Source organism: Ictalurus furcatus, chromosome 2 (genome assembly GCF_023375685.1).
Source record: "Ictalurus furcatus strain D&B chromosome 2, Billie_1.0, whole genome shotgun sequence".
Classification (NCBI taxonomy): Eukaryota; Metazoa; Chordata; class Actinopteri; order Siluriformes; family Ictaluridae; genus Ictalurus; species Ictalurus furcatus.
Window position 1 is genome coordinate 31,655,928 of NC_071256.1, and position 288,358 is coordinate 31,944,285.

The 288,358-nt window shown below is 38.1% G+C and overlaps 1 protein-coding gene across 1 annotated transcript; it reads left to right on the forward strand.

Annotated features, from left to right (window-relative positions):
* The first annotated feature begins 68,291 nt into the window (after positions 1-68,291).
* crhr1 (corticotropin releasing hormone receptor 1) lies at positions 68,292-238,519 on the forward strand. Its single transcript, XM_053614612.1, has 14 exons — positions 68,292-68,941; positions 114,950-115,037; positions 134,467-134,565; positions 144,007-144,126; positions 154,119-154,204; positions 171,652-171,758; positions 208,343-208,463; positions 216,353-216,506; positions 218,174-218,234; positions 220,130-220,202; positions 221,813-221,898; positions 224,583-224,718; positions 226,494-226,535; positions 237,475-238,519. Exons 1-14 carry the CDS (start codon positions 68,918-68,920, stop codon positions 237,613-237,615), a joined length of 1,338 nt encoding a protein of 445 aa, XP_053470587.1. The 5' UTR covers positions 68,292-68,917; the 3' UTR covers positions 237,616-238,519.
* Positions 238,520-288,358: the final 49,839 nt, after the last annotated feature.

A 288,358-nucleotide genomic window follows, 5' to 3' on the forward strand; every position in this document is an offset into this window, starting at 1 on the left:
GTGGCTTAGTGGTTAGCACATTTGTCTTGCGCCTTCAGGGTTGGGGGCTCAATTCCTGCCTCCACCCAGCGTGTGCAGAGTTTGCATGCTCTCCCTGTGCTTTGGGGGTTTCCTCTGGGTTTCCTCCCTGATTCCAATGACATGCATTGTAAGCTGATTGGCATTTCCAATTTGTCAGTAGTGTGTATGGGTGTGTGCGATTGTGCCATGCGATAGGTTGGCACCCTGTCCAGGGTGTCCCCTGCCTTGTGCAGTCCTCTGGGTTAGGCTTCAGGCTCTCCACAAACCTGTGTAGGATAAGCGGTACAGAAAAGGGATGGCTGGATGGATGTTCATATTATTCATTCAAAAGGAAGGGATTCAGTTAAAAAGACAAGAGGAGACAAGGATTTTTCAGAAAGAAATCGGCTTGCCGCTAGTCTGTCAATATTGTTTTAGTGCCAGACTGTCAGAAATGTAAGGATTTGATATTATAGACATCATGAGGACAATTAGTAAGGAATAAAACAAGACAGGGTGTGCTGTTATAGAAAAATAATCCACACCAGAGTGTGGTGTTGTTAGCTGAGTTATTGTTACCAACTCAAACCCAAATACACGTGTTTTCCTCTCATACCACAGCAATTTGGCAAGAACTACATTCTAGACATTGTGTCATATTCTGTGAAACTGCTGACCCTATAATGTCTTCAGTCTTTGCTCTTTCAAATAATACCTATCTTTGATTTTAAAGAATTAAATACAGAGACCTCATTTTAGAGGAACAGGAATTTCCTGAGGGTCACATTGTGAGGTGGATAGGGTAGATCAGGGGCGTAGGAGCCATTTTGAAACTGGGGGGAATGCTGAAATGCCAGTGGGGTTCGGGGGCATGTTCCCATGGAAATATATATATTTTTTCCAATAAAGCACGTAAATGCTTATTTCTAATGACTTTTCGTTGGTTAAATGTTTGTAAAACACACAGACAAATGTAAAGGGTAACCAATGGCATTGATTTATGAAAGAAAATAAAAATTGATGAAATATGGAGATAAAAGTTCTGATGTACGTCACTGAATGAAGCTCATTTTATTCATTAATATTACTCCAAACAGAGAATTGTTCATTTAAAACACTAGCTACTATAATCATTAAGAACTGCTAGTTAAAGCACCTAGCCACAGTACATGTTGAGATGTGGGTCCCATCCTGTGAGGATTGCTGTTTCTGTTGGTGAGTTGAAGCTATGAGTATGAGATGGAGGCTATTTTGTTGTAGAAAAAAACCCATTCAACTGTCCAGTTTTCTCGCTGGATGACGGTATGACCTACAATGGCAGTTCTTGATGCAGCAGCACTGCACTACCATGGAGACGTTTTCCAGAATCACGACAGAAAATGAAAACACACAGTCTCCAACTCATAGCTCCAACTCCCCAACAGTGGGAGCGATCCTCACACGATGGCACCCCCGTCCCAAACGTCCAACATGGTGTGACGTGAACGAGCTAGTTAACTGGTAGCTATCCATACAACTTACAAGCTCGTCCTCCTCTCTTTTCTAGTCCTATGACTTGCTGTTCATCCTCCTCTGTCCTCTTCCTCTTAAAATATTGTAGGATGCTCATCTCTGTGTGAACATTTTGACTAACCATTAAATCGTTTATGGACACATAGCAATGGCACATGCACAAATGTTGGTGTGCTAGCTTGCTTGCAAACTTATGCATATTTAACAGTTTAATAGGCTATATAATTATTTCGACAATAAAGTTGTCGATCAAAACCAGCAAACAATCAGCAATTTCATGGGCTGAAATAACTACAATATCCTATAACACCCCTAATACTAATACTTTGTTAAAGCACCCTTTACTTGCAATACAGCACTCAGTCTTTTGGGTAAGAGTCTTCCTTAGCACATATTGATTCAGAAATTTGATTCCACTCTACCTTGCAAAAATGCTCTCTCTTTCAAATTGTGAGGGGATCTCCTGTGCACAACCCTCTTCGTTTCATTCCACAGGTTTCTGATAGGATTTAGATCTGTGCTCTCACTGAGTCATTCCAAAACATTGATTTTGTTCTTCTGAAGCCATTACTTTGTTTACTTGGATTTGTGCTTTGGGACATAATTGTGCTGGAAGTTTAAATTTCTCTTCATCTTCAGCTGTCTAAGAGAGGCCTGCCATTTTTGTGCCTCAGTCTCAGCTAAATAGGAGTAGCCCCATAGCATGATGCTGCCACCACCATGCTTCACAGAGGGTATGGTGTTTGTGAGGGAAAAAACCCGACGCTCTGGCAGATGGGCAGGCGGCCGTCACAGCATGGGAGGCACATCTCAGAAACAGCTTTATGAACGGCATTAAACCAGAAATTGCCGCTATAATCAAACAACCGAGTATCACCTGGGACACCGGAAACCTCACACAAGTGGAGAGGTATGCAATCCACGTGGAGAAGCTCCTACGAGAGGCAAAGGAAAGAAAGATGGAGAGGAGAGGAAGACCAAAAGCACACAGACGAGGAAGACCCGGCCGTCAGGGCTATGGACGAGGATTAAACTGGTACAACTGTGGAAAAGTTGGACATTTTGCAGGAGACTGTCCAGAGCATAAGCGAACTGACAGGCGGAGCTAAGGGAAGGGTGAGGCACCTGGGAACAGAAGAGGTGACATCAGACACCCAAACTATCAGTTAGCTCACAAAGAACAGGAATATATGCACACACCCACATCCAACATTAGTCAGACTGACAATTCACAAATGTCTGAACCAGTCATTAACCTTTTAAAGTATAATGCCTCTCCTTTTACACAGTTACCATGTATATCTCTTGTAGTTAGTGGGCAAAGTGTCACATTTTTGGTAGATTTAGGAGCAACATATTCATTAATAAAACACTGCGAATTAAAAGAATCCCCGAAAACGAGCACACGGTCATTGCACTCCATGGGTGTAACAGGACATTCAGTATTAGACCTAATTTCATCTTCCTGTCCAGTCAATCTATTGGGTAAGGACTTAATGTGTGTTTTACACTTAAATTTATGTCCTCACCTCAGGGAGTAACAATAACTGATGACTCATCTTTGGGAACTCCATTTGTTAAAGAAACAGAGTTCTGTGTTTATCAATCGTTCATGCATAACAAGCCTAGAGCCTGTGCTCGTTTGTTGACGTTGGCACATGATAAGATGAAGGACAACTTTGTTGATTTTATGCTGTCCTTTGTCCTCCATTGCACAGCACAAGTGCATGAAGGAAGAGACTTTAATTTTGAGAAAGAATGGTTTATGGATATCCCAGAAAGTGAAGAGCTGTACCTATATTGGTGTGTACCTAAATTTTGTGCATGTTCAGTCAAATTGCGTGACACTCAGTTTCGTGCATTTTTCGTCCCAGAATCAGCGCCCCAGGTCTCATTACCCAAAATAGAGAACAAACAGTAGAAAGACATGGGACCGTGGGTCAGCTCATGTGAGAGTGGGAAAATTCCAGATTGGGAACAAAAACCCACCTCCAACATGTGGTACAGCCCGACACTGGGAGTTTATAAAAAATTATTTCAGGAACTGTGCAAGGTTAACTGGGATGTCATTTGTCATGACAAAGGAATGTTTCTGAACCTTGGGACAAGCCCTACACCCCTAGAGATACACCCACAATTGAAGAAGGTGCCTCTCAGGCTGTGGGCCCAAGGGAAACATGACGTAGACCTGATTAAAAGTGCACCACCAGTTGTGATCACGCCCAAATCTGACTTTAGGCCCAGACAATCTCAATACCCTCTTAAATCAGAAGCTAGTGAGGACATTGGACAAGATTTCAATTCATTATTGAAGGCAGGTGTCATTGTTCCCTGCCCTGATTTGTCAGTGCGCAGTTCAATATTTCCGGTAAAGAAAGCAAGAAAACTCCCACAACCTGATGAATGGAGATCTGTACAAGATTTGCAAGCAGTTAATGCAGCAGTCAAACAGAGAGCTCCAGACGTGCTGAATTCTTACACTATATTAAGCCAGGTTCCAGCAAATAGCAAATGGTTTTCAGTCGTAGATTTAGCTAATGCATTTTTTCAGTATATCTCTTGATAAAGACAATCAGTTTCGGTTTGCATTCATATTTGACGGACGTCCTTACACTTTCACTCGCTTGTGTTAAGGGTATTGAGAGTCACTAACAATATACAACCAAATGCTAAAGGACAGCTTAGCACCTCTACCACCTTCTGCAGGGCACAGTGTGAAACTGACACCATTAAATTGTTGCAGCATCTTGCCTATGAAGGCCACAAAGCCAGTCTTTCCAAATTACAGTATGTACAAAATGAAGTGAGATTTCTTGGGTCATGACATTTCTGCAAAGGGAAAGAAACTCTCAGCTGACAAAGTATCTACAATCCAGAAGATTCCCAAGCCTCTGATGAAGAAACAAGTTTTCTCTTTCCTAGGTATGTGTTCGTATCGCAGAACTTTCATTCTAAACTATTCCAGTCAAGAAGCACCACTCAGACAGATGGCATATGCAACAGGTTGGACAGCTCATTCTCAGGTAAGATGGATCCAGTCACTGCAGAGTTTCCCCCATGTGTATGTGCAGTAACAGGAGCTGAGAAATCTGTGGTGTCATCCAGAGACCTGGTAGGTTACTCAGAATTGAACCTCTTGGTTCCACATGAGGTGTTGTTACTCCTACTTGATCAGAAAACCTCACACCTTTCCACAAAATGCTGGCTGCACCATAACACTATACTACTAGACATGCCGAATATCACTATAAAACTATGTACTGTCCTTAACCCTGCTACTCTTCTTCCAACAGAGGGAGACGGGGAACCACATGATTGTGTTGTACTGACTAACGAACTCTGCTCTCCTAGAGTCGACCTGAAAGATGTTCTATTGGAAAACTCAGATCTGATCCTCTTTGTGGACGGGTCAGCATCACATGACCCAGAGACAGGTAAAAATCGAGTTGGCTATGCAGTAGTGACCGCACACGAGACGGTCTGTCAGGAAGTCTCCCCACAAACCTTTCAGCACAAGCAGCTGAACTGTATGCCCTCATAGAGGCATGAAGACATGCTGAGGGACAGTCAGTAAATATCTACACAGACAGTAGATATGCCTTTGAGGTAGCACATGATTTGGGGACAATTTGGAAACACAGGAACTTCCTGATGAGTTCAGGAACACACATAGCCCACCACAAACTATTCTCTGAGCTGCTGGACGCAGTCCTACTCCCCCAAAACTATTGCAGTATGCAAATGTGATGCACACACTAACAAATTAGCCATGTTTTCCTAGGAAACGCTCGAGCGGACAGTGCAGCAAAGCAAGCAGCTGCATCTATGGTCCCAAAACTCAAAAGAAAATAATCACTCCTTCTTTACAGCTTTACAGCCACCAAGCACGGGCTACGCGGACAAGGAAAAGGCTGGGTGGCGCAAAGCAGGCTGCATGGTTGTTGACGGAGTTTGGCGGTGCCCCCAGGACTGTCCTTGTCTTCAAAGTTGAAGCATGACAGGGACCATGTGTCAAAAGGGGGAATGATCGCTGCGATAAAGCATTGGTTTCTCTAATTACTCTTTAAAAAAAAAAAAAAAAAAAAATTGTTTACGCTGTTCGCGCAACTCATAACATGGGTTGAGGTTTGAAGGTAGAGAAGGCCACGTCCCTATGTTCAAAAAGGACTCAGATGCGGTAGTGATAATGATAATCCCCAGTGATAATGGCACACCTTTTGTGAGCCATGCCCTTAAGTAGGTGGTTGAATATTTGGGTATTGAATTAAAGCAACAGTGTGTATATCATCCAGCTAGTGGTGGGGTGGTAGAGATAGAAATGGGACACTAAAAAACAGACTGAGCAAATGCTGTTCTGAAACAGGCTTAGGATGGGCTTAGCCCCTTTTGGATACTGTTTGGGAGACCTCCACACACAGGAATTGGACCTGTGAAAGCTCCTCTTTCTGACGCTGCAGCATGTGATGATGCAATGTTAAATTACTGTGCAACCCTGTCCTCTGCTCTGCACTCTATCCACAAGCAAGTAAAGGCAGCACTTCCAGCTCCAGCTGCGGGTCCGCTGCATGATCTGAAGCCCGGAGAATGGATCGTGATCAAGGACTTCTGCAGGACCAGGTGGAACAAACCACGGAAGTCTGGGCCATTCCAGGTTCTCTTTGTCACTCATTCAGCAGTGAAGTCAACCAGAGAGCCACATGGATGCGTGCAAGCCACTGCAGGAGGGTGCCAGAGCCAAGCATTGAGCTGGAGAAGACGGGACTTCGACAGAAGGACTAGAAAGTGATTCTCTATCAAGAGGCCTCTAGGAGGACCGACGCTCACAAGCGACGATCTGCGTATACACGCCCACAGACGACACGCTGCACTCAAACACACATTCTCACAACAGTTCCTTGTGGTTACACAACACAAGACTCCAAGTGGTATCTAGTAGCCTTCGAAATCAGGGACATGTAGTTTTTGGAGAAAATGTTGACGACATGGAAACTGTACTCTTAGGAGGACTGAACTTCATTAGCGTACTATATAGCCACATGACCAGGACAAAGTTTAGACGACGTGACTTTGCTACCGCACCTCTTACGACCCAGAGCTCCCTGACCATAGACTACTGTTGCAGACTAGACAAATCATTAGATGTCGACCTGCACATCCACTCATACATACAAACCTATTCCTAATCACTAAGCCCTGTCACAGAAATAAACTCACAAATCACTGGCACCGTTCCCAATAACACTGGGGGTCTGGGGGGGGGTAGACCCTTAAGCTGGAAAGATAAACCAAAGCGCAATATTGAAGTTTATTGGGTGGAAGACTTAATGATCAATCACGCCAATCACATCTTTGCTGCAGAAAGAGTGTATGACGCACACACTTTTAACAAAATTTGGTATTTAGCTGATCGTGGTGACGGGACTAAGTGCCTAAGGTGACGTGATTTCTATAGGTCCCACATAAGCCTGCGGAGTTCTTTAGTAGACTATTGCTGCAGATTGGATGACAATTAGTAGTTAAAAGCCCGTATGCCAAGATATTGGCCGCCTCTGTAAACCATTCTATATCACCTTTGGTCATAAGAATCATTGCCAACAGTGCTACCCATACAACGTCACACGTCCCCTCGTTACGCAGACACATAATGGTTATTCAATCATTGAACACATGCGGTCTGCGATACGCAACCCTCCACAGACTAGCGAGATGGGGTTTGGATATTGCTCCATGGGCTCATGGATATTAACCATCTGTCTACCAATAGGTGCAATAATTCTTCTTGTCTTGCTCATTTTGCCTTGTATTGTTTCTCTCGTTCGGAGCAGTCTCTCACGCTCATTGAAATCACTAATGACCAAACGCTGATGTTGACAAAGACTGATTACTATCCCTATGATGACCAACCTGACTTGTATCCTAAACCTGACTAGGTATCAGATTCTCCCAGAGACACTGACGATGACGACCCATTGACATCAATTTCACACCTATTGTAAATATTCCTTTGACCATGACGATTCTCATTTCACCCTAAATGAGCTTGCTTGACTACAGGATACTTTATATCTGCAAAAACAGTCTTAGTGCCTTCATTATGTCTGTTTTATGTTGAATTCAGTTCAGGATTCTGAAGTTCTAATATATTCACAGCTTTGTAATTTCTCTGTTAATTTTAGTTATCATATTTTATAATGATAAAATGGGGGAAATGTGAGGGAAATTACTCATTTTTACTTTGTAATAAGTTTTTTCTTGTTCATGTTCATCTGAGGATAATGCCTAAGAAGGCCACATCGTGTCACTGAGATCAGTACAGCATGTTTAGCTGCTTACAGAGAAACAAACATGTTCTTCTGTTCAAGGTTCGTCGGTCCAAGATCCTAAAACAAAGTCTGTTTGAACTGCGTCAAACTGCTTCTTATCGGTACACAGAATTATTTCATAATCTGCATTTCATATATATAGTAGTGGTTTAGTACAAGGCCTTCAGAGCACTCTTATTATTCTATCCTGCTTTATTTTATCCTGTATTAACCATCTTTCTGTAATAAACCTTTTTACCTTCAGAGGACGAGTCTGCGAGTATTGTCTAATTTCCACGACATGTTCTTTGGGTGATAAGATTGTTATTGCATCAAACACATCTTTTAGAATCATCCCAAAAAGGTTCTACCTTGGTGTCATCAGACCATAACATATTTTGCTACATGGTTTGACAAAAATTAGGTGGGCTTAGATGGGTTTTTTTTTGTGAGAATGGGCTTTTGTCTAGACACCCTACTCCACAGCCCAGACATGTGAAGAATATGAGACATGCAGGGTGTGACCAGTATTTTTCAGATATTCCTGCAAAATGTTGCTGTAGGTCTCTTGGCCGCCTCTCTGAGAAGTTTTCTTCTTGTCCTTTAGTCAATTTTGGAGATATGTCCTGTTCTTAGTAATGCAAGAAATTGTTTGTACAATTTCCTCTCCTGATTGATACCCTTCAACAATAAGATTCCTTACATGCTTTCTAAGCTCTTTCAGCATTCAGATGAAACCAAGAAGATTCTAGAAAAACAGCTGATCTTTATTTGGGGTTCATCAGAATTACTTCACTGATGACAGGAAAAAAATTTCAATTTGTTTTTCACTTGAATTGTGTTGGTTGCTATATTGTATTAAATGTGGAAAAAGATCCGACATGTTTTATCTTGGTTTCAGTTTTTTTTTAATATATATTACAAAAACCTGCAATTTTAACGTCTCAATGGTATTACATAAGGAATAAAACACGACTGCTTGTGCTGAACCCCCCCCCCCCCCCCCCCCCCCCGACACACACAACTTTTCAAGTTACAGAGAAACTGGAAAGTGCAAAATGTCCTCACTCCTGAAGACTTTTCCAGAAAGGTTTTTACAGTTGACTGTAACAAAGTGCTGACCCTGGAGCCTCCTTCCACAAATCCATATCCGTCTCATTATTGAAAGCATCACAATGAGCAATCCCTTTTACATGAGCTCATCAGTCAAACATCCAACATCCACAGTTTCATGTTTTGTCTGTTCTAATTTCAGACTATGATTCATTCTCTATGTGTGAGCATGAATGATATGACTCTCAGCAATTCCACAAATCTTAAAATCTTAGATATTGTATGCACATGGAGAAAAAGATCGTCATCGGTTGTGCGTAATTTGCTGGTATATTGGTGGTTTATTTTAAGCCATATCTTTACAGTTTGCTCTCTGTTGCTGTATTCATGGGTAGAAAAGAATGTCTGTACTGACGTATATGAAGCGGTGCAATGTGGGGGAAGTGACAGTTCGTTGTCACACTCATATTTTCAACCTGCTTTGGTCTAAAATAGGACTTGCCTAACTGCTGAAACCTCCTTTTAGCATAAACTCACTACCAAAACAACATTATCTGCACTCAGTCCACCCATGAATCTAATGATAAATCATTACTAATTATTGAGACGTCACATAATTTATTAAATCTCAGAAAATGTATTAATTGGCAGATTTCCTAAATTGTTAAATTCATGTTAGACAACCAGTTTTCTTTCAATTTTGCCTGTGCCAAAAAAAAAAAAAAAAAACTGTATAAGGATATCAGTATGTTATACCCCATTGCATGTTTAACCATTAGTGTAGAGAAGACAGTGTGGAATCTATAAGTTACAAAAACTGAATAAATGACCTTTTCCTACCACAAATAACTAAACTATATATTTCATCAATAAGAACAGTTGGATAAAAATAATTTTTTCATGGCCCTGCATTAAGAATTATTCAGCCCTCCAGCCAGACATATTTTGCCTTCCTTCACTAAAGTGCACCAAATACCTCAAATGATAAATTAGTGATAAATTAGCTGTGTTTATTGCTAAATTGTTGAGATCAGAATCTGCTTCGACTGCAAAAGCAGGAACCATCACCTGGTCTCATTGGATACAGACTGCTCTGTCCGATTATGTGCTATGTGCTCCCAGGTAGACTTTGAAACAACCGGAGAAGCTTGTTAAATAGTTTAATAATGTACTTGAGCTAGAGGAACAGTCAATGCTAACTTTCCAGTGCTGGACCAGAGAACAACAATGGCCACAGAAGCAAGAGTGCCAATGGCTGAAGGAGATGGAGAATCAATAATGTCCCTAATCCCCAGTTCCATCCTCAATCGTCTTTTAGGGATAAAGATGAATGCTAGCCAGGTGTCTGGGTGACAAGTTCTGAGAGTTATTAAAGACTTATTAAACCTATTAAACTGCCAAATGTGTATGGGCTACAAGTGCAAAATGGCTTTGCAAGGAGTTCTCCAGGAAATTCTCAAAACGGAGAATAGGCAATAATATCCAGAACAACTAAGATAAGACTAAAAATGAAACACTACAGGAAAGGCTCACTAATATTAGTGGAAAGACTTAACAGAGCACTAGAGAAAACTGGAATATACACTTTGTTAGGGACACACTGCTCATTCAAGCAATTATACAATCAGCTAATAATGTGGCAGAAGTGCAATACATAAAATCAGGCAAATACAGGTCATGAGCTTCACTTAATGCTCACCTCAAACATCATAATGGGGGAAAAATGTGATTTCAGTGACTTTGACCATGACATGGTTGTTGGTCCGAGACAGGCTAATTTGAGTATTTCAGAAACCTTTCATGCAAAACAGTCTCTAGAGTTTACACAGAATGGTGCAAAGAACAAAAATCATCCATTGAGTGGCATTTCTGTGGGAAGAAAAACCTGTCATAATTATAAAGGTCAAAGGAGAATGACTAATTCCAGCTGACATGAAGGCTATGGTAACTCATATAACTACTTTTTACAACCATGGTGAGGAGAAAAGCATCTCCGAACACACAACACATCAAATTCTAGGGTGCATGGGCTACAAGAGTAGAGGCTATATTTATTAACAAGGGTGCATAATGGGTGTAGCATACAGTACTGCACAACACATTTACTGCTTTCATTTATTCATCTTTAGAAATTGCTTTTTAATGCTCGGGGGTGCTGTGGTTATATTGATGAGTTTTAACTAACAAAGTTAGAAAAACTGGCAGGATTGGTCAAGAGTGTCTGCTGTAGGGGCAGGAGGATTGGTCTGAATTACTGAAGGGAGTAAAAGATGGCTGAGGGATTAAAGAATTTAAAAAAACAACAATATCAAACACACCTCTGACATGAATAATAATAATAATAATAATAATAATAATAATAATAAAAACATTTACTGGTGAAAATATGTGGGCCACTCATGATCAAAGGCAAAGATGTGGAATCTACAGGGATATATGATGACAGTTTTTCTTTTCTTTTTGACTGTATAAACAAGAAATCCAGACATGTATCTCTACTTGTTTTTATTCACCTACCAGCAAATGGAATCCACTGGTGTTGAGGAAGTTTGTTAACATTGTGTTTACAATCCCCATGACGGATGATCCCAAAACACTTATGCTGTCACTTCCTAATGAAGCGTCAACCCAATATTGACAACTAAAGACAAACCTATTCATGTCTTATGTCAATAAGCTGTTCACATTGTAAATGTGACTTTTCTTTACCTGTCAGTTCATGTCTGAATGAAAACACGTTTGTATGCTGTAGTTCTCTTGGTTAGATCAAGGACAGAAAGACACTCACTTGAGTAGAACAGAACAGAAGAAACCAGTAAGGATTATGGTGGTGGTGTTTTTTTTCTCATCTGGATACACTTTTTAATGTGATTGTATTTTTTGTTCTTTAAATTTATTTGTTTATTTATTTTTGTGTGGCTGTGTGTGTAAAGATAAGTACCAATTTTTGGCTTTTGCATCATGGGACCTGATCCCAATACAGATCTTGGCTGAAGAAGTGAATGAGCAGTGAAATCTATGAAATCCTTCAAAAAAAATAGCATGAATCCATGGCATTTCCTGGGAACACTGGGAGTAACACACACACACACACACACACACCTCCTTTTTTCCCCAGTCTTCAAAAAAAAATCTGTTGCTCCGTTTGACCATAAGAAAACCAAAGCTCTTCTAAATAAAAAGAAGGCTGTACAAGGGATAACACTGCTCAATAAAACATTAAAATAAAAACAGTACATAAGAACAACTTTTTTTTTTTTAATTTACAGGTATTTTAAAAAACAGATTAATGCAAAAATACTTCTTTTTTTGTTATTTTATAAGAAACGATGCCAATAAACTCTCCTATTAGGACTCAAGGTGTTTTTTCTCTCACCCACACAGAAATGCTTTCACAACCAAGTCTAGCACCATACACTCCATTTAAGAGACTGCACATATGTACAAAACAGTTATCCTTCTTGAAGCATATTAATTACATTATGTATCTTAAGTCTTTGGATTTGGCAGTATGTAGATGGCAGAGTGCCAGACTGCTCAGACTACACTACATCTACAGTTACACAGATTGACTCTTAATTATCAGAGATAAAGAAACAGTCAGAGAAACAGTGTATAATTAAATTTTCCACCAACAACCTAACGTAAATGAGATCCAATCACTACTGTGTGTCCAATTAAAAATAGCTAATCATCCAGAATTCGATGTTTTAAAATTCTACTCAGCTGTGCTTTTTAATTACGTATAAAATAGCTGAATACTGGATATACTTAATATATTTAGTAATGCAGTCTATTAAACATCAGTAGTGGACAAATCAGTAGCTTGGGGACTCAGGACAAGCACATTTCATGTCGAAGCTGTTAGATTTTATTCGTAGTTGCCCCTCAGACAAGTGTGTTCAACAACAAAAGAAAGAAAGAAAAAAATCCTACTCCTATTGACTTTCACAAAAATGTTTTCCTCATGTATGTTTAAACGGTATGCATTTTACAGTGGTGTGACGCACCTCAAAGCTGTAAATACACTCCTCACCACCTGTCGCACTACACACATCAGCCAAGGCATGCTCTGGCTGATGGTAGAATTTTTAACTAGCCGGATAAATTGGCATGCATGGATAACAGATGATCTTTTCACAGTCATGAATAGGCAGGAACATATGTGGAAACACTGATGAAATTTCAAGACCAAGCTATCATGTAGGTTGACTCTCCTGTAATAAGAAACATTCATTTCATAGTCTAACATATTAAAGGAAAATGAAAACACTAGCCAGACTCACATTAGATCTGTTATGTGGGAACACCAAATATCACAACCTAAATGGTGCCCAAGACATGCTGACTTTCACAACCACAATGTGTTATATTGGAATCTATTACAATTACAAAATATAATCATCTTCTTGTTTATTATATGTTGTGTTAATGCACTTTTAACTAACTAACTCAACATACCTATTTACATTAGGTTGGCTACCAATTTTTAAAACAAGTATGTTTCTGAGGAACCTGGAGTATTTATCATTTTATCCATCCATGAATGAAATAAAAACAAGTAACATGAGATGGAGTCAAATAAAAACCTTAGAAATAGGACATAAAATGTAGCTGTCAGAAAAAAAAACTCTTACAATCACAGAACTCTGTTGTCCAGGACCAGTGTTGGGTAAGTTACTCAAAAAAAAAGTAATCCACTACAGATTAATAATTATTACTTTAAAATTGCAATTTCATGATTAATGATTACTGCATGTAAAAAGCAATCAGATTACTAATTATTTTACTTTCAAAACCTATCAAACCTACAAAAATACACTACAAAGTGAAACTCGGAGTTCTTTCAGTAATTTTAGCTAGCGTCAATGTATGACAAAGAAATTTAAAAAAGGTTTTATTTGGTCACAGTTTGCAAAGACACATGTCAAATACAAGTCACAGAGTGCTACTGGCCCTTATCTCCACCTTTTAAATATGAAGTTTAATTGCCAAATCCATTTCTGCAACTGGTGACAAATATGTGTGAACTGAATGCAGTTGAATGTCACTGCAGGTTTTCAGACTATTCTATTTCATCAAAACTCACGCAAAAACAGATCAATATTAATTTCATCATAAAGTAAAATGTAGTTATTGTTCCTCAGGCCATGAAGTGATTGGAAAAGACATAGACAAAAAAATCCACTCACACCAACTTGTGATTAGTGAGTGTTCAGTTTAAGGGGATAAGACCCGAGTTACAACTCAGTTAAGTCGAATTACAGTATAACACACATACAAATGTGCTAAACCATCACTTATTTGAAATGTATTTCCCTAAAAACTTAACTACATTCTCAATGCTGCCTTTTCCAAAGTGTTCACTCCTTACATAGTCTATACTTAATTTTTATATTATAAATACATACTTTACTTTTTTTGCTCTCTACCGCACCCTATTTGCTCTCAATGGGTCTTGATTCAATATTTAGTTCAGTAATGTGTAAATGTGTCACTTCAACTGTGTATGTTTGTGTTACTTTTTAGCTAATTGAGCTTGGATCCTGATGTAATTGGTACATTTGGTCTATTTTATTTGCTAATAATTAAAAGTAGACAAAAGACAAAAGCTTGATTTGATTTGTGCCCAATTACATATTAAGAAACAGTCTGGTATATATGCAGAACTGTATATAGTGGAAGGGTTGTGTCTCAGTCTTAATTTTTTTAGGGGGTACCTAGGTAAGTATAGTGTACTGTGCATGCAGAACATTTCAGGTTTGAGACTTCTCTTATTTATCTATTTATTGGGGGGTGTCAAGAAAGTGCCATTTTAAAAAATTGTCTCAATTTCAGGCTGAATATTTCTGGTGGAGTACCAGATATGAGCCTGAAATTTTAACAGAAATAATTCCTCTATATGAGCATTCTGATGTAAAAAAAAAAAAAATCATTAATAATATAATATAAAGTAAAAAATATTAATAATTAAAAATAGTCAAGCAACCAACCAACTCATGAAAAATTTGGCAGGTAAAAATCATGCAGGTCATTTTAATAATCTGAATATGAAGACGAGAATATTGACTTAAGCACCAGCGTAAGCCGATTCTTAATGCACGCAACTTTCCCTAAATAAATATTGATGCAACTTTTAAACTTAAATCACTGACTCTGGAAATTTGTTTTTTAAGTGCACTGCTGTGATTGGATCTGCATCCACTATGAGTTCTGCACCAGATGTTAGGTTTCTTACAAGATTTAAAATGTCTATTTTCATGTTTTATTCTCCATAGTTCTCTCTCTCTCTCCTGCTCCACAGCCCCCAACTTATTTGAACCTACTGTTAGTGGGCCCTAAGAGAACATTTCTCATTTATGTCTCAAGACAATCCAGAACCAATCACATCATGGTTTTGCCTTACTTTCTGTGCATCTGCTGATATTCCTGCACAGTGTGTATGCAGTGCACAAAGGAAATCGCCTGGAAAAGTTAGAGAGCTGAAAAAAGGTGCTACATGGTATGTGTGTGTAATTTATGCCTCATCTGCTGTGCAGTTTCTGCCTCACACCTGCTCTATTACATGCTCTATAGGCATGTGAAAAAAATAAGTACACCCTATGGAAATTGTTGGCTTTTTTGACATACAAAAGCAAACATTTGATCATCTTTGAAATAGTGCCTATTAATAAAGTTGATATACTTCAACAAACCCACAAGGAAAATTAACTTTTTATTCAACAGAAATATTAATAGATGTGATATTCTTCTGCTGAAAAAGTAAGTACACCCTTGGCCTCAGAAGCTAGTATTGCCCCCGTTAGCAGTAATAACTTCTTGAAGGCTTTTGCATAATCCACCAGGATTGCTGGAATTTTGATCACTCTTTTATGCAATATTCTTTCAGTTGCAAGATGATTAAGGGTTTTCTTGCATGTACTGCCTGTTTCAAACCCCCCTCAAGATTTCAATGAGATTCCAATCTGGGATTTGACTACACCATTCCATAACCCTCCATTTCTAATTTTTGAGCCATTTCTGCTAGTTTGAGCTAGTGTGCTTAGGATCCTATTGAAGGTCCACTTTCAGTTCAACTTCAACTTTGTGACAGATGGCCTCACATTATCTTCAAGCACTCTGTGATATGATGCAGAATTCATAGTTGAATCAATGAATGGAAGTTGTCCAGTCCCGGAGGCAGAGAACCAACCCTAAACCATAACATTTACACCAATGTGCTTCACAGTTGGGATGAGGTGCTTCTCCTGAAAAGCTGTCTTTGGTCTGCGCCAAACATATCGGGTGTTACAGTGGCCAAACAGCTCTATCTTTTATTCGTCTGTCCAGAGCATATTATTCCAAAAGGCCTGGTCTTTATTCTTGCAAGGCTTTTTCCTGGCACTCCTCACATGCAGGTCAAATTTGTGCAATCTCTTTTTGATTGTAAAAGCATACACTTTGACACCAATAGTTGCGAGACTTACTAGCAGCACCTGTGATGAAATTATGACGTTCTTGGAGACTTCTTTTTGTATTCCAAATAATTTGGAGATTTTTTTAAATCCCTTGACAGACTCATAGGTATCCACAACCTTTTTTTCTGAAGGCCTTACAGACCTCTTTAGATCTAGGCATGATGACACCACACACCTCAATAACAAAGGGAACGCCAGACTCTAGATATGAGAGTTTTAAATAAATCAGTTTCCATCTGAGCAGGTTCTAGTCACTGGCACCCAATCTTGAACACCTGATTCTAATTTTATGGATTTGAAGGTGTGATAAATGTAGGAGTCTACTTACTTTTTCCATGTGACTGATCTGTTGTTGTTGTTGTTTTTTATTTAAATTGTGAAAATCACTAGAAAATGTCAATTTTATGTGTCATTTGCTAGAATGTTTCAACTTAATTAATAGGCACAGTTTCAAAGAGTATAAAATGTTTGCTTGTCCAAATATGTCAATAAATAAATAAACAACTATTTCCATGGGGCATACTTATTTTTCACATGACTGTATTACTAAATATATTGTATATACTAAATGTTTACTGTATAAAATCAAAGTCATGAGAGTCATTGAATGAATTAAAACACTGTACTCTGTTCTAAAGCCAAAGTGTTCATGATTTTAACAAGCAGACAAGCTGGTTCAAATCTTTCCAATACTACACATTTTTAATGAAAGTGTTAGCATGGTGATATATATGAGACACAGTATATTGCCACTGCCACCCACAGCCTTACACATACTGTATATACATGGGTTCATTTTTTGCCTATTCAAAACAGAGATTAAACTACGCCTACATAAAATTAAATCATGTGCATGGTTTCTTTAGATGTGTAAAAAGAAATCAAAATGTGGGCACAATTTAATTAGTTCAAGAAGGAGAACTAGCAAATTGAGCATAAATAAAATGGTTAAACCCTGACAATGAATTAGTATACCACAGCCACATTAAATGAAAATGTGCACTACATTGTGTGCAAGGGTTAGAGCTAGGGGTTAGGTAATGTAATGGTCTCTCGAAGCTTCCATATCTTTCTCATTAGCCACTCATTGATTTGCTGAGAATCATTGGCTTTGAATGTCAATAAATCTGCCCTTTTCAGGCAAAGTGGGAGTGCGCAGTTACACTATATGGCCAAAGGTTTGTGGACACCTGACCATCACATGCATGTGTGAGCATGTCGTTGGAGTTCTCATCAATTGGAAATCACTCACTGCTGCTGAGGATGGCCCCATATGGACAGCCTGAAGATCACTGAGATTATTGAGGGTACCACTTAAAAGTCATGAAGATGGATGATTTAAGAATTCAGATGAACAGTTATGCTATGATGGCTTAGGACTACAAATGCCATGAAAGCTTTAGGACTGCAATTGCCATGAACAGTTTTGCACTCAAGTTTCCATCAGTGAACAGTGGACAAGTTCAAGAACACACATGAAACTGAATATCATCAATATTTTATTGTGAATCCTAAAAAAAAAACATACAACATGAAGGTTTGAGTGTATTCAGAAAGAAAAACTCTTCTGGCTCCAGTTTATCAAAAGCATCATAATATTAAGATCATTCATACACTCACCAACTACTTTATTAGAAATACATGTACACCTGCTGGTACATGCAATTATCCAGTCGACCAATCATGTGACAGCAGCACAATGCTTAAAATCATGCAGAGGTTCAGTTAGTGGAAAAAATGTGATCTGAGTGACTTTGACCATAGTGTGGTTGTTGGAGAGATCAGACTAGAATGGTCAGACTAGTTTGAGCTGACAGGTAGGCTACAGTGGCTCAAATAACCACTATTTACAAGTGTGGTGAGCTGAAAAGCATCTCCAAAAGCACACATCAAACTTTGAGGGCTACAAGAAGAAGACCGCATCGGGTTCCACTCCTGTTAGCCAACAACAGGAATCTGAGGCGATAGTGAACACATGGTCACTGAAACCAGACAGCTGAAGATTGTCATCAACCAAATAAAGAGGATAGTGAGTGTATTAATGTGCTCCTTATAATACGTTATTGTTTGCAGAGCAATATTTACATGGTCTTGAATTGCAGATGCTGCATAATAATCTAAACCTTATAATAAACAGATTATTAAATGTGGTGCGATTTAACAAAGCAAACAGAATAATTGTTCATGTGAAGTTTTCTTGAAGGAGATGTTTATTTAACATTTCTGGAAGGAGTCTCCAGTGTCAGCACTTTGTAAAAGTCAGTAGGTCAATTCTGCCACTGGAAAGTCTTCAGGATCGAGGACTTTCCCATTTCTCTATAACATGACCGTTATTTAGTTGTATGAGTGTTGGATGCAAGTGAAAAATATCTTTACAATCTCTTAAACAAAAGGTTTAAGCAAACCGAGTGAGAAACAGGGACAGGTCAGGTGGAGGTCTTGTTGAAGCGTGTGGTGACGTGACATGCTGGGAATTCTGGGAAACTGAGATGATGTTCTCTGTGACAGTGACAAGCTGTGTATTTTTTTTTTTTTGTCTAAATTTTGAGAGAGAGGCTGGTGAGAGAATGTCAGTTTATAGCTGCTATAATGCAAGTGACAATAGGAACTTGTTTAGCTGACAATAAAATGTTGTAGACGGATAAAAAGTATGACATCATTCATTATTAATTAATTAATTAATTGTAATCCTTTGGAAATTGCTGTGGTATAAACACTTTGCAACGTGCTTTTATTGGAAAACGATCAATTTTGGGATTGCAGAAATTCCTGCACTTCACATCAGGCTGCGTCACATTCCCTGGGTGTTGATTATATGCCTATAACAGCCTGCTCAGGCATCTCATATTCCTTACAAATGAGTTGTATTGCTTGATTATTCTCCAGTGTTTTATGCTCTACACGTTGCTTAAATGCCTTGGACATTTGTTATATTGCATCATTTCTGTTTCTGATGATTAAAAGATGCATTCTTTCTATACATCTCAGGAAATGTTTCCATGCACCTACACACTCCATGCCCACACACAACCCTCCCAACATTCACAACCTGTGGAGTAAAGTAGATGAGCAGATGGGTGCTGTTTTGAGATCCATCGCTGTGTCAAAGCCCACAGTCCACTGACGTTTCAAACAACCTACGCAGCACATCTCACCGGAATCTCCAATAAAGGAAGTAAAAGCAGGGTGAGCCTGTAAATCTTCCTTCGAAACAGCTCTGTGACACACAGTCTGACGAACAGCAACATACTCTAATAAAGCAAAGCTTCTAGCGCTGAGGCTTCTGATAGATTGATCTGTTTGCTGTCAGTCTTGAAATAAATGCCTTGCGAAAATAAACAAATAAATGAACATTCCCCTTTCAAATAGAGTGGAACTGTGACACAGGCTCTCTTTATTCCATCAGACTCCAAGCAAGCACTGTAGCCTCCATTAAAAGTAGGAAATTAGTTGAAGAGCATCCATAGCAGTTAATACTACTGATATAAAATGTCCAACTAGCTTATATAAAGCAGCTCATGGAGTCTGGTGGGATTGTTAAAGGAAGTGGTGCTTTGCCAGTAGTACGTCCTCCACTGGAACGGTTAAAAAGGCATTTGTTATGTTGCGTTAAAAGGTCCACAGAGATGTTCTCTTTCTGCTAACGGACTCTGACAATCCACCCCATTGCTGCTATACTGTAATGGAAACTGGGCTTGTGAAATATGAGCTTGTACTTCTAATTACTCTCACCTTGTAAAAGATCACAGTTTTTTCCCCTCAACAGAAATGAATGTGCCCTTTGTATGAAAGGTAAATTAACAACCATGGTACCAGTTCAATTTCATACAATTAAAGACATTAAGCCTCCATTGGCATTCCACATTTAACTCACAAGGGGAAACTTCAGACCTCATTGACGAAGATCATTTTCTCCATTAAATGCTCAATTTCCAGATCCTTATGGTGGCATGTTGTAAAGCTGCTGGTTCTCTTTGAAAAAACGAGAAAGAATCTAGTTTAGAAATATAGCTAATACAAATAAAATCACTGGTCTGAATGTCCCTGCTGTTTCTTGGCCCTCATTCCTGCTCTTCATTTGCTGCTTTTACATTACACTTGATCTCTAGATCAACCTAAAGCAGAATATCCACATGAAACATGTATTAAGGAGCAAGGATTGGCCATTTCTGCTCCAAAGCATTATGTAAGTTCAAGTTATCTTGAATGTCATTTTAAATAAAATAAAAAAAGCTATATGTATTGTGATAAATGATTTAATATTTCATCCTTAAAAAAAAAAAAAAAAAAAAATCTAGAAATGTATCTAAACCTTTTCAGTCACAACAAATTCATGGTGTTAGCTAAGCTGTGCTATTACCTATTCTGTCTTTATGGACTATGATCCTGTATGTGTGAAGCTTAGACTGCGTCAAACTTTTAAAAGGAAACATCTGTTCACCAAAATCAGAGAACTGGTTACGATCCAATGCAATTCAGTGAGTGAGGTGCACTGCAATGCCACATAAGCACTGCACAGAGTACTTACAGTAGTGTGTAAGCTGTTAAAACACAGCATACGGAACCACAATGCTTAACAAAAGGTTGAGAATGTTACCTTAGTTAATACCAGAGTGTTACCTTGCCTAACAATAAAGTGTGACCATAATTAACCATAGAGTGTTATCATATAATAGTGTTATGTTAATTAATACTAGAGTGTTAACTAACAATCGATTATTACCTTAGCTAACAATAGTGTTAACTCAGCTAACAATAAAGCATTACGTTAGCTAACACTGGAGTGTAACTGCAGCTAGCAAAAAAGGGTCTAAGTCAACAATAGAGTGTTACCTTAGTTAATAGTAGAGTGTTCGCTAACAATAGAATGTTATCTTGCTGACAGTGGCAGCTAAGTGGTTAAGATGTTGGACTTCTGAATGCAAGTCATTCTGGTTAAGGGTGTGTGCCAAATGCCATAAATGTAAATGTAATGTGAATGTAATCTTAGCTAACAATAGCGTATTAACTTAGCGAACAATAAACTATTACCATGGCTAATAATATAAATGTAAGCCAACAGTACAGTGTTACCTTAGTTAACCATAGTTTTTTAATTTCGCTAACACTAGAGTGTAACTGTAGTTAAAAATAGAGTGTTACCTTAGCTAACAATAAAAGTTTACCCAAGCTAACAATAGTGTTACCTTACTTAATACTAGAGTGTTATCTTGCTGACAGTGGTAGCTAAGTGGTTAAAATGATGGACTTCTGATCAGAATACCTGTATAATATCGGTCGTTCTGGATAAGGGTACCTGCGAAATACCATAAACGTTAATGCACTTTAAATGTAATCTTAGCCAACAATAGATTATTAACTTAGATAACAATAGAGTGTTACCTTAGCTAACAATAAAGGGTTATCTTAGCTAATAATAGTGTTATATTAGCTACAAAAAATGTGTCACCTTAGCTAACAATAGAGCTATCGCAGCTAATAACAGAGTGTTACAACAGGTAACAGTGGCTATCTTTTTGCTAGTTAACCAAAATAACAACCATATAAGTTAACACCGCAAGCTAGCTAGGGGTTTTTTGTTTGTTTGTTTTTTTGTTGTTGTTGTTTTAAATAGTTCATGATTAGTTAGGGAGACATTTCAGAATTATGTAACAATTTATCGGTGTGACTTTTCTGAGATGGCCGTTTCTCGTCTTCGGTATCTGTACAAACAGAAGTTTGACACCCCCCCCCCCCCCCCGTTAACCAATACTAGCTAACTTCATCTTCAGACAAACCCTCATGTGAATGTGCCCTCAGTTTCCACAGACAAACTGGAAATATTACAAAGCTCTCCCTTAGCTTTCCAGCTCGTTTCTTCCTTATGTCTGGTGAAAGTGCTTATCCCTTGAAACCTAATCTACTGGCAAACATTGAACAGCCATTTTGGTATAATCTACAGACATGCTAATAATGTTAGTCACTCCATCATGAGGGCCACAGAAGGAAGACAATCAAAAAGATTTTAACAAGAACAAAAAAAAAATTAACAGATCACATCAGGATCTCCTTTTGAGAAACATACCCTTCAATTCTACATTGGTTGTTCCGGTTCTTACTGGGCTTAATTGCCTCAACAGCCCATGCTGGAGAATAGAAAAAGATTCCACTGAGTGTGAGGCAAATGATTTGTTCTACTTGTTGACTGTAGCTCATTTTCTACAGTCATTCCAGCTTTCTCCATTGCTTATTGGCAGGTACCGTGATATGTAGAGTAATTGTAGTACATTACGAGCCTATAATCATCCTGATTCTAAGCCTAGAATATTCTCCATGATTTTCTTCATTCCATTTGCATCAATTTAACTTAGAAAATGTGTTTATCTTGCAAATGTTTGTTAAAATTAACCGTCTTCTAGCGCTTGAAACACAGAGATTATGTGCATATTTTTGTAGCACACATTCAAGAGTGTGTCTCCAAAACAATAAATAACATAACAGCTCAGACATAGCATCTCTCGCCCAGGTCCTGGAAGCCCAGCATATTAGTTAATTACAATGAGGCATGAGGTGAATATTTATAGTGTGTTGTTGTTGATTGAATCCTGGCTCACTGCACCACTATTCATCTTCCTTCTCTTCTGCTGGTGGGCTATAAAAGCAACCGCTGCAAAATCCAATATTAGCTGTACAAACCCGAGAGAATGCTGAACAAGGAAAAATGGCTTTCTATATATAGCCACAGACAGAGACACAGAGAGAGAGACAGAGAGAGAGAGAGAGAGAGAGAGAGCGTTTGATTATTAGCTATGAGCTGTGAAATCTGTTAAACTAACTAGCTAATTTCCTACTATTCCACAACATGTGACAGGTTTTATACACAATCTATTTGTTTATGTTTGATTCCTCTTCATGAGTGATAAACTATGGAGAGTGGAGGCTAACTGTATCCTTTGACCTTGAGAGTTGACCTGTAGGTGTAGTAGATTTTTTAAACCATGGGCACGTTTTCTTCAAAGGATAGCACCCTGAATTCGCAAAAACACTGCCATTATATTATTCATTTGACTATTCAAATTAGCACATTAAAAGCAATATAAAATAACCTACATCCATCCATCCATTTTCTGCACCACTTTTGCAACACAGGGTCACGGGGAGCCTATCGTAGGGGAATCAGGGCACGAGGCAGGGGACACCCTGGACGGGGTGCCAACCCATCACAGGGCACAATCGCACACGCATTCACTTGTTAGACAATTTGGAAATGCCAGGCAGCCTACAGCACATGTCTTTGGACTGGGGGAGGAAACCGGAGTACCCAGAGGAAGCCCCCGAAGCATGGGGAGAACATGCAAACTCCTAAACCTGGATTTGCAAGGCAAATGTGCTAACCACTAAGACACAGTGCCCCCAAAATACCCTACATATCACACACAAATTACAATTGAATTCTTTAAGTTGTGCCCACAATTACCTCAGCATTATACTGTTTAAAATTCTTTTTTTTTTTTAAATTCCTGTCTGGGAATAAGTGTTATTTTATATGTTTCAGAATGAAGACAGTGGAAACAATATTGTTAAATTCAACTAAATTTTACAAGAATTATTGTGCTAATTACAATTAGGACTATTCATGCCACAGTATTGTGCCTTCTATTGAGCATATCTTCTCATTCACATATCTTTGTATTAGTCTTTCATTTATAAATACGTTTGACAGCAAAGAGGGGGAAATGGCATTTCCGTTTCACATTTTCTATCCCTAATTGTTTTCAGACTTTAAAGCAAGTATTTAAAACCAGTAGTCTAGAGGTTATTGAAAAACCCTGTCTTGTACACTTTTACTCGAGAAAGGTCTGCACACCTGCACAGGTAAATTGTATAATGTGTGGTGAGTATTGAGTGTATAGTTAGAGATCCAGTATTATGATTCCTGGCTCAGAAACATAACACTTCTGAGTAAAAATTGAGTAGAAAAGGAAAGTTACTGTGTGATTACTGTGAGGATCGAACACACATTTCAAAATCTACAGGAGCGAAATTTGCAACAGAAAATCAACTTCCATGTAAATACTAGCTATACCCTAAATTCGTCCATTATCCGGACATTAAATGAACCACAGTAACTCCTGAAATATGTAGCAGATATGATCTGAAATGTCATTCTGCATTATGCTGGAATCTTATTATTATTATTTTTAAAAGGTATATGCCTCCTCATCTTCTTCCTACTATCCCTCATCTTACTCGCTGTCATCTACTGACTTGTGTTTTGTTCAACACAGAAGAAAGTTTATCTGCTGCTGTAGTACAGGAGCAGTTTATAGTATACACACATTTCTGGTCTGTGGATAAATAACATTGCTTCATCATCTACAATTTGAAGAAATACTGGTAAAGACAAAATGTCTTTTTTGCCTAACCCTTTTACTTTTTTTTTTTTTTTTTAGAGAGCAGAACAATAGTTTACACTCAGCAATACCTACATACCAATTTGTCAAACGTCTACCTAGTCTTGATTCCAGATGTCATGTGTTCCATGGTAACATCTGGAAACAAGGTAATCACAGACTAGGAAAGAGTTGAGTGCAATGAATTGTCCTGGCCAGGGGCGAAACACTTAAAAATGTATCCAGCGGTCTGTGGTCCATCTGAAAAAGTGCTTCCTTATTTGGAAATTGATGACTTGTCAATTTACAATTTGTCATGGTTGAAGGCCTGCATCCATTACTCCGGGGAAAAGGTTGCAAGACTGAACGCTAGCTGCGTAAAAAAAAAAAAAAAAACATCTCTCAAAAATGCAAATGTTGGAAACTTTCAGAGTGGAATTCATCTATAAAAGTACACTGTTACTGTTATCTGCTTGTCTGAATGGTTTTACTAAATCTCATTAAGATTCATTGGAAAAGCTCTGAAAATAAGTTGCTGGTAATTTCCTTATCATTAAATCAAGTCTTTATTAAGACTTAATAGCTTTTATAGTCTCTTAACTGCTGACAATAGTTTGAATTAGCCTATGAAAGACTTACTTTATAATTCATGCTAGAGATGCTATATCTAAAGAGATGGAAGAAGAAAGCATTGTATATGTAGTGGCATTCAACAGTTCATTTAACAGAAATGGCTGATTACTTCTAACAAAGTCAAACTAAACTAGTAAAATGATCTCATTAGATTTCATACAAATTAAGTTGTAATATATGCTACAGCTACTAAATGTGGTTCTAGCCTTAGTAATTTTTGCCTTGGCTTGAGTAAATTCTTACAAATTTGTAAATGTGAAAAAAGGCGGACTCGTTACTTGTTCTTTAGACACTTGGAGCCACATGACTCTATAAATGTACTAGAAAGACCACAGGGAAATAAAGAAGACAGATTATATTTGGTTTTGAATGGTTGTCAGTTTCACTTTGCTTGATTTTGTTCAGCTATAATCATAAGTGCTGTGTTTGAAAAGCTTGTCAATCAGGTATTATGGAGGGGGTTTGGTAGCATTTGTTAAGCAGTTCACATCAAATATTGGTTTAAATAACAGAACTGACATCAAGGAGGCATGCTGGTGCCACCTCACAACTCCAAGGTCTATGGTTTGATCCTGAGATCCAGGTTATTGTATGTACAGAGTTTATTGTGGTATCCTAAGGTTTGATTGGGTTTCCTCAGGGTTCTCCTGAGGAATTATTATTATTAAGTATGAACACAGTCACACTAAAGATTATTGCTGCAAACTACATGTACATTACCTCTAACCATCAAATGGCTTTTATTTCGAAAATCCTGTTTGGTTGAAAGTTTCTTCATTTTAATTTGTGACAAAATTAGGGAACTTAGTGGGTAATGACCTTTCAACTGTTGGCTACGAGTCATAAATACACAAATGACGGACAATAAACATACACATCGCTCTGTTTAGCTGCTCATTATAATGTCTGTCACGGAACGATAATGGAGGCGGAAGCAAGTGCAGGTAAAGACATTTATTAAAGGAGGCAGGCAGACAAATCCAAATCGGGAAACAGAGACGTAGTCAGAAACAGGCAATGGGTCGGGCGATCGGCAAACAGGCATAAACGAGGCAAGGCAGGAATCGAAGTCACGGTCACTAGAAACGGGGTCAAAACACCAAACATGAAATGAGGACTGGGAACTGGGAGCGAAAAACACCAGCGTGGTCTGAGTGAACTAATCTAACGTTAAACTAAACTGACTATCTCTGTATCTAAACTAATACTCTGCAAAGTGTACTGGGAGGCAAGGGGTATATATCCCTAACATAATCAACACAATCCATCTTTACCCTTCAACACCACCCCACACCCCACCACATCCCAACCTGCAATCCTAACTTCTTAGGTCCGGTCCAACACCCACATTTCACGAAAGCAAATGAAAATGAAGACCACAGAATTCAGTATAGCAAGTGTTGAAAAGCATGCCAAGGTTATATTTACCCTTTAATCAATGTTTGGATCAATATTAATGATTGCTGCAGTAACCTCACCCCTGATATTTTTAACTACTGCAAGTAGGACATTACATATGACTTCAAATTCAGCACTAGGAAGTTCTTATTACGTCCTTGGTACAAGACAAGGAACATGAATTATGACAAATTGACCACAATTGACTAAAATGTACCAGGCTATTTTTAAATCATAGTTCGGTCTTACTGATTCATGTAAAAGTACTTTTTTCCTCTCTCTCTGTCCATACAATCCCATTAGCTGGGAGCCTCACCATGTTGCTAAAAGGATTAATTCAATTTTTAATGTACTGGCAAGCTGGACGTATATGTAATATAATTTCCTGGATATAGTCATAGCAACAGTAGATAAAACAGTACATTCTCAACATTGAAAGAAAATCCATACTTTTGAAAACTGTCTCAAAATTCTCAGAATTTAAAGTTCTTTAAAAAAAAGTTCTTAAATTAGATGTAATCCAGTTCTCAGACCTACGTGAAGTTGGCCCCCACCCAATGCGAAACGTCGGCAAAATGGTCTCAATCGTTTGTGCTCCGTTTGTGCTGGTTTGTGCCGTAAAAATTCTCATTTGTGCTGCTTCGGTTCTGGAGATATTAAAAGGTCATTCTGGGGTCACTCAGCCCCCCACTCCAAATTCACTCCAAATAGTCTCAATCGTTTGTGCTCTGTTTGTGCTGGTTTGTGACGATAAAAGTTTCATTTGTTCTGCTTCCGTTTTTAAAATATTAGACATTGAATTATGGTGAGGTGATGTCACCAGCCTTCCACATGCTGCAAGTTCACTCCAGATAGGCTCGTTTGTTTGTGCTTCGTTTGAGCCGTAAACGCTTCGTTTGTGCTGCTTCGGATTTGGAGATATTAAAATAATATTTATAGGTCATTCTGGGGTCACCCAGCGCCCCCCCCCCCCCCCCCCGCTCCAAATTCACCCCAAATAGTCTCAATCGATTGTGCAGATAAAAGCTTCATTTTTGCGACGGTCATAAATAAATACATGCACCATAATTTGTTTGCTGTAGCTGTGTCTATACATACATAGGCCGTGTGTGTGTGTGTGTGTGTGTGTGTGTGTGTGTGTGTGTGTGTGTGTGTATATTAGAAACTTAATGACTTAAATGACACAATGAATTAAGAATTAAGCCAAAATGATTTTACTTGTGAAATTGAATTACTGTGTACTATCAAACATTGTTTTACACAAATAATGGACCTTTTAAAAACTTAAACTTAAAAACACTTAATACTGACAAGCCACTATCTGTCTTCAAACCAAGACTTGAGTGCAAACACCATCAAGCCCGACATTGACAATCTTAGCTCTCTTGAATGTTGTACCATTATGATTGAAGTTAACTAATAATATTGTAACTGACAGTGTTAAAACATTGTACTTACACTGGCCAGAATTTTGATTTAGTAACCATATCGACTTTTCCTATACTAACAACACTAATTTCCACAAGAGTATCTTGAACAGAAGTGTCACTTACACCTAGTGGTGGCAGTGAAGTGTAGCAGATGATACTCCTTGTAAATAAATGAAAAGTTCAATCATGAGAGACCAGTGAATGAAGTAAAGAGAATTGTTTATTGAACAATTGATGAAATGATTTGTCTTGAAAAAGTCTTCGGCAATTCGACTCTAAAAGTGTGCTCACACCGAGGAGATTTGTGCCTATAATTCAATGTCTAATATTTAAAAAACTTTTATCTGCACAAACCAGCACAAATGAAGCACGAACGATTGAGACTATTTGGGGTGAATTTGGAGCGTGTGGGGTGGCTGAGTGACCCCAGAATGACCTATAAATATTCTTTTAATATCTCCAGAACCGAAGCAGCACAAACGAAAATTTTATGGCACAAACCAGCACAAACAGCACAAACGATTGAGACCATTTTGCCGAAGTTTTGCGTTGGGTGGGGGGCCAACTTCACGCAGGTAGTTCACCGTTGTGGATTTACATATTCTTACTTAACATTCTTTTACATACATCACAGCAAGTATTTAATTGGCTTAAGTACTAGATTGTTGTTGTTGTTTTTTTTTTTAAATAATGTAGAAAGACTGTTCTTTAAGAAAGGAAAACTGCAGATCCTTTATTTAGCCCACTTTATACGCCACCTTCCTGATTTCTTCTTTTGCATTATGTCGCATTTAATTGTTTCACAAATCTAAGACAAAGACAACTTGAGTAAACACAAAATACAGTTTTTAAATGGATTTATTGAAGGAGCCATATTAGCCATGTGGAAATTTAATTACCACCTTTAACTTAATAACTGGTCATGCCACATTTAGCAGCAACAACTGACACCAAATGCTTCTGATAAGTGATCAGTCTTTTACAATGCTGTGGAGGAATATTGGCTGACTATTCTTTGCAGAAATGCTTAAATTCAGCCAATTTGAAGGGTTTTCAAGCATGAACTGCCCATTTAGGGTCCTACCAATGGATCTCAAAAGTCAAAACTTTGACTAGGCCACTTTATAACCTTAATTTTATTTTATAACCTTAATGTTTTTTCTTTTAAGCCATTCTGAGGTGGACTTTACTCTTGTGCATAGGATCGTTGTCTTGGTGCATAAGCCAGGTGTGCTTGAGGTTTACATTATGGACTGATGACCACACATTCTCCTTCAGGATTATCTGGTAGAGCAGAATTCATGGTTCCATCAATTATGACAAATCTCCCAGGCCCTGAAGCAGCAAAGCATCCCCACACTATCACACTACCACCACCATGTTTGACTGTTTGACCATGTTGGGAGCAGGGGCGCTGTCACGGGGGGTAGATTAGGACGATTCTAAGGGTCCTGGTCAGACAGGGGGCCCGGCAGAACTCCATAGTTTCCTGTATGATTTTGGTATTTAAATGGCCTCTTTGCACAATAATCTATTAAGAAGCATGCTGTAATGAATGCCCTCAGACTGTATCAAGTGCATGTGTGTGTCCCCTTAAGACCTTCACAGATTATTCAGACATGCAACACTTCACAGTTGAGAGTCTTTGCATGCATCAGGTAGATGGCAAGAGATGGCGCAGACAAAATCGGGATACTAAAAGAGGAAAGAAAAACATGGAGAGAGCAACACAGGGAAGATGGCTAGTCACCCAGTTTTTCAAAAAATAAGGTGAATTATGTTCCCTGTTTTGTGCTATGATTCTGAAGCTAGCCCATATGAAGCTGTTATAATGAACATGAAATAGAAGAAATTCTATTAGTTACTCACCCAGATGTTTATCCTTGGAAGTTGGAACACAATATTTCCAAGAATGTATGTTTTTCCACACAACCGAGCAATAGTAATGGAGCATTGAGCTTCAAAAAGGACGGAAAAGCACCAAGCGACAATAAAACTAGTCCAGATTTGTATATATTCAAGCTTTCCGAAGCCTTGCAAAAGCTTTCTGTGAGGAATCAGTCAAAATTTAATGTGATCATATAAATCTGCTTTAATTGTCCCGAGTGAGTTTATGAGAGAAGTGTTGTAATGATGTCTGATTCATGAGTGAATCGTTTGAGTTGGAGTGAAATGAATTGGAGAATGCCGTTGATAAAACCAGTCTGAATGATTCATTCCCGAATAAAACCGATTTGATTCTCAAATTCATCTCACTGATTCAATGATCCTGTCACTGTTTTAGCTCATTTCCACATTTCTTTCTGGAGCTGCTCGTGTGTGAAACTTATTATTCACTCAATGAATAATAATAATAATAATAATAATAATAATAATAATAATAATAATAATAATAATAGTAAAGTTCATTTTCTTGGTACTTGGGGAATAAGAAATCACAAATCAACAACTTAAAGACATCCACAGTTTCTATAGTGTCCGTGTATGAGAGAGAAAGATAGAGAGAACAATGGTGTTAATTCCTTGTACTGTATATATAGTAATTTGTATATAGTTATAAATGCATAATTTCAGTTAATTAAATAAACTGTTCAAATTTAGTTCTTTATAGTATCTTATTTAATATGCAATAATTGTTATACTTATTGATAATGATTGTTTTTACATGTGGCAATAAGAAAAGATAATTGGAGGGTGGGGGCTTGGGCCCGGCGTACAAATTAGCCAGGGGACCCAGAAACCATAGCAGCACCCCTGGTTGGGAGGATGTTCTTATTGTGGAATGCTGTTAATTTTAAACTAGATGTACTGGGATGTCCCCATATCTTTCAAAAAGTACATGATTGAAATGAGTTGAATTAACAAAATTTGTTTTTGTACATACATGATTCAATCATGTATTGTCAAAGCACTGAATAAAGTCAAACTGCGTACTCTCACCTGAACTAAGGACTGATCCCTGGTTGCTGGTGTGCTGCAACAGCCACATTACCGCTGCACTATTCAACTGCATATGTTTAAATTGCTTTAATTTAATACTATAATTATAGTTCCCATCAGTGCAAACATCCTCACGAGGTTTCATAATGTAATTGGCTTATGTTATCATTAATACTATGTGAATTGTCACGTTCACGCTACATAATTCAATTGAGTAATTAGAAACCTCTTTAAATTAGGTTTAGTATAAGCAATGAAATCATGCTTTGATGAGAAACTAATATGTAAACTATACACAAGATTGTTTTTTTTAATCTAACTGAATACATAATAAAGGTTTCAATACAGAGAACATTATCCCAAAAGGCTTGTCTCGCATTTGCTGAATACACCTTGCTGTTCCTTTTAGTTACCAGTGGCTTTTTAGCTTACATCTCTCCCATGGATACCATTTCTTTCTTAGTCTCCTTCTAATGGTGGAATCATGAACACTGACCTTATGTGAGTTGAGCAAGTACTGCAGTTCCTTAGATGTTCATCGTGCTCTTGGAGGAATTTTTGGGAATCTTCTGGGAAGATTAACCTCTGTTACAAGTTTTCTAAATTTGGAAATGGCTCTCACTGTAGTTCTTTGGAGTCCCAGAGCCTTAGAAATGGCTTTGTAAGCCTGTTTTGCAGACTGATATACAGACCAATATAACTTTCTCAGTTCTTCAGGAACTTCTTTTGATCACAGTATAGTGTACTGCTTGTTGAGAACTTTTAGCCTAATACACATTGCTGGAAAAGTTCTGTTTTAGCAATGTATAGATTGAACAGGGATGGCAGTAATCAAGCCTGGGTGTGTCTAGTATAATTGAACCCTGTTGTCAATTACATTTCTTTAATTAGACGAGTGAATACAGTAACTAAGATGCCAATTATTTGTTCACGCAGGGCCAGTTGAGGTTAGATTTTGCTCCCCTTCAATAAATAAAATGATTTTCATGGCACTTTATATAGATACTATTTTATATAAGTTCTAGTTCTACTGCTAGAATTGAATTGAAATGCAATCTAGATGAGCTAAGAAGATTTGGATTCCACACTCTGCTCCAGATGAATCTTAAATATCATAGCATTTAGATAAAGCTCTGTAAAACATGCACTAATTAAACTTGTAAATCTCCTTGATTTTTAAATTTGGATACAAGCTCAATTACATTTACCATCTTGTGTTCTTTACAAATGCAAAGATTCACAGTTGTAGATATAAATGTATTCTGGCTGATGGCAATGGTTAGTGATGCTAGAAGTGATATTTACAGTGTTTAGCAGTGTAAGATAGAGCTGGTGTGCTGTTGGAGTGATCTTGAGTGGTATTATGTTATGACATCCTCCCACAAAAAGAGCATTAAAAAAGGAAGCTGTCTACAAAGGCAGATTGGGAATAGAGATTTTCCCTTCTGAAAGCTTGGAGATGAATCAGTGATGCATCAATTCATTTTGCCCAAATACATTTTTGGCAAAAATTATTTTATTTTACATCTGATTTTTTTTTTTAATGTGCTTTTAACATTTTTTATTATTATTATTAAAATAATCCAGGCTTATTTATTTGTTTATTTGAATGAAAAAAAGAAAATTAAATGAATAAATAAAGATATAACCTTCCAAAATTGGACAATTAAAAAGATTAAAACAACAATTTATTAAATAGTTTGGCCTAATTTTATTGAAGCATTTTTTAATAGCTTTTAGAGTAAAGGTGCTAAAGAAATCACGTTTTTGTTTACACTGCCATGTGTTTTTGTTTTAGTTTATGTTTTGTTTCCACCCATGATTACTCTCACCTGTAGACAATTTAGTCTTGATTAGTTTGTGTATTTATAGCCCTCGTGATTCCTTATTCATGGTGCCAGTTGTTACCGAGCAATTCCTTGTGTCATAGTCATTCTCATTTTTTAAGCTTGTTCTGGCTTTCTTGTTTTGATCTCAGTCTGCCTGGTTAATGTTGTTTGCAGCATCACACAGGCCAAATCTGAATTCAGTAAGCACTTCCAGTCTCTTTATGCTAGAGCTGTTCATTGTAGTTTTGCATAAAATAAGTGACTAGTTGAAAATTTTGCTACAGTGTTATGAATGTATGCTCTGGTTCCGCTATTCGAGTCACTTACAGCTCAAGTGTCAGCACAATTGTTACTGTGATGAGGCTTGGAGAGGTCACTTACACTGTTCCTGATAAACTAGCATTATAATCAAGCACCTATGTATTTGTTGAAATGTTTGCAGCCAACCAAGGATGACTCATTCACAACCCCCCTCTTCAAAAAAAACCCCAAAAACAAAAAACACCTGTCCTTCATTCACGGCCTTGTGACGTCACTTGACAAAACTAGTCTTCAAATGTTAATCAATTTCATTTGAATGACCACAATTCATCCCTGTGGAGGAGGAAGAGATCAAAGACATCAGAGTTGTACAGGCCATGAACCTCCTCATCACATAACTAATCAGATGCAAATGATCTTCTTGTCCCTTCTACAAAAAATGAAAGCTTAATTTGAATGTAAAATGAATCATATTATTGTATATTAAACAACAAATGTTAACACTGAAGGAAGAGCTTTGAAAATGAAAGGTCTATCATGAACTGGGCTTTCATAGCATAATCAGATCTAAATATAACAGCTTTTAATGGACATGACCTACATGAAAAGATGGGAAAGTGAGAATAGTGTTGCATTTATATCCAAACAAAACAATAAAGTCCTGTGTGAAGGCATTTTTCATAAAATGTAGAAAACATAACTTAGATGATATTTTTTTTAAATGCATAAGCTATGATAGATGGAATATCTATATTATATATTTATTTTCTTCACAATGTACATGCTTGTTCTACTACTGAAAGCTTTTAATAACCATCTCATATGTAATTGCATAAGAATCAAGTGTATCAATTAATGTTGCTCCACAAGATTCTCGATTCTGATTGGTCAGAAGGTGTTGATTAGTTTGTTTGTTTTTTTGTAACTACCCCTCAGACAAATCAAATCACAAGATAACTGTATATTAATGCGCTCATTCTAACACGTTATCGTTTCTATAGTAAATGCTAATTCATAAACTGTGATATGTGTCGTTATGTAAGTGTAGATATGCTAAAGTTTTCTGTGAGGAGATGTTTATTTCACATTTATAGAAGGAGTCTCTATTGTCAGCACTTTGTAACACTCAGAGATAAAGTTATATCTTTAGGGTTCTTTTCCACAGGAAAGACCTCATGAGGCAACACAGTGTGCTTTTCAGTTTCTCAGTAACAAGCTGCATTTTTTAGTCTTTATTAAGTTCTAAAGAAAGAGAAAAGAGAGAGGCTGGTGATGGAATGACTGTTTATAGCTGTTATAATGTAAGTGATAACAGGATCTAACTTTTTATTATGCTCGACAACAATAAATGTAACTCTAAAGAATGAAAATTATGATGTGTTGGGCAAAATGTTGTTGCATAAGAGGAGTAAAACATTTTGTGATGTGCTGCTGGAATGAATAAAGCAACCTACCCATCTATCTACCTATATATCTTGGTTTATGTGATGCAAAAATAGAGAGTCAAGCAAAATATTCTCTACAATTAGTAATATTTTTATTTTATTTTTTTAGATATTTTAATACTGCTCAATTATAGTAGTCTTATAATTCTACTCTCTGCTCTAACATTCATGTTGTGAGGAAATGGACAAACAGACACAATGTAGGTTTCTGGTTTTATTGAACCCAATATGGAAGACTAACCAAAGGGCTTGGCAATAAGTAGGATCATTAGGCAGGCTATACTATTGGCAATCAAGCATAAATGAGACAAAGTTAAATCGGTAAATAGTAAGCAGTTTCAGGTCAAATCACTAATCATCATTGCATTTGTAAATACCGGAATAGGAATACAGACTATGATTCCCAACAGCCACTGCACCTCACCTGATCATGTCACATGACTGTCCGCACCTGATTCACGTTTGGGGTTAATGAGCACTTATATATGTCACGGGTTGCACTGCACACAGTGCCTTTGTTTACATGGACAGCAGTAATCTAATTATTGACCTTATTCTGAGTAAGACAATATTGTGATTAAGGTGTTTACATGAGTCGCTTTTAGAATACTCCTTTCATGTACCCGTTTTACATGTTATAGAACATAATTAGATTAAGTAAAATGTTGAGCACTGCCGTGTGTGATCGTGTCCTGTCGCAAAATGCGGTGAAAACTCTCACACGACGTTAATGATGTGATTAAGGTGTTTACATGTCTGTAATACACATCGATAATGCAACTAAAAAAGGAGTACTCCACATGTCTTAATTCGATTTGTGTTTACTTCGAGTATGACCTTAATCAGATTATGGGATGAGTTGACATTTTCACATTCACACTACAAATATGATGTGGCCATATGTATCCCAGACCTCATTCGAATGTAGTTTGCATGATCGGTTCACAATGAGACGCACCTGTACTTGTACGGTGCTGTCCACTTATGCTCCGATCACCCAGGTCCAATCACACACATTAATGCCAGATGTGAATGGGACCTGAGAGTCTGTTCGTAAGCAGGTGACTTTGAGGATCATGGGTGTTATAGTCTGCAACTTTGGGAGTTTCATTATTGACATAACATCCTATACATTGTTGTCTTATACAATTTATATAATATATTCTTCTATTAGTATATTATTTAATTGGTTACCGTTTTATTGTGCTCTAGTAAGTCTCCAACTGTATAATATAATAATATTTTTAAAAACTCTATTCCCTCCTCCCATTATGGGTTATATTTTTAACTGTAATTTATTGTGTGTATTGCATTGGGTTTAAATAATTTGATACATACTGTAAATAAGACCCTGCTATGGGAGTACTGGTGCACACTGCACGGTGGACACATCTGGCATCACAGTTGGAAAACTGTTTTCATTCCCTGTAGGATCTAATTCAAGATCTAGTCATTGCATATTCCATGGCCTTTTCATTTGTACCTAATCATCCCACATGTCCTTCATGCAGGTCGACACTCTTCATAGGTTATCCAGCACAGATTCAGTTCTGATACCTAGTACCAGGGATTGAATTTCTGATCTTATTTGACATAAAATTCATTTCAAGTTGTTCTAAAAGTGGAAAAAACGGTCTGAGAAGCCTTGAAAATGTCTACAATCAGTAGTATTTATGTGATGCAATGAGAAAACCATTTCAGGAAAAAATGCAATGATATAAACAACCCAGCTCAAAAGTTCTAAATGCTACCTTTTATTTTGGTCCCAAGAATGTTTAATCTGTCAAGTTTTCTATTTTTTCCCCATGTTTATAAATGTTCCTACAATGCTGCGGCAATATTTTTAGTTGTTGGAATTTTAGTACTGACATTTCCATAATTTCCACTGGGAACATTGTGTATGTTCGAAGACATACACAATTCACATTCACAAGTTTTGTGAAGCAAACTATTATTACATTGGAAGTTTTTAGAAGATTCGATTAGTTTTCTGTATTGTTACAATGTATACTTCCTAGAACCTGCTGAATACTTACTAAATACTTCATTCAAATAACATTCACTGCAAAAAAATTCTTAGCAAGTGAAAATATCTTGAATATAATTTATCAAACCTGTCTATTTCCTATTATAAGTTTACAATAAAATAATATAAGACTATTAAACCTATTTCTTTTTATTTTCTTTTCCGTATGTTATTTTATTGGCAGATGAATTTGCTTCATTCTATATAAATGCTTAAAATTATCAAAATTATCTGCCAATAGAACAATACTATTTGAAGCTTGAAAACAGTAAAATGTCGAGATACCGTGCCTTGCACTAATATTGGCACCCTTGATAAATATGAGCAAAGAAGGCTGTGAAAAATTGTCTTTATTGTTTAACCTTTTGATATTTTGTGAACAATAAACCAGAAGCTGGGGAAGGATAATGACGGTCCACACTTCATTCAAGAGCATTGTCCGTTACACTGTTCTGTTAGAGAATGGGTTTTATCATCAAGGTGAGGTTTTTTTCCCCCTTTGAACAAGGACACAGGGTAATTGATGCAAATTACCATTGTGGTTTTTCAGATGACACAAAAGTACAGAAAACCTGGTTTAGATCTATGCATTAGTAGCTAGGCGAGTGAACATTTCCAAAATGAGTACAAAAAAGGTCAAACTGCAAAGGTGAGTTTTGGAGAGCAGTGGCTCTCTCCTTGCAACCCTGCCATGCACATCATTGTTAGTTCAGTGTTCTCCTGCGCTTATGAACCAATATTACCCAATGTGAGAGAGGCCTTTAGTTGCTTAGTAGTTAGCCTGGGATCCTTTGTGACCTCGCAGACTATTACACATCTTACTCTTGGATTGATCTTTCTGTTAAGAACACAGAGACACAGAAAGAGCTCCAGAAACACTTGGAGGCAGCAGGTGCCATCGTCACAGAGAAAACAATGCTCTCCACTGCTCACGCTCACACCGCAAAACTCCATTACTAAAGAAAAGGCATGTCGAAGCTCGTTTAAAGTTTGCTACAACTCATTTGGACAAGCCTATGAAATACTGGGAGAGTGTAGTCTGGTCAGATGAGGGCAAAATTGAACTTTTTGGCTGTCATACTACACACCAAGTTTGGAGAAGAAATGGCACTGCACATAACCCTAAAACACTATACTAACAGTGAAGTTTGGAGGTGGAAGCATCGTGGTATGTGGCTGTTTTTCATCGCATGGTACTGGCAGACTTCATATAATTGAAGATGCGATGAATGGAGCCCTTTACCAGGAGATTCTTGAGGATAATCTGCTGCCATCCACCAGGACAACAATCCAAAGCATACAGCAAAGGAAACTCTCAATTGGTTTCAGAGAAAAATAATCAAGGTTTTAGAATGGCCCAGTCAATCACCTGACTTGAATCCAATTGAACAAGATTTAAAGACAATATGTTTAGAAGAATGAGCCCAAATCATACCTGAATACTGTGGCCCATAAATTTCTTCATACAGGAAATGTCTTGAAGCTGTCATTACAAACAAAGGCTTTTCCACTAAGTATTAAATACATTTCAGTTAGCGCGTTCAATTCTTTTTTCCTGTGTCATTCCTCTTTATTACACATAATTTTATTTATGGACTTCTTGAGTTAATTCTGATGTCTGGTGAAAATTTCATGTGAATAGCTCATTGGAAATATATTTACTGAAAAAAAATGTTGACGCGTCTAATACTTATTTCCCCCACTGTAACTCTACTTTGTTCTCATTCTCTCTCAGCCTATATAACTGTGGGGGAGAGGCATAAAATAATTGAAATGTCAACTCGAACTGGAGGACACAATATAGTGTGATACAATAATAAAACCGGTTCATTTGTATTTTCATACACTTGTAATATAATGTATTATATGCACAATTCATATCTCTTTACACACAGCAGTTGGTGGGTGAAAGGTTTAAAATGCATTAAATAGACGTTACAGCAGTGAAACAAGTGTCCTGCATAATGTGTACAGTCCTTGAACATTCATATATGATCATCTGCATTTATACTTGACCATGAGTTCAATGTTTTGGCTTCGTAGTCATGGCTCTGTGGGTGTTAGATGTGTTTGACGTTGGTTGTGGGTTGTTAATTGGGTGACGTATTTGCCCACTTGTTACAAAGGTTGAGAACCTCTTTAGTCAGTGTTTGCAGTCATTACTTTGTATCCCACTAAAGGCATAGTGAAATTGTAGCAATCTAGTCTAAAAGGGCTTTAATACAGTCAGGTATTCATATAATTTTAACTAGAATGGAAATCTATTTTCCCACTGAGAGAAAGGTGACAAATTAAAGGAAAACCCTGACCCTGTTATGCTGAGGGGGATATTTTGCTGGTATGATTTGGGTCCCCATTGAGCAGGGGTGTCCAAATGCAGTCCCATGTCCAAATGCGGCTTGTGGACATTTGTTAATTGGCCCATGGCTTCTCTCTTAGAATGTTGTCCTCCTTCACTGTTAACACAGTTAGCTAAATTGCAAGAGCCTTTTTTTCTGACTACACCTGCATATTCATTTACTGAAGGATATTTACTCATAGATACAGATAAAAAGCGCAAAGTTAATAGTGAGGAGGAGTTATTTCAAGAGAGCTGGAAACAAGAACACCTTCTCATTGAGAGCCATAGCGAATGAATGTGTCTGGCATGTCAAGAGAAAGAGACGTTTGCAGTAATTAAGGATTTAATATAAAAATAGGAGTTAAGGAGTGTAATAACAAATTTGTGAATATCATTTTGTGTCACAACTACAGGTTGCTGCTGCAATTATTCCACTAAAATAAATTCACTATATTGCAGCTCTTGGTAACTGGCCCTCTGCTATTTGGATGTGCTCTAAACTAGCTCCCTTTGAAAAAAGTTATTCTGACCAATCACCTTTATCCTGCAAGAAATCATTTATGTCTTTGATAGGAGTGGTCTCTTCCAGGATGACATTAGCCACATCCACAGGACACTACGGCTCACTAAATGGTTTGATGATCATATCCCATGGCCTTCATGACCATCACCAGATCTCAACCCAATTAAACACATATGGGAGATCTTGGAGCAGTGTATTAGACAGTGCGCTTCATCACCATCATTAAAACAACAATTGAGTGAATATCTTTAGGAAGAATGCTGTTCATCCATCCAGTACAGGTCCAGAGATGTGTAGAATTTGTACTAAAGAGGACAGAAGATGTCCTGGTGGCTTGTGGTGGCCCAACACAGCAATCACACATCATCAACAAACTTCCTTTAATTTGCTATCTGTCTATACATAAAGCTGCTTTTATGGAAATGAGATTTAGTGTGTGAATGTCACATCCCGAGACGTAAGGGAGTTGAGTACGGAAGCAGGTGCAGGAAAAGACGTATTTATTAAAAGAGACAAAGGCAGACAAATCCTAATCGTAATCCAAAACGTAGTCAAGACAGGCAAAGGGTCGGGCGATCGGCAAACAGGCATAAACAGGGCAAAGCAGGAATCAAAGTCGCGGTCACAGAAAACATGGTCACGACACAAAACAAGAAACATGAACTATAATTATGAACTGGGAGTGGAAAAACCAGCGTGGACAAAATGAACTGATCTAACGTGAAACTAACTATATCTATCAAGGAACATAACTTAACTAATCTAATGTAATATTCCACGCCGTGTACTGGGAGGCGTGCGGTATATATATCAAGCATAATCAGTGCTAAGAGTTGGCAGCTGAAAACAATAAAGCCACACCCCGAACAACAACCAATAACAGAACAGGGAGGAGATAGAACAGAAACAAAACAAATGCATGTGTACATAGTAAACAATGTCCCAGTTGTCAACAATCGAAGAGCATGCCCTCGCTGAGCACTCGTGCACGTAGCTCGTGCATGCACGCACCCTCTCATCTCTCCTAGCGCACTGCCAGAAGGGGAGATCGTGACAGTGAAATGATATTTTGTATAACCCACTGAGTGGATAATAAACAGAATGCACAGATCACTGCCTGTAAATGCAATAAAAAAAAATAATAATAATAATAATAATTTAGAGTTGGAACAAACACCTGACAAAACCATTAAACTAATCAATGAATATGCTTTGATATAATATATATATATATATATATATATATATATATATATATATATATATATATATATATATATTTAAAAAAACGACTGGGAATCTCTCATGCTTCCATTTGACTTCCATTTTTAGACAAACTAAGAATGCTTGTTGAAGTATGGCCAGTAAATCAAGCCCCCTTTATTGTCTTTTGGTCATGAGGTTTACAATGTATAGCTGTCATTCCAGGAAGGCAGCTTTATAGGAGAGTGGCATATACCAGTAGGACTGGTGGCCACTATAAAAAATAAATAAATAAAGTTCTCAGCAGAAAATAGTGGAAGGCAACATTTATAGCCATGACCTTGTTAAGCCCTAACATGCTTGTGTTCATTGGCACTTTTGCTCCATGTTCCATTTGTCACATAACGAGCGCCACTCATGTAGGCATTTGTTATATGTATGTATGAAATATAACCGAGGTCAAATGGGAATCTGTGAATATTTTCACACTGGCTGCACTAAAGTACACCTTGTAATGGTAATTCAACATCATATCCTAGGTAACAAGGGGAAGTTTGTATATTCCTAACAAGTTTAGAAACTGGAGACTGGAATTTGATCTGTGCACTGTTCGGAGAATATGTCTAGTGAACTGTATGCCAATTTTCCACCCATCAGTTGGTGGCCAGCATAAAACCAGAGGCTTTGCTTGATATAAGGTTTATTCCCATCAACAATGCATAAATATACCCAGCAAGTCTAATTAAATTTACTTTGACATGAAGAAGGCCTGTTAAAGCTGCATTAAATCTTTCCAGTTAACTGTGAGATTATGTAGGCAGTGTGTGAATGGTTGGAGTACTTCAACACCAAGGACATGCCTGAGCAAACAAAAAGTCTTTTTGCCATAACAATAAAATAATAAAAAAAATATATATCATATCAACCTGCTTATAATAGTGTATCCCTTAGCACAGATTTTCAATTTCAAACTGGGGTCTATAAAGCACAGCCAGGCACTTTTTGTTTTGTTTTGTTTTGTTTGTTTGTTTTAGAACTCACAATATACCTTTAGGTTTATTATATTCATTATTTAGTTCTAATATTTATTAACCAATTTGACTGGTCATTTAAACTGAATGGGTTTAATTCAAACCTCAATAGCTCAAAAAACAATTTGGACTATAAGTAATGTCTACATGAATGTGTTTGGTTGAAAGGTCAGGAATTAAAATGTCTATGGCTCCACTAAATACACTATATGGCCAAAAGTATTTGGATACCTGACCATCACACCCAAATGTGGTTCTTCCCCAAACTGTTTCCACAAAGTGGAAAGCACACAATTGTATAGAATGTCTTTGTACACTGTAGTTTTAAGATCTCCCTTCACTGGAACAAAGAGGCCTGAACTTGTTCCAGCATAACAATACCCCATGCACAAACAAGCTCCATGAAGACATGCTCCACCAAGGTTGAAGAGGGAAATGGCAGAAAAATCTATATTTCTTTACTGAATGGTGTTCTGTCAATTGGGTAAAGTACAACTGTAAAAGTGCACTTTTTCAGATATCTTTCTAATTAACTTTTTGTTGGCTGTGAAAATTTGTTTCTGAATATGAGCAAAGAGTTGGCATTTCTCTCACACTGAAGAACATGAATCCTTTTCCTGGGCTTAGATGAATCCTCCACCCCATTCAACAACCAAAAATCTGCTGCATCAAGACTATCCTGAGAGTTAGCTCTGATTTTCTGACTTCAATTGAGAGAGAAAAGAACTATTTCTTTTTTGTTTGTTTTTTTTTTTTTTGCTTGTTTTTCAGTCAAAAATTGTACTCACATTAAACTGGCAGAATGCACCAGACAGATAAATATATTATATGGCCAAAAGTTTGTACACACCTGACCATCACAACCATATGTGGTTCTCAGGCTTGGGGAGTAACGGCATACATGTAATGGTGTTATGTATTCAGGATACTAAAATCTGGTAAGTGTAATCCATTACAGTTATGTCAAAAAACAAAGTAATCAGATTACAGGTACATTTTGTAAATAAAATGGGAAATACTATCAGGATTACATTTTTTTTTTTCATTTAAAACCAAAGAAATTAATCTTTTGACATAACACAATATAGACAGCTGCTTGATTATAATGGTCTGCACTTATATAGTGCTTTTATCCAAAGTGCTTTACACTGTGTTTCATTCACCCAATGGTAGCAGAGCTAACTTGCCATCGGAGCAACTTGAGGTTCAGCGTCTTGCCCAAGTATGTGAAGTCACGTGGGGCAGGAATCGAACCGCCAACCCTACGGTTAGTGGACAACCCGCTCTACCACCTGAGCCACAGCCAATTATAGTGCTGGTTCTCTCTTGCCAGTCGTGGCTCACAGGAGCAACGTCCTGGTGCAAGTTAATTTGGTAGAAATGACCACAAATTGTTCTCTGAAATGCTTTTGTTAGAATGACCATACGTTCTTTTTTTCCTGGACATGTCCTCTTTTCCTGACCTTAAAAAAGCATCTAAATTTTAGAAAAACGTCCGGGATTCGGCTTTATTTTCATTATGATCTGCTTATGGTTTAATACTGCATCATGTGTGCGCACATTTGCATTGCTTTAACCCCTCTCTGTAATTCCCACCTTCTCGCACTCCGATTGATCTATTATAAAAGCCTTGCAGCAACTACTGGCCAAATACCTGCTTCTCAACCATCAGCCTACTCTCAGCGAACGCGCGAAGGTGAAGCACTGTTGCATACAGCATCAAACAGTTGCTTGACAATAGCAGCAAATGCCAGCTGTCCTGAGCCGAAACAATGCCCATGGCCATATGAGGTCATTTTTAATTTCATGTTATCACATTGCTTCATATTACACGGCCATTCAAATGTGTGAATGATGGCAGAAGATACACTTGTGGCATCTGAGATTTTATTTTATTTCATGGACATTCAAAAGAATGTAGGAAAAAATGTAAAATGTGAGCAGAGTGAAACCAATTTTATTTATATATACTTACATGTTGCTAATAGTGTCTTTTTTTCAGTGTATTAAAGTCTGCATTCACAGTAACACTTTTTGAACGCTATTAAGACACTGTTCTGTTTTTCAGAGGTAGTGCGTAGTGTACATGTCCTCAACTGCTGGTAGCTATGTGCCGATGATTTTCTGAGCTGTTTTAACGATCCTTTTTAGGGCTTTCCTTCCAGTATGGAGCTGCTGCTATACCCAGATGCAATACACTCTGTAAGTACAGACTCCATCACACTTCTGTAAAAAGTGGTAAGGACTGTAGTGAACATCCTGGCTTTCTTCAGACGCTTGAGGAAAATGAGGCTTCGGTGATCCTTTTTGATTATAGGTGCTGTGTGCTCAGTCCAAATGACCTTAGAAGTGAGGGTGACCCCCTAGGAATCTGAAGCTGTTGCCCCTCTCTACTTTGTCCCCCCTGATGTAGATGGGTGCATGTACCTTTTTCCTGTTTCCTAAAGTCGATCACCAGCTCCTTAGTTTTACTGGCATTAAGAAACAGGTTGTTGCTCTGGCACTATTGTCGCAAGAACCTCTCGTCCTCTCTGTAAGCCGTCTCGTCATCGTTGGTGATCAGACCCACAGTGGTGGGTCAGGAAACCTAATTATACTGTTGGAACTGTGAATGGCCACAGAATCATAAGTAAACAAGGAATACAGCACCGGGCTCAGAACGCTTCCCTGTGGAATGCCAGTGTTGAGTGTCAGAGGGGAGGAGGTTTTACTGCCAATCCGCAATCTGTGCTGGGGTCTGTTGGTGAGGAAATGTCTTTGTACAGTGTAGCTTTAGGATCTCCCTTCACTGGAGCTAAAGGGCCCGAACCTGTTCCACCATGACAATGTCCTTGTGCGAGCTCCATGAACACATGTTCTGCCAAGTTTTGAAGAGGAAGAACTCAAATGTCCTGCACAGAACACTGACCTCGACACCAATGAAAACCTTTGGGATGAACTGGAACACTGACTGCACCAGACCCTACATCAGTGCCTGACCACACTAATTCTCTTGTGGCTGAATGGTCACAAATCCCACAGCCATGTTACAAAATCTAGTGGAAAGGCCGGAGTGGAGGCTCTTATAGCAGCCCATGGGGGATCAACTTTGGAATTGGATCTTCAATAAGCACATACGGGTATGATGGTTGGTGTCCATATAATTGTGGCTATATACTGTAGCTAGAATATTACTTACAAGTGATATTGTGCTCTTTTTTTAAGAATTACCGAGGGAGTTCATCAGATTTATTTTTATCATTAAAGGGGTCCCTGGCTGCAAATATTTTAAGAACCTTTGAATTAGGATCTGGTAGTGGCAACCTAGAATTATCCTAGAACTTGAAAGTACAGACATTTCAGCTTTTCTGGATTTGGAAAGTTACACTTTTAACTCTAACATAGCTGAGATCTAAAGCTCACATTGGTTAATAAGCCACATTTATAGTGAAGCCACATTTACCACTTTTATCACTATAATGTTTAAGTCTGCTGAAGAGAATACTCTAACTCCAGCTCTCCTGGGTCTCGAGTGTCATTTGTGATAATGATTGGTGCTTGCTTCAATGTCAGCATCACAGAGGGTCTCTTTAAGTTGATTTTAATTAGCTGCTTATGTGAGGCAATACTGAAGGTAGGTAATTGGCCCTCAGTGATTGATGTATGCACTAAATTAAATACTGTATGCACACTGCAGTTCACAAATAATTGCACAGATACACACATTAATGCTTTATAACTTCACCTTAGGAGATGCTGTCAATAGAAAATAATCAACATTTTGGTGGTAATAGCAGCAGACAACCCTGTTGTTGATTTTTTTTTATAGCACATCCTGTCATGTAAGAAATCGACTTAAACACATGTTGTAATAATGTTCTAATAATATATGTTGTTACAGTATAATTATTGTTGCTGTGAAAACCTTTACTATGTGTAAAAGTTATACTAAACCAACACTTACTAAAAATATCGTTCATGCTTTTAGTTTGACATTGATGGTAAATCATTAAAACATCCAGTACTGTAAAAATGTAGGCATCATCATTGATCCCTCCCTCACATTTGAAGCTCATATTAATCCCATCTCTAAAATTGGATTATTTCACCGTTGTCGCATTGCTCGGCTCCCTCCCTTCATTAGCCTCAAAGACGTCGAAACACTGCTTCATGCATTTATATCCTCGCGTCTTGACTATTGCAATGCTCTCTTTATTGGTTTACCAGCTAATTCTATTGCTAAGTTGCAATATATTCAAAACTCTGTTGCTATAGTTCTTACACATACCAAACACTCAGCTCTCATTACTCCAATCCTGTCTGAACTTTATTGGTTACCAGTTTCATTTCGCATTAAATATAAAATAATCCTGCTTACAGTTAAATCACTTTACAGTTTGGCACCTCACTATCTTAGTGAACTGTTTCTCCCCTACAAACCGACCAGATCGCTCAGGTCCTCTGGGTTCGGACTCCTGTCTGTCCCTCGATCTTGTCTCTCTACTATTGGTGGCAGGTCATTCAGTGTAGTAGCACCCAAGATCTGGAATTCACTCCCTCTGACTCTGTGCAGCATGACTTCTATCTCTGAGTTTAAATCTCAACATAAGATGTATTTGTTTTCTCAGTGTTATTTGTCATAATGTGTAGCTATGTATTTCAATCCCAATGATAATACTATCTGTACTGTGTTTATAATTTTTTTTTTTTTTTTTTTGGGGGTGGGGGGTGGTTGTCCATCACTGTTCATTGTTTATGTATTATTGTATTACTATTGTAAAGCATCCCTGAGCTCAGGAAAGGCACTATATAAAAATATTATTATTAATAAAAATATTATTGATATTATTATTATTATTATTATTATTTTATTATTATTATTATTATTATTATTATCCATCCATCTTCTATAGCGCTTAATCCTTTTCAGGGTCACGGGGAACCTGGAGCCTATCCCAGGGAGCATTGGGCACAAGGCGGGGTACACCCTGGACAGGGTGCCAGTCCATCGCAGGGCACACACTCACATACACATTCACACACCCATTCATACACTACGGACACTTTGGACATGCCAGTCAGCTTACCATGCATGTCTTTGGACTGGGGGAGGAAACCGGAGTACCCGGAGGAACCCGAGGAAACCCCCGCAGCACGAGGAGAACATCCAAACTCTGCACACACATGGTCACGGTGGGAATCGAACCCCCGACCCTGGAGGTTATCAGTCAGTTATCATGATGTTCTAATGTAAGACATCTCAGAAAAATCTATATTTCTTTACATTATTGTTCTGTCAACTTGACAAAAGTACAACTGTAAAAGTGCACTTTTTCATTTCTCCTTCTTATTTACTTTTTGTTGGCTATGAAAATTTGTTTCTGGATCTGAATATAGGCTAACAGTTGGCATTTCTGTCAAACTGAAGAACATGAATCCTTTTTCCAGGCTTGCATGAATCCTCCACTCTGCTGCATTAAGTCTATTCAGAGAGTTTAGCTCTGCTTTTTTTGTTCTCCAATTGACAGAGAAAAGACCGTTAGACAGAACTGAAGGGTTTTTTTTTTTTTTTTGTCAAAACATTTGTACTCACATTAAACTGGCAGAATGCACTAGACAGAAATATCTGTAACACTTTTTATTCCAGGTTCAAAGTGCAATAACATTCATGTTTTGTTTTGACTTCTCAGTTGTCACTTTTGTTCACAGTACAATTCACAATGTTGAATTAACACCTACAGTGTTTATTCATGTCCAATTGGAAACAAATAACTCTGAAAGAGTTAATTCAACACTATTTTTTTGCTATGTTTACTTGAGCATGTGTTTTTGTTTTGGTCCTGTCTCTCTTTACTCTTGTCCCATCACTGATGTGTTACCTAATGTGTGCACCTGTTCTGAGCTCATCCCTTGATATTTCATGTATTTATCTCCTGTCTTTATTTAGTTGCAAAAATCTTGTTGTGCATTCATCTAGTTTAGTCTAAGCCTTCTTTTCTTAGTTTCCATGTGTCATATTTCTTGGTTTCAACTCCCGTTCCTTGTTTTCAAATACTCACTAATTACTCTGTCTGAAAAGTAATTGCATTACTCATTACAAATTTCTTTTTAAAATCCATATCAACCTTGACCACATGGACAATAAAACTCCTTTTAATTCTTTAAATTTGAGTCAAACATGGGATAGTTAAAGAGCACCTATAATGGTTTTTAAATGTGCCTAATTTTGTTTAAAAAGTCTCATACAATAGATTTACATGCATCCAAGGTCAAAACACACTTTAATTTTCTCATAATTTATATTGCAGCATTAAGCATTTTCCCAGTGTCATAAATGACTTGTTCAAGGATCCGTTCATTCTAAACTCCTCCTTTCAGAGAGCCTACTCTGTGCTGATTGATCAGATTTCCCAGTCTATTGTGATTGGTCTACCGCTTACAGCGCATGTCAGAAAGGAAGTGCCCACTATTATATCCAAATTTATCATATCCGTAATAATGACTGTTTTACCTTAGCAATTTGAGCCCGAGTCCAATAATGATGCATCGGAAGATCAACCCAAACCACCATTGCAAGCACGACGAGAACAGGACGTTTCACAGTGGTAAGTGTGGTTTGGCAATAACATGAGTTAGCCGGTTTGCAGAGGCTAACAGCTAACAGGCTAAAAGCTGTGCACTGACTGTACACATATACAACAATATCAATTTGAGCCCAAGTCTAATAGTGATACATTGGAAGATCATCCCAAACCACCATCGCAAGCACGATGAGAACAGGACGTTTCTCAGTGGTAAGTTTATAAGTAGTTTGACAATAACGTGAATTAGCCAGTTAGCAGAGGCTAACAGCTAACAGGCTAACAGCTGTGCACTGGCTATACACGTATCCAACAAAACCATGCATTTGGAACACTTGGTAGAAAATATATATATAGATAAATAATTAATCATACTTACAGATTGTGATCCAGAGGTGCAAGATGGTCTAAATAAAGTGAGTATGGTCCCATTTTTAATGAATAATCGTTTCGCAAATCCCATGTTGACTTCAGCTAGATTTGAGAAGCAGTCGTCAGTGAAGTGCCAGGAACACAAAAGAAGGTCAGAGTTGAACTACTGTGGTATCATTTTAAAAATGAATTCTAACCACTGACGCTTTACATCCTCATCCTTTGGGAATTCATGCAAAGTGTTTTTGCTTTTGCAGCGGAGAAAACAACATCTTCTAGACATGAACCTAACTCTTTCAGGACACAACTACTCTACTGTAGTGTTTGAGGGCAGGTCAAAGTACACGTTGTTCGCGTGCAGCCAATGAAGACCAGAGACGTGTTTTTGTTACCAACCTACGTAGGTTAATACAGGAAGTAAGTCTGGAATTACTAACAACTCTTTTTCAGGTGTTCAGAATTGGTTCCTTCTTTTGGGAGTCGATAACTCCTTTTGTCGTGCGCTTTGATTTTTGAAACTTTTTACTTTCACAAGCAGCTCTATAAGACACTACATGAGAGGTAATATCTGAAAAAGCATAATAGGTGCTCTTTAAGCCTATTCTTCATAACTTTATTAACTTCATTTTGTAATAAAAATATGTAAACAAACGATATAAACAGAGGCTGAAAGTGTTATGCAAGTACATCATAAGTAACTGTAATTAAATTACTTAAAAATGAAGAGTAATTCCTTACTTTACTTTTTTCAGGGGAAAGTATTTTAATTGCAGTAATGTGTTACTTAGTAACTTTACGTAGTAACGTTACACCCGACATTGGTTATGAATGTATTTATAGGTCATTCATAGAATGCATTACTAAAGTTTCTTGGATTCCCAGTAGCCCCCTTATGAGAGCAATGGTCATATTGGTCCTTCTTGGGATATAACAATTACAAATACATGAAATATATGGATGAATCACGAAAGCACTGTAAAACAGATGACTACAAGAAATGAGCATTTTAATATATGTAAATTTAGCAACATATTCTCCTGTGATTCTTCCATATTTATGAACATTTTAAGTAATATACAAGAAGTGTATTGTGACCTAGATACAGCACACATCATATCTGCTGTCCTACGATGCAAGGCTTTTTTCTCCCATTCTATTCCTCCTATATTTACTTTCTTATCAATTTTGGCTCTGATTTAGTTTCTGCTGTACAAACCTGAACGTACCACCGAGGTTTCGACTGATCGCATACAGCCAAGTATACACAGCACAAGATGAAACTTAAAGTGCCACTGAGATCTTAGAAACTGGTGTTTTTTGTACCTGTTCCTTAGTGTTATCGATGCCATTCATATCTGAGTAAAACTTTGTGCTCGTCCAATTAATTGCACCATCTATGCCCAACCCCCAAAAGTGGATCTTACACTTCATTAGCAACACATCAGCTTGTTACCAGTAAAAATGGTTTGTCTGTGTGTTTTGGGCTGCACACTACAGGTACTCACTTTTCCAGCATTCTTTGGTTAACAAAAAAAGTGGTTGGACTTTATTAATTTTGAAAAGGGAGGAATTTATTTCAAATGAATATTTATGAGCACAGGAAGTGATGCCACTGTTCCTAGGACATATTCAGTAAACAGTAGTGAAGAACCATAATTCATGTTTCTGGTAGGTAGATTTAAGGACAGTATTTCAACATTAAAATTATGACCATGTTGTTTTGTTATGAGATGTTCCCTCAGGTCACAGATGAACGAGGCATTCAAGCCTTCCATTGTGTATTGTTCCACAGAATTGCTGCAAAATGACTACAAACCTCACCTAATATAATAATCACAGACAGTTAAAACCAGAAGCCAATACAAACTTCATGTTCTACCCTAAATGTCATTCATTTGCCAAAACAAGAAAGCTAAACGATTAGCTAGCTAACTCTCCCAGCCATACATGTACAGTGTCTGCTTGCAATTTGCCCTTCCTTCTAGCAATAAACCATGCTGTGTGAGTTTTAAAATGTTTGATTTGCTCCAACTACAGAATACACAATACAGATATAAGAGCAAATACACACCTTTCAGTGAAAGCAGTGCATCCAAACTATGATATGCTTTCAGTGTTTCTCTGTATACATTGTATCAACAACGTAATGATACACATTAGGGTAAGTTTCCTCACATTCATTCTTTTATATATACAGTACTCAGTATAAACGAGTACATACCTTTTGACAATTAAGATTTTTATCTATTTTTCAGTGGACACCAAAATAATTAGCTGACTTTTGACAAAACTGTGTTTTATTAAGCATTTGTTTTTATTAAGAACATAAAACATTGGTCACCAACATCATTAGGATAAGAAAATAATACATTTTATTCAAATGAGGTGTTGAAAAAATGAGTACACCGTAAAATAAATTCTACCAAATCTAATATTTTGTATGGCCTCCATGATTTTTAAGAACAGCACCAACTCCTCTGGACATGGAGTGAACAAGTCGGGGACATACTGCCACGTCTATCTTTTTCCATTCTTGGAGAATGAGCTCTTTGAGAGCCTGGATGCTGGACGGAGAATGATGCTCGACCTGTCTTTTCAGAATTCCCCATAGGTGTTCTATTGGGTTGAGGTCGGGTGACATACTTGGCCACTGAATCTCTTTCACCCTGTACTTCCTCAGAAATGCAGCAGTGGCCTTGGATATATGTTTTGGGTCATTATCATGTTGAAAGAATGCACGCGATCCAGGGTGCGGAGAGATGGTAGCATCTTCTCTTTCAGTATTTTGCAGTACATCTGTGAATTCATGATGTCATCAATGAAGTGTAATTCCCTGACACCTGCAGCACTCATACAACCCCAGAGAAGAACACTGGCACCGCCATGCTTTACTGTCTGTACCATGCATTTTTCATTGTACTCGTCCCCCTTGCGATGCCATACAGTTTGGATGCCATCAGTTCTGAAAATATTTACCTTTGTCTCATCAGACTAGAGTATGGAGTCCCAATATTCTTCCCCTTTGTCAACATGTTCCCTGGCAAATGCTAAACGGGCTTTTTGTGCATGGGCTTTAGCAGTGGCTTCTTTTGTGGACAATACCCTTGCATGCCACTCCTGTGCAGCATACGTTGTATTGTAACAGTCACCCCAGTTTGGCTTTCTACAGCTTTAGCTAACTGTGATGAACTTGCCTGGTGATTTTCATCAACTCTTCTTAGGAGAAAATGCTCATCTCGAGGTGTTAGCTTCCGTGGACGGCCTGGATGTCTCAAAATGCTTGCCACAAGTTCATCCTTTTTGAATTTTTGAATAACATTCACTACTATATTCCAATTATATGCTTTACTAATTTTCTTGTAGCCCTGACCTTTTTTGTGTAAAGAAATTGCTTTTTCTCTCCAGACTCGTGACATTTCTCTTCCACGTGGTGCCATAATTGTCAGCATTGAATGGGAGGAGATTTTATAGACACCCTTAATTGTCAGTTTTCTAGCAGCCACCTATGTGATGGTCTGATAATTGATTAGACTCGTCTGTCGTGGGATTCCAGTTAATTAGCATTTTATTTCAGGTTTCATTTCTAAAAGCTTCATTGGGGTGTACTCATTTTTGCACCATGGTCTTAAATCACTTTGTTTAAAAAATTCAGTTTTGTTTTTTGTACCAATAAATATTTGCTGTAATATGTTATTGTATAGGATCCCATAGAAAGTATTAATTCCAAAGAGAGACAGCTGATTTTCTGAGACATCTGTTTCTGTTTGGGGTGTACTCATTTATGCTGAGCACTACGTATATGTGTGTGTGTGTGTGTGTGTGTGTGTGTGTATATATATATATATATATATATATATATATATATATATATATATATATATATATATATATATATATATATATATATATATACACACACACACACACACACACACACACACACACACACATATATACGCAGTGCTCAGCATAAATGAGTCCATAAGTCCATAACTAAAGTTGTGTGTAATAAAGTGGAATGACACAGGAAAACAGTATTGAACACGCTAAGAAAAAGCAGTTCTCCAAGGCAAGGTAAGGCAAGGAACCAGCTGAAATCAGCTGTTTTCTTTTTAAAACATGCTGACAATGGTAGACCAATCACAACAGACTGGGACATCTGACCAATCAAAGCAGAGTATGCTCTCTGAAAGGAGGAGTTTAGAATGAATCTTTTAGTACGGATCATTTAACAAGTCGTTTTTGAAACTGGAAAAAAAGGTAAGGCTGCAATTTAAATTATGAGCACATTAAAGTGTTTTTTTTTAACTTTGGATGCATGTAACTCTATTGTATGAGACCTCTAAAACAAAATTAGGCATTCTTCAAAACCATAATAGGTGTGCTTTAACATTTTGGCTGTCATACTACACACCATGTTTGGAGAAGGAATGGCACTGCACATCTAAAAACACTATACCAACAGTGAAGTTTGGAGGTGGAAGCATCATGGTGTGGGGCTGTTTTTCATTACATGGTACTGGCAGACTTCATATAACTGAAGAAACTATGAATGGAGCCCTTTACCGGGAGATTCTTGAGAAGAATCTGCTGCCATCCACCAGGATGATGAAGATGAGACGTGGGTGGACCTTCCAGCAGGACAACGATCCAAAGCATGCAGCAAAGGAAACTCTCAATTGGTTTCAGAGAAAAAAAATTTAAGGCATTAGAATGGCCCAGTCAAACATTTGACTTGAATCCAATTGAACAAGATTTAAAGACAATATGTTTAGAAGAATGGGCCAAAATCACACCTGAATACTGCAGCCGATTTAAATTTCTTCATACAGGAAGTGTCTTGAAGCGCTCATTACAAACAAAGGTTTCTCCACTAAGTATTAAATAAATTTCAGTTAGCGTGTTCAATACTTTTTTCCTGTGTCATTCCTCTTTATTACACATAACTTCATTTATGGACTTTAATGTTGTGAATTCTTAATATTTCCAGATTTCTTGAGTTAATTGTGATGTCTGGTGAAAATTTCCTGTGAATAGCCTCATGGAAAATATATTTACTGAAAATAATGTTGACACGACCAATACTTATTTCCCCCACTGTGTGTGTGTATATATATATCTGGTGTGACCCCCTTGTGCAGCAATAACTACAACTAAACATTTCCAGTAACTGTTGATCAGTCCTGCACATCGGCTTATAGGAATTTTAGCCCATTCCTCAGTACAGAACAGTTTCAACTCTGGGTTGTTGGTGGGTTTCCTCACATGAACTGTTTGTTTCAGGTCCTTCCACAACATTTAATAATAATAATAATAATAATAATAATAATAATAATAATAACAATAATAATAATAATAATAATAATAATAATAATACCTTAGATTTATATAGCACTTTTCTAGGCACTCAAAGCACTTTAAATTGTATGGGGGGGATTTGATTGGATTAAGGTCAGAACCTGGCCATTCCAAAACATTAACTTTATTCTTCTTTATTCTTTATCATTCTTTGGTAGAACGACTTGTGTGCTTAGGGTCATTGTCTTGCTGTATGACCCACTTTCTCTTCAGATTCAGTTCACGGACAGATGTCCTGACATTTTCCTTTTGAATTTGCTGGTATATTCAAAATTCATTGTTCCATCAATGATTGCAAGCTGTCCTGGCCCAGATGCAGCAAAACCGGACCAAACCATGATGCCACCACCACCACCAGACGGAATATTTCACAGATGGGATAAGGTTCTTATGATGGAATGCAGTGTTTTCCTTTCTCCTAACATAACGCTTCTGATTTAAACCAAAAAGTTCTATTTTGGTCTCATCTGTCCACAAAATATTTTTCCAATAGCTTGCTGGCTTGTCTACCTGAACATTAGCAAATTGCAGAGGGGCACCAATGTTCTTTTTGGAGAGCAGTGACTTTCCCCTTGCAACCCTGCCATGCACACCATTGTTGTTCAGTGTTCTCTTGATGGTGGACTCATGAATATTAACATTAGTCAAATTTAGAGAGGTCTTTAGTTGCTTAGAAGTTGCCCTAGGTTCCTTTGTGACCTCATGGACTATTACACGTCTTACTCTTGGAGTGACCTTGTTGGTCGACCACTCCTGAGGAAGGTAACAATGGTCTTAAATTTCTTCCATTTGTATGGAGAAATGAGAAATTAAATAATTTTTTGCCAAAATGTTAACTTGCCCAATCAGCATCAATCACTGCAAAATTATTGTAAGTTAAGTGCCAGTGTTCATGTTATCACATCCAATGAGAGCTCTCTAATTACACTTTCACAATGGTGCTAATCTTGTGAAAAGTCAAAGCTGACCATAGAAGTTGGAGATGGGATTACAAGGCAATCATTTGCCCCAAGGACAATAACAATGCTTCTAGAAAGAGAATGATGAGCCTAAAAATAGTGCTTCTATTCCTGGCCTTTTCAAAAAAAAGGTTACCATATGTTGTGGCATTTGAAATTTGAGTCCAGCCAGCCAGCCTAAGGTAATAGTGAATAATTAATAAGCAGGAAGTTAAACCAGATGTATTCTATTTCTAGTCACAAAATACAGAACGAATGTCATCATTCTGATGTAATTAGACTTTATTAGGCCCAACACTAAAGCAAAGGCCTTATAAGGAGACCATTTGCTGGTTCAATTATGAACAGGATTGAATTCATAATTGCTCTCATCAGGGGTGTCAATTTCATTTTAGGTAATGGGCTACATTTCGTCCAATGTCAAGTGGGCCAGATCAGAAAAAAAGAGGTTTTGTGACCAACACGACATCCACAACTCCTCTTAAAACTCCACTTATCAGCTTTCATCTGAAAGGTACATTCTTAATGCACAAATAACTTTAGCATATAGCAAAACAGATGAACAGAGTGCAATTCACTACCATATATTCTATATACAGAGAGAGAGAGAGAGAGAGAGAGAGAGAGAGAGAGAGAGAGAGAGAGATTCTTGAATAAGTTTTCACCCCACTCAAAATGGATTTATTTGATATTAACTGTCATGAATCTACACAAAGTAGCCCCAAAAAGTGGTGTAGACTGGAGAAGCCAGTGGAAACCCAGGGGAACACAGGATTGACCAGGGACCATGGAGCTTTGTTTTTGTGTCTTTGAACTCAGCATTCAAACCTTCAAGAGTCTTAATCTATCTTGATGTAATGAAATGAACTCAGAGGACATACAGTGTATTGTGGACATGCACAGATTTGTGAAAACACATCAGGCCACACATAGGCTTGTTATTTGTTAACATCTGATCTTTTTAAAGCACACTGGCTCATGTATTAAATAATACATATTTCGCTTCAGGGAAAAATGATGATATTTTTGTGGGATTTTAAGAGAGATCTGTTTTCTCAGTTTGGGGCCAACAAATGAACAGCCTTTGACTAATATGGCCTTTTACTGTGCTCACCTGCTGAGCCACAGGGCATAGGATTTTATATTACACATTATTACATTCTTGGTTTTGTTCATTCATTCATTTTCAGTAAGCCTTCTATCCTGACCAGTGTCCTGGGAACACTAGGCTCAAGGCAGGAATATACCCTGGCTAGTGTATTGCACACACACACACACATACACAGAGAGAGAGAGAGAGAGAGAGAGTGAGAGAGAGAGAAAGCAAGCTTCACACACTCATTTAAACTAGGTGCTTCTCATTTCTTTAATTGTGCCTCGGCGTTCCTCGCTTCTTTGCCCCTCCCTCTGGGGACATGAAGAAAGGCTGCAAGACAAGGAAACAAGGACAGGATGAATCACAGACATACATATTTGCCAACTGAGATGTCCTTGCTTGGTCACGCATCGTACTAAAATGACTCACCCCTTGATAACATGTTGCACAGTGCGAAACTAATTTGCATATACACAACACAGTGTAATTACACACTGAATAAACATCAGTGACAACATTATTGCATGTGTAGAACGCATGGGTAGATGCTGATGCTTTAGTCTACACAAAACTGTAGACTATTAAGGAATCAAAGAGGCAAGGCATCATATAGAGTATTGTCATGAGCCAGTCATGTAGCTTACATGTCTTCGGGAGGAAACTAGAGAACTCAGAGAAAACCCTTGTGAAGAACGTGTGAAACTCAGGAGGGACAGAATACAAGCTCAGGATCAAACCAGAACTCCTGGAACCATTAGACAGCAACGCTACACACCACCACTAAATTGTCTTTTTATTGTTTTTTGTTTTTTTTTTTTTTTTTTTTTTTATACTACTTTTTACAACAAGGTTACTGTATAATCATTCAAAATTTCACTGACTGTTTGTGACCAGTCCTTATGTTTACTTCCAGCTCCCTGTTTATTTCATATAGCAATTGTCCAATTGATTCTGTTTGGTTGATCAAAATCTAGTCTTTTTAACACATATTACCTTTGGCTCCATTAACATCTGTGAGCTTGGATTGGATTTTGTCACATAATAGCATCTGCCAAGTGGATAAATGCTAATCAATGGCTTTGTAAAGCACCCTTTTCTTTCTTTCTTTCTTTCTTTCTTTCTTTCTTTCTTTCTTTTTTGAAAAAAAAGTTTGATCTTCAGGTTGTCTAGCTCTCCATTTCATACAGCTATTGAGAGCAGAGAACAATATAACATGTATTTCTCTTTATATTGGATAATGTATATTCTGCATGAAATACTTTTTGAAACAGCGTTCTAACATCTGGAGATTTTTGAAAGCATTTTTGATGCATTTCAGCATGCAGTTGAGACATACAAATAATAATTCTTGTTATGATAGTGATAATGATGATTTTTATTATATTGTTCTAATTACCCATGAAATATCTGCAGGTTTCTGGAGTTCCCTTAGATTGGAAGTAATCACTAATAACTGTGACACCCAACAATCAACTCCCTACAAAACATCATTAATGTCTTGATTGTCAAGCTGATGATATGTGGGTCATGGGCTCAGTTTCCTTGTTTGTGTCTCACGTTGCAGTAAATAACCTGTAAATGAACCCAGTGACTGACCGCCAGTGAATAAATAATCTAGAATGGAAGGAAGGATTGAATGATCTTGGAGTTTATTCATGAATGAATTCACCGTAATTATTACACTTTGTCGAAGCTGAGAAATAATCAGTTGCTTCCAATGTGTAATCATCAAACATCCAGAGAATAATTTTAAAAATCCCTTGTGAAATATAAAGAATTGATTGGAGCAGATTCTTCCTTTCTCATGGCTGACAAGTGACCTTTAAATGATTCATAATGTCCTCAAAGATAAACTGCGTTAACAATTCAGCTGTGGCTCAGGTGGTAGAGCGGGTTGTCCACTAATCGTAGAGTTGGCGGTTCGATTCCTGGCCCATGTGACTCCACATGCTGAAGTGTCCTTGGACAAGATGTGAACCCCAAGTTGCTCCCGATGGAAAGCTAGCGCATTGCATAGCAGCTCTGCTACCATTGGTGAGTGAGTGTGTGAATGGGTGAATGAGACACAGTGTAAAGTGCTTTGTAGAACTGTTAAGCACTAAAAAGCACTATATTTACATGCAGACCATATCAATTCATTTCAGCACATTCTGTACATTTTAATCTCTTTACACTTCTGCATTGGAAAATATTACTGGGTGATTCAGGTCTGCTTAATAAATTTTGACAAATTAATTTTGATGATATGTTAACCATTTAAAACCTTCTTAAACCCCATACACTGCATAATTTAGCAACACAGTAACCGAGTCGTTATTAAATAGTACAGTATACTTGAAAGAATGCATTTTAAAATCTTTGTTATATTTTGATCTAACTTCATTTAGTCAGAAGTTGATTCATACTATGTAAATTGTATGCAGAGCTGTAATGGAACGATTACTCATAGACACACATTGGGTACTGTTTCAACTTTCTATGCAACTATTTCTTTTTGAAGGACTATTGTTGAATCAACACATTTGGTGCTAATTAAAAAATAAAATTGTTAGGAATGTTCAGGTTAAGATTTTTAAGAAAAGTGAAAGTGATAGTGCACAAGAAAAGAAGGTTCCCTACACACCTCCTGTATCAAGCTCTTGGGAGAGTTGCCAAATGACACACAGACACACAAAATTCAAATGGCAACATCTCTCTTTATTCAAAGAAAATTAGAGTATATATTGTGCTTGACACACAACAGAGACAATGGGTTAACTATTGATTGGCTAGGCAGAAGGGCATATTTGCATAAAACAGGAAGCATATCAATGTAAAAGAGGAGCAACACCATATATGGCATTCAGGAAGTCATAGGAATGCAAGCAAATGATATTCAGGGAGACAAAGGAATGGGCGCGAATGGTTAGGGACTTTATCTGTCCAACCTGGTTTTGTGTAGTGATGGAAGAGTTAACAATGGAACAAAGAGGAAATATGTTAACAAGGGAACAGAGAGGGAAGAGTGTTCACAGTAAACTTATCAAAAACTCAAATTCAAAATGACCTAATTTGCATGTGCAATGTTAGGCGTAGCAAGGTCGGGCCTCAAAGAGACTCCCAGAATAGTATAACACCAATTAAATGTGGAGAGACACATCAAGACACTGTTCAAAATAAATTTGTGTTCTGTTGATAGGGGAAACATTTTCACTGGGTTTTTACATGTTGTTGATATCAGAGTGTAGTGAATATTGAATACACAATAAAACCATATTTTTTCATTCATTCATCCATTTCCTCGATAAATGTTGCAGTGGCAACAGACTGAGAAGGTCATACCAGACTTCTCTAGCTCCAGCTTCTCCTGGGGGTCCTCTAGACATTCCCAAACCATCTGTGACATACAATATAATCTCTCCAGAGTCCTGGGTCTTCCCTGGGATCCAGTCCTGATACATTTCTAGTGGGAGATGTCCAGTGGGCATTCTTGTATGTTGCCTGAACCACCTCAACTGGCTCTTGATTTGAGGTAACAGCTCTACTCTAAGGTTCTCCAGAACACCCAGATACTCTCCATATCACAAAGAGTAAACCCACCAACCCTGTGGAGGAACTACATTTCCTCTGTCTGTACTACAAAGGGGCGGCTGTGGCTCAGTTGGTATAGCGGGTTGTCCACTAATCGTAGGGTTGGCGGTACGATTCCCGGCCCACATGACTCCACATGCCGAAGTGTCCTTGGGCAAGACACTGAACCCCAAGTTGCTCCCGATGGCAAGTTAGCACCTTGCATGGCAGCTCTCCTACCGTGTGTGTGAATGAGACACAGTGTAAAGCGCTTTGGATAAAAGCACTACATAAGTGCGCCATTTACCATTTACTCATAACCTTATTCTTTCGGTCACTACCCACAGCTCATGACCAACTTTACCACATTACTATTAGTTGGCAAAATATTCTGCAATACAGAAATATAATTTCAAAAAACTTCAATAAGCAATGGACTTGATAGGCTACTGTAATAACATCACCTGCCTAATATTGTAAAGGTCCCAATTGTTTCTCCAAAACAGCTCTGATCTATCACGGCATGGACTCCACAAGACCTGTGAAGGTGTGCTGTGGTATCTAGCACCAAGATGATAGTAAGAAAACCTTTAAGTTGAGAGATGGAGCCAAGTCAACACCTTGAACTCTTTGTCATGTTCCTCAAACCATTCCTAAACAAATTTTTCAGTGTGGCAGGGCACATTATCTTGCTGAAAAAGGCCACTGCCATTAGGGAATACCATTGCCATGAAGGGGTTTACTTGGTCTGCAACAATGTTTATGTAGTTGGTATGTGTCAAAGTATTTCATCTTCAAATAATGTAAATGGCCTAAATTTAATACCTGTCCTTCGGTCGCATTAATTTCCATATGCAATAGCTTTTACAGAGGTGACTATCATATTGTGGATGTAAGATGCTATTGCTAGTGGATGCTAGTGGATGTAAGCAATTTGCACTGACACCACCCTGTACTGTATGTTCATCTTTTAGTTATAAATTTCCCAAACTGCATATTCATTAAGGTAAAGATGTGCTATTTTGCTAATTTGGAAGACCAGTGGTGGCTCTTCCATAGGGGCAGGTGGGACAGACCCCCACCATTTATATCAACCATTCATCAAATATTAATCTTCATAAAGTCCTCATTCACAACTCCATACATTTTAAATTCCAGTGAAATACTAAATACCTCTTTGGAGTGATCAAAGATTCTTAAAGATTGATAGATATAAGCTGATTTTTCAGTGATTTGCTTGCATTTCTAGATGTTGAGCAATCTTGGGACAGTGTTGCTGCTCCACTTAGCTACCATACAATTATTATTGCACCTAGTAGTAAAAAAAAAAGTGTTAATTGAGATCCATATGGCCAGGAATTTCTCTGCCCCATGCTCAGTCTATGAAAATTTTCTGTGGAGGAGGGGCAGTACATTACAATTAATTACAGGGTTGCCAGTTTGGGCTAGGACAAAAATACTTAGGAGCCGCCAAGATTTTGGTTTAAAGCAAATAATCCAATTTAAATCTAGTAAATTGTTTCTGCCCCACCAAAATATATGGCCTCCAGCTGCTGCTATGGAAGACACAAACCTCTACATACCCTGTTAGTAAATCAGCTTGAGTATGTTTTGAGGACATCATCAAGACACAACACTGTAGTAAATCAGGGTCTTAGTGTGGATAATTTATATGTGAAACATATTCCGTATCTTCTAACTGTTGACCTGAAGGAAGGCATGGGGCAGTGAGTACAAATGTAAAGCCTTTTCTCCAACATCTGTGACATATGCGGAACACACACTCTTCTGTCAGATGGTTTCTTTTTTCATTCCACGCTGATCCACAGTCACATCAGAAAGCGAGGTCTCCATCTGACTCCTCAGTGATGGTTAGTGTACCTTTGGTGTCTAAGTTGTTCTAGTAGATTGCAGTGCCATCATTCTCTGTTATCCAAATAGCTGTGAATGAAATATTAATGTACAAAATATACAACTGAGTTCGATTTAGGGTTACTGCAACATATGATTATAGTGATTGCATGTTCATGTCCATGCAGTCTGCAAATCTGCAAATATAAATGCTTAAGTGCTTCATTTTAGATAATGTCTACCCCTAGGTAATCAAAATCTAACAGCACATTGGATTGAAAGCCTTTAGGTATGAGAATAGCTCTGAAAGGGGTAATATCAGGACAGATTTGTTGATTTGATTCAATTACTTGATGCATATTGCAGGTCCTTCTTGAATGCTATATGTTAAAGCTGTAACATATAAAGCAGGACAAAGAGAAGACTAATGTTCACCAAGGATTCCTGTAACTCTGTGTGTGTGTGTGTGTGTGTGTGTGTGTGTGTGTGAGTGAGTGACTGTGTGTGTGAGTTGGATGTCACCTCAGAGGACATTATCCTTAGGCATGGCCTCGGACACAACACCACTCATAAACCAATCTAAAAAAAGTCACACTTGATGTATTAATAGTCCAGAAACATTTACACATGGCATTCCATGCTGGGACTATTTTGAGTGACATACCGGGGTAGACTGCGCAGCGCACACACTCTCAAACACTCCAAAGGGAACATGTACACCCAGCAGGATGTCATGGAGACTAATGCCACCAAGCTGCTCAATACAGTCAATATTGCATCTTAATTTTGAATTAGTCATAGCCAGAGGTGGAAATTGCATAACCCCATTAAGTCCCAGCTTATTATTCAGTTATTCGTGTTAATACGTATTATCCAGAAAATACTATAAATTATTCAGTAGTTCAGAAACTGCTGATCTCTTGTATTTGCAATCACAAGAGTCTCTAGAGTTTACACAGAGTGTCTTGTTGATGAGAGAGGTCCGAGGAGAATGAACAGACTGTCTTGACCTGACAGTAAGGCTATGGAAACTCAGATTATCACTCATTGCAACCATGGTAAACAGAAAAGCATCTCAGAACACACAACAACCTTGAGGTGGCTGGGCTTTATCAGCAGAGGTCCATATCAGGTTCCACTTTTGTCAGCCAAGAACAGGAATCTGAGGCTACAGGGGGCACAGGCTCACTGAAACTGGGCATGAAGATTGGAAAATGTGACAGGGTAAAGCATATTCAGAACTACTTATAGAAGTGCTTTATAGTCTGCTTCTAAAAATGTCCTCATGCTAGTACAAATAGGCCAGGGTCTAACTATAACATACTTGTACTAACTCCCATGCTACACCCTGTTAGAGATGGGTTTGTTATGAGAGTTAGTCCAGATACAAAATCAGAGAGCAAGACAACAGAATCTTGAAAAATTTATATTAATTCAAACAAACAAGTTTGTTGTGGTTGAATTCCTGATAATGGATTTCACTTGAGTTTTGAATGGAGTGGTTAGAAAAGGTACAAAACACTAAAAGGTGATCCTTAACTTTAACCTTTGTAAATTCTCATAAGACGTCATGCAAATTGCTATGTATTTGCAAGTTTAAGACCATGTTGGGGGGAAAAAGTTGGATCTTGGATTTCAGTTCAAATCTTCTAAAAGCAAGGCTACCGAGTAGTGCAAAAAGAAAGGTCATCATGGGGTCACGAGTCTGAATCTCCGAGGATTCCACAGACAAGAAGTGGACAGGAGTCCTAGAGAGCATAATTGGTGCTGCTCTCTGGGTGGGAAGGATGGCATTGCTTTCTCCCTTGTCAGTCAGAATGATACAGTGGTTTCAATGTTACTTTTCAATGTTGCTTTTTAAAAGTTATGATGGTGGATCTTCACTTCTCTGAGGAAACAAGACTTAAAATGTCATCTTCTCCTTAAATAATCAACAAGGACTTTAATTAATAGCCTTATACCTGCTTATAAGTATACACTGTCATTTTCATTCATTTGTTTTGTTCTGATACTCAAACAGTTACACACCAAAAATATTAAAAGCCTCAGATGTTATAGGTCCAGAAGATAAAATATAGAAATGCTGGCATTATTGACTCAAAATTTGTTCTGCTGGTAAGTTGTTCTGAGAATTTTGAAGCTAGAAAAAAAACCAACATTTTTTGAATGCCTCCCCTCAGTTAAATTTCTTCTAAATGTCCTGCCTGTGGTGCTAATAGAACTGAACCTAATGAGATGAAACATCAACACTCACTGCTGCATCTTTTTACTGCATTCGAAATAATAATAACAATTCCCACAGCAGAAAGCAGCAAAAATTGTGCACTTTAATGCACTTTTGCAGACAATTGTTTGCTTTTGTGCTTCCTCTTAGCTGGAGGATGAGTCATGCATGAAGAACAAGCAATGCAAAGCCACCTGGACATAATATGGATGTCACACCATTGGAAGATGCCATCACAGCATTCTAAGACGTGAAGTGTGTGTGAGGTGTGCTATGGCAAGTTCTCCGATAATAAGTGCTTCTGTGACAGGTTTGCTGGGGGTTTGTTATCACTGAAATATATCGAAAATAGTCACTTACAGTGTGACATGACTCTTGAAATAAGCCTAGGAGTGATTTTTTTTTTTTTTTACCCATTCTTCTTCTTTATCTATTTAATAATAGGGCTGTGTGACAAGACACAACAGCCTATAATCCTGTGTGGATAGCATCTAATGTTCAGAGAAAAAAAACGATACCATTAGGATATTCAAATTACTAAGCGAGAGTTGAAGAGATGGTATGAGTGGGGTGAAGTGACTGACACAGGTTTGGGAGTATGGCTTCACATTTCATTACAAACACAAAATACAAAAGAGATTTGCAAACAGATAGCAAGAACTCAGACAGGTACAAGCAACATGCAAGAGTATTAGTAGAGTGGATCTTGCCAAAAAAACAAGAAAATGTTTCAAGAACTTCACTGTCATATCTCACAATTAAATTCTTAGTTTTCTCACCATTTATTGTTTTAAAAAGTTTATAGGCATTCCCCTCAAAGCCTGGCATGAACTGCATGTGCATAAACACAAAGGTGAGAATAGCCAGTGACATCTCACTTCAAGATTCTGAAACTTGTGGCCAGAAAAGAGCTAAATAATTACCCACAAAGTGTTTGAAACTACAAAAGACTACTTTGGACTTTGCTGTGACTGAGCTTCTTGAATAACATGGTTTATGTCAGAGTGAAGTATTTCATACACTTAAGTATTCTTTACACTTTTCCCACTAATAAAACAGCCAATCATTAATGTACTATTCCTGGTCATGTATTAAGGATCAAGACTGATTAAGCATTCATATCAGCATACAAGTTCATTTCTCTGATGACTTCAAATGTAAATATTAAATACAACAGTTTAACATGAAGGACACAACAGAGTATTATTAGGAAATATGAAGAATATATATATAAAAGAAATATGAAAATGTAATTTTATTTAATGCTATTCCAGTTGTGCAGAGTGGTGCATTATACAGACTACTGACACCATATACTGATGGGGACTTTTTTCTAAACAACGTAGCTTTTTACATAAACAATCATTACATCTTGTATAAAGTAGTTCCAGGGGCACACGGTGGTTTAGTGGTTAGCACGTTTGCCTCACACCTCCAGGGTTGGGGGTTCGATTCCCACCGTGTGCGGAGTTTGCATGTTCTCCCCGTGCTGTGGGGGTTTCCTCCGGGTACTCCGGTTTCCTCCCCCAGTCCAAAGACATGCATGGTATGCTGATTGGCATGTCCAAAGTGCCCGTAGTGTGTGAATGTGTATGTGAGTGTGCCCTGTGATGGATTGGCACCCTGTCCAGGGTCTACCCCACCTTGTGCCCAATGCTTCCCGTGACCCTGAAAAAGGAGTAAGCAGTATAGAACATGGATGGATGGAAAAAGTAGTTCCATAATATCTACAGAAAGGGGAGGAAAACCCAAAATCGTGTAGCAATACCCTTCTCCAATGTTATACAGAATCTTCTACAATCTTGTATATATTTCTTAAGTGTACACTACATGGGTGAGAATAAACACATTTAGAAAATTTAACCACATTTAAACATGGACACCATGTTTAAATCATATCATGTCACACGTTAACCGCCAAACAAGATGACAGTGGGTTATACACATTTTAAGACCTCTGACCTTGTACTGAGTTAAAGGAAGAATTACTGAAAATGCTCAGTGGATGTGTGTGGGGTTTTTTTTTAACCACTGAATTCATTCAGCACTTCCTTCACATACCCATACATCAGGAATACATTTAAATCTCTATCTCGAAGTATGACAGTAAATACATCACTAGGATTTAGAATGTTGTCACCCTAAAATGGGGGCAGGTGGCTTTTCAATCAATATTGACCTCTAATGCACTAAAGAAAAAAGGCTCTGTTGACACACAGACAGAGAGAATATGACAGAATATAGGAACCGAGCCAACATTAATATGTAAAGGAAACATTAGAGCGGTTCTGCGGATGACGTGGAGCTTCTTAAGTAATAGTTAAAAATCGATTATTGATTTTTATGTTTAATCCTTGAGTTTTATCATGATATTTAATGAGACCATTTATGTACAAATAATATTAATCAGCCAAATAATATCCTTTGAGGCAAGTGATGATTCAGGGATGCATTTAGAGATTCACAATGCTACTGTACACTGGAGTTTATGCTTCCCTTACTTATTGCAAGACAGGGTACACATGTTGTACTTTTTTTTTTTACTGAGCCAATCATGTGGCAGCAATACAATGCATATAATCAGGAAATACAGGTCAAGAGCTTCAGTTAATGTTCACATCAACCATCAGAATGCAAAAAATGTGATCTCAATGACTTTGACTGTGGCATGGCTGTTAGTACAGACAGACTTGTTATTTCAAAGTATTTCAGAAACTGTTGATCTCTGGAGATTTTCATGAACAACTGTGTATAGAGTTTACACAAAATGGAGGAAAAAATCCAATATATGGCTTTTCTATGGGTGGAAACACCGTGTTAATGAGTGAGGTCCGAGGAGAATGGTCAGCTTGGTTCAAGCTGACAGGAAGACTATGGTAAGTCAAATAATCACTCTTTATAACCATGGTGAGCAGAAAAGTATTTCAAAATGCACAACATGTCGAAACATGGGGTAGATGGGATACAACAGCAAAAGACCAAATCAGGTTCCACTCCTGTCAGCCAATATCAGTAATATGAGGATGGAGTGGGGACAGGTTCATTGAAACTGGACAGTTGTGGGTTAGGTTTAGGATTGGCACCCCATCCAGGGTGTCCCCTGCCTTGTGCCCCATGCTCCCTGGGATAAGCTTCAGGCTCCCCACGACCCTGTGTAGGATAAGCGGTACAGAAAATGGATGGATGTGACTATTTATGAGGGAATTTTATTTTTCAGAAATATTTTGGTCAACTACTTGTAAGGTTTCCTAACCAAATTAGCCTGCTACTTGGAGTAAGTTCGTGAATGGTTGGGTTACAAACGCAAGGATCTAACTGAAGTTTGAGCAGTTTATGAAAGAATTAAGAATAAGATTAGAAATGAACAAACAACTGATGTACTGTAGTACACACTGTCATATGTTAACTACGACACAATTCTTCAACGTGGACCTCAAAAGTACATTTTTGTTCCTGGTTACCTCACTGTGCGTGTACGAGTGTGCGCATGTGCGTGTCTTTTATGCTTGATCGTTCTCTGAAGCGCTGAGCTTGTGCAGACTGGCTCGCGCATGACAGCGAGTCTGCGCTCCAACACCGGAACGAGCACGCGCGCAAAACCGCACACAGTTTTAATTGTTTGAGGCTATGCCATACCAACAAAGCCTGTTATTATTAGGTATGATATTCCCAGGTTGCATCCCAGACCGCCTAATCCTTACAGTCATGGTGGTCTGTCTTCCCAGCATGCATGCTATCTAGCGGCACGTGAGTTTGACATACTACGCGCAAGAATTGCACTTCTGAACTTATTCGGTCTTCAAAAAAAAAAAGTATCCCCCCCCCCCGCCCCAGTACTACAGGGTTTTATATTATTTTTGAGATGTGCAGTGTTAAACTTGGTCTGTATTCCAGGAAGTACACTATACATCCTCAGTAAAAAAAAAAAGAAGAAAAAAAGCACTAATTCGTAGGATTATTGCAAAAAAGAGTCGGTGTCCAGTTATGCTTTGTGTGTGTGTGTGTGTGTGTGTGTGTGTGTGTGTGTGTGGCCTGTAAGTAGGCTTTGACACGTCCAGGTTTTATATATGGGGTGCGTAAGAGCACTAAATAAGTAGAGAGCACGATTGCAGTTGCAGAATATTTGATTGGTGCAAAGTGAACAGGTCACATAATGACTTGAAGTATGTTATAGTTCCTAATACTCAAGGGATTTGGTTAGATTAAGACGAGCTAGATGTGGATAATTAAATCTGCATGAGTTGTAATAGCAACATTGCTGTGAATGGCAATACATTATTATTATTATTATTATTATTATTATTATTATTATTATTATGAAGTGACTCCCTCTAAAGTAAATTCACTCGCCTTGTATTGTGGACCACGGTGCATTGCGTAAGTGCGATGTGAGAAGTGAACGCGGACAGCCTCGCGAGCAATGTCACTGAGAGCAGAAATGCGCGTGAGCTTTCCAACTGCACAGCGCGGTCCTTCTTGCCCCGCCTCTGGTCCGTTTATGTGTTTATTCCCCCCCCCCCCCCCCCCCCCCCCCCCCCCCCCGGATCCATTTGGCATCCACGCAGTGCTTCGTCACTCTGGTAGTCTGCGTATTAATGAAACGCAAGTAGTTTAGGAGAGACTGGTGGAGCGCAAGGCGATCTGTACACGGAGAACATTCATTTAGGAAGAAGAAGAAGAAGAAGAAGAGAAAAAGGAACGCAGGTGGGACAAAACTGGATCCGTGAAAAGGAAAAGTTCATTGTGTTGCTGCAGGATTTAAAAGCAAGCAAACAAACAAACCGGCGCGTTATATGTTCGTAGGGGACCTCTGAATTGGGAAGGACAGGACAGAGGTGTTAAGCGCACATCTGCATGGACAGTCACTGAGGATTTGGAGACATTCAATGCGCACGAGCTCGGGGATTCCCTTATAACCGCAGGAACGAAAATCCGGCAATTGCAATTATTCTTTCATTAAGATGTAGCCTGATGTGTACACCTCTTCCCAGAATTATCCAAGCAGCATTCCCTTACAGGCTCTTCTATTAATCCATCATCAGAGTTCTGAAAAATTCGTCCACACAGAGTTGGAACATGTGGAAGTGACTCAAGACGAGGAGACGCGCGGGCTTGCTTTCTTTAGCGAGCTTCATTAGGTTCCTCTCGGCGTTCCTCCAGGCGTGAGATATCGGGGAGACATTTCAGCGATCATGCATTTCCTTCTACGTCCTCAGGTGAGTCTGAGATCTCGTCTCTGGTCACATAATGCGACTGCAAAAAAAAAAAACCAAAAAAAAAACAAAGCAAACAAACAACCAAACAAACAAACAAAAAAAACCAACTACTTTTCAGTTTTTATTTGTGTAAACCCTATTAGAGAACCCTGTCACTGAGTGAAGCATGAGGAGGAAAATTCAGCGCGTGTGTCAGTTCTGGAAGCATTATTAATACTAGCTTTGCACAAATTTCTACACATAGACGTGTACAAATATTGGTGTATACATTTACAAGACGTTTAAACTTACTCAATTAACAAGCTGCAATATGAAAAATAAAGGATCTGCCAGGAGGACACCCGGAATGTTCTTCCAGGAACCTCTGGAGGTGTGTTTAAGTGCTCCACAAAGAGATATTTAATGGACCTTTTGTTTTCTGTAGGCCAGTTTCATTAGCTTCTATAAGAATGTATCAGATAAGTAGTAATTGTGCATTTTGGGATTGAGGCATAAGGCATAGACTTGAAGGACTTGTTAGGTTAAATCTATAAGCCTTAAGGGTTCTTCAGTTGTCCCTCTGGGGCCTTTTTTCTTTCGTGATTAGAGGGTCCTTGGTTGTCTCTCTGGATTCTTTCTTTTTTTTCTTTTTTTTCTTTAAGGGTTCTTTGGTTGTCTCTCTATTTTCTTTCTTTCTTAATTTCTTCCTTTACTCTTTTCATGTAGCAAATTAAGGGTTATTACAGTTTTCCTTTCAGCTTTCTTGAAATCCAATTAGACTTCCTTTAGAAAGCGAGAACCTTTAGCCATCCAAAGAACTCCTGAGGAACTCTTTCTTTCTTAGGTGTTTTTTTTCTTCTGGGATTTTGAATATCTTTAGTCAGACCTCTCTATTTCTCTGTCTCTGTCTGTTTCTGTCTGTCTGTCTGTCTGTCTGTCTCTATCTCTCTCCTTTTTCCCAAATAATTTGTAAGTATGCCTGTAATTTATTGCCTCTAAAAAAAAAATCGACGAGCAGCTGAAGCTGAGCACAATGCTGCCAGGCATTGATATGAATTTCCATTTTTGACATGCTATAATGCAATAACACAGTGGATGTGATTGGGGCATAATGGCAGAAGTGAAATGCATAAAAACTTTCAATTTCAATGAATATCAGTCGACTCATGGAGAGGTGATTAACAAGTGTGTATGTTAGATGTAATCAAGAATAAACTGAATAGAATATGTTTTTGGACAGCATTAGTTATTAGTGGAGCAAATCTCAGTACTCCCTCTACCATACTGGATGCCGCTCAGACAGTACTAATAGTCAATATGAAACCAATTCATTTATGAAATTATGTACGTTTTTCAGTTTAGTCTGAGAACATGTTCAATTGAATTTGGTTGCCAAGAATAAAAAATAAGTCCTTATAAACGTGGTGTATTCTCGTGTCATTAATATTTAGAGCCTCCATTGCACCTGTCTGTCAGTTGAGTTGTGTTCATCTAAGAAGAAATCTGGACTTTATACATCTATACTATCTTGTTTGAGTTGTGTCCAATGTTCAAGCAATGGCAAAAAAGGGTAAATATTTGATGATGTAGACAAGAGCTTAGAGGAAAGGATTTACCTCATGACCAAAATGCAAAAATTCATGTTCTGTCCATCACAAGCATGGAAACGATGTTATCCTACTTTTGTGTCAGACCATTTTAACACCCCCTCAGTCAAGATTGGAATTGATCTGCGCTTTTGTCAAATTATACCCATGCACCATTGGTTCTCGACCTTGAGGTCATGACCCACATGGAGATGTGGATGGGGTCTCAGGAGATTTAAATCAACTATTATTGATAATGTAAATCTATTCATATAAATTTGATTTATAGAATATGTTGTAATAATTCAAACAGTCAGATTATTATTATTATTATTATTATTATTATTATTAACATTTTATTAACCTTCATTCAATTTGGAGCTCTTCTTGAGCCGAGTTTAAGCACAGTGCTGTGTCTAACACATTGTTATGTTAATCACAGTGGCTTTTACATTAGACACTGGTTGTGCACAGAGCAGCTTCTTAAAATAAATAAAAAATAATCATATTTTGCATCACACGGTCCTGGTTTTACACTAGAACACTACAAAATACAATATTTATGCTATATTTTGCAGTGCATGCCCATAATCTAATAATCTGGAAGTACTAACTGCCATAGAGCATACTGTTGAAGTGCAAATCTCAATGGATTAACAAAATTTAAGTGAGCAAATAGAATTATTCAGTGCCCCCCACTAATATTGGCACCCCTGGTAAATATGAGCAAAGAAGGCTGTGAAAAATTGTCTTTATTGCTTAAACTTTTGATCTTTTGTTAAAAAAAATTCACAAAAATACTCTGTTCTCATGGATATCAAACAATTGCAAACACAACACAGGTTTATCAAAAAATATATCTTTGTTAAATATAGGTGTGCAACAATTTTTGGCTCCCCTATGAATTCATATGAGAAAAATATATTTGAAGTATTTTCCCATTTATATTTAAAAAATTTTTTAGTACACCTGGGTGACTAGGAACAGGAAATTGTTCAATCATGACTTTCACAGGGGTATAGATATGAGGTAACACATCGCCCAAATTCCCTAGTCATTCATAACAATGAATAAGACCAAGGAAAATAGCTGTTGTGTGCGGCAAAAGGTTGTTGAGCTTCTCAAAATGAGAAGTAGCAATAAGAAAGTAGCACAAGCGTTGAAAATGTCCATTTCCACCATCAGGGCAATAATTAAGATGTTCCAGTCAACTGGAAATGTTATGAATCAATGTGGAAGAGGATGCGTGTCTATTTTGTCTCAACGCACTGTGAAGAGGATGGTTCAAGTGGCCAAAAAATCTTCAAGGATCACAGCTGGAGAATTGCAGAAGTTAATTGTGTCTTGGGGTCAGAAAGTCTCCAAAACTACAATCTGAAGTCACCTACATCACCACAAGTTGTTTGGAAGGGTTTCAAGAAAAAAAACTCTACTCTCATCCAGTAACAAACTCAAGCATCTTCAGTTTGCCAGACACTGCTGGAACTTCAAATGAGACCGGGTTCTATGGTCAGATGAAACCAAAATAGAGCTTTTTGGCAATAAACACCAGAGGTGGTTTTGGTGCACACAGAGAGGTAGCCATATGGAAAAGTACCTCATGCCCACGGTTAAATATGGTGGTGGTTCTTTAATGTTCTGGGGCTGTTTTTCTGCCAGAGGACCTGGACATTTTGTTAGGACACATGGCATCATGGACTCAAATATCAAATAAAATATTAAATATCAACAGATATTAAATGAAAACCTGACTGCCTCTGCCAGAAAGCTTAAAATGGGCCGTGGTTGAATCTTCCAGCAGGACAGTGATCCAAAACATACATCAAAATCAACACAAAAATGGTTTACTGACCACAAAATCAAGGTCCTGCCATGGCCATCCCAGTCCCCTGACCAGAAACCCATAGAAAACCTGTGGGGTGAACTGAAGAGGAGACTCCACCAGCGTGGACCTCGAAATTTGAAGGATCTGGAGAGATTCTGTATGGAGGAATGGTCTCAGATCCCTTGCCATATATTCTTCAACCTCATCAGGCATTATAGGAGAAGACTCAGAGCTGTTATCTTGGCAAAGGGAGGTAGCAAAAAGTATTGACTAAAAGGGTGCCAATAATTGTTCCACACATATATTTAACAAAGATAATTTTTGATAAACCTGTGTTTTGTTTGCAATTGTTTAATATCCATGAGAGCAGAGTATTTTTGTGAAATATTTTTGAACACAAGATCAAAAGGTTAAGCAATAAAAACAATTTTTCAGAGCCTTCTTTGCTCATATTTACCAAGGATGCCAATATTAATGGAGGGCACTGTATATGCAGTGCATAATATAATTGAGTTGCTTTTGGTATAAAATGGGCTTTACACTTATGTAAATATTATGTGAAATGAATTAAGTGAAACTGGCACCCTGTCCAGGGTGTACCCCGCCTTGTGCCCGATGCTCCCTGGGATAGGCTACAGGTTCCCCGTGACCCTGAAAAGGAGTAAGCTGTAGAAGGTGGATGGATGAATGGATGGAAATAAGTGAAAGCAACTAAACCATTTGCTAGCACTTATTTGTAGGACACAAGGTTCATTGCCACTGTAAGAGCTAAGATGACCTTGGCTTTTTCAACTACATCACCTAACTTTGATACACTTGCAGTGCTGCAGTGTGATGCACAAGCCCAGTCCTCTCAGTACAGTCGTGGGCTCTTAGACACAGTGATTCATAACAGCTACATTTAATGTGTAAATATAAAGAGCCCAGGTGTAATCTTTCCCTCTTTCTAGTATAAGAATTAAATGTGATGTGAGACACATGATACATTTATGCTTTTATGTGATTGATGTGTTTTTATATAGAATTTTTAAGATCAATTCTAATTATTAAATACAAAAGGTGGGAGGGGTAGTTTTGTATTTTGAAGCTTTAAAATGGGGTCACTGGGCAAAATCATTTGAGAACCCCTGACAATACCCTCTCAGAGATACAGGTCCAGTACAAAACTGTACTTTTCCTTGTTTCTGGTGTGGAGGACATGTTTTGTACCTTTAGTCTGTATATTTTACCTTAAAATAGTGTACAGTACATAACTGGACCTTAACGAGCACTACTGTAAAAGATAATTAAACGTACACAACATCCACTTTCCCTGGTAAAAGGCGTCATACAAAAAAATCCTCCCCCAAAAAAACCCATGAGCACTTCATGGTACCCCCCACCGCAGCAAGGTACCTTTATTTCTGAGAGTATAAGGTATATTACTGCTGATCTCCTGGGAGTTCAGTTTATAGAATTTATACAGTTTGTTAGAAAAATAAGAAACATCTAGTGTGCAGGAGTTTTGCAGGAGGAAATGCCTTGTTGATGAGAGAGGTCAGAGAAGAATGTCCAGATTGGTTTAAGCTGACAGAAAGACTACGGTAACTCTCATAAGCACTCTTAACAACTGTAGTGCGCAGGAAAGCATCTCAGAACGCAGAGCGCATCCAACCTTGATGCAGCTGCGCTCAAGAAGACCACATCGGGTTCCAGTTCTGTCAGCCAGGCGGCCACAGGCTCACTGAAACTGGTCAGTTGAAGATTTGAGAAAGGCCGGGCAACATTTTTCTCTGTGCTGTCGCTAATCAGGTGCACAGTTGTTTAATGTCTATAAATACACGAATTATGAATTCATTTATTACATTCCTAGATCCTCCTTCTTTATTATTACCAATCCACATATGCCCTTAGCTCGTTCAGGCTAAGCTGATGTGTGTGAACCTGGTATCATGTCCATGTCACCGCCTGCTTACCCACTGACCTCTCCCCTGTCATTAAAGACAATCTATTGAAGGTGAGTGAGGACACACTGATTTAATTAACTTATCACAGGGCTGCCACATGCAGTAGGCCTTTCTCTGCTTTCCACTTACTTCTGCACTGGGGGATGAAGCAATAGATAGATGGAGAAGTGTCTCTTTACAGAGTTATGCAAGAAAAGTGTGCATGTCGCTCCTCCAAACTTGAAAGTATGACTTGATTCGTTAGCAATGTGAGAGTCATACTGAGGTCGTATTTATTTCCAGGCTCAATCCAGGGGCTGAGCTATTCGCTTGCATTCCTGCAATGGTGCCAGTAGGTAAGAGCATCTCATTATCCCCTCTAGTGCACACCACCCATCCTCCATCACCCAGGAGAGCAGTTTTATCACAACCTGCTCTGCACCAATAAAAGTGAACAGTCAAGAAGCTGAGATGAAGAAAAAAAAAATCTCATTCAGTGTGCAGAGAAGTCATACATGTCTCTGCTAAAGATGATTCTTTCCTATTTACAATATAGAACGCACTAGTATTTTAGCAGTCAACAGCAATATTGGTGCTTAAAACCATGGCGCTAATGACCTTAAAGGCCATTCTTCAGTCTATATCCACCCGGGCATTTCAGTTCAGTTTCTCAGGCAGTGATTTATATCATTATTGTCCAATATGGCACACAGTAAATAACAACCAAGCAGAGAAAATGTCCCAGAACTGCATGGGTTACCTCCCCATCGTGGATTATTTTCCTTTAACTGGATAGCTTCTCATGTTTTATTTATCTTGTACCACAGCAATTTGCCAATGATTGTAATTTTTTATTTGCTAGTGATGAATAACACTTTATGCTTTTCAACCATTCATAGACACATTTCATCAAGACACATTAATTCCTATTATCACTTTCATTATAACAGCAATAAACAGTCATTTCCTGTACTCACACTGGAGACTCCTTTCATGAACATGAAATAAACGTCTCCCTACAGGAAAATTTGATTATATGTTTTCCTTTGTTAAATAACAACACAGATTTAATCTGTTTATTACTTGAATGTTCACCATACAAGCCCCTGTAAATAAGATTTGAGATTCAACAGTGTTGTGGTATAAATATGACTAACACATTTTTAGTATTTGGACTCACAATAACAAGAGCACACCATTCTTAAAAATGAATTGTCTTCTTGAATAGACAAGATAAGACGCACTTTAGCGGATTTCAGAGGATTTCTTTCCAGGGTCAGTTACCTGACACGTACCTTACAATTCTTTTTGAAGTAGACCCATGCACTGTAAGATTTTGTAGTGTCCTGTGTAGCTTAAAAGCACATTGAGTTCATATTGTTTTCTTTATTGATTTCTTATGTTGTGAGGTAGTCTGGGGAAAACCCATCAGATGTTGGTGTAGTTGAATTCTGGGGGAAAATCATGTGTCGACCAAAGTTGAGTTTTTCTGCCAGTAATATACTTTGATACCTCTATTTTAAGAAATTTCATACCGAGAGATTTCATCCATCAAAATGGCATGGAAATGTTCCTCATTATGCTACACCATAACCTTGCTTTGGTTATCTGCATATTGATCATGTCGTGTAAGGAGCAAACACAGCAGGTAATGCAAAAGATGTCTCAAACATTTCTAGCTAACATTGCTTTTCTCAGGATTTTATTAAATTGGACATGGGCCATAGTGATCAGCCTAATCAGTTCAGTTTTTCCAGATATGAGCTGTCAAAATGTCTGCGATACTCCTGCGCTGTCACATCATCGTCAAGATAAAGAGGGGTGCTTATACACTCTGTACAGGAATATTTTAAAATGTTTAAATGACATAACAAAAAGACATTTAATCAACAGAACAGAACTAACGGGAATTAGAGTGAGTTGAGTGACGAGACAACTATGAGGCATGTGTTTAAATGCAGTGAGAGACAGAGCCTGATGTGGATGATTCTGATTATCAAGTGATAATTTATGTCCTATTGTAAGTCTAAAATTGGTTAACAACATTGTTTTCCATACATAAAGTACATAAATGTAGAGGTAAACGGTGCGTCTTTCAGTGAATTTGGAATTAAATCTTTAAATGCAACTGCCCCCTCCACCCCCCCCCCTTTTTTTTTTACATTCGAGAGTAACCAGTTTTTTAAATGTTAAAACTTTACTTTTTCAAATAAGCCATCAATTTCAGGAAGGAAATGTAGCTTTCAGAACGATATATAATAGAAAATGTCAAAATCTGAGAAATTTATGCCACAAGTAACGATTTTCAGAGAGAATGGAAATGTGTCAAACGGCTTCTTATGGAGCACTCTCTGGACTCCAGCCACGTCCTTGAAGCTCATCCCATTCTTAATCGCTTCCTCTTTGTGTTCTCAGCTTTTTCTCGGTGTCACTCCAGAATGCTGATCTCAAAGGCTGTGCAGTTAATCCCTCAATCCACCATAGAAAAAAAAATGGTTACATTCACATCATGCATGACTGTAATTCAGCGCTAAAGTTGAAAAATGATATTGTACTATAGGTATAGAGGTATAGCTAGTGTACATGCTGCTCTGAATTTTGACTCAGTTTTCTTTGGAAAGATAGTGACAGGACTGGTCTATTAAGATTTATTTGAGCATTATCCATTGTAGCAGCCATGCATGAAGCAGGATGTATGAACACATGGTTTTAGTGGCGATGACGGCAATGGACAAAATCACAGCGGACATGTAGGTCAGAGTGCAAACAGGCTCTTGGAGTGGAAGTGTACAAACAGAATCGGATGCAAATGAGTAGGGCAGGAAATAAGCAAAGTTCAGCCTGCACAAAGGACTTGGCAAGAATGAGCAAATCATAACAATCCTGAGAATGGCTTATAGTGCCCTGATATAGACTGGTGTCTTATGTAGGGTGCAGTGGCAGCTGATGGTTGTTAAAATAGGGGAAGCACAACTTTCTATTATGGACTATATATGTATTTAACATGAATAAGGTTTATATTGATGCATTCGTTCTAACACATTATAGCTCATTGATAGGGATTTGGAATCTGAAATTAATAACAAACACAGTGAATCAATTTTTCTGTACCAAGGCAGCTAAGCTCCCTGACTTTTGAATTAGAGTGTGTGTTGGTCTGCCCTTTTGTTTAATTTTCATAAGTATGAGCATCAAAAGATTTTTCATAAAAGTGATGTTTGTTGGTAAGTGAGAACTTTTAGCTGTACTCATGTTCGACGCACGGGAATAAGAGAGGGCGTTGACTGAATTTGCATTCTGATGATGTCACATGACACGTCTTGGTCCAAATCTGTGGAAAATCTTCGGTAATTTTGAACAATTTTTGAGCTCCTCTGAATATTGCGGCGTTTGTTTGATTTTGCATTTATTTCCGCAATTGCAAAATCCCAGAGGGACGGATCTATAAACAACATATTTCAGAAATGAATGCAAATAATTAAACAGAACTTTATACTTACTGTTTATTTAAATTATTCACAACATTACATCTACAGCAAGCTCTGACTGGCACTGATATGTTTAAGTTTGAGATGTTCAATCCCGATTTACTGATTGGCAGGTGGTTATGAGGTTCCACCTGTTTGTGAGTTCTACCAATCATCAAAAGGAGAAACCGTGCATCCAATATTAAATTATATCCTAGATTGTTGAATAATATAGACACTTTGGTAAACATTAAAAAAAAAAATTAGGGGAAGCCAGGCTTCCTGTGAAGTGCTCAGTGGATCCACCATAACCCCGACCCAGACCAGGGTCATTTCCCATGAATATGGAGCAGGTGGAAGTGGTCAGTAGATGGGTGACTGTTAAAGCTAATGCAGATGGAGGCATATCCAGGGATGTGACAGACATCATTATTATATAACCCAATTATATAACCAAGCAGGGTCAGTATCTCAGTGTTACCACATGTGGGAGAGATTTCACACTGCCTCATTAAACCATCAACTGTTGCTGTTCCAGGAAAACAGTGGTATTAGGCCTTGACTAATAGCTGGGAAGTATTTCATCTTATCACAGTTTAATTGCTTTGCTTGAATCTTAACTCAGTCACTGCTGTGGGCAAAACAGGCAGCGATTCTTCCAACAAATGTGCTGTAGAGACAAGGGCATTTATTATTATTATTATTATTATTATTATTATTATTATTATCAAATTTAAAAAATAAAACCTAATTTCCACAATACTTCCAAACACCTGCCATGTAAAAGGAAAAGAAAATAATTACAAGATTGTGTTTTAGTATCTTCATTCCCAGTTTCAGCCTCCTCAGGCTGGTTTGTCTGTTTAATTAAAGCTTCATTTAAATGTCACGGCCAATATTCAACATCACTATAGAAGCATCTCCATAAGAACAAGTCAAAAATATCATATGTTCTAATTGGGCAATTTGAGAGACTTCTGTGAAGTGAATAATCGAACAGCTTCAAAAGATTTTGCTCAGAGTGACCTTAAAGATAAGCTGTTGTTAATTAGTTTTGCTATGCAGATGAGAATAAAGATCAGAAATAGGATTTGTTCTGACTTTATAATTAGTGGAAGCTAAGTGAGAACACAGAAAGTTTTGTAAAGCAAGGTTCTGACTGCTTAAAGGACATGAAAAGTATGTGATTGCTTGGAAATCACTGGAAAGAATGTGAGCTGTATGAGAATGTAGTACTCCGGCACATGCGCTAGCTACGACGGTAAGGTCTGTGCGTTTGTTTATGTTTGCTTTATGTTAATGCAGAGAGTGTGTTACGGCTGAAACGTCATGGGAAATTGGACAAGTTGGATTTGGATTATTTTTATAATTATATGGATTGTTAGTGACTACGCTGTTTGGAGTATTCAATTAAATGATGTTGGAGCGGGGCATGGACTCACTATTCCCAGGATGAACTTCTACTTCTGCGTAACTCTATCCAGTGCCAACTGAACCCATCTATCCTCATTCCGCCTGATATAGCATTAACACCTGGCTTAAAGAGGAAAAGAGGAGGGGTACGTTGCAGATTTAGAAGGCGTCCTTTTAAACCTCCACTACCCTCAATCATCCTTTCAATGTTCATTCATTGGAAAACAAAATGAGCCTGTTGAATGTGAAATGTACCGAGGTTAGCCTGGATGGTTTTGAGATTTTTCGGGCAGACAGAACTAGGGGAAAGAGCGGGGAGGTGGGGTGTGTATGTACATCAACTCGCGTTGGTGTACTAACATCAAAGTACACAGGAGGACTTGTGATGTAGTGGCTAAGCAGATAACACAGGCTATGCTCAGCAAATACCCGGATGTTCCAGTACTACTTCATGGTGACATTAATAGTTGTCAGCTTGACTACTCATTGCCAGACTTCAATCAATATGTAGATGTACCAACAAGATTTAATAAAACTATAGATTTGTGTTACAGTAATATCCTGGAAGCCTATAAAGCTAGAGCTCTCCCACTGCTAGGATTAGCGGATCATAATGTTATCCATTTACTTCCTGTTTACAAACAATGCTGGCCGTTAATACACAACATCCATCAGTGGTTGGAGGATGCTATTGCATGCCTTCGAGGTTGCTTTGCATGTACAGACTGGGAAGTCTTTGAGGGAGAGCTTGATGAGCAGAATTCAGTGATTACCGATTGTATTAAATTCTGTGTGGATTTCTTGATACCGGAAGAGACATCAGAACATGCCCAAATTCAAAACCATGGATCAACTCATCAATAAAATATCTTTTCCACAAGAGAAAACTTGCCTTTAGGCCGAAGGATTTTCTGGTCTTAAAATTATAAATCAGGACATCAAAAATGAAATCTTTATCAAATTGGAGCAAGACTTTGCAAATATGAACACCAAACAGGCTTTTCAGCGAGTCAGGTCTCTTACTGGACAAGCCGTTAAACATACTATTTCTGCATCAGATTCCATCATCTTTGCTGTTAATCTTAGAAATTTTTATGCCTGTTTTGATGCCGCTGATTTTTCAGCACTGTCTGAAAGCCTTTTGGATTCTTTGCCTTCTCAAGACTTGGATTATGAGTCCCTTTTAACCAAGCAGGATGTCTATGTCCCGCTTATTAGGTGCAAACCGAATAATGCTCCCAGGCCAGATGGAATTCCAGGTTGGTTCTTGAAAAACTGCGCCCTGGAATCTACCCCCATTCTTCATTCTCTTTTCCTTTGATCATTTTGTACTTTAACAATACCGGTCATATGGAAAACATCAGTTATTCCAGTTCCTAAAAAAACTCATTTACCCAACTGAGTTAAATCACTATGAGCTGGTATCGTTAACCTCAATCATAATGAAATGCTTTGAGAAAATGGTTAGAAACATTATGCTTCCGTATGCTTCACCATTTTTGGATTGTCTCCAATTTACATATAAGCGGAAGAGAGGTACAGAGGATACAGTGGCTTATCTTTTGCACTATCTACTTCAACACCTGGATATCCCTGGAAATTATGCCAGATTTCTTTCCATTGACTTTAGCTCTGCCTTTCATTCAATTCAGTGTCATCAGGTAATCAAGAAACTACAGTGTCTGCAAGTTCCATCACCACTAGTACATTGGATTTGTAATTTCCTTCATGGTGGAAACAAATTTGTAGTTATGCTAGAGTTTATCTTTGCTCTCGTGTGTGTGTGTGTGTGTGTGTGTGTGTGTGACGTGATGGTACCGGTTAAAAGGCTGGAAGTGGGTGTGGTCTAGTGGTCTATATGGAGTTTGCATGTTCTCCCCATGCTTCAGTGGTTTCCTCTGGGTACTCTGGTTTCCTCCCCGAGTTCAAAGAAATGCACTGTAGTCTGACTGGCATTATCAAATTGTGTGAATGAGTGCACGATTGTGCCCCTGCAGTGGGTTGGCACCCTGTCCAGGGTATCCCCTGCCTGAGTCCCCTGAGATAGCCATTTGTAGAAAGTAACTTTATTCAACTCCTGAACTTCTGTAGTTCATCAATCATCTCAAGTTCCTAATTCATCTCAACCAGACGTGCTGTGGAAAAAAGTAACTCTCTTTTAAAACAACATTTTTCCCCAAATCAGAAAGCTTTTGTTTGAGGTTGACAGAAATAGCCAGATTTAGATTTACTTTAGTTTTTGACCTTTTTACATTTCAGAAAGATCAGAAAAGTTGAACACTCTATCAGAATCTACTATGATGCTGCCATGTGCACTGAATGTGGTCTGTGTGGGTTATGTAGAGCAGCAGCTCTATACATAAAAGCATATTTCTTTGTGAATTTTGAAGTAGTTTTTTTTTATAGAAATATGGTAGAAATATTGGTATATTTTGTAGCTCAGTAAGGCAGTGTGTTTGTCGGGCTACCAGAGCAAATCACTAACAACAACAACAAAAAACACCCTTCGTATTGATATCTTTGTATTTGTACAAACCTGCATTTGTATTTGTTTAGAACACATTATCTGTTGATTCTGAGTAATATATTCATATTAAGTTATATACTTAATGCATATATTCAGTTAATTGTTGTTGCTGAGCATTGTGGGTATTTTTTATTCAATTTGGTTTTAGTCAATCAAGTTATGATTGAAATATGAGACATTTTATACATAAATTGTATAACTTGTTACAATTAAATTGTTAAATTAATTTAAAAAACTTAAATTGTTAAGAAATAAGGTACTGGATGATGATTTTTTTTTTTCCTATCAATGAAGGCATAGAAGCTACATGTTTCTCATCCAGGGTGTATAGTCAGTTCTCACATCTCAGTACCTTACCATATCACTGACCGTAATTACTGCAGCAACTCCATATTCCACTATATAAACTTCTCAAATAATTCCAGGTTTAACTGTATTATCCTGGAAGTAGTACTTTTTGGCAAAAAACCAACAGCTGGTATCCGGTAGCTGAAGAGCTTGAGCTGTCTTCACTCCATCTGTCTCTGTCTTATCTCTTTTATCTTTTTTCTCTTCACAGACAAAATGCCCTGTGTGTAAAGCTACTTGTTATAACATTTACCAATATACTGTATATCCCTAACTACCATTTAATCATAACTGAAAGGTACAAAAACTCCTGAGGGAACGTGTGTGTGTCAGATCATATACCAATTAATAGTGGTTTTTCCCTCCTAATGAAAATACTTTAACAGTGCCAGTGCTAGAAAAGCATGTAGGAATGACAGTGCTGAGCTATCACAGTGCTTTTATTGTGTGTTGGTGTATTTTTAGTGGAAAAAAAATGAAAAAAATGCATTACGATTGAGGTCTGTGTGCTGTCTATTGTTACTTTTCCAATCCTTGCTACGTTAAAAATTACATTGATCAGCAGTGCTACTTTAAAAGCTGCATTGATCAGCAGTGTATGACATTGCAATATGACGGACTTACATCTGGTTTTAATAAAATGGTTTAAAATGAGGTTTACTTTCCAGGTATTTTAACTTGGAGCAGCTTATTAACCAAGCAGGAGGTGTGAGTTTTGCCAGTGAAGCCTGGAAAGATCAGATTAACTCACACAAATTTGCATACAAATAATCAAATCTTTATCAGAAGCTATAGTCTTGACTTTTCTATGTACCCAAGTCTAAATAATAAGTATTAGTTAGACAGAAATACAGCTTGTGAAGAGTTCACCACAGAAGCTGTAGAAGCTAATTGTAGTTAATTGTGCTAATAAGTATACAGCAGCTTTATGTATATTAGCTACATGTATATTATTGCTTAATGTGATATTCAGATAGAATTAGTGCTGAATTATTTGGCAGAAGATGCACTGTGGTGATACTGGTGCCCAGCATGCTGCGACTATCCAGATCAATTCTAACCCCTGGTCTCATAAGCCATCAACAGCGTTTTTTGAGTAGCAGCATATTTACTGTGTCCAATTTTACATCATTGGCCAGGCAAGTGGCACTAATGGGGTGAAGTCAAGTGGAGGCACTCAACCCCATTTTGTCAGGCTGCAGCAGGTCTGAAGAGAGGAGGATATCTCATCCACAGTGGATCATGTGAATTTCTGGCCTTGCACAAAAACAAACCCTTTACAAGGAGACAGCAAATCCTAATGGAGCATGCTGTTATGATGAACACAGAGACGAGGGGATCCAAATGCAGAACACACATGAGGACTGAAGGCAAACAAACAGGGCATCGGGCTTAGCGTTATTGGAACCAGGACAGTACGTGATTGTGAAGTCATGAGCTTGGCAGTTTGGATGTAGTCCAAGTTCTTATGGTCGGTCCATACGTTTATAAGGCTGCTCAGCCCCTCAAGCCAGTGCCTCCACTCCTCCAAGGCTAACTTCGTGGCTAGCAACTCACGATTCCCCACATCGTAGTTGCGTTCTGCTGGGGAGAGGTGACGAGAGAAAAAGGCACAGGGGTGACATTTCTGGTCAGGGGTGGATGGTTGGGAGAGCACTGCACCCACACCCTTGTCAGAGGCGTCCACCTCTACAATGAATTGTTGTGAGGGATCAGGCCAGTTCAACATGGGGTCTGAGGTGAACAGCTCCTTGAGTTTGGTGAAGGTGGACTCGGCCTCAGGGGTCCACACAAGAGGTGCAGAGGCTCGAAGGCTGAGCTGAGGAGAGGCAGCAGGTACTTATTTTTAATGGCGATGTTGTTAAGGCCCCGGTAATCGATACAAGGACTGAGGGTTTTTTCCTTCTTCTCCATGAAGAAGAATCCGGTTCCCAGGGAGAAGAAGGAGGGCTGGATGATACTGGCAAGACACATGCATTCCAGTTGTTGGAGCTCATGTGTGTCTCACATACTGCAACATCTAGTCCATAATGCCTGGAGAACATTCTTAAACTTCTACACTCTGTGAATGTACATAGCCTGGTTGTTTTAGCATATCACAAAATTAGTATATTATACTATATTATATATAGTATAAATATATCATATTTCTTCATTTTTTTTCTATCTAGAATGTTAAAGGAATGTTCTCCCTGTGCTTCCTCTGGGTACTCCAGTTCCTTCCCCAGTCCAAAGACATGCGCTGTAGGCTGATTGGCATTTCCAAATTATCCGTAGTGTGTGAATGGCTATGTGAATGTGTGTGTGGTTGTTCCCTGTGATGGATTGGCACCCCATCCCAGGTGTCCCCCACCTTGTGCCCTGAGTCCCCTGGGATAGGCTCCAGGCTCCCTGTGACCCTGTGTAGGATAAGCAGTACAGAAATGGATGGATGGATGGATGTTAAAATAGATTTCCCATATAGTGTTGTGGTCACATATGGTCACATGTTGTGTCCAAGGCAAAAGCAATAAATCCAAGGACAAGAGGACCACTGCATTTTATTGACCATAAATGTAACTGTTTAGCTCATTCAAGTATCAAATCTTAGATGAATACACCAAATCTATTTGGGTATCCAACATATTTCCCTGATATTTCTTTGACTAAGATTAGACTAAAATGCCCAGACTTTTAGTCAACTAAACCTTGACTAAACAAAAACAGGATACGGTTGACTAAATATGATCAAAACTATCATGGACATTTGACACAGGACTAAGACTAAATTTTTAAAAAAATGCCGACAAAATTAACACTAGTTCTATGGTATAAATAGTAGTAGATATTAAAAATAACTGTATAATAAGCTCTACTATTGAGGGGTCGAGAGATAATGCTCTGGAAAGTATGACTGTATATTTACTTCACTTCAGGGTTAGTCCATCTCAAGTAGTCCAATAATTGTAAAGTTGGTTGTTTGACCATTTTAAATGTTTTTTTTTTTTTTTTTTTTTTTTGAGTGATTACCTCTATGTATAGGCATTGCAAAACCACCATTTTTAAATTTTTTTTTATATTATTATTATTTTTATTTTACTTGGTTTAACTACAAAGACCATCTTTCTTTCATGGCACAAAAAAAAAATAAAAAATATTGGTTATAAAGCCTCAGCATCTCGGCTCAGGATGGTCCTAGATCCTTGTAACAAAACCTGATCTCTAGAGCACATTACAAGATGCATGTACATTTTGCACAGTCTTGTTCCTTAGAACGTGGAACTTAAGTCCAAATGTAATGTTCAAGATTTTTCACAGTTCCACTTTTAGGTTCAATTTATAATGGCAAGGGTTCGAGTCTCTGTCTTAATTTTTTTAGGGGGTACCTAGGTAAGTATAGTGTGCATGCAGCACAAGAATTCTCTCTTTTTTTATGGGGTCAAAAAAATTTTTTAAATTCTGATTCACTATCTCTGGTGGGGGACCAGATACGAACCTGAAATTTTCACAGAAATAAGTCCTCTGTAGTAGCATTCCCTTTATGAATTGACTCTAAAAGTGGAACTGTGAGCAATCTTAAGCATTACATTAGAACTAAGTCTAAGGACCAAGAATGTGCAAAATGTTTATATAGGTACATGTACCTTGTAATGTGCTCTACAGGAGCTAAGACAATCCAAGGAGCTAGGACCATCCTGAGCCGATATACTGAGGTTTCTGTAAACAGGTTCATAACCAAAATTTGTTGTTTGATATGCCACAAAGATGGCCATCACAGTTAAACCAAGTAAAATAAAAAAAATGTAGTTTTGCAATGCCAATACATACAGGTAATTACTCCAAAAAAATTGGAAAATTTTAAATGGTTGAGCTACCTGCATTGGACCACTTAAAATGGAATGACCCTGCAAGAAATAGTTTTGTCTAGAACCAAGGAGTTTTAGGATGAACAAATATAGTGAATAGAAGCCATGGGTCATTTTTTCCCCTATATTGAATAGTCATGTGGAGGAAGGCTCCAAATTTGTGCTACATTTACTGTATAATCGCACATTTGAAGATCTGTAATTTGAAAATCTTTACCAATCTTTGTTTAATCACTTTTTACACTCTGAGTGCTTCCTCCTCCTCATATTGCCGTTTATCCTAACACCAAGTGCAGATAACGCTACATTCATTATATTTTCTAAATGATAACCGGATTCACAGCAAAAAGCATTAAATGCATTAACAGCTTTCGTTGCATGAAGCAATTACGGTAATTAATGTAAATTAGTGCCTTAATATGGGCAACTTTAATAGCTGGTATCCATTTCCATGACAAACAATAGAAATTATATCAATATATTCTGTGTCCACCTACACTGCAGTAAGAGTAAGCGCAGAATAAACGCTCGCTTAGTCACACACCAAGTGACACATTTAACCCACACATAGTCTTGCATACACTACACAAAAGGATTGCTGCATCAGGGGTATCGAGTGGATTAAACAGAGGTGTACTGTGGATCAGTGGAGTTATTAATTACATCTCCACACCATGAGAATGCAGGCGTAAAATAGATTGACTCTCAGTGCTATCTCAACAGCCCTCGTCTTCTCCAATTTATCACAATTAATGCCACCACTTCTTAAAGTGTAACCATGCAGAGACACCTCAAGGTCAGGATTCAGTGGACATTTTATTTTTTTCATACTGCAGCAAAGTGAGTTCAAATTATGGGTAAGGTCAGAGGTTGGGATCAAGAGCAGAGTAATCTTCAGTTATAGGCACTGCCTTTGTCAGAGGCAAAGGGCAGAGTGTGTCATGATTTGTCTGGCAGCCATGTTGCTTTGTCACTATACATTTCAGTCATAATGTGTATAAACATGCTATTTTTCTCTGTCTCTGTCATGCTATTTTTGACCACACCCCATGCACAGTTTTGCACATAAGCTGCAATATTATGTTCTGGTTTTTCTGAATTTCCTCTAGTCTTCCACCATAGTGCTGCTGAATTCTTAAATCTGATATAACAGCAACCCTGACAATACTGGCAAAAAAAACCCTCCAGGATTGTATGATTTTGTGATCACAGAAATTAACGCAAAATCAAGCAAACTCTGCAATATTCGGAGGAGCTTGCAATTTTTCAAAATTACAGCAGATTTTCCACAGATTTGGACCAAGATGTATCATGTGACTTCATCACAACCCACATTCAGCCAAAGCCCTTTTAGATTCACGTGCATCAAATATAAGTACAACTACTGTAAAAGGCCTTATTTACCAACAAACATCACTACAATGTAAAAAAGCACAAAAAAAACCTCTGCAAGTTGCATCGCAAATTTAGAAAAAAGACAAAAAGTAAGGATCAGAGGTAAAGTTGTCCATTGCTGTTTCTTAATAACAAGCTTGCTTTTTTTCTTATTAACTTGAAGCTCAAATGAGGGAATGATTGTTTATTGTTGCAATATTGCAAGTTTTAAGAGGAATCTGCTCATTCTTAGTAAAGCTATTCTCTCTCTCTCTCTCTCTCTCTCTCTCTCTCTCTCTCGTTCTGATTCTCAGTACCCACATGATCACACACCTTTGTCCTCTTCCTGCCACCTCCTTCACTTGGTGGCTCAATTTCTGCACACACACACCAGTGTTTGTACCCTGCATCTTGAATACTCTGAGCCATTCATTATCTTTTCCCTGCTATTCGTCATGTTGATAATCAGTAGGAAGTGAAAACAAAAATGACTGTCACATTTTTTTTTTTTTTGCAAATACTGCATAGTAAAATCATCAGTGCTACAAAAACTTTGCCACTATTAAAGAGCAGAATGTGATTCACTTTAACTGAATTCATTAAATGTTTATTTAAAACCTAACATATTTTACATGGCTGGTGTCACTCATTAGATTAGATTAGATCAGATTAGAGAGCTTTATTGTTATTCAGGCAAACAGTAGAATGAAATAGCATCCTCCAAGGCCTTGGAGCAACATTACAGAAGTTACAACAGAAACACACCCAACAACAAGAGCAAGAACCTATATAATAAATCCAATATATAACGCTGAATACAATACACCGTTGTAACAATGCAAACATAAACATACAGTAAGTATGGTAATTGTTAGACCCAGAGTAACCACTGCACTCATGCACACCGCCATTTTGAACCTTGTGTCAACAGGCAGCACTGTTGAATTCTCAAAACTGATTAGTCAGAATTTGAATTATTTTGATTGAGTTTTTTTTTATTAATATAACAGCATGGGGTGGCTTAGTGTTTAGCATGTTTGCCTTGCAACTCTGAGGTTGGGGTTTGAATCCCGCCCTCCGCGTGGAGTTTGCATGTTCTCCCCATGCTTCAGGGGTTTCCTCCTCCAGTTCTAAGACATTCGTTGTAGGATGATTGGCTTTTCAAAATTGTGAATATGTGAGTGATTGTGCCCTGTGATGGGCTGGACCCCCTTCCAGGGTGTCCTCCGCCTTGTACCCTGAGTTCTCTGGGATAGGCTCTAGGCTCCCCTGTGACCCTGTGTAGGATAAGCGATACAGAAAATGGATGGATGGATGGATGGATAACAGCATGGCACTGCCAGGACTTGTATTATGGATGCTCCACATAAACAGATTAAAAGACATGGTTAATCATGGAAAATGTTCTAGTTTTCTAAGAAGGTTCTACTTAGAGCCCACTATGTTGTTCTAAGTGTTCTACACAGAAGTGTTATCCAAATGGGATAAACCAAAGAACTCTTTGACGTTCTAGATATTAGCCATTTTTGTAAAACTGTTTAAAACAATGTGTTTTCATACTTGACTCAAATACTTGACTCTGCACCCAGGACTGATTCTGGGCTTGATTGGGGGAGGGGCCTATTATTCTACATTATAATTCTATATTTCCTTCCAAACTGTGGAAAGATTGTGCAATTCCATGTCATTTTGTGCACGCAGGTTTGCAAAATGGTAGGCACAGAGTTCAACGGTCAAAAAGCAGTGCTTTGATGATGCATTGTGAAGGAATATCGGCAAAACAACAAGTCATGCATGTAACAGCAGGTTTTTGGCCATGCATACCATCATGAAATGCATTTTTCACTATTGTACATAGGTGAGCTAATACAGTGCTCTAATCTTATGAAAGCCTGGTTTCATATATCACTAAGGTGTTCCGTCTCCTCTGCTGAAACCAGTAACCCTTGTCCCTGCCATCATGAATCTTTAAATAAGAAATACATATTAGACCAATCACATTACTTGATGTAGGACCACACCAGGTTTGTTGGTGTATCGAACCCCAAACCACCATTTTCAAGAGTACCAGGAATTGATTTGTTGGACCTTTCATGGGCTCAAAAACAGCTTTCACACTTCACCAAATGTACCATAATCTAAGGGCAAATTTTCCAGGTACTTTGGGTGGTTCATTCTAGCTTTCCAAAGGGGTTGGATCTTCTGTGTAGAAACATCTGTTGTAAGAGTTCCACATTGAATGCTTCAGGGTTCCTCCAAAGAACTCTTTAGGGTGCTTGGGTGCTTTTTTTATAATGTAGTTTAATTTATGAAATAAGCAGGCAGATGGACTGAAGAATGGAGTACAAGCAGAAAGAGTAGAGCCTCTCATTAATCTTCCACTACCTGAATGATGGACATGAGGCTTTATAGCATGCCAAAGCACTTTCTGATGCCATGCCACCCACCCTCACCAGCTCAGTTTCCCCAAAATTCCATATGCTATTGCTACAGAGTCCCCAGAGGACGATGATAGGAGCTGATGGATGAGATGCATCTAAATGAGCTATGTAATGAGAGCGCTTCGAATCTGACACTGATCCCGTAGCGGACTTCTCTTTACTAAAACCGAAGACATGCATGACACGAAAATACCAGGGCTTAGATTTCAAAGTCCACGATCAAGTTCACTTGCTCGTCTGTTACACACAGATCAGCTTCAGAATTGCGAACCTGGTGACCTACATATATGAAAGCGCTGGTTCCTTGTGTACAGTACACAGTGTTTACTCTCAGCAGCAGAGCTCACATTCACCAGATGGTTTCCCAGCATGCTCACTAAACCTCACAAGCAACATGCCCTTCCATTCTTACTCTCTCGGTCTGCACAAGGAGCCACCTGCGAGCTTGAAAAATGCAAAATGTGCATGCCATTCATCACTGTGCTGAAATGCAAGGCTCTTGTGCTGTGAAGAAAATAAGCCACAACATATACAACATCTCAAACCTCACTTGACAGAGCCTGGAGGCTGAACAGTCAGGATTAATCATTGCTCACAGGGGCTGCATTATCTTGTCTCGAACTTATGGAGTGTCTTTTATTTTAAGCTTCTAATTCTCTTGACAGGTCATACTCTGATTAAACATAAAACTCAGATTGGGAAGACATTTCAAGCCATTGAGCATGCAGGATAGTTCTTCAGAGCATTGTTGCCTTGAGGGCTTCCTTGCCTGATTTGGATTGTTAAAGTGGACGTGAAGAGGTCAGAAGTTGGTGCATTAACCAAAAAAAAAGTACTAAATCTCATTATTACTTCTTATTGTTAGTATTAAGAACAACATACCCAGGAGAACGTGTCTGGCTCTGGGAAGTAGTTTATCACCAAACAGGACGCAAACCTGTATTTCAAAGTTATCAATCAATGTGACAAATTCGATTTTTTTTTAAGCTGTGTGAAGACAAAAATCAATTTTCTAATCTTCACATTTGATCGTAAATTGAATACATGGCAATGCGAGTATACTTGAAATGGGCAGATGAGAATTCATGTGTTCACACTTCAAATGTCTAAAATGCCACAACACATTCACACATGCTAGAAGATATTCATCCTGTACTAAAAAAATATAAATATAGGTCACCTTTGCACCCAAGATCTTTGCACATGTGCAGAATGTTTGTCATATAGTATACACAAATATGTGTGGCATTTTATCATAGTTTTTATACTATATATAGCCATGACGTTAGTTTTATATATATATATATATATATATATATATATATATATATATATATATATATATATATATATATATATATATATGTGTGTGTGTGTGTGTGTGTATGTGTATATATGTAGTTCTATAAACTGTAGGTTTTCTGCAAATAAAATGTTTTCTCTTTTGTATAAGTCAAGTTATAGCATTTTAAAGTTTGGCATAAAAGGGAGAAAATTGCATTCAAAGATTCCATTCTGATTACTGGTATCTGATTACAAACTGAATTAATTAGACTTATATCAATTATTTTGCTACGGTATGTAACTATCCAACAACTTGATCAAAGCCTGACTCACTGGGTGAGAAAATAATCACACTTATCCAGGAAAGCTTTATGCATTTTTGTTAACCCGACAATACAATCTTTGCAGGAAGATAGTCTGAGTTCTGAGATGCTGTTCTGCTCACCATGGTTGTAAAGAGCGGTTATTTGAGTTACCATAGCTTTCTTTGTCGGTTCAATCTAGTCTGACTGGGCTTCTTTAACTTCTCTCATCAACCAGGCTTTTCCATCCTCAGAACTGCTAATGTTTTTGGCACCATTTTGTGTGAACTCTAAATTTGTGTGTGTAAATCAAAGATGTTTGACACCAACAACCATGGCACAGTCAACGTCACTGAGATCACATTCTACCCATTCGAATGAACATTAGAACATTACTCTATGTACTCTAACACTGCTGCCACATGATTAGCTGATTAGATAATTGCATGAATGAGCAAGTATACAGTCATTCCTAATAAACTGATCAGTGAGTGAGTCTCATTTATATGTATTATGCATACTGTAGCTAACGCAGTCTTTATGAAGAAATCTAGTTCGGTGATGGATTGTCTTGCCTTTTTTCATAAAATGTGCTTATATTCATTTAAGAAAGGCTGTTTTTCATGGTTCAGGACAGAAATCTGATTACAGTAATGACAGATATGGGTCGCTTACTAAGATAAATATGAATAGAAAAGTAGATATTGCTAAAAAAAAAATAGACTTACCCAATAAGACTTGCAATGCAAATGTTCTCTATGTATAATGCATTGTTCCGACACTTGCTTTCAGTACAAAATAACAAAGCAGAAGCATGAGGAAATCTTGTTTGGGAATTTGTTCTGTTACTTTTGCATAACTGCTGGAATTGATTTGTTCTATCCATGTCAAAATAACTTGTTTTAAATTCTTACTATAAGCAATATTAGATGACTAAACAACATTTCCACTTTTTCTTTTTCGACTTTTCTACTAGAAGAAAAAAGATGCCACAGAGGAGGATCCCAAAACATGTGTTTCCCTCAATGCTGTTTGTATTGAGTATAATATGTATAATTGTGTAAGGATGCATCCATCCATTTTCTGTACTGCTTATCCAGCACAGGGTTGCAAGGAGCCTATCCCAGGAGACACGGGCACGAGGCAGGGGACACCCTGGACAAGGTGCCAACCTGTCACAGGGCACAATCGCGCACTACATACAATTTAAAAACACTTATCAGCCCACAACACATGTTTTTGGATTGGGAAGAAAACAGGATTACCTGAAGGAAACCCCAGAAACACAAGGAGAACATTCAGGCTTCATAAACAGAGGGCTAAGTGATTAGCGCTTTTGGCTTGCATCTCTGGGGTTGGAGGTTTGAATCCTTTGAGTCCCCCAACTTGTGCCCTGAGTTCCTTTGTATAGGCTCCAGGCTCCCTGCGACCCTGTGTAGGATAAGCGGTACAGAAAATGGATGGATGGATGGATGGATAGATGAATTCTACATTTGTATTGCTGTTAAATCAGACTAGAGGTCATGGGACAATGGGGCAACCATTGATAATTAACATCTATAACCCTTAACAGTTCTTAATTTGTCCCTTGCTTGTTCTTTGTAGAACCCTAAAACAGAGTGTTTCCCTATTAGAAAGGATTCAAACTAGAGCCCTTTTTTGAAGCTAAGAACCCTCAACTATACAGTGAACTCAATTTTTAAAAGCCTCGAAGAACTTTTTTTTCTAAAAGTCTAGTGAATAGAACATAAGGGTTAATGGGAAGAGACTTACTGTCTCATAAGTTGTTGATTATAACATGCATGACAGGTACTGCAATGCTGTACAGATGTTTATGAGAACAGGAAGGAAAGTTTAACCCATATTAACACTAACTACACATAAGGAGAAAATTGACCATGGAAAGCTCAGTTATAACACTTTGCTCACACCAAATATATACAAGATCTTACATGATGTGAAATGGCTTTTGGATACAGTTGGTGTGCAGTTAAAATTGTATATCATACCTATCAACACCATATACAGGATTTCATTTGGTCCCATCATGATATCATGGGGCGACTGTGGCTCAGTTGGTAGAGCGGGATGCCCACTAACCGTGGGGTTGGCGGTTCAATTCCTGGCCCGCATGACTCCACATGTCAAAGTGTCCTTGGGCAAGACACTGAACCCCAAGTTGCTCCCGATGGCAAGTTAGTGCCTTGCATGGCAGCTCTGCTACCATTGGTGTGTGAGAATGGGTGAATGAGACACAGTGTAAAGCACTTTGGATAAAAGTGCTATATAAGTGTGCCATTTACCATATCATCTTTCTGCCTTTTCAGGCCATTAATATGCATCAGGTAAAAGTTTCCCTTCTACATTATCTCTCCACCAAGTTGCTGTCAAAATTGGCTGAAAGTGTGGGTTGGTACCTATCTCAACCATGTTGGTTGAACAGACCTTCTCTGTGTGATTTTTTATTTATTTTAATTTTTTTGCTCAGCATATCCATCCCTATATTGGCCTTTTCATGGACCGCTACCTGTCTGGACTGAACTGTTTTTTTTGTTGTTGTTTTTTTAAATATTAAGGTCTAGTAGACCTTTCCTCAGACAGTTCATCTATTTTTGGCTTTTAGAAAGTCAACTACCCATAAGGTAGTTTGACCTGGATAGATTTACATGGACTGCCATGGGTTTCCCTTTCAAACTATGGTTTGATGCTCCATATGCTTTGTCTTATTATCTGTGTAATTTATCAGCACAATGCTATGAGCTTGTTCAGGCTGGTTTTCCAGATCTTTGATTTTTTTTAATCTGCTTTGGGAGTCTGAGAGGTTGTTCATCATGGCTGAGAAGGATGACAATGCTGAGGTAGGATGATGAATCTGGTGAAAGTGTTCTGGTGACTTCTATAACTCAGAAAGATTTAGTCACAAGGACAGTTGTTTTTTTGTTTTTTTTACCTAACTCTCCCTCAATTCCATGTAGCCGATGAAGTTAGATATAAAACTTGCAGGACAACGACAAAGACTACTTAATAATGTGAATGATGCATTTACAGTGCTCATTTATTCATCACTAGTAACTGCCTGGTTAGGGTCATAGTGGTTTAAATCAAGCTTCTAGTTTGTTTCATACTTTGTCGAAGAAGAACCAACTAAATTTGTTAGAAGATATCACGGGCACGTATTAACTTTTTATTTCAGGTCTCTGTTTAAAAAAAAAAAAACACTTCAGATTTAAATCTAAACACAAATACAAATCAATACAAATATAAATAAACAGATGCAGATAGAAATACTAGCATTACATTACAACCCTATACCCCTAGATATAGTACTCTAAATAATCTATAATTTATACTTTATGCCTTCACCTCACCTAAAGCAAACCCTAACATTAACCTTAGTAACTCAGAAACTCCAGATGCATTTTGTACCTCTAAATCAAAATGGCAGCTCACATGATAACATTAAAAATCTAAATGTCTAGATGTAGATGATTCTTTTGAAACACAGCCAGTTAAGCCGTCTTTGTGACTATAGCTCCTGCATCTGTGCCCTAAATAATGAACCATCTTTCAAAGCTGCTTAGATCTTTTCCTCTAACAAACTGGGCCTGCTCAGCATTTTTATACAAGCCATGGAACACTGTAAGATGTTAACTGCTTGTCATGCATTACACTTGTCTGGGAGCATCTGCACTTGTTTTTGCTTCAATCATTTATTCAGATTTTTATATCACAGTGTTGCTGAATTCTCAAATCTGATTAGTCAGTAGGTGTTGATATCATTTCTACAACCGCAGCTCTGCTTGTAGTTGTGGCTGCAAGATACATCATGTTTATATTAATGCCCTTGTTCTAATATGTCATACACTTCTATAGTAACGGCTCATTCACAGAGATGTGTATGGTGGATGAACCATACAATCTAAGTCTTATAATAAACAATTTTTTTTTTTTTTTTAAATGATGTTGTTTCAAAAATAAAAATGCGTAGTCCTTGATATGGTGAAGCTTGGTGATGGTTATTTTGCATTTTTGCATTCTGACTTTATAGCAGTCAGAAGTAAGGCTGTAACTGTAAAGGTTTTTGAGGCTTTGTGGGCAAGTTGCAGATCCTTGGATTATTATCTTCAACAGAGAAGATTTTTAGCTTTCTAGCTGCTATAATGCAAGAAATAACAGGAACTCACTTGTTTTGCAGATGTTCCACAACATTAATGCAACTATAAGCAGTTAAATGTACTGCCATTAATAATAAAAAGAAAAAATAATCAAATTGGCAAATTGCTGTGGTATAAGAAAACATGCTATTTTAGGAAACTAATCAAGTTCATGCTTGTGTGATGTTTGTTCCTCATTTTCCCCAAATATAAACACTGGAATGCATTTAGAAATCAGCACATTGGAACATGGTAAAGGCCAGTGAAACATCCCCACACCAAAATGTCTTTATCATTACACAATTCCTCTACTTGAGTAAAAACACAACTACCTTGCTTAAATAATACTCTAGTAAAAGTAAACCTACAGCTTTTACATTTCTACTTGAGTAAAAATACAAAAGTACTTGCTTTGGAATGTACTTAAGTATCAAAAATAAACGTAGTGATCTATCAGAACTACAGTGCATCCGGAAAGTATTCACAGCGCTTCACTTTTTCCACAATTTGTTATGTTACAGCCTTATTCCAAAATGGATTAAATTCATTATTTTCCTCAAAATTCTACCAACAATACCCCATAATGACAACGTAAAAGAATTTTGTTTGAAATCTTTGCAAATTTATTTAAACAAACAAACAAACAAAAAAAAAACATGAAAAGCACATGTACATAAGTATTCACAGCCTTTGCCATGACACTCAAAATTGAGCTCAGGTGCATCCTGTTTCCAGGGATCTGAAAATGGCTGTGCACCAACTCTTCCCATCCAACCTGATGAGAGGTCCTGTAAAGAAGAATGGGAGAAACTGCCCAAAATATAAGGCTGTAACATAACAAAATGTGGAAAAAGTGAAGCGCTGTGAATACTTTCCGGATGCACTGTATATATGAATAATTTATGCAATTCACTTTTACATTCTCCTGTGCATCATACCTTTTGTAAGGAGAGAGTTTTCTAACATTACAGGCACACAGCAAAGGCTAAAGGAAGCTAGGGAATTAAATGCAGACATTATGTAAATGTTCTTTTTTATTAAGAAAAACTACCATACACAATATCAATAAATGTGTGTGTGCTGTAACTACTAAGCACCTTGTAACAGGGGAAGACTCCTGCCATGTTTGGTGCTCAAATGCACTACAGCAGAGATATCTATACACCATGGAAACTCTCGCAAGAACCGTGTGTTTACTGTTTTGGTCTCACAACAGGTCATCATTTAAGGCAGTTTATGTATTCACTTCAAAACAACAAGGAATGGCATGTTTTTCTGAACTGTCGTGGAGTAAAAAGAAAGATATTATGCGTTAAAATGTATTGAAGTAAAAGTTTCCCAAACTGTACTTCACTGGGAACTTTCTGAAATTCAGCCCACATAAAGTAAAGAGCAAAACATGATACACACACACAGTCACACCCTATTTCATACACTTAGTCTGGCAGATTGTCTAATCAAAGCTGACATGTATAATGTCTAAGGAAATTGTTTCTGTCATACAATCAGTGCAGAGGCTCCAACATGAAAGTTATACATAATGAACTGCGTCATTTTATGTGCTAGTCCAGTTCTGTACAACATTAAATGCTTTAGTAAAAGTTTAATAACTCAAATTAACTTAAATTATCTACTTGATATCTTAGATTAGCGGTGTCCTGGCTGTGACATTTAGAAATACATGAACTAGCTGTTGAATTGAGTATTTAATTCTTTCCTAATTACTGTGTTGAAAATAATTGCTATCAGTTCTAATTATGATAATAATTAGCTAAACTAAATTACTGATTCAGAAAATCTATTTATGATATGAAAATTCTAATAGGTGACATTCGTTATTTCATCTTGTTTGTCATGGGATATTATAGATTATTGGAGAGGAATTAATCTGCCAATGCTTGTCACTATCAGTGAGTGAGCACTCACAAAGATAAAAACAATAATAATAATAATAATAATAATAATAATAATAATAATAATAATAATAATAATAATAATAATAATAATAATAATAATAATAATAATAATAATAATAATGGGGGCATGCTGGCTAAGTGGTTAGCACGTTTGCTTCGTACCTCCAGGGTTGGGGGTTCGAATCCCGCTCTGTGCGTGGAGTTTGCATGTTCTCCCAGTGCTTTGGGGGTTTCCTTCAGGTACTCCAGTTTCCTCCCCATGTCCAAAGACTTGCACTGTAGGCTGATTGGCATTTCCAAATTGTCTGTAGTCTGTGCATGTGTGTGTGATTGTGCCCTGCAATGGGTTAACACCACGTCCAGGGTGTCCCCCACCTTGTGCCCTGAGTTTCCTGAGATAAGCTCCAGGCTCCACGCCACCCTGTGTAGGATAAGCACTACAGAAAATGGATAGATGGATGATAATAATAATAATAATAATAATCCAATTATTATTGCTGATGTTATTGTTGTTCTTGTATTTATTTATTTATTGTTTCTTTCTCGATTCACAATTCAGAAGTCAAAACTGGTAAAACATTTGCAAAAAGCAAAACAACCAGAAACACTCTTATTATCTCACATGATTAACGCTAAAAAAAAAATTGTTAGCAAACATTTCTGCAAATACTGTGACTTTCCAGTCTCAGGGGTGCTGTGTGCCATCTGTGGCCGAGAGCACAAATGGCTTCTTTCTGCACTACTGGAACATGACATATGGCAAATCAGGTGTTTGAGTTCTAAAAAAATTAACAAAATGATGAGCTAGACGATAGTTATAGGTTATATATGTTAATTTATTTTTGTAACAGAAGACAGACCAAGAGCAGTGCCTACAAATAAAAAATGGGGAAAATACAAAAAAGTGTAAATTCATGTAATTGATGAGAGGTAATTATTTAAGGCACAATGAAAGTATCAAAGAAAGACACTATATATATATATATAGAGAGAGAGAGAGAGAGAGAGAGAGAGAGAGAGAGAGAAGGGGAGATAATATGATAGTTCTTTGCATACTTGTGCATAGGTTGTGGTACCCATGTGAAATTCATATCTCCTGAAATAAAATTGCATTCACCCATACTGCATATATTCAGACTCACACAGTCTACTGAGTCACCACCTCCACCATCAAAGCTCCGGAGAGGTGTAAAGGCCACTCATTATTGCAGCAGTTATACGATCAGGATTCTGCTGCTTGTAGGCGGCATCACATTTATCAAAGAAAAAAGACACGTCTTAACCACACGACTAGCGTTTCTTACATCAGTGGAAGATTCCTCTGCACTCATTTTAATGTCCTAGTCTCTCTAGACCACTGCTTTTGCTTTGACAAATGGGACCGAGGATTGTATAGAAAAACAGTGATCTTGTGATATTGTCACTCACTACAAAACACATCTGGTAACATATTTATTAAACATCCCAAACCATGACAAGTCATCTCACAGCCATGACAGGTTTATTCAGCTGAAGTCGAAGTGCCACTGGTTTAGAGAGGAAGTATAAGTTCCCAAAACCTTAAGGATGCATTTAAAAATTTCTACCTCATTCTCATTCTTTCTTTTTCCTGCCCCATACCTTCCTCTCTCTCTCTTTCTCTCTCTTTCTCTTTTTAGACTTGTCATTATTCACACATTTTGTGAAGGACCTTTTTTTACAACGGCATATGCCAGTAGAAGTTATCACTCACAAATACAACAAAAGAGCAGATTTCTTTTTTCCTATATAAAACTACTGAGCTAATCAACATATGAATGTGGAATAAATCACAATTATAGGTGTATTGAATTCTCCGATATGAAATTACACCTAAGGAAGCTCGCTCTCTTTCAATATCTGACTTGGATAATCACGTCTCAAGTTGAGTGCTCTGATCTCAACTTGAATTTCCTGCTTGAAACATGTGACATCCTTGCTTTCAAGATAAACTGACAACGTTTTAAGTTCATTAATGTGAAATAAAGTCTAGCTGCCATTACACAAATATATAGTTAACATTAGTTAACTATGTTTATTTGGGACACACCGAATATTCTGCCAAAATGGTCAAAAACTGTATTTTTCAGGGCAAAAAAAAAAAATGCTCTTTAAGTAGACTGAAAAGTAATACTTTTGTAATAAAAATGCTCAAAGTAATACTTTTCCCTCATTCATCTTCCCAATTCCCACCCACTAGCCAGCTCTCTCCCATCATACTCTACAACTAATTGCATTTTTGTTTACACAAACGTAGTGTCTGCCAAATTTCAAATGGAAACGCAAAGTCAATTTGCAATTGCATTTCACATTTCTTACGAGTTATGATCCTGTCCTATCAAAATACCAATAGTAATTACCTCGTTTGCTATTTAACTTCCTTTGGGTCGCATACGGAGCCTGCCAAAATTCAAACAGAATATCATATCCCTGTACATTTGCATTTACCATGCCTTGCACAGAAACCTGCCAATCAGTGTTGGGGGTGGAAGTATTCTATGGGGGCGTGTTTGTATTTGGAAGTGACGTCTGTCACAGTCGACGGCCAAGAAGGAAAATGTGCTGTACAGATGATTGTGCCAATGCTTTATTTAAAGATAATAAAGGATAAATCTGTCGCCATAAAACCAGAGATTTCTGAGAAACACTGCGTGTAAACAAAAATGCAAACGGTAATGCATAATTAGAATTTTCATTTGCATTATATCACAATTTATGCATCCACAATTAGGAAACACAATTGCAAATACAGTTTACAATTGCTTTCGAAAGTTGTCCGCAGAATACTTCCACAGTTCAACGTGCGAAGTCGGGGGGGAACATGGATGCCTCCACGAAAGCATATCTTTTATTTGCTCTGTAAAAGGCAACAAGGCTAATAAAATCTGTACTTTTACAGTTATAGGCTTGAGTGGCTATTGGTACTGTTCTACTATAGTGAACTTCAAACATTCATGCAACCTACAGCAACAACAGCAGACAGTAGCAAGTAGCTTAGCAACAGGCTAGCCAGCAGACAATTGTGAGTAGTTTAGCAACAAGATAACATTAGTGATTACGAATGTTGATGATTACCTTCTCAAAACAGTGATTAGTATGGTCAATGTTATGGATTTAACCAAGCATCGTGTCTGTATATAAACTGCTTGAAATACAGTTAAAAGTGGAGAAGAGGCACTTCACTGGTAGCTGGTAGCAGCCCCAAGTTGATTATTTGAAATTTCAAGTTGAGGGGACATTTTCAGTGACTTTTACCAGTTGTAGGCAGGGAATTGCATCATCTTGAATGTGACATAAGCCAGCCAACAGCATCTTTTTGAACTGCTGCTCATGTGCTATCTGCCCTTTTCTACATACATGAGCTCATAGATGCCCACAATTGGCTAGTATCTTTGTGATTGACAGGGTAGAGGGAGTATAACATCCATCCCACACAGAGGGCACTGCCAATTTTTCTCCCTTGGCTTTCCTTGGCCATGGATAACTGTGATATCATTTGGATTCGAACTCGCAATCTCCCGATGATAGAGCAGACACTTTGTTTGTTGCACAACTCGGGATCCTCATTACAAATCATGATAATGACAATAATAGTTAGAAATCTGTTTGTTTCCTTGTGCACCAGTCAGCAGCAGCAGATGAGCAGTACAATCGTGTACTGTGTGGAACCATTTCCTGTTTTCTTATGTTGTTGTTGTTGTTTTTTGTTCCCTACAACTGTTACCCAGCCACCCCCAACCACCCTTTCCCCTTCAGCAGGACTATTATTCCTCTTCGGGGGTTGCCAGGCCTGTCGTTGTTTCCCATCCCCTCGTTTTGACAGAGTCATTAGGATGGGGTGAGGATGCGTGGGATATGTTGCAGGACTAGTTTAATGTCACTCTCAGTCATTTCTGTCAGACATACAGCAGCAGGTGCATCATGGCATTGACTACAGTGTGGATGTTGGGCTAAGAGGGAAAGAACATGTGGGCTGTGCTGAGCCTGTATTAGTTTGAACATTTGCAACTGGCAGTTTACAGAGCTGAAAATATCTAGTGGTAGTAAGTCAAGGCAATGATAATCTTGAAAGTTTCATGAAAAACCGTGGATTTTCCATGGATAGATAGGGACATGTCTAGAGTGTACTGCAGGACCAGTTGGTTTGTGTTGCCAAACACTTATCAACACTTATCTAACTTACAGTGTACAGTATCTATAGTCTCTAAAAGGGTTTGTTGGGTTGTCTAGAGAACCTTTAACCACCTTAGAAGCAATAGGAATATCTGTGGAACTCATTTTTGTAATATGTACTACCAGTCAAATCGAAAAAGGTAGAATATTCAACCCTTATGGGGCGGCTGTGTCTCAGGTGGTCGAGCGGGTTGTCCACTAATCGTAGGGTTGGCGGTTCTATTACCGACCCACATGACTCTACATGCCGAAGTGTCCTTGGGCAAGACACCGAACCCCAAGTTGCTCTCGATGGCAAGTTAGTGCCTTGCATGGCAGCTCTGCTACCATTGGTGTGTGAGTGTATGTGTGTATGGATGAATGAGAACCAGTGTAAAGCGCTATATAAGTGCGCCATTTACCATTTACCTTATGAGTTCTTGTGGAGAAATTTAAAGGTCCTAGGGCCAGTAATACTTGTACCACTTGACATTTAACCCTTTCAGACATAGTGGTCACTACAGTGGGCAGTTATTCAAAAGCCATTTTCTGGCTATTGCAAGAATTTCAATAGAATAACTGCATAAGCGCCACTAGAGTGGACACTAATTCTTCACTTGAACGCATGCAGTCCACTCGAGTGGACACTTCAATAACTTTTTGAAAAATGTATGTTAAAGTAAAATGAAGGTAGAATAATTTTTTTAGACCTAAAGAAGAGTAAAAACACACAGAGAAAAGAATCGTTGATCAGGATTTCATAATTCATGCATGAAAGGGTTAAAATTGATCTGGATAATTACAAAAGAAATCCTTACACAAGTAATACTTGAAGAACTTTTTCATCTGAAAGAGTATACCACTAGGCATTTCTAATTGACTTAGATAATAGAAAATTCCTCATATACAGTACTCATACACACTGAGAACTTGGTTAAATCTAGAACCTTTTAACAGTTGTTTGGTTTGTCCCTCTGGAGCACAGGTTCCTAACCCTGGGCCTGGAGCACCCCCAGATCTGCTGACTCAACTAATCAGTTAATTATCAGTATGTTTTAGAGGAAAATACAAGGAAAATGCTCAAATTTGCAGATTGTCCAGGACCAGGGTTCTATGTAAACCTTTTCCAAGTCATAGTGGGGTAAAATTGCTTAAGAAAGCAAAGAAACCTTTATACTAGCTTAAACGATGAATCAAATAATATTGTATCAGTACAACAAAATAACTAGGATATACTAAGCCAGTTGTCTAGGATGCATGCACATTATGTGTGCTGAAAAGATCTCTTGCAGCCACACAAACTCACAAAATATTCAAACAAGGCACGTTCAGTACATTGTTTGAAAATCAGGTACTGTTTCTCCAGTAGTTTATACAGGCAATATTCTCAGAGCTAATAGTGTTTCTACTGGCATGTAGTTGTTCTGTTAACATGACATACTGCATCAATGGACTTTCAAACCTTATTGTGTTCTACAACACAGAGTTAGATCGAGTTCCAGATGCATAATATTAGCTGAATCCGGCATCCTGAATGTAATTTGGCACACAAATTTGCTAAATAAGAGAAGAATTGGCCTCAATACTGGAATGAGGTGGATGTAATTTACAACCTCAAATGCCTACTGTCTGATGCAAAGGCTTTTCCAGACCATAATAAAAGGATGCTGATCTCTCGGGGATAGCCTGCGGAAGCAGCTGCTAATCATACGTGCTTCTCTCTTACCTCCGATAGAGCCTCTGACCAACATTGTCTAACGTGATTTGTCAGATGACCCTAAGAGATCAGGACAACTTTAGCACTTCTCTTGTCAAGGGCTCAGAGCAGCAAGAGAGAATCAATCCCCAGGATTTTTGCCTCCTACATGCCAGGCTTTTCCTGGAAGGCTTTGTATCGGCATGGCCCAGTACGCCAGAATCTCACATGCTGTTGCGTTAGAACCAAGAGCCTCTGGCTCCTGCCAATCAAGCTTTTTTTGTCTCATAGTTTTTTCCAGGAGCAGGCTGGGCCAGTGGCAATAGAAGAGGCTGTGACATGTTTGTAGTATTCTTGCATGTTAGGGCCTATTGTTAGGCCAGGATTACCCATTTCATAGCATGCACAGATGCTTGCTGTATCAGACTCTAAGCAGAAGCATCTGCATTGACCTCTGGAATAAATGCTCAAGGTCCTGAGATACCAGCAAGGCGTTTGTTTAAAGGTACATGTGAAGGTTTTAAGTCCATCCTGAAACCCTTTAAATATGAAATGAAATATCAGTAATGTACTTTGCAATACTGTTGCTAATTTGTTTGATTATGGGTGTATTTTTGTTATGCCTTAAAAAGTTTGCAGTTGTCCGTTGCGTTGATATCACAGAGGGACATTGCTAGTGCATTTACAATGGAGTTCAATAGGAGATGAATTTTAATGATCTCAAGATAACAGTCAGGTTTTGCTAAGTACCCACTAAAAACAAAAGAGCAAGAGCTTTTTTTCTTACTCACCATTTTTTCAGTGACATTCAACGTGATATTAATGAGAAATCTAGCATAGAAGAAGTGGAGACCACAAATATTATAGTCAAAATTTCAGAATACAACACAGAAATGACTCGGATAGTTAGCGATCTACAAGATGACAAACACTATGGCAGCGATGAGTGAAAGTATTAGCATGAACGTTGAAGCTTTGGAGGCTGATCAGTTTGAACAGAATGTACAGATGAGGTGAGAAACCTGGACATACTAAATGACCAATAGTGCCCCTGGATTGTTCTCTTTCCATTTACATGAAGTGAAGGCTAAATCCCACTGGTACCACTATCAGGTAAACGATTGGCATTGTGGGTAATGCAGGAAACTGTTAACCAAAAGATTGATTCAATTAAACTCTGCATTTTGTTAAAAAGATCACAAATTGATTATAATTAATATGCCTTTTCATTAAAGGTCATTCTGAAATGTCTAATAGTATTAAATTTAGATGTTACTCCACTTTGTTGAACTAATGAAGCCCCTTTGATGAAATGTCTTCCATAATATTTGTGGGTACTTAACAGTTCTAGCTTTCTAGAACAAAAAAATAGGTTTACATAGACACCTTAAGACTACATCCAGGAGGACAAAATGAGAACCCTTTATAGTGTTCGATGAAATGGATTTTTTTTTAAATTATTGTACAGTCTACTGGGTATAACTATCATGGGGAATACATTCTTCTAACACGACATAGTGTTAGAAGATGCTGACAACTAAACACTGCTGCTGTATGTGTTGGCCAATTTTAACATCGTGACTTCATGTTCTGCCATCTCTGAAAATTTATGTGAAGCCCAAATATTTGAATAAGCAGTCCTTAACAAAAATAAAGAAGCCAAAATAAGCTATGATGAACTCATACCAGAGCTGCAAATAGTTAAAGGTCATAGTGAGGGCCAGGCTTTTCTCATGACTCTAAGCCTTGTGATGTTTTTTTTTGTTTGTTTGTTTGTTTATTTGTTTTTAACCAAAAACCTACAAAACTTTGCATCTTAATCGAATCTCACCACACTGAGCCTATTGTCTTTTGGACCTTCCTGAGGCAGAAAAGTTTGAGGGTTAGAACAGGAAAAGGGGTAGAAAAGTGGAAAAGGGAGTAATAGAAAACCACTAATTGGGATCAGACTGTCAACACTTTTTATTTCTCTGTCTGAGTGGTGCCTAAGAAAGATTAGCTCTTTATACTCAGAACAAACCTGCTGGAGAAAGCAGCGGAGGAGTGGAATCACACTAAACGAAAATAACTAAAAATCGCCATTTAGGCAAATTGAAATAATATTTATAATTTGGAGAGGGGATTACTAGAAATAACATCATTAATCTTATCACTGACATCTGCCAGGTGGTTGAGTGGGTTGTCCACTAATCCACTAATCGTAGGGTTGGCGGTTCGATTCCCGGCCCACGTGACTCCACATGCCGAAGTGTCCTTGGGCAAGACACTGAACCCCAAGTAGCTCCCGATGGCAAGTTAGCGCCTTGCATGGCAGCTCTGCTACCATTGGTGTGTGAGTGTGTGTGAATGGGTGAATGAGACAGAGTGTAAAGCGCTTTGGATAAAAGCGCTATATAAGCGTGCCATTTACCATTTACTAATGACACTCAGGGCCGGACATAACCATTAGGCAAAGGTCGGCAATTGCCTTGGGTCCCGAGCTACCAAGGGCCCCCAAATGCTGCATAAACATATGGTTAAGAAAGTTTTTTTTATAGTTTCTGTTAATTAATTATGTTTTTCTAAAAATCCACACACTAAAATGGCATCACGATGCTTCATGAGTGTCTCCCCTCAGTACCCACTACAGTGGACTATTCCACAATTTTACTGCACATCTGCGGAAATGATTCAGGAAGAAAGTAGCCAACTCGTGCAAATGTCGGCGATGTCACATGCAGTGTATAGACAGAGCAAAAATGAAGCGAAGCTACCTCAGCGGTGTTGAAAAAAGGAGAAAGCGGGAGGAAAGCAAAAAGTTTTTACCAAAGCAAAGAGTTTTAAATTAACAGATTTTGCCTTTGGCATGGAGGCAAGTTACAGTTCTGCAGGTGCTGGCAGCTCTAGCATTACAGCCAAAGAACAGCCAGGCTGGGACAGGCAGCAAGGTTTATTCTTTCTCTCTCTCTCTCTCTCTCTCTCTCTCTCTCATACACATATTCAGTTCAGTTTTATTTGTATAGTGCTTTTAACAATGGACATGGACATAGACATGCTCTTTCAAATATACATTTTCACATCCGCATATACACACACAAATCACTAAATCTGCCCCGATGACACTGAAGTAAATAATCATTCATTCATTCATTTATTCATTCATCTTTAGTAGGCGCTTTATCCTGGTCAGGGTTGTGAATCTGGAGTCTATCCCAGTAACACTGAGCACAAGATAGGATTACTCACTAAATGGGACGCTAGTGAAAATACAGTGCCCTCCACAGAAGGCTGTGAAAAATTGTCTTTATTGTTTAACCTTTTGATCATTTGTTAAAGAAATTCACAAAAATAATCTGCTCTCATGGATATCAAACAATTGCAAACACAACACAGGTTTATAAAAAAAAATTGTTAAATATAGGTGTGCAACAATTATTGGCACCCTTTTTAGTCAATACTTTGTGCTACCTCCCATTGCCAAGATAACAGCTCTGAGTCTTCTCCCATAATGCCTGATGAGGTTGGAGAATACATGCCAAGGGATCTGAGACCATTCCTCCATACAGAATCTCTCCAGATCCTTCAAATTTTGAGGTCCACGCTGGTTCAATTCAGTTCACCCCACAGGTTTTCTATGGGTTTCAGGTCAGGGGACTGGGATGGCCATGGCAGGACCTTGACTTTGTGGTCAGTAAACCATTTTTGTGTTGGTTTTGATGTATGTTTTGGATCATTGTCCTGTTGAAAGATCCAACCAGTACTCATTTTGTGTTTTCTGGCAGAGACAGTCACGTTTTCATCTAATGTCTGTTGATATTTGATAGAGTCCATGATGCCATGTATCCTAACAAAATGTCCAGGCCCTCTGGCAGAAAAAGAGCCCCAAAACATTAAGGAGCCACCACCATATTTAACCGTGGACATGAGGTACTTGTCCATATGGCTACCTCTCTGTGTGCGCCAAAACCACCTCTGGTGTTTATTGCCAAAAAGCTCTATTTTGGTTTCATCTGACGATAGAACCCGATCCCATTTGAAGTTCCAGTAGTGTCTGGCAAACTGAAGACGCTCAAGTTTGTTTTTGGATGACAGTAGAGGCTTTTTTCTTGAAACCCTTCCAAACAACTTGTGGTGATGTAGGTAACTTCGAATTGTAGTTTTGGAGACTTTCTGACCCCAAGATGCAACTAACATCTGCAGTTCTCCAGCTGTGATCCTTGGAGATTTTTTCGAACCATCCTCTTCACAGTGCGTTGAGACAATACAGACACACGTCCAATTCCAGGTTGATTCATAACATTTCCAGTTGACTGGAACTTCTTAATTATTGCCCTGATGGTGAAAATAGGCATTTCCAATGCTTGTGCTATTTTCTTATAGCCACTTCCCATTTTGTGAAGCTCAACAACAACCTTGCAGCTTGCATCTCAGAATCTTATCTTACTTAATCTTAAGTTATTTTCACTTGATATTATTAGACACCATTTTTTTTGCAGTGTAAAGCTTAAACCACATTTTATAATGCACTCATAATTAAATGATTAGATAGTTTTTAGTGTAGGATGTTTTCATTTCTATTTTCGGTGACAGGTAGTTTGGTTTAAACCATCAGGATAATTTTGTAGCAGTGGAAAGGTGCATATAGTGAAGTGGCTCATCCTCAGTGGAACTTTTTTCGTTTGTAGAATATGAATTATATACGGTAAAGTAGCACAAGGTTTCACTTTATTATTATTTTTAATTATAGGGAATACATTGTTTGTCAGGTAACATAATAGTAGGATATTATTATTCTAACATATTATACTTGACACATATTGGCTGGGTTAAAAATGGGGTTATGCCCATTTCATTACCTTGTCACCTACTTTAAAATTACTACTTGCAGATACAAGGTTCTGGCATTGCGTTCCTCATATTACCGTAAAATAGTACAAGGGATCTCATGCATGTAACATATCATATATTAGATCAGTGGGGTCAAAATAATATCAAGTCCCCTACTCAGTGATCAGGTTAGTATCTGAATGAAAGAATAGGTAATTTTTATTTCAAAGTAACACAAGGAAAAATGGTCATAATCGATTCACAACATGCTCATGAACACATTTTCCATGATTGTCTTCAATTATGGTGATTATAGATTTTCAGCAGGGTTGTGGTAAGTTATTAATGGTTGGCAAATGTTTTATTCATTGTTAAAAATTGCATAATTGTTTCATAATCTTTTTGCTTGTCATATATAATGCATCATAAATACATCTTGTACAGTAATGCCATGAAGGATTTAATTAACTACTTGTTTGGCCAACTGTTAAATTAGATTCAAATATTTGACAGGAATACACTTACACCTCTTTGTGTATTGTGGAACAATATTATCCTGAAAATGCAGAGTATGAAAAAATGTATGTATATTAGACTTATAACGAAATACAGTTAAATGGAAAGATGAATGGAAAAATAAGAGTACTTCCATTTACAATGAATCTATCAAATGATATTTATCCAAAATGATAAAAAATGAAATGTGTGTAAGAAGATTTGGCAAAGATTAGCCAGGCAATCTGAATTATGACTGAGATATCAGGTGGAATGTTAGGCTGTGGTGGGAGACGAATATTCAACTGCATTATCACATTCTGATTTACGTCACAGATGCAAACATTTGTTTTTACACTATGAATATCATGCAAATGTTTTGTTTTTATGCTACTAATATCTTATCATACACAATTTGACTATTTTTATTCCTCTGATAATGCAGAAACATCTGTAAAAGCCCTGATGTAATACAATGCCAAGTTATTAGTAATAATTTGCATGCACGATTGATCCAATTGCACACAGTTGCTGAATGTGCTTCAAGTGAAATATGCTTCAGGTATTCCAAAGAATAATTGTGTAAATGATGCAAAACTGGCTAACATGTAGGCAAAGAAACCAACATGCATATGCTTTTGCATGTGATAATTGTTCTAAAAAGCTACGGCAAGCTCTGATCTCAAAGACATTTCTTCTGGAAAAGCAAAAAAAAACCTAATGAAACTTGAATATAACACTGGTGAGGCACATGGACTATATTATGAGCATAAAACAAAAATGTGGAGTCATGAGTGTGCATTATGTGGTGAATTTCCAAAATGAAAAAAATTACAGTAATTTAGAGAAGCATTCTGATTGTTTTGACATATTAAAACCTAATTTTGATAAACTTTTATTAAGACTTGATAAATTATATATATTTGCCTTGAGCTGAGAAATACAGTCTTCCATGAATTTAATACAGTACATGCCTTTCGGTTGTATTCATTTATGAATGTAATCAGCATGTGTTAAGTGAATTTCAGGTTTAGTACATGGCACTGCAAGTGCAAAATTCAATTCAATTCAATTTTATTTGTATAGCGCTTTTTACAATGGACATTGTCTCAAAGCAGCTTTACAGAAACATATAAACATGGGATACAGATTTTAAATGTGCGAATTTATCCCAAGTGAGCAAGCTGGTGGCGACGGTGGCAAGGAAAAACTCCCTAAGATGTTAAGAGGAAGAAACCCTGAGAGGAACCAGACTCAGAAGGGAACCCATCCTCATCTGGGTAACAGTGTAAAAAAGTTAATTGTGGTTTCATATGAAGTCTGTTTGGCCTTAGAAGCAACCGTAGTCCCAGCAATCTGGAATTGGAGTAGATGAGAGCTCCATCCAGAGGTAGGACATCCGAAACGTATCAGGCAGGTCCGGAGAGCAGAAAGGATCAGGATTCATTCCTGTTCATAAATGCTGCCCTGTATTTTGCACCTTGTGGTAACCACAAAATTGCATATTCATTAAGGCAACCATGCCAATTTGACGAAACTACTATGACGGTAAATGGGACAGACTAACCTAAGACCTTGTTAGTAAACAATTTTTGCAGGTGTTTTCAGGCTTGTGTGTGTGTTTAGTCAATCACAGCCTATATTTTTTATTGCTGTAAATTGAATTTCTTTTATAATGCCTTCTTCATTTTGTGTTGAGGTTGTACTTGACTATAAAGCTCTGACTTGCTAGATTATTCCGACCAGTTAAAGAAGTAAATCCAATTTAACACTTTTCAGCTGTTCCAATATACTTTAGTGTTTAGGGACACTTGTAATCAAATGTCTGTCAGAAAGAGACAATTTTCACGTCACACAGTCACAAGTTTGTGCTTGTTAATGTGGGCAGGGAATTAGCATTCACACATTTATTGTGTGCTTCAGCTTGCTTAGTTTGGCAATTCCCACCTCTCCCATGCATGAACCTATGAGAGCATTTCCATTTGAACCAGGAGTTTTGGGGTTCGGGTGGTGGTTTGGTCATGGGAAAGAAGGAGCGATCCATCTAAGACGGGAGTGGCATGGAGTCATAACTCCAACGGCACAAGCTCACAGAAAATGTGATGAAAACATCATGTCTCTGGTTGACTGAGGGATTACAAGAGTATCCCATCAGCTTGGGTGACAAAGATTAAATTATTTACCAGCACTCTGTGGGTAAACATTTCCTGTGGTGTGTCATGGTGAGGATGTAGCAACTGCATGATGGTCCATCACCTTACAGCTCAGTTCCCTCTTCTGGTCCTGTATCTCCTCACAGGAAACTTGACATAGGAGTCAGAATATAGGGGAAAGAGACAGTTTTTCCATCATCTAGGTAAATCCAGTGGTAAGTCGAGATGAATGGACTTGAATACATTTTGCCACTCAGTACATCAGATGAAGCTCCTCAGATAAGTGGACTTAAATAGGGTTAAGATTATTTTGCATATGCCGTGTTTAGTCTAATTAAATTTTACCCTGGTGTATTTATCATGTTTGAACAATCACACACTCACACAAAAACCATTGGTGATATTTATCCGGTTCCAAGTGAACCCTAGTGCAGTTCAACTTCAGTGAAAGCATGACTCGACCCTTAATCGACCCAACTACAATCAGTGAATAAAAAAGCTGTGTGTGTTATATGTTTTTATTTATGAGCTGCAAACAGAGTAAAAAAAAAAAGGGTTGGAGTGTATGGGGTTAGAATTGTTTCATATTAACAAAAAAATGGAATGAGATCCACAAATATATGTTAGGAGTTTCACAAAAACGAATTAAATTCACACATAAATAAAATGAGATTTGCAAATATTTTTTTTTTTTTTTTTTTTTTTTTACAAATATGATTTTATGTCAAACACAACTCTTCTTAGCATTCTTACCTTTTCTTACAACTTCAACTGTGAAAATTTCATTCAAATTGGTATGGATTTTCTCGTTTCAGACATTTCAGGCAGATATGTTTCAAACCACCCAAACTAACAAACTGAGTTTTGACATTGCGATCTTGTAAACAACATATTTGGGTGGCTGTATGCAGGGGTAACTGCAGGGGTATGTACGGTGCATCCGGAAAGTATTCACAGCGCTTCACTTTTTCCACAGTTTGTTATGTTACAGCCTTATTCCAAAATGGATTAAATTCATTCTTTTCCTCAAAATTCTACAAACAATACCCCATAATGACAACATGAAAGAAGTTTGTTTGAAATCTTTGCAAATTTATTGAAAATAAAAAACAAAAAAAGCACATGTACATAAGTATTCATAGCCTTTGCCATGACACTCAAAATTGAGCTCAGGTGCATCCTGATTCCACTGATCATCCTTGAGATGTTTCTACAACTTGGTAAATTCAGTTGATTGGACATTATTTGGAAAGGCACACACCTGTCTATATAAGGTCCCACAGTTAACAATGCATGTCAGAGCACAAACCAAGCCATGAAGTCCAAGGAATTGTCTGTAGACCTCCGAGACAGGATTGTATTGAGGCACAGATCTGGGGAAGGGTACAGAAACATTTCTGCAGCATTGACGGTCCCAATGAGCACAGTGGCCTCCATCATCCATAAATGGAAGAAGTGTGGAACCAAAAGGACTCTTCCTAGAGCTGGCCGCCTGGCCAAACTGAGCGATCGGGGGAGAGGGCCTTAGTCAGGGAGGTGACCAAAAACCCTATGGTCACTCTGACAGAGCTCCAGCATGTCTCTGTGGAGAGAGGTGAACCTTCCAGAAGAACAACCATGTCTGCAGCACTCGATAAATCAGGCCTGTATGGTAGAGTGGCCAAATGGAAGCCACTCCTCAGTAAAAGGCACATGACAGCCCGCCTGGAGTTTGCCAAAAGGCAACTGAAAGACTCTCAGACCAAGACCAAGACAAAGATTGAACTCTTTGCCCTGAATGGCAAGCGTCATGTCTGGAGGAAACCAGGCACCAGTCATCACCTGGCCAATACCATCCCTACAGTAAAGCATGGTGGTGGCAGCATCATGCTGTGGGGATGTTTTTCAGCAGCAGGAACTGGGAGACTAGTCAGGATCGAGGGAAAGATGAATGCAGCAATGTACAGAGACATCCGTGATGAAAACCTGCTCCAGAGCACTCTGGACCTCAGACTGGGGCAAAGGTTCATCTTCCAACAGGGCAACGACCCTAAGCACACAGCCAAGATAACGAAGGAGTGGCTACAGGACAACTCTGAATGTCCTTGAGTGGCCCAGCCAGAGCCCAGACTTGAACCCGATTGAACATCTCTGGAGAGATCTGAAAATGGCTGTGCACCGACGCTCCCGATCCAACTTGATGGAGCTTGAGAGGTCCTGCAAAGAAGAATTGGAGAAACTGCCCAAAAATAGGTGTGCCAAGCTTGTAGCATCATACTCAAAAAGACTTGAGGCTGTAATTGGTGCCAAAGGTGCTTCAACAAAGTATTGAGCAAAGGCTGCGAATACTTATGTACATGTGCTTTTTTTGTTTTATATTTTAATAAATTTGCCAATATTTCAAACAAACTTCTTTCATGTTGTCATTATGGGGTATTGTTTGTAGAATTTTGAGGAAAATAATGAATTTAATCCAGTTTGGAATAATGCTGTAACATAACAAAATGTGGAAAAAGTGAAGCGCTGTGAATACTTTCTGGATGCACTGTATGCAGGGGGAACTCCATCCTACATCTCCATCCATCATGAGGCCTGGTACTATAGAATCGGGGTCTGGATTAGCTCTCAGCATGTAGCTCTTTAAACAAGCTTTCGAGAGGTCACAAACTGGGAGAAATTCATCAGCAATTGATCTATTCCCTGTTAGTAAAATCATTGCTGATTGTGTATTCTGGTAATGCCCTGGAACTTGGACGTGTGGATCGAGCTCTGCTCTATGTTCTCAGGAGTGCAGGACAGCAGCGCAAAGCTCGACAGTGGTGTTTCTTTGATCGGAATCCCTGAGAGCACTGATAGGTCAATTCATCACACTAGGTTCGCCCTTGTAAAACGAATTATAGGACTCAGGACTACTGGATGTTTTATTACATTAAGAGCACCATGCTGGGTCGCCATCAGACACCCATAAAAGTGTCCTTCACTTTATTAAGATGGTGACATCCCAGGGACATGTCCCAAATCACGAAGTGCTTGCCGAACATACACTATGTTCGTTCAGATGGAGACTAAAATAAATTAATCTGGAAAGTTTGCGCAAAAACCACAAGCTCCAGCCTTTACTAATAGATACTTTCATCTTTCATGTCTTTTCTATTCCTCCTTTTAAAAAAGAGAGCCTTGCTGTAAATAACCTGTTCCTGTTAATACTAATAATTTTGGCAGCAGTATCAGGGTAAGAGGGTGACTGAGCATAGGCACCCACAGTGACCTTCTTCCAAAAGCATGTTAGGCTTGCCACCACATCTTTTCCAGCTAACATAAACACAGCATTACATACCTCAGCATGCTCGGAAAAGATTGTGAACGCCACACATCTGAATGTACTGGATATATTGAAACAGACTGCAATGTACACTACATGAAATTCTCTTTGGTATGATATCTCAAGAACAAATGATTAAATTAAATTATTTATTTAAAGATTTATGTGGAATTAAAGATTTATGTGGAATTATCATTGTAAACAGCAGATTTTGGAATGTATTTAAAAAGAGTCAAGGTCACAGCACACTGAAAATAATGTAATTTGCTCTTTTGAAAATTACACATGATAAAATGTTGCTTGCCTATTCAGTTTAAATGTTTCTGGTTCAATGAAATAATAATAAGCAACTTTAAAGTGCCTTAAAATAAGCATATTTCGAGATTCTGATGTGCATGCCAAGTGAGAGTGGCCATATTGCTCCTGTGATGGGGTGTGGCTTATGAACTCAATTTGCATATTGTTTGTATTTCATCTTGAGTGCTTTTTTCTATATATCTTGTTTTATGATGGTTTTAAGGCCTAGGGCTATTGTGGTATGAAAGTGTTTTGGTAAAATAGTTCACTCTCGTTGTGTTTCTCAGTCAATTGTATGTGTGTGCAGGACTTGGTTAAGTAGTCATGTTGGTTTTTGCCAATTTAGTTTTTACAAACAGTGGCATATGTTCTTATTAGAGTACTACTTATGGTTTGAGCAGATTAAGGTGTTAGTCCTTTAGCAGTAGAAATCAGATGTTTCCAAATGAGAACAAGACACTACGTTTAGGATATGTGTACTTGTTACAGTGTTTAGATTTACGGATATTTATAAACATTCATGATATTCATGAAAAATAACAATCTGATTTAACTCATTTAAATGATTTAATGATCTCATGATCCATTTGCATATTTCAGTAACTCTTTTAAGGAACACTGTAATACAAAACAAAACAAAAAAAAAATCTTCATTCTGTTATGAGTAAAGAGAATCTTATTGTCCTACCTTTTTTTCCATGCAGGTGTTTTCGATCTGGATCACACTATTCTCTGGGGCCACATCTGAGCTCACATGCGACACTCTGCTACTGCTCTCCACCAACCTCACAGGTGAGTGTGTACTCTTCTGTCGATTACATAGTCGATTACCTTTCCAAACACTAAGCATTACGGTTATATTGCATTATATAAGAATGGACATATGGAGCCATGTAATGGTTTCTCTGAGTTTAAGGGTTTGACTGATGTCTATTTAAACATATTTAAATATTAGGATTATGCACACTGGTATTTCATCCTAAATTAAAGCTGCCCAACTAGGGTTTTTAATCCGTCACAGAATGTTAAGCATAAAATGCGCCCAAAAATGTTGGGCTTATGTTTCATGAAGCGGATGGAGAGATGCAAGTGCAGGTTTCTGTTTTTTTATTATAGCCAATATGGTAGACAAACCAAAGGGCTAGGTAATACTCAGGAACATAAGACAAAAGAATAAATGTGAAATATCAGTCAACTTTATTGTCATTTTTAGCACATCCCATAGCAACGGATGAAAATGAAACACAGTTCCTTCAGGAAACTACAGTGCAACATGTAGAAGACGTTAACAAGGAGTAAAAGACAACAGTAAATACAAACAATAAACACAGGAAATAATACATTAAGGTACACAGAATCACAACAAATTAAACAAGTCACATAAATAGGAAATATATATAAAGTGTAGCAGTGGTAGGGAGATGAGGCATACAGTTAAAAAAACAGTGTATCAGTACTAAGTTAATAAAAAAAAAGTATATATAAATATATATATATATATATATATATATATATATATATATATATATATATATATATATACACACACATACATACACACACACACACACACACAGAGTTGTTGCAAATAGTATTTAATAATAACATTGTATTTATTGAGTTACTTGTGCTCATTTGTTTTTCGCTTGAAAATGTTTGTTGTTTTAATCACATGCGAACAAGATGTTCCAAATAGCTTAAAATGATTTACTATTATCCAAACAGGTCTCACATTTCTCCAGTGCTTGATTTTTTAAAAATTATTTCAGCTTCATTTTAGTGCTAAAATTAATGAAGGATCTTAAATGGTCTGGGTATGTATCAGCAATTACTCTGTAGCTAGTAACAAGCGGAAGGTTCATTTAAGTTGAATTTAAATAAGAATATCCACAAAACACATTTTGTCTTTATATATATTTATAAACAGTGTTGTTGCGTCTACGATGACAAGAGTCACCAATTTTTGGTTTTATGAGAACCTTAAAGGTTGTGTTAGTGCCTGCTCTACTGCTAATATGGATCAATTTCAACAATTTAAGAATATTTTCATTACCCAAAATTATTTGAGTGCATTTGTTCAAGTCAAGTCCTGTCAAGTGGCTATAGTGTCATTTCAACTAAATACAGCTGGCACAGTATACAGTGAAACAAAACAACGTTCCTCCAGGACCATGGTGCTACATAAAACAACACACTAACTACATGAGACGACACAGAACTAAATAAGACCTACATATTTTTACAATAAGACGTACACATTTTCACACTGTTTTACAATGTTAAAAAGCTTTGTGATGTTAGCTGATATTAGCTAACATTTAAATTAAAATGGGTCAATAATGTGAGCTTAAAAGCTAAATGGCTCATTTTCAAAAGGTCTTCAGTCAAAATGGGTCAGAAAACTACACACTATTCATGCTGAAATGTACTGCAGAATAAATTTTTTTCATGATTTGATTTCTAGATTTTGTGCAGTGAAACAAATAGAAACAATTAAAAATACGTTATTTTTAACTACTTTAATGAAAAATATAAATTAATCTAGAGCGCAGCAAGAAAAAGAAAATTAAAAATATTTCCTTGTTTTCATTTGAATTTCAAAACATAAAAGACAAACAGTGAATGCAACAGACATGTCCATAGTCATTTGATTGGGATAAGTGCTGGGATGACTGGAGGTCATCGTGTACCTCATATTGTTTTTGAAAAATGGAAAGCAAAGCAATGACAGTTTGTTTGCTTCTGATATAATTCCTCATCTTTTTTATGTTTACGTTTATTTAATGGATCAGTCTATGCTAATATCCCTATACCTTCTTGAAGGTTTGATGGGTGGAACAGTGTGTATTCCAAGTGGTCAGAAAAAAAACATTGTGCAGAATTAGTACAAAATAAGGGGGCATGGTGGCTTACTGGGCACGAATCCCACCTCTGCCTTGTGTGTGTGGAGTTTGCATGTTCTCCCCATGCTTCAGGTGTTTCCTCTGGGTACTCTGGTTTCCTCCCCCAGTCCAAAGTTGTAGGCTGATTGGCATCTCTAAATTGTCTGTAGTGTGTGAATGTGTGCGATTGGGACCTGCGATGTGTTGGCACCTCATCCTTGTGCCCTGAGTTCCCTAGGATAGGCTCAAGGCTTCCCTGCGACCCTGTGTAGGTTAAGCAGTACGGAAAATAGATGGATAGATAGTACAAAACAGTTCTATACACAAATGTGTGCTTCCTATTACACGCACATACCAATATCAATATAACACCATACTAATGACCAAGAGATATCTAGTACTTAAACATTAATAAATGGTAATTTCTTTAGCATGCTGAAAGACATAGTCTTTTACATACTATGTGATTTATGTTTCAAACATGCCAACAAAGCTGCACATCATATGGCTGCCCTGATGGCCCCAGTCATATGATGACATAATTACACATACATGGAGGAATTTAAACGGTATAATACACACAGCTGAGAAAACACAGCAGCACTCTGCACCAGTTCTACCGCATACCTTTTACAACATGGTAAAGTTTTGACACCCACGTCGTTCTCACAGCAAAATTGGGGGAACATTCGAAAAAGCAAGGACAATCCATTAGATGTCATACAAACTAAGTTGTAAAAAAAAAAAAAATGCTATCACGCATAAGTTTAACTATTCATAGCATTTGTATTTAAATTTGTATTAAAATTCTCCAAAACAGTCCAAAACAGTCTAGTGAAGCACACTATGTGTAAACATTAGCAGGACACAATGGACTGCTTGGGGTTGTCTTGCCACTTGGGATTACAACCACAATACTATACTTAAAACTCCCACAGGTGCAATACATAACCAGATTATTATTAATGTTTGTGAACAGGTTTTTTTTTTAAATTATTATTAGATTTTTCGTGGCCCCAGGAATTTGCTGGATGTGACATTTCTGAACAGTGAAAGCTGTTTGTTTTGATGTGCTGCATACATATTAAATGCTTCGGCTGAGTTAAAAGCCAGTTGCTGTTAAAATAGCTGATATTTTGGCATTAATAGACACTTCATTATGATCGCTCTAAATGACATAGGGAACCACTTGACGATTTTTCCCCCCACAGTTATGCACATTATGTTTCACAGTTACATGCAAAGCTATTGTTTTTCTTATTAATTTCAAGAGAGAGGAAGAAGAGAGGCATGCTCTGCAACAGGGAGAATGTAGAAAATCCAAGATTCAGAGCAGAGAAACACTTGACCATACAAAATGCAAAACAAGGACCTGATTGAAGGCTAGAGGAAAAAAGAAATCATAAGGAGGCTCTTGAAACAAGTATTATCTCAGTATTATATTGTTTCAAGCCACTTCAAGCCTAGCATTAGCAGTCTAAGATTTATTTAGTGCCACATGCACTGTTGATGATCTGTTTTATTAACTCTTGGCAGACTTACATACATTTACATTTATTCATTTAGCAGACACTTTTATCCAAAGCGACTTACAAATGAGAAAATGCAAGTAAAGCGATATATCAAGCAGAGAACAATACAAGTAGTGCTACCATACAAGAGCCGTTAATTGAGTTCCAGAAGAAGCAAAGTGCGCAGAGTAGAGGTGTAACTTACAACGAGTTATGGAATGTTTTACACAAAAAGTCAGCATGTAACTAATACTTTTCATACGATTATAAACTGACATCATCCTGTGACCCGCACACTTTATACTTCCTCACTTTAGCCAAACTGCAAATTTTGCAGATTTAAAGCTCACGTGGGAAATAGTCTCTGAATTAGCTCTGAGCAAGGAAAATATGCATACTGAACATATTAGTGGTTGCAGCCATATTTCTCAAAAGACAATGCTCTTGCAGTAGCAAAATCTAGAAATGAATGTGAATTATGGGCTAACTGATTAGTTTATTAGTGTTTAGTCTTTTGAATTTAGTAGTGTGTCTAATACCTTAGTACAGGAAAAAAAAAACACAATGTGTATGCTGTTACAGGAAAATAAATAAATGAGAGGGCAGCATGAAAAAGTTGATTTGTTTCCTTGAACAGCACATCCTGAAGTGTTTTATTCCTCTTATCCCTCTTCCTCACTGGCCTTCCTTTTTTTTCTCTCTCAGTAGCAGATTATTAGGTTACAAAGAAAACACAAGGTACGAAACCTGTAGCAGAAAACTCACTGACTGTTACTACTCTTTCAAAGGCTACTATGGAAAACTGGTTTTCCGTAATAGCCATGGATTTACTGTGTTTTGTCAATAGTAACTATTTTCACTGGGGTTCTTCATATTATGAGTGGTTATTGTATGTTTAATATTGATACTACTATCGTGTATAACCATGTTATAATTATAGTATGATCGTCGTATAAATATGGATTGGATGGTTTTCTTTCTGCCAAAAAAAAAAGAAGTTTTAACTGGGGTTCCACCCACATGCCTCTTTTTGGTACTCTTAGTACCCTGGCAGGAAGCTAACCAAATTCAGCAGAGGTTAAATGAAATTGATTTTCTGCTGTGCCATTCCCTACCACACTGTCTGATAGACAAGTCCTATTATGTTTAGGCGTCCCTGAAAGTTATTGTTAAGTCCTTTATTAAATAATTGAGCTCAAAAGACGAACCAGGCCTGAGTCATTTATCATCTGTTTGGAAAGCTAGATTGTGTAACTCAGTGACTGTAGCTCTTTAACCTCTATATTGACATTTTACTTCCCTTAGGTACAGCTTAACAACAAATCAGCTCAACAGAGTTAAAGGGGAATTTTACACAGGCTATACAATTGTATCTTTCTCGGAAGTAGAATCTTACACAAGCACAACACTCATATAAAACTCATACAAAGTTAGTGATAACACAACACATTCAAAGTTATAAATAATTTCATTATTCTCCTTAGCGCTTAAAACTAATTAAATTCAGGGCGAAGGTGCGTTTATCAATTGCTTTTAGTTACAGCTATGCAAGAATTTATCCTCTCATCTTATCATATTAGCTTATTCTCTTTACTTGTGTCTGAAAGATAAAGGTTTTAATTAGACAACAACGCTAAACTAGAGTCTGAGTTGTAAATTTCATAAGCGACAGAAGGACAAGGGGAATAATTGGTGTGTTTCACTGACAAGCTTTGTGTTACCCCACAGCAGTGAAGTCATTATTAAAAACCTCTCCATTTCCATAACATCTCCAGTGACAGCTGTGGGCCTGTTTATCCCAGCATGCCTCGCACAAACCTGTGATTACCTGTGAGTGTAAAGTGTCACACTTCAATTAACATTTAAGTGATTGGCATCATTCACAGTGACTCAACCACTTCACCATGGCAATCAGAAGCTTGTTCAGCTGTTTCTCTTGTGCATTATATGTTTCTGCCCCTTTCCCATCTATGTTTTACGTAAGAATGTAATGCCAATTACATTTAAAACAATACAAAAAAAAAGAGATAATTGTAAATGCCAGAAAGTACCAACTAGATCTGTGTCGCAATCAACCACCATGAAGCCTAGTACAATTACTTGGTAATTCTCCAGAGGGCTTATGTGTGAACTGAATTGAAAACATTACAAGAAAAGATTCTATTTGCATAGTTAACAAAATAAAGAACCGAATAAGCAGAATAAAAAAATAAACATGCTGTAACTTTGGAATTAATAAAAGTAATTAATTATTTCAGAACCAGAGTTAAATGATAGCTTACCAAGGTGTAATTTGAAGTTACCTTAAGGTCTATCCAAAGCAGATTATTCTTTAAGAATTGTATATACAATCCACATCAGAGTGTACAGTGTATGTTTTATCATATTTGGTGTATTGTCACTTTTTAATGTTACAAACATAAATTATCAGTCTTTACATAGGTCATAGAGCATCTAATCTTAAAACAATGTTTTAACTGTCCTATGCTGTTGACACAGGGGGTTGCCCACAGTAAACCCTCATGGTGGCCCCAAAGAGCAAAACTTGCACTGGGCCTCACATGGACTAACCCACATAGAGTTCCATGTGGGCTTTCTGTGGGCAAGCCCACATTTTTGCCCACAGAAAACCGTCATGGGGACCCAAAATGTCAAAACAGCTGTGGGCCCTGAATGGGCTAACCCACAAGTGGCCAATGTGGGATTAGTGTGGGTTTTCCCTGCCCACACTGCCCCACAGTAAACCCATACCTACCCATGGTGGGCCCACATGGGCATGTTTGCTGGGAAGGATATCTGGAAAAAAAAAAATGTAAATCAGTATGAACATTTTTAGAATACATTTTACTAAAAAAAAATGATAATTTCCCCTATGTATGGAGACTTTGGAAACATCTTTGTACTTAACGTAAAGTATGCCAGCCTTGAATAGTTTTTGAGTGTCCATTACTTGCCTCTCACTGCAGTGAGCTCAATCTGTGAGGGGAGAAGGATGGATCCTGACACGTCTTACAAAATGTTTTATGACCTTGCACTAGCATTTTTCTACCAAAGAGACAGAAATTTCCAGATCTTAAATCCATCAGGTTTAAGAGCAGTAATAAACAAGACTGCCTTTATGTGATTTCTTTTTCACTCTTTCATGCTCTACATTCACATTAGCAGTGCTCAGTTGATGAGGCTGTGCTGAGTGCTGCTTGAACCTCATCATCTCACTTGATCAGTGCTCAGTCATCTGCACAATGACCATCTGCTCCTGTATTGAACCACTGATTCACAAACAAGATGACTCTGGGGCAGAGGTTGCATGGTCTGTTTTGAATAAACAGATAGAGGTTGTGCCATGCTCGCTCTTAGCTGTTAGACTTTTTAATGATCAACTATAATGTATATAATGATTGTTTTATAATTATATATATAGTAGACTGACATAACGACTGTCCCAATGGGAAAGCAGCAGCCCCCTGAGGTGCCTTATTTTAGGCAAACCTAAAAAAGAAACATATCCTGATTGCTGTAGAATTTAATATAATTATGTTCTCTAGTACTAGGAAACATTGCAGACTAAACTGTTGCTGCATTGGATTATGTTTACAAATGTATTGCTGGTTTTGAAGACAGCTAAGCTTTGTAGATTATCAAAAGTTATGTAGTTAAAAATACTTAGCTAATGTATTGCAACCTCACAGCATATATGTTTATGCAGTTGATAGTTAGCTTTAGTTAGCAGATAGCTCTTTACATGTGGTTAAAATTAACCAGCTAATGTAACACGTCCTCACAACTTGTATAGCTATTTTTTATAGCTAATAATAGATAGCCAGCTAACTGTTTTTATGTGGTTAAAAAGAACTATGTACATAATGTAAAACTTTTGTTTGTTTGTTTGTTGTTTTTTTTAGTTTTTTTAAGTTGCCTGTAAAGTGCAATGTAAAGTGATGCCATTTGAGGAAAGTTTCATTTTGATTAAAATGTGAGGAACTGTGAGAAAGCATCTCATGTCTCTTGTTTTAAGTAAGACTTTACAACAGGTGTAGTCAGCTAATATTTGTGAAGGTTCAGCTACGTAAAATTCTTTGCTTACAATGATGATTGATTTGCTTGAATTGGTCACAGAATTATGGCAACATAGTTATCATTTAATTTGAAAAATTTTGTGAAAGTGAGAAAATCTGTGAAAAAGCTTTTTATTTCCTATATGAGCTGCCTTTAGATAAATAATTGACGTAAATACATGTGCTGCAACAAGAAATGGCAAAGTATTTACTACTAAAAAATGTTTTTTTTTTCTGTTAAAATGTTATTTGTTTCTCACCAAAATACTTTGCTGGGCCCACATCCAGGCCATGATTGGTGTCAGGAGCGGAGAGTTGAGATGGATGCAGTTGCAGTTAAGGCGTTTATTAGAGAGGCAGGCAGACAAATCCAAAGCATGAATCAGACTTTAGCCAGGAAACAGGCAGGGATTGGGCGATGTACAAAACGCAGTGGCAGGGATAATCGAGAATACAAAACCTTGGTGACGGAACAAGACCGAAAACCAGAGAATCATAACACAGAACAAAAATGGCTCGGTAAAGATAGGTGGTTAAACACTGAATAATACTTGGGGTGAACTTAAAACAGGTGAGAGTAATGAAGGCACATGATGAAATCAACCAATGACGGGCCCAGGGTGGAGACAGGAGATGAACCAAAACAAAACACGCGTGGCAAAGTAAACAAAACATATGACGACGCATAAGTGCCGTAGCGCTGCGGGCTGTTATTTGCGCTGAACGCTTCTGCATGCAGCACTCGGGGTGATGGGGAAATTCCTGATAATCAGCTAGTTGACAACCTCTTCCTTAGAATGCAAACTTCTAAAAGTTACCAGACTTTACTCAGAATGCTGCATGTTAAAATTGTATAATGAGGCTGAGCAAAGCGACAGACAAAATTGGCTCTGACTAGACCACGGATTTCTGATGTGTCCACCAGAGATTTTCCTCATTTCCATTTTTCTTAATTGTTAGCCACAAGCTGAAGCTGAGGCTGAGAGTTTGTTAGTACTATAAATGATGGACCAGAGTATCAGCCATGGTGAAATCAGCCTGTTTCACCAAGAGCTGAAAGTCTGTGTTTTGGGAAATGGAGTGATCCTGAAACACTTGGTAGATCCAGCAGTGAGTAGCTTCAAGCCCATGGCCATGTGGTGTGGACTGTAATTCCTTTCCAATGTCCAGTAGCTCTAACAAGACACAAGGGAAGCATATGTGTTTATCTCACACATCCTCTGAGAGTCATGTTCTCCTCATAAAATCCTTAATCTAAACACCCACATAGTCCTATTCATAATAAACTCCACAAGCTTATAGCATAATCTCACCTAAAGACTACACTACTGTACCGTTAGTATTCAAATTAGGACTTCAAAATATTCTTCACAGGGAATTCATTGATCTGATTTCACATTTATATATTATTTTATATTGCTGCACAGCTAAGTAGTGTTTGGTCAAGCAGTGAGTGTTTTTAAAGAGTAAAAATTTGTGCTACTTAACACGTTTCGGATTAATATAGGTTTATCAGAAATCCTAACTCTTAAATAATGAACAAAAGGTTCAGTTGAACACATTTAAATGTTAATGTTTGCATACCCTTAGGGTATTTTACTCAATAAATACTTCTGTAATAAAAAAGTGCTAGATTATAAACAAACCACATATTTAAAAAAACCCTCATTTCATTTTTTTTAAAATACATTTTATGCAAAAACCATAAGCCGTCTCCCTTATTTTCTAGCGAGTCCATAGGCTTCCCCTCCCCCCACACTTTTTTTCCCATTTTTAAAAAAATAAAACAATAATTTCATCCCCTCTCCACCTTCCAATTTTTAAAATTATATTAGTAATGGATTTTATTGCAAAAAGTCTACACACCCCTGTTAAAATTCCCAGTTTTTGACATGTAAAAATCAAAATGAAACCAAGATCATTTCTGTCAGATCTTTTTCCAACTTTAATGTGATACAGTCCCCTCCAAAAGTATTGGAACCCCAAATTGGCTATGTCCAAATCTTGTGCAATGGCTCTGATTGATTTTCTCTCTTTTCTCAGCATCAAAATGGCTTGCTTTTCTCCCATAGACAGCTTTCTGTTCTTCATGTTGGTTTATCCTTTTTAACAATAAATGCAGTCTTCACACACAAAACCCAGGGCTCAACCCAAGAGTAGATATTCAATGCTATTAATTGTTCAAACAAGTAATGTAACAGGGTACACCTGGGCAACAAGAAACACCTGTCAGTCAAATGTTCCAATATTTTTAATCACTTTAAAAATGAGTGGGTTCAAATGAAAGGTGCCATGTTCTAAGTTGTTTAACATCATAGACTTAAATTTCGATCTGTTGTCTCACATTTATCTTTTGAATTCAAACCCAAATGTCTTCAGCGTATAGCAAAAACAAAAGACTTAGCCTTGCTGTTCCAGTACTTTCAAAGGGGATTGTAATAACCAACAAAATTCAAGTGAAGAACAAACAAGGAGAAAACAAAGCAATGTTTCAGTTTGAAAAAGAGAAAAAGAAAATCTTGATTTTTTTCCCCAATTTGCTTCCACTCTTCCTTGCAAAAATGTTCCAGATCTCTCAAATTGTGAGGGGATCTCCTGTGCACAGAACTCTTCAAGTCATTCCACAGGGTTTTGTAGAAGGTCTCTTGACAGCCTCCCTGAAAAGTTTCTTCTTGTCCCTTTGTCATTTCTGGAGCGACATCCTGTTCTCTGTAATGTCACTTTGGTGCCCCATTTTTTCCACTTGTTGATTATGAACTTCATGGTGTTTCATGGTACATCTAATGTTTTGGAAATTCATTTGTACCCCTCTTCTTGTTGATACTTTTCAGCAATGAGATCCCATACATTCTTTATAAGTTCTTTGCGGATTATGGCTTTAGCAGTCAGATGAAAGCAAGAAGAATCCTACAGAAACAGCTGATCTTTATTTGGAATTAATAAGAATCACTTCATTGAAGACAGGTGTATGATAATAAGTTTTTATCATGAGTTTGAATGTGATTGGTTCAGTCCGAGCACAATCACACGCCCCATTATAAAAGGGTGTGAAAACTTAGGCAACCAAGTTATTGTAAGTTTTTATTTCTCCACCCAATCCACCCCCCCGTCTAATGTTTCTGGTTGTTTTTCACTTTAATTTTGTTGGTTGCTATGTCACATTAAATGTGGAAAAGGTCTGGCATGATTTATCTTGGTTTCATTTTGTTACATCACAAAAACCTGCAATTTAAACAGGGGTGTGTAGAATTTCTATATATATATTTTTTAATTCTCTTAGCATTTTGTTACTTTTTTACAAACTAAAAAAAAAAAAAAACAAGCACACACACACACACACACACACAAAGAGAGAGCACACAATAGCTTGGTGATGAGCTCATTAAGATGTTTTGTCTTTTGATTATACTGCAGAGAATTGCTGATTCTTACCTGTTGCTTCATTTATTAATTTGGTGTTACAGTTATAAGTGTAATTATTGCTGAACACTCCCTGCTGATCCCTGATTATGACTGCTGGCGTAAATATTTATTTGAATGTTACTGTTCCCATGGTTATAGCTTGTTGTTTTCTACATTCATACCCATGGCCATACAATGGATTTGATTTGCTGCTTTGGTGTGAGGAAAGTGTCAATATTTGATTTTTCTAAACGGATAGAGAAGAGAAGGGCAGAGAAAAGGAGAGGTTTGTCAGAATAGAATATAATAGAGAAGGTGCTTAGAATTACATAGAATAAAATAGAAAGAAATACAATAGAATATATTTTAATGAGAAGAAAAGGGAAGAAAAGAGAAGAGAGTTTCATCAGAATAGAATAGAATAGAATAGAGGGTCAAGAGAAGAGAACAGAATATATATTTGGTAGAATAGAATATAATAGAATAGAATAGAAGATTAAGAGAAGAGAGATTAGGTAGAATAGAATAGAATAGATTGAAATTTAAGTTTTATCAGAATGACAGCTAATAAATTGTAACTTATTTCTCACAGAAAGTCTTTGGTCATAGCACCACAAACTATTTGCAAAAAAAACACTATAATCTCTATTGAGAATGCATACAATAGAATGGAATAGAGTAGAATAGAATAGAGGATCAAGAGAAGAGAAGAGAGATTGACTAGAATAGAATAAAAATAGAGTAGAATGGAATGGAATGGAATTTAAGTTTTATCAGAATGGCAACTAATAGATTATAACTTATTTCTTTTAGAAAGTTGTCTTTGGTCATAGCACCACAACCTATTTGCAAAATATTATCATCTCTATTGAGAATGCAGACAAAAGAAGCAGTGATAATACGTAGTTGGGAAAAAGACATGAAGGACAGTGGTTTTGACATGAAGGAAAATAATTAGCGGGACAGGTCAATAACGCCTGTTCTAGGCTCTTTTTGGAAAAGAAATTTGCTGGAAAGGTCTTCAAAGAGCATGGCTTACTGCTTTGGGCAATGAATCAGAAGTTTGTGAGTCAGTACTAACAAGCTGTCATGGTTATGCAAGTTCTTTAACCCTCAAATGCTCAGGTGTATCCAGTCTTTATTGTAAGTCACTTTGAATAAGAGTATCAGCCATATGAGCAAAATGTAGAAAAGTCACTAAGTCGCTAAGCTGGCACGTATATCTTCTGGCTTCTGTAAAATTCTGTAAAAAAAAAAAGTCACTCTTATCTGCATTTACCTCCGAGCTTCTGGATTTAAACCACTGAATATACTGAAATATCAAGATTCCTTAAATCTGACCTTGTCATTTTATTTTTCTTCTGTTAGTATGAAATGATAGTTGCACAGTTTTGGGTAGGACTACTTGATATTTTTTAGTTATTAAAGAATGACACATAATACCTCCATTTAGTTTTGTGGAAGTTAGTTCCTCGTATCACTTATGTTAGAACAGCTATAAACACTCGTTCCCTCACTAGCCTCTCATATTTTCACTCTGTTGAACTTAATAAGACAAAAAAAAATTAATTTCTCATTCCTCTTAGCAAACCAAAATCATATTAACAAGCCTTCAAAAAAAACCCCTCATCAACCAGTTTCTAATTGTGATAAGAAATGTACTGCTGTTTGTAAAGACAAAATCTAACATTTTACCCAGCTCTTTGTACACACACTGTAAAACCAGATAGTTCATTTAACTCAAAAAAATTGAGGAAACTAATTACCTCAAAATTTTTAAGTTGATAAATCAATTTCTTTAAGCCAAATACACTTAAATATAAAAAAAGTAACTTAAACTTGTTATATTTAAGTGTATTTGGCTTAAAGAAATTGATTTATCAACTTAAAAATTTTGCCGTAATTAGTTTCTTCAAATTTTATGAGTTAAATGAACCGGTTGTACAATGCAGAAGAGCGTTTACAACTTTCAGACAACATTTCGGTTCTGGACTGAACTTGTTTTTTTCAAGTCATCATCCTGTCAGAGTTTCCCTGCCTGCACTCCACCTCTTAAAATGTGTGACAAATTTCTCTGCCTGTTAGATCGCTTGTATAGTCTGTCTCTCAATTCAAAATTGCATCTGTCGCACCAATATAGAAAACCCTGCCCTAGCCAATGTGTTACTAGACAATTTCAGAGCTCCTTTAGACAAGTTTTGGAATGAGTGGTAGCCTTGGAGTCTTTCAGAGGAAACAAACTCCCTGCAATGAAACGAAGAATGAGAGGAACCAGGCTCAAAAACAAACCCATGCATGACACTACATAGTGGTATTATAAATCATTATACTTCTACAGATAATATAATATTGTTATAGTACAATATAATTGTGATGTTCAGTATGAAGGAATATATTTGGAATAAGAGTCTGCAGCACTTCAAATCTACAGCATCCAGGAGAGATTGTCCCCTGAAGAAAGCATGAGACTTGGGTATAAATGTTACGAAACAAGACTTGGACAGGAAGTAAGCGCAGGAAAGTCTTTATTTACACACTAAAGTGACTAGTACAGGAAGCGGGAAAACAGGGTCAAAACAGAAACAAGATTTGAGGCATGAAATACAAAACTTTGAACAAGACTATGAAACCATACAGCGTAGCACAATAATCCATCAACCCGTTTTACACCTGTACTCATCTAGCCTTTAGCTATGGCATGAAACAAGGAACTATACATGAAAACCATTTAACTAAGGCTATGGCACGAAGCCAGAACAAATCATGGAACCGCTACCGTTTAGCACATTTACACAGATCTACACATTCACTAGAACTGAGGCGTGATACATGAAATCAAAGCAGGGCATAGAAACATTACCGTGAGGCACGTTATACATCTAACTTCATTACCTCTAATACTCATTTAACTATGGCATGCAACTATCGTTTAACTATGACATGAAACTCTCGTTTAACAATGACATGAAACCCTCCTTTAACTATGAAATGAAACCCTCCTTTAACTATGACATGAAACTCTCGTTTAACAATGACATGAAACCCTCCTTTAACTATGACATGAAACTCTCCTTTAACTATGACATGAAACTCTCCTTTAACTATGACATGAAACCCTCCTTTAACTATGACATGAAACTCTCCTTTAACTATGACATGAAACTCTCCTTTAACTATGACATGAAACCCTCCTTTAACTATGACATGAAACCCTCTTTTAACTATGACATGAAACTCTCCTTTAACTATGACATGAAACACTCGTTTAACTATGGCATGAAACTAGGAACAAGAAACTAGACAGGACATGGAAACGTTACCGCGTGGCACCATTACACCTATTGGTCTCTAATACCGCGTGACGTGCGCAGCAACGTGAGGGGTTTAAATAACCAGTCACAATTACCTTAACTGCTGACAGCTAGTAACACTTGAAAACACACCCTCACACCTCCGCCAATAAGTGAACAGGGAGGGGACAGAACAGAAACCAAAACAAGTGCACATGTCCATTGTAAACAAAGTCCTATCGTCCGTGCGCACTTCAAGCACATGCATGCGCGCTCTCCAGCTGTCCGTGCACGTCGTCACCGCAGCGCCATCTGTCGGCGAGATCGTGACAATAAACGGTTTTTGAGAAGTGCAAGTCTTCAGGGTATGCACGTGGAATTATCCAAAGTAGTAGAAAGTACTGCAAGTTCGGTATCAAACAAAAGTAAAGGAACACTCATTTAATATTAATATTAAATTTTATTATTAAGAACAAATAAAGCATTGAATCTTGCACACAATTCAGAATGCATTTTTCACAATATGTGAAAACAAACCCCCGATAATCATTCTGTATGGCAAACAAATCTAGAATTGATCCTGGCAGTAGACTGAAGTATTAGGGCCAAGTGTGAAATCTTTAAAGTGTTGAAAGATTTCCTCTTGCAGACATCCAGACTCAGAACCTTCACACACTTCTCACAGAAATCAGTTGCTGCGATTTGTCACCAGTTGATATTTTAGCTTATGCTCCTACTTCCTTCAAGTCTTCTCAACATGGACATATACTGTATAAATCACCTGTCATCTCTGTTATGCCAGACATCTCTCAAGGATCCGTCCTTGGCCCTCTCATATTGTAGAATTTATTTATTTTTATTCATATATTTGAAAAAGGGACAGTGTACATTAATCAACATTCATAAATGTAAATGTACCCAAGTTAGCCCGAAGGCTAACTTTCATTGGTAGTCCCTTTGCCAGTTATTAGGCATAAAATAATAATAATAATAATAATAATAATAATAATAATAATACAACCATAAATTATAAACAACACTGTAAAATACAGTTTAAGTTACGAAAAAAAGACATGGATAAAGTATTGATATGGGTTTAATATATATATATATATATATATATATATATATATATATATATATATATATATATATATATATATATATATTAAAAAGTATAATAATAATAGGGGCAACATCATTTATATGCTTAAAATTGGACTACATGAGGTACCTTCCACTAATATTGGCACCCTTGGTAAATATAAGCAAAGAAGGCTGTGAAAAATTGTCTTTATTGTTTAACCTTTTGATCATTTGTTAAAAAAATCACAAAAATTGGCCAGCACTCCACCAGTCTTGTCAGACATGTTTGCAGCTCCATCGTAAGTTTGCCTACGGAGACCAGATAGCAGCAAATTCATTCTCTGGAGGTCATCAGTGGCAACACTAGCCAGATTCTCCCGGGGGCAAAGACACTTCATAAAGACCCACAAACTCTTCGTGAGGTATTGGTCATGGTTCACATACCGGATGCAGATTGACTCCTGCTCTACCCCTGCAACATCTTGGATGCCATTCATGATGATGGAGATAGATGCTATCTCCCACACAATGTTTGCGGACAGGATCTGCAAAATCTCATTCTGAATTTGACACTGAGAAATTGGACCTTTTCTCTATCCAACTCTCTAGGCCCTCAACATCCTCTGACCTAAGATTAAGGAGCTACCTGAAATTTCCGTCGCTGTTTGATGGCGAATAACAGTACCTTGTCTAGCAAGAAACTGCAACAAGCCCACAGTTTTTAGCAGATAGGACCTTGCTTGCAGTTGCTGAAGAGCCTTTGCTGATGACAGTTGTGTGTCTGTTGACTTGCCTGATATGTGTGTGTTATTATGGCCACTTTGTGTGCTTGAGACATTTTATGTGATTTGAATTTTTCTATAGCTTTTTTCCAGTTTCTGAATCCTGTTGATAAAAATTACTGGTCTATACTTTTGGCAAGGGGACTTATCTGATTTTAAAATGCTTCCGTCCATTAGAAACAGAGTATAGCTCTCACATTAGGACAACAGTGCAGCCGTGTGTGGTCCTTGTTCCATCTATTCTGGAAAAGCTGAGGTGTTACACAGCTGTCAGGGGCTTGCTTGCTGCCCATCTTCAAGAAGTACAAATGTTTCCATGTCCTTTATGTTCCCCCAATTAGCTATTATTATTAGCTACCATATGCATGTAATATCCAAGTTTACAAAGTTAAATTGCGTCTATACACTGGGGTTTTGTTATTGCTGGTGCTCACTGGAAAATTAACTTACCAATGATTGTTTGAGACAGCAAACTACGGCAACTTAAATAGCTCAAAATACACAGCACGTTTTTTTTTCTCGTGGTGACAGTCTCTGCATTCCAAATGGTATAAATCACCCTCCGAAGGGCACTTTAAAGGGAGCGTAATCAAGCTAGTCATGCTGTAAGATGCTGTAAGTCATGCTTCAAACTGAATTTTCAATAGAAATGACTTAAAAATTGAGTTCTGAGGGACCGTTATTAACAGTTTGAAAGTAATAGTTTTTTGATTGTGTATAAAAATGTAATTAATAATTTATGTAAAACCTTGTGTGATTTATTAGACCATTTTGAATATATTAACAAGACTATCTAGCTGAAAGAACTATTGCTATAAATAGAACAGAGACTTGACTTGGACTCCACCTCAGAGACTTGAGACTTGACTTGCACTCCACCTCAGAAACTTGAGACTTGACTTGGACTCCACCTCAGAGACTTGAGACTTGACTTGGACTCCACCTCAGAGACTTGAGACTTGACTTGCACTCCACCTCAGAGACTTGAGACTTGACTTGGACCTCAGGGACTTGTGAACATGTCTGAGTAAGAGTAATAAAGTATCCAATGAGAAAATTACTCTAGTAGCAAGTTACTAGTTACTTTAGATCTGATTAAAATGAAGGGAAAATCCTACATCTCAGAACCTCTCCTTGAAAGACTTTGTGTTCTGTTTATATGATATAAAACCTGGGTTCAAGATGAAGCAGCATATCCCAGTCCTGTAATGGGTAAAGTAACACAGAACCTGCCATTTTCAGCACAAAATCTCACACACACCCAAAAAACCAAACATTTTCACAACAGTTGGCTGTCTTTATTTTCACAACATGTTAACAGCACAAACTTGTCAGTATCTGCAATTAAACAAGACAACAGATAACAAAAGGACAGAATATGGAACAGAAGAGAAACTGTGTAGAGAGAGAGTGAGTGTGTGTGTGTGTGTGTGTGTGTGTGTGTGTGTGTGTGTGTGTACATGCATGACAGGAAAGAAAAAAAAAGAATGAGGACTTTTCTTCCCATAATTTTCAGAAAACTCAGATGATGCAACTTCCTGTTGAACATGTTAATGTTTCTGATATTTCATAGGAGTAGATGTGTTCAGGTAACAGTGTTACAAAAATGTACTTTTTTCATAACCCATAATGGATGACTCATTAAATAGATGTATCCATCCTTATACTTCAAGGTAAAGTATAGTTATAGTGGGTCAGGTTTTTATTAAGGTTTTAAATTATCTCACATGGACTGTCATGAACTACATATCACCTATAATTTAGTGTCTTTTACATTTACTTTACATAGCTGTAAATGTAGTAAATGTAGTAAACTTATATAGCTCTTTTATCCAAAGCACTTTACACTGTGTCTCATTCACCCATTCACACACACACTCACACACCAATGGTAGCAGAGCTGCCATGCAAGGTGCTAACATGCCATCGGGAGCAACTTGGGGTTGCCCAAGGACACTTCGGCATGTGGAGTCATGTGGGCCGGGAATCGAACCGCCAACCCTACGATTAGTGGACAACCCGCTCTACCACCTGAGACACAGCCGCCCCATCAATGTAATATCAGTGGGACAGTCATGGAATCAACCAGTAGTAGTAGTAGTAGTAGTAGTAGTAGTAGTAGTAGTAGTAGTAGTAGTATTAGCAGCTGTAGTAATAATGTACTGTATATAATCCATTTTAAAGGGTGTTAGACATCTGGCAGCTGTGTTAATCTGTCCTTTCAACCCAAGTGGACTAAGATCATTTCTTTTGTGTGATAAATGATTAATATCTCGATGCTTTTATCTGGGTTAACAGCCAAGTACCAGGAAATGACAGAGACAAGTGAAAACTGCTGGAACTAGATGGTTAGCAAAGCCTAGACAGCACAAAACAGCACAAATAATAAACACTACAGACATCATTGCATGGCATCATACATGACATCATTAGAATTTAGAAATCAGTCATGTCAAGCAGCAGGAGACACAAAGCTGCACCTGCTCCTAAAATCCTAAAAAGACTTTATTCTTTACTTTATGACTTTAGGTACAAAATATTTATTTAGGTACCATGTCAACAGTAAACATTAATTAATCAATAAACAAAAAGGTGTTTAATTGCATTATTCTACAGAGCTGGTGAGATGGCATGGTGGCTATTTTTTAATAAGGTGTAGTCATGACTGGATGAATATATTATGGCCACGGGCTTTGTTCCTCCTAATTAATTAAACAGAAAAAAATCACTGCTTGTCATGTTAATAAATGGCAAAAGACAAAGAGTCTATTTTCATGAGTACCAAACTTCATGTTTAAATGCTTGTACGAACAATTTACAAATAAATCTATTTATTGTATCCAGTTTAATCAATGAGGCTAGGGTATGAAGTGTTAAAGCCATCAAAGTGACAATATTACAAAAAAAAAAAAAAGGAATCTACATCTCAATCCAGAAACAAAATCCATTAAAAAAGTCCATGAATTGTTGTTTTCTTGAAAACAATAGTGTGTGTATTGTGTAGTGTATAGTACAAGTTACAAAAGCAAGTCCATTGTGTGACTCTTGTATCAACATTATAACATTCCATGTCACCTGACAGATTATAAAAGTGGTTCTCAATCAACATTGTATATTTTTGAGCGATCCCTGCTCTAGAACAACTTGCTTATTATATGGCAAAAAAGACATTTGAGTTTTAATCTGTTTTTCTTTTGCTTGTTTGTTTTCCAGCTCGCACCTTAATACTATGGAACCAGACGTCGAGCTCAAGTAATGCCACAGGTACAAGCTCAAGTAATGCCACAGGTACAAGCTCAAGTAATGCCACAGGTATGGGTGCTGCTAATTTACTAATTACTTAATTATAGTTATAACTCTCTGGTTTTTCTAAAGCTTCAATGTATATAGGGTCGTGCTGGAGAAGCAGGACAAAAAAAAATATTTCACACAATGAAGTACTCAGCGTTGAGATTTGCAGCAAGAATACCATTCTCAAGTCCTAGCTTTCTATTATTGTTTTTTTTTTTTTTTAAATGTCACACTGAATGCATGAAGTTTAACAGCGAAAAATACAATTGCAGCCAAAGCGTGGATGATTCATATGATGGTTTATTTCATAATGTCATATTTATATATTTATTATTGCGTCCAAATGGCAAGACATGATTTTTGGTGTGTATTCACATTCAAAACATAAATTTTAGGCTAAAATATTGTTTGCAACCAAGAGTCAGATAGGTGCACTGGAATTAATAATACATCTGGTCAGAGTGAATATTGCACAACAAAAGCACTTATTTCACTGAATAACTGAGCCTCACCTCAAAACATCCAGAGGTCTGAATACTGATGTGTGTTTTTTTTTAATTAAATCCTCACTCACTTATCTCTGAATACTGCCTGCAGAGTACAATTTGAACTTGCCAGCATGGACTCAAATAAAATGCAAGTGTGAATTGATAAAAAAAAAAAAAAGCATTAAACTCTGTTTTGCCAGAGTTCTCTTTCTGTAATAAATTGGTTTTAATATCTTAAAAAAGAAAACAATTACACACAGAGGATAAAAAGCCAAACTATTGAAGAACTAACACAGAACAGGTGAACACAATCATGGAACAGACCAATGACAGGACAGGGGTGGAGACAAGACTAGAACAGAAATTAGAACAAACACGTTCATGGGAGCTGTCAATAATGTTGCATTTGTGGTATTTTGTAAGGGAAATTGAAATTTCCAACAGATTTATCAATTATCAAAATAATCCTTAGTTGCAGCCCTAATACTAACTGATCTAAAGCAAATACTGCTATAAACTAATTTAAAAGTAGAGAAGGGGAACTTTACACTGTCCACAATGTGAGCGGCCATGTTGACTTGAAGTCACTCTGTAAACGGAAGGAACTGGTAGGTGAGAAAACTACCCCTTTCAGGGTTTTTTTTGAGCTTTCAGGTTTTAATGGTTACAGACATGGAATTACAAGTCACAACTTTGCCTTCAATGCAGAGTAACTCATGTTGTGTCTCCTAAATGTGAATCAGACCTTTGATCCATACATATAATTAACAGAATCAGTAAAAGTTAATACCAGACTTGTAAATGTTATCATCTCAGAGTTGGGGAATTAGCCATTTTAAGTTATAAGTCTGTGTTCCAGAGACTCACATGTGAGGAAACATTCACGAAAAAGCAGACACAGAAAACAAACAAACAAACAACGACAAAAAAAACAAACAAAAAAAAAAAAAAAAAAAAAAACAGAAAACACATTTGCTGTACTTGTGTGTTATTTCTTCCAATTAAAAAGTGTCACTGCATGAGCTGCTAGTACACTTAGTCTTTAAAGGAAATGAGAGAAATTGATTTGATTGGATAGTGCAGCAGCACTTTATTGTATTAATTCCCACGTTAACCACTTTTACATTAATGTTGTTCTTTGGTGGGTTATTGCCTGCACCAGTGGTCACAAGACGCCAAGAATGCATGTGCCACACCTACACGCCAAAAATTCCAATGCCCTAATAACAAAATATGATGAAAATTATGCTGCTACACTCCATGGTTGACTTCACTTGCATATAAATCAGAGTTGCATATACTTTCAGACCTTCCAGATTAGAAGTGAAGACAAATTTTATTCCTTCTTCTTTGCTTTTTATATGAGTGGCAGTGTGTGAGGTTTTTCCATCTTAGTTCAGATGTGAACTGCATTCTCTGATCCTTGCCTTTTAAATTATGTGAGACTCTGTGCTTTTGATCTTCTCTCTGATGAATGGGGGAGCGGGTGGAACCATGTCATTCTGCAGCAGCAACTGATTCCACTAACAGCACTAACAGCAGGGGAATGCAGCGGTCTTGAAATTATATTAAAGGAGAAAAATCCTGCTAAGAATGTCAGTCGACATGCTGTTTGACATCTTTTTGTAGTTGTGTGGTATATCATGCTGTCCATCAGTATGCCTTGTCCAATCTATTACATTTCCACATGTCTGATTTATCAAATGGCTTGTTCTCTCTGAATGTTTAACATCCACATGTGAAACTTAACAGAATTCATACACTACAGTGCTTCTCAAATCACAAAGAAACCCTTATTTACAGCCAGGGTAGAGGTAATTACATGCAATTGGGTTGCATTCTAAATTTCACATGTATTATTCCCCATGACGAACCTCCAGTAAAGGTTCAAACGAGAATCAGAGAATTTGATCCATGTCAAAAAAAGCACAGGTGAATGCCACATTCAATCAAACAGATATTCAGAAATATATACACCTGGCAAGTGAAAACCCCTCATTCCTGTGTTTTAGTTGCCTGTAACCCTGATTAACTGAACTAAAATGTTGTCACAGCTCAGTCAGATCAGAACTCAAATTCCCAAGATACAACACTCACTTCTCATGCACGCATGCGCTCACCATCCCCGGAGTTCTGATCAGACACACCTGGCACCAATCACACACACACACTCTCACCGCTAGTACTTAGGGAAGTCACTCACCCAGAATCAATGCGAAGTATACGCTCAGTCAACTCGTTTCTCTGCGATACCAAGCCGTTCTAGTTAGTTTATCTTCTTGTGATCCTCGACCCTTGTTTCCGGTTTCGACTACGCTCTCTGCCTGACCCCGTTTGTGTTGTTCGTCCGATCGCTTGACCTTTGCCTGTCTTACGACTGCGTTTCTTGTACTTCCCGATACCACGCTTTACATCTGCCGCCCGCTCCTGCTTCCGTGCCGATTCGAGGTTCGTAACAGAATACTTCGCCTTCCAATGGAAGCAGCGAGAGATCCCCGTTGGCCGCAAGCCATCGAGGGACATGGCCGGATGATTAGTGACCATGATCACCGTCTTGCAAACCTGACTGAGCAGGTAGCTCGGCTAAACCAAGCCGCGCAGCTTTCTACGGCACCGACCACACGCTTACCTCCCACTCCAGCGCCGGAGAAGTACGACGGAGATCCGGCACGTTGCCGAGGTTTTTTACTCCAGTGCTCCCTGTTTTTTTCCACGTACCCAGACATGACGGAGAATCGGAAAATAATCCACTTCATGGGACTCTTAACCGGGAGAGCTCTCCTCTGGGCCACCGCGGAATGGGAACAGGAAGGGAACATCATCAGCACGTATGATCAGCTGACCTCACGTTTTCGCACTGTATTCGATCATTCTCCAGACAACCGGGAGACTGGGGAGGAATTATTATCCTTGACGCACGGATCACGTTGTGTGGCGGATTACGCTCTTGAATTTCGTACTGTGGCCGCTAGGAGCGGATGGAATCAACCCGCTCTAAAGACTATGTTCCGCCGGGGATTAAATGCCGATATCGTAATGGAGCTGGCGTGCCCTGATGATCAGCTGACTCTCGATTCACTCATCAACGTAGCTATACACCTGGATTGTTTACTACGTAGCCGCCGCTCCATACGCAGCGAGGCGGAAGCACCAGCGTCTGAGAGCCCTAGTGAACCCATGCAGCTGGGACAGACTCGGGTGAGCATGCAGGAGAGAGAACGACGGCGCCGTGAACATTGTTGTTTCTACTGCGGCGAGAGGGGCCACTTCGTGCAACAATGCCCTCTCAAACAGTGCTCTACCCGAGGGGAAACCAAAACTGCCAAACAACCTCAGCCAGGGGTGAGTTTAGAACCCATTGCCCAGTACTCAGTTCAGTCTGCGTTTGTATTACCAGTGATTTTAGAATACTCAAGCGTTTCCTGTGTTCTGGAGGCGCTGATCGATTCTGGAGCGGCGGGGAACTTCATTGACCAAGAGACCGTACTCCAATATAACATCCCCGTTCGTCCGCTCAGCACCCCCCGCCGTGTCTAAGCCATAGATGGAGCCCCCATTGGAGATGGTTTAATCACCCAATGCACCGAACCCATTAACCTCCGAACCAGCACCCTTCATCAGGAGAAAATTACGTTCCATGTCATTGTGATGGCACGGCATCCAGTGGTTCTCGGTCTTCCTTGGCTCGAACATCACAACCCACAAATTTCATGGAATCAAAGGGAGATCACTCGCTGGTCAGCTCACTGCATCAATCACTGTCTCCAAGTCCCTGTGATCTCCTTAGCATCCACATCCGTTGAGAGCCCTGACAAGGCGGACAACGTTCTGATCCCCAGTGTTTACCACAACCTCATGGAAGTATTCAGTAAGAAGAAGGCTAGTGGACTACCTCCTCATCGAGATTACGACTGCGCAATCGATTTGCTTCCAGGCACTACACCACCACGAGGGAGAGTCTATCCGTTAACGGTAACTGAACAAAAAGCCATGGAGGAGTATATTCAGGAAGCGTTGCACCAAGGTTATATACGACCATCTACTTCTCCAGCATCCGCGAGGTTTTTCTTCGTAGAGAAAAAGGGAGGAGGTTTACGACCATGTATCGACTACCAAGGACTAAACCGGTGTTGCGTCAAGTACCGTTACCCACTACCTCTAGTACCAGCCGCTCTGGAACAATTGCGCAGCACCACCATCTTCACGAAGCTGGACTTACGCAGTGCATACAACTTGGTGCGGATTCGAGAAGGAGATGAATGGAAGACTGGGTTCAGCACAACTTCAGGTCACTATGAGTATCAGGTCATGCTGTATGGGCTTTCTAACGCTCCCTCGGTCTTCCAATGTCTAATCAACGACGTGTTACGTGACATGCTGGGACGCCATGTGATCGCCTACATAGACGACATTCTAATATATTCTGACTCCTGGGAGGAACATGTTCACCACGTCCGCCAAGTTCTACAACGACTGCTCCGTCATCAGTTATATGTCAAAGCTGAGAAATGTGAATTTCATAAAACCACCATTGCGTTTCTGGGATATGTCATCAGCCCCGAGGGGATCTCCATGGACCAAGAAAAGGTCCAGGCAGTAGTAAACTGGCCCCCACCCACGACGATTAAGGAACTACAGAGGTTTCTGGGGTTCGCGAACTTCTACCGAAGGTTTATTCGAAATTTCAGTGCCATCGCCAACCCCCTCACGTCCCTGCTAAAGGGGAAACCCGCCAAATCGCCTTTGACAAGCTCAAGAAAGCCTTCACTACTGCACCCATCATCAAACATCCGGACCCATCCAGACCATTTATAGTGGAGGTGGACGCGTCAGAAACCGGGGTAGGAGAGAATTCTCCCAGCGATTCGGAGAGAAGCCAAAGGTCCATCCGGTGGCGTTCTTCTCGCGAAAGCTTTCCCCCGCTGAGAGAAACTACAATGTGGGAAATCGTGAACTCTTGGCAATTAAGTTAGCGCTGGAGGAGTGGAGACACTGGTTAGAGGGGGCTACACATCCCTTTGTCATCTTCACAGACCATAAGAACCTGGAGTACCTTCGCACTGCAAAGACGCCACCCAGACTCACACCCCGCCAGGCCCGATGGGCCCTGTTCTTCACCAGATTTCACTTCACGTTATCCTACAGACCAGGGTCCAAGAACATAAAAGCTGACGCCCTGTCTCGTCTCGACCCCACAGAACGTGTCAACGAGCATGAAGAGTATATCATCCATCCATCATGTATTATCAATGCGCTAGAGTGGGACCTGGACCAGGAGCTAGAGCAGATTCCCCAGTCACAAATACCCGTAAAGTGTCCCCCGAACAAACTATTTGTACCCGAAGAGTACCGCCAAGAACTCATCATCTGGGCACACACGGTACTCGGTACAGGACATCCAGGGGCACAGCGTACATACCATCTCCTAAAGGAGAAGTACTGGTGGTCCAATATGGAGAGAGATATACACAAGGTGGTGACATCCTGTTCATCTTGCGCACAGAATAAGGTACCTCGGACCCTCCCAGCTGGGAGGCTCAAGCCTTTACCCATACCCGAACGCCCATGGTCACACATATCCGTAGACTTCATAACGGATTTGCCAAGATCCCAAGGAAATACCACAGTTCTAGTCACAGTGGACCTGTTCTCTGTTACCTGCTCTCCCCACCGCCTTCGTGACAGCCGAACTTCTATTCCAGCATGTGTTCAGATATTTCGGCATTCCGGAGGAGATTGTCAGTGACAGGGGCCCGCAGTTTACTTCCAGAGTGTGGTCCAGTTTCATGACCAAGATGGGAGTAACAGTGAATCTCACCTCCGGATATCACCCACAAGCCAATGGACAAGTTGAACGAATCAATCAGGAACTAGGGCGATTCCTCCGTACTTTCTGTGCCAATAACCCAGAGGATTGGAGCAAGTTTTTGCCATGGGCCGAGTACGCCCAGAACTCACTACGTCATTCGGCTACCAATCTCACTCCTTTCCAGTGCGTACTAGGTTACCAACCTCCACTGTTCCCGTGGAACGCGACTCCCACCGCAGCTCCTGCCATTGACCAATGGTTTGAACGTAGCGAGCGTGTCTGGGCCGAAACCCACCGACGCCTGAAAGAGACCACAGACACATACAAGCGCAAAGCAGATCGCCGCCGCAAAGAACACCCTAATTACCAACCAGGCGATAGGGTGTGGTTGTCCACAAGGGACTTAAGACAAGCTCATAGCTGTAAAAAACTAACGCCAAGATACACTGGACCATTCAAGATCCTCAAGCGAGTCAATGAAGTCACTGTCGCAGACACAGCCGCGACACAGGAACTGCCACGACACAGCCGCATCTCCCCCACATTCCACGTATCACGTCTCAAACCTGTCATCAACGGTCCATTAGCCACCGAAGTACCATCTGAAATTCCTCCGACCCCTCTGGAAATTGATGGACAACCTGCTTACCGTGTCAAGAACATCCTCAAATCCAGACACAGGAGAGGCAAGCTGGAGTATTTGGTCGAGTGGGAGGGTTATGGACCTGAGGAACAATGCTGGGTTCCCAAGCAGGATATACTGGATCCACAGCTTACTAAAGACTTTCACGCAACTTATCCTGATCTCCCTAGTCCACGACCCCGGGGGAGGCCAAGAAAGAACTCGTCTCCCGGAGTGAGCCCTTTGGGGGGGGGTTCTATCACAGCTCAGTCAGATCAGAACTCAAATTCCCAAGATACAACACTCACTTCTCATGCACGCATGCGCTCACCAGAGTTCTGATCAGACACACTGGCACCAATCACACACACACACTCTCACCACTAGTACTTAGGGAAGTCATTCACCCAGAATCAATGCGAAGTATACGCTCAGTCAACTCGTTTCTCTGCGATACCAAGCCGTTCTAGTTAATTTATCTTCTTGTGATCCTCGACCCTTGTTTCCGGTTTCGACTACGCTCTCTGCCTGACCCCGTTTGTGTTGTTTGTCCGATCGTTTGACCTTTGCCTGTCTTACGACTACGTTTCTTGTACTTCCCGATACCACGCTCTACACCTGCCGCCCGCTCCTGCTTCTGTGCCGATTCGAGGTTTGTGACAAATGTATTACAGTACATAACACAATTGAACTCAAGAGCATGATGAATCATACAAACAATACAGACTGCTAATAGGACTGTGTATGAAAAACCTGCTCCCTGATATAATATATTGTTTTGGCACTCTTGATTTGTCTCTCCAATTTGGTCACTTGCCAATTCCCACCCACCAGCCAAATGTCCTTTATTATTTGACCTTTTGACCTTATCAACTACCAATTGGGAAGAGTGAAGGCTAACACATACTTCCTCCAAAACACATGAAGCCATCCAAGACCATTTTTTCAAACTGCTGCTCATGCTGTCACAGAGCAGTGTAACACATTCAGAGGAAAGTGCTACTTCTGCCCTCTTCTGCATACATGAGCTCCCAAACGCCAATGATAGGCTAGTGTTGCTGTGATTGACATTGCAGAGAGAGTATGGCATCCCACCCACTCAGAGATCATGAACTCAGTGAATGATTTTATGTTGTGACAATTGTGAGAATTTACAGTGGTGTGATGTGTGGAAACAGCAAAATAAAGTGTATAACTCAATAAAGGAAATAACTCTCCTGATAGCACAACATACAGTCACTGTGTAGTTATTTTGTGGTCATGTTTACAGAAAATAAAGAAGCTAGCCAGAATCTAATAATATCTTTTATATGCAGTGTAAGAAGAATACCACAGCTCATGGCTGGCTTTTAGTTAAGTCACAAACACAATATACTGCATTAGAAACTTTGTTAAAAGAGCATAATCATGTACTTGTTCATCTCCATTTGTCCAGGAAACCTCTTAACCTCTTTCCCAGTGCAGCCCCTTTTGGGGGTTAAAAATATGTTATATGTTGTGGACACCTGACCATCACACCCATATGTGAGCCTCTCCCAAACTGTTGCTACAAATATGGAAGCTCATAATTGTATTGGATATCTTTGTATGCTGTAGTAATACAATTTACCTCCACTGGAGCTAAGGGGCTCAAATATAATTCCTGCATGACAATGCCCATGAAGACATGATTCACCAGGGTTGGCATGGAAGAACTTGCATGGCCAGCATAGAGCCCTGACCTCAACTCCACTGAACACCTTTGGCATAAATTGGACCACCCATCAAAATAATTTTGATTATCTTTTTTAGCACATTCATGAGCTCCCCAGGGATTAGGTTGTGACACCTAGGTTAAGAACCCTTGCCTTAGTCTATATTAATGCATTTAACTTGCTAAATACACACACAAAGCATACATCAGCAGTGCTGAGATTCGACCTGGAGTCTTATTAGATGTACCAGCCGCAAATGATTAAAAACCAATCACAAAACTCACCCCATTGAAACTGCACCGGAAACATTGTTATATAAGATGCAGCTCTGAACTAAAAGGTATTTCACACTCTGCTGTGCGTAGCAGATACTGGGTACAGAGAAAGGAGAAATTTAAACTCAAAGAAAGGCAGAGGACAAGATCACTGTTGATTAAATGGAAGGGAAAAAAACCTGCTCTCAAAAAATGGAGGTCAATGAAGGCATTGAAAATGCATTGGTGTCAGTGAAAACACACATACACAAAAGGAAATTGTATCTAGAATATCTCTAAGAAAGCTATTTGTGTACTGTTGTCTTGTATCATGACTTTTAATGTACTGAGTTTTTGGCCAACATCTAAATCACATGATTTTTATTATGCATTATGCATTAGTCCAGTGCCGAGAAAATACACAACAGCGCAGATGAATTAAATTACATGCTTGTGAGAATGACATTCTTGCAGGAAAAAAAGATGGGAAAATTTCCCCATAGGCAGGGGCATTCATAAATAATGTTTAGGCTACACCATAAATCACTGACTTGCGCTGTCTTTCTCTCTCTGTCTCTCTCTCTCTCTCAAACAGGTTTGTTCTGTAATATATCTGTAGATGGCATCGGGACATGTTGGCCCAGGAGCAACGCAGGGGAAATAGTAGCACGTCCGTGTCCTGAGACCTTCTTGGGTGTCCGCTACAACACCACCAGTGAGTCCAGCACCAATTAACAAATGAACCATCATTTATGCATTCTATCCATTAAGTGCTTTTAGTACCATACTACAGGATAATCAAGGCAATGTTGAGTCCGATTCACTAATTCTGGCAACCTAAAATCAATATTTTCACAGATTATACCATGGCAACAATTGTGTAAATATTATACACGCTTAATTTATATGATTTGTCATCCTATAATGTGGGGAAATGCCTACTGTTTCATAAGAAAATGTAAAATCTGGATGTCATGCATTTACATTTACCAAGTGCCAATCAGAAACAGATCTCAATGCTAGTACAAATAGGTCAGAGTCTAAGAATATTAGTTTTATATATTGTTTGTTTATGAATTTATATTTAATCTTTTTATAATTCAAACTAAACAATGAGTTGAATGGAAATGGTCAATATTCCTGAAGATGTCACAGGAATGGCACTTATCTATTAATCTATTAAAACTAACCCTAGCCTTAGTTTTATTCACTCCATGAATATCAAATTAAACCACAATATCATTTATCAATGTCAAGTAATAATGACCATTACACATATTTTTAATATAAATGTATTTTTTATTATTGTTATTTTGTTTCATTTGCTTGTTGTTTTTTAATTAAAATCAGATTCAAACTCATAAGCTAACATTTTTTGTTTGTTTGGATTTATTTATTTATTTGCTTTTTTTGTTTAAAAAACTAATTTTGGTCAGACTTTCATTCTTTACTTTAAGCTTTTACGTGCTTTGAAATTTTGCCTCTATCTATCATTTTTACATTATCATTTAAAAAATAATATAGTCTCATATGCTGCATTTTCTTTCTTTATATCTTACAGTACATTAGTACATCTGTAGGACAGTAGTACTGAACGTAGCCCAAACAAAGCGTCTCACTCTCACACAACATATAGCTGGTACATCACTTAGCAAAAAGCAGAAAGACAGACCTTTCTTTTGACCTTTTGATTGCATCAGAAGCCAAACAGCCAGAGGAGTTATTGCTGTGTGTGTGTGTGAACTGTGCAGTTACGCACACCATTGTAGATGCCCGTGTCCCTGGCACGGGTAGATAAGGGCGGAAATAGCTGTGGTCGCTTGTGTGACTGATGAGACCCAGGTGGAGGGACTTTACGTGTATGTGTGTGTGTGTGTTTGTGTGTGTGTGTGTGTTTGTGTGTGTGTGTGTGTGTGTCTCAGTGTACATAAGTGTTTCATTTAAATAGGAAAAGGGAATTAATTAAACAAATATTGCTGAAGTAATACTAGATGCCATATTCCCTGTGGACTGAAGTGTCAATTTGTTAAAAGAGTTTCACATAGTAGTTGCATGGTGAATATTCAGATCCTGCAGTCTCCCTTTCTCTCAGTGAGATGGAGGGATCCTCGCATAGTTAGTGGCTTAGATCCAAATTCAGATTATGATAGTGACTAGCATTGAATACTGCTGCAGTAGGATTAGAGTAATTTTCCTTTCTCTCTGCTCTACCCTTAATATCTGTATGGTACTTAACAGTGTTGTTATAGGAGATAGGTGATGGAATATATTGTGCAAGGAATAAAACATGATGGTGTGCTCTGTTATTGAAAAATTATTCACACGAGTGTCTTGTTATCAGGCCCAATACAAAGCAGAGGGCCGATTACACCCCAAAGTGTTTAATTTCTTATAGCAGCACATGCCAAAATGTTTTATTCCTCTTATACCTCAGTGATTTGCCGAGCTCAGGATCAAACTTGGGAACCTGGAGCTTTGAGGTGGGATTTCACGTGGGTCTGTATTGCTCTCAGCTGCAAGTTTAGACGCTGATTATGTCCGCATATATACCGCGCGCCTCCCAGCACTCGACGCGGAAGATTAATAATAATACCTTAGCGTTAGTTTAGTTCGTATCGTAGTCATAGTCATAGTCATAGTCCATGTTTAAAGTTAGTTCGCGCTGGATTATCCGCTTCCAGTCCCTCGTCATAGTTCGTTTCTTGTTTTGTTTATCAACCTAGATTCCTGCCTTGCCCCGTGTATGCCTGTTTGCCAATCGCCTGACCTCTTGCATGTTTTTGGATTACGTTTTGGATCACGTTTTGGATTTGTCTGCCTGTCTCTCTTTCTAATAAACAACCGTTCATACTGCACTTGCATCCGTCCTATCTCTGCTCTGTCACGATTCGTGACATGAGGCTGCAGCACTATAGTACCATTCCACCCAAATTTACATATGCTTCATATTTATGAACAGGAGTGGCATAAACCTGTAATAAAATATTAATATCAAGGCGCTAATGAGGAATAGGGCCACTTTTTCCCACCAGTACAGCTCTATTCCTTCTTGGAATACTGTCATCGTTCTGAATATTTTGTGGTGGGATGTTGGAAGATTCTCAAAGAAGAAAACCTTCCAGAAAACCTTGAGGAATGAAGGAGGTGGACATATCCACTTAACTTTGGAATATGTGCTAACTTACCTTTCAGGTTTAATAATGTTTAAAAGCGGTGATTGTGGAAGCCTTGGAAGGTGCTTGACATCATTTTGGAGTTCATCAAAGTTCATTTGTAGTTCAATGCAGTTCATTGCATCACTGAACCGCTTCGCTGATGCCATTTGCCCACGTTGGCTTTTGAAATGATTCTCTCCCATGATTTTGCCTCCTAGGGGTTCTTTTAGTTGCTGCGAAATCTCACATATCAAAGAGATCATTGTCAGACCTGTTTACAAGACTGTTCGTTTGCAATTAAGCAAGAAATAAAAAAACAAGGGGCGTGCTATTATAGGCAAATAATCAACAACACTATGGTGTGATTCAGACTAATCTGAAGAGAATTTACTCATGCAACAAGAAAATTTTATTAATTAAGAAATAAATTAAGAAAATTTATTATTTTCTATAACAGCACATCTCAAAAACCATTTATTTCCTCTTATACTACAGCAATTTGCAAACAATTACAATTTTAATCAAGGCATTGTTGTAAACTACAGTGTGTAGAAATATGCATAAACACAGGCCATAAATCAAAGTCTATACCAGGGTCACAACACAGGCAAGTAACTTTCAACAAGAGTAGTCCATAATGATAACCCAGGGTCCCTAGGGTCTAAACCAGGGGAATGCAAAACAAGGACAAACAGAAATCAAGATGCGCACGTAATAAAAACCAAAGCATGGTAAGACTTTGCAATGAACAATGATACGCAGAGGATATAAAAAGGTAAATTAATGAAGAACTTACACAATCAGAGAACAGGCCAATAACATGCTGGGAGAGCGGATCAAACAGAAACACAATCATATTAAAAACAAAACAAAAAAAGCTAAATAATACTCACTGAATGCTTTCAGTGATATATAATAATAAATTATTATTTATTTCGTTTAATTATTTATTTCATCTATTTATTTTTTTTAAATCTAGGTAAAGTTGGATGAGGTGCTATAGGACAAGCTTTAGTGCATGATATATAGCTGTTTACTATGTTCTAGCTGAAGTACTACTTTTCTGCTTCTGGCTCAAATGCTAAACAAACACACACACACACACACACACACACATACACACACACACACACACACACACACACGCAAACAAGAATCAAGATGAATGAAGCAGCAATCAAGGAGCCGACTTCGGGCATCAAGCCCAGAACACCACACCTACTCGACCACCCCACATACACAGACACACACACACACACACACACACGCACACACACGCGTGCGCGCGCACACACACACACACACACACTCACACACACACACACACACACTCCATTCCAAGCAGTAAGATAGCCCAGCTACAGGAATAAATGATAACCCATTGTAAATCCTCAACTGGGCCTTGCCTACTGTAATCTATTCTCTCTAGATGTTATTCAGTGTGTGTGTGAGGGTGTGTGGATTGTGTGAGAAGAAGGAACAGTGTGTGGGTGGTACAGCACAGAGACACATTTCTGATGAATGCATAGTGGGTAATGCATCACTTTAATCAGCAGTTCATATTTTCACTCACACCGAGTAATTACTTGCTAATAAGCGTTCATATTCTTGTGAGCTGTGCAGTCATGATGATTCACGTACACGCATTACAGCTTTCACAGATTTAAAGTTTGTTGTGTCATTGGTATGAGGACTGGGTTTACACTGAGCTACCTTGGCTCTTTTTAACTGCAATGAATATGTTCACAATTCTACAGTGGTAGCTATCATGGTCCCGTCGTACTTGCTGACAAAAACTATTTTTTTAAAAAAATATCTCAACAGGTCAGTGTACATAAAGTGTGGAATCTTTATAAAAATGTTCATTAGAAACATATTATTTTCACTAGAATGTTCATTAGAATCATATTAGAATCATATTATCATATTAATCATATATGAGCTTAGGTTTGATCCTAAGCTCAGATTTTAGAGTTTTGCATATTTTCCATGGGTTTACGAGGGTTTCCTCTGGGTTCTCGGGTTACAACCCACCTCCTAAAACCATTCCAGTAGGTGGATTAGCTACACTAAGACCTAGTGGGCACTATACAACTTTCAGAATCTAAGAATCATTATACTGCTAACATTACATGACTTTTAGCACTTGCGATAGCCATGTCCACAATACACACGTGATCAAGCACATAAACACAAGATCTGTCTATGTGATTTTCTCAAGATGGAGGCTGTGGTGGTTGATTCTGCCCTATGTAATTCAATGCTGGTATCTGTTTCCGTATATATATATATATATATATAAATATATATATATATATATATATATATATATATATATAAGAGAGAGAGAGAGAGAGAGAGAGAGAGAGAGAGATAGATAGATAATGCTCTAAATATTCAGATCTGTATTTGTTTTCGGATTTAAACCCAAAGTGGGCATGGCCTTTTGATTCCCTTGAGGCAGGAATGCACCCTGGATTGGACGCCAGTCCATCCCAGGGCACCATGAACACACATATTGACACCCTCATTCACACCTATGGGTGATTCTATCTAGGTGAAAGTCTACCCACTGGCATGGTCTTGGAAGGTGGGAGAAAACTGAAGAATCCATATTAAACCTATGTGTACATTGGGAGAACATGTGAAACTCTGCACAGACAGTAAACCAAGCTCAGAAACAAAATGGAGAACCTGGTGTTGGGCAACCCACTGCACCACCATGCTGCAATGTCCTCTGTTTTAGCCCAAATATCCAGAATACATTGTACTTCTGCAGTACTCTGGGTGTTTTATACCATTCTGTGTATTTTCCTTAATAAGACATTTGTTATTACAGACCAAACAATATGATATGAATACCAAAAATGAAACTGTATATTGATGTATTTTTATCTTTGAAAGACAGGAGGCTTAGTGCTGCATATCCTTATCCATATCAGATCAGCATCTGTACACATCTTTAAGCTTTTCACAAAGCTAGCTCGATCAGATCAACTTAATACAACTGTTCCTTATTGAAGAACAGGACTGAGTAAATCCCTATTTGGATTAGATTAGGTGTACATTGGGAGGTGGGGTAATGCCGTTATTACCATTGTGTCTCTGGGATTTTCGTCCCATCCAAACCCATTATGTTAGTAACTTTTTTCAGAGTGTGCATATACACGTCTAGAAAGATTATGCTGTATAAAATGGCTGTGTATAATATGACTACTAGAAATAACCCCAGGTAATGTACTTCCTGCCTGTATTGACATGTTGGTAAAGTTTCCAATATATCCTGTGGGAAAAGGAGGGAAGCGCCTGCACATTCTTCCACTGAAACCAGACTAGAGCCAAGTATTGACCAAGCTAAAAATACATGAAATAAAATACACATGGTGTTTAAAAGGGCTTGACAGAGAAGCAGTGATTTTTGTTAAGTTATTGGGTTCCTAGCACAGGTATAGTTTAGGTATGTTATGCTCATGTGACCTATTAATGATCAGGTTGTCATGAGTCCACTTCTTTATTAAAGACAGAACACAGGGAACAGCCTCGGGGAAACAGGCTCAGGGAAACAAACACACCAAAAAGACACACTAGTAACCAGGATTATCTGTAATTTAATAACCAGAAAATAAACGCTAAGAAAAAAGTAGTCAATAATCAAAACACAGTGACTCAAAAACCACAAACGGGAACCAAGCACAAAAGTAACCTGATTTGCATTAATGCTCCAGCAACTGAGGAGGAAAAACAAGCAACTTAAATAGAGCACTAATCCAGCAGGGAAAATAACAAACGCCTGGCTATGATTATATACGAAATGGAGAGAGACAACAGAAGAAGAAGTTCAACAATGACAATCAGGGTGCCCTCTAGTGGCCAAAGATGGCATTGTCCCTGGGGGCCATGACACCGGTGCAACTTGCATGGCCGCAAGTCCTACAACAAGTGCTTGTAATAAAGAGCAAAATAATCCGTTTGTAATAAAATGAGGTGTATGCAGCATGCATGGAATTTTTAAAGTGATGATCATATGTGAGCCATGTATTGTATGAGGACACTCCCACATCTATGATTTATGGAGATCACTAGCCCCATACAAATCAATCACAATTACTATAGACATACTCCAGAAATATTATTTACAGAGATATGTCCTGAAGTCCCATCTAAATAGTACTTAACTAACAGCTTATCTAAATACATTCTTAAAGTGTCTGGCCCAACATGTCAGGGTATCATTTTCCTCAGATAATGCCACAGCAAAAATTGCATTCCTGATTGGATTTTAAGTCGATCAGAGAGGAGTATATCCAAAGTATTCATTTTTAGACCCAATTCTGGACATGGCTTCATGACACGGCAGTCTGATGGCATCAAAGACTGAAATCTGAATAAATCCTGTCAACAGCTAATGAAATTTAAGAGCTACAAAGTAAATACATTTAATACAATTAGATGACAGAGCTCAGACTACAGCATGAGAACCTGTACAACATGAGCTTTATCACTAACTAACTGCCAAAAAAAACTGGCTGCGATTGCTAAAGCCTTTAAACAACTGATTGAGTCAAGGCTGTTAGCTCACTAGAAACATATTACTAGGCAGTTAGCATTCCTATCATACTAGCTAATAATTACTAGGTAGTCAGCATTGCTAGCTGCATATTACTGGGTATTTAGCAGTTCTAGCTAACTATCTGCATAATACTAGGCATATAGCAGTACTCCTAAATAGCTGCAAATTATTATATACTCAGCAATGCTAACTTACTAGCTGCATACTACTAGGTGGTTAGCCTAATAATTGCTGTGTGTGTATGTGTGTGTGTGTGTGTGCGTTTATAATCTGTTTCCTTTTTAAACATGTATATATTGTAAATCTGGCATGTCACCTTATAGGGATCTTCAGGGTTTTTTTTCTGTGTATACTGTCAATCCTTATAACTTTCCCCTTCAGGAAAAGTTCCAAGTCAATCCTTTTGATTAAACTCGAACTGGTAGTCATCCAAAGAGCCCTTTGGGGAACTTTTTTTTTAAGAGTGCCTTTCTTGTTTACTACTGCTGCTTTTTTGAGGGACAGCTGTACTCGTCCAATGAAAAACCATGAATGTTCCAGGCTTGGTGAAGTTTGTTTCAAGTGGTTCTCAGAAGTACCGCTTACAAATGACACATAAAAGAACAGTGAGAGAGTGAGAGAGAGAGAGAGAGAGAGAGAGAGAGAGATGCAATGCAGTGCTATTCTGACAAAATCCCCAATGCAGTGCTGTTCTGACAAAAGGGCTGTGCAACCTCAAAGTACCTCAAAGTGATCCCAAGGCTCCATCTATCACTCCATTCACTGGTTCTTTTTAAGACATGCTAACACACGAAATATTTTTCTAGCTGTCACTGCAACACATTGGTTTCTCACCCACACTTGCTATGCTAAGTTAAAAGTTTCCATGGAAACCCACATGTATGCACAGAAACAGAAGACACCACAGGAGGCGTCTTGGAGATGTGGGCTAATGGGTAGTGGTTTCAGTATCAGCTTACCTGCGTGGGTATAGAATGCGTTAGCTGTTCTGTGCTATTTTTAACGTTAGATCGAATACAAATGCATTGTCTGAGAAGCGCTCAGAATATCATGAGGTCACATGTTGATCGTAGCCCGCCTGGAATGTTTGCTGGAGCGATGCATAAGCATAAATCTTCTTTAGCGACAGGATGTCGACTTAGCCTGCAGCTGGGCTTGAAGTTAGCATTACCTCTGAAACACTGACCCTGTGCTCCAGCAGGAATAAAGTAACTAAGAAATACAGGACATTTTCAGTTACAATGCTAATACAACATTCTTGGGTGGAAAAATAGTAAAGTTGTAAATGTAACTTCATGTAATATGTGGAATACACAAACCAAATTCTTTTTTTTAAATAAAATGAAGAGAATGAATTTATTTCATCCTGTATCAGTTATGTAGCGTTACTGTAAAAACACTCTCTGTTACTCGAAATGTCCAGCTATCGGTTATCTCTTGAGAAAGTTTTGCTTTTGTTTCTTCATACAGCTTTAGCACCGCATGTGTACTAAAATGCAGTCTCCTCCAAATTTCACCCCTTGCTTTGAGCACATTTAAAAGCAATCTGCAACCCTCATTCCTAATTTGAAATGGGTGCATATCTAACGCCATGAATCAGCCTATTGACTTGTTATTGCTTTAATGTGGTCAGAGGTATAAGATTTTGGCACCAATCTTTGCAGGAAGCATTGGCTATACAGTTGCTGTTGAAGTTTTTTTGTTCTTGTTTTTGTTTGGGTTTTTTTTAGCTCCCAGTTCAACATGTTCATTGTGGTGCCTTCAAACATGGCTGCCATATTCAATGTATTTTCACTCACTTTCATTGAGTACTTTATTTAAACAGCTCCATCTTGTATAATAGTTTTTAATAAGTGACTTTGATTGTGTTTGTGGTTTAGACCCTGTTGTTCTCTCTGTTTTTGATCCTGTTTGTCCTTTTTTGCTCTGTTTGCCTGATTGTTTGACTGTTTTTAACCTCGATTAATTGGTGCCAATTAAGTTCGATTTGGATCAACATGCATCGACATATTAACTGAAGCACGTAACATATAAAACATATACAGCCAAAAACACAACTTACACAAAACCAGAGGTTTTTTATTCAGTTAAATCACTTACATTGCAAATATAATAAGGAAAAAAAGCATGACTATCATAAAAATCAATGCTAACAAAAGAAAAATACAATAAAGTCTCTTTATCTGTAAACATTTCCTAATCAAATTCTTATCCAATGTCTTTTTTTTTTTTTTTTTTTTGCTGGTATGCTGGCCTGATACCAGTCCTGTCTAACCTCGATATTAGACATACTATCTTCTGGTCAAACATATTGTGTTCTGAGTGTAATAAAAATGTAAAAAGGTAGTAAAAAGGTAAATTTCTGTATTTCTGTGAATCACCTTGTGCTGCTTGCATAGTCCCATATGAATACCCTAAATACTTACACTTCCAGAAAGGTTTCATCCCAAGCCTCACCCTTGCTTCAGTGGATAATCTCACCCGGATATTGTAGATTTGTACCTAAGAGCTGCTGCTGTTATCATAAACACTGTCCTGTGCTCATCCCAGGACTTTTATTCATAATAGACTAGTACTGAACATCCTCAACACACTTAATACTGTTTGTCTTTACTCTTCTCCACATCTATACTGTACTGATTTATAATCTGGGTGTCATCCAGAAGAGTACTGCTTCCCTTTGGAGTCTGGTTTCTCTCAAAGTGTCTTCCTCGTGTCGTTTCAGGAACTTTTTCTGTCACTCTTGCCTTATGGCCTGCTCATCAGGGATCTAACTGTAAATGTTTCAATCAAGCTGTAATACTATACAAATAAAACTGAACAGAATTGATTTCGACATGCTGTCCATATTACTGAAACAAAAAAGTTGTATTTGTTGTTTTCAGAATTATACTAGCAGTTTGTTCCTTGCTGACATGTACCGCCACAAATCTAGAAATGGCTAACTATGGAAAATTTCTTTTATCTTTTTGATTTTTGCAGATAACGTCTACAGAGAATGCCTCGCCAATGGAACATGGGCGAAGAAGGGGAACTATTCTCAGTGTCAGGAAATTCTCAATGAAGAGGTAAGGCTATGCGCACAATGGGTTCCACTGTCACACAAATATACAGGTCTTTAGTCCAGTGTTAATAAATAATTATTTGTTAAAGGGGTGGAAAAAAGTACAAACAAATTACTTTTAAGTAGTAGGGGTTTAACGATGCAATAATGCAGGCTATTCTTCCTGTAATATACCACTTATATTACATGAGGTGTAATAAACATTTAAACTTAATGAAGCCCACACTCCCTCTTCTGAAAAAGTATCTGCCTCTTTATATCAAATCAGGATAGGCTACAGGGTTTTTAACAACATACACAATTCTCCTTTGCATACCATTATCACATGCTAATATTCTAGCAGACTAATCATATTAGCATATGAGACAGCTGTACCATTGCTTCTGCACTGACATCATGTAGATGAAAACATAAAGATACACACGGTCTTCCTCTGAAGCATTAAGACAGCTTTTCTTGGTTGATTCAGTCCAGGTTTAAGAATTTCACTGCAGTGATTGGGAACAGATATCAGACTCCACTGTTTAAAAAAATAAAGAAATAAAGATTTTGAGCAAAAAGTTTGGAGGAAAAGTCATAATGTGTGATGAAGAAAAATGAATCAAAATTTTGAGAATAAAATTGTAAGGCTTTCATGTGGTAAGCGCTGATAGCCTTGAAGATGATGAGTGCCTGTGATTTCTCCTTCAGCAAAAAAAAAGAAAATAACTTCACCAAAACTTCAGTGTCCCTCATTTTAACACACGAACGTTGCTCTGCTATCTACCATTTTATCATTTATTGTGACTTTATTCTCAAACTATTGCAACTTTATTCTTGAAATATATGTTTTTTTGTAATATCAGATATTACATTTTACTCCATATATTAAAACTTTATTCTCAAAATATTGTAGCTTATATTTGTAATATCAGATATTAAAACTTTTTTCTCAAAAATAATCCGACTTTATTCTCGAAATCTTGTATTATTATTTTTTCAAACAGTGGCCCTAAAATGCCATCGTACTACTCAGTGTAGTCGAGAATCCAGGGTTCAAAAGCACATTTGAGCTCCAGAGAGCTGTGTGACTTTAGATACACCTCCCTGAGAGTCACACCACCAGGGTTGACAGGATCACAGTTTTTACACATAATTGTGATAGCTTTGAAGAAACAAGATTGGGGGATGGAAAAAATTCAATCGGTTAAAGCAAAACCTGGCAACCGTGCAAAAACTTGGCCAGAAGGCTTAATGTTTAATTAGCCATGTTACATCTAATTTTGTTAGATTCTAAAAGCGCTAAGAGTATACAGATCACGCAAACACTGTCATCGTTCATTTTCAATTCTTGTACTATTATAATGTTGAACGTTTTAATCAAGTGAAAATGGAAACCTAAGACACACATGTTTTATTTTTGCTATATTGAAAAAAATATCATATTATGGCTACGTCCACATGAATCCGGATAGATCTTAGTTTTAATACGCTCTCCGTCTACACTGGCATTTTCAAATGTTTTCCAAAAATTGCTCGTCCACACCGAAATGTCTGAAAACGTTTACATACCTATACTGTGCATGCGGAAAAACGTAAGACGCTTTGGCCTACGTCATTTCCGTCAAGCGTTTATTTAAAACTGAATGTGAAGGTTGTACAAAGTGACCTTAATCTTTAACAAAGCTATCAAACTGGATAGCAGGCACAGCAACTGCAGTACAACATCGTCCACTGTCATGAATGGGTCACAGGACTAAAAATACGTTGTCGATTTTGAATATCTCTGTTTTCTCTGTCCACACTACAACATGAAAATGGCGTTTTCAGATACACTTGGGAGAGCGTTTTCAGAAAGCTCCGTTTTCGCTGGACAGAAAAGTTGTCTCAATGTGGATGGAATACCGAAACATAGAGGAAAAAGATGCGTTTTCAAGTTTATCCGGATTAATGTGGATGTAGCCTCAGCCACTGTATCTTATGGTATCCTTATCATATTTACTCAGGTCAAATTTTGAGTAGCTGTTGTTTTTTTTTTAAATAACATTTTCTAGTAGAGCTACTTATAGCTACTCAAAATTTGACCTGAGTAAAAAGTTAAAAATGATGCGCAGTACAGCACAGTACAGTTATAATGGTTCTTGAATATGGGCCTTATAGAAAGTATTGCAAATATATTACCCATCTGTAAGCGAAGATGCAGCACAGCTACTGTTTGGTTGTAAGATTTATCAGCTGTCCTCTATTGTAACACGAGTGGTAAAAAGAGAAAATAAATGATGTATAGGTCCTCCACTTTCTGCTATCTGCTCTTTGGTTATCCACTGTCAACGTGAGCATTTAAGCAGGCACAGCACGAGGCTGTCTTTAGGGAGGCTCTTAAACCGAGAAACCATTCAGCATCCGCAGTATTAGATTGGGCAGGGTCCAATAATGCATACACTGACAGTTATATAGCAAGAGGGTAGGCTTCAACTGCCATTAACTCTGTGTAGTAGGCCATTACACATACCTATTGGGTTTTCATCATCTAATTTCTGGGATTGTTTGCAAAATCGTGTCCTTTTTTCTTCCCACACAACAAATGCTGAGTATTTTGGAGCAGTGAATTTCAAGCAATCTCTCCAGCTTTCCTATATAAGAAAGTTTGAGAGCAATAATACAAAAGGAATTTTTGCTGAAACGGCATTATAGATCACTGAGTCCTCTTCCCCAATACTGCTGCAGAGCACAAAATGCTCACTTAATTGTCCACACACCAGCCGGGCCTCGCATTTTACATCATCTTGCAGTGCATCAAAGATAAACATCTACAGCACTTTTATTTCCATCTGAGTCTATTTTAGACTACAGTAGACTACCTTCTGCTACTAACTAGTTGAGCAAACGTTTTTTTTCTTCACATGTTTCATCTTGCTCCATCACCACGGGCACAGTAAGACATATCTGGTTCCTGTTTACTTAATTAACTAGTATAAGGGGTTTTATTTGTGTTTTATGTTGTGTATGAGCTGTTGTTTCAGGCTTTATTGAATATGTATAAAATGTGATCTCAGCCCTTAGCATGCAAGATGCATGTCAACCTTAACTTCCCATTGTGCATGGCTTTCATGTGATGATAATTTAGATGAATATATTAGTAGCAAAGGTGCAGAAACTAGTGACTGTGAAACTGTAGATCTCCCATACAAAAGTATCAAGCATTTTATGATAGCTTGTATATGCTGGTGCTACACTTAAACAGTCAGTTCCACATCATGGTTGGTGATTAAATTGTTTTTTATTTCCTTTGGCTTATAACAAGAATAATGGCTAAAGATTTTTTTTTTCAAAACTACTGTTCAGTGATAAATGTATTATGAAAGGGATAAAGCACAATGAGACATGCTGTTATAGGAAAATAATCATGATGGCATGCTGTGATATTCCTCTTATAACAGACATTAAAAGCATGACTTTTTCAATTAAAGATTGACATGTCATACTTTTTATCTGTTTTAGTTACATTTAAATTGTCAAACATCCATGAAACAAGTTACCACATACATTATGTTATAGCAAAAATATAGCAGAAAGACCAAAAAGAAAAACTCAGCTTGTCATTTTGTCAAGAAACTGGAAAGTCCCCTTTTCTGGAGACTTTCTCGTACTGGAAAACCTACTGATTTTACAAAGCTCTGACACTGGAGACTTCTTCCATAAGCCCATGTGTCCTAACAGAAAGTGACACAATAACTACACAATATGGAAAAAAGGATGTGGACACTTGACCTTCAGACCCATATGTAGTTCTTCCTCAAACTGTTGCCATAACATTGGAAGCAAACAACTGCACAGAATGTCTTTGCATATTGTAGAAGTAAATTTCCCTTTACTGGAGCAAACATGTTCAAGCATGACAATGCCTCTGTGCAGAAAATGAGCTGCATGAAGACATGGTTTGCCACGGTCAGAGTATAAGAACTCAAGTGTCCTGCACAGAGTCCTGACCTCAACCCCACTGAACACCTTTGGGATGAACCAAAATGCTGAATACACCCCAGTCCTCCTCACCCAACATCAGTGCCTGACCTCACTAATGCTCTTGAGGATAAATAGGCAAATCCCCACAGCCACGCTCTAAAAATCTAGTGGAAAGCCTTTCCAGAAGAGTGGAGGTTATTATAACAGCAAAAGGAATAAATCTGGACTGGAACAAGCACATACAGTGGCAAGAAAAAGTATGTGCACCTTTTGGAATTTCATGGTTTTCTGCATAAATTTGTCATAAAATGTGATCTGATCTTCATCTAAGTCAAGGGTATTGACAAATATTATGTGTCTCAAATAATAACACAAAAAAAAAAATTCTGATCCCTCATGTCTTTATTGAACACACTCATTCAATATTCAAAATGGCAGTGGAAAAAGTAAGTGAACCCTTAGAATTAATAATTGGTTGACCCCCCCCCATTACATTAACACATACTTTTTCTTGCCACTGTACGGGTGTGATGGTCAGTATAGTGTATATACATAATCGATTACAATTATACAAATATATATTCTTCTTGTTTGTTTTTTTTTAATCTATTTATTATTAGCCTTAAATTTATAATATAATGGATCGTCCACCATACAAGTCCCTATGAATAAGCTGTTACAATAGAAGCCATAACTTGTTAGAGGAGCACATTAATATAAACCTGTGATTGGTTTTGTAACCAGCACTACTTTCAGGGATGCTGTTATAGAAAATGAATCAACACTTATGTTACATTATTCTTTGTGTGTTTTTAAACAGTTGCTTAAAACTTTTCAGTCTAAATAGAAATACTTGGAAAATGTCTAAAACAAAATATCTGGATCAATGCTAAGCTACTTCTCAGCTAATTCCCATCCGCATTCTGGTTCCTGAACACTATTTTAGGTGAATCATTCTGAATTAGAGCCACATTGTTGATGGGAATGCTGTTGAGGCATTGGTCATTAATGCACTCCACACTTTGCTGTTTCCTCTGTCTATTCATTTGAATCATGTGGCTGATTCAAATCAACAGTAATTTATTAGGCACTTTATTAGTTGAGCCAGGGGTGTTGGATTACAAATGGCAATAAACTTAGTGGTCTAACTGTGTTGGATTACGAATGGTAATGAACTTAGTGGTTAGCATGTTTTCCTCGCACCTCTAGGGTTGGAGGCTCGATTCCTGCCTCTGCCCTGCGTGCACAGTTTTCATGTTCTCCCCGTGCTTTGGTGGTTCCCTCTGGGAACTCCGGTTTCCTCCCCCAGTCCAAAAACATACATTGTAGGCTGATTTGCATTTCCAAATTGTCTGTAGTGTGTGAGTGTGTGATTGTGCCCTGAGCTGGGTTGGCACCCTGTCCAGGGTGTCCAAAGTCACGTGTGCCCTAAGTCCTCTGGGATAGGCTCTAGAATAACAGAAATGAAGCATTATTGCAAAATCCCAGGCAACCTTAATTCAATTATGAGCATTTTGCCAGATCCAACCTAAAATATTAACTAATGCTACATAACATACATTAATAATCTATTTTGAACATTCAGATGCTATTTATGAGAGAATTATAATCAAAGGCAGTATAGGCTTACATACATACTGTAGATGCTTTTTTGAGTGATTTACAAAAGGCTGGTGTCAGATTTTGGTCCAGAAACTAAGAACTAATAGTATGTTTGCTTGCATACACATTCTCATATGAGGAGGAAAAGGCAGTAAATCCTCTTTCACTTTTCCCTTCACCAGAGCAAAATAATATTTGGAAAATGTTCCCCTCTGCCGAAATGGGTGAACTGATTGCATGGCTGTGTCCCAGCTTGTCCCTGGAGAATCAGCTAGGTTATTTTTGTCTGTTTCTGTTCTCGAAATTTTCTCCAGTATGGAAACCTATCAATGTATATTTCTGTGATGTATCTTCTTATAAACATACAAATTTTGCTGTTTTTTTTATTATTATTTGAATAAACAAATGTATTAAATAAATAGACAGCACATTTTAAAAAAAAAAAAACCAACAAAAAACATTTATATGCTGATGGAAAAAAAACTCTGCTCAGGTGTCCTGAAGAACATAAGAAGAATTAGATCAGCACTCTAGGGTAAATAAAAAATAAAAAATAAAAAGAAATGAATCACTATTGTCATTATTTCAGAGCAGATTATGTGTCCAGGCTAATTCTTTATCATTTGCAGAGGAGTAGAGAAAGACTACTTCTTGTTGTTTTATCACCTCACGGTTAAACACATGGAGAGAAAGTAAAGACACTGGCCAGACTCATATAATATTTTTTTAATTGTGATGTGAATACAAAAAATATCTCAAACAAAATGGTCGCCAACTACTTGGGGACTTTGTGTCAAGGTCGCAAACATAAATAATCACTTCATGAGGAGAGGGTAAGGTCTATGGAAACACAATCATCTCCATAGGAATACTGTTCTTTTCTTTTATCTGTATGTCACGGATGGTTTGGAAATGTATGCAAGTCCAGAGTATTTTATTTATAGTGAAACACATGTGAACAAAGACTAAGACTATGTAACATAAACACAAACTAGACAAGATGGGATTAAGATGAACATGGCATGGATGAGACAATCAGCAAAGATGCTACTTTCAACAGCTGCTAGACATTGAGTGCTATACAAACATGACCTCAGTACAAGTGCTCGTTGTGCTTTGGTGCGTAACGTGAACATGTGGTGTGCAGTGGCTGATGGGTTCTGTAGTCCCACTCTGCTATCGGCGCTAGCCTGACACTGTTTAAATTACAGATGGAACCTCAGGCTTCCACACAACACAATACAATTTCAATACTTAAAGCAACAATTGGATATTTGACAATACCACTGAATCTGCCATGATATGATACAATGTGATTTCAATTCATAAGCCAATGTGATGCTTTTCCAGGTTTTTACTGCAGCTTATTTCAGTTGTTTATTTTGGGGGCTTTCTCTCTTCAGTCTCCACTTCAGGAAGTGAAATGCTTATCAATTTGGTTAAGGTCTGGTGATGGACTTGGCTAGTCTAAAACCTTCCACTTTTCCAAAAAGTCCTTTATTGAGTTGGTAGTGTGCTTTGGATCATTGTCTTGCTGCATGATAAAGTTTCTCTCAATTAATTTGGATGTATTTCTCTATAAATTAGCAGACAAAATGTTCCTGTAAACTTCTGAATTCATTCTGCTGCTACCATCATGAGTTACATCATCAATAAAGATTAGTGAACCTGTTCCAGAAGCAGCCATGCAAGCCCAAGCCATGACATTACCTCCACCATGCTTGACTGATGAGCTCGTATGTTTTGGATCATGAGTAGATCCTTTCTTTCTCCACACTTTGGCCTCTCCATCACTTTAGTAGAGGTTAATCTTGGTTCCAGAACTTTTGTGGTTTGTCTCTGTATTTCTTTGCAAATTTCAATCTGGCTTTCCGATTCTTACTGCTGATGAGTGGTTTGCTTTTTCAGGCATGGCCTCTATATTTCTGCTCTTGAAGTCTTCTTCGAAAGGTCGATTGTGATACCTTCATCCCTGCCCTGGGGAGGTTGTTGGTGATGCCATTGACTGTTATTTTGTTTTTTTGCTCACCTACAAATTGTGGTTCTGATACAAAATGTTCTATGTTTAACACTTCTATATATAAATACTAGGAAATAGAACTTGAAATTCTAAACTATCTTCTCATATCCATCTTTTGATCACAAACCCAAATGTCTTCAGTCTACAGCAAAAGCAATTTAATTGACCTTGCCGTTCCAGTAGTTTCAGAGGGCACTGTACCTCTTGTATGTCCTTTTTTATAATATTAGATTTTATTATTGTAATCTTGATCCATTTTAATCATTGCCTTTTCCAGATCCAGATCTTACTGTCATTCCACCCCTAACATTAATGCACTTAAGTAGCTGACTAGCTCATCATTAGCTACCCATTTTTACCATGGTCAGATTTCCTGAAAACCAAAACATAGGACTGGGCAGAACACTGGAGCTTCCACTTGCCCTGTGTGACTACTAATGAATTTATTATTGGTCCATATAATTGCCCAAACCTCAATGTATTGCATTACAGTATGTACAACCTGGATTATGCTGGTATTTCACAGTGGTAAAAATTACTCAAACTTGCAAAAAAAAAGGTTTTTTATTTGTTATTTCAAGTAGTAATGATCTGTTAATGAATACAAACTGCTTTTTAGGTGCTTGAAAAGATCAGGGAAAATGTTGATTAATGACTTTTTAAAATCTGTCATGCAACCCTTTAATAAACAAATGCTAGCTGTGATCTCATGGCTACAAATCTGTACGAAGGCACTGCATGAATACACAATAATTTCAAAGCTTGGGAACTATCTACAACTCAGCTGCAGGACAATTGTAGATTTTGTTTACTACATTAGGCACGCAGGAATTCATTTCAGGCTTTTTGTTTCGCATTTTGTATATTGAATTAGAATAAACTTGGTTATTCAGTACTATGAAGTAAGACTGTCAACACTGGCACATATGATTCCAAGGATGTTCATGTGCTTGCGCTACAGTGTTCGTGCTTTAGTCAAGAGGCACCACTGCATGGGTTCTGTTCAGGGGAACTTAACTAAAAGTAGTTTCCTAGTTGAAAGGAGGTGTACTATGAGGCACTTATGATTGCCTACTGAATAGGTACAGACATAGCACTTTTGTACCTACAAATTGTTTATGTAATCTGGAACCGTTCCTGTTTCCCCTTAAAAAAAAAGTGGTTCTCAGCCCATCTGATTTATGCTGTCACCAAAGTGTAGCTAGTCTGGAACCAATAACGATGATGTCAGTGGCTTTAAGGCCAATGCCATTACAATTCAAACAACTAAAGTTTCTGTAATTATTGATATGCTTATAGAGAATGGGCAGAAAATGACCAAATAAAATACATAGTAGACACAATGATTCAAATTTTCCAGCCAGACAAACTACTTATAGATGAGTCCATTTGTTTGCATCTACCATGGTTTCATGGAGGATTAAAAGGAAAATGTATCTCTGTTTACTATTTGTCTACAGTAACAGACTACAGTAAACAATACATTACAAGTGGCATGTAGATTGCCGTGTATACGGTTTCACAACTCCTTGGCATTTTCTAGAACTAGCATTTTCTAGCATTCAATCTAGAACTGAAATGGACTTAACTGGGAATATACTGTATGTCATGAATTTTACACAAAATAGCCCTTAATATCAAAGTGGATGCTATGGTTGTCCTGTGAAAAGCTCTGAGGTGTGGATCTCTACAGTTCCTTCACATTTAGGCTCGTGGTTGCTTTTCTAACTAATGGATTGTTGTTGGATGGCCTCCTGTAGGCCATCCAGTCAGTCGCAGTCATGCCATATTGTTTCCATTTCTTAGTAATGGATTAAATGGTGCTCAACAGGATGTTCAAATTTCAGGCTTTTTTTTTATACCCAAACCATTATTGGTACTTTTCCAGAACTTTGTCCCAGAAATATTTCGACATGCCCTTGGCCTTCCTGATGTTGTTTGATTAGATATGATCTCTAACAAACTCTGGAGACTTCCAGAAACGCGTGTATTCTTTTTGAGATCACATAGCACTTTAATCGTGAAAAAGGTCGACTACACTGAAAAACAAAAAAAGAATGGAATATGTGGTAGATCAGATTTAAGAGAACATGTTACTTCTAGTTTATATAAAATATTAAGGTTCTATTCAAAACGTGATTTCATTGCTTATACTAAGTTGAATTTAAATGAAACTAGATTGAACCAGTTACATTATGAAATCCTACAAGGTGACGTTGGCACTGATGGGAACTCTTAACTATAGTATTAAATGAGCACAATTAAAATGTGCAAGAGAATAGTGCAGTAGTAATGATACTGTTGCAGGACATCAGTAAAATAGGTTTGATCTTCAGCTCAGGTGAGAGTGTGGAGTTTGATTTGATTCAGCTTTAAAAATACATGATGAAATCATATTGGATATATGAAAACGAATTGTGTCAATGTAACTCAATTCACTCACATGGAACCAATGTATGGGTTTGAGTGGAGTAAATTCAATGAGTTTTTAAATTACACATTTTTTTCAGTGTACATTTAACTAATTATGTAGCTTCTGAACTAATTTAGGTTTCACAGCAATGCGGGTAAATACTTATACGATCACAATTTTTTAAAATTTATTTATTTATTTATTTATTATGGTTTTTATTTATCATTTTGGAAAATATATTATATTGCCTAATTTGTGTAGATTCATGGCATTTATTCCCAAATCAGTTCCAGGTTTTAGCACAACAAAGCCACTACATACCCCAAAACATATATTACTGGCGAATTGAGGCGAATATCACTACTGTGATCTAAAATCTGCTCAAAGGAAAGAGGCACAAGAGTTGGCATACAAGATATTAGAGCAAGTTTATATCACATTAAGAATGAGAAATTCAATATTTTGAGCTGAAACTTCAAATTGGCAGAGTAATGGCTCTAGGCTACTCACCAAAATGCTGTGAGTTTGAGTTCAGTTCGACACTGCCAAGCTTCCAATGTTACGCCCTTGAATAAGACCCTTAAGCCACTCTTTGATCCTGTGCACTGACCTTACTAACAAGCTTGGATCTATGAAGGAAAAATGAAATTGACTATACTGTACTTGTATTCATGACGATAAAGGTTTTCTTCTTTTTCTACCCAGTTAAAAGCAATAAAAATGTGTTTCTCATATTGTCCATGGCGATATCTTTAGGATTTGTCTTTGGAGGCTAAAATATGTTCTCAGAACCTGAGTTAAAATGTGTGCAGTTATTATTTTTATACTATCAGAAAATCTGACATAAAAATTGCAGGTATTATTGGCGACAAAATACACTATATTAGGTAACTAAATGTTTTGCTGGCAGCTGTGAAAAATCAAATCAGAGAACTTGTACAACTTGCTTTGAACAGCTTTATTCTCAGAATACACTAGCAACAACAACAACAAAAAAAAACATGTATCTGTCGCCAAGTCATCTTCTATTATGATTGAGCTCTATTTGTGTTGTGCAAATGAACACTTAAGGATTTGACTTTGAATGGCAGAATATTGATTGGCTTGGGGGAACTGGTAGAAACATTGGCCTTGTTTTGTTTTTTTTTTATAACTGGATCTGTGAATAAACACCAACTACAGCATTTGCACTTGCACCCTGTCAGTGAAAAATATGTAACAGGTATCAAGAATAATAAATCTGCACATTTCTCATGCTTGATGGAACTGAGAAAACCTTCACAGATAGTGTCTGAGCTGAAATGTCATTCTTCTAGCATGAAACCCGTGCAAAATACCGAGCTATTGAAAAAAATGTTCTGACTAAAGCTGTCAGAATGTATTTTAGCATCCAAATATAGTTTGAGAGTTATTTCAACATGCATTATGTTTTATCTGAATGCTGTTTTACTGCATGAGAAGATAATGTATGTCACAGCTGTGCTCCTGATCCAATTGCACAAATAACCAGGCCATCGATTGGTTTGTGCTCCTTCACTTCCTCTTCAGTTTCAGCTGAGGGAGTATTTTTGTTTGCTTGTTTGTTTGTTTAAAGAGTTTTTCACTTGAGTAATGAGTCCACTCTGATTGGTCAGGAGGTGTCGATTAATTTTAAGCAGCTCTGACAGTAGTTGTAGCTGCAAGACAAATCACAGGTTTATATTAAAGTTTCCGTGAAAGGAAGTTTTATTTAGAATTTAGTCTCCAGTGTCAGCATTCAAGAGTTGATCATTTTACGTTTTCTCATATAGGAGAGTCTTTATACTTCCTGGTTTCTTGGTAACATGGCAAGCGGAATAATTTTTTTTTTTTGGTCTTATTAACTTAAAGAGAGAGAAAATGAGAGAGGCTGGTGAGGGAACAACCGTTTATAGCTTCTACAACACAAGTTACAACAAGAACTGACTTCTCTGACAGACAGTCCACCACGTTATGCATAACTATAAATGGATAAAACGTATGATGTGTTGTTCTTGAGGGTGTAATGTTAATGGAAAACTTCGGGGTGCTGACAGTAACTCTGCTTTGCATCAGGCAGCATCATGCCACCCGGTTATTGATTATTTTTCTATAAAAGCATGCCCTGAGGTGTTTGATTCCTTATTTAATTACACCCTACAATCTTTTTAAATGTTTTTCTCCAACCAGCTGCTTTTTGTTTTCCCTGGAGTCTTCCTATTTTATGAAAAAAGAATTTCTATCTACCCTAAAAAAAAATATATATATTTATTATTTATTTATTTATTAAAAGGAACTGTAGTTGCTATAAATTCTTTGATAATATATTGTTAGGAAGTTTGTGAACAAGAATTTCAGGCTTTCTGGTTATAGAAACCTTTTTTACAGGTTTGGTACTCTTTATACCCCTTTGTTGCTTATTCTATTTCTCAGGTCATGTGAGCACTAAAATTGTTTTGCCAATCCCATGAGCTGTCCAAACACAAAAAAGCACTTTCACACATGCTAAGGTTGATGCCCTCTCAAGGATTACGGTAAGGCAACAGCAATGACAATGGGCCCAGTGCGATCTAGCCATCTCCTAAAGTGACATGGTGCTAATGCAATGCTGGATTAAGTGTGACCCCAGGTGAGAGAATAGAAGCAAAGATTGAAAAGCTTGTAAAGATAGTAGCATGGACTGAGTTTTAACTTTTTTAAATGGTAGTAACATGATGAAGTGTGTAAGTTAGCTTGGCTTCATTTAGGATATTGGATTGGTGCAACCACGTCAGGCCTGAATGACTAACATGTAAGTATGGTAAAATTAATTGTCAGAAGAATAAACATTGTTAGAAAATGTCAGGAAGGTAGGACGTGTACGCTTCCAAATTCAAATCATGCAAAATTCCAATTTTGTTGGATTTGACATGACGAAAGTCATGTTTACTACAAGTATACCCGTGTCTCATAATAATCAGAGAGAAATACATTTTAGGTGTACGTATACTTACTGTTTACATTTGATATACTAGCATTTCCAAATAAATATGGACAGGTTGGGACTACTGTAAAGTATGCCCTTCTTACAGTTTATAAAAGAATGGTGTGAAAAGTACAGGAAAACATCTTGTGAGCAGAGGGTTTACAGCATGAAACACAGACACTGGACAACTGTCCAGTTGGGGTGAGTCTATACCCATGATAGCCTTTGATTCCTGTTCTTGGCTGATGGGAGTGGAACCCAATGTGGTATTTTTGCTTCCGTAACCCATCCACTGCAAGCTTCAATGTTTTGTGCATGCTGAGATGTTTTTCTGCTCACCATTGTTGTAAAGAGTGGTCATTTGAGTTACTTTGTCCTTCCTGGCATTTCTAACCAATCTGGTCATTTTATTCTGACCTCTCTTACCAACACGGCGTTTCCACAGACTTTCACTCACACAATGTTTTTTTGTTTTTTGTATCGTTTTGTGTAAACTCTAGAGACTGTTTTGTGTGAAAATCCCAGGAGATCAGCAATTTACCAATATCCATGCCACAATTAAAGTCACTGAGATCACACTTTTTCTTTATTCTGATGTTTGATGAGCATATGAACTGAAGTTCTTGACCTGTGTGATTTTTTTTATTATTTTGTTTTGCATTGTGCTGCTGCCACATAATTGACTGATTAGATAAATGCATAAATGTGCAGGTGTAAAGATGTTCCTAATAAAGTGAACAGTGAGTGTATAACAATGTCTACAGGAGCGTGTATGTCTACCTTGCTTGGTGTGGCTTTAACAGCTCACTGTCCATTACCTCAACAACTTAGATCATTGAAATCACGAGTTAATATAGACCATTCAAGTACCACACTAAATGTCACACTAAGTACCACACACAAGTACCACACTAAGTACCTGTGCTTTTGTTCCCAGGAAACTTAGAGAGTGCAACAACACATCCACAGTCTTCCTCTCTTTCAGTATGTCATGTTTCATACTGACAGCCTCATGTGTTTATTGTCCCTTTAATTCTCTATTGCTTCAGTCGACAGTGGCATGTGTTTAAGTTCTCTTATTTCACACAGCAAGATTCTGCTAGTGTTAGAGTGACTCAGACACATGTTTAATCTTTGCCTTAGGCAGCTGTCTGTAAGATGAAAGGACATACAGAGTATTTAAGATAATTGATGCAGGACATCTCTTTCACTGATAAGTGTCATTTCCATCACTCACTCTTTGAGGCCTGCTGGCATAAAAGAGTGTTTTTCTCAAGCAAGAATTTGCACATGACACTATGATATTGATCAAAGGCATATTTAAGTTTGCATATTCCCAGTAAGAGCCTAGAAGATCTAAATTGTCCTAGTGTGACTCATACTGTGGCTGTATCTGTATATGTATATATCGGTTTACTGCTTTAAATATCTGTATATTCCATGTACTCTATATAAAACAGTGCACTAATCCACACAAATTATATGATTTGATTTACACACACCCAGGAGCATGAATAGGATACGACTGTTTTTCCCAAAGCTACAGGATTTTCATGAATACCAAATTTCTTGCGTAAACGCCCGTACTAATAATTTACGAATAAATCTGTTTGCATTCAGCTTGATAAACAAGGCCCAATGAATGTACGTGTTACTGTTTTTAAAATGTATTAATACATTTTTGTAGACCCAAGCTAAGATATGCTGCCCAACACACAGCGCATGGTTTGTGTGGATATATTTTGTGAATTTTAGACCAGTTTGTATAGTGATATGGTAGAAATAGGGTTTTCTATTTGAAGTCAGTAAGGACACCTACAGCTGATCAGTGGCAAAACTGCTTTGCACAAGTGATGTCATTGTTTTTCTAAGGAGATGGCTGTACTGCTTTGGCTATAGGCAACACATCCTTGGGCGTTGAATTTGATGCCTTGGCTTTGCGTGAAAAAGTGCAACTAATAAGATGAGCAAACACTGTATGGCCAAAGGTTTGTGTACACCTAACCATCACAACAACATGTGGTTCTATGCCAAACTGTTGCCACAACATTGGAAGCACACAAGAATGTCTAGAATGTCTGTTGCATGGTGTAGCATTACAATACAATTTCCATTCAATGGAATTAAGAGGCCAAAACCTGGTCCAGCATGAAAATGCCTTTATGCACAAAGCCAACTCCATGAATACATAGTGTGCCAAGGATGGAGTGAAAGAACTCAAGTGGCCTGCACAGAGCCCTGACTTCAACCCCACTGACCACCTTTGGGATGATTTGGAATGCAGACTGCACTCCAGGCCTCTTCACCGAACATCAGTACCTGATTTCACTAATGCTCTTGTAGATGAATGGGTAAATCCCCACAGCCACACTCCAAAATCTAGTGGAAACCCTTCCCAGAAGCGTGGAGGCTGTTAGAGCAGCAAAGAGGGGACCAACTCCATATTAATACCCATGGTTTTCATAATGCATATTCAACAAGCACATCTTGGTGTGATGGTATGTAAAAATGTTCACATTCTTTTGGCCATATAGTGTACTGTATGTGTTGTAGCATCCTTAAACATGACACCGAAAAAAAAAATGCAGAATGGTTAAATGCTAGTCATGTCAAAGTAGCCCGTAGTTTGTTGAATCTTGTGCACCCGTTTTTCCACTCTTCATGTTTTCTCCTGCCTGAACGATTTAACGTCTTTATGATGTAGCACCTCTTCAACCTCACAACAGAAATGTATCATTTGTACTGTGAATTTTCTTGTACAAGAACACTAAACCTAATCTGTATGTGCCCTAAGGCAGTATTTAGGTCAGGGTACTGCAGTATTCCAATAATAATGTATTCATATTCGGTTACATCCTAATTCACATATACATATTCTGATCTTAGATTTTTGTCTATGATTAAAGCTAAGTTTTGTGTTGTTGTTTTTTGGGGGTGTTTCTAAATTGGCAGTTGTGCAGCTATTTTTTAACTTTACCAGTTGGAAATTTATTGACCTTTTACAGAGGTCCACACAATTAAACAATAGCTTTCTCGGCTGAAGGCACTGTCATGCCACATACACTCCAAAAACACCAGCAGGGTCCACCTCAGGGATCTGCTTTTGCAAGAGCCACAGGAAACAGGTGACGTATTTGTGCAGCAGGAGTTCACAGCATAGAGGCACATGGAGGGGGTGCTGGCCCCTGTGTCTCCCACATGCACATACAAACCTGTTCATTACGTGATCGGCATATGCTCCCTCGGATCCAAGAATGTCATTTGTGTAGGACCACAGGGCAGATGATAAGTGAGCTCATTTTCCAGTACACAAAGCATGTGCCCGCAAAGAAATTTGAGAGTTTCAAAACACTATGACTCAAAAAAATTGTGAACTTTTCAAAACACTGGGAGACACCTTTTGCATAAAATCCAGCTGGCCAAATAATCAGAGGTTGCTTACAATCGTCATGCATTTTATGTGGAAAAATAAAAAACTTATAATAAACTAGTTGCATAAGTGTACACACCCCTAAACTAATACATTGCTGAAACACCATTTGATTTTATTACACCACTCAGTCTTTTTGGCTAAGAGTTTATCAGCATGGCACATCTTGACTTCTTACACTTTCTTGCAAAAATATTCTAGATCCGTCAGTTTATAAGGGAATCTCTTGTGCACACCCTGCTTCAGGCTTCACTCCCCAGATTTTTAGTTGGATTCAGGTCTGGGCTCTGGCTAGGTCATTCAAAATCATTGATCTTTTAGTTAAGCTGTTCCTTTGTTGATTTGGATGTATGCTTTGTTATCAAGGGGTTACTTGTAGCACATTATTATAGTTGTATGAGGCATTATTAGAGTTAATAAAAATGCTTAGGAATCGTTACCAATTTACCATGAAATATAAGTTATTCTGAATGAATTTGGGCTTCATTGAAAGAGTTGTCATTTGATCATTATGTAAAGCATTTTTATTTTAAAAGTATTGAAAACAACTTTTTCTTTTGCACATTTCCAATTTATCACCTGCATTATGCACATAGAACTGAAGAAGCTACAGTGCATTTACCTAGCAACAGTGGATATAAAAAGTCTACACAACCCTGTTAAAATAGCAGATTGTTATTATGTAAAAAAAAAAAAAAAATTTTTTTTATAAAAAAGAAAGAAAGAAACCATGATGAATCAAATATAACACTAGACTTTATTATACTAGCTGTCATCTACTTTCTTTTGTTACAAGACCAAATCATATGGCTTAATTTTATAACTGATAGGATAGAGGGCTCAGATGATACCGATTGGTTAAAAGAAGTTAGCGAGGCAAAGGGTGGAAATATATATATTGAGAATATGTTAAGATTATCTTAGCCTGTTAGACTTTTTAAAGACTTTTTAAATGTCTACTTTGTTTTGTTCTAAGGGTATGCAAGCTTTTGCACTTGACTTTATGACTCTATTGGCTAATACTGCATAGTTAAAACTGGAAATGATTCAAAAAAATTTTTTTTATTATTGTCATTCTTTAGAAAAAGAGCAAGCTGCACTACCACATTGCAGTGATTATAAACTACCTTGGCCACTGCATCTCTCTCGGAGCCCTGCTGGTTGCCTTCATTCTCTTTATGAGGCTGAGGTGAGTTAAAACCTTGATCATGTTTTGCCTGAACTCTGGTCCTAACTCTGGTTGTAATACAGTGTATCTAATTTGTTTTTGCATGAAACGTCATGCTAATTCACGCATTGCCCACAAGGTTAGCAGATTTCAATGAGATGTTCACATTGTAGATGTTCAAATATAAATCATTACCTCTGAACATATGTATTACAAGTATCAGCATGGGGATTAGAACTCCACTTCACTGCTGGAGATCTAAGGGCTTGAATTTCATTACACATTAATTACTCAAGCGTGGAAAGGTGGATAAAAAATAATGAAATCAAGACTGTTATTGTACAAGAGATCCAGAGCAAGCAAAGCAGAATGGGTGAGAAGATTTGGCAGTACTGTTCTGTGTGTTTGTCAAAACTTTGGCTCTGCAGAAATCTCACCCAAACTCTGCAATGCTTTCAGTTTATAATGGCACTCAGGCTCTCTACATACAAGGAATGTAACTCAAAGCCATTCTCTGTATCTTTTTGATACATGCTCCAAATATCCATGTCTGTCTTTTGTTTTTTGTTTTTTAAGTTAAATATAACACTGGAAAACACTGGGGGGGGGGGGGGGAGAGACCTCTGAGGTAGAAATTTAAGCACTGTGTGTGTGTGAATTCTGACTCTGACAGTTCCTCAACCTGAGCTACGTCACTCGAGTTCATAATTGGCCTCAACTAGAGATGTGTGTGCAACTGTTTTTTAGTTTGTATTTTTGTTTGTAGCTGCCCGTGATATTTTCTAACAAACTGAATTGGTCCTATTTTCCAAAATATAAACAAAAAAATTAGTAGTCTAATTTAAACCACTGTGACCCTGACCAGGCAGTTGGTAAGGATGAGTGAATGAATGTTATAAATGCATTACAAATCTCCACATGTTCATGATGTTGTTTTCTCCACAAGCTTCATACTGTATATAACTGCCGACTCATAAAAGAAAAAACTTCCCACTTTTGCGACCTGCAGGATCCCAGCCTCAACTACATGCCCTGTGATCCTTTCTAGCAATATTTCTGTGATCCAATCTAGCTCATATTTGTATATGTATCTGTTTAGAACACGTTTCTTCACTCATATTGAATTTGTATTGTTACATCCCTACTACAAACAAAGAACTGGCTAGCAATGCTTCCTTCCAGCACAACAGTTGAATTTCAACATGCTTGTATGGACCAAGCAACGGATAATCACTGCCATAATGACTGCCATGACATTAGCAGCAAAACATGGCTCCACGTTTGAACTTTTTGGGTTGCCTCCCAGTACTTGAATTATCAGCATGAGGCAGGCCAGTAAAGGACTCCTCTTTGTCAAGATCTCAACAGCAATGTCAGAAAATTCAAGGAACAAAGTGCACTTTGGTGAACATCGCATTGGTCACACAGTACTACTCTTTGCAGCCTTAAGTACAAAAAGTACACAATTGCTATGTCTTTATTTAGTACTAATACTTCCAAATAAGTACAGTTTCCTCTCCAGCAGTACATGTTATGCTGCATTGACGTCATATGGGAATAACTATAATTCCCATCTTCTAACTTCAACCTACTAATTTCAAGTCTAAATATTGAGAGCGTTTTGAATTCCTTCCAAACCCAGAAGTGAGGAAACAACATTAATGTCCCATGAATCCAAGTAGAATTTGTTGTTGTTGTTGTTGTTGTTTATATTTCACTTTATATTTACAAATTATGAACTTCACTTCTATTAAGGATGTGCTAACACGTAACAAGAACACTCATTCTATTCATCCAGTAACAAATGGTTTCCACCAATTTATCATCCTAAAACAAATGGTGTAGGGCTAATGTTCAGCAGGGCTCATGTTCAGCTCTTGCTTAGCTTGGGTCAACACCCCAAATAAAAGTCGTTCAATAAGAGCATCTATGCATGTCTGCATGATTGCAGATTGAGTTCTGACGTGAAAAAAAACCCCACAACTTTGCGTTCTCTAGGTCATTTTATCTCCGGATTAGTTCCACTTGATTAATCTGTGCAAGAAATCCCATCTCATTTTGTGTAGGATGATTAACCTCTGCATCTTCCAGCTGATCTCCCAAAGCCAGGGCATCATGATGGAACTGATTTGGCAAGACAGAGATCATAAACATACACTCAGTGCAGTTCTGGTCTTGTCTTGTTGTCTTGATGCAGTGTAATAAAATAATCATGCTTCCACATATAAACCTCCATCATATATCCATTTCTGGCCTTAAAGAATATACAGAGGAAGGCAGAACTTTTAACTAGGCTTGTTAGTGATTCATAGTGGTTCCCATCTGGACATAGTTGTCTGGTTTTCCACAAGGCTCTGATCCCTTTTGAGATATGGAGCCTGTTAAAGAGTTCAGGAAGCTGGTACAGATGTTGAGAGGCATGTGGTGAAGAGGCACATGTTACTTTTTAAAAATATTGTCTCATAATAATCTTTTACTAGGATACACAAACAAATGATGCCATGTTTTTAAGTACATAAAATTTAGCAAATAGATGAATCACATCCACCATCATATACAGTATACACATTAGCTACAAATGCAAAGCTGTTATATTATTTATTTCCTGAATGTATTTCTATTTAAATTTTGCCAAAAAATGTGTTTGTTGGTTGTTTATTTGTTTCTTACAACAAATTTTATCATCTATCTATCTATCTATCTATCTATCTATCTATCTATCTATTTATCTAGCATATAAGACTTAGAAACACAGGCTTACATCAAATAAACCATGTATATTGCACATTATGTTATGTATATGCATGTATTTGTCAAATGTACTTCTATTTTTAATTATCATACTTAAATCATAAGATCTTTTTTTTTTTTTACCAAAAGTATTTATTTGTTTGTTGGTATTGTTTATTTGTTGCAACAAATCATATTTATTTATTTATTTATTTATTTATTTATTTATTGTCATATAATTTAATCATTTTTTAATGTATTTCATTTTAATTTATTTCTTAAAAGTATATACATAACATATGGCACATGTAAACGGTCAGGGATTTTGCAGAAACTGTGGATGCAAGTGCAGATTTTATTGTGTAAAGTACAGTACAAACAACCAAAACGGTGAAAACAAGAACCATAAACGTAAACAATACATACAAGGCAGACTATGAGCGAGGCTATGGCACAAACGACACATGCACATGACGACAACAACAACAAAAGCTTGACAACGACATTATGTTACTCATGATAGAGTTCAAGTTTTTTTTACTGACCAAATGCAATTATACTGAAAGTAAGTGTAATTGTATTCACTTCCTCACACACCTACTGGCTGATTATAAAAGGTATGCAGCAACTATTGGCCAAATTCTTGCCTCTCAACCATTAGCCTACTCTCAGTGAATGTGCGAAGGTGAAGCGCTGTTGTGTACGGCATCAAACAGTTGCTTGACAATAGCCGAAACAATGCCCATGGCCATGGAAGGTCATGTATCACATTGCTTCGTGGTCATTCAAATTTGTAAATGATATCAGAAGGCACACACGTGGCATGTAATATTTTATATTATTCCATGGACATTCAAAAGAATGTAGGAAAAAATGTAAAATGTGGGCAGAGTGAAATTTATTTTATTTATATATATTTATGTGATGCTAATAGTTTGTCCTTTTCAGTGTTTTAAAGTTTGCATTCATAGTAACACTACTTTGAACTGCGAAAAATGAAATAAAAAAAAATAATGTAATCAAATTGCAATTTTAAAGTAGCAATTAGTAATCTGTTGTGGGTTACTTTTTTTTTGAGTAACTTTACCCAACACTAGACATAACACAATACAGTGCATCCGGAAAGTATTCACAGCGCTTCACTTTTTCCACATTTTGTTATGTTACAGCCTTATTCCAAAATGGATTAAATTCATTATTTTCCTCAAAATTCTACAAACAATACCCCATAATGATAACGTGAAAGAAGTTTGTTTGAAATCTTTGCAAATTTGTTAAAAATAATAAACAAAAAAAGCACATGTCCATAAGTATTCACAGCCTTTGCCATGACAGTCAAAATTGAGCTCAGGTGCATCCTGTTTCCACTGATCATCCTTGAGATGTTTCTACAACTTGATTGGTGTCCACCTGTGGTAAATTCAGTTGATTGGACATGATTTGGAAAGGCACACACCTGTCTATATAAGGTCCCACAGTTAACAATGCATGTCAGAGCACAGACCAAGCCATGAAGTCCAAGGAATTGTCTGTAGACCTCCGAGACAGGATTGTATCGAGGCACAGATCTGGGGAAGGGTACAGAAACATTTCTGCAACATTGAAGGTCCCAGTGAGCACAGTGGCCTCCATCATCCGTAAATGGAAGAAGTTTGGAACCAGCAGGACTCTTCCTAGAGCTGGCCGCCCAGCCAAACTGAGTGATCGGGGGAGAAGGGCCTTAGTCAGGGAGGTGACCAAAAACCCGATGGTCACTCTGACAGAGCACCAGCGTGTCTCGGTGGAGAGAGGAGAACCTTCTAGAAGAACAACCATCTCTGCAGCACTCCACCAATCAGGACTGTATGGTAGAGTGGCCAGATGGAAGCCACAGCCTGCCTGGAGTTTGCCAAAAGGCACCTGGAGGACTCTCAGACCATAAGAAACAAAATTCTCTGGTCTGATGAAACAAAGATTGAACTCTTTGACCTCAATTGGGGGAAAGATGAATGCAGCAATGTACAGAGACATCCTTGATGAAAACCTGCTCCAGAGCGCTCTGGACCTCAGACTGGAGCGAAGGTTCATCTTCCAACAGGACAACGACCCTAAGCACACAGCCAAGATAACAAAGGAGTGGCTACAGGACAACTCTGTGAATGTCCTTCAGTGGCCCAGCCAGAGCCCAGACTTGAACCTGATTGGACATCTCTGGAGAGATCTGAAAATAGCTGTGCACCGACGCTCCCCATCCAACCTGATGGAGCTAGAGAGGTCCTGCAAAGAAGAATGGGAGAAACTGCCCAAAAATAGGTGTGCCAAGCCTGTAGCATTATTCTCAAAAAGACTTGAGGCTGTAATTGGTGCCAAAGGTGCTTCAACAAAGTATTGAGCAAAGGCCGTGAACACTTATGTGCATGTGCTTTTTTGTTTTTTATTTTTAATAAATTTGCAAAGATTTCGAACAAACTTCTTTCACATTGTCATTATGGGGTATTGTTTGTAGAATTTTGAGGAAAATAATGAATTTAATCCATTTTGGAATAAGGCTGTAACATAACAAAATATGGAAAAAATGAAGCGCTGTGAATACTTTCCGGATGCACTGTATAGACAGCTGCTTGATTATATTTCTGGTTATCTCTTGCCAGTCGAGACTCACGTGAACCACTTCCTGGTGCATGCGCAAATAAATTTTGGTAGAAATTAACACAGATTGTTCTCTGAAATGCTTTTGTCATGTAATGTTACCCTGCATCAAGGACTGTGATCTTTTTTATTTTATTAGAACAAATCCAAACATTGAACATGTTTTTAAGCCCTAAAATAAGCTGTACATAAAAGTATTTTAGATCGTAGTGCTTTTCCCTTGACTTTATTTACATATGTGCCTTTGAAGTAATCCAAAAATAATCAGATGACATTATTTTCATCTTGTGATACCTGGATTACATTACTGATTACATTTTATGAAGTAATTTGCAACTGTAACAGAATAAATTTTTAAAGTAACCCTCCCAACCCTGTATATAGTATATGTATATAGTATGTTTTATATATAGTGCATAGTGCAGGGTTATTCATCTCTTGAATTACCATGTACTACGCAGTGTTTGCATAGTCATATCCTCACGGTAGCACACTGAATATCAAATACAGTAAGATCAAAGAGCAGTCCTGAGTTTTTTGAGACGGTGGTCGTCAGAAAAAGTGACGTGAGCCGCACAGGGCTGAAGTGTGCCGGCTGTGGGAGACATTTCTGCAGGCGTGAAGCAAGGGGAATTGGAGCTGGGCAAATGCCAGCGTTCTTGCTCTCACTCAGGCACTGAAGTGTGAAAAAGAGGCCGAAGACTCACTGAGCGGTTCAGTGAAAGCTAACCTCACATAGCCTCAGGTCATGACTGCGGTGACAAGGAGCTGTCTATATCCAGTGTTTCATTTCCTAGTTTGTGACTAGCAGGTTGGTTATCGTTACACTGGGATGGCTTCCTACGTGGTGTGAAAGAGAACAAAATTTGTGTGAGGTAAAAAGAACTGCAAACGAATAGTCCTTGTTCATTCATATTCATATGAATTTACTGTGGTTAAATATAATGTGAAAAATGAGCAAAATTACATTTCTTTAATTTTTCCTTCTGCCCACCACACATGTTCTTCTGAAATATGCAACAAGAAGATGTGTGGTAGGCAGAAGGAAAAATTCAAGAGATCTTCACTGCAGCCTGTAGTGCGATGATGTATCGGATTAGATCTTTTTGCATGTGCAAAAAGCAGACCAGACACAGTATAACGCCAAGTAATTCTACAATTATGGTTAAGGTTATGGTTACAACATCCAGTACATCCAGTGGATCTAACCTTATACATCATCACACTACAGGCTGCACTGAGGACACACTGAAAAATTAAGGAAATGTTATTTTGTTCATTTTTCACATTATACTTAAATTAACCACAAATTAAATTCGTATGAATATGAATAAACCAGGACAATTTGTTTGGATTTCCTTTTACCTCACAGAAATTAAGTTACAAAAGAGGTACAAACACTCATTTCATCCCTAACCATCACTTTTTCCCAAACCTAAATTTTCATAAGAATTCAGTCATGGAATTGTTAGAAATTTGCTAATGGGAAAATCCACAGCTACAGGGCAGTCAAGATAAGAAAAAGCAAGAACTCTCTCTAGAAAGCTGAGAACATTTCAGTGTGATGATTGAGGTGTGAACTGAATTTGGGCAGAAATGTGGGCAATATAGCTCTGCAATTTAGGAATGAGGGGGCACGGTGGTTTGATGGTTAGCATGTTTGCCTCGCCCCTCCATGGTTGGGGGTTCAATTCCAACCTATGCGTGAGTTTGCAGGTTCTCCCCATGCTTCAGGGGAATCCTCGGGGTACTCTGGTTTTCTCCCCAGTCCAAAGACATTAGTTGTAGGCTGATTGGCATTTCCAAATTGTCCATAGTGTGTGATTGTGCCCTGCAATTGTGATCGTACCCCATCCAGGGTGTTCCCTGCCTTGTGCCCCGAGTTTCCTGGGATAAGCTCCAGGCTCCCTGCGTATCCTGTGTAGGATAAAAGGTACTGAAAATGGATGGATGGATGGACGAATTAAGGAATGACAAGGCAGGTTTTGTCATTCTATTCTGATTAACGATTTATGATGATTCTTGTGACATTATACGCAAAACATAAAGTAAAAGAATAAATATTGGAATATCTTATAAAGCAAAGCACATAAGGGCACAAAGGACATTTAAAAAAAAAAAAACTATTGTAGAAATAACTGCTTGCTCCTACTAGTTGGTCACCTTCAGAAAAGTCTAGGATTTTATTTCTGTCAATGCATTGAACTTAATCAGATGAAACATTTGCATTTTCAACTTTCTCAAAAGGTTAATAAAGGTTAGTATGGTCATTTGACCACCTTCCGTGTCCAATAAAAGGAGGTCCTCTGTCCTGCTATTTGTGGCCTCGGTGACGTAGGTAGGTGCAGGGTGAGAGAGGCAGCAGACCTCGGAGCACATGGCCACTGCGTGAGGCACTGGTTCTCTGCCAACTTCCTGCCACGCACCACGTGGACACAGACCTCTGTCTCCAACAAAGCCCCAGTATGAGGTGCTACCAGTACATCTGCGTGTCATTTGGGTAGCAGGCCGCTTTCGGACACTGTTTTATAAGCGCTCCAATAGCACAGGGACTGCACAAAGCAGAGAGTATGCTCTAAATTAGGCCTCCCACAGAGCACACAAACCGAACTGTCTTAACACCCTCCTGTGCATCTGTGTCATTTACATTTCTGTCCGGTTTGTGTCACCGTCACGCATTTTCTGTTCTCTGCATAAACAACAGGGAGTCGGTGAAGCTAAAAAAAATGGCCAGGTTTTTATTTGGAACAGATTATTCATGAAAGGACAGTGCTCGAGCCGAAAGAAAGCTGAAGTACCACAGCGATGAAACCTGAGTAATAATGGGGAGGTCTGGAGCCGACAGCTGCAGTAATGAACTCCCTTTAATGCAGACAAATGCTACTGGGATTAGGTAGGGAATGATGTTGTTGTTTTTTTTCCAAATTCAGAAACAGAATTCAGGTCGTGACTCAAAAGTGCTTAATCTTGTCATTAGAATGTGCTGGAAACGTCATTAGTGGTCAGAATGTTTCTATATTTTTCCATTTTTCAGTTGTCAGCTATATAGGATATCTACATAGTATGTGTATACATGACCATCACACCCATATGTGCTTGTTGAACATCCCATTCCAGATTTAGTCCTCCTTTTGCTATTATAATAACCTCTTTCCAACAGATTTTGGAACGTGACTATAGGGATTTGTCCATTCAGGATGCACAAGAGAATGGTGAGAGCAGGTACTGATGTTGGGTGAGGAGGCCTGGGGCACAGTCAGTGTTCCAGTTTATCCCAAAAGTGTTCAGTGGGGTTGTGGTCAATCCTCTGTGCAGGCCACTCAATTCTTCCACTCCAAGCTTGGCAAGCCATGTCTTCATGAACTTCGCTTTGTGCACATGCAGTCATGTTGGAACAGGTTTGGGCCTCTTAGTTCCAGTGAATGGAAATTGTAATGCTACAGTATACAAAGACATTCTAGACAATTGTGTGCTTCCAAGTTTATAGCAATAGTTTGGGAAGAACCACTTATGGTTGTGATGGTCAGATGTCCACAAACCTTTGGCTATATAGTGTATATGAACTTAGTATCTGTTTCACAATATGGCAGTTTGCACCCTTAAAGTGCCTCTCCAATAGACTATTTCATGCTGCAATGTCCCATCTGCATCACTGGCCACTAACATAATCACTATATGCTATCGAAGCTATAAAGAAAAGACATGTAAGCTGCTTGTATATCAATATGTGTATATTAATCTTTTTCACAGCTCAGAATGTCTCTTTATACAGTCCCTCCAAAACTGTTGGAACGGCAAGCCAATTCATTTGTTTTTGCTGTGGTCTGAAGACATTTGGGTTTGAGATCAAAAGATGAATATGAGAAAATAGTTTAGAATTTGGGGTTTTATTTCCTGGTATTTATATGTAAATGTGTTACACAACATAGATTGTATTTTTTATCAGACTACCCAATTTGTAGGTAAGCATAAATACTGGAACATGTGACTGACAGGTGTTTCTTGTTACCCAGGTGTGTCCTGTTAGATTTATTGTTTAACCTATAAATAGCTCTGAACATCTACTCTTGGTTTTAGCCCTCAGTTTCACATGTGAAGACTGCATTTGTTGTTAAAAAGGATAAAGATAATGAGTCTTTATTTATCACATATGCATATAAACATTGAAATTCTATTCTTCACATACCGTAGTCAGTTAAAAAGGATAAGCCAACATGAAGATTAGAGAGCTGTCTATGGGAGAAAAGCAAGCCATTTTGAAGCTGAGAAAAGAGGGAATAGCCAATACAACAGTTTGGAGTGTACTGAGCAATAGACACTGAATGGGTCAGCCAAGGAAACAACAACCGCTGATGACAGAAACATTGTGAGAGCTGTGAAGATAAAACCTTAAAACAACAGTCAGTGACATCTCCAACAACCTCCACATGGCAGGGGTGAATGTATCGCAATCTACCGTTATAAGAAGACTTTGAGAGCAGAAATATAGAAGTTATACCACAAGATAAGAATCGGAAAGCCAGATTGGAATTTGCAAAGAAATACAGAAATTATTAAATGTTTATTTGGATTTTTTGGGAGGAGTCTCCATGGTCAGTATTCAGTGTTAGGGTCAGTGTCAGAGGTGAAGCTGTAGCTATAACTTATAGCTATAAGCTGTAAGGGCATTGTGAATTGCAGTTTCTTGGAAACATGACAAACTGCGCTTTTTTTTTTGCCTTATTAACTTCAAGGAAGAGGAAAAATTATAACTTTAATGAAGAGGAAACAAATAAAGACTGGACAGCTATTTACAACTGTTATAAGGTAAGCGATCTAACAGCTAGCTTGTTTCATAGACAATCCAGAACATGGTAAAATGTATTTATTAAAATCATTATTTAGTAAATCAAAAATTGTCATCGTTGTCAAATTGCTGTGGTAGTAAAGAAATAAAATAGTTTGTATGTTGTAATTGGACAGTAAACAACATTGGGGTAGTAACATTAACTCTGTGGGTTGCATCACACTGTATCCCATGATCTGTTATTCCCCACTCATATTATATTATATTATTATATATGAAATTATATTATAAATCTCACATGTTGTTAATGTTTACTTCATCAGAACAGATGCGTAAATGAATTTAGTGAGTTCAGCCAGCTGTTATTGAAGCAGGAAACGCTCGTGCCAAAGTGACAGCTGAAACACAGCGCTGTGAGCACTGGCTCTGAATTAGTTTCATATGCCAAAGCCTATTTGTTTTCCACTGCCAAAACCAGGAAATAATTAAAGTTCTAAATGCTAAATGCGCATATTTTATAGAATACAGCAAAAAAAATAAAAAATAAAAATAGCAGTAGCTGGGTATGTAACCAGCTTGTTTCATGAAATTCATACCAATTAGCTTAGGCCTGACTCAGTTTACACACAATATTACATGCAATTAATCACCACTTTACTGGGAAAAAATGGTGAAAATGGATTGTCATAGTAAATCCATTTCATGGTGCACATTCAGGTTAATAGTTTGGTATTAATACTATTAGTGGTTTCAGCAGTATTTTAATACAGGCACATGCCCAGATTTCCACTGGGGAGAGCTTAAGGGCTATGAGAGCTTAACGTCCTCCATATCCTTGCCAGTGTACCACTATTAAGAATCTGAAATGCCCCTGAAATGTACCCATGAGGATTACTGGGACACTGGTACACTTACTCTTGCTTTGTTTTTGATCTGCCAGGTTTTTTTTTTTTTTAGAGAGAGAGAGATAATATTCACATGGACAACCCTGGTGGTTGCTACCTCAAAGCTGCAGAGTCACTGGTTTAATCATGACTTTGGTTTATTGTCTGTGTGGAATTTCAAATCTTTTCATAGAGCTGTAGAACTAGTCTGGTTTCAATATGCTTTCTGTATTGACTTGGAGTTGTCTGGTCTTGGGCATTGGTCTTACATGAGTGTATAATATATATATATATATATATATATATATATATATATATATATATATATATATATATATATATAGATAGATAGATAGATAGATACAGTGCATCCGGAAAGTATTCACAGCGTTTCACTTTTTCCACATTTTGTTATGTTACAGCCTTATTCCAAAATGGATTAAATTCATTATTTTCCTCAAAATTCTACAAACAATACCCCATAATGATAACGTGGAAGACGTTTGTTTGAAATCTTTGCAAATTTAAAAAAAAATAAAAGCCTTTGCCATGACACTCAAAATTGAGCTCAGGTGGATCCTGTTTCCACTGATCATCCTTGAGATGTTTCTACAACTTGATCGGAGTCCACCTGTGGTAAATTCAGTTGATTAGACATGATTTGGAAAGGCACACACCTGTCTATATAAGGTCCCACAGTTAACAATGCATGTCAGAGCACAAACCAAGCCATGAAGTCAAAAGAATTGTCTGTAGACCTCCGAGACAGGATTGTATCGCGGCACAGATCTGGGGAAGGGTACAGAAACATTTCTGCAACATTGAAGGTCCCAATGAGCACAGTGGCCTCCATCATCTGTAAATGGAAGACGTTTGGAACCAGCAGGACTCTTCCTAGAGCTGGCCGCCCAGCCAAACTGAGTGATCGGGGGAGAAGGGCCTTAGTCAGGGAGGTGACCAAAAACCCGATGGTCACTCTGACAGAGCTCCAGCGTGTCTCTGTGGAGAGAGGAGAACCTTCTAGAAGAACAACCATCTCTGTAGCACTCGATAAATCGGGCCTGTATGGTAGAGTGGCCAGACGGAAGCCACAGCCTGCCTGGAGTTTGCCAAAAGGCACCTGGAGGACTCTCAGACCATAAGAAACAAAATTCTCTGGTCTGATGAAACAAAGATTGAACTCTTTGACCTGAATGGCAAGCATCATGTCTGGAGGAAACCAGGCACCAGTCATCACCTGGCCAATACCATCCCTACAGTTAAGCATGGTGGTGGCAGCATCATGCTGTGGGGATGTTTTTCAGCGGCAGGAACTGGGAGACTAGTCAGGATCGAGGGAAAGATGAATGCAGCAATGTACAGAGACATCCTTGATGAAAACCTGCTCCAGAGCGCTCTGGACCTCAGACTGGGGCGAAGGTTCATCTTCAAACAGTACAACGACCCTAAGCACACAGCCAAGATAACAAAGGAGTGGCTACAGGACAACTCTGTGAATGTCCTTGAGTGGCCCAGCCAGAGCCCAGACTTGAACCCGATTGAACATCTCTGGAGAGATCTGAAAATAGCTGTGCATTTACACTCTCCATCAAACCTGATGGAGCTTGAGAGGTCCTGCAAAGAAGAATGGGAGAAACTGCCCAAAAATAGGTGTGCCAAGCTTGTAGCATCATACTCAAAAAGACTTGAGGCTGTAATTGGTGCCAAAGGTGCTTCAACAAAGTATTGAGCAAAGGCTGTGAATACTTATGTACATGTGCTTTTTTTGTTTTTTAATTTAATAAATTTGCAAAGATTTCAAACAAACTTCTTTCATGTTATAATTATGGGGTATTGTTTGTAAAGTTTTGAGGAAAATAATGAATTTAATCCATTTTGGAATAAGGCCATAACATAAAATGTGTCAAAAGTGAAACGCTGTGAATACTTTCTTGATGCACTGTATATATAGATATATATGGATGGATAGATAGATAAATAGATAGATAGATAGATAGATAGACAGATATACTTACAAAAAAAGAAACGTCCCTTTTTCAGGAGACTGTATTTTAAAGATAATTTGGTAAAATTCAAATAAGCTTTACAGATCTTTATTGGAAAGGATTTAAACGATGCTTGTTCAATGCTTGTTCAATGAACCATAAACAATTATTGCACATGCACCTGTGGAACAGTCCTTAAGACACGAACAGTTTACAGGCAGTAGGCAATTAAAGTCACAGTTACAATAAGTTAGGACACTAAAGAGACCTTTCTTCTGACTCTGAAAAACACCAGAAGAAAGATGTCTAGGGTTCCTGCTCACCTACGTGAACATGCCATAGGCCTGCTGCAGGCAGGCATGAGGACTGCAGATGTGGTCAGAGCAATAAACTGCAATGTCTGTAATGTAAGACGCCTAAGACAGTGCTACAGGGAGACAGGAAGGACAGCTGAACGTCCTTGCAGTGGAAAATTACATGTAACCATGTAATTTTTTAATTACAGACGTAATCGAGAACTTGCAAAAGCCTTGGTGGAAGAGTGGAGTAACATCTCACAGCAAGAACTGACAAATCTGGTGCAGTCCATGAAGATGAGATGCACTGTAGTATTTAAAGCAGCTGGAGGCCACACCAGAGATTTTGACAATGTTGGTCTTAACTACAGCCCATCTCTATTGGGGTATACTGTACAGTATGTGGGTTTCCTCTAGGTTTTTCCCAAAAAACAGTAGGTGGATTAGTTACTCTAAATTGCTCCTAAGTGTGAATGTGTGTGTTCATGGTGTCCTACAATGGACTGGTATCCCATTCAAGGTGCATTGATGAGTTGTTTTTTTCTCAAGGTTAGACGGCTGCACTCATTATGTGAAGAAAAGTGTTGTGATGAATTGTTTGAGCTGTAATTGGGTTCCATGCATAACGTTTTGTCCCTCAGGCCCTTGGTCAATGCTTTTATAAGGTTTTAATCTTGAATGCAATTAATGTATGAAAAGTCAAATTCACTGGGCCACTCTCAGTAGTAACTGAAATTAAACTGCAAAATAAAGACACTGCAAGAACTATAACTCAGGCCGTATTCAGGGTTTAAAAGATGCATTGATATATGTGTATTGGAAGTTATCATATGCAGATTTCTATACACCACCTTTAAAACGATTCTATTCAATGTTATTTGTATTGGGCTTATAGACATTGCCACAAATCAGACTCAAACACTAGAGAGTGAGATTATAAATCATTCTAGTGTGTAGGTGTACAAGAGTAAAGAAAGCTGTGTAGTATGGGTATTATGTGAACAATTATGTGCTAGGATAAGTATAGGACAAGCTGTCTATGTGTAGTGAATGAGGGCAGAAAGAAAATGCGTAAACTCACGGCAAATCCAAAAAAATGTGAGCAAAGTTCATTGCAGAGGTCAACACACAGGTGAACCACCTCACACAAGGGTAATCCATGATCAGCACTCAACACATGAGCAATAGCCAACAACCTAGAAACAGGAACACAAGGTTCATAACATATAGACATATACACACTAATTAATGACTAAACACAGAACAGGTGAACACAATAGGGCAACAAACCAATGACAAGATGTGAGTGAAGACAGAGCTAAAACAAAAACAACAGAAACAAAAGCGCATTGAATTTTAAACAAAAGCACAAGATGGGAACGCAAAACAAAACATGGTATGGTTATCACTAAGAGAGAAAAGTTGTGACAGTCTTTGTAAATACAGCAGCCATTCTTAAGTATAAATCTGCAGTCTATATGTGAGATTATCTACTGAAGCAAGGGTGACACTTGGGCATAACCTGTCTGGACCATGCACAGCAGCAGAAAGTGAGACGCAAGTACAGATAGCTCCAGATAAAGAAGCAGGAGGAATAGAGCAAAAGTAGAGCATCGTTAGGGATCAGGCAGGTCCGGAGGGTGAGAGGAGCCTCAGCAGTAGAAATGTGATAGGATCTGGCCCCGGCATCACATCAGGCAGCAGGACTGCATGCACACCTGGACAGAGAGAGAGAGTGAGAGATTTTTAGAATCCTTTATTTAGCAAAAGTCACACTATACACATTAAAGTCAAGGTGACTCAATATATAAATAAATAAATATTTAAAGGAGCATTAAAATAAATAAATAAATAATTCAACGCAACAACAGTTGTTATGAAGATTATCAGCCTAATGCTGGTGTAAAACAAAGTTCTCCCTCCACTACAGAGCACAGAGCCTCCTCACAACACCACACTGCCTTGAACATCTCTATTTAAAAACTCAGTGCTGCCCAGATATACCCTACTACTTAAAACCACCCTTTTCCCACACCAAACCAGCTGGTAATGTGGGCTGCCCACCACCCCACTCTCCAACTAAAATGGCTTCGCTTTTGGCCCAGTTGACCTTGGCAGATGATAAAATCTCGGAATCTTTTAAAACATCAATTAAAATATTCACATCAGTCTGTGCTCCCAGCATTACAACTAAGTCATCTGCATATGTTGAGAGACAGAGAGAAGCACTGGAGTGAGATATTTTAAAACCAGAAAGTTGATCTCTCAGTTTACATAAAAGAGGTTCAAATGCTAGGGTGTACAGCATGACTGACAGAGAACAGCCTTGCCTAATACCTCTGTAGACTCTAAAAGGGGCACACAAACCACCATTAACCTTCAGTACACTCTCAATTTCACTGTACAAAGTCTTGATCATGGCTATGAAACCTGGGTTGAAACCAAAGGTTTACAGCACCTTCCACAAGTATTCATGTTCAACCCGGTCAAAAGCCTTTTCCTGATCTAGAAAAATAAGACGAGTCTTTAAGCCCAATTTCCTGGAGATGTCCAAAATGTCACGAATTAAGTATACATTATCAAATATAGACCTGCCAGGCACACAGTACGTCTGGTCATGGTGAGTGATTTGCTCCATTACCTTAGTCAGACTTGAAGCTAATGCTTTTGAGAGCAGCTTGTAGTCAGTGCACAACAGTGAGATCGGGTGCCAGTTCTTCAAGTGCGTCAGGTCTCCCTTTTTCGGCAGGAGGGTCAGGACGGCTCTCCTGCAGCTCAATGGGAGCTCACCTCCCTTCACACTGTCTAGCAACACTTCTAGCACATCCTGCCCAGAAGGCTTTGTAGAACTCTACAGGGAGACCATCTATGCCTGGCACCCATCCGTTCTCCATCTCTTGGAGAGCCTCATAGAGCTCTGCTAGCCTTAGCTCTACATCCATGTCTCTGGCCACATGCTCTGAGTTTCGTCAGGTTCTTGAGAAAGCTCTCCTCCACTATCTGTGCCCCTGACCGCTCGCTGCTGTACAGCTTCGCGTAGAAGCTAACTGTCTGCTTGCGAATTTCAGTGGGATCTGACAGAAGATCCCCTGATTCTGTTCGCACAGCATGTATGAATCTTTTCTGTCCATTCTTCTGCTCTAGACCAAAAAAGAACTTAGAAGGAGCATCCATCTCATTCATGCTTTTAAAGCGTGAGTGGAGCAGCGCCCCCTGTGCTGTAATGCCCAACAGGTCATTCATTATGGCTTTTTTACTTTTGAGGGCTTCAATCTGCCCTCGATCTCCTGTGGTCTCCAAACACTGGAGTTCCACTATTCCAGTCTCCAGGGCTCTCAGAGATCTGACAATGTCCCTTGTGACATTAAGAGTGTCCATCCATCCATCCATCTTCTACCGCTTACTCCTTCTTCAGGGTCGCAGGGAACCTGGAGCCTATCCCAGGGAGCATCGGGCACGAGGCGGGGTACACCCTGGACAGGGTGCCAGTCCATCGCAGGGCACAATCACATACACACTCACACACCCATTCATACACTACGGGCACTTTAGACACGCCAATCAGCCTACCATGCATGTCTTTGCACTGGGGGAGGAAACCGGAGGAAACCCCCGCAGCATGGGGAGAACATGCAAACTCCACACATGGCCACACATGGCCCCTTTTACTTTTAAAAGCCTCCCATTTAAAACCTCATCTAATGTATAAGAACTGGGAATAAAATTTCGAGCAAACAGTTAGGCAACCCCACCACTAATCGATGTATTATGACTTAAAATTGCCAGCCCACCCCACTCCTTCATCCAGTTAGTAGCATTATTGACATTACTAGGTGTTTCTTGCAACATAGCTACATCAATACGCTTCTGCTTTAATAATTCATACAACTTTACACGCTTTTCGTGTTCTCTTGCCCCGTTAACGTTTAAACTTGCAACATGAATCCCAGTCATAAGAACAAAGTGTAGATAAAACAAGCAAATGATAAAACCCATTCTAATATAAAACACACCAAACACTCTACTGTTCATTATCAGAAGTTTCTTTGCTTATTGTAGTGATCAATTTCTTCAGTCGATAGATCTCTGTCAATGAAAGCTCCTTCTCTTCTAAAATGTTTGACATCATGAATAAACTGCTTCCGATCTGGGAAATGCTCTTCTACTAATGTTCTTTTGCCACTTGGTGCTTCTTAGGAACTCTTTAATGTCCTCAGCACGATATACAACTTTGCGCTGTTCTTCCTGAGAACCAAAGTTAAAAACAGAATCTGACATATAATTATCACTGTCTGATTCTTTTTCATCTACTTTAACGTCTTTTTTAAACCTGTTTGCTCCCTTGTCCCTTACCTCGTTTTTTTCTCTTGTTTGGTATTTTAAACATGGGTTCGTCCTCCATTTCCACGTCTCCCCCATCCCCTTGCCTCGGCATAGTGACTGGTGCTTCTGAGCGACTGCTCTGCACCCCTGTACCTGCCTCTGCCAGCGCAGGTATCTCCAGCACTGTGCCAGAATCCACTGTGTTTTTATCGGTCCAGCAAGGTTTCTCTGGATCCAGTTCAGCCAAGCAGGGCCTTTCCAGAGCCAGTTCAGGCAAGCAGGGCTTCTCTGGGGTTGGTGCAGCCCTCGTGGGTTCCTGGGCTGCAGGCCCTCTCACTGGGCTCTGGTGCAGCAGCATCTCAGCATTTCAGCAGTGGGCTCAGCTGCAGCCGCAGGGGGAACGGCTCCAGCAGGCCCAGCTACATCCTGCCCTGGTCGCTCAGAAACACCGGGGTCACTCTGTCTCTCGGGACAGGCCAGGGCAAGATGCCCTATTTTACCACATTTAAAACATTTCATATCTGCGTCCGAAGATACAAAAATTCTGTAGTCATATCCGTCTACACTGAATTCAAACACTAGGTTTAATTCTTCTGCCCCATCCTTCAGAATCATAAAAACCATTCTTCTAAAAGACACCAAGTGTTTAACCAGTGGGGACTTACAGCCAAGGGGGATTTTCTTCGACCAGTCGCCCGTATCTAGACAGTTCTTTCGATATTATCTCATCAGAGATAAAAGGAGGGACATTAGACAATATAATCTTTTTGGATGGGGAACTTAGGGAAAAGACCATCGTAAGTTCATTGTTAAGTACAATTCCTTTTTTAACTAACTTGTTCGCCTTATCAACGTCATTCACAAAAACTACGATTGCATTGTTCATGCGGGAGGCAGAGACAATGTTCTCATGCCCCACCACTTCTCCTATCACTAACCCACACTCCTCTACACTCGCCCTGCACACCACCCTCACACCGTGCCGGCGAGTTGTACTCTCACAGCCACGTGCTCGGAGCCGCCATGCTCCTCCACCGCAACACACACACACACACGCACTTACTCGCTTTCACACTCGTTCACACAATTAATCCGAGATGTTTACACAGAAAAAATTGCATTAAATGCTGAAAAAAGTTGGCAAAACGCCAACCGCTCTCACGCTCAACACACTACACTCGCTCTTCTATTGCGCATGCACATATATATATATATATATATATATATATATATATATATATATATAGAGAGAGAGAGAGAGAGAGAGAGAGAGAGAGAGAGAGAGAGTGAGAGAATGAAGAAGATAAAAGATTATTAGCTTTGCTCTTATCCTACAGTATATAAAGTGCAAGTGGACAAGCACTTGTCTTTAAGCCTGAAAAAAGTTGGTGACAGAAAATGTGTACTATATTGTTCTACACACAAAAAAATAACTCTTTGAATTCATCATTAAATATACTATTTTACTATTTAAACATAAAGTGTAGGCAGGGTAAACAATTCACATAAATATTTATAGCAGTCTATACTTTTTGTGTATATTTATATTCCCCAAATATATTAAAAACAATCAAGGTGAAATATTAAATGGACTTAAAACTTCGCCCTGAAGTGGATACTGAGCAAGAAATGTGATTTTATATTTAAGGTCAAACTCATGAATAGCATGATGGCATGCTTCTGAAAGTGAACTCTGCCCTGGCATCTTGCACACAATCATTTCAGCAGAGTTTAGCCATGACTATGCTAATTTAAGGGTCAGACTACCAATATGTATAATTTGATTCGTTATATGATATATATGATATAACTTGGATTTATGCTCATAAATTATGCTCAGAGATGGTAGTAACTTAAACAAGATTATTATATCAGATGACATTATTCATCTTAATAGTGATTGCTGTCAAAACAACAGGAATAACTTCTTACAACATACAGTCAATTTTAGGTTTATTATTATTCGCTACCTATTTCTATGGTTTCCAAACACTCTGGGATCAGGAGGATTTAACATACAGTAAGTGCTCCCCAATCCTAAAAAGCACGACTCCAGCAAATCCCCATTAACTACAGCTGCACTTCCTAATCCCTCCACTGGCACCTCATCATTTCGAGTTATTTATATCCATTGATCTGAACCTCCCTGCTCATACTGTGCATTTTAACATAGACATTACCTCACATAAATTTGAAATGGATTTCCCATAGCTTGATCAGCTTGATCCATATATGCCAATAAATTACCTAGCTCTTCCATACACAGAAATACATATATATGTGTGTGTGTTTGTTTCTGGTAGTGAACATTGATCATGCATCATATTCCTGCATGGATGCAGTGGGAGATGAAGGAGCAAGGGAATGCCTGAGGTCAGTCGATTAGGTCACACACAATACATTTATAGGATTTTAATAAATAGGATTTTAATAAATGATCAGGGTCATTTACTGAGGGGAAATGCCACAGACCTTTGGAGAGAGAGCAACGGTATGTTTTGGGCATACTCAGGGCCGGCTAGTATAAATAAGCTAGTAGGAATAAGCTCTTCCTCTCTTCAGGAATAACAGCCCTACCAGCAGTCATAAGAATAAATTACATGCATGAATTAAAGGCTGATTTCTTTCTAGCTTAGACTGTAGCTTCACACAGCCTAGTGTTGACAAAGTGATTACACAAAGCTAAACACCCCCTAAATTTATTGTCCATTGGGGCTACATTATTTAAGCCCATGGGTGTAATAAACATGAACAAGTTGGGTTGGCAAAATGCCAAGTAATTAAACTAAGCATACATTTTCCAAGAAAGTACAAATTACACAATGTGGCAAATGACAGAACCATACATTTTATGTGGTTTGAATGAAAGAGCTGGCTAATGGTAAAACCAGCTTTTCTGTTTGTAGGACTCAAGTCTGGTCTCGAGACGTTTTCTGTCTTGGACTTATTGGCATTTGTGCTTGGACTTGTCTTGGTCTTGAGAATTCATCTTACAAGTGCAGAATCCCCTCTATCAGTATATAGTATACAGTTCCTTGCAAAAAAATATATTCTACCCTCTTAAAAGTCATCAGATTCATCTGAATTTACAAATTACAGATGTGTTTTTATTGTTTGTTTGTTTTTCAAAGACCAAATTCAATATTTGTCACAGAAAAAGTATTAAAAATGCAACAATGTTGCTTGCATAATTATTCCACCCCTTCAGATTACTAGTTTAAATAGGGATGGTAAATAGGAATGGTTGCTGCCATAACAGCTTTAGGTCTGTTGAGGTAAATTCATACCAGCTTTGCACACTGTTTGGGAGTGATTTTCACCCATTCTTCCTGGCAGATTTGATCCTGGTTCTTCGAGTTCTGAAATTGCCACAGACACTCAGTGTGATTCAGATCTAGACTTTGACTTGGCCACTGTAGAACATTCACCTTTTTCTTTTTAACCACTCCAGAATTGTTTTGACTTTGTCTTTGGAGACCATTGTCCTGCTGAAAGGTGACGTTTTTAGGGTTTGTTTTTTTTAGCAGACTGATGCAGGTTCTCTTGTTATATCCCCCTGTATTTTGCTCCATCTAGTCTCACTTCAATTTTGACAAGAAGGCCAGGTTCTGAGGATGAAACGTGTCCCCAGGGCATGATGCTATCACCACCATATTTCACTGTAGGAATGGTGTTAATTGATATATAGCCTGCATTAGGTTTTTCACCACACACCACGCCATTTTAGTATAAGAGAACATGAGTTTGCAATTAAAAATACTGACAGGAAGAATATGTGTATTTAGCATTATTATTATTATGTTATTCAGACAAATCTGCTAAAACTTGGTGGGGGTATTGGGGGGCGGGGGGTATACGGTGGTGCTTCGGGTTTGGGCGGGGTTGGTTCGTTGAATACTTTTGCAAGCCACTGTGGTTGCTATATACTACTCACACAATAAACCCGTTTCTTCTAGAAATTAGATAAATAGATCAGAAAGATTTGTGCTATTGCAAAGACAGACCAATTTAATGTCTTGGAAACACAGCGTTTCTATCTGAACAAGCTAACAAGTTCCACACAGAGAAAACATGTCATATTGGAAGCCTGGCACCGAATATAGCTCTCCTTTAAAGCTGGTTTGTACAGCTGTTTCTTTTTACACACTTTAACTTGATTTAGGTTTATATGTTTCAGCATGTTGGTTTTGTTAGGGATGATCTAAAGTCATCCCAATGCCAAATCAAGGCCAAGACCATAACAGAAGCGTGTCTCTGAGGCTGAGAAGACAGTTTACACTAACATGTTAATTTACAGTATTTTGGAAGATTACAATATCCCAAACAACGTAGAGAAGTGTTTTATTGTCTTTATCAAAAACATATTCTCCAACTAGTACAAATAAGCTATGGTCTAAGATTACCTAAGAATAATGCCGCTAAAGAGATGGCAGTTAAAGAAACTGAGTATGTTTGTTTTATATTATAGTATATTTTTGTTTTGGGTTTTTTTTTTTTTAGTGTAGGTTTAGTGTTTAAGTCCTTAGTGAAGACCAGGCCACTAAATAAACTTTAAAATAAACATTTAAAACATTTAAGGCAGTATACTTTTAAGTTTATTTTAACTTCCACAAATAACAGTTAAATAATCTATGACTCACAGATACAAATGTAACAAGAAAAAAATAGCTTCATTGATGTTCCACTTCCAATCCGGCAACCACCGTTCCTCGTCCCGATCCGAATCCTGCCCGGATTTTACAATGTTCACACACCTGACTTCTATCACACCTGCTTTCTCCTTTATCGCTCTGTCTATTTAAACTGCTTACTCATACATACACACTTTGTGAGGTTTTGCAGCTTTTTTCTATGTGCAACTCTGAGCATTATTTCCTTATTGTTTCCCTGGTTTTGACCTTTTGTATCTTTCATGTTTTTGATTCTTTTTATTTTTTTGTTTTGTTCTGTTTGCCTGATTCTTTGACCTCCTGTCTGTTGATTTGGAATTAGGGATTAAGCTCACAGTTCCAGGTACCTGCTTCTGATTCGTGACAACTGAATCTCAAAACTCATAACTAGACATTATTTTAAGGGAATAAAGTTTAGTTATATTTTTTAAAACTATTTTAAAAAATATGAAACTAACACGTCCAGGGTTGGTGGTTTGATTCCCGCCGCTGCCCTCTGTGTGCGAGTTTGCATGTTCTCCCTGTGCTGCGAGGTTTCCTCCGGGTACTCCGGTTTCCTCCCCCAGTCCAAAGACATGCATGGTAGGCTGATTTGGCATGTCCAAAGTGTCCGTAGTGTGTGAATGAGTATGTGATTGTGTCCTGCAATGGATTGGCACCCCATCCAGGGTGTACCCCACCTTGTGCTCAAGGCTCCAGGTTCTCTGTGACCCTGTAGGGTAAGCGATATAGAAAATGGATGGATGGAAGTTTGGAAGCAGTGATAAAAGTCACTGGGAAAAGGGAAAGATAAAATAATATCTGTATAAATGCCATAAAGTGTGGGTTTAATCAAGGATCTTCTGTTAAATTTCATTTGTATAGCACTTTTGACAATGGTTATTTGTCACTAAGCAGCTTTACAGAAATATATAACTTCTGAATATAAAAGAAAATTTTCAGTTCTTCAGTTTCCTTGCATCCACCCCCCCCCAAAAAACAGTAGTTTGATTGGCAACCTTAAATTGCCTCTAGATGTGAATGTGAGTGTACGGGGCCATGTGATGGACTGGCATCCCATCCAGTGTGAATTCCCTCCTCATGCTTTTTGTTCCTGGGATAGGCTTCAGGATAAAGAACTTTCTGAATATTAGGGCTGCAACTAACGATTATTTTGATAATCAATTAATCTGTTGATTATTTCTTCAATTAATATATTAGTTGGATTAAAAGGCCAATTTTGAAAAAACGTTATTTCACATTCTACCCAATGTTGTCCTTCAAACATTGTGTATATTGAAGGCTATGAAAAAGGTACTAAATGTATCTATGTGGGCTATGCTATAGATTGTGCAAAGGATTTTTTTAAATATTAAAATTACATTTTGAAAACATAAAAACAACTGATTGTCCACAAGCTTTAAAGCAGAAGTTAAATCACTATATTATATCTGCTCTCCGGACCTGCCTGATGCATCCTGATGCCCTACCTCTGGATGGAGCTCTCATCAACTGGAGGCTACATTCTGCCACTGAGGATGACCCCAAGCAGTGCAGCCTGGAGATTGCTGAGGATAGTACCACTTGAAGTACCACTGAAATGGTTTTGTACATCAACTCCACATGGACATTCTCGCTGTGGTTGCTGGGACTATGGTTACTGCTATGGCCTTAGGACTGCAATTACCACATACAATTTGCACTCAAGTCTCCTTTAGTGAACAGTGGATTAGTTCAACAACAGACTTCATATAAAAACCATAATGAACTTCACTTTACTTAACACTCATTCAGTGAAGTGTACCGTAGACTCACTTGCTGTCAGGACGAGTCTTTATGTAAAATGGAAATTCTGGTGTGAATTTCTAACATTTACTGATAAGGATATACAGTGGGGGAAATAAGTATTGAACATGTCAACATATTTTTCAGTAAACATGTTTCCAATGAGGATATTTACATGAAATTTTCACCAGACATCAGTATTAACTCAAGAAATCTGGAAATAATTCACAACATTGAAGTCCATACATAAAGTTATGTGTAATAAAGTGGAATGACACAGGAAAAAAGTATTGTAAGAAAAAGCAGTTCTCCAAGGCAAGGTACCATAAGTAGTTTGAAAGTAATTATACCTCCTATCTGTGTAAATTAATATCAGATGGGTTAGTAAATTGATGGTCTATAAAAAGGCATTTCATTACCAAGGTGTCACACAAAATACATCTCATGATGGGTAAAAGCAAAGAGCTCTCCCAAGACCTTCGCAACCTTATTGTTGCAGAACATATTGATGGAATCGATACAGACGTATTTCAAAACTTCTGAATCCACCAGTAAGCATCACTTTGTCATTAACCGGCCACGCACAGGAGCTCCTCGCAAGATTTCTGACCAGGGAATCAGAAGAATAGTCAGAAGAGTAGCCCAAGAGCCAAGGACCACTCAGAAAGAGCTCCAGAAACACTTGGAGGCAACAGGTGTCATCGTCACAAAGAAAACAACAGGCAATGCACTCCACTGCTTATGCTCACCCTGCAAGACTCCATTACTAAAGGAAATGCATGTCAAAGCTCGTTTAAAGTTTTCTACAAATCATTTGGACAAGCCTATTAAATATTTAGAGAGTGTATTCTGGTCAGAAGAGAGCAAAATGGAACTTTTTGATTGTCATACTACACACCATTTTTGGAGAAGAAATGGCACTGCACATCAATCTAAAAACACTATACCAACAGTGAAGTTTGGAGGTGGAAGCATCATGGTGTGGGGCTGTTTTTCATCGCATGGTACTGGCAGACTTCATGTAGTTGAAGGAACGATGAATGGAGCCCTTTACCAGGAGATTCTTGAGAAGAATCTGCGGCCATCCACCAGGATGATGAAAGTGAGATGTGGGTGGACCTTCCAGCAGGACAACCATCCAAATCATACAGCAAAAGAAACTCTCAATTGGTTTCAGAGAAAAAAATCAAGGCGTTAGAATGGCCCAGTCAATCACCTGACTCGAATCCAAGAAGAGAAGAGAAAAGCAGGCATGTAAAAATAAGAGGGAGGCAAATAGAATAAATAACTGACAAAACAAGGAAATTAATCCATGATAATTTAAGAGAACTTTGACATAAATTTTTTCAGCTTGATTAACAAAAAATCCCAAAGCTGACACCACTGGATATAAATGCAAACTAAATATAAGTATTAATAATAATAATAACTGCACATAAAACTATTGTGAATATTATAATTGTGAATGTTACCTGCTTAAAGATGTCTTCTGAGCAGCAGTAGTTTTTGTTTGAAGGCTACTGACATGATCAAAAAGCTGGGTGATAATGTGGTCTTTTCCCTGGAGCTGAACATTTAAAACATTGAGCAGCTCTGTGACGTCCACAAGAAAGGCCAGCTCAGAAAGCTATTTCTTATTCCTGGACACTTGAATACTACCAATCTTGCTTTCCTGAAAAGCTCTGATCTCATCACGCAGATCAAAAAATCACCTGAGAACTTTTCCTCTGCTCAGCCATCTAACCTCCTGGTGGTACAACACATCACCATATTGCACATCCATCTCATCCAACAGTACCTTGAACTGCCGGTGAGAGAGTGCCTTGGAGTGTATATCATTCACAATTTTAACAACGTCACGCATCACATCCACAAGCCCGATGGATTTGGCACATAGCTGTTCTTGATGTAAAATACAGTGCCAGCCATATTCTCTCACTTTAATTCATTCTTTTTTAACACTCTCTCAACAGCAAAAAGAAGATCCTCTCCTTTAGTAGTACCAGAAAGAGTCTCAATGCCAGCCAGCTCTTGACTCGCTTCAAAATTTTCATTTACTCCACGCAGAAATAACAACAGCTGTGCGGATTCAGATACATCAGTGCTCTCGTCGCAAGCTATTGAAAAGGCAGAAAAGGCTTTTGCCTTGATTTGCTCACTGATGTCTTGGGCCATGTCCTCTATGCATCGGGTAACAGTATTCCTTCACAAGCTGATTTGCAAGAACATGCGTATCTGAGAAGGGCACACTGCTTCTGCAGCCACTACAAGGCAGTCTTTGACGAACTCTCAAATAGCGAAGGCTCTTCCACTTTTAGCAATTAGTGCAGAAATCTGATAGCTGGCCCGTGTGACACTTTCTTGAGCTGATGAAGGACGTAGCAGCACCCTTTGCTCAGATGGAAGTTTAGCAAGCAGCTCGTTAGCCTTCTGTATTCGCGCCTCGCCGCTGTACTTTGAGAAAGCTGAAGAATGTTTTGTTTCATAATGACGACGGATATTGTACTCTTTCAAAACAGCAACTGACTGCTTGCAAACTAGACACACTGCCTTTAAATTGATTTCAGTAAATAAAAAATCATCTTGCCAAACCTTTTTAAATTTCCTCTTGTCTGTGTGCCACTGCCTGGATCTCTCCATTATTACCTGTTTGTTGACTATTTGTTGCCTCACATATGGCATGGCTAGTTTGGGCATCTCAGGTTTAGAAGAAATTATTAATTTCTTCGTACAGGAAGCATCTTGAAGCTGTCATTACACCAAAGGCTTCTCCACTAAGTATTTAATAAATTTCACTTAGCATGTTCAATACTTTTTTCCTGTGTCATTCCTCTTTATTACACATAACTTCATTTATGAACTTTAATGTTTGGATTTCTTTAAATGTGATGGATTTCTTGTGTTAATACCAAAGTCTGATGAAAATTTCATGTGAATAGCCTCATTGGAAATACATTTACGAAAAAAAATGTTGACACATTCAATACTTATTTCCCCCACTGTAAACATAAAAATGTAATTTCTGCGCTGAAGAAAACATGTCTGGAACACATTAAACAGCACACGCATCTGTCACAGCGTCTGACACGACACACTACATTAATACACTTACGAGTTTGTTTAAAGTGGTCAATATAAAACATTCTCATGTTTTGGACAACCTGGATCATGCACTTTTCCCGCAGCAGCTCACTCTGTGACCTTCGCTTTTTTCAGATGTGTTATTCATATGAATACATTTTTCTCCATTGTGAAGTGACATCATTGACAGGGGTTATCCACAGTGATATCACAGACCCGACTAATCCATAATGAAATTTGCTGTAGATTATTTTAATTAAAGATTATTATCGATTTTATCAATTATCATCAATCAATCAGTGCAAAGATTGGAATTGCAGTATGACTTATAATATCCTTATTAGTCCTTGGGAATGGCTTTATCCTGGACACTAGTCCTGCATAGGCAATTTAGAGTAACCAATCCGCCTACCAGCATCATTCAGTTCTAGGATTTCCACCATTTTGTACAAGAACTTTCAATTCTGTTAGCTAATTTGACTTCTCGAGGCTCAAAACCATTTACAAACTCATAAAAAAATTACCAGAATGTATGACAAAACCAAGGTCAATAGTATGTAGCCTTGAGACTAACCTGTCTTGTGTACTACAAACAATGGCTGTATATGTGAGTGGACAACATGGTGCCATTTACTCCCATTGTGCAGTTTTGAAACCTTTATTGGTCAAATTCAAAGTCGCCATCTTGAAAAAATGGAGCTGGAACATGGGCAGTAGATATGCCCAGTCAGACACCTCTCACCTGCCTATATTGATGATAGACACTGTACTTGTTCATGTTGGAAGCAAATTGTATTTGTATCATTTTCACAAACTTACCATTTGCTAGCTAGCTGACGTTATCTATCATTTTAGTTAAAGTATTAGTAGTTAATGTAAGATATATTGGCAGTCATGTCACCTCATCAACCACACCCTTTTATTTATCATCAAATAACTCCTATGAAACACATTTATCATACAGAAAAATATTGAGGGAGGTATCTGGGTAAACACGACATAAGCAAGCCATGAAACTGGACTTTCAGTTGAAAGCTCTGGCCTATTCTTCATGGTAAAGCAGAGTGATATTTAACTTTTATTAATTTTATTTATTTCATATTGTCACTGTTTATTATCATATGACATCTAAATGTGAATGTCAGTACATCAGATACTAGCACCAGTTAAATATACATTATATTGTAAATCACATTACACACTCAACATTTTCCTCAACACAACAGTAAGCAATTTGCCAACTTTATCATTTATAGCCACAGCTCATAAACGGCTATTTACATTGTCAGCTTCACAACACAACTTCACACACGGATGGATAGCATTTTTCTGTTTTCAGTGCACATACTTGATTGACAAGGGTTTATTTATAGCAAAAATAAGCCAATGGTCCGCTTCACTGTCACTTTGCACTGTGTGTATCTAAAAGCTTGATGTATCCCAGCTGGACGCATCTCAGGAGCGACATCCTGAGTCTTTTAGGCAATGAATGATGGCTTGAATAATTCTGATTTTACACTGATCATTGTTGGCATTTCTCACGCCAGCTCATAGCTTCATATTTTATTATATTAGTGCTCAATTCTACTCATTTTGCTAGAACCTCTTAATGTACAGAGTTCTATTTCTGTCTAAGACAAAGAAAGAAAGAAAAGAGGGAGAGATGGAGGGAGGGAGGGAGTCAGTAGATTAGTATAGGCTATACAGCTGACCAAGTTCTTTAAATCTCTTATACACTCAGTGCATACCTGCACACTGTAGGCCCCAGTTCTCTCCCTCACCTCCCTAACTCTTACTCTCTTTTTACTTTTCTGTCCATCATTCTCCCATGTTCATTTTCTTCCATTGCTTTTCTTACATGCTCTGTCTTTCTCTTTTTCCTTCTATTTATACCTTGCTTTCTCTCATTTATACATTTTTTCTTCCCTTATTTCCTGCCTCTTTACATTCTATTTCCAATCTTTCTTTCTTTCTTTCTTTCTTTTTTTCTTTTTCTTTCTTTCTTTCTTTCTTTCTTTCGTGTCCATTTTCATTTTCTCACACTTTCTGCTTTTCTGTCTCTCTCCTTTTCCTTTCTCTTTATACATTGCTTTATTCTCCTTTATTCGGTTTCTTTCTTTGCTTTTTCCTTCCTCCCTTCCTTCCTTCCTTCCTTCCAATCGTTCTTTCTTTCTTTTTAGTTATCGACTGTTATCAGGTGAGTATTCTGCTGTTTCTCTATTCTGCTTCCTTTCTTTATCTTCCATCCTTCATTCCTACAGTATTTCCATTCCATTCCTATTTCTTTCTTTGAGAGCTGGATATCAGTGTTAGCATCCTCATTGCTTTGTTCTAATGCTCAAATTAAATAACAGCATAGATAAGGAACTTGTAAATGGACAGGGCAGCTGTGAGTGAGCTGTGTTTCTTTGTCACTGTGTTCAGGCTTGGAGCAAATTCAGCCTGTTACTATGTATAGTTCCATTATTAGAGTCATGCATTTTAATGGGCTGTATTTTTCTCCCACATCTTTATTACCCCATCTCTTTCTCCATCTCATAAAGCAGGTTTTTTTTTTTTTTTAACCTTAATACCATCTTTGTGGCATTCTTCTTAGTAGTGTTCTCCTTGTTAGGAATATTTGCCATCTATTTATCATATCCTTACATATGAGTCTCAGTCTTTGACATGTAGAGTCAGTGTGGGGATGTGATTAATTCTTAATGAGCTATTGCTTTCATTAAAGTGCACATTCAGTACAGTACATATGAAATACTAATCTGATGTCTTCTATCTGTTCATGCTTCACTTCCACCTACACACTGGTTTTCTTGCTTTCATACACGCATGCGTTCTCTTTTTCCTGTTTAAGCTTGAGGCACCAACCTTTCTTTCTTTTCATCCTGCAGATTGCACAAACAATTGCTTATCTGTATTTTATCTGGTGATGAAAAAGAGTTCAAAGGAAGCTTTTTAGTAAACTGATATCTTAAAGGATTTCCTAAAATCCCATACATTACTCACTATAAATGAATTTCCACGTTCATCTCTACATCAAAGCAAACCGGAGAATGCTTTAACTTAGCAGTGTGTGCGTGTGTGTGTGTGTGGGTGTATGTGTGTGTTCTACAGATGGGCGTTCAATTTACAAGAGCAGGCGTTTAAAAACATGTAGAATACCCCATGGTTTTATGGCAGCCCCCTAGTGCTCATCATCCTTGGCACATTTTCAGTAGAATGATTTTTAACAAGTCCCTGGTCAGCTTCATTTTATGGGCTCAGTACACTCTTTTTGAATGCAGACACATTACTTTAGTCCACTGATGGCAATGGTACACTGTCCTCTCAGCACTCAAATGGTTGCATCATAATCTGGGGCATGAGGGAATGGATCTGTATGTTTAAAAGTACCTTTATTAGCCAAGTATCTAAATTTATAGGGAATTCTGGCCTAGTAGTAATTAGTAATTCTTGTAAAAATCCAGTAATTATTCAATAATAAAAAAAAAGATGGACATGAAGGGTTATTTAGTAATAAGATGAATAGGAAGGCACTTATAGGATACCAGACAGGTATTGATTTCCTTCATACTGTATTGCATGGTAAGTGTGAAGCAGTCTGGGAAAATCCATTAGATGTGGCTGTGGCTGAATTCTGGAGGGAAAAAAGGACCAAAATTGGGGTTTGACATCTGCATAAAAATGTCTAGAAACTTGCTCTTTAAAGCCTTATTAAGATTGGATTAGTTTATCAAGGGGAATTTTTTTTGTCTCCTCAGTGATACAAGTCTGACAGAAACAAAATGACTAAACGAGATGTGAGTTTCTCACAGGATGTATTTTCTACAAACATGGATGTTTACATCACGCAGTCATATGACCATGTTTCCATTCATAACATGATGTCCAAGCAGTCAGATGTGCACTGGAGTAGAGAAGAGATGTTATTATTATTTCAGTTTGGGGCAAACCAAAGTTCCAGCAACAATTTGAGAATACAATAATCCTAAAGTATTTGAGAAGCATCCATTTTTCATTTCGTGACTTAATACTTAAGATTACTATCTGGGGGAGGGTCACTGATACCTGCGTTATGAGACTGTATACAGCAAGTAGCAGCAGTCAAACATCTTTTTTTCCAAAACGAGGTGACACCTGCGTAGAAAATGACGGACATTTGCATCCAGACAGGACTACAATTATAATGTGACTGCTAAGTTTGGCACAAAACAGTAAGTAATTCTGCTTGTAAATTTCTCAGAGGAGGCCTGAGAAAATCATAAACAATCTGGAAGGAAATTGTCACAGAGGAGCACCTGTAAAATAGGAAATTACTCCAGAACCCCCATTTAAATGTAATCCCATCCAGACAGGGCTTAAGTGTGATTTCCTCACACAGTGAATGTCAGGCTTTGATAAAATTGTTGGGTAGTTACATGTCATAGTGTAATGGATATAACCCTAATCGATTCAGTTTGCAATCAAATAAAGGCTGTCAAATTGTTTGTGATGCTCCTGAGCTGTTACATCATGATCAAGACAGAGAAGAGCACTTTGCAATCTGTACAGATGATAGTGGACAAAGTATTAAAATGTTTAAACGACCTAATATAAGGTTTGGAAGTTGTTGTCAACAGAAAAAAAACTGAATGAATTAACCAGTGATTATTTTAGCATGGATGCTAGCATGAGCAGAGATCATTTGAGAAAAGACGTGATGATAAGGCTTGTGTTTATACGCCGCGAGTGACTTACATTTACATTTATTCATTTAGCAGACGCTTTTATCCAAAGCAACTTATAAATGAGAAGATACAAGCAAAGTGATATATCAAGCAGAGAACAATACAAGTAGTGCTACCATACAAGATCTATTAATTGAGTTATAGAAGAAGCAAAGTGCACAGAGTAGAGGTGTAAGTGCCAGAGTAAGGGTTTGTTTTTGTTTTTGTTTTTATTAGGGGTTAGTTAAGTGTTCACGGAAGAGGTGGGTCTTTAGCTGTTTTTTGAAGATAGTGACAGATTCTGTGGTCCGGATTGAGGTTGGAAGTCATTCCACCATTGAGGGACAGTTAGTGTGAAAGTTCTGGAAAGGGACCTTGAGCCACTCTGATTAGATACTACTAAGCGTCGGTCATTGATCGAACGCAGATTGCATGAGGGAATGTAAGCCTTAAGGAGAGTGTTGACGTAGGGGGGTGCTGTTCCAGACAAGGTCTTGTACGTGAGAATCAAGGCCTTGAATTTGATTCGGGCGGCTACAGGAAGCCAGTGGAGGGAGATGAAGAGGGGTGTGATGTCGGTTCTTTTTGTCGTGTTGAAGACGAGGCATGCTGCTGCGTTCTCAATCATTTGAAGGGGTTTGATGGAGCTGGCTGGGAGGCCCGAGAGCAGTGCATTGCAATAGTCCAGTTTTGATATGACAAGAGCCTGGACTAGTAGCTGTGTAGCCTGTTCTGTGAGATAGTGTCTGATGTTGTACAGAATGAACCTACAGGACCGTGCAGTTGTTGAAATGAAACTTACCTCAGGTGATGAGAGACTGATGTGGATTCTGCTGATGAACAAAGTGATTATATGTACATTTCCCATTGTAAACTTATAATTCTAGCGATGTTTAACTTTATATACGTAGATTAGGGCAGTTAGTATATTAGTAGATTAATTAAGGTCTATGGTGTAAATATTATCATTTTAATCATCTGGTTGTCCTTTTTATTTCAAATCAACTATTCTGATTTTAAGCATGGAATGACTGCTGGCCTGTCTGGTTGTAGGCTGTGAAGCAAGGCTGATATAAAGATAGATGTAGTTTTAATAGTCATTATGATAATTCGTATATTTGATTTATTACACATGAAATTAAAATGTGAATGAAATCAATAAATCAGTGTGTTGCTGTCTTTCAGTGCAGATGGAATACAATCTTCAAATGCAATTTTCTGTATTTCATTTCAGACTTTAAAATGCTTTGGCTTTACTTGTGAATGTGCAAACGAAACCATGTAGTTCTCAAAATTGCTTATATGGTTTTTCCAGGTCACCACACATATAAATGCTGACAGTGAGCTATGCCCATTAGTGTTTTTCCAGCTTCTCCTTCTGCTCTTGTACAGGTCTCTTTCAACTGTCAGAATTAAGTAGAGAATCTGTGTGTGTGTGTGTGTGTGTGTGTGTGTGTGTGTGTGTGTGTGTGCGCATGTGTGTGTGTGTGTGGGTGGGTGGGTTTTTGTGAGCAAGGGAGGCAGAGACAAAGAGATCAGTAGACAAGATCTGTGGTGTGTTATTGATCTTTGTGAAGCACATTAGGTATGTAGACAACAGAGAAATATCCAGAATATGAAAAAGGGAGTATGGAAAAATGCAAGATATGCATATGACTCAAACATTGGAAAGGTTTCATCAAGCGAGAGTCTGTCCCTGGAACACACCTTGGATAGTATTAGGCTAGATGTAAATGTAGCTAATGTTGATAAATGACAAAGACAAATGCATTTCCAAATTGTCTCCAGTCTGATTCCAGTTTTAAGTCTTTGAGCTGTAGTCCGAGTCAGTTCTCAGTTCTCTGATGTACAACTCTGAGCTACAAGTCTTTAAGCTATAGTTTCAAGTCTTTGAGTCACAGGTCACTGTCAAAAGTCTTAATTCTCAGAACTACAAGTCCAAGTCATCTTTCATTTCTCTGAACTATATTTAGAGTCACGTCTCAAGTGTCTGAGTTACAAGTCAAATCTCAAGTCTTTGAGCTGAAGTGTGAGTCAAATCTCAAGTCTCCGAACTACAAGTCCTAATCAAGTCTCAATTTCTGAGCCACAGGTAGGAGTCAAGTCTCAAGTCTCAGAACTCCAAGTCAAGTGTCTGAGCTGAAGTCCAAGTTGAATCTCATATCTATGAACCAAAGTCTTTGAGCCGAAGTCAGAGTCAAGTCTTGAGTCTCTGAGCTACAAGTCCAAATCAAGTCTCAAGTCTATGAGCTAGTAGCCAAGTCTCAAGACTCTGTACTGCAAGTCCTAGTCAAGTCTCAAGTCTATGAGCTAGTAGCCAAGTCTCAAGACTCTGTACTACAAGTCCAAGTCAAGTCTCAAGTCTATGAACTGAAATCTGAGTCAAGTCTTATGTCTTTGAGCTACAAATCTGAGTAAAGTTTCAATTTTCTGATAAACAAGTTTGTAACTCATGCCCTGTTAATTAACACCCAAATTGTAAATGTATTATTTGTAGAGAATTGCTTTTTGTATACAACTATGTGAATGTTTTCTTGTACATAAGAATTTGTTTTTTCAAAGCATCATCGATATTTTGGCTGCATGACCAGGTCAAACAGCGAGCACCTATTCATTTGTTTCAGAGAAAACATGGTGATTGAATATGTATGCAAACATGTGAATAAAAGTTCTTTGGATGTTATCATCCTAGCTGCCTGAAGACACAAACAGAAACCCCAGAGAAGCTTCCAGAACATACTGAAGTCAATGTGCTAACGCCGTCTTGGGTTTCTGACCGGATTTATCTGCAGCTTTGGTTTCTGGTTGAGCAATATGTTTTTAGCAAGCTAATCTGTAAGAGCAAGAGCAGGATGTCTTGTAAAAAAAAAAAAAAAAAAAAAGAAAATTTGGACACAAGTTGATGTTCTCTTTTTTGTACTTTGACCTGGATATTTAGTAGACTGCTAGCCTATTTATGGTAATCTGCTTTATTTAAACTAAAAATAAATAAATAAATAAATAAATAAATAAAAAGCACGACCCTGTAATTGTCTGTCCTGACAGCAGCCATGCACAGTACACTATGTACTTGATTCTTGGATGCACACCAGATACAAGCAATACTAGACAGTTTTTGTCATCCATTGTTGTCGAAACCTAAGCACGTAATACCCACACACACACACACACACACACACGCACACGCACACACACACACAATAGGCATTCATACATAACCTAGAAACGTCTTTACCAACCACCTGGGTCCAATTTCCACAACATTTGTGCAGCATTGAAATAAAGTAGAAAAACAGGACAAAGGTGTTCTACTGAAAGGCGGTGGATGGGTTCCTAATATAAGCCCCTTCATGTGTGCGAGTGTGTGTGTGTGTGTGTGTGTGTGTGTGTGTGTGTGTATGTGGAGAGTAATCACAAAATGGTATGGTTAGTTTTTCTAATAGGACAATACTGTAAGGTTTTAAATGTCATCTTAGCTATAAGCCATCAATTACATTCTGCATACTTCTTGATTATGCTGAGAGTTGATCATTCAACAAAAAACATATTTATTCAGTGTTGTATTAACAAGTATTGTTATATACAAGTACATGCATATGATGTTCAATCTTAAATGGGGGCAAATGGGACATTTATGTGGAATATAAAAGTCAAGCCAAAATATTTTGGCAACAAAAACTATATAACATATTAGATTATACATATTCACATATATTATACATATACACATTCATATAGATATATTCATTATTATAGCAGAAATGACAAATGACAGAAATGTCATTGTCCGTTATATGTCCAGAAAATATATCCTAGGAAAAATTGAGTTATTTCATATTCAGAAAAATATCTGATCTAGAGCTGAATACAAAGTTTGCATTAACCATGGATTTTGGATTTTACAAATGCACAAACATATAGCAAAATAAGGAGAAATACTATTATATATTTAGGTAATACTTTAATTTGACACTTCAGAGCAGACACACTACAAAACATCTATAGTACATCATGAAGCAGTCTATCAACAGATTATCAACTAGTTATCTATTTACATTAAAGGTACACTATGTAACGTTTGGCCCTCTAGTGGTTAAAAATAAACTGCATGCATTTTGTGGAAGAACACTAGTGTTTCAATTTCAACCCCTTTAGTAGTTTTTAAAAAAAAGAAAGAATGGCGTATATCCATTTTCCCTCACACTTACCAGTGCCGCGAACCATATTTATCCGCACAGACGCGCAGAGCTGAAGCACAACTAAGCACAGTGTTCTTTCAAAAAATGCATGCAGTTTTATTTTTAACCACTAGAGGGCTAAAGGTAAAGGTACTTATATACATAACATTGTGTACCTTTAATGTAAATAGATGACTAGTTGTGGAGAATCTGTTGATAGGCTGCTGCTTTTCTCTGTTTATGGATATGATGAGACACGCACTGGTGTATAACGTATGTACGCATTTTCCTGCGAAATCCATCCCGACAGTTCTAAAATATAAATACTTACAATAGGCTTACTGTCAGAATCAGAGTAAGACAAAAATGTGCTTTGGAAGATGGATTTATGATGTACTTACTCATTATTTAAATTTTGTTTATTTAAAAAAAAAAAAAAGTTACCTAGCGTACCTTTAATTTAACATGAACTAAATGTGAAGTTGATAGAACTAGGTGGAGTTCATAGATTGTAGATGATCTACTAGGAGTTTAAGGGATTTAAGTGATTAAAGGAATTTTCTCTGTGTGTGCACAGGAGCATCCGCTGCCTTAGGAACATCATTCACTGGAATCTGATTACGGCTTTCATCCTGCGCAATGCTACATGGTTCGTAGTGCAACTGACCATGAACCCAGAGGTGCATGAGAGCAATGTGGTGAGTGCAAGCACATACACATACGATCAAGCACACACACATCTAATTATTGATCTTCAACTTTACTTGGCATTTTTTATGCTAAACACGATCCACATTAACACTCTCAATCCTAAATGCCAACCTGTTCAGTATACATGGTCACTATATAGAGTGTAACTTGGTGTTGGAGACCCAAGTAGTGAACAAAAAATCCACAATAAAAGACCATTTAAGATTCAGTTCCAAAAAAATTATTTAATAAAATGAGATGTCGGAAGGTGCTTGTTGAAAATTAAATACCTAATAGAAGGGCATGGTGGCTTAGTGGTTAGCACATTTGCATCTCCAGTTTTGGGGGTTCAATTCCCATCTCCACCCTGTGTGCCTGGAGTTTACATGTTCTCCCCATGCTTCAGGGGTTTCCTCTGGGTACTCCGGTTTCCTCCCCCAGTCCAAAGACATGCATTGTAGGCTGATTGGCATTTCCAGATTGTGAGTGTGTGTGTGTGTGTGTGTGTGTGCGTGTGTGATTGTGCCCTGCAATGGGTTGATACCCTGTCAAAGTTATCCCCTGCCTTGTGCCCTCAGTTCCCGGGGATAGTCTCCAGGCTCCCCGCGAGCCTGTGTAGGATAATCAGTACAGAAAGTACTGGATGGATGGACAGATGGATGACCCGTAATTGTAAATAAAATATAACTATTCAGAGCCCTTTTCCTACCTCAATTGGCACAAGTTCATTTAGTCAACATGTTTAATATAGGATAGAATTTGATAGATTTCTTGTTGTAAATATTATCAAAATATGAACACACATCCACATACACACATAATGTATATACATAAATACACGCATCAGCAGTAAAAAAGTAGGTGTAGGACACATATTTTCCAGAGAAACATGCTGTTTTGGATAATTCACAAGCAAAGTGCTTCTGAGGCTGTACAAGGTAGATATCCGAAATGGTGGATGATTTAAAAGCTGTTGTCAAAAAATGACATTCATCCTGTTGGGTTTTCAAATTTAAACGGCTGTTGTTCCTTCCGTTTCCTCGCTTCATTGCTCTGGTAACATCAACAACCAGTGCAAAGAGAGAGATGTCATTAATGTTGCATCCATTACTGTTGAATTGTTTCAGCACTGGAAAGGGGAAATCCTTCATTCTGATGGTGCAAAGGTTCTCAACCAAAAAAAATGTAAAATACATGTAAGGGCTAATCCACGCCTAGGTGAGCATTACACTATTTTAATGCATGACATGGGGGCAAAGAACCTAATGCACACTTAGCCGTGGATTATCCCGCTCATACTATGATCACTTGCCATAACTGACAAGTTAAAGCTGTGATTGATGTTTACAGTGGAAAATAGGACTGAAGGGATAAGAAGAAGTTAATTTTCACTACATGTTTTATATAGTTCAAGTTCAAGTTCAATGGGTATATGGATCGTTAGATCTAGAATTCTGCCTGCTCTAAATCATACACAGAGATAAAGCAGTGCAAGAGAGAGAGAGAGAGAGAGAGAGATTGTGAGTGTGTGAATTACCTGCATCTGTGCCACATCTCTACTCATAACGAAGCTTTGAGTTTAACTTCTGTATGCAGCTATAACTGTATGTTACTATGTTTACACTTGTTTATATGCAGCACATTAATTCAGAACGGTGATTAAACTGACTGGAACTGCCTGTGCATTACACGGTTTGAAAGCACACCTTCCAGCCAATCAGAATCGAGTATTCAGACAGACCATGGTATAAATATAAGCCTCACATACAGTATAACAATCAAAACTGGATCCTGCTATGTAGAAATATGACACACATATTACAGTATGAGCAAGTAAGTTCAGAGATTATGCCTTCTGTTCTGAGTTCTTTAATATATACATAAGCAGAGAATTGAGATGGCACAAGGCAAATTAAAATACCATGCCAAAATGAATCGACATTTACAGTACACACAAAGATAGCAAAGATTCCCATATGTGTACTGTAAATCTTCACATCCTCTCGCCCCCTTTTAATACAAACCTTCATTCGCTCTCAGTTCCTCTCCCACGCGTAGCACAGACTGTGTAGCCTCATGCCCTCTGTCTCCACCTTCCTCACTCTAACACAAACACATACATATATACACATTGTCTATATATTTATTGAATTGGAGGCCCAATTTTGGCACAATGCATGCCGTTTCTGTGGTCCGTCTGAGACTCTGAGCAGACCTGTAATGCCGGCTGGCTTACAAGCATACATTGGTGTGTGTGCATGTTAGAGAGAGAGAGAGAGAGAGAGAGAGAAAGAGAGAGAGAGAGATTTCATGTACCTGAATAAACAGCTTGAGCACTGAGTAGCTGTCAGATGAGACTCCAGACTAGTCAATTAACCCCCCCCCCCCCCCCGCCCCCAGCCCCCACACTTCTGTGTGCTACTTTAATGAACTCCTCAAAAGTGAGAAAATTAATTAACATAACGCCTTGTCAATAGCAGACCCAGAGGAACCTCTCGAACACACATCAGCAGAAGTATGTTTGCCCTGCCATACGGCTCCGTGTTTTCAAACTGCTCGACACATGTTGGATGTACAGTACACATTGCTGTGCCGTACACACTCTGTGATATAGCGTGTACCGTCTAGTCTCATCTAATTCACTGTAGTTTAAATGTACATCCAGGGGCTAAACAGCATTCGCCATTCTTTCCAAAGGGTCAGCGTTACTGATAGCTCCTCATAGAGTGATCAAGAACTTGTAGGCATCTTGTATGTGGGAGAAAGTGCGCTTTAAAATAGAAACGATCGAATCAAACACTCTCTCCCCCCCCCTCTGAATTTCTGCACTGCACTTTTCTTGAAAGGCAAGGGATAATGGTGCAATCATGTTATCTGGGAGTAAATGTAATTACAGTCTGAAAGTGTTCATGTCAGGCTCTGAGTGGTGATCCTGAGTCAGAGCTTAAAATGCCTTAAAATGGGATCTTTATTATACATTTGTAGTAATGATTTAGAAGTGATAATACATGGATTTAAAAACATGGTGTTATTTCACGAAGAAACATGTAAAACTGTTCATATTGAGATGTTTTCTCTAAGGAAATATTTATGGAAGGAGTCTCCAGTGACAAAGACTAACAGTCAATAAGTCTTCAGGACAGATTTTTATGCATCCCGTTTTCTCGTTAACATCCTGTAACAAGCTGTGTATTTTCTTTTGACTTATTAACTTTAAGAAAAAAAAGAGGGGGAAAAAATTGTTATAGCTACAGTAATGTAAAGGATAACAGGAACTAACTTGTTTTCCAGACATTTGGCATTAAATGTAACATGAAAATGTTTTAAATTACTGTTGTTTATTAATAAGTGTAAAAAAAAAATTAAAAATATATAATTTGTTGCCAAAATCAATTAAACTGTTGGTAAAATGAATTAACATAACAACGGAAGTGTGTTTGCCCTGCCATACAAACTGTTTGACATCATAAATGTAGAAAATAAAAAAGCTTTTGTTGCCAAAATCAAGTAAATTGCTGGCAAAATGAATTAACATAACACAACAGAAGTTTGTTTGCTTTGCCATACTAACTGCTCGATGTCGTAAATGTAAAAAAAAAGAAAGAAAAAAAAAAGAAAACGCTTTTGTTAGCAAAATGTTGTGGTATAAGAGAAATAAAACACTCCAGGAAGTGCGTCAGTGTGGTAACTCCGGCCACATCAGGCCACATCACACCACAACATGCCCTGTCATGTTCACTTCCGTTTGTAAGAAACATGTGAATGAAGCTGTTCATTCATGTAACTCATGACTTGAGAGATGTGTAAATAGTTTTCTTCAAAGAGACTGTAATAAAAAAGTATGTGCATTGAGTGAAAGAACTTACTGACCTATTAATAACTCACAGGCTGAATCATGGAAGCTCGCAAGTTCTAGATTGTTGTTATCCACCTGACATTACTGTCAACTCACCTGATATCCATTACCTGATTTGTGCAGGGCTACACTTTTCTGTCTGTTTTGTGTTGAAAGTTCTGTGGGGTTTTTTTGTCCATGGTAATGCATGACAACAGAGTGTAACCTCATGATATGTAACCAAGGAAAACAGCACATGGTTAAAGGTAACAGTTCCATAGGGGTGTCAATAATTTTGGCACACAAGACAATAATATTATTTTAAAAATTAGTTCTGATAAGGATGATTTTTCGATCGAGAACACAGATTGGCTGAATGGAAAATTTGAATAATTGTGTGTAAGGTTTATTGGATGCAATCAGTTTTGCTCATTTTTTATGAAAGGTGCCAATAATTATAGAGTATTGTATTTAGAGCCATTTTGTTGTGCCACTACATCAAGTGGCACAGGAATCACTTAGCCACAATGTTTAGAAAAGGCTTGTCTCCTCAGATTTTCTGTTAGGCATGAATGTTATTATAAAAAAATATGTATAGTATTCAAACAGTGATAGTCATTCTCACAGCTGAAATGGGAATCTCACCAAAAAAAAAACACACACACACACAAAAATGAAGCATGACTTATCACTCGCTTCCATGTTTCAAAATGTAGCGAGGAGGCGAGAAGACAAGGTGTCAGAAAAATCCACACGAAAGCTTATTCATTCTTTTTGCTCCATTTCATTCGTTCCTAAATGGCTGATACAGAATGGGAGTAATGATCTGTACACTAATAACACTGAAATTAGAAATGGACTTCAGTAGTATCTAATGCTCACTTGGGTTATGCAAGACATCTAGGAAAGATTAAGAGTTGGGAAAATTCAGGTGAACAAGTTTGAAAGTTTTTTTCCCCCATTTGAATTCGTTACATTTTGTCTTGTGAAACAGTGAGTAAGTGAACATCTTATGCCAAGTCAAGTCAAGCATCAAATATCATGATGGAAATCACTTTGCTTAGTTTTATTCGAAGTATCTTTAATGAGGAGTAAAAGTGCTATTATGCTTTTAAATAAATACTGCGGTAAACATTAAACCCTCCAATCGAGAAGTTTACTCATGAATTTACGTATGCTAGTAAAAGTGATTTTAGTTACTGATAATAAATGAACACCTCTTTCATCAAGCAAGCAAGGAACACTGGAAAATATTGGAAACTAGCTAGTTATTATCATCATGCTAGCTAAAGTTTGAGAGAATAAAACTGTTGTAGCTCTATTCTCTCAAGCCTTAGCAAGCATGAAAATAACTCTGATGAAACAATCTAGAGCTATTCACACATACAGCGATTTTATCACTGTAAGTCGCCAGTCGCTGTACTATGAAGTCACCAGTAGGCATTCCAACTACTGGTTCCCATAGTAACATTAAGCAATGGGTGAGCCAACTGTCATTCCACTTTTGACAACAAGCCAGTTGTGTTGCCATTAAAATGAAACATTCTAGAGGGAGAGCATTTGTATACAAGATTCACCAGTGTATGCATCACAGAGCATGTGAGGGAAGTGGAGCGGTTTATTCTGCTCAATTGTTCATGGCCCAAACGAACGCTTCACTTACGTACCGCTCACGTTCACCCGTCAAACAATGTTCGCTCAAATCCCACTCTAACATGAAATTTCTCTGTAGTGTACTTGTTTCCGATTGTTTGAATAAACGCCTCTGTTACAGTAGTAGAGGTAATGTGTATGATATTTGTGGGTGACATTCTGTTACAGGCTGTACTGTTTATGAACTTTTTAATGATTATTTCGCAGCTTTTCAAAGCAGCATTTCACAAAGTGCATCCTGGGTTGAGTGTTGTAAATTGTGTTGCAATTTCACCTAACAGAACTCCCCTTATGCCTTTACAAATAAATAATTCTAGAGAAATGTAGTTCCATCATGTTTGAAAATGTAGTGAGAAGAAAGTCAAAAGTATTAGGTGAAGAACAAACACTTAAAAACAGACTTAACTACAGTACATTTTCATTCCTTACTTTCTTTGATTTTTGTTTACGAAAATTCTCCATTTTAAAAACAACCATTTAGATCAGAATAACTTTTACAGTACATGTAAGTACATTTGACAAATGTTTTAGCAAATTATTTTGAATAACTGTATTATTTGTTAGTGTCCCATGCCTATTGTATGTCCTGTATATTCCGAAAAAGAAGTAAAACACACAATTTGCCCTAAGGTGCTCCAAATTTCTGCAGAAAAGACGAGCAAGTTAGAGCTGCAATGGCATAAATATTCCAAGACTGTACAAGTGATGTCATTAATAGACTTACCGACAGCAGAGTGCCTCCAAAATGCCTCTTTATTTCTTTTCAAGGAGTGTGTTCTGTAAAACAGATTATTCTATGAACCAATATAAAATATGAATAGAGACAAAGGAAGCTTTTTATTGTTGGTTTCTACTACTTGAACCCTTTAGGGTAGTAAAGTTAACATGTTTCTGTATGCAGCTTGCAATTTGGAGTTGCCATGTGTGCTATATTGCTGTCGGGAGTTGCTGACCTTTTTTTTACATCATCAAGAAAGTGTTCCAATCAGGAAGAAAATTTTTTTGTCAATAATTAAAAGCCATTTTCTCATTAAAGTCTCGAATCATTTTGATATTTTAGGGTAACATTTAACTCAAAATAGTTATACATCAGGTTTTGTGGTACAAAGGACTACACTTCCCAACACACACACACTCTACACACTCTACACACTCTAGCTCTCCCAATTTCTGATCACACACACCTAGACTCAATTACACACACACACACACACACACACACACACACACATTATATATATATTGATATATATGTATATATATATATATATATATATATATATATATATATATATATATATATATATATATATAGATAGATAGATAGATAGATAGATATACCAACTGCATCCATCTTTGCCACCTGACACTCAGGCCATATCACACCACCTCACTGTTTATCTCTATGTGAACAGCAACACTGCAAATGTTTTATTCCTTACTGAAATTCTGAATAATTATTGCACTCTTGCACCAAGTACTAATAGATTTCACATACGTTACTGTGTACTTTAAAATTCAATATCAAGCTTGTCTTCTGTCATATGTTCCCTTTTTACACACCATTACAGCATATACGCTCAAATCACACACATCAGTTATTTGCTTTCATTACATGCATGATATTCTTATTCAAATGATTTAGCAGACAGTTAACAGCATTTAGCAAAATGGCACTCTTAATAAATTACCAAGCCAAATTATAAAACGACTTATAATTCAGGTTAATTATCTCCTGCATGTTTTGATTAGGAATTGCAGCTGGTTATCTATTTATAGTGTTATATAGAGTTATTCAGAGTAATATTGCTCTGGTATGGTGTATTGTATTTGGGGTTTTTTTGCACGTTTGTGCTGCACTGGGTTGTATTTGGCCCACATGGTTGACATCTGTGGAATAGAGAGATTAGTAAGTGCATACTGATATGATTATGTAGAGAAATTTTCCTCTACAATCCTATACAGTATATATTCACACATTATATGCTCAAACATACTTCATGTATAGAAGCTTTTGGATGGATGGATGGATGGATGGATGGATAGATAGATCTTAGATTATTTAGATTTTTCAAATACTCATTATACATCTCAAACACTGATTCTTTACGTATTTTTCTATTTGTTTGTTTAACTATATTCAAAGACACTACATATATTTGAACGAGCATAATTGTCATATTTGTCTCACATGCTCTTTCTACATTAAAGTGAAGGTGAATCTGTTTTACTACTATGTATTAAGAGCTAGTTAAGTATGTCAGAATTTAAATCCACTCAGAAAAACATCAGTAAAAAGATTTTTAAACATCTCGTGCCATATGTGCGCACATGAAAAAGAGGCCATATTTGTGTCCTCTTTAAAGGCGTTTTTTTTATAATCTTCCTTTCTCTTGGTCTTTCTGACAGATCTGGTGCAGGCTGGTTACAGCAGCGTATAATTACTTTCATGTGACTAACTTCTTCTGGATGTTTGGTGAGGGCTGCTATCTGCACACGGCCATCGTGCTGACTTACTCCACTGATAAGCTCAGGAAGTGGATGTTCATCTGTATCGGCTGGTGTGAGTATTGTTATTCATTCAGAACCTTAATTAATGTTCATTGTAATGTTCTGTTATGACACTGTGTTACACTTTATTTGGATAGTCCACTTTAGACACTCTACAAACAAAACAAAAATCATCCATAGATGGTCAACAACTTGTCATGTGACTGACATCAACCACCCTGGTAATCAACTAATTCTACACAATATGTTAACAGTTAGGGCGCACGGTGACTTAGAGGTTAGCACATTCTCCTCATACCTCCAGGGTTGGGGGTTTGATTCCCGCCGTGGCTCTGTGTGTGGAGTTTGCATGTTCTCCCCATGCTGTGGGGGTTTCCTCCGGGTACTCCGGTTTCCTCCCCCAGTCCAAAGCCATACATGGTAGGCTGATTGTCATGTCCAAAGTGTCCATAATGTACGAATGGGTGTGTGAATGTGTATGTGATTGTGCCCTGTGATGGATTGGCACCCCGTCCAGGGTGTACCCCGCCTTGTGCCCGATGATCCCTGGGATATGCTCCAGGTTCCACGCGACCCAGTAGGATAAGCGGTATAGAAGATTGACAGATGAATGGATGTTAACAATTTATGGCTGCTGTTATTTAGTAGATATAGACACTCAGTAACAGGGGTAATCAACTAAAATTCGGAAAGGTCCAATGACGCGAATGAGCAAATAACCTGATAGAATTGCAACAACAGTAACCTTTTAATGCTTAGCTATTAACGATTAGTTTGTGGATATAAAGGATACAAATTTAAGAGGTTACATTTTGTGTCAGACTGGCACTGCTTTTTACCAATGATGCAGATTCAAATAAGTTCCTTTCACTTTATTTGGATTGTCCAGCTTTTAGTTATTGCGATTTAGTGGATCATGGAAAAATCTACCCATCCCTAGTTCAATCACAAGTTCAGATTCAGATCATGTTGATTCTGTTGATTTTTTTTAATAACCGTCCACAGGAGGTCTGTAGTGCACCAGAAACAGAGAATTTTTACACTTTAGTAGAACCTTAATTGTAACTGAATATGTGCCGTGGCCTGGGAAAACACATACCTGTAGTAAAATTTTTACCTTTTCTTGCTATATATAGTTCTAAAAACTACAGGCTTTCCTCAATTGAAATATGTTTTTCTTACAGTACAGTATTTTGATCACAAGTAAAGTTCTAGCATTTTATATTCTCGTTTCTCCCAAAAGTGAAAAGGGGGGAAACTGCATTTAAATTGATTAGGGTTATATTTATTTTGTCCATAGCATGTAGCTATCCCGAAAATTGATCAAAGCCTGACATTAGCTAGCGAGGTTTTAGGCAGCTTTAGGCAGATTGTTTTTACCAGTGCATTTATAAAACTGGCTCCTTACCCAACATGATCTTTACAGGAAGATGGTCTAGGCAAAAGTAAATCAACCATTTCCACATCAATCTGGTCTTATGTTTTTGTCATTTCTTAAAGTCAAAGTGTCAAAACTTATTTGATCTAAACCAGATTTTTCATTTTTCCAGAACACCACACATACATGAGAACTGATGGATTTGTACTTTAAAATGATGCGCAAGTGGCTGCTATATTCAACTATCAATAGGTGACCAAATGGGCATTATCGTAATTGTGTTGTTTATTGTTCAGCTGTGGAAAATAATAAGAGCGGGTGGCATTTGTTTCTCTCAACAGGTATTCCCTTTCCTATCATCGTTGCATGGGCCATTGGTAAGCTGTATTACGACAATGAAAAGTAAGTGCCCTTTATGCTTGAGTTGTTCTGCTCTTTTGACATCTCTCTCTCTCTCTCTGTCTGTCTCTCTGTCTGCCTGTCTCTCTCTCTCTCTCTCTCTCTCTCTCTCTCTCTCTTCCACACATAAACAAATCCTTCTCCAACCAGCAATAAAAGTTCAATAATCCTACAGGTTTTAACTGCTTTATCTGTAATTACCTTCTTCAACACATCACTGTGGATACAAATTATTGTAGTCATTTTCAAGTTTTGTTCATGTCATCAAGTTTCTGGCCAGGCCTGACGTGCTGTTCAATTCAGCTATTGAGTTAAGTGCTCAAACACTTGTCCACCAAACATAATCCTTTATATTTCTATAGATTTATACCACATCCCTGTTCATTTTTTTATTTTGATTCTGGTCAGAAGGTGTTGGTTTATTTTCCATAACAGCAGCTCTGACAGTACAGTACTTCTGCAAGGTTTAAATGAATGCACTAATTCTAATACATTATTGTTTCTATAGTAATAACTTACACAGGGACTTGTATGGCATATGCTTCACTTTAAATGTGTGTGGTTAGTTTTCTAAATGGATGCATTTGCTTAGCACTTTCGATAGGTGCCTCTTTATAACTCTCAAAGGTAAAGTTGTAAATTTACTTTTTTCAACTCAGAAATGGGCTTTTTTGGTAACATGGCAAGCTGTATTTTTTGTCTTAATAACAATAAGATAGACAATGAGACTCTGCTGAAAGAATTACTCTTTAGAGCTGTTATAACTCATTAAACATAACTATAAATGGATTTTAAAAAATGTGCAAAGTGTTGTTCTTTAATTCAATTGGGCCACATGCAAAATCCCCATTGAATAGATTATTGTACCTTCATTCATGAGCTATTAATTCTAAATACAATTTTACTTCTGGGATACTTTTAATAAAAATTTTCTTCTTTCCCAAATATAAAAAATGATTTCACTCATTTTAACATCAACCATCAAAACTTTGAAATGTGTGTCTGAAATATTCTTTACCACACACCATAATGAACAGGCATCCATAATGCATTGAATCATGATAAGATATTATCTGAGTGTACACCATGCCAGTTTTAGTTTAGCTTTTGAAATGAACTATAATCAACAGCACATGAAGTAGATTCCCATGCAGGCGTCATCAGCAAAAAGTGTTAGTATGTAAAGCTGCTCTGTAATTGATTTTGGCAGCCAGAATGCATTGCCTTTTCATAACTTTGACCTCCCAGAATCTTCGCTGCCAGGCAGTCGTTTTATCTGCTCTACACTGGAGATCTGACTCAGAAACACACACAAATACTTAAATGCCAAACATGCACATGGGATGAGCCTGTTAGCATCTGAACGTGTCAATCTGCAAACTGTTCCAAGATCATAAACCGCAAACTGCATATTGCTCCAACTTCTTTTCTTCTCTCTTATACACACGCACATATGGTGCGATTAAATGCCCAGCTGAACAGAGATTATTCGATAAACAAATCTGACCATATCTCAGCCAAGGGCCAGCATTTTCTGTCCTTCTTTGTTCTTCAAAAGGGCCTGCTTTTAATTCCCAAAGCATTTTTGTCACGTTTCATAAGATCAATTTCTAATGTTTTGAAGGTTATTTCACTTTAAAGTTATCACTTTTTTTGGATTTGTTCCACGTCACACCCTTCTTTGCTCTAAATCTCCATACTTTTTCATCTCCACTGCAAGTGCCTGTAGAAATGGGGCAGGCATTTTAGCCACGCTTAACTGAATGCAGTTGGAGATTGAAAGAAGTGAACTGAATGAATGGCATAGAGCTCATCAGTGAAAGGTTTTGAGGATGCATTGCTTTTCTGCATTTTATTGAAGGATTACCTTGGCTTTCTTCTGTTCTATGTGACTGCAGGTGCTGGTTTGGAAAACGAGCTGGTGTTTATACTGACTACATCTATCAGGGCCCCATGATCCTTGTTCTTCTGGTAAGTTAGAGTTCTGTGTGTTTCAAATGAGCCATCATTTGAGCAGCTGTGAAAATTCAGGTTCAAATAATTGAGATGTTAGAAATTCAGGGAGAACAACCAGAACACAGATGAAGAGCAAATGAGCCCGGAATAAAAGAACTCAATCCTGGTTAAGACTTTTTTTAAAGTCTTATACATCATTGTCATTTGAAAAAGAGGAAAAAAGCATTTTCAACACTGGTGTATTTAATTTCGGTTTTGTATAGCACTTTTAACACTAGACACTGTCACAAAGGAGCTTTACAGAAATCTGGATAAGTAGTTAGATCTAGATCCCTGATGAACAAACCAAAGGCGAGAGTGGCAATGAAAAACTCCATGAGATGACATGAGAAAGAAACTTTGAGAGGAACTGGATTAAAAAATGAACCCATATTCAACCCACAGTCCTAGGATAATGGGATTATAAAGCAAGTCATTATATTACAACTTTTATTTGACTAATATAGCTCTTTAATAGTTTACTGGTGCAGTTTATTAGAGCAGTGGTGGCTCAATGGTAAAGGCTCTGGGTTACTGATCAGAAGGTCAGGGGCTCAAGCCCCAGCATTGCTAAGTTGCCACTGTTGGGCCCTTGAGCAAACCCCTTAACCCTATCCCAGGGTTGCTGTATCAATGCTGACCCTGGGCTAAAATTACTTTTGTTTTGATGCACTGAAAATCTTTTCATATAAAGGGAATATAGTAGATTAATGTGATGTATGTCATGTACAGTGCCTTCCACTAATATTAGCACCCTTGGTAAATATGAGCAAAGAGGGCTGAAAAATTTTAGTCTTTATTGTTTAACCTTTTGATCTTTTGTTAAAAAAAAAAATTCACAAAAATACTCTCATGGATATCAAACAATTGCAAACAAAACACAGGTTTGTCCAAAAAATATATCTTTGTTAAATATAGATGTGACATACATCCTCTTCCAGGTTGATTCATAACAATTCCAGTTGACTAGAATTTCTTAATTATTGCCCTGATGGTAGAAATGGGCATTTTCAGTGCTTGTGCTATTTTCTTAGAGCCATTTCCCAATTTGTGAAGCTCAACAACCTTTTGCCGCACATCACAGATATATTCCTTGGTCTTAACCAATGTTATGAATGAATAAGGGAATTTGGAATCTGTGTTACCTCATATTTATACCCTTGTGAAACAGGAAGTGATGGTTGTACAATTTCCTGTTCCTAGTCACCCAGTTGTACTAAAAAAAAAATTAAATATCAATGGGAATATACTTCAACTATATTTTTCTCATATGAATTCATATGGGTGCCAATAATTGTTGCACACCTATATTTAACAAAGATTTTTTAAAACAAACCTGTGTTTTGTTTGCAATTGTTTTTATATCCATGGGGGTATTTTTTAACAAAAGACCGAAAGGTTAAAAAATACATACAATTTTTCATAGCCTTCTTTGCTTATATTTACCAAGGGTGCCAAAATTAGTGGAGGGCACTGTATTTATTAAATTATTATATAGGAACATATTGGTTCCTATATGAGTGATATTGTCCAGCTTTTCCCAATAATAACCTCTCTCTCACGTTTCCTCTTTCTCTTTTCTACAGATCAACTTTATTTTCCTTTTCAACATCGTGAGGATCCTGATGACAAAGCTAAGAGCCTCCACCACATCAGAGACGATTCAGTACAGGTGAGCCAATGAGACTAGCTTAACAAGACTAAGAAAGTCTGGGTTTACTATCAGAAATGCTTTGTTATTTGTTTACAGTGTTAGTTACAGATACTTTTAGTACAGATTAGTTACCGTCAGCTCCAGAATTAGTGGCATCCTGCACTGACACAACTTTGGATTGGATTAGTATATAATGTGCATATTAACAGAAATTGTCTACCAGGTTTAGGATACATTATAAACAGTTTATTAGGCTTCTTCATCTGGGTCTGTGCATCTCGGTTCAGATTACACTGTGGACAATAAACTGGATGACATCAGTAAAATATATGACATGATTGGCTCTTCCTTGTCTCCTGTCAAACACAATTGGACCTTACTGTAGCTGTTATGCCATGACTGCAATTTTGGTTCTTTCTGCCCATCAAGCAGAAAACCCATATTTTTTCCCTCTTGTGAGTTACTGGGGGTGCCGGAATGCTGTTTCGGTTTGTTCCAGATCATTTTAACCCACGGTATGAAAAAAAATCTCCAAGCAACACAATTTGAGATTTGCAGAACATGTATAGTGGCATTTTGGCATCACCTCCATGCCAACAAACTATTTGACAGGTGTGCCTTGCATCTAACCAAAAACATAAGCATCTGGAGTTCATTGGAACTGACTGCAAAAAAACTGGTCATATGAAAATAATAGAGCTTTTTGGCAACATACTCGGTGGGTTTATCAGAAAAAGAAGGATGGTTATGCAGAAAATAATCTAATCCCCACATTCAAGTATGGTGGAGGGTCTGTGATGTTGTAGGGCTGTTTTTCCTCCAAAGAAAATGAGCAATCAAGGACTCAGTGTTTTTTGCTTATTAAAGATGATTTGAGAGGTTTATATAAAGCTGCATTATATATAAAGATGCATTTCCTATTTTTTCACCCAGAAGTGATCAGAGGTGTACTTACTGTATACTGTAGATTTAATATATACAGTAAGAGTTTGCTTTAAGGTAGACGGAAAGCGATCCAATAAATGTGTTTTCTTTCAGTCTGTCAGTCATTCTGTATGTGAGTCCTGTATGACGCACATGGCAGCCTGTAGTTGTTATTATTAATGGCTTGCCAGGCACATTCAGTGTCCTGTGGCAAAATAATTCATGGGGTTCAAACCAAATCTATCTTAGTGTCATTGTGTTGAACTGTCAGTGTGACATCCATCTTAACATAATCGGTTGAGAACGTTGCATTCATCTTTATTATCTCTCGCTTGCAACTGATGATTAAATTCATTCAGTGTAATCTGATTGATTCATTTGCCAATCATTTGATGACAGTAATGAAGCCCTGTCATTTGCAATAATTACATTGTAGGTCTTCCCTTTTGATGATGTTTGCTACAATTCTCTATTGGATTTCAATCAAGGAGTTTTTTTTTATTGTATTTTTATTTGCAGTCACCATACACAACATCTGAATACAACTCTATAAACAAAAGATCTCCAATTACGCTGTTATTTCCCCCTACTACTGCATAGATAAATGCAATTGGGAGCCTGGTGGTGCAGATTTCAGTACATCCATCTAACAAGGTTTCTTTTCAGTCCCTTCAATATTAAATAAGAGAAAATACGCCACATTTATAAGTGCACAGGTCTCAGTTGCAGCACAGTCACATTTGCAAACACTTCCATTTCAATTTTGAGCCAGCCAAAGATTGAACCTGACAGTTTGTTAGTCAGTTTTGGGTCACACCTGAGCACCTTTACATTCATTTACAGTGAAATGAAAGTCCTCGCTCAAAAATGCCAGGCTGCTGCACTTAAGGGTCCAATGAATAGTTACATTTTAAGCAACATACTAAAGGTTTGCATGTGTTGTTACAACAACAACAAAAAAACACTCAAGCTCATTTGCTTACTGGGTCTACAGAGGACTACTTCTTTTAAATTAGCAACATGGCAACATGTCAGTTAACAATTAACATATGGCCAAATGTTTGTGGACACCTAACCATAACACTTATATGTGCTTGTTGAACATTCCATTTCAGATTTAGTCCGCCTTTGTTGTTAGAATAATCTCCACACTTCTAAGAAGGCTTTCCACTGCATTTTGGAGTGTGGCTGTTGGGATTAATGCCCATTCAGCCACAAGAGCATTAGTGAGGTCAGGTGAGGAGGCCTAGGGTGTAATCATCATTCCAGGTTATCCCAAATGTGTTGAGGTCAGGGCTCTGTGCAGGCCACTCGAGTTCTTTCACATCAGATTTGGCAATCCATGGACCTCGCTTTGTGCACAGGGGCGTTGTCATTCTGGAACAGGTTTGGGCCTCTTTGTTCCAGTGAAGGGAAATTGTAATGCTACAGCATACAAAGACATTCAGAATGCATTTTTAACAGCACTGTTCAGAAAGACATTCACTAATATTACTGTTTGCCTACGTTTCCTTACTGTCTACCTCACTGTGTCTTTTCCACCACCCTGACTATTCAGCAGCCCCTCAGTATGATATGCACTACTGAGAACTTTAAGTCAATGCCAACCTTACTGCACAGGCATTTTATCAGATTGCACAAGCAAATTAGCCCACTTTATTTGGAATCATAGCATATCAAGCCATAAAACTTCAGTTCATGTTGAGCAAGTTTCTCTAAACGTTCTGACCTGACCTGAGAGTGCTATTTATTACATCTCTTCATTTGTCTTGTTATAGGAAAGCTGTGAAGGCCACTCTGGTCCTGCTGCCTCTCCTCGGCATCACCTACATGCTTTTCTTTGTTAACCCTGGAGAGGACGAGATCTCCCAAATCGTCTTCATCTATTTCAATTCTTTCCTCGAGTCCTTTCAAGTAAGCAATATCCTTTTGCAAGTCCTGAAAGAATTACAGCATAAAAACATTTTCCTTTTTGCTGGTAGTGTAATTCAGTTTGTCAGCTGTCTCCATAAAACATTAAATGAATGTAATTATTTCTTTTAAAAGATGACTTTCAAAAGTGAAACATTTACAAAACTGTCACGCTTGTGAAAGTCAGGCCTAATAATAAATTGTTTGCAGTTTGGCTTTTGCCATTTTGGAAAGTCATATTATATTGACGCTGGCTTGGAAAGTTGCACACAGTTTGAATATGGAAGCGGTTAATTCATTCCTCACATGTCTTTGTTTTAGAAGAGGTCTGCGCTTGTGTTGAAGGTATTGAAATATTGATTGAAACATTGCCTTCAAGAGAGAAGGGTCAAATATGTTTAGAAATATGTTTTATTTTTAGAAGAAATTGTGCAGTCCAACCCTCTACTGCTTTCAAAAAAATTACGATAACACCATCTGTGAGGCACATATGCAGTGCTTATATAATTTTATTTGGTAGTGATCCATTGAATTTTATAAACTCCAATAATGTCTCATTAAGCTAAGATAAGGTTCTGTAAATAATACAGCATGTGTCACTATTTACTAGATCACAATGTGTTATACTGGACATCCTTTATAACTAACACTGAATCATGCATAATTATACAGCAACTATAATATTTATTTAAAATTAAAAATATTATTAACATTTTAAATGTCATCATTTAGTGCTTCAAGGAAAGTGAACATGTTAAATTATTCATTATACAGTAAGCTACGACACTATTAACATTATTGTTGTATTGTAATATTGATTATAAACATTATATACAGTACATGATAAAGTTAACAAGGAATTATTTATAGAACATTATTAGAGCTTTATGAGGCATTATTAGAGGGTTTTTTTTTAAGCTTACAAAGAATTATAAGTACAGTTATAATAATTTATTAATTTGGAATTCACAGAATGTCCTGCCTTTTTAGTTCTGAGTTTGCATTTGTATAAACTCTAATAATGCTTCATAAATCTTTAATAATGCACTTTTTAATAATTTATTGTTTAAAAAAAAAGTAATCATATAAAGCTTTCTAGCACTTGTCTTACCAGTAATGTGGGTAAAATATGTATAATAATGTGTTATGATTGTGTGCTTTCTGCTATGAAGCCTTATACTATGCTGTTAAACTACTGTAGGACTGCCTTTATGAATATTTATGTACAGTAACAGAGGTTTACGTCAAGCCTTTAAAGCATTATGTATTCATTCATTTTTATGAATGCACTTCTAATGTATTACCTGATTCAAAGAAAGTTTTAACAGATTATGTAGTTGAGAGCATGGTGGAGAGCAAGAAACCATCACACAGTAGCTCAATTCATATCTACAGATGTTAAATATTACCCAGTACAGTTATGGAGAACATCCATTATTGCAAGGATCTAAAAATAGGGGAAATGGCAATTCAAACAGCTTTAATTTAAGAATGCAACGAGAGAATGGTTTGCATTTAAGCAGGAGAATGGTATGGTTATCATATTAAATGTTATTTCATGGAGTAAGAAAGCTGGCACATCTATACTATACCAGCAATAAAAAAAATCATTACTGTTTTTTCCTAATCAGAGTAAAATTGCTTCTGTGTTTCTCTCCTTTTTTTTTTTTGCATGCAATTTAGTTTATATGAAACATATGCATGCTTTTTCTGGCTTATTTCACCATAAATGCATCCTTAAAATGATGTAATCTTTCTTTCTCCACTCGTTTCTCCAGGGTTTCTTCGTGTCTGTGTTTTATTGCTTCCTGAACAGTGAAGTAAGTAAACTCTTTTGCATTCCTCTCCCGCTCTACTCTTTCCTCTTCTTCTAACAACCCTTACTCATTTTATACCCACTGAAGTCTATCCGCATTGTGTCCCCTAGGGAGAACGGCGCTAAAAACACACTCTAAGTCAAAGCTGTCGAAATTCTGAAGTGCAGAACAAGCAAGTCTGAGTAATTTGGCCAGATTCTTAGTCCACACTGCTCTTTTAGAGCATATCCCTAACCTGGGGTAATAGGAGAATTTACAGAGATCAAATGTAAGTTCAGTCAGAGAGAAGAAAAATGATACGCACTTCATCCAAGGTCACTTTGTATCGATAACAAAATCCGAAGAACAAAATCTAAGCAAAACAGATCATCTAACCCCGGCCTCATACTGAGAGGACAAACAAGATGTCTACATTAGTGCTAACACTGATCCATGTCCATAACCCAGCAATATAATATAGAGGTTGTCCTCAAATACACTGTCAGCTACAATTTTAAACTAAGCGACACAGCAGGTAGCATTTAAGCCTCCCAGCTTCATGTTAGATCCTGAGCTCGGGTTACTGTCTATGTAGAGATTTTCATATCTGTGTGGGTTTCTTCAGGGTTCTCTAGTTTCCACCAACACCCCAAAAATATGCTGGTGGGTGGATTAGCAACTCTGATGATTTTAAAGAATGAATGAAGGTTTGAATGGCATTTCCACACTTTCAGAGAGAACACAAACATGTATTAGATCAAGCTATCTATGACGCATTATATTATATATGCTATATGCATAATAATGCTATATGCATTATAGTATATATACTATATATGTGCAGTTGAATGCAAAAGTTTGTGTTCCCTTAGGACAAAAATATTTAGCAACAAGAGAGTGTGTCATGTTTTACAGACATCCACTTCAAATTAGTGGATAAAATAACAAAATGATATCAATTCAGAAAGTTTGTACATGATATAAATGTACAATAACTTCTATGCCTTCTGCTCTCTTTCTAATCATCTAAGCATATATATATCTCATTGATAACATATTAGCAATTTGTAGATAAACTGGAAAATATAGGTCACATTTTTCTACATTATAATTAAATTTCAAATGTAATTGTAAAGCATAGTATAATGTGTAATAATATGTGTAACAAAATATCATGGTTTTTGTCAGCCATATTAAGTTCACTGATTAAATTTAAATAGACGCAAGAGTAATGAGTGTTACATGTAAAAAAAAATATATAGAAATACTTTGCTGTCACAAAACCCAATATGGTCTTACATTTGCAAATTTGTAACACTCACATTGTATTCAAATATACTAAGTTTAAGGTAATGGCCAAAAGATAATGCTAATACTGATTCATATGGCTTTATTTATATTTAGATTATTTTTTAAATGGGCTCATTTAAAAATTTTAACCACACTGACAAGCTCTGTTTCTCTTTAAAACTTTCCGCTGTCAGTGTGATTGATGTCATGACCTCCATCTCAAATAAAAAACTCTGACCTTACACGCAGAAGTATTTACTAATCCAGAAAATGCAGAAGTACACAAGTACATAAAACAGATCTATCTGTGAGTTTGATGACTACGAGAGAGGTTTGTAAAATCCAAACACTAGCTGTAATAGGAAACTCGGTTAGTTTTAGGATTCAATAATGGTCCTGCTCTGAACCCTGTTCCTGGAGATCTAATTTCCTGAAGACTTTAGCTCCAACCATAATCATGCCCAGCTGGCCATCTAATCATTGACTAAGAAGTTCTTGATCAACTAAAACAGGTGTGTTAGATTTTGGCTGGAGATGAAACCTGCAGGAAAGTAGATATCCAGGAACAGGGTTGGTGTCCACTGGACTACAATAGTACTGAAGTATGCAATTTGAGACACAGCTAGTTTCTTTAGTGGAGGTAGATGGACAGAGAAATGTATTTTTTTTTTGTTGAACTATGCTAGTCCAGTATATCAGGATAGTGAAAATCATTTAAATGTGGTTTATTCAAATGTGTCTCTCTATAACATTTCAAAAGAGTGAGTTTCTCAAGTTTTTCTCCAGTAGTTAGGGAACCCCTGCTCTAGCATAAGTGCAACACTTAAACAGTCAAATCTAAAGCTGTTTCTTCATCAAGGCAATGGTCAGAACTGCAGGTACTTTGCAGTGTTTAACTGGCCGGGGAGGTTACCATGTTACTATGCTGAAGACACCTCAGGAGGCTTATCCCACAGACAAAATACAGAATGGTGGGTTAATATTTATCATGACAGGCATCTCATTGATTTGCTGAGATGCAGGTCTTCTAAAGGTCTAGGACATTTCTTTCACTGGCAGATCATTGAATAAATAAGCCTCACTGTGTGAATGCTTAAACTGCAATGTTTAGTGGTTAGCATGTTTGCCTCACACCTCCAGGGTTGGGGGTTTGATTCCCACCTCCGCCCTGTGTGCGCAGTGCTTGCATGTTCCCCCTGTGCTTCAGGGGTTTCCTCGGGGTACTCTGGTTTCCACCCCAGTCCAAAGACATGCATTGTAGGCTGACTGGCATCTCTAAATTGTCCAGAGTGTGTGTGAGATTGTGTCCTGCCTAGTCCCCTGGGATAGGCTCAAGGCTCCCCGCGACCCTGTGTAGGATAAGCGGTACAGAAAATGGATGGATGAATACAATGCCTTTTCTCCATTATTTCATTTTACGTATTTTTTTCATGCTGAGACAACAGACAGTAAGAATGCATACTGAATAAAATTTTTGTTCCTTAATCATTTTCTGTTTTGCTTTCGAATACAAAAAAATGCACATTTCATCTTTATCCCTTGTGTTGCTATTGTAGTTAAGAATATTATAGGAAAATAAGCAACAATGGCATGGTGTAATGCGGTCTGAGCCGCACTTGAAGTGTTTCCTGAAGTGTTTCATTCCTCTTATACCAGAGTGATTTGCCTGTGATTGCAACTTTATTATTAGTTAATGAACAGCATCATTTTTTTTTTATACTTTTTATCCATTTACAGTTACATTTAATGTTTTGGATTGTCCATGGCATGCCATGTTACTGAGACATCAGAAACTCCTCTGTCCTGATGATTTTCCATGGCAGAAAACGTCGGGGTTACGCATGTAACCCTGTAACCTGAGAAGGGAACGAGACGTTGCATTTAGCATAACAGTATGGGGAACGCCTTGCGCGCGTGACCGGTATCTGAAGCTTGTGTAAAATCATGCCTCTACTTATAGGCCTGCCATGATCAGGTGACGTGGCAATTAAGCGCGTCGCATGATATATATATGGCACCTGTGAACCACGCCGCCAGCCTCTATTATCTGAAGCGAAGACGCAATTCACAGGCCTGCCCTGGTATGACAGTGCTATGCAACGTCTCGTTCCCTTCTCAGAGAACAGGGTTACATGCGTAACCCTGACGTTCCCTTTCAAAGGGAACTTCGACATTGCATTTAGCATAACAGTATGGGAACGGGAATACCCACTCCATCATACCGAGGGTACGGCCTGTTCAAAAATACCCAAGCCCGAGGGTCACTGCAAGACACTCGAGCCCGGGGAGGAATGAATATCCAGGCTGTAATAACGAATGACTGTGTGTGGCGTAGACCACCCTGCAGCCGCACACACACATCCTGCAAGGATACCCCTTTGGACAAAGCCTTCAAGGAGGCGACCACCCTTGTGGAATGAGCTCTTATGCCCAGAGGCGAGGCAAGACCACGTATCGTAAGCCCTAGAGATTGCTTCCACTATCCAAGTAGAGATGTGCTGCTTTGACACAGCATCACTTTTCCCATCGCTGCTAAAGCAGACCAGTAGCTGCTCCGACTTACGCCACTGGCCGGAGCGGTGGACGTAAGTACAGAGAGCCCTTACTGGACACAGCAGGTGCATCCTCTCTTGTTCCGGTGTGAGGAACAGAGGAGGGCAGAAAGCCTGCAACACCACAGGGTGGGCAGCCGATGTAGGCACTTTAGGAATATAATCCAGCCTAGGATACAGGAAGGCCTTGGCTAATACAGGGGTAAAGTCAAGGCAGGAAGGGAGAGCTTGTAGACCTCCCACTCGCTTGAGAGATGTCAGGGCCAGTAAAAGAGCTAACTTTAGAGTCAGAAGCTTCTCAGAGGCTGACTCTAAGGGCTCAAATGGGGCCCTTGACAGACCTTCCAAGACCACAGCAAGGTCCCAGGAAGGTATGCATGGCCTGCAGATGGGCCTCAGCCGTCTGACACCACGCATGAACCTCGAAGTTAGAGGATGTTGCCCCACAGAGGCTCCATCAACAGGGACATGGCTGGCCGAAACGGCAGCCACATAACCCTGATTGTAGAAGGAGCCACCCTGCTGAGAAACGTTCTTGTAAGAACTCCAGGACTGTAGCTATTGCGCAGTTCACTGGGTCTACAGTGGATCCCTGCGGACGGGAATCTCCCAAGGAGTGCCATCTCGCAGGGATATTATCTCTCAGAACCATGTTCGAGCTGGCCAAAAAGGTGCTACTAGCAGACTGTCTTGGCAAACTCTCACTAGAGCTTGTGGGAGCAGAGCGATGGGGGGGGAGCAGCATGCAGATGTTACCTCGGCCACATGTGTGGACTCCACCCCAAAAGTCTCCCAAGATCCAGCTTTATCTTGCTCAGTGTTGATAGGATTGACACTATGCATGTTGGGGATAGAAACGCCCTCATCGTAGTAGAATCCTATAACCCCTAGAAAAGTTGTCCACTGCACCGGGGAAAGCATACTTTTCTAAGATCCAACCTGAGCCCCAAGCTCTTCATGTGGGTGAGAACAACATCTCGATGTTGAACCACCAGCTCCCTGGATCGTGCTAGAATTAACCAGTCGTCCAGGTAGTTTGGTACACAGATGCCTTGGAGTCCCATTGGAGCCAGAGTGACATCCATGCACTTTGTGAAGGTGCGAGGGGATAAAGCTAGCGATATTCCTATGTGGAAATATGCACCTTTTAGATCGATCGCCACAAACCAGTCCTCGAACTGAATCTGTGGCACGATAAGTTTGAGCGTCAGCCTCTGAACCTGTATGTCCGAAGAGTACAGTTCAGATGACGCAGATCTAAAATTGGCCGCATACTCCCACTTTTTTGCGGAACAGGAAATAATGGCTGTAAACCTCCCTCCCTTCGGGAACGGGGTACATGTTCTATGGCCCCATTGTCCAAAAGGGAGCTTACTTCCTGCGCTAACGTCGGGCTCTGGTCTGTGCTGACTGCTGTGGTGAGCACACCTGTGAACGGGGAGGGGGGGGGGGGGGGGGTGGGTCAAGCTATAACTGGACCCAGTAACCCTTTCTACGGTAGACAGAACCCATTTGACAGTAGTTTGCACGCTGCCCGATGGTCTTTTAGTGACATTAACTATTCCACATTCTATTGGAGGGAAGCATCAGGTTTTCGTTGCCCTGTGACAGCTCGCTGACCAGAGAACACTGAAAACTTGGGGACCGCCTTGGCTAGGGGAGGCCCTACAGTAGGACAGTAACCTGCCCTAATAACCTCATGTCCCCAGTTACATCCCTCCACGGCCCCTCAGGACGGCTCTTCTTTGCCTGCTTGGCCGTTATGACCATTCTCAGATCAGGCCTAGTAGCAGACTGCGACTGTGGCCGCCCGGTTCCCCTGGCTGTCTGTGGGGGTTGGTGGGCTGCCATACTCGCCTTCTGGGTCTCCCTCACACTAGTGCTGGCTCAGGCTCCACTCGTGGATGCCCGGGTGAGCTCGAGACAACAGGGAAGGAACTGGCTTTTTTTTTGAATGCCGCCATATGTCGAGCTCACTCAGCAGGTCTGCTTGGTAGGCCTGCAACCCTGTCATTGTCTGCAGTGACCCACAAGCAAGACTACTACTGCATAGGCTTGCCCACCAATGCCACGGTGGCCTTACATGGCTTAGATGCAAGCCGGCCCCCGTAATTACCTGCCGTCTGTGGAGAGAGGTAGCTCGCAAGCGCCTCCTCCACCTTGAGCATAGCTAAATAGCCATGCCGTTCATTCCCACAATGGCCGCATAATCCAACATCGTGGGGTTATGAATATGTCTTATGTGTGGTTTTCCCCCAGAAGCCTGAGATTTTGTCATAAACTTCTGGAAGACAGGGGAGTTTCTGCAGTATGAGGGATTTATTTTCACTGGGTAATCACTTCAAGCAGCTCTTTATATGCTGCTTTCAGTTTTTAACACATCCTTCTAACTCTTCGAAGTCAGAGAGGAATTATTACCCTTTGGCTTTCCATAGCGGAAGAAGGAGTCACGACGCGAGCTCCAAAATCCAGCGGAGAGCCGAACCCGGAAGACTGAGCAAGAGATAGAGCAGCGCTCGTCTCCGGCTCCTCTTCCGGATCTATAAGAGATCCCCCGAACCTGAGACGGCTGGCTGCCCCGACTCGCTTCGGCTTCCGTATTTTTTTCAAGAAGAGCGCGAGTCGCGAGCCGAGCTGCTTAATGTAGGCGTTACCATGCGTTACCATCGCATACTACACCGCTAACACTTCACCCAGAAAGTGTGCATTTTTCCCCGTGATGAAACGGGAGCAAGCCGTAACACACTTCTTGAATTCTTTCTCGCTCATTATTTACCTCTCTTTTCCTCTAAAAAAGGATAGAAAAGTTAAGAGATTTTGAGAAAATATCGAGTAGAAATGAAGCGTTTTTGTCACACAAACAACAGACATGCAGTCTCGCTGAAGATAATAAGGCTGGCGGCGTGGTTCACAGGTGCCATATATATATCATATGACGCGCTTAATTGCCACGTCACCTGATCATGGCAGGCCTATAAGTAGAGGCATGATTTTACACAAGCTTCAGATACTGGTCATGCGCACAAGGCGTTCCCCATACTGTTATGCAAAATGCAACGTCAAAGTTCCCTTTGAAAGGGAACTTACTTACTGTTAAAGCACTGATAATGGAGACTCCTGCCGTAAATGTTTGATAAACATCTCCTCACAAAAATGTTCACCATATCAATGACTATACATTTTTCTTTCTTAAACAATGACAACTTTGTCTGTTGATTATTAGGCTTAGAATATGTGTAAGTTAATAAATCTAAGTTGTAATACATTGTTGTTTCTATAGTAACAGAAACAACTACATATTAGACCTTACATTTATTTTCATTTGCTAACTTAATTAGAACAAGGACATTCATTAAATTCATTAAAGCCAGCACTACTGTCAGTCCTGCTGTTATAGCAAATGAATTAACACCTTCCGAACAATCATATTTGATATATATTTTTCATGTAATACTCCAGCACTAAGTGCTAATAAACATTTGTACATTTAGTGCAAATGTATCTTGTTTCCTGTTTTCACTAAGTATACCTTGCATAAAGTGAAATCTTAAGCTTATACAGTCTGTCATGAAGAGTGAACTTGGCTAGTGAAAGCTTTTCTTTAAATACTCAAATTTCATGGCTTTTGTGCACAAGTTGTGTATCACTCTATTGTATAGATGTTCTTACTCCTAATCTTACTCACCTCTTACTCATTCTTAACTATAAGAACTACATCAACTCAGAGCAAAAGCTGTTTTATTAGCTCATGTAGCAATCCATGTCTTAATCTTAAACTTCAGTAAAATGGCCAAATTGCATTGAGCAACAACTAAGCACGACTCAGAGAAAAGAATATTATTTGCCAACATGTTCTTTCTCTGATCTACCTTCCTACATATCGGTCAAACATTTTTCCCCATAGAAAAACACAGCACACAGCTGTCTTCCCCATTATGCCCTCACTAGCTGAGGACACATTTAAAGGTCACATGGAAATTGAGCTGACATTTTGCTTAACTCCCAGTAGGAAACTCATGTAATCCAAAAAACATAACCTGATATGTTATTAGTGCCTTTTTTTTTACCCTCATCATAGTGTGCTCTTGAAAGTTTTAATTATCACCATGGAAGTGTGTACAGTATTTTAATACAAGCTATTGTTCTTTTACGTTATGAATTGACCTCTATTAGTTCAACAGCCATAATCCTTAGCAGGGGTCCGATAACATACAGACAAGGTAAATTGAGGAAAATCCACCAATAACCAATAACACCAATAACAGAGGTAAAGCTCTAAAATGAGAGCCAGATATAACAAGGCTCAGAGCATACAACACAGGAACTAAATATGTAAAACAAATGAGGGGAAATAAGGCACAGGTGAGTGTAATTAGGGAAACAATGACAAGATGGAGGTGAAGCCAGAATTGAAAACCAAAACAAAACAAAACAAAAGTACATGGTAATCTTCATCATGGGAAGCGTGACCCATGCCGGGCGGGTGAGCTTGCGACACCTGATGGACAGCACCATGTTATTGTGTTTATGAATTATAGTGTTGTGAAGTTAACAGTTAAGCCTCGTACAGCTGAACTAGTGTGAATAATACCAGAATTTTTTTTAAATATTGGTTAACAGTTTCCTACATTACCCAAACTGCCATTCGACTCACCTTCTCATAGTGGCACAAATGGGATTCAGCCCTTGCGCTCTCTATGTATTCATCCATTTTCTGCACCGCTTATCCTACACAGGGTCATGGGGAGCCTGGAGCCTATTCCAGGGAGCTCGGTACAGGGTGCCAACCCATCACAGGGCACAATCTCACACACTCACACATCCATTCACAAACAGAGATGCCAATCAGCCTATAACGCATGTCTTTGGACTGGCGGAGGAAACCGGTGTATGCGGAGGAATCGCCTTAAGCACAAGGAGAACATGCAAACTCCACACACAGGGCATAGGCAGGATTCAAATCCCCAACCCCAGAAGTTCGAGGCAAATGTGCTAATCACAAAGCCACCCCCCACCCCGCAATGATTCTCTACATTATATTAAGTGAACACTTTGGTCGTTTAGTCTATTTAGCTCTCTCAATTCCTCACTGCTCAAAACAGATCAGCCTCCAAAGCTTCACGTTCATGCTAATATTGTCGTCAACACCATAGCACTCATCATCACATAAACTCGCCAATCCAAGTTTCCAGAATAACTCAACACAGCTGCATTGTGTATTGCCATTGCAAATGCATTCTGGAGCTTTGAGTCCAGCATTTACTGTCTGCAATATTTCTATATTGGATTTCTCATTAATATAACATTGAATATTGCTGGAAAAAATTTTAGGCGCTAACAGTGAAACCTGGCCATTATCCCTTATGTTTGAGATCATTAAATGCCATTGTAACTGCGCTAGCAGTGTCACCTTGTCATGTCAGAGAGGCTGACAAAGCTCATGCTAACTTCTCACAGGAATTACAGAAATATAGCAGCAGCCAACAAATCAGCAAAAGAATCTCTAAACACATTACAAATATTTCAATATAAACATTATCTGTGTGCTTCCAAGAATTTTTCTTAAATTATCCAATGAAGCCTTGGAGAGCCTTTTTTTCTATACTAAGCCTATACTGTATTTGAAGAGTAAAATTGTTAAAGTTAGTGTAAAAACGTGTGCATTTCAGGTAAATCATAATTCAGCTGTGCTGTGCAGTCAGAGCTTCAAGACTCTAGAGATTTTCACACACTCAAATGTTTGAAATGCCAAGGACACCTCAAAGCCTCTGCCTACAAGAATAAGCTAGATGGATTCTGGTAAATTCTTATGTCTTCCTTTATTACCTCAAAGCCTAAGGAAGCAAAAGAACATGGTGTTCTCTCATTATGATGCAAGCTGTATTCAATTTATTGAAGACTGATGTTTCATGCATTTCTTTTTTTTTTTTATAATACTCAATCTAGGGCCATGTAGAGATCCTTAAGGGGATGGGTGCTCAAAGTTGAAAAAGGGAACATGGATCAAGATTCTAAAACCCCAGCATATAAAAACTACAACATAACATGTTGAATAATGGCAATGTTTGAGCAGAACATAACAAACCAAACTATGTTATATGATTAACTGGAATTTATCAAATTATGCTACAGTTTTTTCAAGATAACTCAGTTGCACACTGTTAGGCCATTAGAGGACAGGATCAGCATTTCCTTCTTCTTTTAAAGCATCTTTGTACTAACTACAGAAGGAACAATAAATATTTAATATCTTGAATAATAAAAATGCCCAATTTCAGCACACTATGTATTTGAATAAAAATTCTTGCTACAAAAGATAGATTATATAGACTAATGCAAAGCTACAGCTATCACAATTCCCCGTTCTTAGCCCACAGTTCAGAGCAGTTAAGCACTGCTTTCTTGTTGTTTTATTTCAAGTTCATTCATTGTGCTTCTGTTTGTTGTGACATATGGCTTTTGTTTTGTTTCTAGTACTGTCTCCTCCCCTGTCCTGTCATTGGTGTATTTCCCAATTGTGTTCACCTGTTCTCTGTTTAGATCATGATAAGTTTTTCTATTTATACTCTGTTGTGCCTTTGTCTAATTGTGAAGTCTTGCCATGCCATTTGTTTAAGTCCAAGCTGTTTTTTGCTTCCACGTTTCCTGGTTTTGACCTTGCTCATATTTTTGATTTCATATAATGGATTGCCTTTGTGTGATGTCTGCCTGGATTCTGACCCTTGGTATCCACTATAACAAAGATTCATAGATTTCCCTAAATTAATATCACATCAATTTTGCATTTGCATCTTGCCTCTCACTACCACTCCTTACAACAACATTGAAAGCTTTTTATTGCTAAAAATGTGTGCAGTATGCATCTAAGCTAACAACCTTTACTAGCCCAAGGAAATAAAACTATACATACAACATACATACAGTTGCAAGTCAGCCCAAAATATTTTAAACACAGTAAACTCACCCTACACCCACCCACCCCCCTTCAAAAATTTTGGTTTGGGTTGTGTCTCTTGGGTCTGTACTGTAATGGCAAGTCATGAGACTGACAGAGAAACTGTCATTCAGAAATTGAGTTGAGTTACTCAGAAATGATTGTAGACCTCTCCATCTCTCCCCAGGTCCGTTCGGCTGTTCGGAAGCGCTGGCACCGCTGGCAGGACAAGCACTCAATCCGGGCACGGGTGGCACGGGCCATGTCCATTCCCACCTCGCCTACCCGGGTCAGCTTCCACAGCATCAAGCAGTCATCCGCTGTCTGATCTTAACTGATCTCGAGCACCACAACTTTCCTTTTAGTGCACTCCCCCTACCCTCCATTGCTAAGCAAACCCAGGGAACAGCTGCAGTCCAAACAGGGTATGAGACTTTCAGTTGAATAACTCCCCAAAAGCGGTGTGCCAATGTAGACACAAGTTCAAGACTCGTCTACCAGGGTGGTGGAGAAAAGAGAGATGGTAAGAAGAAACCTGGAGCAGGAGATACCCTCTGATCAAGTGAGGGGGGGGGGTGAGAATTGATCATCCTCTAAAGAAGAAAAGGCTAGAAATTCCAAGCTCCAAAATCACACTGTGGTGGGACCTGTCTAGTTGTAAAGGTCAAAGTTTAATTTAATTACTCTTTTTGCGTGAGGGATTTTTTGGTCAGAGACTGCTGGCTCAGCTACACCGGTCAAATCAGGATAAAGTCGTATCAGGATGAAGCCTGGAAATATTATGGAGAAGTCTGTCAAATACCTGCAGCTTCAAATCAAAGTATTTGGTGAACTTTGATGGTGGCACACTTTCCATGAGGTTATAGATGGAACATGTCTATTTAGGATAAATATTTTTTGTTGTTATTAGAGAGCTGAAGTATAGTATGTCAAAATGGGTATATGTTCAGAGAATATATGGACCATCTCTAAATATAAAATGATTGCAGCGTTCTCAGTCTGCTACCCTTTAACATAAGGAGACATTTTAAACATGAATACTCAGTTGAGTCTTTTTTGCTCTCTTCAGTTCAGGGATTCCGACAGTCAGTTATCACAGACAGGGTACAGAAATTTGTTAAAACACCACCCTTTCTAATATCACAGCTTCTCAAATGTTTTCCCACAATTTGTACCATTCCATTTGCCAAGTTAAACAGAGATTACCTAAGACAGTAGTAACTACAGTCAACCACAGAATCTGTCATATTGCTTGTAAGGTTTTTTAAGTATCCATTCATGAGGACCAATAATATAATCTTAGTGGTTAGCACGTTCACCTCACACCTTCAGGGTTGGAGGTTCGATTCCCGCCACGGCCCTGTGTGTGCGGAGTTTGCATGTTCTCCCCATGCTTTGGAGGTTTCCTCTGGGTACTCCAGTTTCCTCCCCCAGTCCAAAGACATCCATCGTAGGCTGATTGTCATGTCCAAAGTGTCCATAGTGTATGAATGGATGTGTGAGTGTGTATGGGATTGTGCCCTGCGATGGATTGGCACCCCATCCAGGGTGTACCCCACCTTGTGCCCGATGCTCCCTGTGATGGGCTCCAGGTTGCCTGCGATCCAATAGGATGGATGTATGGATGGATGGATGAACAAATATGATTATCCCTTACATGTTCCCCCTATCACTGCATTGTGGGAATCTCTTGGGTTTCTTTCACTACAACACTTTCAAACATATACTATAAGAGATAAGTCCTACTTGTACAAATACTCATCTGTATTTTAGCACACTGTGAAGTTTAGGCCTATGTGGTATATCTTATTTACAAACTATCTCTACCCAATTTGGACCAGACTCAAAGAGCAAGAGCAGAAAGAACCAAACACTGTCATGTCACTGCTTGGCGATTATAAGGTTTTAGAGTAATAATTAAAAATATATGCTTTGGCAAAAAATGAACAAACTGTTTGAAACAAGAAAAAAAAATCCTGTTAGATAACGTTTTAAGAACTTTAACCCAATGGGCAACTGAATATATTCAATTACAATCCAGCTTCCTGTTTACATACAGTTTCATTCTACAAATTACCAGCAGGCAAACAAGGTGCATACAAACCTGGCAGCACTAGAAATAAGAAAAGGCAAGGAGAACAGGCCAAGGCTTCTCCAAAAATAACCCAAACCACACCAAAACATGCAGAGGCGTGTGCGAGGATTTGTTTGTGCTTTAAATAGACTCAGTTTCAGTGTTCCAGCTTTAAAGCCCTGTCAGTTTTTACATAATTTGAAACACAGTTTGACGTTGATCACCTGAGCTTCTTATACAGAAAGACACAAAGTGCCAAGCAAAAGAAGGCAGCCATTGTGTTAATTGTGGAGAGGATTTTTCCAGAGCAACCTCTGCAGTGTTTTTGTGATAAAGCATAGTGATAAAACATTTAGGAGAAATATATGAGATAGCACAAGATTAAAGTTGCCCTGCCGCAGGGAACTCAAATTCTAATCCAATCTCTGCCATTGGGGGAGAACTGTAAAGCTGTTCAAATCAGTAATAAGGACAACATCTGCAGACACCATTCAAATTCCTCTGAATTCTCAAAATTGTCTAACCTTGGGTGACAAACCTTGGCCGGAGTGAGGAAAGGTTCACTCAGAGCAGTTCCTTGTGCTGTAACCCTATGTTCACACTGTCACCCAAGTGAAGTGACAGCATGACATCCAACCATTTACTGTCTATGTACATAGGCGTCGATTTCAGCAACAGCTGCAAGAGTTGGCATGACAAGCAACATTTGAACTGAGATTTTCTCAGTTCTCTGCTAATTATGTATGACTTGGAAAAACAACAAATCAAAACAATCAATTCAAATTAACATGTTGCTCATCAAATGTGTATAGAGACAAAGAAAAAGAAAGCTTGGAGAATAGCTTGTACAGGTAGCTTGCTTTGCCAATCTGCCAGTCAAGCTAGTACGAAACTTAGCACGTATGTAACATGCAAATCAAACAATCACATTTCACGTTGAATAGTGCATTTTTTTCATTTGCATTTAACTAGTTAGCTATAGAAGCAAAATGTATAGCTACTACTGTTCTCGTGGTACAGATAAATGAGCAACCTAAGCAACCTAATAGCAAATTATCATTGTGATCAAACGTATGAAAGTCTCTGTTGATACAAAATACATCTTTTGCTAGAGTTACACTTAGAAATGTGCAGAAATAACAATTTTAATGACTGACATAAGTCTGGTACTTCTCTGGACCACTGCAACCTGATATTGGTTTCTTTTCTCAGTCTTGAATGCATTTTATCTCAATTTGGTCTTGGTCTTATATCAGTCTTTGCCCACTGCTGCTTCTTCACTGCAGTCTACAATATAATACAGTTTGGATTAGTAAACCACAGTTTGTAAAACTATGTGGTTATTTAGCAATCTTGGCCTCATACTCTTCAGTGTTGGTGTTGTCTTGGCCATGACTCAGACCATCTTGTCTAGAAGACTGCCATCTACCTTGTGCATAATTTCACAACTATAACTCGGGATCTGTCCCCATCTGGCTTGCGATTGTTAGACTGTTGGATGTAGCATCAACGCATCAGTATTCTTTCAGCACTTTTTTGGTCTCAATCCCACTAGGTTTTACTGCATTTTGTTGAATGTTTAAATGTGAAAGTAAATAAGACTCATTTAATAACTATTGGTATTGGTAAAAAAGTTAAAAAGTGTGATCCAGACAGAAGAAGCAACATTTAATTCTTTGTGATGTTTTCCATTTGCGAGATTCCCCAGAAGGGCAGTAAAATGGTAGCAAGAGTTCTTTAAGTGCTCTTTCAGACATTCATAGTGACGGAGCTATTACTCCAGTCTAGGAAGGCAAAACCAATATCTATTTCATTACGTGATGAGAGTTGCTTTGACAGATGCTGATGGATGTTTTAGGTTTTTTTGTTTTTTCTGTCATTATTATGGAAGATCATGCCAATTTCTCCATACGCAAGCCCTTAAATGACATAAGCCTACACAATTATGCCATCTCTTTGGCTATCTGGTTTCCCCACTAATGCAAGGACCTAGGCTTGAAAATACAGCTCACACGTCCATGATTCTGAGCCGCAGCTGACCGAGACCTGTGACTGCAAACTGCTGACACGACACTGAGCAGCATCTAACCATTGGATGATATCCAAAAAGAACTGACACTCAGGATCTATAGCATTGCTGTATTCTCCCATGTGCTACATTCGCTAGTGTGTTTGTAAAGATGAACCAGATAAGCATGTGTGTAATTCAATAGATTCATACATTTTCAACCTTTTACCAGAGGACGTATTTGGAGCAGTAAATTCACTTTTACTTGATTAAAGAATTGGGGTACTTTTACCACATCTGTGTATATATACACTCACTGACCACTTTATTAGGAACACATCTACCTCTGCTCATTCCTGAAATTATCCAATCAGCCAATCATATGGCAGCATAAAATCATGTAGATACAGATTCAGCTAATGTTGCTGTAATTAAACTTCAGAATGTGGAAAAAATCTTAGTGATCTCAGTAACTTTAGCCTTGGCATGGTTCTTGGTGCCAGACAGACTCGACTGAGTATTTCAGAAACTGCTGATTTCCTGGGATTTTCACACATAACTGAATTTACACAGAATGGTGCAGGGGACACAAACTGCCAGTGAGCAGTAGTTCTATGGCTTGAAAATTCATTATTGATGAGAGAGGTCAAAGGAGAATCGTTAAAACTTGTTCAAGCTGACTAGAAGGCTACGGTAACTCAAATAAGCACTCTTTAGAACCATGGTGAGCAAAAAAGCATCTCAGAATCCACAACACATCGAAACTTGAGGCGGTTGGGCTACAACAGCAAAGGACAACATCAGGATTCATTCCTGTCAGTCAAGAGCAGAGATCTGAGTAGGCACAGGCTCCCTGAAACCAGACATTTGAAGATTGGAAAAATGTTGTATGCTCACCCCATTCTGGTGTTTAATTAACTGAAGCTCTTGACTTGTATCTGCATGATTTTATGCATTGTGCTGCTACATGATTGGACAAGTGCATGAATGAGCAGGCGTACTAGTTGTTCCTTATAAGGTTGCCGATGTGTGTGTGTGTGTGTGTGTGTGTGTGTGTGTGTGTGTGTATGAATGTATGTATGTATATAGATAGATACAAAAATTAGAAAAGTGGTTGGTTCATACTTGTTAATCAGACATTTGTATCAGAGCTAGGTTCATGACCAACAAATAAGTGTGATTACAATGGATCTTTTGCTAGTGAAAGTAATAGCTTTCCACTAAAGCCACATCGATTAAAGGCCAGGGATGCAGTCACGGCATATTTGGTTTAATGTATCTCTTACCAAACTGCTTGGATGTCTCTTTATAAAATGTGTCCCGGCATACCAGAAATGGTTAAATAAAGATGGAATGGAATTCTCATGTTTATTACCTGGCACTGAAAAGGAAAGCTGAATCAGGATTCCTTTCGTTGCCTAGTGATTCTTAACACAAAGCTGCTGCATTGTTTGATTACTGATCATCACACCCTAGCTGTTTGGCTGTGAAAGATGCTGAGGGGCATCTGAGGCTCTCATTCTGTATAACATCCAAGCCTTTTTTTTATTTCGTGCAAATGGTCCCTGTATTCAAAAGGAATGACAGAAACTACTGATTATAAATGAAACTAACAGAAACTATATTCCCACTTGCATAAAGCAAAGGTTATTTTCGAATATTACATCAAAGTTATAAAAAGACAAAGTCACATTAGTAGTAGTAGTTCTAAATCTTAGAAGAGTAGTAATGTTTGTATAAATAGCCCCTTTTTCAAAACTGTGAGCTGTTGTATTCTTTTTGGATTTTCTTATATATATATATATATATATATATATATATATATATATATATATATATATATATATATATATATATATATATTAGAAATATATTATTATTATTATTATTATTTTATTTATTTTTTTTAATTTTCCTCTTTTTTTTTTCTTTTTTTTTTTTTAGAAAGGACAGACACCAGAAAATACTACAATCCGATACTCAAAATTTCTTAGAAATTCATTTTCAGAATATTCCACCAGCACACCCAATATGCACTCAGTTTTGGCAATAGTCATATGGGACACAAAGAAGTGTGCATTTTTTTTTTTTAACATATCCATCAATATCCATCGGTATCACTTACTCATGTTGTATCCACTTCAATACAATGCAAAAATATATATATATATATGTATATATTTTTATGTATTGTAGTTCTGTAGAACTCCCATTTACAATAGGGTCAGTGTCTGTATCAGATTTGTTGCCCGTAGTCCTGTAGACTATATTGAGGTTTTTGCAGAATTATTTTGTTTTCTTTCTAAACCGTGTAACGCTTTGTCATCGTAGGATCACATATAAAGCGTGATTATGAACACTTTTCTGTTCTGATCTTTATTTCCATTTTAAAAAATCAAAGCTGCTGTCTTTTTTTTTATTATTCATTCGGTTCTTATTCTCGTGTCGGCATTAGACATGAGCTGTACAGGGCCTGGACCGAGTTGTATCTTTAATGTCCTAATGTATGTTTTGTTTTTTTTGTGCTCATCAATGTTGTGAAGGTGTACATATAGAATATTTATTTATATGTATATGACACAGAAATCTATATTTATTACATTATTTTAAAAATGTTTTGAGTATGTAGGTGCACAAGAATCAGAGCTCATTAAATACCAAATGAAGTGTGTGAATTTTGAAAGGAATGGATAAAATGTATTTGTGTGTGTGTATGTGTGAAATTTGTTTTGTGGTTGTGTAGATAAATGATTTGATTTCAGCTTCTGCAGTGTTTAATGAGCATAATATTTCACTACACTTGTTTACGTGTAGCGTCATTTTCAGGTTTTACAGAATTGAGGACCTATGTTGGAGTGTATTGAAGATGTAGATTTTCATTGTTCAACTTGTTCTAGCCATCTTTAATTTAATATTTTTTTGCATTACAAATTTAAAGTATTTGATATTATTATAATGTGATGATGAATTTGGAAATGAACGTCTTATATCTCTCCACAGCACACTTTTGAGGTAATGGAAAAACAAAATATATAATGGAAATTATATCCAAATCAATGGGAATGTAATTAAGCCATGGCTTTGTGGCATAATCATTTCATTCCACTATTGAACTATGAAACTGAGAGTGTATTATAGAGTCAAATTATTAAAAAGTGTTTATCACATAACTCGCTTTACCTAAGTCTGGAGTTACATTTTGCCTTAATTTAAATTTTTTTGTGTGTTTGCTGTTTATATAGAAAACTCTTTCCAAAAATTACTTTTGAATGTTAAAATTCCTGCATTACTGCATGTCTACCATAAACGCACCATTCATATAGACCACACGTCCTGGAAATAAGACATTTGTTCTCATGCATGCTGTGTAAAAGGAAGCAGCTAAAAGATAAAATATATGACGGATTAGACCTATATGAATGATTAGCACCATCATACATACTCAAGACTAACGTGCCCATACATTATTAAGTTATATTACAGCATAACATAATAAGGAAATGTTTATTTAGCTTTTGTGGAAGGAGTCTCCAGTGTCAGTGCTTGGTAACAGTCAGAGGTAAAGCTGTTCTTTTAAGTTTTAAGGTATTTGTAGTAACATGACAAGCTGCACACACACACATACACACACACACACTATATATATATATATATATATATATATATATATATATATATATATATATATATATATATATATATACATATATATAAACTTAAAACATATAGCGGCTGGTGAGAGAGAAAATGTTTATAATATGCTATAAAGTAAGTGATAACAAGAACTACTTTTGTGGATGTTCCAAAACATTAAATTGAACTATAAATGGTTAAAGCATATGGCGTGTCTTTCTTTAATATATAAACCATTCTTAGCATTGACAAACTGCTCCGGTATAAGAAGAATAAAACAGTTTTGGGCATGCTGTTATAGGAAAATACATATAACATATAAAACATGCTGAAAATAATCAATCATCCATCACTGACACTCTGTAGTCTTTTATTCCTTGCATATGACACACCACTAGTGGGGTCTCTGTACCAGTCTCTGTGTATACATCCTCCATCATCATCAAATATAGACTATCGAATATATTAATGGAGTCTTTTCTGAGCACCACATAAAAAAAATCCTGTTCTTGCTGCAGATCTGTAGACTAAAATAGGCTATAGGATACTTTATATTATGTACCTTGAACACCTATGCAGTTACTAAAGATACTATAATAAAGAAACTATATAATGTAGCTGTAATATACCGTAACTACTTAGTATGGATGCACTGTTACAAATACATTATGCATATCAATTTTAAATTTGATCTGTACACAAGAACACAAGTGTCTCAGCTGTTCTAGTGGTAACTTATTTTATGTAATATATTTATGTTGAAGCATGATTAAATATTCAGATGGAATAATATCAAGCTGGACTTTTACAGTACCTTCATACTAACTACATACCTACATACCTATATACCTGTCACTGAGGCTGAATTCTGACAAATAAATAAAATAAAATATAAAATATAAAATATAAAAAGAACCCGGAATTGGGTTTTTCTGCCTTTAATATACTCAGCAAAATGGTAGAAAGTTGTTTTATTTACTTTTTAATCTTGCCTAGGCTACTTCCTGTAAAGCTCATGCTGGGTAAGGAGCCATTTTAACAAACATGATGGTAAAAACTGTCAGTGTCCTCATCTCTGGGTAGGAAAGATGGCATTCTCTCACTCCCCATCAATCACAGTGACATTAGCCAATCGTGGCCGTCTGTGAGCTCATGTATGTGGAAGTACTTTCCTCCAAGTCTGTTTCACTGCCCTGCCCTGTGATGCAGCATGAGCAGCAGTTCAAAAAAGATGTGGTCAGCTGGCTTGATATGTCTCAGAGGAGATGTTAGCCTTCACCCTTTCTGATTGTTTGCTGTAATATGATAGGAGAGAAAGGAAAAAGATGGAAAAGATGTCTAAAACCTTGCCAGCTACGTGTTATTCCCTCACACAGTGAATGTCATGCTTTAATCAAGTTGTTAGATAGAGAAACTTACATAAGCCTAACCAGTTTAATTTGTAATCAGATGCCGATTGTCGAAATGACATCCGTGATGTTCCTTTGTCCAGTCAGAATGAAATGGTGGTAATCACATTTTAAATAATTTGCTTTACTTGTGATTGAGATGCATGCAAAAGACGAAAATATTTCAGTTCAGCAAAGTATGTCATATGTTAGACAATGTCAACATTTCCCCATGTAAAGTGTTTTCCCCAGGCACTTTAAAATGCAGGTTCTGTCACAATCAGAAGGTAAAGCTTATTAAAAACCAACTATAAACCAATGTAATTACACTAGGTTATACGTCAACTCTCAAGATACACTTTTATACTTGATACACTTTTTTACACAAGATGTATTGCTGTAATCTATCTATAAAAGTTCATACTTCCTCAGTATCTACATTACAGTTGCATGTATAATTTATAGCCCATACATAGATATTAGAGATTATATTGTATTATATAAAGGTGATCTAAATAAAGTACTACGATTATAACTAAAGTGGAGTTGAAGCATGGTTTGATATTAACATCAAATGCATCCATAGATAGAAAGAAGTCAAAAAAGACTCAATCAAAAACATATTTTTTCTGGCTGACTAGGACAAGAACTACAGTAATATGCCTGACATTAAAATCCATTATACCACAGCACTGTTGAATTCTTGATTCTGATTGGCTGACAGACATTCTGAGGTGTGCAGTTATTTTTCAGTAAATGCACGGCTAAACTAGTTCCAGTCAGGTCTTAATCGCATTACAGTTCTATATCACTTCACCGAGTTAACTGAACTAACGGAAAAGTTAGACTACTGTCCACCCCAGTAGACACATTTAACAACAAACAAAAAACAACCCAGAAAATTTAGATTTTCCAGAAATATGTAAGGAATAATTGACGACGGGCCGCTGAATCATTAGAAAAATAATGCGCATCTGAGGTGGTAATACAGCCACGAAGAGGCTTGAGCTATTGATATGTAGTTACTAGAGGGAGTGAGATTGAGAGATTGAGTGAGAGAGAGAGAGAGAGAGCAAGAAAAAAGAAAGAGAGTGTGAGAGCACACGTGAAAAGCTAGTGAACAAGAATCAATATTTATTTATTAATTCATTGTATTTTCTGCAGTAATAAAAAAATTTAAAACCCTGTGAACAAGTAGGTTTATCGATATTTATTTATTTGTCTATTTATTTATTCTATTTTTATATTATCATCATGAAACGAAAAAAAAAGTGAACGAACTCTCTTTCTCTCTCCAATAACTGCATATCAATGGCTCAAGCCTCCGTTACTAGCTCTAACATGACGTTTTGGAATTAGGAGCATACTAAGGACAAAAACCTAACAAATGTCTTGAAATAAAACATCTGAACAATCTCTTGAGGTGTGGTAACTGTTGTATAAGTGGAATAATTGACTCCAGTCCGTTGATTTATTACAAAATAATGCACAGCCGAGGTGTAATGGCCACTCTGCTTCGTGTTGTGGCCACATTACCACCTCGGGGTGTGTATTATTTTCTAATAATTCAGCGGCCCGTTGTCAATTATTCCTGATGTAATATATGAGATGTTTCATCTCCATGTTTGAGGATATGTTGTATATCAGTGTCATTGTTTCAAGCTGTATTGCATCTGTTTTTCTCTTTATTGTGTCTATGTTCTGTGAAGCACACATTTTGGCCACATAACTACAGTATGTGATCTTTGTGGGAACACATTTGTTTTTTTTTCCCCAACTCCCCAGCAAGACAGGAATCTATTAAATCACATTTTGCTTCAAGTTGATTCTCCAGGCTTTTCTTATTCACCAAATGTGCTACTCTGGATGAACGGTATATGTCTCTTCAAGACAAGGCCAAGCATGAAATACTGTTTAGTCGAAAGCCTTCTATGCAACCCGAGACAAATTCAAACAGACTCTTTTTATTTTATGTCTTTCAATTTAAAATCCTGTAGTAGGTGTAGAAGTGGAGAGGTTGAGGCACAACTTTTGTTAACCATGCATAACTTTTTTTTAATCGTTTAATGCAAGCATTCAAAAAAAAATTCACAGAACACCACAGCATTTATTTCATTAATATATTACATCTATTCAAAAATAGGTTCATTTTTTAAATATTTGCAATAACAGTTTGCATATTTTATTTGTATCCCTGAACTTTCCACTGGCAGAAAATAATTAGGTCCAAGCATACATTATTTATAGGTGACTTGTTTTGAGTTATTCAGTTTTAGATTTAGTAACCTGTGAAGAACTGGAGTCCCATCCAGAGGAGGGAATTCTCCCATCTTTCTCTGAGTATTCCAGGGATAAATTCCGGATCCATCACAACCCTGATCAGGATAAAGCCAATGAATGAATGAATGAATGCCTTGGATTTAATGCATTCAATTCAAGTGTCCAGTCAAACAACTAAAACTATAAGAACTCAATAACAAATATAATAACTTTGATAAAGGTGGATTGATATTTCTACAAAAAATAAAAACGAATGTCTTTCCAGGCCCCAAATGAGGTTCCCAGATACCATTTTGAGAACCACTGGTTTAATGGATGACATATTTGCTCGTGTTTTCACCAAAAAAACAGCACTTCTTATTTCAGAAGCTTTGCCATCTTCTCCTTTTACTTACCTGGCATTTTCCTGAAAGTATACTGAAACCATCTATTAACACTTATACCAAAAGAATGGGTACATGTAATCAATTTGGGCAAATCTTTTCATATATCAGTGGAATCATTTTGTCATGATGTGTCTTGGGAAAGGAAAGTATGAAGGGAATGAGCGACTTCACGATGCCAGTGGAAAAATTACTGATCCACCACAAAGCACTTTTACTCACTTTGCTTATTATTTTTGGCATATTGTCTGTTATAAAAGTCTGTATATTTTTGCTTTTGGTTTTGTGGCATAGTAAATCATTCCACTTTTCCAAGATGTTCTGAAGTGTCTATATAAAACAAGTATTTACAATCATGAAGACAAAACCTGTTGTGCTTAAATCACACCAGCTGTTGACCTTGAATCACACCAAAAGCACACACACACACACACAGAGAGAGAGAGAGAGAGAGGACAGCAGGAATAGTATTATCCAGCCTAATCTAAATATGTATACATTACATTATATTTGCATTATTAGTTTTCTTCCTGGGCATATTCAGTCCTCTCAGCATTCTAAATACGATTTTGATGTATTTGTAGGATGTATATTTATCTTTACATATCAACACAGAGCAGGTAACAGGGTGTAAACCTTATAAATGGTAAATGGTCTGCACTGCACTTATATAGCGCTTTTTTCCAAAGCGCTTTACACTTTGTCTCATTCATCCATTCGCACACACACTCACACTCACAAAAATGGTAACAGAGCTGCCAGGCAAGGCGCTAACTTGCCATCGGGAGCAACTTGGGGCTCAGTGTCTTGCCCAAGGACACTTGGGCATGTCGAGTCATGTGGGCTGGGAATCGAACCACCAACCCTAGTGGACAGCCCGCTCTACCACCTGAGCCACAGCCGCCCTATAAGGAACAAAAAGGCATCAAGAACTTTAAAATTGATTGGAAAGGAGGAGTGGCTCTTCACCTTCCTGGAGACAGAAGACAGGAGGATAAGCGCGAACGTGCTGAGTGGAGCCGCGTCTCCTATGATAAATCTAATAACACGTTTCTCTGTGTCTCATCTAGACGCAGACCAATAAGATGACGATGAAGTAGAAGTCAGTGCTCCCTGGCCTCCCTGCGCTTTTCACGGACACTGAAGCGACGCTCCCACTGCTCTGGGCACCGCCTCGACGCTGCCGCATACTGCATGCCAAGATCCACGCCGGGCAGACCGCGCCCTGTTCCTACACACACCACCAGTGCACCTCCCCTCGACACACTGACTTTTTTTGTGTAAATAAAAGAGCACTTATTCCCCACGTCTGCCTCCATGTGTCTGCCTCCAACAGCCCGGTAAGTGCACACCCTCTCAAATATAGCTTATAAACTTCTTTAAAAAATGGGTCCCATCAGCTCTGGTAGTCTCTACGTTTTCCACTGTCTCCTCACTGCCCCCCTCTCCCCCGAGCATACCTTGGTCCAGCGAGTAGAAGATCTGAGCCTGACACAGAACCAGGAGGTGGTTGGTGGACCATCATGCGGACATCTTCTCCACCATCCCGGAACTGACCCACCTGGTTCAGCACAAAATAAAGACTCCTCTGGTTGGGGTGATTAGACAGCAGCCCTACCGCATCTTGGAAGCTTGCCTTCAAGCTATTGAGGAGGAAATCAGCTGGATGCTTCAAGATGGAATCATTGAGGAATCCACCAGCCCCTGGTCCAGCCGCATCATGGTGGTGCCAAAGCCAGACGGCAGCATTAGACTATGCAATGACTTCTGGAGGCTCAACGCAGTTTCAGACTTTGACAGCTACCCTCTGCCCAGAGTCAATGACCTGGTGGAGCGCCCAGGGAAAGCCCTGTTTATATCCACTCTTGACCTGAAAAAGGGATACTGGCAAGTCACTCTGGCCCTGGAGGCCAAGACCAAAACTGCCTTCAGTTCCGACAGCAGCCACTGGCAGTACCAGGTTCTCCCTTTCGGCCTGCATGGATCTCCCACAAACTTCCAATGCCTGATGGACATTGTCCTGAGATCGCACTGAGCATATGTGGTGGCCTACGAACCGGCAGGCTGATGGCCAACTCACGAAAATGCCATCTGGGCCTTACGGAGGCACGGTGCTTGGGATAGCGTATCGGCCAGGGCCTCCTGAAACCCCATGTGAAGAAAATATAGGCCATGAAAACTACTTGTGGCCTACTTTCAAAGAGCAAGTACTTGCCTTCTTGGTGCTGGCAGGGTATTACCGCAGGTTTGTTGTTAATTTCTCCTCTATTTCTCCCCTAACCAGCAGACTCTTGTTGCACACCATCTCAAATGTTTTTGTCATTCTGAAATGCCTGAACCAAAATTTGGTATCATTACCTCCAAGAACTGTCTCACATGATTCCGTTCCCAAATATCAGGCATCCGGCTCTGATCGCAAGATAACATGAGGTTTGTGATATCTTTTCATCTGCACACTCTGAAGCACAAGTAGGTTATTATATTGTTAAAAAAAAAAAAAAGAAAGAAAAGAAAAGAAAAAAAAAGAACCTTAGTGGCTTCCCCAGTTTCAGCAACTTCCATTTGTATTGATACTTTGAGCCAGTTTCCCTAGAAGTGACTTTTTTTTTATCTTGAACACATTTTGCACATAAATTAAATTCGCAACTTGGATGGAAACATGACTATTGACACCCATGATTGGCTATTGATTGAGAGGTGAGAGAAAGTATGCCATCCCTCTCACCCAGAAAGCAAGTATATTATGCTCCCTTGGACTCTCAGCTACAGATGTTTTTTTTTAAATGAAATTAAGCACAAGATCTTGAACAATTAATTTGTTCAAAACAACTGAATCTTGAATTTTGCTTGTATTTTCTCATTTGTAAGTCGCTTTGGATAGAAGCGTCTGCTAAATGAATAAATGTAAATGTAAATAAATGTAAACAAGACCAGCTAGTCGTCACTTAATCCTGCAATAAACTTCACTGTGTCTGCATAGACTTCCTCTGGATTCTCTGGTTTCCTGCAACTGACCAGAAATATGCATATAGGTGGACTGGCTATGCTAAGTTGCCCCGAGTTGTAAATGAATGTGTGAATGTGTACTGTATGTGCAATGTTCCCTGTGATGTACTGGTATCACATCCGGGGTGAATGCTCCTGTGTTGCGCCCAGTGTTCCCAGGATAGACTCCAGATCCACTGCAACCCTGACCAGGATAAATCGGTTACTGTAGATGAATGAATGCATGAATTAACTTCCATCAATACAAATTTTATTAAAATATCATATAAACCTCTTGTCAGATCACCCCACATTGTTGTCTCTGGAATGTGTACACATGGCATGAACCTTGCTTCTCTATCTTTTTAACTAGAAGCCCTAAAGCACTGTGCAGCACCACATGATGTCCCAAAAGCTGTTAAACACCACAATGCAGCCTTGACGTTTACAGACCTTCCCGCTACAGTATATTTCAAAGCTGGCATCAACGCTGAATCCTAGACTTCAATATTATAATCTTATGTTTTTTACTGTGGGAGTGGATCTCTATTGTTCCCACACAGAACCACGTAGTTCATTAAAAGAGTAAAAGCTACTTTATGAAAAATACCCATGTATATTAATGTCATCTTTCACCTTTAATAAGAAGCAAAGTAGTGGACAGAGCATTGGAATGCATTATCTGGTTTTAATTGATGGAGATCATCAGCTCTGCAAACAACAAATTAAAAAAGACATTTAGTAAAAACACATTTACATAAAAACTCATAAAAAAAGAGCCATGGTTGCTGTGAAAACCATTTGCCTTGGGTACTTCCATCTTTTCTTTTCTGTTAAGTGACACTCCACCACTGAGGTCACACACTGGTGTGGAATACTGATGCTGTGGTTTAGAAAAAGCACACAAATGGTTTAAACCTTTTGAACATACAAAGCTTCAATGCATGGTACATTATAATAATAAAATAATAATAATGCTGGGGGATCTTTTCAGAATGAGTTCCACCTTTACTGACATCACTCTCTTATTTTATATATGGTTTTCTCTTTTTCCCCATCCACAAAGGCAAGCACAGCACTGAAAAAGCTTTGCTGATACCACTGATTGTCCATATGTGTTTCCAGGGCTGGCTGGTCAAAATGGGATAGCCTGCGTGTCTGTAAAGATAAAAAGACATCAATGTAAGTTTAATTTTGGTATCCATATCAGACCACTTGCTGTGGAATCAACCACAACACCAACAAAGGTCATAAGAAAAAAAGAAAAAAAACTCATAATGAAGTATGAAGAAGTTGAGCTGAGGCCGATCTCTTTTTAGCCTAGACTGTCGATTCATGCGGTCTATCAGTGACAAAATTGGAATTCATGAATACAGCTGTCTATCTGCCTTTAAGTCGGCCATTCTTATTGTGTCATTAATGAGAGCTTGTGATACAGTATAATATATTGCTCAAACCTAATAGTTTCATTGCCAAGCTATTAATAGATGTTAGACAACAATTATTTCCAATCAACTAATTTGATTGGTCGAACTGCGTTCTAAGAGTGCCTACATTTCCTATAACCACACTGGAACGTTTCACTGTGTGTACAGTATCACTCTGATCACTTGTGTTCACCACATAAAATTCCACTCCCTGGTTCGAAACGGTTACTACAGCAGTGTTAGCGATATCATCAACGGACATGGCAAGCAATAAATTTTTCAGGAATATAACTTAAAATATGAAAGTCCATCAGGTGAATATGATAAGGAAGAAGGAAGGCCAATTTTCCCAAAAGCAGCTTTATCTGGAATGTACAATTCAATGTGACCTAGCCAACGTTCACCAAGATAGCCAACGTTCTATAAAGTGAGTTTGGATACTTTGGGATCTATTTCTGCTAGCGGAGCAAAAATAATCAGCACATTTGGTCATATTGTGTCCGAAATGTCACATAATTGATATTCATTTCTTGTTTACAGAACTACACAATCGTGCTGTTATACTGAATATCGGCACAGCTTTGACCAGCCATCACTGTGTGTTGAGAAAGTTGGTCATTCTTGCTACAGAGCGCATGTTTTACGATCATTTGATGACAACAAACCCATTGCTTTTATGATTCAGTATTCCACACCAGTGTGTGACCTCAGCGGCCCAAGTGTCATGTTTGTTGTGGTAGTAACTACATTTTTCAGGACATTTCAGACACAAGCCTGCCTGTCTAAAGATAAAAAGACATCAATGCACTAACTCACTAACACACACAAGCAAACAAACAAACATATAAATTCATAAACACACAGACACACTAGGACAAGGGTTCCCATACTTTTCCAGGGCAAGGCCCCCCAAATGGCATTAACATTTGACCGAGGCCCCCCCTTTGCAAGATATCTTTAAAACACATTAAAAATACAGACTTCTGAATATATCCCCCTTTTTTTATTAATAATTACATCTTATATCTTTACATTACATTACATTAGGAATTGATTGTGTGTGTGTGTGTGTGTGTGTGTGTGTGTGTGTGTGTGTGTGTGTTTGAAAACCACTGCACTAGGATAGAATAATGACAGTTTAGGGGGAATGATGATGGATTAGTGGCTTGTTGCAAATTAATTATTACATAGTCACATGTATTTTTTTACACTGTTCATTTATTTTGACATACAAATTTTTCCAATTATTTCTTTTCCACATGTGATGTTACATATGATTACTTTATTTTTATGTAATTTTTTTCTGCCTGATTTTTTTCTTGGTTCTGTTTGTTTGTTTTGTTTGGGTGTTTTATTATTTTTTGTTTGTTTGTGTGTTTGTATGTTAGTTTGTTGTGGTTATTTATTATTCTTGTTGTTATTATTAGTGTTATTATTGTTGTTGTTGTTGTTGTTGTTATGGTGCCTTATGGTTAGCATATTTGCCGCACACCTCCAGGGTTGGGGGATCACCTCTTTCCTGTTTCCTCATCCAGTCCAAAGACATGTGGTGTGTGTGTACGTTTGTGCAATGCAATGGGTTGTCACCCCATCCAGGGTGTCCCCTGCTTGTTCCCCGAGTCCCCTGCGATAGGTGGTATGAAAACGGGATGGATGGATGGATGGATGGATGGATGGATTTAGTTCTTCTTCTTCTTCTTTTTGTGTCGAGGTTCCACTTAATATTAGTTTCATCCAGTAGGCGGCGGTCTCGATAGCCCTGTCCGTCGTATCACACAGGTCACACACCATGCAGGAATGTGGACACGTGGGGCACGCAAACAGGTGAGCCATGGTTTGTGGCGCTAATCCGCAGGTGTCGCAATGAGTCTATTGGCCATGAAGCAGTCCCCATCTGGCCATATTCTCCCTGCAGTGGCCGACTTGTGTTCTTAGTCTATATGGCACCCTCCATATTGGCCACGGTTGTTTGTGCCCAGGCAGCAGGTGTTCGGCGGGTCGCACATAGGGGTCGGGTGAGGGGCACTTGTCCCACCAGAGTGAGCAGCATGCCTTGGACGGGTCACCCGACAGAGGGCTCATGCACCTCATGAAGCTCTTGCGGCTCCTTAGGCAGGCAGGCGGCAAGCGGTGTTCGTGCAGTGGGTGTCGCGGGTCTTGCTCCTGTTTCCACTTCTTGACGGCACAAGCAACCTCTCTCCAGATGTCTGGGGGAGTGACTCCAGCTAGTGGGTACAGCTTGTTGAGTGGGGTTGGCTTGAGGCATCTGGTTATGATGCGGTAGGTGTCATTTAGCGTGGCGGTCAGCTGTGTGGCGTGCATGACCGGGCAGGCGAACTCGCCAGCAGAGAAGCACAGCGCCAGGCCAGTGGTGTGCACAGTGTGAGCCGTTGCACCCCAGCTGGTTGACGTCAACCTTCGCAGCAGGTTGTTGCATGAATTGACCTTTTGTCAGGTGTTAAAGCAATGAGCTTTGTATGTGAGTGCCCTGTCCAGTGTGATCCCCAGATATCTTAGGTGAGGGCAGTGCTCGATCTCTACACCATTCCAGGTGACACTCAGGGCTGTCTTCGCTTGGTAGTTGCACAGGTGAAACGCGCAAGTCTGCGTCTTTGAGGGGTTAGGCCTGAGGCAATTGGCCTCATAGTACTGTCCTAGGTGTTTCAAGGCCTCAGACAAGGTTGACTCTACCTCTTCAAAAGAACTGCTCTGCGCTGCTAAGGCCAAGTCGTCTGCATACACGAATTGTTGGGTTGGTCATTCATGTAGGTATTGAACAGGATTAGGGCCAGGACGCCGTTGAGCAAGAGGTGCTCAAACAGCTTATAGGTGTGGCAGAGAGGAGATATTGGTCGGTAGCTTTTGGTGTCGGCGGGGCATTTCCCTGGCTTCAGCAATGCAACAACCTTTGATTTTCTCCAAGCTCTTGGTATTCTAAGCACTGTTAGACAGTCCTTGAAAAGTACCAGGAGCCACGATGTTGCCACTGGACCAAGGTTCTTGATCTGCTCTATGGTAAGATTATCAACACCGGCTGCCTTTCCATTTTTAAGAAGTTTCACTGAAGTGACAATTTCAGACCGTGTGAACGGTTTACTTATTTCTCTGATGTCTTCCGCTACTCGTGCAACTCTAGGTAGTCGGTGTGGTGGTTTACCGCTGAGCAACAACTGGCTCGCGACCTGTTTAGCGGTGACTTGTCCAGGGTTCATAGCTGCAGGGGGGTCGCCTGTTAGCATATGGAGCGTGGACCAGACTTTTTTGCGGTTGTGTGTCATGTTGATGTTCGCGACTGTGTCTTCCCATTTTTTTCTACGGCTTGTGGACAGCTCTTGCATCAGCTCGGCGCCGGTCTGTACAGTTTCCTCAGAGAAGGGGTCACTCTCATTCAAGGCCTTGTACATTTTAAGAAGTCCTGATGCAGCTGCGTTAAGCCCAGGGACGTGGTATGTGCAGCAGCCTCTCGGTATGGTTTGACATGACACGGTTCGGACGATTTTAATGAATTCGTCATAGTTCGGCGCCACAGATGAAAGAGTACAGAGTTTCTCGTCGATACCCTCTGCAAATCGAGTCCAGTCTGCTTTACCAAAGTTGAACCGCCGCCGGAAGGGAACCTTAATGGGTTGTACTACAGCTTGCACCCGACACATGATGGGCCTGTGCTGTGTTTTCAGGATGGGTTTGCAGACGGACTTCAAGCACTGCGGGCTGATGTTCTCACGTCGCCATCGTCCAATGTTGAAGGATGCAAGTAGCTTCGGGTTGTGGAGGAGAGTGAGTCCGTTGGCCTCCGCCCATGCTTCACCGTCGGAGTTGGTGGACTGGTAGCCCCACGTCGTGATGTGGCTATTGAAGTCTCCAACAATCAGTCTAATATGTTGGTCATCCAAATCGCTGTTGAAAGGTTGAGCAGGTGGTTTGTACACGGATGAGATTGTGCAGGTACCAATGTCCACAGTGATAAGCTCCATAGTGTCCCGACGAACACAAGAAGAAGATGTAACTGTAATGTCCGGTTTGGTGTAGATCTCACTTCCATGTTTTGGGTGCAGAATTTCCGCTACTAATGTCAGTCCGGGTATCTGCGGCCTATTTTGGCCAGAGTCACGATGCATCTCTTGGACGCATAGGATATTACATTGCATTTCGTGGCACATTTCCGAAAGGAGCAGCGCTTTGTCTTCTGAGAAACCCTCTATGTTAATAGAGATGACTGTCAGGGCTGGCTCTGTCAAGTGCCGTTTGGTATCACATATTACTGGTGGAACCATCGTGGTGGAAGGATTAGCCTCTCAGCAGTATAATATTGAACATTGCCCAGGGTGCACCAGGCACTGTGACGACGAGGGTCGTCGGATACTTCAATTGCACCGTACGGGGAGGCTCCTTCTGTGCACCCCGATTATTAGTTGTGGTGGTGTTAAAGTTTTTGTTTGTTTGTTTTCTTTGCTTGCTTACTTATTTATTTTGTTTGTTTGTTTGTTGTGGTGGTGATTATTTATTTATTTGTTTTGTTTTATTTTTGGTTGTTTTTTTTTATTGTTTGAGTGTCAGTGAGTGTGAGAGTGAGCAAACAGGATACAGCTGTCCTGAACTTCTGTCCTGAAGGTCAGTTATTTCAGGCTTTCCCTAACACAGACTAGAACAGGTGCAGTATTAATAGCTTGTTCCTGCCCTGCGCCTGTGTTTAATCCTGCAGTGACATTCTGCGTACCCAACAAAGTCAGCAAGATTTCCAGCTCACTGTTCATGACCTTGGGGCAGGTCAAAAACTGCATAGAGTGGAAATCCAAAACCACTTAATGCCACTCGAGACAGCGTTAATTCTGTAAAGAGTGCTGAGGCTGAGAAGCTTTGTTGCTCTGTAAGGAGAGTAAAAAGCAATAACTGACTCTCTCGGGTTTACTGCTAATCCCACAATGTCTCTCCAGACCAATACGCTAATGTCTATATAGGCAACGTACAGAGTTTATGTCTACATTATTTATACGCTTAGTAGAACAGTATTAAGGTTTGAATTTGGTCTTTAGTAAGTATGGCTTACTAGGATAGAATAATAACAGCTAAGGGGAAATGATGATGAATAATTGAAGTGGCTTGTTGCAAATTCATTATTTCATTCTACAATACATTCAGATTAGATAGTTCCAAAACACTATCAATAAATTTAGAAATAAATAAACAGACCTTCTCTGAATAATAACATGAGAAATGTACACATTTTCAAATGTTTTTTCTTCAATCATTTATTTATTTTTTGACGACTGATTTCCATTGATTTGTTTATTTTTATTTTATTTTTGTAATCATTCTTTTTTTACATGGTACTTTTTTTTTTTTTTTACCAATGATTCGTTTGTTTGGATGTAAATTTTCCAATGATTCGGTTATAGTCATGAGTCGCTTATTTTGATTTCTTTCCACATATGATTTTACATTCGTTTAATTTATTTTTAAGTTATTTTTTCCTACATGATTCATTTATTTGAAAAGGTGATTTTTCCAGTAATGTAATAATTTTTTACACAGTTTATTTTTTTACATGATTTTTTCCATGCAAATTTAATTTTGCATGTGAATATTTTTCGTCGTCACATATTATTCACATGATGTTGCATTTGCATTTGCAAAGTTCTTGTTTTCCATCCTTTACTTCTATGTTTCTACAATACAAGGCATAAAAGTTAGACATGCGCCCAAGACACGTGTCTCTGTTTAGAGCAAAGTGCTGAGAAGACCTCGGGAAAGCTTCTCGTATCAGGCTGACCCACACACCCAAGCCAGGCTACAGTCATATACATAAAAGATAAAAGATTAAACTGCTGTGGTCAGTTGTGTCAGTGGAGTGAGATAATCTAAAATAATCCAGCATACCTTTGAAAGATTGCTTGAAAAAGCAATTTGATGCATAAAACATAGGACATGGAGACATTTTACTGCTTTTGATGTTGCATTTTTAGACAGTTGTGCTGTGATTACTGGCAAAGGAAAGCAACACACTGACAGAAATGATACAGCATTTTAATGTCAATGATATTTTAAAAATTAGAAAATGTTATGTTTCGTATTTAGAGGCAAAATCCCCACTGGCCATCAGCAAGTCTTTCAGCAGAAATATAATCCATATATCATGATGGAAATCACTGGAAGAAAAGAAAACATCTTGGCTGCAAATTCAATGACATGTAAATGCACCCCAAGAGACAGTAATATAATCAAGATGAAGTTGTATAATGTAATTCATCTGCATTTCAATATGAGAATTCTTCTCAGTGTACAAATCACAGATATGCAGAGCATATATTTGACAACAATAACAACAACAACAATAATAATAATGATAATAATAATAATAATAATAATAATAATAATAATAAAAAACTTATTTTATTTAATTCCTTTCATACATTTAAAATGCAGCTCAAAGTGCTTTGCAATGTGAAATTTAAAAAAAAAAAAAAAAAAGTTAGAGAAAAACAAAATAATCCATCCATCCATCCATTTTCCAAACGCTTATCCTACACAGGAGCCTATCAGGAGCCTGGAGCCTATCCTGGGGAACTCAGCACACAACCCATCACAGTTCACAATCACACACACATTCACACATTACACACAATTTGTAAATGCTAATCAGCCTACAATGCATGTCTTTGAACTGGGAGAGAAAACTGGAGTACCCGGAGTACTGGAGTACACAGGGTCGGAGGCGGGATTCAAACCCCCAATCCCAGAGGTGCAAACATGCTAACCACTAAGCCACCATGCCCCCCAAAAATAGACAAATATAATAATGCATCAAATAATAGCAGTGACAGAAAGAATAAAAGAATAAAATCTAAAATATATAAAAGAATTTTTAATAAAATAGTATATTTTATTATATATTAGTAAATAGTAATATATAAATAGTAAAATAATAAATAAAAGTACAGTATGTAAAAGTACTTTATGTGCTAGTAAAGGTAATGTAAATAATAAACATAGAAATTATTAACATCATTGCCAGAATTATTGTTAATTACAATGTTTATTTTATAATTTTTATTTTTATTTTTTTTTTGCTTATGCCAATATTTCTGGAGTCAACTGAATTATTAATGATTAATTATTATTATTATTTATTATGCTCACCTAAAAATTCTGTGGCCTGATACAAAATGTGCTATGTTCTATGTATCTATGTATATATGTATATCTATTTACCACATCTACATATAAATACCAGGAAATAAAATCTGAAATTCTAAACTCTCTTCTCATATTCATCTTTTGAACTCAAACTCAAATGTCTTCAGCCTACAGCAAAAATAATGAATTGGCCATGCCGTTCCAATAGTTTCAGGGGGGAATGTATGTACAGTGGGTATAAAAAGTCTACACATCCCTTTAAAAATTCCAGGTGAAACCAAGATTAATCATATCAGATCTTTTTCCACCTTTAATGTGACATATAAACTAACAAAGTTTAAGTGAAAAACAAATAGAAATCTTTTGGGCCGGTGGGAGGGGAAGAAAAAAGAAAAATGTTCATCTTCAGGAGTTCTTGCAGACACAGACATTAAATACAGCTACTGTGAGTGTAGTGAATGAACCGGATATGCAAGAGCAGTATTAAGAAGAACACTGAAGTGTTCATGCAATACGCTCATTGATCTCAGTGGGTTCATGAAGGCATTGGTAATAATGCAATATCCAAAACAATGAATAAACATTACAGAGCACTACAGAGCTTCAGGCTTTCCTCGTTTGTCGAGCCCTCATTCGGAGGAACACCTTGAGGATATAAGTGAGGAAATTAAATTAGAACTTTATCAGTCACTTGCAACAGGAACAATAAGTATAGTTAATCTGATATAAAACATCTGCATTTGATTATGAAACATTGCAAAAGGTCTAATGTGCACGAATTAGACTGAAATGTTCCCATTACTTAGAGAAGAGAGGAAAAAAGATTTTACACTGGATTAAGATGGTGTCCAAAAGCAGATCCAACTGGCCTTATTTTATGAACTGAAATATGAAGTCTAATGGTTGTGGTATCAAATTTATATATGCCAAGTTGCATTGGTTGAAATGACTGGGATCAAACAGATGTCTAATAGATTACTGTCCATTCAGATTAGCTTCAACGGAAAGGGCAAAAGCAACCCTCAGGTGGCTGCATTTAGATACTTGCCATTAAAGGCAATATCTGCTTAATCTTGATGGTCGCAGGTGAGACTTGATCCCTTGTCGTGAGAAATGCTGATGTAAGTCAGTCATTTGGTTGGTAAGCTTGGCTTTGTAAGGTCAAAGATATAATAGGAAGTAATGTTTAATTCATGATGGCACACTGATACAGCAGATGTTTAATGCCTGCCTGAGTGCTGAAAGGGGGAAATAATCCTAAGACATGAACAAGTTCGAAGTCAAAAGCTCCTAGAAGTCTATTTTAGATATAATGCTGAAGTGATCTTAGTCCATTATATAAAAATGGTGCAATTTCCCAGCCAGGAGAGCAGAGGCCACAGTCATCATCAGACCACTTCTTGTCTCGATGGTTCCAGCTCTGCACAAATGGTCAGTATTTAAGTAAGTGCTGCAGTAGTAAGTCAAAATGACTGGGAAATGACCGTCCAAAATTTTATATGGCTGAAATTTAATTATCATGCAGCTGTAATGTAAGTATAAGTAGCTAATGTAATATACCAACTGAAGATATATTGATATATATGGAACAGCAGTCAACATTTATTCTGCTCTGCTCTCCATGATTTTCATCTGGTTCTGACACCTGCAGTAAGTTAGCCATCTGAATAGAGAATAGCTGTAAATTTACATTTATGGCATTTGGCAGACACCCTTATGCAGAGCGACTTACAGAAATGCTTTGAAATCTATCAATAAATACATCCTGATACTGGTTCATTAGGTTATGGGCGAAGAATACCAGCAGTTGACAAACTCTGTTGGGGAGGTTATGTAGCAAGAAAAGCACACAGACAAAACATTTTTGCTAACATAAGCACTAACACAAGTGCTACTTTAAAAACATCTGGCAGAAGTAGGTCTTTAGACGTCATTTTAAGACTGCCAGTGACTCAGCTGTTTGGACATCTAGGGGAAGTATATTCCACTATATAGGTGCTAGAACAGAGAAGCGTGCCTTCCATGTACAATATGCTGAGAGATGGTGGGACCAGTCAAGCAGTTTAAGGATCAGCAAGAGTGTGGTACAGTGTGGGGTGTGACTTCTAAAACCTACAGAACACAATAACCAAAAATAATTTGTGGAGACATAACTTAAGACGGAATTAGTGTCCTATCCTATTGAGTAACATAGGAATGGGTGGGGTTAAAGTTTGTGCTCTAGCCAACCACTAAAAGGCTTCAGAGACATTTTGGCTTCACTTTTTAAATCCCTGTTAAGACGTCCACCCTTATTTATAGTCACTGGCATGTCAATGACTTTTTGCTATAATGTTTCACCCCCATTATCCTTCTTACCATGCTTGTGACAAAGCAGTTTTACAGAAATCCAAATGTACATTTAGATCCCCAATTAACAATCCAGAGGTGATAATGGCAAGGAAAAACTCTGAGATGATATGAGGAAGAAACCTTGAGTTGAACCAGACTCAAAAGGGAACCCATCCTCATCTGGGTGACAATGGAGCTTTGATTATAAATCATCAGTCTTCTACAATGGTATACTATAAATTCAAACAATAGTGAGTGTGTTGAATAGACATTAAGTATAAGCATATAGAACTGTTTTCAGAACTGAGTTAAGTGCATAGTGAGAATTTCTTACCAAGTATTAAGACCTCAAATGTAACTACTGACTTAAGTACTATTCAGACATGAGTTACATAAGAGTTAGGGACGGATGCTGATGTTAAACAGAGGTGTGTCTCAGTTGCATGTGATTTTGACCTTGGACTTGAGTGTACTTTAGTGTAGTGCAGTGTAGTATACAAAGTATATTATCAGTATTATACTTGTACTATATGTCCAGCACCACTGACTGAAAGTTTGATGTAACCACAATATGTCACACTTAAATGTATTTTTGTGTTTGTAAATACACTAACCAAAAACACAATAGGCACAAGAAATAAATGTGACACTATTAAACAATGAATAGTATCGTCTAGTTACAGTCCATGCAAGTTTTGCGCTTGGAGAGCATAGGAGAAGACATTGTTTATTTCAAGAGCCAAATTTTTTTATGGAGAAAGTTATGATTTAATTCAATGTTTATGCCATTAGCATTGATATATCTTTTGGATTTCTGAATATGGATATTTGTCACATAATGAGTATCAGGACATTTTAGAGTTTTATTAAGAACAGGTCATACAAAGGGCAAGGCAGAAGGCCTAAACAAAGACAGGCAAAAGTCAGGCAATCAACAAATGGGCATGAAGTAGGAAAGGCAAAGCACAAAACGAGAAACTAAGGACAAGATCAAAATCAGACATGAGAACATATAACAATGGCTTGGTACAGTGACAACACTCAATACTTTGCAATTTGAGTGAATGAGCAGTCTCTTTTATGTGTGATGTGATTAAGAGTGTAATTGGGAACAGGTGTGTCTGATTAGACCTCAAGAGACGGTGACGTGTTTGTGTGTAGCTTTGGGAGTTGTAGTCATCTGTCATGTTTGTAATTTGCGGTACATTCTGGGAAATGGAGTCGCTAGTTTGTCTTGACATGACACTAATTGTGACTATGTTTCCTGAAATGAACACAGGACAGTCATTTACCATTTTATGATTACAGCAGCAGTTTAGAGGCAGAAATATACAGTAAACTGAGATTATCCATTGAATCAATGGTGAGCCAATCAACATTATACATCTTAGCATTCAACAGGAGCAATTAAGATGACACATAATCTCTAATGCAGTTTAATGCAAGGTAATTGCAAAAACAAAATTAAAGCAGGTCATTCTTTTCAATCCTTTACAAGAATGGGGCAGAATGGACAGCCTACAAGCCCACAAACTGGACAATATCATAACTAGACTTATTGCTCCCTCAGGAACCAGAAGAGTGCAAATAGTCCTCCAACGCTGTCTCGTTGACTCATTTACAGCTGAAAGCAAGTAGTGGGCCATGGAACAATTTATAAAAGTTAGATTTTTACGCATTCCCTGGTAGCAAATTAATGTGCAAACAGCACTGGGAGAAACAAAGCCTCCTCCAACGTGAGACTGAATTAAGTATAATGAGTTGAGTAACATTATTCTTTGTGGGAAGTAGGTAAAATAAAGAAAAAAGATGAAGAAATACACTTTATGTATCCAGATGAAAAAAGGACTTTGATCTTTGTTTGTTCTTCCCCCAAGTGCACACTCAGCATTATATGTGGCATTTTGCATCCAAAATTAGTTAAACATGGTATTCTAAATGTGTGCTATCCTAAAGATGGATGCCGCACATTTAGTACAGTTTTGTCTTATAATATAGAATTGTAGAAGAGCAATTATTTATAAATCCCACTATCCAAAGTCACCTAGAAGAGGATGGGTTCCCCTTTGAATCTGGGTTCTTTCAAGGTTTCTTGTTCCTTGACACTGACATCTCTTGCTCATCAGCGATCTAAATCTGGTTTTCTGTAAAGCTGCTTTGTGTGTCTATTGTTAAAAGAGATATGCAAATAAAACTGAACTAAAAATGAACTGAATTGCACTACCTAAACTTCATCACTGGAGAATTCTTTATTCTGTGGTTGTGATATTTTTGTTTTGGGTATGATATTTCCAAAAAAATGAAAAGTTCCATCTCCAAACTCACAAATAATCTTGGTTTTATAAGGTTTTATCTGCCAGCCAGTCATAACTAGGATGAATCGACTTAGGATGAATGCAACAAAGATGACCTTGGCCAATCAATATCCATGTTCTCTTTGCATTCACAGAAAAGAACAGACTAAAATCCTCAGAAGAATGTAACTTTAGCTGAAGATGTTTTACATAAAAGTAAGTATACAAACAGATTCAGTGTAGGTCTAAAGCACTTGCCCTCCGCCTTCAAAGTTAATATTGTGTTTAACATCAAATGACATTAGAATTAAATATTACTGACATTCGCTAGCTACATGCAATGTGCTTAATAAACTGAACTTTCCAGTGTAACCCGAGGTTGAAGGTCAGCTAGCAGATTTGTAAGAAGTGTTCTTGTGGTTGCACAGAAACATGTAGTATCTACAGTAATATATAAAATAAAATAATATGTGAATATTTTTTAAATGGTTTACTATGAAATTTCAAGGTCAAACTTATTGAAAAGCATAAATGATCATAATGTGGCCTCAAAATGTCTTTCTTGGCTGATTTTATTACCATTTATTAGTTATTTAATGAGACTAAGACAGATAGAACCATATTGTATTTATACCGTATTTGATCTTACAGAATAATAAGATCTATGTGTTTGAGGAGTGTTCAAAATGCACTTTCTAATTGTCTCAAAAGTTTTTTATTATTGTAAACTTGAGCTAGCTTTAAAGTGTAGCCTGTCTTGAGCTGTCAATTCAAATTACAGTACTTTCCAGTTTTGTTAGCTGGAACATCAACATGTTGATATCCCATATCTCAAAATGGCTCTTCACTCAGATACAATTTTATAATTCTAAGGTCATGAAATCTGTCTCTTTAGATTTTATTTATTACTCAATAAAGATTCACTTACCACCTGCACTAGATTCTGAGTTATCGGCACATAAGTTAAGTGCCTGGCTCAAGGGCATTAAATATTCCATCCTGCAACACGCCACTTCTTAGTGTTTACCTTCCATTACCAAGCCACTTTCTTTCCACTTAATTTCCTCATCCTTATAATCACATCAGCCAGGCTAGGAATGATATAAAAAGCACAGAGCTGAACACTTGGAGAAATGAGAGAAAACCTTTTAGGGCATTTCACAAGGTTATGTACTCAGAGTGAACACTTTGGCAGTTCCAGTGTTCCTCTAGTGAACCCATTAGAGATGGCTGGTCATGGGATGGAGAAGGCTCCATATCTGGATGAACGCCAGAGCAGGAGAGAAGCCAGCAATCTCAATGACAAAGACAAGGCCATCTGCTCAGCCTCTGCACACATGAGAAACTTTCTACAACTCTGTTGTACATTAAGGAGCAATGACAAATGGGAATATTTTAAGGTGGGGAAACTGCGTCAATAGAGACAATTATTGTTAGAAGATTTTTTAATCTTGATACAAAAGAATGTTATATCAATAAGATATATCGTAGATATCCATCAAAACTCACAACAGAGTTTGAAGTTGCTAAGACACTGGTATCCTTTTAAATATATGTAGGGATGTGTAGGGATATGTAGGGATTCTCTCTCTTTACAAAAATAAAAGCTTAAAACTGTAAGCTGTAATATTTTTTTTACTCCTCATTGCATGTGAGCTGATTTCAGAAATACTATATATACACATATTGTCTTGTGAATTTTTTGTCCCTTAACAGACAGTAGCTAATAAAATGAAATCGAAATAAGGATACCTGTGGTAATGATAAATGAAACAATTAGGCTGTCTTCAATTATTTGGTCTATGAAACAACGATCGCATCACCGCCACCCACATATACTGTACACTCTATATTATGGCACTTTTCCACTGCGTGGTACGGCTCAGCTCGACTTGACTCTGCTCGCTTTTGAGGGGCTTTCCACTGTGGATAGTACCTGGTACCTTTTGTAGCACCGCCTCGGTTGAGGTTCCGAGCGAGCCGAGCTGATACTAAATGTGAGCCACACACTGAGGGAGTAGGGAATTCTCCTTAATGAGCGCTTCTGTATTGTGCCCGAATAAATGTGTGTCATTTAATACATAATTTGCATATGGTAATATTCCATTAATTGAAAATGATGCATCATTTATATCATTCCAGATAAAATTACAACAAAGGTATCTGTCTTAAATTTTTTCATCTCGTTTGTTACCGGTTTCCAAACAGGTATTTATTGAAGTCACTCCTGTCGCAGCTGAATCTAACTTAGTCATATATACACTACGTAGGTTCTAGAACGCAGTTATTTTACATCACTAATAGGGTCCATGTTCAGTGAACAGGAAAAGCATTTGGAATATGGCCTGACTGTGTTTTTGTACAGGGTTGTGATAATACAACATTATTCCTGCGTGAAGGCGAGTGGAAGATGGCACCCACATTGAGGCGGCACTAAACTGCAGTGGAAAAGCAAGTTCAGAAAAGTAAAGCGAGTCGAGTTGAGCCGTACCGTGCAGTGGAAATGTGGCTTTAGATGAATTGCTTCTTGGTTAAAAGGCTGGCCTGACAAATTTGTATGGCTACAATCAATTATTGTAAAAAGCTCTCCTGTATAATACTATCCTGTATAGAACTATCATAAATAGTCTTTCTGTCATTGGGCTTAGTTTCTTAGAGTCATATTCATCATGTAGTTTTAATCAAAGTAGTTTCACTTTTACTTACCGTTAAATTGTTGCCAAAAGTCAATTATATAAAAATACAATAAGACAATGCAAAACTTTAAGACAAAAGCTTGAGATGATTGAATGAAACCTGAGAATATAGACTTAATATACACTCATCAACCACTATTTCAGAAATGGCTAATTTCCTGGTGAGCACAGGCTCACCAGATGTTTTTTGTTTTTCATACCAGTTTGTGTGAAATCTAGGGACCTTTGTGCATGAAAATCTCATGAGGTCCGCATAAAATACTCAAACCAGGCACTCTGGCACCAACATATATGCCATGGTTAAAGTTACTAAAATAAAGTCATTAAAATCACATATTTCTTTCCCCATTCTGGTGTTTGAAGTGAAGCGTTTGACCTGTATCTGCAGGATTGCACGCATTGCGCTGCTGGAGTCTACTCATACAGTAAAGGTAATGGTACTGTATATAGTTACAGCAATGATAATGTAACTACAGAGTAAGCAATCATATTGTAGCTATAAAAAGTACAGCAAAAAGTAAGGTATTTAATTGAGTATAATCAGTCAGTACTGTAAAATATCTTACCAGAATATAAGGGAGACTGCTGTATCATACTCTAAACACAGGATTTTATTGTAGAAATTATACAAATGATTTATTTTTTATTATTATTATTTTTTATTTTTTATTATAGAGCTGTGTATTTTGGTAATTTTAACAGCTTAAATCTTCAACAGATTAAATGAGTGAGACCATTAATTCCCTACTGTTCGCACCCACAACAGAACTTAATGGCAGCAAGTCTTTGGCTGTTCTGTAGCACACAGCTTGTGTTGTTTCTCTCGCATCATTGTTTTCACTCTGCATGTGCGCGCTGTAGAAAAAAAAAGACTTTTTGTACAGCTTTGCACACAGTTTATTTCAAAGAGATAATAAATTGATTTGATTATATATTTATAGCTTAAATGTTTTCGTTACAGTTACAGTCATGACATTTGATGGAGCTGCACTTTAAGGATGATTATAGCATCCTAATTATCCTTAAAATGAGTGGCATGGTGGTAAAGAAAGTAGCATTACTGTCTCAAAGATCTAGAGTCCCTGGCTTTATCCTGAGCATGGGTTAGTGTCTGTGCTGAGTTTCGCATGTTCTTTCCATGTCCGTGTGAGTTCTCTGGGTTCTATGATTTCTTCCTACTGTCCAAAAACTTGATAGGCAGACTGGCTATCCTAAATTACTCCTAGTTGTGAATGATTGTGTGTGTGTGTGTGTGTGTGTGTGTGTGTGTGTGTTGTGCCCTGTAATGGACTGGCATTATATCTAAGGTGTATTCCCAGATCTTGAGCCCAGTGTTTCTGGCATAGGTGCTGGATCCACTGCAACCTAGACCATGATAAAGAGCTTACTAATGATGAATGAATCATGCTTAAACCATTGCAGATTCTACATAAAACCTTTAAGGGTTCTTCCAGAGGGACAAACCAAAGACCCCTTTAGATGTAGAAGATAAAAAGCCATCTTAACTTTTGAGTTTGTGTGTGTGTGTGTGTGAGAGAGAGAGAGAGAGAGACAAAGAGGGGGTAGGGAGGGAGTGGTGTTGCAGATTTTGTTTCAGCTCGTTTGAGATGAATTAATTTTGAAGCAAACAAAAACCAGTGTTGTGTGTGGACTGCATTTGTGCGCCATAGTTGTCAGTCTCATGTGGATCCCCCTTAGATACAAATATGCCAAAATTAGTTTATTGGCCTCTGACAGAAGAGCTTAATGAGCACTAGCAGCTTGAAGTCTTGACTCTGTAGAGTGTAAGGGCAGTGTGGGGCATTGCCACAGTATTGTGTATATCTAAAACCCACAATCTACATTCGAAATGCTAGTCTGTTGCAAAAGTCCATCTACAAGCCAAGTTGAGATATATCTCAACCCTGACTTTCCAGCCAAGTTGGAGAAGACGTAGGTCAATGTTTTCTATCAAATAGAACATTTTCAATTAGTTTCTGTTGTTTCCCTTTGAGTCACAGATATTCTGAGAACACATGACCAAAGATCTGCAAAGAGGAGCAGAAACAAGCAATTACATCTATTAAAAGATTGACTCACCATGAGAACAGCACAGTATTACCACAGTAATAGCACAGATATTAGCAGTAGATGGTTTCATCTGTTTCTTCTCACACAATTTTGACATCACTTTAAAATAATAAAAATTTCACTGAAATGTTCAAGGTTTTTGATTTTTTTTTTTTTCATGACTTTTGGCTCCTAAGCCATTTGCACATCAGAGAAATACTTTGTTGTGCTCTGAGTCTAACATTATTGCAGCATACTAACTGAGAACAGGCTACAGTACAGCATCCCAAGTCCAAATAAAGTTCCATCCCAATGGGGGAAAAATGCGGGGATTTACTGATTTTCCTGTTTCAGTCTTGTTTTAATTCTTGTCCTTGTGTTAGTTCAATAACGAGAAGAAATATGTAGAAGGTTTTTATTTTCGGTCAGTACTGCCTGTCATTTGGTCAAATTGTTTTTGTCCTGTTAGGGTCAAAACATCAATCCCTCTTAGTGAGAGAAACACAGTAAGGTAAATGTACAGTATGGTCAGTTAACACTGTCATAGCATCTTGCATAAAGTTTAATGTTAAACAGGAAGGAAGGGAAACAAAGAGTGCAAGAATGCAGATTTGTTAGCATTGAAGGGAAGCAAGGTAGGTGAAATATTGTCGGTTAACAACAAAACAAAGCGGTTAGCAATCCATAAAGTTTTGTAACGCTACATGATCTATAATGTCATTAGCCAGAGCTCATTACAGTACATTTCAGATGCTTTTTTTTTTATCTTTATTGTGAGGAAACAAAATAGTTTCTTGTTAGCTGAGCATATAAGCATAGAGCAAAGCATGTCCAACATACAACACATGAACTGGGACCAGCCCAATAAAGGTTCTAATGCAGTGACCCAACAAATTAATTTTGAATTTGTGTTCCAAATTAAAATCATCTTATGGACTGTAATTGAATTCAAAGATTTGGGGGAAAAGAGCTCTATAATTCTACTATAGGCAAAATAGAGCAATAATATGAGGGCCGTAAACTTGGGTACTGACAAAATATGCTAATAATAATTAATTCTTCATATTTAGTCATCTAAAATAACATCTAAAATTCCCAAAAGAACTAATTTAGGAGTTTCACAACAACTGGGAATACTTGTGCAATCACAACTTTTTCATTTTAAAAAAAAGAAAAACACACACACACACACACACTTTTATATTATTGGGGGAATTTGTGTAACTTATCATGTAATTTGTGTGTGTTCTGTTTTCATCTGCTTTGTACAGTAGGTGATATATAACCAATCTGTTTTTCATTCACAATGTACCTTTCATGAAAATTCCAATAAATGAACATGTTTTAGAGGAGTTGTTGATGTGTTTGGTCTAATAAACAGATTTTTCAATCAGCCCCACTTGACACTGGACTAGGTGTAATGTAGCCCATTTCCTAATATGAGTTTGACACCCCTGGTGTAGAGCATGTATGTGGTGAGTGGATTAAATTTCTCACTCTATGCTAACAGAGAAATATTTTTTAGCCAGCTTCAGTGGTCAGTGTATGTTCTCCTTAAAGCACTCCACTCTTTGGGGATATTCCTTGTCCAAAATAAGTACATGTTTTAAGTGTATGAAGGTGGTTGTGATTAAAAAGTAGTCTCCGAAACAAAGATACACATTGTACATAACCAACAAGAAACGTTTAGTCCTTATTAAACTCATGGCATCTTATGTGGAATTTTTTTTTTAGTTTCTTTGCTTACCAATAGAAAAATACCAGGGACAAGGACATTAATTGTCAAAATCCTCAATACCAGTATTGTCTGTCAAACATGCCCAGTGTAATTTAAGAACTGTATTAGCCACAATTTCCAGTTATGAATATAATTATCCTAAACATGACATGAAGAAAAGCAGTTGAGCAAATAACTACCCCTCAGGGAGCATGATCATATGAAGCAAGAACTGCTGCCTTGGTTGTTCCCAGTATATGAAACACAGGTGTTCACATGAAGCACATTTCACAATAAGTCTGCCATGTTTAATGGCAGTAAGAACACTATATTGCTGTCTTTCGGCAAGAACGCTATATCCCAGAGGGGGTCCAACAAATATTTCGCTCCCAGTAATTACCATTGCAGGGCTCCAGGGTCACCTTTGGTCTTTCTCTAGGACTTGTTAAGTAAATGGTAATGGTAAATAGTCTGCACTTATATAGCGCTTTTATCCAAAGTGCTTTACACTGTGTCTCAGTCACCCATTCACACACACACTCACACACCAATGCTAGCAGTGCTAACTGGCCATCGGGAGTAACTTGGGGTTCAGTGTCTTACCCAAGGTAACTTTGGCATGTGGAGTCATGTGGGCGGGGAATCGAATCACCGACCCTATGATTAGTGGACAACCGGCTCTACCACCTGAGCCTCAGCCGCCTGAAGGCGACTGAACTAATAGTACTGTCAGTGACTTTGTCTGTAAGGGGTAATTCTCTTTTTTCCCCCTGCACATATCTTTAGCACAACACCTTTCAGGTGAGGCTACAGGAACACTGAGGAACAGTGAATGGTACAGTGAGTACCATTCTTAGTGCAACACTGGCCAATAACTCTAAGAGAGGAGCATCTGTGACCAAAACAATGTATTATCCCTGCTTTGGGATATATATTGATGTATGAAAATGTCTGATTCAACCAACAGTGAATGGTCTGGCCAAAGATTTCTGTACATTCTGGTCTCACTTGGATGAAGAGATACCTGGCAGATTTTTTTCAGTGTAGCATCTTGAATATCCATAGAAATGGACATTTCAGCCCTTAGAGAAAAAGCTGAAAGACACCAAAGCTACCTTTAACCTTCATATTGTCTTTGAAAGGGAGATTGTTGTGGCTATGTTGGGCTTTCAAAGGCAAAATGCATTCAGCTTAGACAAAACATTAGCCTTCAGAAGCCATAAACAGAGCAGGCAACATTTTTGTTTAGGGTTTTTTTTTTTCTATTATGTTAAATCACAGACTTGAGTTATATTTCATAAGATATAAAATCTCATAAGATATCTCAGAAGGAGGCCAACAGTAGGGAATCGGCAAATATGTAAGTTTGAATATAATATGTTATGCAAATAAAGACTTATATCTCTCTTCTACAGGTGTTAATTGTAGTGTTAGTGAATGTGTGGGATGTGAAAAAGAAAAGTGTGTTTTAAAAAAAAAAAAAGTGGCAGTTCATTATTGTATCTTGACAGATATGTTGCTTAACAAAGAAACTTTTAATTCTTCCCCGTATGACAGAAAATATGTATTCACAGTACTCTAAGTAAGGAATAACACATGATGAGCCATGTTAATAATCCATGCCTAGGTGGTACAGCTGATATGTATCACAACACAATCTGAAATGTGTTATTCCTCTTACATCACAGCAATTTGCCAATGATTACCACAGCTCATTTATTAATGAACAACACATTGCGCTATTTAATCATTTATAATTACATGTAATGATATGGAATATCCACAAAACAAGTATAATATTATCACTAATATTATATCAGCTATAAACAGTTATTCCCTCATCAGGCTCTTTCTTTTTTAATAAGGCAAAAAATACCTTTCACATTACTTCGATTGGTGGAAAGCTAACATTTCTCCTGCATGTGTTAATGTGTTTTCCACATGTAATATATATAAGCAATGAATGGAAATATGTAATGCACAACACAAGCCTCCACTTGAACACAGCTCAATATTTCAGGCTGTATGAAACATTATGGAATCTGGTGTCTGTTGAAATCCACATTTTGTGAAAGTTAATGCCTCAGAATTTACAATGCCCCAACCACTCTGATATTTGTGGGCAGGATGTTTGAAAATCTCACTGGATTAACAAAATCTATTTGAATGAAAACACAGAAATGAAAGCTGACCAAGGTTATGCACAGTTAGCCTTCAGTCCAAGTTGTTCCCCACCAAGAGTACCAAGCAGTCTCATTGTGACTCTTTTCCTTTTTTTTACAGCTAATATATGGGAGTGTTTACAGGAAGTGATCCAAAGCCACTCTCTTCATTACCCAGGTGTCAGTCAAGCTGTCAGGATGAAGCCAACAGTGTACCAAATGGAGGACCTGCCTCATTTATTGGACAGGACACAAACACTCAGCACACATAATTGAGCTAAACCCCTGAGTAGTGTGTTATTTACATATTGGTCTTTTGTGAGTTTCACAAAAGATAGTGTCCATGAGTTCAGGTGCTGGAATGGCCAGATGCATTGGTGTCTTTTGGGAAATCTGTGTGAGGCACAGGCAAAAGAGGGGCTAGTCAGTGGGTGGCAAAACAAAAAAAACATATCTCTCCCTACCCCCTCTTTGTCTCTCTCTCTCTCTCTCTCTCTCTCTCTCTCTTATCCCTTAGCACTAAGCTCTTTTATGCATGTCCTCAACACCCATCAGCCAGGGCAGCTTAGGGCAATTAACTACCGCCAGGCACTGCCACTTGAAGATAATTTTGCCTGGGTACTTATGCTTTTGTTGTTGTTATTTGGGAGCTCTCCAGGGTGCTTAAGAACTGAGTTTGTTGCTTTTCATCGGGATCGCTGGTATCTCAGTGCATTTCCACATACAGTACAAATGCATTTACAGTATATTTGCATGTGTTATATGTGACTTGTGTACTCTTACTGAAAAAGAATCACTTGCATAAATAGGCACAAGTAATAGTAGCCCTAACCACATCTACACTGGCATAGACATCAACTGTTCCATTCCTTTCTATTAGATTGTCTGTATATGCTACAGCAAGACAGTCAAAATGAATAGAATCTTTTCTGATCTTTTTCATCAAAGCATATCATCCATCTAAGTGACATACATACAGTGGGACCTGCCAGGAGTCTTTAGTGAGATCGAGCCCAAAAATACAGAGCATACCTCCAACAGGCCTACTGAGTAGTTGGCTGTCTTGTTCTGTGGTACAGTCTGGATAAGGAATAGTATAATAACCACATGTTCTCTTCAAAAGTACTGCCAGGACAATATTGTACATACATGTCACATGTCTTTTCTTTGAAAGGATGCCTTCTTAGTAGTCCTTCTTACTTGTCCCTGCATTATCTTGATCCCCAATAGTGCTATGTTAATAACCATGCTTATAAGAATGAGATCCACATAGCTATTATCTGTCAGCTTTAATTACAGTGAAAGCACATGGGGGACTCTGGAGAAGTGTTTTCGATGTGTTTTCAGTGTCATAAAATGCTGGTACACACCATCATGGCAATGAATGGTGAAAATCTAATTATTATATGGAAAGTAGTAGATATGTGAGGAAAAAATAATAAATAAGTATTACATACTCTTTTTCCTGTAGTAATACAGCCACATTTCAGTCCTAAAACAAAGTATTGCTTGCTTTATGCCACCGACCTACCTTGAATACAGTTAGCTATGTTAGTCCTGTCCTCCAGATCACATCAAAGGGGGAAAATTAGTATCAGCAGTTCTTTCCACTGCACCTGGGTTACTTTGAATATTTGCTTAAGTTTTATACCTGTGTCCCTTAATGACTTAATCACTGATTCTCCACTCAAAGAAACACAGGTACCATTATTTATTAGCCTCTTTTCCACAACAGGGCAAATCAGGGCTTACTGGGACTTCTAACAACAAGAAACTTAGTTAATGTTTCACCTCATTTGCTGGGGGAAACTTTCATGCATAAGTTCAGGTGGAAAATACAACCATTATTGATAAGCTCCAGATTTTTGAAACTAACTTGTTCTGAGTAATAGCCTTGCACCAGCAACTAGGTAAAAAAACATAAAACAATCATAAAACAAAAAATATTGAGAAATATTTGCTTACTATATGTCACATTTCAAATAGATTTTTGTAAGATTTTCCTAAAGCACTTGAAATTTGATTAAGAAACATCTTTTGTCATTGTACCCTGCATGACTTTCAGAGTCAAAACCTTATGTTCTGTTTAGCTTTAAGTCTGGATATTCAAGAATATGATCAAATTCTGTTGGTTCAATACAGAAGGTTTGATGTAGTGACTCTTGAAAATAATGACATTCATGCCATTATAGACACAGTCAGTATTCTGCTTATAACAGAAATTACACTATTGGTCAAAATATCATGTATACCTGACCACTATTCGGCGCCTTCACTAAACTGCTGTCATAAATTTGGATGTACACAATTGTATAGAATGTCTTTGTAAGCTGTAGAATTACAATTTCCCATAACTGGAACTAAGGGGCCCAAACCTGTTCCAGTATAATGATGCCCCTGTGCACAAAGTGAGGTCCATGATGACATGGTTTGCCAAAGTTGGTGTGGAACAACTTGAGTGGTCTGCACAGAGCCCTGACCTCAACCCCTCTGAACACCTTTGGGATTAACCGGAACATTGAGTGCACCCCAGGCCTCCTCACCCAATCATTACAGAAATTCACTTGACAACACTAAGAGCTATCAGTAATGCAAGAGCATATGTATTTTCAAGGGTAATGTTGGTCAACTTCCTACTGTCAAGACATAGGCTAATTGTTCTATTCTTCTTTCATACCATTACTATAAGTGGTAGCTCAGTGGTTTAGACATGGTAGCTTAAGGAAGCTAAGTGGCTCTGTGGTTAAGGCATTGGGCTACTAGGGTTTTACGTTCAAATCCCAGGATCACCAAGCTGCCATTGTTGGGATCTTGGGCAAGGGCCCTAACCCTCATCTGCTCAGTTGTATCCTGTCTCAATTGCTGCTTTGGATAAAAGTGTCAATCAAATAAGCAAAATATAGATAAATAGGGCTTTCTAACTTTCAGACAATTCTTACATCAAGCAGTTATTTGAGATTGACAGTTTCACAGACAAGGGTGAAGAAAAAAGCCTTCAGCTTTTTTGAAGGGCATTTTACCTTTTAGTTTAGTGTGATATCTGGCTATGGAGGTAAGACAATATGTTAAACTGTGAAAACTTCTGGACTGGTATTTAATGATACACATATTTCACTGTTTTAGCCAATCCTGGGCATATGTGAGTTAATGTATGTGGAAGAGGGTAGATAGCACTTTCCTCAGAGTGGTAATATGGTGACCTATGACACAGCTTGAGCAGTAGTTTGAAAAAATGTGGTTGGCTGGCTTCAAGTGTCTCCCAGGTTGGTAGCAGCTGTATGGTAGGAGAGAGCTGACTGGTGAGTGGGAATTGGCAGGTGATCAAATTGGGAAGAAAATAGGGGGGAAATACCAAAGCCATACCATATGTTACCATAGCCTTTTGCACTTCAAATCAAATTAAATTAAGAAAGCCTTTACTGATTAAAAAAAAAACAGTGAAGACTACATAAATGCAGTCCAAATGGGGAGCAAGGCAGTTCTGTTCCTTCTTTGTAACTAGTGCTTGTAACACTCCTGAGTAGTGGCACATATGCAAACTGTATATGGGGTTCTCTCTGTTCTTCCCACATGTGTCTTCTGCTTGAATGTTCTGGGCAGTTGGTGGAGATGCATCACACCACCTCATTGTTGATTATTTTCCTATAACATGTGCTGGTGTGCTGTATTGTTTACAGAATTTTTACTCTAGCATAATGTTCAGTTTAAAATGAGAGCACAGGCTATGCAGAGCTTTATCATAATTTTTTTCCATTTCTCATTTTATTCTCTACACTGTTGTTTTGTTTTAATTTGTCTTAGTTACTGTAATTGTACCTGCAATACTGTACCTCAAAGAAAGTAAATTTCTTTGAGTGGATCTAATTTAACTTTATTTTCAAGGGTCATTATATCCCAACCATAGTCCCTGGCCACTCTCAAATGGTTTAAATGTATTTACCACCTCATAATTTAGTTTTCTTAGGATTGAATCAATACCCTCAATATCCATTACAGAATCTCCTATAGCGTTCATAGTGATTTAGCTATCAGTACGTCAAAATACACTGAAATTTTAAAAAAAGCATGACAACAAAAAAACTAATTTAGACAATTTGTCTAACTGCAAAAAATTAGACCATAACGATGGGTAATTCATTCACAAGGGCAAAAGTTTCACATGGACTATATTCTTTTTGGAAATCTCAAAACAGTCCAAGGCATTCGTTTTTTTGTAGTCTTTTAATGTACTAAAAAAAAATCATGTAGGTGTATATACAGTGGAAAATTATGGCACTGTTTATAAAGCATATTAAGGGCAAGATCAAGTAAAAAACTTAACTTTTTCAAGCTCATCTGCAGATTAAACTTTTTCAATGCTTGAACTTGTATTCATAGCTATATTTGTATTCAAATTAAAACTGTAATAGGTCAGACTTAACCTGAGTCAGATTTAATTAAAACTTTATTCATACAAGTGAGACATTTTCACATTTTGAACCCCCAGCTGGTAGCGAATGCCCTGAGGTGACAAGTGACGTGAAAGATTCTCACTAAGTACATCCTGCAAGGAGTATTCTGAAAGTATATAACACCTATAACAGACAAACAGAACAGACAAACAGATCCCTAATTAAAATAAACAAGACACTGAAAGAAAGAATGAATATAATTGTGTTTGTTTTCATAACCTCAAAAAGCGTGCCATGATATCCATGCATCCATGTGCTAAGCCCAATGCAACAACAGGCTACCTCTTGTACATAAATGCACCTATTATTGACCTGAAACTAATGAGCTGGTAAAAAAAAAAATCTAATTCTGAACATTCCTATTCACATATTCAAATGACATGTGAACATTATTCAAAATATATTACCTGCATTCTACTACAAGGTTCCCATGTCTGGAATTATGATTAACAATATTATTTTCTATTTTTTATTTTCATTACTTATTTTACTCTAGATATTAAACATGCTATCAATATTAGTATTATAGACATTTTTCACTCTCACACACTTTCCATAACCACTTTATCCTGGTCAGCATTAAGCTGGATCCAGAGCCTATCCACTATGATCCAGTAGACCGGGGGTACTTGGTGTGAGGCAGAAATAAACCCTGGATATGATGCCAGTCCATCACAGGTCACAAAACACACACACACATTCATACCTTGGGGCAATTTTATCCTAGCCAGTCCACCTACTAGCATGTTTTTTGGAGGTGGGAGGAAACCAGAAAACCCAGAGGAAACCCATATGGACATGGGGAGAACTCCAAAACCCGGCACAGACAGGATCGAAACCCAGGACCCTGAAGCTCTGATGCAGCAATTCTCCCCACTGCACCACCATGTTAACTGACTTTATTCAGGGAGTTAAAATATTACACTCAAATTTACACACCCTTCAATGAGACATATGTCTTTTGTGCAGAAAAGATTAAACCGATGAATCGTGAAACTGTCAGTGCAATTTGCCATGAAGATAAAAAAAGATTAAACTGATGAATAATGAATCTGTCGGTGAAATTTGCATACTCATTTTATGATCAGATTTGGCCATGCACAACTTTGATGAGTAAAGGCACAAAATTTCCACTTCACCCACTTTATAAAAATATAATTTATGTAGAAAAGAACAAAACAACACATGAGAGCACTGCAGTTTCCCACAACAGGTCAAAGAAGCATTAAAACTGGCTGTGAAAACACAAGCTTCTGTAAACAGCTTCATGGCCTCTGGCCTCATAGACAAACTTTTGATTCACTGTTTGCAGAGGACTTTAATGTTGAGGAAACACTTCAGATATTAAACTGAGCAGTAGGCAAAAAATATGTTTGAAATTTATTCAATCCTACACACAGAATTCCCACATTGCATCAAGATATAAGATTCGTAGGTCTATATGTTGACGTCATTTTACGACGTCATACGACATCCCTATCACTCTCTTCTAAGCCCTCAATTTCTCAAGAATTCTGTGTGGTTGTGTGGCACTCTAGAATGGTATAAGTAGGAGTCATAAAAAGTACGATATTTTCTTTTATGCTTATTATATTGTTGATATTACGTAAGGAATAATGCACAAAGGGCCATGCTGTGCTATGTTATTTTTACATTTTACATTTTTATTTTTTATATAACATCATGGTCCGAACCCTGTCCAGGGTGTACCCCTCCTTGTGCCTGATGCTCCCTGGGATAGGCTCCAGGTTTCCCCGTGACCCTGAAAAGGATTAAGTGGTATAGAAGATGGCTGGATGGATGGATCATGGTCCGAATTGTGTTATTTCTTTTTTCTATTTCTTTTTTGTCCACTCGTGACAAAAAAAACATCCGCTCTCGCGTCAAAAAAATTTAAGTCCTTTTCTATGTCGATATCTGCAGACATCTTACAAAGGTTGTTCTATATGACTCACTTTGTTTATAGCTTTTCTCTTCCTCTGCTCATGTTCTGTGAAGATATTTTGTGAATAATGACTGTTGGTTTTTTGGGCACACAAAGCATTCATATCGCTTCGTAAAATTGGGATTAAACCACTGGACTTACATGGATTACCTTTATGATGCCTTAAATAACTTTTTGGAGCTTGAAAGTTTTGGTTACATGTACTGTAAATGGAGGGACAGAAATCTCCAAGGTTTCATTAAAAATGCCAAGATGAACAAAAGTCTTATGACTGTGGAATAACATGAGGGTGAGGGTTTCATTTTGGGGTGAACTGATGATTTAAAGGTAAATGTCATCTCTGTGGACTTTTGTAAGAAAGGAATTTTGTGTAGTTGCCCCTTTTTTTAAAAAAAATATTCAAACACCTCTAGTCTAGGTTCTCATTGCTAACACAGTAGGTGATTTTCTTTAATAATTTTGATTTCTCAAATTCAGAGCCCTGGCACTTCAAGCAGAGCCATTGCCGACACTACCGACTCGAGTCTTTATTTGGAAACAGTTTGAGGTTTGAACCACAGCTAGGTCACCTTTCCCAACAGACCGGTGAAACAATATTAAGGGAGGTCAGCCCTCACATATTTTCAACATATAGGGACTGGGAATGGTTTTTCACACATCCTATCACTTTTCACACTTCCTAACACATTCTCTTTCCTTCTGACAACCTTACTAACACCTCTGCATATCTCACCTTTTAAGCTCTAAGGCTGGGATGCCATTTTACTAAACCAATCAACCTGAAGGTGACTGTAATCACACAGGCATAGCCATATGCAGCCTTGGCAATGCATTTGAAATTTCCAGTCTGTTTTTTTTGTAGTTGTTGTCATTGAAATAATGCTGTTCCTAAATGTAAAATGCCAATTATAGTGTACCAAATGACATCTTAATGTAAACATTGAGTTTACATTTTTATTTTTAATGGGAAATTATGTGGAAGATATATGAGTATCATATTTAAAGATGAATATAGAAACATAAAGCCATTTTACTTGCAAATCATCTTTAAAACATCTCATCCTTCTTGAGTCTAACTAGCAGTCTCTCAATTAAAATACACAATGCCATAATTATTGGCACCTTTTAAAATAATAGGCAAATATGATGTATAACGAAATTACACATTGAACTTTCCCATCCATTGGTCAACTGGTCCAGGTGCTCTTGTGAAGACTGATGGTATCATGAATTCTACTAAGTACAAGGTCAATTTATCCCAAAGCCTAGATGCTCATAAATGCAGATTTCAACACAATAATGACTCCAAATATACTGTATATATAAATCAACAGAGAATATCAGATGACCATCTCAGTCTCCAGATTTGAACCCTATTTAAAACCTGTGGTCTGAATTGAAGACAGCAGTTCATATTCACAAATCCAAGGATGTGAAGCAGAGTGAACTGTTGTGTATGGAGGAGTGGAGGTCAAAGAGTCCATACAAATAACTCTAGCCATGTTAGATATTAGAGTCTCTTCACCAAATTTCATTGAATTTGTCACATAATTGTGGATCAACAATTTGGAAAGTTGTGACTTGCAGACAGAATGACATTACTAGCTACTCTTTGGTGTCTGTGAGCTCATGTATGCTGAAGATGGTAAATGTACCCCTGAATATGTTCCACTGCTTTGCATGAGCATCAATATATGCAACATCAATATGCAATGGCTGGCTTCAGGTGTCTCAGAGGAAGTATATGTTAGCATTCACCCTCTCTGGCTGGTAGCTGTCATGTGATGGGGAAAGTTTGCTAGTGGGTGGGAACTGGCAAAAGACCAAAGTAATTGAAAATTGAGGAAAGAAAACACTTTAATTTTTTTTAAACATATTGGGTTAAATGTACAGAGTGACAACTTTGATTTTATATAGTATTCTTTATTTTGCGTATAAATTTTTCTCATTCTTTGGCTACAAATAAATCTTGACCCTACCATGTCGAGGCAAAGAATAAATCAAACTGTGTGGAGAATGTGATGTCTAAAAATGTATCCTTCTTTATTTTGTAGTATTTATATTTAATTACAAAGTGGGGGTTTTTTGCATTTCTGTCTGGACATCTCCATATATTAGATTATTCACATTGCTTAATTCGCATACATTTCAACAATTTAGCAGAGACAATTATTACTAACTTTCATAAATTTCGTAAAAAGCTGACAAACCTTGTAAATCACGAGCCTAAATCCTCACCCCTATGCCAATAAATGCTAGCTATTTGTCGACACTAGCTAGGTAAATTAGAAGATTAATATATAATTAATAATAACAACACTATTGAACAATGAGCTATCTCTCACATACATGCACACATATGCGGTGGAAAATAATTGCTGAAGAGCTGACTCATAATTGGTGCGTGCAGAGTGTGTATTTGCTGTGGAAGAAGAGAAAGAAGAAGCGATAGCCACTGGGCAGTTAAAGATTATTATTGAGAGCTGATGGAGTTTCTGTCCATGCCAATTAGCCAGAATAGCTGTCAGCAAATGAAAGGTGCTTTTGGGGAAAACAAGATGCAAGGAGACATCAGTGACACCAAGAGGAAGAAAAACATAGTAAGATGGTTAATGTGGTGGATGTGGAGGACAGTTGAGGATGTTTTGAAGTTCCACATAAAGCTTCTTGTTTGATTTACTAGGAGATACTAATATTAGCAGTACTAAGATAGCCTAAACAATTAGATAGCCAAAAAAATTTTTGTTTTTTTTTCCAATCTTAACCTTTGTGTTTAATAAGAATAAGATGGTAGAAATTGTAAGTTATACAATGCATATACTGAACATCAATATAACAAATTCGTATTCACTTACAAATTCATTATTCATTTCAATTCACCCAATTTGCTGATAAAACTGTTCCACCAAAACAAGACACAAACTGTTAAAAACATTCTTTATGTTATTTCCATTCAAAGGAAAACTACCAATTTTCCTCTCTTGTCGTAGACGCATTTATTGGTAGGTGTCTATTTGACTATTTTTAATTAAAATGACCCATATGTTCATCCCAAAGTTGCTCTCTTTCACCATATGCCTAAGGACCTTAAGGACACATCTTTCATCTTCACATTTTACAAAAAGTAAATACATAGCCTACACCATGCACAGGACAGTCTGTGGAAATTGATTTTTACTATTGAAGTGGACTGTTGAAAGCAATTCCTTTGCTTCTGAAAGAGAAAGCACCAATTATACAAGGAATAATGGAAGTGCCTTGTAAATCAGGTTTTGTTTTAAAACAACACTTAATGTCTCAGTTCAGGATCTCAAAAAATCATTCAATTTAAGTCAAACCAAAAGAGAAGCTTTGGTCTGTTATATCCCATCAGGCAATATCAGTTTTGGATTGGATTTAAGAGTAGCTGGATCCTTCATCAATATGGATCTTTGCTTAGCTCCAAGATTTGCTTTGTGTATTAGAGCCAGACAGTGATGATGAATTTGGAAGCGAAAGTGCACTGGAGAGCAAGAGGACCATACAATAGGGAACAAACTTTGAATGGCCAAATAAGTGTTCAATAACAGCAGAATGCTGCCACTTAATATTAAAGCAATCTGTTTTCTTTTGCTGAAAGCCTCTTTGACAGATGACTTACAATACAATACAGCAAATGATGTTAGCGCATGTGAAAGCACATGTCCTTGACCCAAAAATGATTCACAACCTGGCTTTCATTACCTCTCTAGGTTTGTATAAGGGCAATCAAATTACACCTTGTATATCCATGTATTTAAGTCCATTTTTATTGACCTCTTTTCTTTGACACATTTTTTCCAGCCCATTTTCTGTCCACCTATGGTTATAATTTGTCAGTAAGTAGGTCTAGCCTCCACTGGAACCATTTCTACTGACACAATATGCTAAACGCAAAGCTATTCCAGAGAACAGGTCACGGCTTTTATGGATGATTGACCTTCACTGCAAGCTTTGAGACAAAGCAATCTTTTGTCTGCAGCATCAGCAACTCCTGCTGAAATACTGACCTCAAGCCGTATAACAGAAATGTCAAAACTGTTTTTAGACCACTGTAGAAAGTTAACACCTACCAACAACACAACGACACATTTCCTCCTGCCCTATTCACATACAAATAGAGGACATAAACAGATGTAAAGGGACAGCAGAGGAATCTTTACTAGCAAGTACTAGTGGAATAATTATTAATATATTATTATATATTATTCACTATTAATATCACTATTACTAGCTAAATTATTATAGTCTTAAGGAGGATTTTGTAGTGTCCAAATTAAGTTATTTTTTTCAGTTTTGCCTCTATTTTTTTGGGGGGGTTTTTAACGTATTTGATACACTACTACATATGTTAGATATAGAGATGCTGTGTGCTGTTCAGGGTCAGGAGTCTATCCCAGGAACACTAGGCACACTCAGCAGGAACACATTGTGGATACCTTCCGTCACATGTCATCACAAAAATGTCTTATTTTGGCAGGGAATTATAAAATACAAGATTGCTCAATAGGGCTCTTCTAAAGGATTTGCTTGTTTCTTTTTAACATTTGACCACTGCCTTTTGAAAAATGCACTGAAATCATTGTAAAAGAACTCAACTATAGCTCTGGTAATTTGTCAGTAATGATCTTGAAAATAATTTTAACATTAGAATTCATCTCTTAGAAATCAGGAACAACTCTGCCTTACATATATTTACATTTCATGGCATTTGGCAGACACCCTTATCCAGAGCAACTTACATTTATCTCATTTATACAACTGAGGGTTAAGGGCCTTTCCCAAGGGCCCAACAGTGGTAGCGTGGTAGTCCTGGGGCTTGAACTCCTGACCTTCTGATCAGTAAATCAGAGCCTTTAACCACTGAGCCACCACTGCTCTATATAGGCTGCCATTATTAAAATAATAGATCACAGCCATGATATGGCAACCCTGGATCCTTCTGATCAGTAGCCCCAGAGCCTTAACCACTGAGTCATAAGTTCTAGGCACTTTAGGCTGAGTACAACTTGAACAACATCTATTGATGTTGCTATGCTATGCCAGATAGTCTGTCACCAGTATTTAATGGTAAGCATTTTTGTTTTGGTCACATCTGGATGTGTGGTGGCTAGTGAAGTGTGAGCCCAGGTCATAATATGATCTTGAAGAGCCTGTGTTATTGCCAAATAAGGGTGGCAATAAAATAAGAGAGGGGACACTGACCAAGACATATGGTATTAACAGGTATTCATAGAGCTTGGAAAAGCCAGAGAGGCCACTCTGTTTTCTATGAGCTCTCAGAGTTTACACTATATACAAGCATCTTTCTACTGTTTACTTCTAAACATGCATATACAAGAGTCCATGCATGCATGATGTATCCTTCTGTCTAATTAACACAGAGAAAAAGGGTAACATTTTTATAAATAATAAATATTTACTTTATTTATTTGTTATGTGATAAGGCAGTGATGTGTAACCCGCCAATCATGGAAATAGAGGAGTCATTTAAACACTAAGGTCAGAGTCAATGGCCCATGATGTTAGCTGGATTAAAGCCTAAAGAAAAACACAAACAAATCTCCATCAGCCCACAAGAGGGTTCCAATGCATACTCAATACAAAATAAAAGAAAAATGTTTTTTTAAAAAAAGCTTCATGAGCTACCTCATTCATATTCATTTTTTGTCCTGTCAATAGAAGTAAATATCAGTACAGAGAGATTGGACAAATTTTTTTGAGGTTGTATGCTATGACAGTGGGGTTTCTTCCTATTGTGGAGCATTTCTGCCCTTAAAATATCCCTGAAGTCTGTCCTGCAAGCCCAACATTCTAGCCCTACTGTAAATAACTCCAACTCCAACTAATAAATAAGTCCAATACCAAAACTCAAAATCTGACCATCACAAACTCAACATTGACCTCCAATTTCATGATCAATATCAAAATCTATTGTAATATTTACAGCTACATCTATTTTGCTTGCAAAACTTTAACCCAAATAACCTAATGTATGCTAATGTGCAACCTTCAACCGACAGACAAAAAATAGCTCATGGCAGTAAATCAATAGTAATCCAGTTCAGCAGGAAAATTGCACAACTAGAATACTTGAATGTCAGGGCTGTTAAATAAGTACCATAGTTTTACAATAAGGGGCTGTAATAGAAATACATTAACTAAATATAAACAGCTAATAATAGCTCCATAATCCAAGGTATTCATTATGGCTAGCAGGCTTACCCATTGGGGTCCTACTTGAGTATGTAAACATAAATGGATAGCGGGTTAACTACTATTTATTGTTAGAATAATGAGACTTTCTGCACATTGAAATAATGGAACGGAATAATGTGTATCACTTAACATGCCAGTTTTATTAGGGGAGGTCTTCTCCTTCAATAAAAACAGTCTCCTTGTTAGCTGGGACAAAATCCAGGCCTGTACACTGCTGTATTTTGCAACAGACATGGCTGGTTTTTGTCTAAAGTTATGAAAGTCCTCATAACAGAGACATTACCCTTTAGTTTAATGTCTCCATGCCAAAAAAAAAGTAATGCAATCAAGGGTCCTTTTGTAAGGATGCATCAAAAGGAACCACCATGACCAATATATCTGCCTAGGGCCTTGACATAGCTATAATGAAGATAATTCATTAATGACAAACTACAAACCTTTGACAGAAAGACACATATTTGTTCAAGCACCATAAATTTGAACAAATATTGGAAGTCTCTAATGGGAAATTTCTAAGAACAGTACTAGACACTATTTATTTCACTGCAGTAAGTCCCACTTCATTTCATTTTCACTGGCTTCCACAGTTAACCAATCATTTCTGCCTCTAGGATTGCTTTATTTTGCTATTGGAAGTCATGCTGCTTTCATACTGTTTGCTTTTGGATTTAGAGATTCCAACCTAAATGTTGCTCATGAGTAGTCCTTCCAGTCAAAATTATTATATCTTTCACATCTGTTGCTGCCCTTTATCTTTTTGCCATGGTTGAGTGAAGGATCATATAATTGGGTGATGAAGGGGCAATTATTTATTCCTGTAAATAGGCCTTGAACACTGGCTTACATCTCTAGTAGTCAGTTGCATTATATACATATTATACATGTGTAAAATAATGAGGAGTGTTAGGAAGATACCAACATAGATCAGGCTTACTCATTAACTCCCTTCAGTACAATACAATTGGTGGAGAGAAAGACAGAGAGAGACAGTAATGCTGGCTATACTTTGTAAAGTTATCTTACTCTTGTTTCTGCTTAGTAAGTGGAAATGTGTAGGAGGTATATCAATTTTGGCTCATTTATCGCCTATGTCCTTTGAGTGGATGTACAGTGCATCCGGAAAGTATTCCCAGCGCCTCACTTTTTCCACATTTTGTTATGTTACAGGCTTATTCCAAAATGGATTAAATTCATCGTTTTCCTCAAAATTCTACAAACAATACCCCATAATGACAACGTGAAAGAAGTTTGCTTGAAATCTTTGCAAATTTATTAAAAATAAAAAACAAAAAAAGCACATGTACATAAGTATTCACAGCCTTTCCTCAATACTTTGTTGAAGCACGTTTGGCACCAATTACAGCCTCAAGTCTTTTTGAGAATTATGTTACAAGCTTGGCACACCTATTTTTGGGCAGTTTTTCCCATTCTTCTTTGCAGGACCTCTCAAGCTCCATCAGGTTGGATGGGGAGTGTCGGTGCACAGCCATTTTCAGATCTCTCCAGAGATGTTCAATCGGGTTCAAGTCTGGGCTCTGGCTGGGCCACTCAAGGACATTCACAGAGTTGTCCTGTAGCCACTCCTTTGTTATCTTGGCTGTGTGCTTAGGGTCGTTGTCCTGTTGGAAGTTGAACCTTCGCCCCAGTCTGAGGCCCAGAGCGCTCTGGAGCAGGTTTTCATGAAGGATGTCTCTGTACATTGCTGCATTCATCTTTCCCTCGATCCTGACAAGTCACCCAGTTCCTGCTGCTGAAAAACATCCCCACAGCATGATGCTGCTACCACCATGCTTCACTGTAGGGATGGTATTGGCCAGGTGATGACTGGTGCCTGGTTTCCTCCAGACATGACGCTTGCCATTCAGGTCAAAGAGTTC

Coding starts and splice junctions, on each gene's coding strand:
- crhr1 (XM_053614612.1), top strand. CDS start 68,918: ATGCATTTCCTTCTACGTCCTCAG. Junction 220,203..221,812: donor CCATGATCCTTGTTCTTCTG/GTAAGTTAGAGT, acceptor TCTTTTCTACAG/ATCAACTTTATTTTCCTTTT. Junction 221,899..224,582: donor TCAGAGACGATTCAGTACAG/GTGAGCCAATGA, acceptor GTCTTGTTATAG/GAAAGCTGTGAAGGCCACTC.